The sequence below is a fragment of the Mirounga angustirostris genome, unplaced genomic scaffold (assembly GCF_029215605.1).
Source record: "Mirounga angustirostris isolate CCGP_5_RB_7025 unplaced genomic scaffold, mMirAng1.0.hap1 SCAF_2, whole genome shotgun sequence".
Lineage (NCBI taxonomy): Eukaryota > Metazoa > Chordata > Mammalia > Carnivora > Phocidae > Mirounga > Mirounga angustirostris.
Window position 1 is genome coordinate 104,001,698 of NW_026991710.1, and position 288,358 is coordinate 104,290,055.

The 288,358-nt window shown below is 36.6% G+C and overlaps 1 pseudogene; it reads right to left on the bottom strand.

Moving 5' to 3' along the window:
- Positions 1-75,607: 75,607 nt before the first annotated feature.
- LOC123847541 (tigger transposable element-derived protein 1-like) lies at positions 75,608-238,687 on the bottom strand (annotated as a pseudogene).
- Between the last annotated feature and the right edge of the window lie 49,671 nt (positions 238,688-288,358).

Consider the following 288,358-nt stretch of genomic DNA (forward strand, 5'->3'; position numbering starts at 1 on the left):
ATAAAGGGCCTACTTTAGATTGAGCAATCAAGAAGGCCTTTCCAAAGAGATTTTAAGGCTGGATCTGAAGAATAAGTAATAACCAGCTGTGAGCATGGTAGACTGAGGTCACAGGGTTAATAAAGATTTTCCTCCATTAGATTTGATTCGGTAACTGTGAATGTATGGTTAGACGGAATAACATGTTTGTTATCTCTGTTTTGAAAGCCTTTCTAGTTCTTACCATGACATCACTACATTATTCCTGTTTTAGAGATGTTGTTACACTGAAGAATCATCTGAGAGTTTAAATAGGCACAAAACCACAACATAAATCTATCAGAAACAGCCCCAAATGCATTGCTTCCAATATATTTTCTAGGCCGAAAACTGGATGGTTTCCCATAGAATTTTTATTTGAATTAATTGTTGAAATGTGTTAACTTGGTTACTGAAGTTGTTTTTCAAATTGTCTTTAACCTGACCTTGGCAAGCAACGTAAATCTACAAGTCCGTTTTATCTTCATTTATACAAGACTTAAAAGACAGTCTCTGTGTATACGCCCTTCATTAAAATAAAATCTTATGATAATTGTATTATTTTATAAATATCTTCAATTAGGCTCTGCATCTGATGCTTTTTAATACAAATAAACTCTTGACAAAAAACAAACCTTGTTTTACCTTGTTTATAGCATTTCCACCACGTATTCATTTTTCTGTTTTCTGTATATAGATTTCACAGGCTAATTATTGCCTTATTCATCCCAGTATTTCTAGTTCCTAGCACGGCAATGGCCATGTGATGAGTGTTTCGTAAAGGTTATTGACATGTTCTTGTTAATTTAAAAAAGCAAATGGTATGTGATTGCCTTTTTAAGGAAAATACATTGATGGTGGAAAGGTGACTTTTTGGTTTTAATACCAAAAAATTGAATGGCAAATAAGCTTTAATGCCGTGATTATTAGATTTGGTCAGTTTTCCCTGAGATGAAATTTGAAGAAGTGCTTTTAATTTATGCTACAATACTCTCTTGTTATGTTGTGGTATTTGTGGTTCAAAGAGTGTGAGACAGTGGCAATTAGAAAGAGAGTCAGGGAAGTGAGGGGTACAGGAGTTTGTCCAATGTGTTCTGTATAACCCATGAAACACATCTGGGAGGTTGTTGGAATGAGACTTCTTAATCGGGAAAGTGAAGAGAGCTGTAGCACATGATCTGGATATTTGTAGAGTCGTTCTCTCTCTTCCTATTCACAGAGTAAGCTTTTCCTGTTACATACACAATAATAATAGTGTTACGTAATCTGACTGAAAACTATTAAAATCATGTTGTGCATGAGACCTTCAGTTAGAAACGTGTCGGGACCACTGAGTGTGCCCCTAGACTGCCAAGGTCAGAATTCTGGCTTTGGCACTGACAAGCCACATAGCCTTGGATAAGTTAGTTCCCTTCTCTGGACCTCAATTTCCTCCCTTGTAAAGTAAAGATAATACTAGTGCCTGCTTAATAGAATTTATTGAGGATTCAAGCACTTTATAAAACACTAACAATAATACCTTGCACATAGCTAGCTCTATAAAAAGTGTTTATTCAATAAATGATAATGAACACTCATATTAAAACACAAGTGTATTACTATAAGTTATAGAGAAGGGGATCCAAGAATCTTTATCAAGTGCTTCAGATCACGGAGTGGAATTCACAGGAGAATAGTTCCAATCCAAAGCTTCTGATTTCCAAGCCTGTCAGCCATATGTGTGCCTGCTTCCTTCTAATTAAGCCGCCCAGATTTAGAAATGCTCTGCTTCACAGGGCTGGAGTGTAAGAATTATATATAGCTTCACAAAGAATAAAATCAAAGATCTTTGAGAAAAGCTGATCTGTATGTGTAACGTAAAGGGTACTCCCAAGAATGTGATGTGTTGCTTTGCTGTGAGCCACATAGAAATGTGTGTGATCTTTTGCCTAAGAAGGAATAAAAAGCATTAGGGGGAAAAAAATGTCCAGCTCATAGGAAAAGGGCATAAAATTAGATATGTCATTGAAATAAAAAGTGATAAGCTCTTTGCCACTTAAAATTCCTTTTGGAATGAGCAAAGTACAAATCAATGACAAATGGATTAAATTATTTGTTACAAAATACTTCAAGGAATACTTTTCAAATGTGTAAATTAATAAAGACTTTGAAAAGGTCACAACAAAGCAAACAAAGAATTTCTTGGGCAATCTTGACATATGTGAATTAGTAGTCCTTGCTGCTGTTTAGCCCGTGTCATGAGGCTTGGAGAACCAGAGGAAGCATTTAGAACCTGCGGAGCCAGATGGAGCTGCTGAGGCTGCACCCTCCTGCTGAGAGGCTCATCTGATGGATGCAGAAGAACAGGTTCCAAACTGCTTGCCCAGACTTGTGCTTCCTTCCCGTTGATGATATTGTGAAAAGGGTACCTATACATTTCGGAGATGTATTAAAATTGGCGAGAAACCTAGAGGACCTTGGGTATTGACTCTTGTCTGTCACCAATAGAGTGAACTATGTAAAAAGAAATTATTAGGATTTTTGACACAAGGTATACATATGTTGCCTTCTGATATGTGAAAGTGAGCATGGAATTGGAATTAGAGTCACATCTATGTCACCTTAGCCAGTTCTCGGTTTAATCCATTTGGGTAATAGTCTCTTTTTCATTTCTACCTTGCTTTTCAAAAAAAAAATTATTTGAGTGTAGTTGGTACACAACGTGACACTAGTTTCAGGTATACAACATAGTGATTCAAAGTCTGTATATGTTATGTTATGCTCACTAAGTGTGGCTACCACCTGTCACCATACAAACGTATTACAATAGCACTGACTGGGTTCCCTCTGTTGTGCCTTTTATTGCCAAGACTTATTCATTCCACAACTAGAAGACTTGCTCTCTTGAAATCTGTATTCTTCACATATGTTTTAGTGCCTTTGGCTTTAAATGGCCTCTACCATTTTACAGGCTGGTATAGGCTAGCCAAAAAAAAAAAAGATACAATTCAGTTTAAGTGTTGAGGAGTTGTTTCATTAAAGGCACCTCCCGCATTATTAGACTGGCAGCACTGCAAAGCTGAATACTGCCAAGTGCTGGCAGAGCTGTGTGGATATGGGAGCCCTCGGCCATTCTAGAGATCAGTCTAGCACTCTTCAGGAAAATTAAGTATAAACATGTCTTATAACTTAGCAGGGTCCATATTCCAAAGTTCTTACACGTTTATGATGGGGCATTTGGGAGCACTGTCACTGTAGCATTTGTATCTGTGCGAAGTGAGTGTGTACATGTGACAGTATATGTGAAAGTGTTTGTGTACGCGTGTGAGTCTTTGTGTGGGTGTGAATGTGAGCGAGTGTGGATATGTGAGCATGAGCGTGTACGTGTGTGCATGTGATCGAAGGTTCTCATTGGCATCCCAAATGGCCAGCGCTGGGGGAGTGGACACACACCCTGGACTATATATAACCATTAAATATGACGGATTACACAAAGTCTGAGCCCCGTAGGTGGATCTTTTTTTTTTTTAAGATTTTATTTATTCATTCGAGACACAGTGATACAGAGAGAGAGAGAGAGAGAGCTCCCCCATGAGCAGGGGGAGAAGCAGAGGGAGAAGCCGGCTCCCCGCTGAGCCAGGAGCCAGACGTGGGGCTCGATCCCAGGACCCTGGGATCATGACCTGAGCCGAAGGCAGATGCTTAACCTTCTGAACCACCCAGGTGCCCCCCCCATAGGTGGATCTTAAATACATAATATTTAGTGAAAAGTAATAAATGAGAACTTTAAAACAATATATTTACATATATTTGAAAGTACATGTGCTCATGTTACACACATTTGGTAAAAACATGCAAATGAAAAGCCCCATTAAACAGGATGAAGAGCTGCAATAGTTGCATATGGTAGAGGTAGGGACACGAGGGGCTGAGGAGCTAACAGTTAATGAATAAATACCTCCATCAAGAGAGGAACTTTGTTTGGACCCATGATGATAATGTGGCATGAACTGAGAAGTATAATTAACTCAACTCCTTGTTCCTAATTTCCAAGAAATAAAAGCGTTTGACAAAGGGAAAGTTTTAAGATAGGCTCTGCATCACAAGAGCATAGACTTCAAGTGAATTTGTGGTGAGGTGATGGGACAGAGAGGCAGCCCGAGCCTAGATGATGCGGGACCTCATTTCTGTTGTGACATTTACAGGCGATTCTGAGATTGACAGGGAGGATTTTCAACTAGAGAGTGAAGTGCTACTTTTTTGTGCTTTAAACATTCTCTCTCTAATTTGGGGGAATCTATCCATATTTAAGTCCAGTTCAAGCCTCCTTTTACCGCAAAGTCTTTTCTTAGCTCAATTCTAAATGAATTCGATATAATCTCTTCTGTGAACCCCTGTAGCATTTAGCATTTTCCTATGCATTTAGCTTATTCTTTCTTATATGTCCCTTCCTTATCTTTTTTTAATTTATTTTTTTAAGATTTTATTTATTCATTTGTGAGAAAGAGAGCATAAGCAGGGGGAGTGGGAGAGGGAAAAGCAGGCTTCCTGTGGAGCAGGGAGCCCGATGCAGGGCTCGATCCCAGGACCCCGGGATCATGACCTGAGCCGAAGGCAGACAGACGCTTAACCAACTGAGCCACCCAGGTATCCCTTGCCTTTCCTTTTGATATCTAGTAAACTAGATCATACAGTTAGAGATGGCAGGGAATGCCAAATCATCCCATGTTTAGTACAGATGAAAGTAAGTTGAATCACATGGGATATGGTTTAATGGTGGGAGAGGAAGTTCTATGGAAGTACAATGGTTCAGTTGGGCAAGAAACCATGTAGGGAAGTATGGTGGTTTCCCTGGGATGTGTGGTCAAAGAAGAAAGCAATTCAGTGAGGGTCAGAGGGGTGGAGAGTAAAACTAAAGGAGAATTATGTTTTCAAGTTGTGACTTTTGATCTCAGAAAGAAACTCCCAGTCTTTTGAGAATTATCTTAGGGCTCATGAGTCTCCATCCCTTTGGGTTTTCGTCTTATGTTAATAGTCCTGATAATCTGGATCGAAAAACGTAGCTACTACCGAATTAGTCAACTGCGATGTCAAGACAATGTCTGGATTTAGCATTGGATAGATGACAGGGCCTTCAGAAATATGGAATGCACATTCCAGGCGTACAATGAGTCCTTTAATTGTTTGAAATATAAGGTTAATATTCCCGATTAGGTAAAACTATTAAAGGAAAGGTTTCATTATTTGCTTGAATTTCATTCATTAGCTTACATATGATGAATATTTCTAAAGCTATAACTTTAAAAGCACATTCCTGCTGAAGTCTTCTTAAATAAAATGAATGTTTGGTAAATGAATTTCTTAGTTGACTCTTTTCCTGTCAGCTCAACCACAGAATTCAGAAATAAATATGAATTTCATGTAAAAACTTTCCAAAAGGTTTTGTTGCTACAGTAGTATTTCCCAAATTCTTTGGCAACAGGCCCATGAAAATGTTTATTAGCTATCTCCCCATGGCCCCAATTTCCCACCATCTCTTCCTGCCCCACCTCTTTCTCCTCTAAACCTTCCCACCAGCTAGGAATTCTCGTGGGTTTTCAGTGGCTTTCAATTGAAAAGGTTTATAGAAACTTTTGTGTAGTTATAGTGATACACTCATTTTCACACATCTGTGTTTGGTCATGTACTCTAGAGCTAATATGCTTCTGTACAAGCATTCGAGGGAGTAGTCCCTTTTCACTGCGTGCTACTTGCCAGTACCAAGGCAGCCTTTGCCAGGTCTAGTTCCAGCAAAGCGCAGCGCTGCCCAAGCATCTGCTTCATTTGGAATATTCTGGTAGTCAAATATTTACATGGAGCCCCCAACCCCAGATTCAAATCTGGCTTGAACCTTTCCTATTATTTCCAACTCATTGTCTATTTACAAAACCATTTAGTTTGGATGGAGGTATAGACCCGGCCCCGTTTATGAGGGGAGGCCGTGAAAGCACCGCTATTGGTCTCTGTTAAAACAAGATTAGCCAACTCAGTGGGAGCTGTACAAACAGAAGAAATCTTGCCCATTCGAAAGTGTTCTGGTTTCTTCATAAATGTCTCTTTGAAACACTACGACATGCTGCTTTTCGGAATTAGTTCTTGGAATGTTTTTCTGAAGGTTTCCTGAAGCCGTGACTGATAAGGGCTACTTGGAACGGTGCTGAATAATTTTAAAAGAAAGACAAAAGTTGGCTGTTTAGGCACCTATGACCATGATGTGAAAATATCTGGAAACTTAGCACGAATGTAGCGGATCACGTTTTAATTAAGGACCTATTGCTTCAAATGCAATTATCTTACCAGTAGCGCAAAGCCAATATTCATAGGCATTCTGTAGATAGACCATTTATTTTGTGGATTTATTATGTGGAAGAAAGGACAACATGCTTTATATAACATTTTCTTTCACATTCTGGGTTAATACAATAGGCAAGTGCTAGTGCTAGTACATTATCTGCCAAGTGCAAGTATAATTCACATAGATGAGCTACAAAGTGTCTGATTAGGTTAATGAACTGATTTAGGTAGTGTTGCTGCAGGAGAGATTTACAGACTCAAGAAAGTTCTGCTCTGGGGACAGAAGATCATGCCTAACTGCAATAAAGATACTTAATTACACACACATTTTAAAACAGCACCGACCATACCAACATTTACCTACAAGCATTAAATAATATATTATCCGCATTATATTTTAATTCTGGCGCCCTTATCCTTCGCACCACCAGCAAAGTTTGCTAAATAAGTAATTTAATGCTTGCTGCTTGGTCAGAACAAAGTGCCACTAAGAGATACTGTCTCTGTGATGGAGCGCCATTTGTCTGCGTAAGGGAAATAATAACCTTGGCTTTATGATTTTATATTTTTTCTTGAGAAATGTTACTCAAATATGCCAACAGACTTAATGAATTTGCAAATTTAAAAAATGTGCATCGCAATTTTTAAACTAAACTCAGCTTGTTTTTATCTTAAGTAATCTAAGTGCAGTCACGTCTTGGATCTAAACTGTCAACAACCCTGTGGTACTTTGCATTTGTTTCCACTACAGCGTATTATCGTCTTATAATTTTCTTAAATAAATCTGCTACCAGATTAGAGAGTTGAGCTTTCTGTTGCAGGGAACTATAAACTCACCTCTTTATTTTCAATTTAGCATAAGATCTGGTACATTGGAGAAATGCTACATGCTTCATAAATGTTGAATACATATTACCTTGCAGAGCACAGCTACTTCTTGCTCAAGTATGTATATGCTGAGAACAAAACTTCATTAATTGCTTCACCAATTTAAATTTGATGTTGGGGCTCCTGGGTGGCTCAGTCGTTAAGCGGCTGCCTTCGGCTCAGGTCATGATCCCGGGGTCCTGGGATCGAGCCCCGCATCAGGTTCCTTGCTCTGCGAGGAGTCTGCTTCTCCCTCTCCCACTCCCCCTGCTTGTGGGAGTGTCTCTCTCTGTCAAATAAATAAATAAATAAAATCTTAAAAAAAATAAATTTGGTGTTATGTCATCCATTAATTTGTGTCAAAGAAAGTAAAATAAATAAAGGAAATACTGATACCAGTTTGACTTGCTTTTTCTTGAACTTTGTAATAAATGTCACTCTCAAAGTTTAGACAAAGCAGGTCCTTGAAGCAATAGTTTTGCAGTTTTTAAGTATTAGACCCAGGAAACCTTACATTTCTTGCAGAACAGTAAACTTGCTTCACTGATGACCTTAAGACGGCACGTAAATATTATTCTTGGTTTCTCTGATAGCAATGGAGTGCACAAGCCATGCCTTGCTGGTATTTAAGCATTTCAACAGATATTTCCATGGATAATATCAGCTTTTTCCTTTTCTGCCTTAGAAAAAAGAATAACTTGGCACTTTAAAAAAATAAGTTTCCTTAAAGATTTCTTTGGAAGACCAGAAATTTGGATTTTTACAAGCCCCCTAGATGATTCTTATTTCAGGCAAGTTTAATAAACCCTGGACAAATTGATTTAAAACTGTTTCCCTTGGGGCTCCTGGGTGGCTCAGTCGGTCAAGCATCTGACTCTTGATTTCTGCTCAGGCTGTGGTCTCATGTTCCTGAGACCGAGCCCTTCGATGGTCTCCATGCGCAGCACAGAGTCTGCTTGGGATTCTCTCTCCCAATCCTCCAACTCACACTCTCAATCTCTCCCTCTCTCTAAAATAAATAAATTAATTTTTAAGAAACTGTTTCTTTTGTGTTTTAAATATAACTCCTTAGGAGGTAATTGATATGTTTATGGGGAAGAGAGTTGGGGAAGAGAGACCGAGAATATACCTGTTATTAGGAGGGTAAAGGAAAACACCCTCAAGCCCCAGCACAGTTGGTCATCTACTATCTGCTATTACTTGGCATAACCTTTATGGAGGATTTATAAAAACAAATGGGAATCCTTAAAATGGCACATGGATTTTGACCCCTCAATTCCTCTTCTAAGAATTTATTCTATTTTTTTTAAAGATTTTATTTATTTATTTGACAGAGAGAGACACAGCAAGAGAGGGAACATAAGCAGGGGGAGTGGGAGAGGGAGAAGCAGGCTCCCCGCTGAGCAGGGAGCCTGATGCGGGGCTTGATCCCAGGACCCTGGGATCATGACCTGAGCCAAAGGCAGACGCTAAAGGACTGAGCCACCCAGGTGCCCCTAATAATTTATTTTATTTTATTTTTTTATTTTATTTTTTTTTAAGATTTTATTTATTTATTTGAGAGAGAGAGAATGAGAGACAGCATGAGAGGGAGGAGGGTCAGAGGGAGAAGCAGACTCCCTGCCGAGCAGGAAGCCCGATGCGGGACTCGATCCCGGGACTCCAGGATCATGACCTGAGCCGAAGGCAGTCGCTTAACCAACTGAGCCACCCAGGCGCCCCCTAATAATTTATTTTAAATCAGTAAGCATGACATTGTGCAAAGATTCAGCTAGAAATATGTACACTAGAGTGGTTTTTAATAATAAATGAAACATTGGAAATAATGTGAACATTCAAGCATTTGATTGAAGGAAATATGTTTTAACACTAGGCTTTTCTTTCCTGACCTTGGAGTAGGTTATATTTTATACACTCTTAGCACTGTGTGCTTCTTAGTACTCAGCATACTTTGTTTATATTTGTTTTTTCCATTACATTATGAACCCCAGAGTGACAGAGACTGAGTTATTATATCTGTAATACTTAGAGTTTGAAAAACTAGTAACTCTAAAAAAAAGTGTTGAATGATGAAGAGTAACCATACAGTCAGACAATATTATAGAAAGATATTTATTTTCTCAGAAAGTTAATGATGTCCTCAGTTGTTTTAAAACAATGATAAAACAGCATTTCCAGTGTGTTCCTGCCATACGAAAAAAGATATGCACATAAAAATCAAGAAGTTTAATTACCAGAAAGATAGCATTGGTTGCATTGTAGGCTTACATTTATTGTTAAATTTTGCATTTACTGTCAATTTTCCTACCTATAATCCTTAAATTGTCTTTAATAAGCTTATATCACTTTTGTATTAAGATAACAAACACTATAATATTTTATTTTTTAGCACTGTAACATTTTAATTGATAAATACATCTACCTGGAATCAGGTATTTAAAGAAAGACAACGACAAAGAGACATGCTAGGTCTCAGTACTTTGAAATGAGGTGAGTTACAGGGATGTGGTATATGAGAGTGGCCAGCAGGTGCACGGGGAGGAGAGCTGAATGCCATGGACCACATGTAGAAGCGATTTTTACAATAGGAGAGGAGTATAAGGCATGGTCTAGATTTTGGGAAGCAAGAGGACATGACTCCAGCTTCCTATTCCAAAGTATGTAGTGTGTAAGAGAATAAATAGTGACCATTTGATAAAAGTATTTAGAATTTCTTTTAAAGTTGAGATATCACACCAGACACATGCACACTTATATTACCCTGTGTGTGTATATATTGGCACTTTCTATCAACTGTCTTCTTTGATGTCCCATCAAGGATATGTGATCATAGAAGGACTGAGTGTTAGCTTAAGTTCTACCAGAAGCAAAGCCTGAAACAAAGGTTTTCATGCAGTGATGTTTTGGGAAGTGATACCGGGGAGCAGGATCAAGGGACAGGTAGGGGTGGGAGTGAATCTAGAAAGAAAAGGCAGCCAATAAAGGGATATAATGAGTTGGCCACCACAGTAACAACCGGTACCCAGCGTCACAGGACCTTCTATGGAGACTTATGAAAAACATCTCAGAAATAAAGATCTGCCCATCAGCTCCTCCTTCCATTGGCAAGGGGTCTACATGTGCATGAGTTCCCTCACGCTGGGGTTGTGAGTCCACGAGTGATGATTTATTCCATGCCAAAGTGTTCAAAAAGCTCAGGACAGACAGCAGGAGGTATGTGGCGCACTTTTGAGGTTGCTTCTGCAAGGAGATGTTCAGAGCTTGTTGAGCTTTGCATGGGCCTGGATGCTGCAGCTAGGGCTGCAGTGAGATGGAGCTGTGCGGATTTGAAGAGGTACATGAAGTAGGCAATTCGCAGACACTTAGCAAAGCACAAACTGAAATTACCATGTAATTCTAGGCCTCCATGCCCCATCCGTTCCCTTACATCACATATCCTTATAGTTAGTGGACTCTTTAGACAAATAGTCACATGACATAATTAGCACATGCAGTGCTTTTCAGTGAATTACAGAAAGTGCTCTTGTTGGGTGAATGAATTACAAAAAGATGTCCCTTTCTGGGAAAAAAAAAAAAAAGATGTCCCTTTCTGTAGGCATCTCAGTCCCATCCCAAGGAGTAGGTTTTTGTAATGTTCACTAAATGCAGCCCTCTAACAACAAAATATCAAAAGATAAGACAAAGAATATTAAACTAAATAAATGGTGTGAGAAGAAAAATGTCTAGATTAAATGTATAACTCCTAATTACTAATATATAAACTAAATAGATTCAAATCTTATTGCTCTCCCATTAGAAAAACTGTAAAACTTTCTTAGAGCTTTAAAATTGGTTGCTTTAAAATTAGTTTGTGTGCCTGTCTTTTTCTTTCACTAGATTACACGAATTGGTAAAGTCATCGTACTCTGAATTAAGTAAGAAAAAACGTGATTCTCTCTTTAACTGTAGTATCAGTCAAACACTTCCGATTCAGGCGCAGAGAAAGTTTTCCAGGAAGGGGTAATGTTTCAATGAATTGACTACAAACAGCTTCTCTGCTCTTAAAAGTCTTGATATTTTGTTTGTATCTGTATTGAGAAACATACATTATCAAGTAGTCTCATCAATACTTATGCCTTTATATTTTGGAAATTTATGTTTTAATTGCTGGATTTAGTTAGGAAATAATAAATAAACCACTATATTCAGGACTAAAAGCCTCATCATTATAATTTTAGAAAAGTATTTTTTTTTTTCCCAAAGATTTTATTTATTCATTTATTTGTCAGAGAGAGTGAGAGAGAGCACAAGCAGGGGGAGAGGGAGAAGCAGGCTACCCACGGAGCAAGGAGGCCCATGTGGGACTCGATCCCAAGACCCTCTGATCATGACCTGAGCTGAAGGCAGACACTCAACCAACCGAGCCACCCAGGCATCCCAGAAAAGTATTCTCTTGTTAATAGTTGGCACTATTAGCAAAAATATCCATTATTCAAAAGAATATTTAAATGATACTAGTTACTATTAACTCTCTGTATACAGTGGATCCAAAATTTTAAACTATCCCAGTGCTTACTAGCCCTCTCTCTTTCTCTCTTTTTCATTCTCTCTCTATCGCTCTCTCAATATATATAAATTCTCTGTGAGTGTATTTATATAGTTATCACCAAACATACACTTGGAAAACCATTAACTCCACTAATGACTTGATGAGAGATTTAGCTACATTGTTTGAGTGTTGATAGTGCTGACCCTCTAGAAAATACTATCACCATCACTACATTACCTTACCAGCTGCTGATATGATGTGAAACAGGAATATTTAGTGGGATACACAGAACCAGTTCTCCAACTTTTTCTTACATGAGAAACAATAAACAATTTAATCCCGGAGACTATTCAGTTACCTCCTCTGTGTGTGTGCACGTGTGTTCGTTTTAGGCACTTTTACTAGGTACATTATCTTAACATTGAAAAGTCAGTATCTACCCATTAAAATATATCAAATATGAAAAAACAATGTTAAAAATAAGCACAAATATTATGTAGATCCTATCATGTAACAAATCAAAGGGGATATGACAGTATTTATAAATATTGTCAATAAATCATTAAAATACATAAAACTGTCACAAATAAACTAAACAATTTAAATACCTGAAAAACCAGGGTCCCTTAATCTTTTAAAATATTTACTGTTGTTCATATTTAGCACTTCACGATAAAATACTAATTGGCATATGGTTTCAGAAATTAAAAATTCTGTGAGACAATTGCTTACAAATTCTTGCCAAGAATGACAATGCCATAAAATGGAAGGAGTGATTACTTAAGGGTCATGAAAAATTACTTAAGTGTAGTCCTAACTCTGCTTCCAGACCACTGTGTGAGTTGGGAAGTTACCGAACCGCTCTGAGTCATTTTCCCAAAATGTGAAGGTGTCAGACTGATAAATTCCAAGACTTGAACTCTACGCTTCTTCACAGTTACTTGGTTCTGATAAGTGCCTAAAGTTGGGAGTAGTGAAAGAATAAGGAACTGTGTTTCAGTCACTCTCTTCTATCCCCTTTCCCTCTGAATTCATGTCTTGCCCTGACACTAATGACAATAATAATAATGATGATGAGAGTAATAATAGTAATTATTATTATAGCAATTATCATCGGGATGCTCCATTTGTGCCAAGCTCTGAGCTGAGCCCTTTGTTTACATCAACTCATTTACTATCCCAGCACCCTGAGTGAGATCGTATTAGGGTTATTACAAAACTGAGTAAACTGAAGCACAAAGCTAAGCATTCCTCTGAAGCTTACACAATCATTGTTAAAGGAGGGCTGTGCTTGACATCTGGTTCCAGAGTCCATTCTCTTAACTGTTAACCAGTGGGAACCTTGTCAGCCTGGAGGGCAGGTGGGTCAAGGGCCGCCACAGCCAGAAGAAGAGCCTCTATCCATCTTAGATTTCAGCCAGAGATCCCTAACTCTGTCACACCCACACATGGCTATGTGTTGGCAATGGGGAAAGTTTTAAGAGGTCAAAAAGGTTGAGGAGAATGCCTCAAAGACGGTTTCTGCTTTCATGACTATAGACCCGGTTGCCCTCGGGCTCTGGGCTGGCCTTAGAACAACTGTGCAATAGTCCTGCACCTAAGTTGGGAAAGACATGAATGGGAGCCAAAACTAAATATTTACAATTTTCCTCCAGCCCATTTTCTACCTTCCATGCTTTTGAAACTCTGCGACGTTGACCTACTAGTAGAATTTAAATCAATTTACTGGTTTCCAATCAGCATTAAAAAAATAGAATTAAAAATTTCAGAGTTCATTATAAAGAGTAAAGATAAATACTATTTTTTGAAATGCTTGTTTCAGGAACGTTTGTGTGTGTGTGTGCATCTTTATTGGGTTATAATATAAAAGATATTTCTCATTGTAGATAATATTCAGAAAAGTTTGGAAACTGTCTATCATAAGGTAGAAGGGGGAAAAGTGTGAAAATCAAGCTCAGTGTGTTATACAAGGTGATCAGCAATGTTCTATTTACACATTGTGAGAGTTTAAATGTGAAACAATTAAACCTTCTCCACCTAGTTGTAAATTGTTCCTTAAATGAAGTCATTTCAATGATCTTCGCCAAGAGAAAACAAAACATTATTATTCTCCTACCAAGTGGATCTGTAGGAAGATCTAAAACTGTCAGTTTCCTTCAATTCCATTTTGCTTGGAGGAGAGATTCTTTATTGTTTGGGTATTTTTCTCTTTTAATTTTTATTTTGTCAAGTTTTTGCTGTCCTTTCTTCCCCAAAGTGTAATAACGTATAGCACAACTTCCCCCAAACATCACTAATCTTGTACAATAGAAATTTTACTAATTCTTTGTCTTTAAGCAAGAAAACAATATACAGAAGTAGCACGAGTTTTGGATTCTGGGATGCTTTGTTTCCGAATATCTACTCCACTTACTAACTATGTCACCTCGTGTAATTTTCTGAAACTCCTCAAGCCTGGTTCCTTAATCCAGGAAAGGGGTTGTGTAACAATCATCCTCAAACCACCACCTGGACCACCCCAATCCCTGCATCACTGCACTAGTCCCCTGGTGGCCTCCCTGTTTCCACCCTTGCCCCCTTCCAGGCTGACTCCACTCAAGGAACAGAGTGAGCCTTTAAGACCTTTAATCAAATCACACCAGTTTCCTATTCAAAACTTTCCTGGGTGCCTGGATGGCTCAACTGGTTAAATGTCTGACTCTTGATTTTGGCTCAGGTCCTCAGGTCATGATCATGGGATCGAGCCCTACGTTGGGCTCTGTGCTCAGCGTGGAGTCTGCTCGTCCCTCCCTCTGCTTCTCCTTCTGCTTGTGCTCTCACTCTCTCCTCACACCTCAAATAAACAAATAAAATCTTAAAAAAAAAACCACAAAACTTTCCAGCGAGTGTGTCTGTGTATGATTTAGTTTGGGGTATGTCTACCATCATCTCCTAACTCACTTGCCTTGGTTCATTCCATTCTGGTAATTCCTGGGTCTCTTCATTTTCCTTCATGTTCCTTGAATGCTTTGAGCTCATTCTCACTGTGGGGCCCTTCCTCTTCTCTCCATGTGTTCCATTTTCTCCCAGATACTTGTGTGGCTCACTTCCTCATACCATTTCCGTATCTGGTAAAATCCCACTGAGGTCAAGATGTGAACTGGGCTGCAAGCTCATCCTCAGCTCAAGGTCCTCTTCCAAGTTTGTGGGATTTTGGCAGAATTTTATTCCTTGTGGTTGTAAGACTGAAGTTCCCTGTCACATGGCTCTGCCCACACATGGCATTTGCTTCTTGAAGACTAACCAGAGCCTACCTATTGCTGCTTCTTCCTGTCTCTTACTTCTAGACTCTCTTTAATGGCCTCTCCTGATTAGGTCAGGTCCGTCCAGGGTTGTCTTCCTTATAATTAACTTAAAGTCAACCGAATACGGACTCTAGTTATATCTGGCCAATCTTTTCACCTTTTTCATTAACATAAGAAAATCACAGAATTGATTTACCATTACCTTTTCCCCATTATTGGTGAAAAGCCAGTTATAGGTCCCTCTCTCACTTAAGGGGATGGGATTGTACAAGATGTGGATCAATGGAGATGGTCTCAGAAATCTCCATACTGCACCTGGCTTCACAATTCAATTCCATTACTTATATCTGTATAACCTTTACCTAGTTTCTTCCTCAAGGTTCATCTTTTTCATCTATGAAATGGGGTCAATTAACTTATGGGATTGCTTAAGCGATAACTGCTGTGAGTATTCAAGTATGTTGGGGGGAGTGAGCCTGGGGCTGAAAGTTCCAAACCTCTAATCATGTGGGTGGCCCCCTTGGTACCCCAGTCCCCATCCTTAGAGGCTTTCTAAAAGTCACCTCATTAACATAAACTCTAGTGTGGTTGAAAGTGGCCTGTTAGGAACAACAAAAAGACACTCATTTCACCTTTGTGTTCTGGAGCCATTTCAGGAACAGGAAACAAAACTAAATATTACAACAAAAGATGCCCTCATGCTTTTTATGTAGAAAATTACAAGGGTTTTAGGAGCTATGTGCCAGGAGTAGTAGTAGGCCAGATATATATTTCTGATTATAAATCATGACAAAAATGCATAGCTTAGTAGTTGGCACGGGAAGGCAAATGTTACTCTCCTGTCTAATCACCTACAGAGTTGTTAAATAAGATGAAATAAATAAAATGCTCAGCTCAGTATCTGGTCTATAGAAACAGTACGATAAGTGTCAATTTCCTCTCCCTTTCATTTTTACATATAATGCCATTTTAGAAGACATATTGCTTTTATGATGCTCACATCATAAAAAAACAATTTACAGTATATTCCTAAGCAGTTATTTAATTTTTATGAGTTTTTATAATCCTAATTGTATCATTAAAGAAAAATCAACACTAATCTGTTTGATCTTCTGATACTATTTAAAATGAAAATAATTTTTTTACAATAAGATTTCTTGAAAAACTACAAAATTGTCTGAATTTTTATAAAAGGTCCTTTATTCTATGTGATAACATTTCTGAATGTTTTCAATGCCTAAAAATAATTTGATAAACAATTTGGAAAGAAAATATTACTATAAATATTAACTATTGCAAATGTTTAGGTACTTTTTAAAAAGTGTCACCTACTTACAAAAAAAAAATTTTTAAAACAGCTCACAATAAGAATAAATAGTAAAGCGTGCCTGGGTGGCTCAGTCAGTTAAGCATCTGCCTTTGGCTCAGGTCATGATCCCGGGGTCCTGGGATCGAGGCCCATGTTGGGTAACCTGTTCCTCTGGGAGTCTGCTCTTCCCTCTCCCTCTGCCCCTTCCCCTGCTTGTGCGCTCTCTCTCTCACCCACTCTCTCTCTCAAAGATTAAATAAAATAGTTTTTTTTTAAAAAAAGGAATAAAGAGTAAAAACATTTTTTTTTAATTTGAATACAGAAAAGCAGAGACCATTTAGAGAAAAAAGGAGATAAATGCCCCACAAAATTTGTTACTGGAAGAGAATACAAAATTTAGTTCTGTGTTTCTTAGCAATTAAAGGGGAGAAAAAAGAGCAATGAGTCATATCACTAATATTCTCTTAATATTCTTGTAAAAAGAAATACATATGTATCTTTAAACTCTTTTAGGGTGGGGAATGAATTATTCTTCTAGGTTAGTATGCCTCTGGCCTGGCCTCATGTCTTGGATTTTAGTCCCTAAATACATGTCTGTTGAACCAACCTGAACTGTCACCAAAACTGTATTTCATATGGCGATTAACAGAGAAAGATATTGCATGGCTACTGGTGTAAAGGAAACCAACTGATGTAACAAGTCAGACATTTCAATGTAGGTTTGAGAAAATGCAAAAATGTTCTTCATAGAGTAGTTTCTCATGTATAGTATATAGAATTTAATCTTGAGAAAGCCATTTCTTTAAGGAGCTAAGCATGGTCTTAGAAATCCTTACTCAAATATAATATTTCTATTGAACATTTATTTTTTATTAGGATTGCTTAAAGCATTGAAGATTTACAGGTTTTGGATCTGGTCCTTGCATTCTAGGAATTCACAAGGCAACTAATTTGGGATTGGCTTCTCTGATAAGCTCTGATATGTTGACATTCTGGGGAAGTTTGACTAAAGATAAGGGGACATAGCTTATATCTGTTATTTTGTTAACCAAGCTTAACACATATTCCAACCAGACTAAAAGTGCTGCCCAAATTCTGCACAGAAGCCTGTGCCTGTAAGTGAGTCCAATATTGTCCACAAAGAAATGAAACTCCTTGAATTCTTGATTTTGATCCCAAAGTCTGTTCCATAGAAAAAAGAGAAGTTGGCCTAGATAATTTAACAGCAGGTGTTGTCAATTGGCAGTTTTAATCACTGAAGATCTTCAGCATGGCTCCCAAAGTGATTTGCTTTTGAATATCATATAGTAATGATCTTACCAAAACAAGTTAGTAGGAGCATATACATATCCACATTTGACTTCAATTACCAGATTCAGTATTGGTACTTGAAATTTGGAGAATATACAGCCAAAGTCAACAGTTTCTATTGCTGTCCCCTTTCCAGCAAATAGTCAACAGATTTGACTTCTTCTGAAGGACTATTGGCTTCTAACGGTAAACTGTTGTTAACAGCATTGAAAAAATATGTGGGCATGTGTGGCAAACAAATTCTAAATGGCTCCCTAAGATTCTTGGTGTTTACATACCTTCTCCTAGTTATGCAATTTAACACTAAGTAGGTACTGCTATTAATCGATTTTATAGATATAATTTAGGTCCCAAATCAGCTGATTTTATTATAGGGAGATTATTCATAAAGACTTGATCTAATCACATGAAGTCTTTTTTTTTTTTTTAAGATTTTATTTATTTATTTGACAGAGAGAGACACAGTGAAAGAGGGAACACAAGCAAGGGGAGTGGAAAAGGGAGAAGCAGGTTTCCCGCTGAGCCGGGAGCCCTACACAGGGCTCAATTCCAGGACCCCGGGATATTTAATGACTGAGCCACCCAGGCGCCCCTAATCACATGAAGTCTTTAAAAGCAGAAAGTTTTCTCTAATTGGTTGCATTAGAAAAAGACAGACACATTTGAGATAGCCTAGAAGTTAAAGCAAACATCCATACTGTGATGGGCAATGGCAGTCCCATGGCAAGAAAGTGCAAGAGACATCTAGGAGAAGGGAGTGGTCCATGGTCAATAGCTAAAAGGAAAAATATGACCTTCATTTCTACAACTACAAGGAAATGAATCTGCCAAAACACAGTGAGCTTGGAAGAAGACCTGGACCTTCAGATGGAGCCACAGCCCCAACCGATACCTTGATTTCAGCCTGGTGAAATCCTGAACAGAGAATCCATCCATGGTGCACTAGATTCTGACCTACAAAAGCTGTGAGGTGTTAAATTTGTGCTGTTTTATGCTGGTAAGTTTGTGATCATTTGTTACACAGCACATGCCTCTTAATGCAAACTAATACAACATGCATATAATCTAACAAATCAAATTTTTAGATACATTAAGAGAAGGTATAGTAAGTTTCAGCTGCTTTACATTTTTTAGAATTTCTGCCTAAAATGTACAAGATAATTTCTTCTAATTTTAGCTCTACCCATAGTAATTTAATTCCTTATGAAAAAATGCACAGAGATAGAAAAGCATGGAACATATTTAAAGTTCACCAAGTAGTCTCCGTAAGTTGTTATGTAAGGTATTTGAAAGATAGAAGTTATGCAATAATGAAAATTAAAAAAACAAACAGTTTATGATCATGCCAGAGACGACCAACAATGCAGATTGTATATTACTTATGGTAATGTAAGCCACAGAATGCTTTTGAGTGGTTGGGGAGACTGGTTAGAGTGAGCAGCAGGAAGATTGCTTGTCTATCAGTGTGAAGCTGAGATTGGGAGTGGACCATGAAGCTATTTGTCATAGGTCATGTTAAATTTTGTGCCATGAACCTTTATGAAGATAATAGAATGGATATTTGGTTTTGTAGTCTAACACTGTAGTTTTAAGCCTGAATGTAATTATGGTGAGTATAGTGTCATTGACAAAAGTATGTAAGTCATAAAATAACAAGTTTTAGGATGAGGCTGATGAATTTAGTCGGGATAAATCGAATTTGAGATACCAGAAGATCATCCAAATGATAGGATGGACAAACAGTGGGAAATGGACAAAGATTCCAATGTAGATTGTTGTTGCAGAAATAGATCTGAAGTTTTCAGGCTATAAGATTATGGCAGGTGCCCTTTCCAGAGAAAGAAGGTATAAAGTGGAGGAGATGAAAACACATGAATGAGAAAATGTTACATTCAGAAGACAGAAAACTAAGAGAAAAAATTTACAAAGTCTATAATTTATGAGGCAATGTGAGAACAGGTATCATGATTGAGGGAGAAGAGATTTTGTTTAGAATCATGGTAAATTATTCCACCTATCCCAAGGGGTACAGTGTGATGAATAATGACAAAAGAGACCTTTGAATTTGGTAACTGGAATGTGGATAGTGAATGAAAGTTTCAGTAAAATAATGAGAGAAGTGAAATTTGCCTAGAGCTAGAAGAAATTTAGTGCATATAAACTTTCTACAAATGTGAAGTTGAAGGGAAAGAAAGATGTTAACCAGGGGGGTCATTTATTCATTCATCCATTTTTCTACTAATAAATACCATGAATAGTGCTGGGTATAGTCTCACATAAGAATAAAAACAATTTATATATACATACACACACACATATATACATATATATTTATTTTATATATAATATGTAACATATTCATATATATTTAATGGTTAAGTTGCCATTTACTATTTCTGGTAGACTCCTTGTCAGGTTGCAAATCAGTGCATCGTCTTCAATATTACATATACATGAACACACACACATACAGACACATAGATATGATACACATACACATATAATAAACATATTGATATGAAACATATGATATTTGATCTAGTAAGCTAATAATTTGTTTTTTGAAATATTCAATTAAATTATATTTTAATATTATTCCTGAAGACTCAGAATACTCTGCAAATATCAGTTCATTAATTCTTGCTGTGATTTAAGTGGTAACTTATCATTAATGATAATTTTACTCAGTGTAGTAATAGGCTTAACCCCAAGCCTATCTCTTGAATTTTTTTTTTAAATATTTTATTTATTTATTTGACAGAGAGAGACACAGCGAGAGGGGGAACACAAGCAGGGGGAGTGGGAGAGGGAGAAGCAGGCTTCCCGCTGAGCAGGGAGCCCAACGCGGGGCCCGATCCCAGGACTCTGGGATCACGACCTGAGCCGAAGGCAGACGTTTAACGACAGCCACCCAGGCGCCCCTATCTCTTGCATTTTTATGAAACCAGTAAATGAACATATTTTTTTAAATCCCAAGCATAATATATTTCCATTTAAATGGTTAAAATCCTAGATATTTTGCTTTTAATCAAATCAAGGTTATGGCCAGCATAGATTGCATTGCAGGAGCATTTAAGTGATTGACAATAATCAGGGTAAACTTATAATGGTCTCAAGGACAGATACTTATATTCAAGTTCTCTTTATATATTCACATAAATCAATTAAATTTCCATTTCCCCTAACAGAATAGGAAGCTTTTTCTGATGCTGTGTTTGAAGAAAGACTATTCATAGTGTCAATAAGTGAAGACTGCACTCATTGAGGAATATCTATACAGGGAGAACAGGAAGCATCCTTCTGCTAAATATAGCACAAAAGCTGTATTCAGGAGACAATTTTTAGGTTCATAATCTAGTCCACAACAAATGATGGCTGCAAGCTTAAGAATCTGGAGAAAAATAAGGTATTGTAAATAGAGGTTAATTCAGGGCTAAAATGAGGATTTTTAGAATTCTAAATCTTAATGATTTAACAAAGGACTGTAACAAATTGCAACTCATTACTATTCTGAAATAACTCCTCTGAGGGAGACTTCCATGTCTTAGCAATCCAGGGCAGAATTTTGCATGTAATCACAGAACTCATCAACCCATTAGTCTCAGGATTCTTATTCCCAAGCATGCCTGGGAAACAAGTGGAGTTCCATATAGCGTGCACTATGTCAGGCTCTCAAGCTCCTGTGGGCATCGTATCATCTGTTCTCAGGTTGCTTTATACTTTATAATAGGCCTTTAGACTACTAGCGGCACTTCCCCTTCTACCCCACTAAGAAATTCTGCCGGTTCTTCCATACTCTCTTTACTTTCCAAGGTGATATTGAGAATTTTGGGTGGCTATATCAGTGCGACAGTGTTCACTGGGAAGGTTACAATTAAATAAACTTTCAAAAGAAGTCTGGTGGTTTTTCAATACCAATGTATAAAAATTTCTTCTAAAGTCTAAACCTTTAAAATGTCCTCATAGAAGAGTAGTTGTGTTTTTACTATGCAATGATTGCACTGACTGCAGAAATTCATATGTCCACATGGACTCAAGAATTCCTTATAATAACTCATGGTCCCTGACATTCTAAACCTCAAAGATCAAAAATCATCAACCTTGTCTAACCTTCTCATTTTGTGTCTGTAAAAACTGAGGCTCAGAGAAGTTTGGTGATCTATCCCATCTAATTAATTGGGCTAGACCCGAGGTCTCTTTGACTCCTAGCAATGTGCCAAGACTGCTGTTAACACGCCACATTCTCTCTTTCATGATGGAGTCAAATAATGTATTGTCAAGGACCACAAGGACTACACCCGCAGTCAAGTAAATTTCTATAGCAGCAGAGAAGGTACATCATAGGAACTGCGGGATGTCATGCTCAGAGGCAGTAGGGAGGGGCCTATTATAGGATTGGGGGTTACACTGCTGATTCTAAAGAGGGGTAAGGCATGTAGTGTCCATTCTGTGTTGGGTGCTGCCTGGAAGTAGGGACATCTTGGTAATTAGATATCTTGGTAAATTTCATCTAGAAAGGGGGAGGGTACTGAAGTACAGTTAGAGTTGTCTCTGATAAAGAAGCAGTAATCACTTGTGTTAGTAAAAAGAAGGATATGTTTCTTTAGTCTTGTGGTTGCAAAGTCTTTGTCTCTATCTTATTTCAGACATGTTCCCTGAGTGGCATTGTCTCTGTCCTGTTCCATCACAGTCACGGCATGCACTGTTTGGTCATTGTTTATGTTGTTTATATCCTGCGATCATGTTTATGTTCAGTTGGGAACATCATGGTTTAACTGTCAGCTGCCAGAGCCATTTTTCATTTTCTCAGTCACATATAAGACAGACGATGTTGATTCAGAAATTACATTTGAACCAACAGATGAAGTTGTAAAAAGAAACATTCTAGTTTGAAATGGGACAAATTTGGCAACTGAGAATGAAGTGGATTGTCTCTCAGAGCTGTGCATTTCCTGCTACTGAAATGATCTGCAAATCAAGATCTTTTGTTGAGATGATGATTAGAACAAATGTGGTCTCCAGCGTTTTTTATGCTTCTAGGTTTAATCCACAAAGTTAGTTGCCATAATCGTAAAGATGTGGGGCTTGGTTAGAAGAGACACACATGGCTAAAGAATTTTTAACATATTGTAAGTCAGACATGAGTCTTCATTTCACACTTCCCGGGTAAATTATTTTGCCTTCATTGGGCTTGCCCTGTAGCTCAAATGTTGGCATAACATCACATACTATGATTTGTCTCCTACTATCTTACACTCCATTATTTCATAAAAAGGAGATCTTTGTATAAGCAGCACATCTACTGAAACTATAAGAATACACAGAATGTTATCAGGGCCCCTTGCACAAGGATGAGATGTGCTTTCATAAAAAAGGAGCTTTCTTGAACATTTCCAGCTCTTTCTACTTTCTATGAATTTGCTTTAGGTAGTTTCTTACCTTCTCCCATCTCTGCTTGTTGAATTACTATCCATCCACAAGGTCTAACTTAAGAATTCAAATGTAACCCCCTGAATGCAGCCTCCTTTGATTCTACCCCCTAGATTGTGACGTAGGGCCTAAAATGAAGGCCTAATATTATGTGCTGCCTTAACAGCTGGTGAAATCGAAAGAGCCTCAAATGGCGGGACTACAAGTTTTCCTCCCACTCTGCTTCTGCTGATAAGGTCCTCTAGCCAAACAACCTTCCTTATCAGTGCGACCAGGCCTAGTCCCTGCTTATCCCTGAGTAGCTGGTTTCAGTTACCTGCCAGCTCATGGAATTATTCCAACAAGCCAATCACATCCTCCCATGAGGACCATGAAGGATCTTACCCTCTTGATACTATAAAGCCTGCCTCCCACAGCCCCTGATCTTTTACTGTCCCTAAGTGTAACTCCTGTACGACCCATTCTGTTGTGCAGTCTCCTCCTCCCTCAGTCTGTGAGTGTATGTGACCAATCAACTGCTATCTATCTTACTTGTTGGGGTTGGGTGTTTGCCTATCTCCATAACCGGGAGGTGGGGATCCCTCCCTTAACCGACAGGGTGAAGAGAAGGCAATTAACACGTAGATGCCTTCACTCTCCCTAAAGCAAGAATGACTATTTTCCCATTGCTTCTCTTTAACACTTTTTAAAAAATATATTTTATTTATTTATTTGAGAGAGACAGAGATAGTGAGAGAGAGTTTGAGCAAGAAGGAGGGGGAGAACCAGGCTTCCCGCGGAGCAGGGAGCCCGATGCGGGGCTCGATCCCAGGACCCCGGGATCATGACCTGAGCTGAAGGCAGAGGCTTAACCATCTGAGCCACCCAGGTGCCCCTCTTTAACACTTTTTATGCTCCAGTACTATTTATCATATTGTGGCTTAACTTATTATTTTATAATTTTAACTCCTGGGGCGCCTGGGTGGCTCAGTCGTTGAGCATCTGCCTTCGGCTCAGGTCATGATCCCAGGGTCCTGGGATCGAGCCCCGTATTGGGCTCCCTGCTCAGTGGGAGGCCTGCTTTTCTCCCTCTCCCACTCCCTCTGCTTGTGTTCCCTCTCTCGCTGTCTCTCTCTCTCTGTCAAAAAAATGAATAAAATCTTTATAAAAAAAATAAAAATGTTAATGGTGCTATATGGTGTTTTTTAAACATTTCATGCATGTATGCATTGCTTCCTTAATAATAATGGAAATTGAGAACATAACTAATATTTCTTTTACATCATTATAATATTTAGAATAATGTGAATAGGGACTTCATAAATTCTTACTGTGTTTGGAAAGGTAACTCGGATTTGGAGGGGTTTGAAAAATATGTCCCTTTCCATAGAAGAGGAAACAGAATTTGACTACTGTGTTACATGTGGTGAAATTCAGAATGAACCCAAGCCATGCTGACTTCATGATGTTCCTCTCAAGGGACTAATGGTAGAATTTACTGTCTCCATATTATTAGACTATTCTTAGGTTAAGTCAGTATTATCTCTTTTTCCAAAAGATATGATAATGATTTTTATATTGGTAATTTAAGTAGACAACAATTTTCCTTACCTTTTACTAAAATGATGAAAAAGATAGATGTGAAAAAAATTCATAGGCAATTTTATTTTATAGTTTAACATAAAAAAATGTTATAATCACAAACATATGCCAATTACACAGCCAAACTATGAAAGAATTCAGGTCCTAGAAGTTAAAGATTCTCCAAAACAGAGCCATGTAGAAGTCACAAAATCTATTAAATGCTTGAAGTTCTATAGTTTTCTGCACACACAACTATTTTTCGAAGGCTCACATTTGCTATCTGAGAATAGAAGGGAGAAATATATATACAGTTGACTCTTGAACAACATCGGTTAGAACTGCACAGGTCTACTTATATGCAGATTTTTTCAATAAATACAGTACTGTAAATGTGCTTTCTCTATAACATTTTCTTTTCTCTAGCTTACTTTATTGTAAGAATGCAGTATATAATGAATATAGCATACAAAATTCATGTTGATTAACTGTTTATATTATTGATAAGACTTTTGATCAACAGTAGGCTATTAGAAGTAAGTTTTGGGGGAATCAAAAGTTATACCTGAATTTTTCACTGCTCAGAGGGTCAGCACCCCTACCACCCCTGCCCTGCATTGTTCAAGGGTCAACTTGATACATTTTTTCTCTCTTTACATATATAAAATATACATATACATATTTACAAAGTGTATATGTATTTATTTAATATGATGTAGATATGTATATACATGTATGTGTGTATTTATACATGTGTATACATATATATACAAGGCTCACATTTGCTATGTGGAATACAGGATTCAGAGCTTGACATTCCAGAAACATGTTGAGTTGAATTACAATGAATTAAATGTGAACTCTGATCAATAATAGCTAACAATAAGATATTACCATTTTTCACAAAAGTACTATATTTTCTACCTATAGTTTTCATCTTCCAATTTACAGGCATATATTTTCCAAATATCAACTTATATTCATTAGCAAACTAGAAACATTTTTGTTCTGTTTGTTAGAAAACGACATGTTGAACATTTTTAAGAATCCTTAATTTTTAGCCTTTACAGTTGACTTCTGAAATATTGAAAGATAACAATTTGGATATATATATCTCTTGGCATAACATTTAACCTATTTGTGTGCATTAGTTCACCTATTATAAAATAAGAGCTGGTGTATACCTACCATGTAAGGCTATTTTAAAATCTGACTCATTTAACATTTAAAGATTCAAGAGGATGAATAGCAATTATGTAAATATAAATTATTATTATCATCATTATTTTCAGATTTTAGTTGGACTTGGAAAAAAAAAAAAAAGAACCTGTCTGCCTTGTAATCTTAAGTATTCTTTCATCCCAAAAGAGAGGAGACAAGAAAAATAGGAAACTGGCATCACCAAGAAGAGAAAAACCCTTCTATGAATTCCAGTTTCTCTTACTTCTTCTGCCAGATAAACCATGTACTCGTGTGACTCAAATTGGATGCAGGTGTGTGTCCATCCACACGCTTAAAACCGCATAGCAAATGGAAAAAATGGAGCACACCAACCAACTCCTCAGAGACTTTGGGAAAGAAAAATGCCCAGTGATGAAGTTTACTCCACTCTCCTTAGATGTACGTCCAGTCAGGCTTCTCAGCATGTTGAATTAAGTCACAAAATCCTGGTTTTAAGATTGAGACTTGTAAAGAAAGCCAAGAAAATGAAAATCTCTGATGGACAATCTATTCAATGGCCTCTTTTAAATGCATAGCATTTTGTACTTCTTTTTAATATCCACAAAAGCCAGGCCTAGTTCATTATTATTTTGCTAACTGACCTAGAGTTAGCCCACTATAGTAAGCCAGGTTCACTAAGGTGTAAATATTTCATAGCATAGGTAACAGATGAACTATTGATATCCTTGTATCCTATATTTGAGAGCTTTTGGAACTTTCCTCCTTTCCGAGAGAGATGAGTTGTATTACAACTATTCCAGTATTCTTCAAAAGCACTTGCACATAAAGAAAGCGAAAGAACGCTTTGCATTTTTATTCTTTCTCACCAGCTTTGCTAATAACTGCACCATCCATCTAACTGAGCACATAGCACATTGTTAAGTTGTCATTCTAATTTCCATATGGCTCCGTCACTTTGGTGCCATATGAAGAGTGCGTCAGATGTTTTGAGTGGGGAGATTTTGAACAGTTAGAATGAATTATTGGCATTTACATTTCTGTTTATTATTATTATTATTTTTTAAAGATTTTATTTATTTATTTGAGAGAGAGAGAATGAGAGACAGAGAGCATGAGAGGGAGGAGGGTCAGAGGGAGAAGCAGACTCCCTGCCGAGCAGGGAGCCCAATGTGGGACTCGATCCAGGGACTCCAGGATCATGACCTGAGCCGAAGGCAGTCGCTTAACCAACTGAGCCACCCAGGCGCCCATTTCTGTTTATTATTAGTCTTTTAGTGTAATTTGGCTTCTACTGTATTTCTGTTTGTATATTAGAACTTTTTATTTACATTTCTTTTCCTTTATGTTGCTTTTGATGTCTGATTTCAATCAATGGGTTTCTATAGTTGATCTGCAACTAGTCAGTCAATTGACTAAATATTTTAAATATTATACACATGTCTGTAAGATAACTTATGAACAGTATTTAAGAGAGAAGAGAAATTGAAGACATAATAGGGGAGACCATGATTTTCTTTAACAGAAAACTATTGTAAGAATGAGTGGATCATCTGTGTGACTTGTGAACCATACCCTCTAAAAGGCTATTGGGAATGACGCAAAGATTTAATTTCTGTGGTGTGTGTACATGTTCTCTGGTAAAGTCATAAACTGTTCATTCCAGCTGAATGTCTACCTTTCTCACAGAGCCTTAACCACATGTAAACCTTATTGCAATTATGCATTCTTAACTTTTCATTTTACCATACATTTTGAAATTAGTTTGACATTAATCTTATTGAAATCATCTATAAATTTAGTCTGCTCTTAAAAATGTTCTTTTATTCCTGCTGACGGGAAGGATCTTTCACTATCAGTATTTTGGTACCAACACAGCAGGCTGGTTATTAGTTTGCTTGTCATTACCAGGTTCATTTCAACAATTGACTTTGGAGACTTTGTCTTTATAGTCTACTTTATGTTAACTGTACAGACATTTATTATAACTTAAAAGAGCTGGAATATATTAGTTTTCTTATCATTGATATTAGGAGAAAAAAAGACAATACTAACATTAGACCCATAGACCAGTGATTTGGCTCTGGAGCTAATGAATTACAATTACTAATGAATTCTAATTTGACACAAAGAGTCTGAAAGTTTGGTTCATAATTTTATGTCCTAATTTGGGATGTAAATGAGTGAGTATGTTGTCCTGAAACTAAATCCCCTTAAAGACAATGCTGAATTTATAAAGTCTATGTAGACTAAAATAGTTAATGAACTTCAGTGAATGCTAATTGCTTTTCTTTTTTTTTTTTTCAGTGAATACTAGTTTTAAAGTTACCAATTTCAGCTCATTTTTGCAAAGGGAATGAAAATAGAATAAAGCCTCAAACTATGCATTATCATATAATTATGAGAAATCTATAAGGTAAAATAAAAAAACATGTTTTGTTTGGAAAGCAATCGGCCAGTTTTTAGAAAGCATTAGCGTTGACATTGGCAATGCAAGGGAAGGCTCATCTGTTGTGGCCAGTTTACTAATGTTTTTGCTTTTGGTCTTGACCTCTTTGATAGTGTGTCATTATCCTATACTCAGGGCCTGTTTACTTACTCAGGCCAAAGGTCTGCATGTGAATGTTATGTCCCTGAATAGAGGAAGCCAGATATGATGGCATTATATTCATGTCTTGACTGCCAAAAGAAACCCAGGTTTGCTTCCTACCTGAAGCAGTGAATTTCATAGGAGGTGAAAAGGAAGGAAAAAGAATGTGAAGGAGAAAAACATGACATGGTGATAGGAAGTGGAGAAATATTTAACAAGGGAACAGGCATTTTAATATTATGAATGCAGAAACATACTCTGATTCATTCTTTATATGAATGTTTATTTTCTGTTTTATTATTGTTAGTAATCAAATTCACCAATATGTATTTTTTAATTTCAATGCTCAATTTTATGTGTAACAATTTTATATACATGTTCACTCTCATTGTTTAATGTATCTCCTTTAAGCAATTTTTTTTAGTTGGGAAAACTGGATAATCACATGCAGAAGAATGAAATTAGACCCCTATCTTATACTACTCACAAATATTAATTGAAATTAATTTGAAATTAATAAAGGGTTAATATCCAAAATATATAAGGAACTCATGCAATCCAATACTAAACCAAACAAAAAAAATCCAATTAAAAAATGGGCAGAGGAACTGAACAGATATTTTTTCAAAGAAGACATAAAAATGGTTACTGGGTACGCAAAAAGATGCTCAATATCACTTATCAGGGAAATGCAAATCAAATCCACAGTGAGATAGCACCTTGTACCTGTTAGAACTGCTATTGTTAAAAAGATAACTGGTAACAATTGTTGGTGAGAATGTAGAGAAAAGAGAACTCTTTTCTGTGCTGTTGGTGGGAATGCAAAGTGGTATTAGTCATTATGGAAAATAGCGTGGAGGTCCCTCAAAAAACTAAAAATAAAATTACCATATGATCCAGCAATCCCACTTCTGGGTAAATATCCAAAGGAAATAAAGTTAGGATCTTGAAGAGATGTTTTCAGTCCCAAGTTCACTGCAGCATTATTCACAATAACGAAGATACAGAAACAACCTAAGTGCCCATCTATGGATGAATGGATAAAAATGTGGTATATATATATACACACAATGGAATATTATACGCACTTTGAGAAAGAAGGGAATCTTGCCACTTGCAACAACATGGATGGAACTTGAGGGCATTATGCTAAGTGAAATAAGTCAGACAGAGAAAGACAAATATTATATGCTGTCACTGAGATGTGGAATCTCAAAAAGCTTCACTTATAGAATTGGAGAGTGGAATGGTGGTGGCTGCCAGGGGCTGGGGTGGGGGTGGGGAAAATAGGGAGAGGTTGATCAAAAGCTACAACCTTCCAGTTAAAAGATGAGTAAGTTCTGGGGATTTAATGGACAGCGTACTGGTTATAATCAACAATACTGTAATATATACTTCCAAATTGCTAAAAAAAAAAAAAGAACGAAAGAAAGAAAGAAAAAAGGAGATCTTAAGTGTTCTCACCAAAAAAAAAAAAAAAAGGGTAATAATGTGAGCTGTTGGAGATGTTCACTAATGCTACTGTGGTAATCAGTTTACAAAGTATAAATGTATCAAATCAACACACGTAATACCTCAAACTTACATGATATCATTGTCAATTGTATCTTAATAAAGCTAGAAAAAACTATTGAGCGGGGGCAGTTGTATTGCACTTGGCATTGATTACATGTATATAAATACCTGCTTCTTTGCACAGCCTCAGTCCTCTACATTATTAAGTCACCTTTTCCTGTAACAGCAAAAGAAAATGGCTCCAAATCCCATTTCACACACTAGACCAAAGCTGCAAAACTCTCCCCTTCCTCCCAGATAGAAGGGCATAAATTGTCTTGAGAGTACACATTTTGTTCAATTCGTGTTGTTAGAACTTCTCGGTTGTCACCTGCTCGCTTAGGGTTTTGAGATTAGTGTGTTCTATGTATGTAAGATAAAGCCCTTTCGACCATTTCCAACACAAAGCAGTGGTGAAATAAGTCTAACATAAACATGCTTTAATAAAGTTTTTGAGGTAAAGCAAATAAATTAAAGTAATTAAAATTCAAAAAAGCATACTACAGATCTTCTAAATATACTTTTTCTTATGGAATTTCTCCTGGGCTCTAACCCCCAGCTATGCTGTTGGGATTCTAATGTTTCTGGATTTTTTTCTTATCTTCTATGCCAGGAGTTTGCTTCTTTCTCTAGGTCCAGCTGGCAATCTAAATTTCCTATTATTATTAGTCATCCAAATGGTGCCTATGTGGCTATATCTAATCAGCCTGATCTTTCTTAATTGATTACCGAGACCTAGACATTGTTTGTTAAAAGAATCATCTCTTTTGGAGATAGACTATTGCCACTCTTTTAGAAAGCATATACGGGCGCCTGGGTGGCTCAGATGGTTAAGCGTCTGCCTTCAGCTCAGGTCATGATCCCAGGGTCCTGGGATCGAGCCCCGCATCGGGCTCCCTGCTCGGCAAGAAGCCTGCTTCTCCCTCTCCCATTCCCCCTGCTTGTGTTCCCTCTCTCGCTGTGTCTCTCTCTGTCAAATAAATAGGTAAAATTAAAAAAAAAAAAAAAAAAAAGCATATACAACTACGATTAGTTTTTTTCAACAAAAAACTAAATTATTCCTCCTTACCTATTATTTTTATATTCCTAACTGCCTATAGACTTTACTTCTTGAATGTCTTATAGTTATCTCAAATTCACAATGCTAAAAACTAAAATTCAAAATGTTAAAAACTAAACTCATTGTAAAGACCTGCAAAACCTACTCGTCCCCTGGTATTTCATACCTCTATGATCAGAACCCACCTAGTTGTCCTGACTTGTACTCTGAGCCTCACCCTAGATTCCCGCATTCAATCACTATATTTTATCCATTTTACCTGGTAGAAATGTTTGGAATCTGACAATTTTTTTCCACCTCCCGTGTCTTAGTATAGGTTAGTATTAACGACTCATCTCAACTCCATGCCATTACTTTCTCCCTGCACCTGAGTGAGATTAGGATAGACAGATCTTAAGGTTGTCTCATGATTTCCACCCCCTGGTGGTCACACCTTGCATAGTCCCCTCCCCCTGAGTGTGGGTGAGCTCTGTGACTTGCTTCTATTAAAATACGGCAAGTGTGATGAGATGTCACTGCCAGGATTGTGTTACATTGTATAAGAATATCTTTCAGACTCACAACTCACATTCTCTGTTACTCTGGGTTTTGAAGAAGCGAGTTGCCGGTATCCTATAGTCACAAAGAAATGAATTCTGCCAACAACCTGGGAAAGATTTCCCCAGCCAAGCTTCTGAGGAAAACCCAGTCTTGGGAGATACTTTGACTGAAGCCTTGAGAGACCCTAAGCAGAAGGCCATCTAAGCTATTGCCTAGATTTTTGAGCCATAGAACTGCAAGATAATGATGTGCATTGTTTTAAACTGCTAAATTTGTGGTCATTTGTTACACAGCACTAAATAGCCAACCATGTTCTATACATAAAATATGTGATCAGGTTACTTCTGAGGAAAAAAAAAAAGCTTATTAATGACTTCTCATTTTCCCCAGGACTAAGCCAAAACTCTTAGCAATACCTTTCACTGGCTGACCCTTACCTAGATTTCTGTGAATGCTGAACTTCTTTTAGCTTCTTGAATAAAACATCCTCCTTCCCCTCTCCAAACCTTGGCACATATTCTTCTTTACACTTAGAATTTTCTCCTCTGGCTGCTTCTCCTTCCCTAACATCCTCTTTTCTTTTGTTAGCTAATTCCTATTCATAAATTTAAATTCCAGTTGAAATTTGACATTTCTGGGAAGTTTTTTTTTGACCTAGGACATTGGAGACATCCTCTCTTATTTATTTCTGTCATAATACTTTCCATACATCATGATAATTGCTGATTTAATTGTCTATTCTTCTCACTAGAGTCAATGAACCATAAGAGAAAAGATCATGTCCATCTTGCTCATAAGTAAATCGTCGGCATCTGACCCAGAGTTAAGGCTCATTAGTTATCTGTTTCATGAATAAATAAATGGCTTACTATAAAATAGAGACTGAATTTGAGAAAATAGATACTAAATTTGCCAATAACAAGAACCACAAAACACCGGCTTGGCGAAGAGTCACAGGATCTTTTCTATTATGTGTCCGAAGGTGACCCCTAAGGCTCAGACCTGTTCTCATTCTCTACTATATTTCCTTGCAGCCTCATGGGGCTTTTTTATCTTTCCCTGTAAAGTTTCTTACATCCACCTTGTTCTTTGGTGTTCTTGCCACCGATAAAGCATCCATTTCTCTCATAAAAGCATGTCCATACATCATTTTCTTTTAAAAAGGTAACCATCAACAGTAACACAAGTTGGAAAGTTGTAAAATGTAGGCAGTCTAATTTACATAGTTCCTGCAGTCATAATCGATGATCAAAATTTACTAGTTGATTCCCTTTTCAAATAATAATTGGAACTTCTAGAAGTTCCCCTTCTAGTCCCCTTTGCATTTCTAACTTTTGAGTTTATTCCTAGGGACAAGACTCAATAAAGCATTCATCCTTGAAATACTGGCTTCAAAGATAAGTATGTACTGATTCATACTTTTTTCCTCTTTCCAATAAGAAATTAAGATGGATCAATAAGTGTCTTTTTATCTTAATGAGTAATTTGCATCTCTGAAGATCTCCATTTATCAGGGCCTTTACTCAGAACAATCCTTTTGAATCATTTTTCTTGAACATTTCCTGGAATTACTGCTAAAAAATATTGTCAATGGCCTATCTAATCAGAACGTATTTAGAATGCTTTGAATAAACTATAATTTTGGTTACAATATCTCAATGATATTATGATGATGGCTTAATATTAAAGAATATGGAAATTAACTAGCATAATTAGGGATAGAAATACTAAGTCAGGCTTGTGATTTTTCTCCTAGTAGTTAGAAAATAAAGGGCTATTAAATTAGTCAAGTGGTTAATTCACATTAGAAAACAATAATGACATACTCGTTCTATAAAACGTAAGGGGGAAAAACTTATTTTCTTTGTTATTTGTGCAGAGTGAACAATTTTCCATTAGGTGACTAACTGATGGTATTATAGACCAGTCAGGTCTGGAAAGGGCATGTTAAACCAGAATTAAATAAAAAATTCATTACAAAGAATTCCCTTTCCTACATATTAACTTTGTAATATTTGAAAAAAATCTTAATGTTCTAAAGTGTTAAGGGTTTCAGACTTTAAGATAAATAAAAATTACACATCTTGTTTTTATGGCTGTCATTGTTTTATTGATGACATTTTTAATACTGTTTTTCTTTTTGACATTTACCAACATCTGATAGCCTAGCAAGTAAAAAAATGTGTTTCCTTCTTTCCTGCTTCAGTAGTTAATATAGGGATGCATATTTTATCTTGCCTTTAATATGAAGGGCCTTCTGTGCCATGATTTATTTTATATATATATAGAAGAATCTTAACCAGACCATGAGAATTACATTTTTAAGCAACAAAGGGATCAGTGTATTTCTAATTTTCTCCTTTGAAAATAAAATCATGTGAGTCAGACTGTTTAAATCACATGCTAAATTAAAAATATCATATCCTGGTAATGGATATTAAATAGTTTATTGACTTATTTTCCATATTACCACTTTTTCCCAGTCAAACACCCTCAATTGTGATTTGTAGGAGGTATGTTTAATATTGATTGCTACTATGATCATCTGTATAGAGTACTTTAACGTCCATTACCTAGCATCAGAGAAAACAAAAATCCTACTAGAGTAAAATCCATCTTTAGATTGTTATAATTTATTTTTAAAGCAAGACTTCAAATAATATATTATTTATATATATCCATCGAGCACATATTTTATACCAGACACTTCTATATATTGTGACTTGTATCAGACACAAGTCAAGCACTGATGTGGTTTACGATCTAGAGAAGTAGTAACATAACTGATGCAAGAGAGTTCATACTGGATAATGGAAATGCAAATAAAGAATTATCCATCAAGTATAAATGTTCGTAGTTGTGGTCTGCCTGTGTGTTTTTAAAACCATTTGATATAGAAGAGCTATTATATAATAAATTCTGTATAATCAAGAAGTGTTAGTAATAATATAAAGCATCTATTCAGTTTGTGTTAAACTTATGGAGATAGACATAGTACTTTACGTACATACCCATCTCAGAGGAGGTTTTTCAAGGTTTAGAAAAATTTGTTTATAATTCCATATTTTAACTAAGATTTCACACTCACTATGCCTTTTCACCAAGGTCTATTGTAAATTATTTTATGCTACACAACATTAATCGGTCATGCTCCAGTTGTGCAGATAAAAGTGAGGCTTATGCTTCTCTAAGTGATAAATTAGCAACCTCTATCTGATAATGTCTTCCACTTTTGCCTCATCCAAACTTCTCCAGGAAAGATCCATTTTGGGTTTAAGAATCATGTGTTTTTCAAATATGGAAATAAAGAATCAATTTGACATGACAAAAATCATTAAGCTGCATTCAGATTATCTAGTGAACACCTCACTTCAATAGAGTGGACATTAGGTTAATTGGCATCAGGATCCATGAGTTCTTGCTTATGATATCTAACCTAATTAACATCAGGAATGTGTATATTTGCAAAATGGCATATCCATTCTTGACAGATTCTTTTCACGCAAAAGCAATATGATTCAGATTGTATGAAATTTAATCAGGAAATAGAATCTTGTGGAAACATTATAATATATATCACAAACCATAATTCTACCTGAAATTTTTTATTGCAAAGATTCAGGTTCAATTTCTATTGAATAAATAGATGAAAATTTACCTCTACCATCTCCTTTTTCAGAATTGCGGCTAATACAAGATAAGTTGCTATCTTTTCTCTTTTGTTCATTGTTACTACTTAGAGAAGTTATTATTTGTGAGATTACAAAGACTGAGTCTGTAGTTCTCAAAATTTCCAGGGTAAAATTAATTTAGTAGACATAATTTTATTTATGAAACATCAATTTGTATATTGTTAGCTAACATTGTGGTGTTCCCTAGCACAAAATTCAAGTCTTGTTTGTCTTTGTGATTCAGTGTTAAGCACAAGGTCTGATACATTGTAGGCACTAATTTGAATATTCAAAATACTAGAAGCACAGGTGTTTAGGTTATTTCATAGTATTTCTGAACCCATATAGACTCAGGACAAAGCTGGCAATTGTCTTATTAATGTGATGTATAAATATGGAGTCATTAGTAAGTAATTTAGAAAGAAATCTTTTTAGATGTAAGTTCAAGTCTTTGTTTCACAAATAAGGTATTTTAATGTTTTCTGTTCCCTATGTTACTCCATTTCAAAGGCTCACTTAGAGAAAATAAATGTTCTACATTTAGACAGCAGCAGTGAGAGTCTCTAAAAGTTGGGTTTAGTAAATTATTATGCTGGATAAGAGCCTGATACTGGCAACAGAAATCTTTGATAAATTATCAATAGTTTAATGTATACAATTATCCATTTCTCAGAGAGTGACATAAATTGGAAGATATTCTCTAGGATTAATAATCTTTATTATAAACATATGGTGTTTGTGAAAAAAAAAATTCTGAATCTGTGCAACACAGGATTATTTTTCTGTTTTTAATTTACCAAAGAACTTTAAAATCTAATTTCACCCAAAGAGTACCTTATTGTAATAGTTTGTGCCACATTTCAAATAGCATCTGATTGTGAATAGTCAACTTTAATAGATAGACATTTGCTTAGAGTTATTATTTTTTGAAATGACATGCCAAGCCATTTCAAAAGACAATTTGTCTCGAAAATAAGAAAAAAGATAAAAGTTTACCTACAACTGAATGATAGTTTAATATTCTTTGAGTTCAACATTTTACTCATCTAACCATATAGATCCTTATCTGACCCAAACAAAACAAACAGCAAGAAAAACAAATTGTTCTTGTAGAATTAATAAGGAGGCAAAGGTATAGTTGTTTTAAGAGTCATCAAGCTTGGGGTGCCTGGGTGGCTCAGTCGGTTAAGCACCTGCCTTTAGCTCAGGTCATGTCATGATCCCAGGGTTCTGGGGTCAAGCCCCACATCGGGCTCAGCCCGGAGCCTGCTTTGCCCTCTCCCTCTGCTGCCACTGCCCCTGCTTGTGCTCTCTCTCTCTGTCAAATAAATAAAGTCTTTCAAAAAAAATTTAAAAAATAATTGCTTAAGAAAAAAGAAAGAGTCATTAAGCTTAAGGTATCTTTGTCTTTTCAGAGAATTTCAGTAATGTGCAGGTGATTGGGGAGGGTGGTGTTGGGAACGGAGATGAATATGCTTCAGTTCCACTGGGAGATAACAGGATCGTTGGTAGATTTAACATACACGTAACTGTATTAGCAGGCAGACTTTATTTTTTTAAAATTTTTTATTGTTATGTTAATCACCATACATTACATCATTAGTTTTTTGATGTAGTGTTACATGATTCATTGTTTGTGTATAACACCCAGTGCTCCATGCAGAACATGCCCTCTTTAATACCCATCACCAGGCTAACCCATCCTCCCACCCCCCTCCCCTCTAGAACCCTCAGTTTGTTTTCAGAGTCTATTGTCTCTCATGGTTCGTCTCCCCCTCCGATTCCCCCCCTTCATTCTTCCCCTCCTGCTATCTTCTTCTTTTTTTTTTTTTTAACATATATAGTATTATTTGTTTCAGGGGTACAGATCTGTGATCCAACAGTCTTGCACAATTCACAGCACTCACCATAGCACATACCCTCCCCACTGTCTATCACCCAGCCACCCCATCCCTCCCACCCCCCACCACTCCAGCAACCCTCAGTTTGTTTCCTGAGATTAAGAATTTCTCATATCAGTGAGGTCATATGATACATGTCTTTCTCTGATTGACTTATTTTGCTCAGCATAACACCCTCCAGTTCCATCCACGTCATTGCAAATGGCAAGATCTCATTCTTTTTGATGGCTGCATAATATTCCATTGTACATATATACCACTTCTTCTTTATCCATTCATCCGTCGATGGACATCTTGGCTCTTTCCACAGTTTGGCTATTGTGGACATTGCTGCTATAAACATCGGGGTGCACGTACCCCTTCGGATCCCTACATTTGTATCTTTGGGGTAAATACCCAGTAGTGCAATTGCTGGGTTGTAGGGTAACTCCATTTTCAACTTTTTGAGGAACCTCCATACTGTTTTCCAGAGTGGCTGCACCAGCTTGCATTCCCACCAACAGTGGAGGAGGGCTCCCCTTTCTCCGCATCCCCACCAACATCTGTCGTTTCCTAGCAGGGAGACTTCAAAGCCTTGATGCTGCCACAAAAATACTGTGAAAATGTGATAAAGAAAAATATGAAGTTGTTTTAGTGAAATTAGAAAAAGCTTTTTGAAGGAGATAGGACTGAGTTAGAACCTTTTGTAAGGGTAGTCAAATAGAAACTGTGTTAAGCACAGAGAAATTGATGAAAAGTGAAAACCATGATTCAGACTGAAAAAAAATAAATAAAACAAAACACCCAAGTGTATTCTTTGTGTGGGACAAATAGCAATAAAAAATGTAAATCATTGGTTTTCAAAATGTAGCTTCCTTGCTGCTGAAGCAGCATAATTCATTATTTTCCTAATAAAAAGAATTTGCATGAGGTTGGGAGGATGAGAGGAGAGAGTTGAGTACACTGTGTTTAAAACCCGATAATTTTCAATAATTGCCACAATTTTCTGCCTGCCTACTGAATGCCAACTGGAATCAGCATTACCTATGAAGTACAATGGTGGATAATGTGGAATGCCTTAGTCTAATTATGTTTTAAGCCTTTAGATAAAAATTTTATTCAAGCCAGTGTATTTTTACCGTGTGCAGTCTATTAAGCAGGAAAGAGTGTAGCTCCTAACAAGTTAGTCTATAGAAATCCTTCCCAAGTAAAATAAGTATGTTATTTGGTCAAGATAATTTTTATGTACTTCTCTTAGTTTCAGAACTTATGTCTCCCCAATTTTTAAGAAGTCTTATTTATTAGTTATATTTATTGTATTATATGATTTTTATTATTTAATTATTTATGTTTTGAAATATTTTTATGTGCAGTACATATACATACTCAAATATATATTAAATTATAAATAATTAAATCTAATTATAGGTTATATATTGTAATTATTGCATAATATAAGTTATTATATTTATCAGTTATTTGACATTTCCCAAATTCTTATTTTATCTAAAGATTCATAAATTATTCCTAACCCCAATATTACAACTACTTAAAGAACGAATATACTGCATTCATTCATCTAGATATAAAGGACATGATTGCTGTTCAGTTTTTCCTGGTCTTATCCTTTGATCTTACATTGTATTCAATAGTTTCACTAATATCCATCAAGTCTCAATCTCCAAGCAGGAAGAAAATGTGCTTATTTCACTTGAACAAATGTAAGAATAATTATCAGCATTCAACATATGTTCTAAAAATGGTCTTGTCTAGTGTTTCATCTGATTACAATTTATATATATATACATATACATATATGTAAATAGGTATAGGCACATATATGTACAAGTAAGTGTATACACATATATGTATAAATCAATTTTATTATATCTTTTACATAATGAATATTTATATTCCTTGTAGAAAATCTGGAATGTTCTGAAAAACATGACAGATAAAATAAGTCATACATAATCCTCCCATCCAAAGATTAACTGATCTGACCTTAGATTAGCCTTGGTAACAAAAGGAAACCTCAGTATTAGAAATGGTATTTGATGGCATAAAACCAAAAGTTAAATCTGCTTATTCTTTATGTTTAAATTAATTTAAAAGAAATTTTAGGCTAATTTAGGCTAATATGGACTAATATCATATAGAATTTTCTTCCAGGTAAAAAATTTGACTAGTATCCCAGAACGCAATGATCAAAATTTCTTTAGCACGGACTAACTAATTTTGACAACACAGAATGACACTTTTATCCCAGCTGGGTGTAATTTATGTATGTAATGAAACCTTTTTTCTATCTAATTAAAAATATTTATGACTGAAATGCATTGGCTTTCAACGTTCCCATTATGGCATTGCACTCTTGCATATTAGTATACTCTGTGAAGAGTGTCACAAGTAATGTTATTAATAGAAATTAAATTATTTACAGGTATTAGTTAAGAACAACTTAAGACTTTCCCCTAAAATAATGTCACTTTTGCTTTTGTTTAAATGTTCTTTCTTGAGGCGTGTTTGGCTGGCTCAGTTGGTTGGGCATCTGTCTTTGGCTCAGGTCATGATCCCAGGATTCTGAGATCAAGCCCCACATCCAGCTCCCTGCTCAGTGGGGAACCTACTTTTCCTCCCTCTGTCACTCCCCCTGCTTGTGCTCTCTCTCTTTCTGACAAATAAATAAATAAAATCTTTAAAAAAAAAAAGTTCTTTCTTGAGACTGAGAGAATAAATAGAAACAAAGAATGTAGTATAACTTACATCTTGCCCTATTTATGCTGTGACTGCTAATATATCAATTATATTGACAATTGCTTACCAATAGTGATAACTAATTATTGTAGTGCTCAACAAAATAGTTTAGCTGTTCTGTTAAAAATTTCAAAATATTCATTGTATTACTTTGTACTCTGTGAATATTATGTCATATGTTTTGTAGTAGAAAAAAATAGGGATTCACTACTCATGAATGTTTTTCAAAAAGACTGAATCTTGAAGAATTCAGTACTCTAAACACAAGGTTTTATAGTGTTCACCACCCCTTTCTAAATTCAGATCAAACTATTTTAAGTTGTGTTCTAACTAAAATGTGGGTAAGAAATGACATTATAGTGCTTTTTCATGTGCTATCTTTTTAAAAGCAGAAACGTTATTTGACTTGCTGGTCTTTTGTACTTTAGGCTCATTTCCATTATATGGAACAGAAATAACAGTGTTCCCTTCATTTTGAGGTAGTGAGACAGAATGTGTCTCATGCCACTGTGTGATTAAGTCCTCAAAAGCAAAGTTGATTACATGAGAGCTTAATCTCTAAGTGAATCAAGCTGTGGCACACAGTAAAAGGTAGTCCTTTCTCCTTGATAAGAGAGGTCAAGTAATGGCCAACTGTGTGTTCATTTTTCCACTACATTAAATTACCTAGTCATCTTTTGGGTGCCTCAATTTAGTGCCCCTTACTAAGTTTAGTGATCTGCTGACCAGTAAAATAATTTCCTTTACTTGCTTTGGGTATTGGACTTTATTATACTTACAAGATGGCATCAATATAAAATTTGAAATTTATTCCCTTGCTTTAAGTTATTGAATAAATCAAGAGTTACATAGGTCCATCCAGATTTTCTTCAAATAACGTCTATGTGACTTTTTTCTTTTCCTTTCCTTCCTTTCTTCTTTCTTTTCTTTCTTTCTTCTTTCTCTTTCTTTCTTTTTTCTTTCTTTCTTTCTTTCTTTCTTTCTTTCTTTCTTTCTTTCTTTCTTTCTTTCTTTCTTTCTTTCTTTCTTTCTTTCTTCTTTCTTTCTCTTTCTTTCTTTCTTTCTTTCTTTCTTTCTTTCTTTCTTTCTTTCTTTCTTTCTTTCTTCTTTCTTTCTTTCTTCTTTTTTGAGATACTTTGCTTTTTATGAAACATATCCTCAGCTTGTGCTTTTAAGAGAACCAAAAAAAAAGAGAAAGAAAAGAAAAAAAAATTTTCCCCAAACTGTAAGGAAATATATGATAAATATGTTGTAAGGACCCAGTCAGATGAAGAGAGAAGACTTTTTCTGAAGGATTCCTACAGCAAATGGAAAATAAAACTATTTTATTTTTTATGTGTATACATGATCTTTTCTATCATATACTCAGTACCCTAGCTATGGTTGGTGTTTCTATTATGCCCTCTGTCTCCTAGACTTTAAATATTCATGTAGAAGACAGCATTTGACTTTCTTACATTTGTCATTTATTTCAAATTCACTCTGAATTGATGGTAAGTTCAGAACAATTCAAGAAATATTTATTGAATGCCTTTATTTATGTACAAGGTTTCGTTCAAGGTATTAAGTGTACTAGGAAGAGGAAGTTTATGTCCATTCTATCTAAACAAGTATGTAATTGAACATTTTAAAAATTATTCCATCGAACATCATGCTCATGACTTACTTGCTATAGTTTATGCTTTATAAGTAGTGTAGAAAGAGCTTCTAAAAACTGGTAATTGGCTACTTTTTAAAATAGAGGTTTACTCAAACTTAGCAGAAATGAAACTGTCCTTAAGTTCAAATACCATTTTAAGCAATTTGGCAATGCCTTGACACTCCCAAAAAAAGACTAAATATTTCTCCTTGACAGTTAAAGATCTTTAACTGGAATATCCAAGTTTAGAAAAAGATACAGTGCCAAATAGCACAGTTCTGAACACTGAGCAGATGCTCCATAAATACTTGTTGAAAGAGACTGCAAATAATTCCCTTTTACATTTACAAGGAGAATTTTCCCCAATATGGTCCCAACAACTGTGTTTTACCTCTTCTATCATCTGTTTTTACTTGGCTACAGCCATAGTACAACTCAGGCATATACTCAAAATTAGGGGGTGTTCAGAGACTTGAAGAGTCTCTCAAAAGCCCAAATGCCAGACTAAGGCATAGATTCTTTCATCCCTCCAATTAGTACATATACAACATATCCTCAGATGTTTTTAAGGTAACTATATGATGTGTGAAATAAACTTCACATCATTAGATCTGTCCTTTTATAAAAGCAAATACATCTAGTATGATTTCATATGGTTAAAAATAGATTTATCAATCTAGTTAGTAAGTGAAGTGAATTTGTACTCCATATAGCTCAACTTTATTATTTTAGATACCTTTATTTAACAAAATTAGTATGACTTATTTTTCACCAAATTCTTTCCTGCTTTTTTTTTTCTGAATTACTTCTGGTATTTCTTGTTAAAAAAATTTCTCATAAAATGGGAATATTTTTAATACTATTGAACAATTTCAAGAGAAAATACCGTGAAGAAAATTTTAAATGAGAATTTTCAAAGTTATTTGCAAATGTCAACGTCATTGGACTATGTGACTAACGTCCTAACGTGATAACTGAAGGTAGACTGAATAGGTGTTTATGTGTGTTTTCAGTTTTATTACCTTTTGTATGGATTTTTTTAGGCCATTTAAAATTTAAATCCATTCATTTCCAACTTGAAATTTGGATGATAGTTTGCCAAAATAGTCTATTTAAAAATTAAACACCTTAAACAAATCTTTCTTTATAGAAAGGAAGAAGAGTCAATATTAAATGTGTGCCAATTATGTTAATGATCCTAATGTGCTGTTTGCTTTACAAATAGTTTTTCTTTTAATTACAAAAGACGATTTTACCTCCATTTTCCCCACTGAGGTCTCAGTTGTAAGAGTACTCATAATTTGTGTGAGTAATCACAGCTAGTAATTGGCAGAGCCAGGAGTGAAACTCAGGTCTTTTTGTTTCTAAGATTCTTGTTCTTTGAAGTATACCAAGTTAGCTCCTTGAAATGTAAATGAATATCTGAGTCATTAACAAGCTTATACTTTTAATAGATCATGCATTATTTTTTAAAAATTTGACCTGGAATGTAAGTTTGACACAAAAACTTTAATAATGGAAGCTTGCAATTAGAACCCTAATCAGGTTTTAAAGTCTGGTATCCTAGATATATAATGCAGAATATTCAGATTTTAATTTTTTGTAATGAGCTAATTATATGAACTTTTTTTTTTTTTTTTAAGAGTAGCGTAGTAAGGAAATGAAGTAACAGTCAGGATAAGAAATGAAGAATCCTAGAATAACCTCAGAACTACATGTGATGACAATGAGACAGCATAGCTGGAAGAAATAGAGCAGCAATTACAATTACATTTTGAAATTTTAGCTAAAATTCTTACTTGTCCAACGCCAGGTTTCTTGTTGGTCTGAACATATAGGCTTTTGCCAATTTGTCTATTTCTTGTATTTAGTTTCATTTCTAGCAAAATAATTTTAGGATCACTGAGATCGTTTTCACACACATGCCATCAGGGGAAATTTGTATATCAGTCTGTTTATTGCAAATGATATACCATATGTAAAAAAAAAAAATCTGCTCTGAAATATTCTGAGTGATTTAGGCTTCACTTGGTAAAAGTTGATGACAGCTCATATATCATACATATATAATTCAAACTTCTATTTCTGTCAGTCTTAATCAACGATGATTTCTTGTTACTGATTGGGATTGTGTAATCCAAACCTAAAAAAATTCATATTCAAAGATTCATCTTATGCCTACATGAATTAGAATATTTTAGATGATCAGCAGAGAAGTGTGTTTTGAAATTTGTAGTGCTTGCTAAAATTAGTCATATATTCTCTAGTTTTAAATTATGTTCTGAATTCATATTATTTTTCCATTGACTTAGAAAATATTTTTCTTAAAGTCCATGTTATTTTCCCTATGAGGAATTACTTTCTTATTTTTCTCCCTCTTCTGCTGGAATCGTCTTAAACCCCAAGGTTCTCAGGAAAGCCCAACTTAACTTTATCGATCCTTTTCTTTTTTCCCCTAAATTTTTTTTTAAGATTTTATTTATTTATTTGACACGATCCAGGACTTCATCCCAGGACCCTGGGATCATGACCTGAGCTGAAGGCAGACACTTAACCAACTGAGCCACCCAGGCACCCCTCCCCTAATTTTCTCTAGTGCTTTGCCTGTACTGTACCACCAAATTAGAAATTATTTTTCATCATGCTGAACGGAGAAGAACTTTGAAATAACTTCATCTAATTAAAATCTTGAAGAAGGAACTTCAGTAATCAGGTAGGCTTTAGGGGGACTTTGTAGGGCAAGATGTATGTATTGTTAGCCCTTAAGGCAAGGAAATAGTAGTATTCTAGTGTTCAGACTTGTGAGAATGTTTTCTATCCAGGATAGAGTCTTTAACCCAGAAGAAGATAAAAAAAAATTACATTGAAAATAAAGGCAAGGGACTCCTGGGTGGCTCAGTTGGTTAAGCGTCTGCCTTCCACTCAGGTCATTATCCCGGAGTCCTGTGATCGAGTCCTACATCGGGCTCCTTGCTGGGCAGGGAGCCTGCTTCTCCCTCTGCCTGCCGCCCCCTCTGCTTGTGCTCACTTTCTCTCTCTGACAAATAAATAAATAAATAAATAAAATCTTAAAAAAAAAAAAAGAAAAGAAAAGAAAGGCAAGTAACTGTAGAAAGGAAAGGAGTTAATTATCAGGAAGCAAATAATTCTCCAGAGTTTTTGACTTAGATTATATGAAAGTACATAGGATTTTTTTTTATTTTAGTTCTTAAGGGCTCCAACTGAAGGCTATAAACCATATTATGGATCTAGGGAAAAATGTAGTTGCTTACCTCAGGTGCATTACCTGGCACAAGAGTAAGCATTCAGAAATATTTGTTGAATTACGAGAGTTCACAATGTAAAAAGGAAGAGAGAAGTAAACACTACTAATAATATAATAGGAAAGTGTTATATTATTAATGCGTATGCTGTACTAAATGTCTCAGTGGCAACAACACAAAGTGTCATTGCATAGCTAGTAAAATAAAACTAAAAGAAGTCGGTTGTTTGTATAAAGATTTAGGGGTTATTGATGGAGACGATTGGGGTGCTGATGTCCCACCCCAAGCCCTAACTTCTGCCGCCGCAGCTCAGCATGAGCACAGAGGAGGGGTTAACTGAAACTTCCTTCAGAGAGAAGGAACTAGGAACCAGGTCCCACTTTCCTGGCATTTTGAGTTGCACCCTGAAGGGTCTGCTAGACTTCACGAAACATACAGAGTAGGGAAAAGCAGCAGGAAATGCGCCAAAGAGGACACGGGGGGTTGCAAACACGCGTCATGTCTGGGTCATGGAAACAGTCTGCAGCGATTGGCATAGCCAGGGAGCAGTCACAGCTAAGGCTGGAATTTAGTTTGGAACCCGATCTTCCCTGTCTGGTATGTCTTAATAAAAGGTTCCTTACCACTTGGTAATGGGAAATCCTGAAGGAGTTTGAAGCGAAAGCTTGCCATTATCGCAACCTTTGCTTCGTTTTGCTACCCAAGTACTCCACTACTCAAGTTTCACTTTCTCTAGCATAGGCCTGCAAAATGCTACAGACTTTTCCTTATCTGGAAATTTAGAGCGCTTGTTGTCAGTAATGCTCTTTAGATATTTAACTACAAAAAGCTTACACAGATTTTCTCACTGGATGTTAAGTTCCTTGAAGTTTGTAATTCTTAAAATGGTTACTGAATTCGTATGAGTTTACCAACTGATATTTCTCAGATAAAATATTTATTTATTTATTTTAGATTTTATTTATTTGTCAGAGAGAGAGAGAGAGACGGAGCCACAGAGAGCACAAGCAGGGGGAGCGTCAGGCAGAGGGAGAAGCAGGCTCTCTCCACTGAGCAGGGAGCCCGATGCGAAACTCGATCCCAGGACCCTGAGATCATGACCTGAGCTGAAGGCAGACGCTTAACCGAATGAGCCACCCAGGCATCCATTGGACAAATTATTTAATGAATACCTGAGTGAAGGAACTCAGGTGTTGGCTTCTGCTATTTTTTTCTTACCATATAATATAACCTTATGGATATGAGTCACCTGCCTCAGAAATATGGCTGTTAACAAAAGCTGCCAACCCAGGGCGATGCACACGCAGGCCAGCCCCACTGTGCCTTCCCTACATTTCTCTGGCAGTAGCAAGAGAGAGGCAGAACCACTGCAGTGGGTCACTTCACTCCCTCAGTGTCCCAGTGCGATCCTAACTGTCAGGTTCCAGGGCACTCGTATATATTCAGCCACCATTATTCCCATGGAACTGTCAGGTCTTTGTTTCTCTATCATATTAGAAGCCCTTGCTTATAATTTCCCAAAATGTCAGAGGGAGAGCCTATTTTTGAGGTAGGAAGGGGGATTCAATTAACACTCAGTATTCTGAATGAAAAGGTGCATTTCTTGGCCTCCTTTATGGTGTGATTTCTGATTGTCCAAGTTTTCACGATTGTCACAGCACCCCTTTCCGGCCAAAGTTAGAAATTATTTTCTGTATTTCAATAAGAACTGAGGAGGGGTCTTTGCAGACAGATGGGTTAGCCAACGTAAAATCAGAAATGTTACATTTCACAGCTCTGCTTGGATGGGGGGTAATCAAGACCTGCCCACCGTAGCTGCAGCTGCCTCCAAGCGGGATTCTTCCTAGAAGGCCAGCCGAAACTCGCGGCTATTGGATTCTTCTGCAGATATAACAAGAATTGGGGGCCAATAGGGCATTAGGTTGCAAGGCTTTCTAGGTGCTTGAACTGTAATTCCTTCTCCTCCCTGACTTGTAAATCATTTTGTTCTTAACAAACATCCTTTGATCTCCTGTTTTGCTCTGCTGTCCTCCTTGTCCACATCTATCTTGGTTTTTACCATTCGCAAACAGCCTGATTCTAGAAGTTACTCAACTCTATGAAATGAGTCAGAGGCACACATGCCTATAGGTATTAGGTCAGTGATGTAAATGAAGAAATGGGACCTGAGTGAGAACAGTGGAAAATGGGCGGGAAATTACTCCATTTTTTTTTCCAATTCATAGTTGCCACTGGGTAATATGGGTCAACTATAGCTGAACATAAAAAGGGCTTTAAAAAAAAACAAAAAAAACTCTGCAGACTAATTAGTACATCTTTGTGGGCACATCTGGCTTGCAGCCTGTTTTTTGATCTTTTTTTTTTTTTTAATTTGATACTCTGGGATTCATCCTTAAATGACATCAGTCACAACTGTAGGGATTTACTTCTCAATGGCAACTTTATTTTACCTAATATTCTTACCCTGATTAAGTTAGGCAATTGGGTTTCTATCTCACTGCTCAAAAGCATTTTTACCTCCATATTAGAGTATCATTATGTGTCCAAATCAATGATTACACACACTAAATAAAACATAGTTTCTGATGCTCTTTTGTATGCACCACTTCACTTAATATTCACTTCAGCTCTAATAACAGGATCACAGTTGCATTTTTAGATAGGTAAGGGCCGCTTCCGGTGCCACAGAGCTGAAAGTAATAAAAACGTCCTGTCCGAATCAGGGCTCTGAGCCAGTCTTTTGTTCCTGATCCACTGACTTTATTATGTCACTGTAGTTTCTCAGTTACTACTTTGCAGAGTAATTTGACCTTTTGTTAAACCTTAGAAATTTGTGATGGAGCTCTGTCCTGTAATTCTCATGTGGTTTTTTATTGTTGTTGTTGTTGTTTGTTTTTTTGTTTTTGAAAGAACTAGTCATAGTCCCAAGACTCTTAATGATATTCAAGTCACTGACGCTGGTGATGTGATGTTTACAGATGGAGTTCTCATATCTGACAGACAAGATAAACAAGTCAAGGACCAGATGCGTGGAAATTGATACATCCTTTGCTTGTGTGCTCTAAGAGAGCTTTTTATTAAGAATCTTTCATTCATAAGATAATGCATTTTTTAAAATTCCAAGCCAATAATAATAAAAGCATAAATGAGAACCTATTATGTGCAAGACATACGATAAATACTTCATAAAACTATTTCATCTTTACAACAACCCGGTAACTTAGATACTATTATTTTACCTATTTTAAAGATATGAAAACTAAGACTTAAAAAAGATAATTTGCCAAAGAAGGTTGCTTAGTACCTGGATTTAGCCAAATTTGGGGTTAAGGGCACAGTCTTTCAGATCACCAGGTCTCCCCAAGGCGTCTAACACCAACTGCAAATTTAGGGTTTCCCAAAACCACCCCAACTATCTATAATTTGTTAGCCTCACAGAAATCACTGATCTGGGATTCTGTATCCTCCTGACATCAATGTGTGCAGGGAATATTGCCAACCCAAGAAGCTCATTTGAGCTTTGGTGTCTTGAGTTTTAACTGAAGCTTCATTATGTAGACAGGACTGGTTGCATCTTTGAACTCAGTGTCCATTTCCCCCTGGAGTTCAGGCTGATATTACAGCGGCTCAAAGCCCCAGGCGTCTAATCAAACCCGTGGTCTTTTTGCCATGGCCTGGCCCCATCCTGAGACATCTCATTAGTATATACACCCTAGAGGCCGTTGTTAGCATAAACTGTCCAGGTGTGGTCGCAGGGGCTGAACATGAATAACAAAGACACTCCTATCACTCATGAAATTCCAAGGATTTAGAAGCTAGCTCCCAGGAACCAGAGACAAAGGTCAGCCAAATTCTTTATTACAAACTCAGTTAATAAATAGCAGAATCAATATTTAATTCTAGGTCTGTTGGGCTCCAAATTTTACAAGGTGCATCTTCTTCTCATTTGCCTGGAACATTACCTGACACATAGTAAGTGCCCAATAAATCTTAATTAAATTAATAAGCAAATCAGATTTTTTTTTTCCTTCTGCGCAGATAGGGTAAAATTTCATGGCAGTAGTTGATACATCCAAGGACTGGGTAATCTTGTCATTTTGTGAATGAAATAAACTCTCAAAGGCATGCATTAATTATGAAACCCTTCAAATGAGGTTTTGGCCTCCTGAAAACAGCTTGCTGTTGCTATGTAGAATCACCAGGAGATGAAAGAGGGGCTGGAGGTTATAATACTTATGACTTAAGTGATTACAGATGAGACTGAGTATAAATTGGTGTAAAGCTGTTCTTTGGTATTAGAATAAAATTTCTTATGAGACTTCATTCTCCTGAGTAATGCTTGAGTGTGATCATATGAGATTTTCTTTTAAATAGGACATAAGCTCTGTCATGTCTTTGAAAACAGTCTTTAGGAAAAGCCAATTAAAAAAATACATTATGAAAGGCAAACTAATACTCAACCAATTGGGGCTGCGTAAATGTGAAAGAGGAAAAACTTTTAGGCAAGAGAAATCAGGATTTTTTAATTTTTTATTTATTATTTATTTTTAAAGATTTTATTTGTTTGTCAGAGAGAGAGAGGGCACAAACAGGAGGAGTGGGAGAGGGAGAAGCAGGCTCCCCGGTGAGCAAGGAGCCCAGTGCGGGACTTGATCCCAGGAGCCTGGGATCATGACCTGAGCCGAAGGCAGACGCTTAACCGACTGAGCCACCCAGGCGTCCTGAAATCATAATTTTTTAATTACCAAATGCAAATATAGCTTCAAATATTTATATTTTGTTTAAAATAAAGGCTCTGGAGGTGCCTGGCTGGCTCAGTTGGTAGAACATGCTACTTTTTTTTTTTTTAAGATTTTATTTATTTATTTGAGACAGAATGAGAGAGAGAGCACATGAGAGAGGGGGAGGGTCAGAGGAAGAAGCAGGCTCACTGCCTAGCAGGGAGCCCGATGCGGGACTCGATCCCGGGACTCCAGGATCATGACCTGAGCTGAAGGCAGTCGCTTAACCAACTGAGCCACCCAGGCGCCCGAACATGCTACTTTTGACGTTGGGGTCCTGAGCTTGAGCCCCATGTTGCGGGTAGAGTTTACTTTTAAAAAAGGAAAGAAAGAAAGAAAGAAAAAAAGAAAGAAAAAAAAAAGAGGCACCTGAATGGTTGAGTCGGTTAAGTGTCTGCCTTCAGCTCAGGTCATCATCTCAGGGTCCTGGAATAGAGCCCCACGTTGGGCTCCCTGCTCAGAGAGAAGCCTGCTTCTCTCCCTGCCCTTTTCCCCCTCATTCTTTCTCTTTCTCTCTCTCTCAAACAATTTTTTTTTTTAAGATTTTATTTATTTATTTGACAGAGAGAGACACAGCGAGAGAGGGAACACAAGCAGGGGGAGTGGGAGAGGGAGAAGCAGGCTTCCCACCGAGCAGGGAGCCCGATGTGGGGCTCGATCCCAGGACCCTGAAATCATGACCTGAGCCGAAGGCAGACGCTTAACGGCTGAGCCACCCAGGCACCCCAAATAAATAAAATTTTTTTTAAAAAAAGAAAGACTCTGATCTAATTTAATTATAACTAACCTTTATTAAGACCTTAGTCAAAAGCAGATAATAAGGAAGCATATTTCTCCTTTTACCTTTCTCTGCTTCATCATTGTCCTTTTCATTTTTCTGAATGTTACATCACAATTAAAAGAAACAATGCCTAACCTGTAATTCAAAGCGGGTGGCTCATTTTAAAGGAATGGCCTGCAAAAGAAGAAAGATGGAAGAAATAACTTTTAATTGTGATAGATCCTTAGAAATTTTTCTGACTGTAGGATCACTAACTTGGTCTGTTAGAAACAATTATCTTGGGGTGCCTCTGTCTTCAGCTCAGGTCATGATCCCAGGGTCCTGGGATCAAGCCCCAAATCGGGCTCCCTGCTCAGCAGAGAGCCTGTTTCTCCCTCTCTCTCTGCCTGCCACTCCCCCTGCTCTTTCTCAATCTCTCTCTCTCTCTCTCTCTCTCTGTCAAATAAATAAATAAATAAATCATTAAAAAAAGAAAGAAAAAAAGAAAGAAAGAAACCATTATCTTTTGGGGTATATTCCCAGACTTTTATTTATTTATTTATTTAAGATTTTATTTATTTATTTATTTGACAGAGAGAGACACAGCGAGAGAGGGAACACAAGCAGGGGGAGTGGGAGAGGGAGAAGCAGGCTTCCCGCTGAGCAGGGAGCCTAACGCGGGGCTCGATCTCAGGACCCTGGGATCAGGGCCCGAGCCCAAGGCCGACGTTTAACGACTGAGCCACCCAGGCGCCCCTTCCCAGACTTTTCAAAGTTAAGGCTTTCATTTCTTATTGTATTGAAATTATTTTATTTATGACTTTGCATTTGGAATATATCTAAACTTAAGGCCTATTGCTATTTTGTTCATTTTGCCTAAGACAAAGGATTGAAGTTGGAAATATTGTAGTTACTGAACCATATTCCTTATGCATATCATAATTGTACATTAACCTAATGATGCTTTCACAGAAACAAAATATAGTAATAGTATATTATTAGGAGGCAGTGAACTTATAATGTCAAAACAGTATCATATTTGCTTAAAATTTCATGTAAAGACAGAATTCAAAGGATGGCATTCCTGTGTGCAACAATAGCTTTTAGGTCCTTAAAGGTGTTAAGTAAAAAGAAACACGGTAAGATAAACTCACCTATTATTTTAGCTAAGAAAAAGAATTCCTTTAATGTTCAGCAGATAGCTTTGTGCCTGTATCTGTAAGCAAACGGCGGAGGGTATACCTTTTTATCAGGCTTCTTTATTTCCAAGAGCCATAGTGGATTTAGGATTGAATTCCTGGTCCTGGTCTTCTGAAATGGCCTTGTAGCTGGTGTCTTGGAAATACCTATCTTCTATTCTTCCACTGAAATGGCTTTATAACTAGACCTGTATTGAAAAATCTTTAGTATAGTATCTTTTCTCACTCCACAAGAAATTAATTTTAGAAATGTCCACATCAGGGCGCCTGGGTGGCTCAGATCGTTAAGCGTCTGCCTTCGGCTCGGGTCATAATCCCAGGGTTCTGGGATCGAGTCCCACATTGGGCTCCCGGCTCAGCGGGGAGCCTGCTTCTCCCTCTGACCCTCTCCCCTCTCATGCTGTTTCTCGCTCTCTCGCTCTCTAAAAAATAAATAAAATCTTTAAAAAAAAAGAAAAAAAAGAAATGTCCACATCAATAGCTAGTTGTAAAATATTATTTTATTTTATATATTTAATATATATATTTAAATATATAAATATATATAAAATATATATATTTAACATATATTTAAAATAAAATATTTTAATGTAATATTATTAATAATTTAATTTAATATTAATAATTTAATTTAATAATTTAATTATTATTAATTTAATTTAATACTGTTTTAATTTAATATTATTTTAATTAACAATTCCCTGAAGTGATGCATCCTGCAGTAGTGTTTTAGATAACTTCTACCACAGTCATTAACAGATATTTATTGTATTGTGTTAGGCATTTAGAGTAAAAATAAAGATCTGTTCCCTTAGTATAAGGAGCTACAAAATTTATTCTGCCGGAGTAAATCTGTCTTCACTCAGCATCCAATTACGAAAAGGTAAATTCTTACTGGAATTGTTGTGTGATTGGTATCGGAGGTAGGTAAAGGCATAGACAAATGTTGGAGGGAAGTGAGTTTTAGCAACCAGGAATCTGTGTAGGTAAAGGGGAAAACATAGCTTTTTCCTCTCCCCAGCTTAGGTTCTCTGCTTGGGACCTTGCAAATTAGACTGTCAAAAGATAGATTAGCAAAGGAAAGAAATACAGAATTCTATTACAACATGCACTGTGCATACATATGGGAACATGCAGTGTTGAGTAACCCAGAGGGGAGGTTAGAACTTGGGCTTATACACCATCTTCGGCTAAATAAAGAAAATGGGTTTTTGACTTCTGGGTGGAGGAGGCGAGTTATGGGAGGTGATCAAGAAAAGTGTGGTAAACAAGTCTTATTGGTAAGGTTGCTTACACAGATTCAAGCTGGTGCTGTCATCACTGATAAGTCATTAAGAATCTTCCTCAAGGAGAAGGAGGGAGACATGTTTTAAGCATTGAATTTTCTTTTTAAGTGTAAATTTCCTTTACAAAAGGAAAACTTAGGCCCTATTTTTAGAGCTTTTCCTGCATCTGCTGGTTCTTAATGGGCTTTGGTTCAAAATAATCCATATGCCAAAAGGCATATTTTGGGGTGACATATTCTAGTACCCTTCACATGCAACTGGTACAGTTGCTCCCTAGTTTGTAATAAAGGGGCTCAGCTGTGGGCCAAACACTGCTCATCGTTACAGTTCATCTTTTTTTACTTTTACATTCACAGGAGGTAAAAGATTTTTTTTGGTAAAGATTTAATTTATTTATTGGGGGGGCGTGAGAACACAAGCACAAGCAGGGGGAGGGGCAGAGGGACAAGCAGACTCCCCGCTGAGTGCGGAGCTGGGTGCAGTGCTCTCGATCCTAGTGGGAAACAAAGGCAGAAGGAAATGTAGATAAAATTAAATGTCCGTATAACCTACAGCCCATTGACAGATACTTGAGGCAGCAGCAGCGTAGAATGTTCCTCCCAGAAGCTCCTACCTGTCTTAATGTTAATGCCTTGCTAGGGGGAAAACAAGCTTGGTTTGACAATAGCAAGACCTCCAGTATCCGGTGAGTCTTCTTTAGCATATGAAAATCCTTTTGGCAGTTCCCTTATCTTTACTTCCCCGCACCCCAAAGTATATAATCAGTTGACCCTCACAGTCCCAGGGCAGCAGTAGCAGGGAGCAGCGACCGGGGCCACAGCTCTTTCTGCTCACGGGTCCTGACCCCTTGCTTTAACCAAACCACCTTTCTACACTGAAGACATTCTCGACCGTCGGCTCCGGACCTCAATCCCCCCGCACCTCACCTCCATTCTAAGACTGCATCACCAGGACCCGAGATTGTGACCTGAGCCAAAGTCAGACACTTTACTGACTGAGCCACCCAGGTGCCCCAAGAGGTAAAGGATTTTTAAACTCAATCTTACATATATATGTGGTGTGTCCATTCAATGTACCTGCATCACTTAAAAGTGAAGGGAGCAGTTTGAATCTATAGAGCTGACTGGAGGTAGCAAACCGCAGCTGAGTATTTCGTGCTAAAATGGCCAATGGCGTACTATAAATGTATTTGGCAAAGGAAAGGAAACAGAAAAAAAACTTGACAGTTTCTATTGCAATACCGAAAGTTTATTTTATGAAAAAATATTCAGAACAGTGTAGGTGCTTAGTGAGTACTGCCCAAAACCATGTAAAGAAAAACAAAAGCAATAAGTCATATTTAGATCATCACAAGAGAATGACACTTCAGAGGTTGCTGTTATTATTGCAGGTGTTTTTTTGTTTTTTTGTTTTTAATAATCTCTACACCCAACGTGGGGTTCAAACTCACAACCTCAAGATTAAGAGTTGCATGTTCTACAGACTGATCCAGCCAGGCGCCCCTGGTATTACAGTTTTTAACTGTCATCTTACTGGTAGGAGTAATGCGATTGATGAATGTTGCTGTTGAGACAAAGTATAATTTTTGTAGTGTTAAATGCATATTCTAGATGTTCATCAAACTGTATTAAGTCTTTCCCTGGTGTTTCTGTTATAGTGACTTTTCTCCCATTATTTTTCTGTTGCTAAGAATACGCATTGTGTAACTATGGTCTCTTTGTGACCATTGGCCGTCAGTGCCAATTACAATTTAAATAGCCCAGGCAAAAAGAATTTAAATGTGAACCAGCGAATAGCTGTCATCAACACATTACTGAAACAAAGTCATTTGAAGGGCCAAATGAAGTACGTTAACATTCAGACTCAGCAGGCTAAGAATGAAAATAGCTGAATTTAAAAAAAAAAACTTTTTTTCTAAATAATTTTAATAAATGTGCTTCCAAGTTGGATAATTGGATTTGGACCAATCAAAGAAAGTTATCCCTGGCATGGAATAAATTCAGGTGGGGAAATAGAATTGCAATAATTCAAGAAATGAGAATAATTCTCTTAGGTTTCAGCAAACAAAACTCAGTTCCTTTATCTATTAAAACAAACACTGTTTTGACCAGTAAAAAGGATGCTTTGAATCTCTCAGTAAGAACACCTTCGCGTTGTTTGTCCAGCAGGGGTGATGAATTTGCCTTAATCATCCCCAGTGTCAACCTATTTCCCTCATTTTCAAGAACACTGGTTGTGGATAAGATCTGCGAGTGGACAAGGAAGAGCATCAACAGTTTGAAGAAAACCAAAATATGCCAGCCCAAAGTGTGGCACTTTGGCATAGGAATTATTTTGAGCTAAAGGTCATTCAAAACCACAGATGCAAGAAAAGCTCTTTACCTCTTCACAAACTATGTAAAAATAAAGTATAAATTTCCTCCTTTGTAAAGGAAATTTGTATTAATAAAACAAATTTCCATTTGTAAAGCTCTCTTTGTAACAGGAAGACAGCTATTTCTGGAGACAGCTCTTACCACCTGAGAGATTCTCCAAACAAGATAACCCTTATTTACCAAATACTTCCTCCCCTCACTTACCCATAACCTGTCTCTCCTGCCCAGCAGCCCAAAATCTTTTTCCCTTTGTGTAGCTAAGATGGTAAAAAAGTCTCAATCCTCTGGCCTCCTCCTTGAGTCTCCATTTCTTTTTGAAACTCCCATGCATAAGTACATAAACTTTTCCCTCTTTTGTTAATCTGTCTTTTTTCAGTTTGATTCTCTGGCCCTAGACACTGAAACTAAGAGGGTAGAGGAAAAAAAAAAGATTCATCTCCCCTACAAGTTCAAAGTACACAGAGTACAGAAAGAATGTGCTCCTAGCAGTTGTCACGCAGAAGGAAAAGGATTCATAAAGAAGCAGCTCTCCAAAGTGGGTCTTCAAGATGGAATAGGAGTTCTCCAGTATGTGTATTATGGAAGGACATAAAGAAAAAGCATGTTGCAGCAGTATGAAATCATGGAAGAGCAGGGTAAACCTCATCATAGCTGACGGTCTGTGGGATGGAGGGTGATGGGAAAGTAGCATAGACCTATTGGCTTATCTCCCATCAATAAGGTCTTTTGACCAAATTATCTGTATAAGTAGTTATTATGTTTTTTAAATATTATGACTTTAATATTTTATTAGCTACATATATAAGTGATTTTAAATGAAAATGCTTCTATGAAGCTTATAGTAATAAAAGTTATTTTTTATTCCACTACTCTCCACTCTTCCTCCCCTCTTTTTTTTTTTTTTTTGAGAGAGAGAGAGAGCACAAGCAGGAGAGAGAGAGAGAGCACAAGCAGGGGGAGGGGAAGAGGGAGATGGAGAAGCAGGCTCGCCTCGCTGCTGAGCAGGGAGCCGGGCTCCGGACTTGATCCCAGGACCCTGGGATCATGGCCTGAGCTGAAGGCAGATACTTAACTGACTGAGCCACCTAGGCGCCCCCTTAATTAATTCAACAGTCAATTTCCACTGTGAGCTGTATACATTGCTAAAGTTTGTTGGTAAAAGGTGAGCAAGATAGAGATGGATTCTGACTTCATGGTGCTTATAATTCAGTGAAAAAGAAAGTGTTAAATGTAAAAAAAATAAAAATAAACAGTAGTTAAAGATGTTAACAAGCTAAATACCATGAGGGAAACAAATAGACACAAAGATGGAATAACAGAAGTGGGGAGTGAAGATCCATTTTATATGGAGTGGTCAGGCAGGATCTCTCTGAAGATATTATCAGCATTTTCTTACCAAGGAGAAAAATGAAGCTCTGGTGGGCTGAGTGAGAAGAACTGAAACCAACACACTGAGGCTGGATACACTTTTTCTGTTACTATGTGAAACAATACCAGGAACATATTTTCCTTTCTCTATGTTGAAAAATGCTGACACCAAGCAAAGGTAACTTACATACTTATTCCTGGAGGTACCTGCTTCTGGAAGAAAAGACTATGAACCAAGGAACATCTTACTTATCAAGATGACATCTTTCTCATCAAGATTTGCTGCAAAAACCCTTGCTTCCTGTGCCCATCCATCCTAAGCTATTAAATCATAAAATCTACCCGAGCTCCATAAGTATTCTCTTTGTGAGGCTTATCTTAAAATCGCAGAGGCTAAGTCCTACTTTTCCAAATTGAGACACTTCTATGGGACTGTCAAGGTGGTTCTCCCCTCTTTACCTCCATGCCAAAAAAAAAAAAAAAAAGCCTTGCTTTTCTGGTGGCCTTTTGGGCAATCAATAGATGACAGCGACAGGCAATAATCACAGAAATGGTAGGTGGAGAGCCCGATCTCTAACCTAGAGCTACAAGGAGCTAAGTCTGTATACCTACTCCCATATTTAGTCTCAGCCCAAAGCCCAACATTTTTTTTAATTACCCTATTTTCTTATAGTTCTTTCTCCCCTCTAAAAAAACAATGATCCTCTAAAATCAACTTTTTACTTGGCTCATGATTCTATCTTTTCCCAATTCCTGAGGAGGAGGCTTTGGTTCTAGTGTCTTTAGTCACTTAATTGGAACTATTTTTAATATTCAAAAAATGCATTTCAAAAGCATAAACATTTGTTAAAAACTGTGTATAGTAAAATCTCAGGATGAAATTCAAATTGTATAGCCTGAAAATTGTAACCTGTCTCATTTCTGAAAAATGGGCCTGTTCTGTGGCTCTTGACAGAATAGGCTAAGTGGAGAATAGAGATAAGTAAAATCGATTGAGTTTAGTAGAAATTAGTGGGAACTGTGGACAACTGCAGAGTGAATGTTCCATCTGAAAGTGGGCAAGCTCCACTTAGTGCCAGCAGATTTTTGCCATGTGGGCAGAAGGGCCAATTCTGTCAGATACTTTGAGAGCTAGGTAAAGTCTCTCTCTCTCTCTCTCTCTTTTTTTTTAATGTGGGCAACTAACAAGTATTTGAAAACTACTCTGCTTGCCAAACAAAACCCAAGGGTAGGATTCAGCCACCAGTTGCAGCCTCTGCCTGCTCAAAGTTGGTTTATTGACTGCCCTAGGCAACTCCTCAGTCCTGTTTCCTTAGCCTCTCTCATGATGTTTATTTAACTTTAAGTGCTTCTCTTTTCTCTGTACCTATTCAAATATACCATTCTTCAAGTTCTAGGCCAATTTTGACTCCCTCTTTCCTTTCGCTCCTGCTTCAATAACACTCTCTGCTGGGATAATGTGTATTTATTAACTGATGATCTAATTTGTGACTTTTTCGTATACTACTTTTAATTTTCTCATTAGTTCTGCCAAGATTTTTTATTAGAGATGAAACTTCTGTGGAAAAGATCTCAGATTTGTAGTCCAGTCCCTCAATATGTAAAGACTTGAAAATGGTAAGTAAATCCCCTAGCATCATTTTGGTAGTTGGTTAAAGATTCCAGAGGCTTTTTAAAATTGCCATGAGTGTAGTAGGTATTGGATACATGTATTTGATTGACTAAAAAATGTCTGTCATTGTAATAAATACCTCTTTAAACTTTTTTTTTTAAGATTTTTTTTTAAGATTTTATTTATTTATTTGAGAGAGAGAGAATGAGAGAGAGCACATGAGAGGGGGGAGGGCCAGAGGGAGAAGCAGACTCCCCACCGAGCAGGGAGCCTGATGCGGGACTCGATCCAGGGACTCCAGGATCATGACCTGAGCCGAAGGCAGTCGCTCAACCAACTGAGCCACTCAGGCGCCCTACCTCTTTAAACTTTTGTCTTATTTTTTTATTTTCTTTTTTTTTAAAGCATTCTTTTTTTTTTTAAGATTTTTATTTATTTATTTGAGAGAGAGAATGAGAGAGAGAGAGAGAGAGATATCAATGAGAGGGGGGAGGGCCAGAGGGAGAAGCAGACTCCCCGCTGAGCAGGGAGCCCGATGCAGGACTCGATCCTGGGACTCCGGGATCATGACCTGAGCTGAAGGTAGTCGCTTAACCAACTGAGCCACTCAGGCACCCTAGACTTTTGTTTTAATATCTTAACATTTAAACACAAAATTCCAGATTCAGCAATGAAATCATGTTTTATAGAGTGTTATCTATAAACTGTAATCTTCTTCTAAAAAATGGGTTTTTATTTCTCAAAAAAAGAAAAAAAGAAACACCCAAAACAATGGTCTGTGTTTGCATTCCATGTTAAGATGAGGAAAATGAGTGCAAATTGCTTTTGTTTATAAGATGCAGCTGTGCCTCTTTTGAGTTTTAGAGGCAGTTTCCATTGGAGGAAGCATTTTTCCTTCAGAATTTTGAAGTTGCTTATCCATTCAAAACGCTGATACTTAATTTTTCCCCAGGTGATTAAATTCAGATTTAACATAAGGTAAGATTTTAAAATATTTGCTCCGGTCTGGAGAATTTAAGGGGACAATGTTATCCTAGCCAATACTATCCTACTAAAACATTATTACAATTATCATGGAAATATTGGTCATAATGTTTAGGCAGAAAAAAATGGACCTAAAGAAATGATTAGATGAAAGACAGACACAACATTATAGGATTCTCCCAAACTGTAAAATCTGAATCTGATTTTTTTTTCTTTTTTTTTTTTTTTAAAGATTTCATTTATTCATTTGAGAGAGAATGAGAGAGAGAGCACATAAGAGGGGGGAGGGTCAGAGGGAGAAGCAGACTCTCTGCCGAGCAGGAAGCCCGATGTGGGACTCGATCCAGGGACTCCAGGATCATGACCTGAGCCAAAGGCAGTCGCCCAACCGACTGAGCCACCCAGGCGCCCTGAATCTGATTTTTCTAAGTATCAGGTACATACCCCTCAGTTCACTGCACATTATCTCTTTTTTTTTTCTTCTAGGCCCTCTTTTATTTAATGAACATATTCCCATTTATCTCCAATCCCTGGTCACCTTTCTCTTCCTGTATAGGCAACCACCACTAAAAGATGACTATGAATACCTTTGTCACCTCCCCCATTAAAAGATGAGGTCTCTTTGTCCTTACCTTGCATCTGAGTTGGCCTGTGACCAACTATGTGATTCCAATTATGATGGAAGTGGTACTGTGCAAACTCTAGGACTCACCTTAGGAGTACTGGCAGCTTCTATACTGATCTTAAGATTTGACTACTTTGTGGGAGAAACCACACAGACAGCCCCTTGGAGCTCCATGAGCGGGAGAGTATTCCAGCTGAGCCAAGCCTTCTACTGTCTCTACTGACATTTCAGAAATGTGAACAGAGAAGTTTTGCACACTACTGACCCCCTCAGCCACCAATGTAAAACATCAGATACCTTCTGTGGACACCACATGAACACACCTGTAACCTACTCCAGCCATGCCTGAATTCCTGACTCACAGAGTTGGGAGCAAGATGAATGATTGCTGTTTTTGGCCACTAAGTTTTAGCTTGGTTTGTTACTTGACGAAAGAGAACTGGCACAGCGCCATCTATTGTATTTGATGGGTATCTTTGTTTCCTTGATTTTAAATTACCTGTTCATACTTAATGCCTCCTTTTTTTTGAAGTATTTTTTTTAAAGATTTTATTTATTTATTTGGCAGAGAGAGACACAGCGAGAGAGGGAACACAAGCAGGGGGAGTGGGAGAGGGAGAAGCAGACTCCCTGCCGAGCAGGAAGCCCGATGCGGGACTCGATCCCGGGACTCCGGGATCATGACCCGAGCCGAAGGCAGTCGCTTAACCGACTGAGCCACCCAGGTTCCCCCTTTTATCTTATAGTAAGTTATATACAATATACCTCTAAAGTCTGTTCTCCCCCATTAACATATTTTTTCTGTTCTTTCTTTCTTTATTTTTTTTTAAGGTTGATTTAGCTATTGCAGAATGGTATTCTGCCATATACAAACTTTAGAATATGTTTATCTTCTTTCTTAAAAAATTAACTGGGGGCGCCTGGGTGTCTCAATTGGTTAAGCGACTGCCTTCAGCTCAGGTCATGATCCTGGAGTCCCTGGATCGAGTCCCGCATCGGGCTCCCTGCTCGGCAGGGAGCCTGCTTCTGCCTCTGACCCTCCCCCCTCTCATGTGTTCTCTCTCTCATTCTCTCTCTCTCAAATAAATAAATAAAATCTTAAAAAAAAAATTAACTGGAATTTTTATTTAGATTATATTGAATTTACATTTTAATTTGGGATGAATTGACACCTTTGCAATTTTAAGTCAAGAGTAGGCAATTCTGTTTATTTATTCAGAGCATCATCTTTCATCTTACATTAAAAAAAATATTGGGGCGCCTGGATGGCTCAGTCAGTTGAGCAGCCAACTCTTGATTTTGGCTTGGGTCATGATCTCAGAGTCCTTGCCCCAAGGCAGGGTCCTCTGCTCAACAGGGAGTTAATTTGTAAATACTATATATTATGTTATTGTGAGCAGTATCTTAATTATTATTATACTTTCTGGTTAGTGTACTGGTCACCATTTGCTACATAAGGAACAACTAGAAAAATAGCTAGGGCATGAAGCAGTATTTTCCACTCCTATATTGTATTGGCTTGGGTCACTCACTCAGTGGGGGTCAGGGGATCCCAAGGTTTTAGACTTCTTATGGTGCAAGTCGGAAGCTCCCAGATGGCTAAGTGGAAACAAGCAATGCTCTGAGCTGGCACACACACGTCATACACACTGTCACTTCTGTCCGTATTTCAGTGGCCAAAGCACATGGTCTAGCTTAATATCCGTTGAGCGGGAAAGTGTATTCTCCTATGAAGGTAGTTCAGTGGGGATGAAAAATTGAAGAGTAACCGAATCAAACACAATTAGCCAAAATTAGCTTTCTAAATAGGCAGAATGAGTTGAGATCATCATGCTGTTTAATAAAAAGATCATTTGAAGGTGTTTGGTTTCAATTAGGGAAATTTCAACATTATACATATATAATTACATGCATTAAGTTTAATGAATTCTTAGCTCTATTCCAAAAGTATTTTCACTTTTTAAAAAAATTTATTTATTTTAAGTAATCTCTATAGGCATTATGGGACTTGAACTCAGGATCACGAGATCAAGAGTCACATGCTCTTCTGACCGAGCCAGCTAGGTGCCCTAAAAAGTATTTTCGTTTTTAAACATGTTATTGAACATTAAGCAGCTTAGATTATAGAGAAGATAATTTTATGAACTAATTGTTAATTGTGATCTACTTTTACATAATATTTGCTGCATGTTTTAGGATATTTCTCACTTTATGCTGTAGTCAATTTTGCACGTGTATATATATATAAATGTATGTATTGACTTTCCTTTGGGGGGAGCAGTGAGAAAACATATCTATCACCTAACCAAAAACCCCTGGACCCAAGGGTTTCTCAATTTGATGTTAAACAGCTTAATAGACAGAATTATATATTCCCATGTGTTTCAGAAAGTTTATTATTGCTAGTCATAAAGTGAGTACTTTACTATATTTTTAATTAAAATGAAATAATCTAGATAAATCAGAGTCCTAGTAAAACAAAAAATAACAAATATGCTTAAATTTGATGTAATAAAATATCTTTTACTAGTAAGTCTATAGTGGTAAGAAAATATCCTCTGACTTCATTGTTGCATATTTAATATACTATTGTTCGTAAATACTGTTGCATAAGAAATTTAATGTGAGTTATTTTATTTGAGAAACTGGTTTAACTGAATTCCCTGAAACAGTCTTATATTCTTATACTGAACTTTACGATTATTATTTTACTGGGCTCTATATTGGTGTTTAGAGTCTTTGGCTGAGACATATTCTATCTTACTTATTTTTTTTAATTTGCCTTATGTATTTCTATAAATAGACATACTTATATTTGTGGACTCTAGGAATAATCTCTAGACCCAAATGAAAATATATTTATTTATGTAATATATTTCAGCATATTTTGTAAAGAATTTAGGTTTTTTATCAATTCTGTGTGTGTGTATATATATATATATATATTACGTTTGAAGGCATTATCAATTACCATGTAAGCATAATTTTCGTATGTATTCTATATGAAATATATGCTTACATGGTACTTGATAATGCCTTTGGATAGAGAAGACTAGTGAAACAACTTAAAACGACAGCAAACAGTTCTAGAAATACAAACATATCTTTGAACAACAACAAGAAATCTGTCATGGAACCATCAGTTATTTTTTAGCGATAATTTAGGGGAGCACTGGAGGCAGTAACCTGAATCCATGTGTTTTCAGTCAAGGGAGGCATAAGTAAAAGCACAAATTCTGGGAATTAGATTAATTTAGTAATAGTAAGTGTAGCCTGCCAAATTCAAACTGCCCCAGAATCTTTCATGATGACGTTGAGCATTTGAACGTCAAAAGCCCTGTCTACTGAGGCAAATAGACAGTATTCCTAAATCTGCAGCCTCTAATCAGGTGCCTTGAAAGGAAGAATCTGGGACATTAGGTCTAAGTTGTAAGGTCTTATATCCACCTGGAGTTTATATTCTCCAATGGTATGTTATGAAAACAATCCCTTTTCATTGTCACTTCTTTTGAAAGTGCTGAAGATTGATATGGTTAAATCAATATTGCAAATTTTTTTACACTTGAAAAAAGAAATAAACACTAATATAATCCTTTGGTGGCATTGCTTTCCAGAGAATAAAATATTATCTTGTTCAATATCTTTGATAGCTTTCATTTTTCCAAAGAATGATAATATTTGATGACAATGACTGTCAATAATGCTAGAGACCAAAAATCTATTCACCTACTGAATGGGCATGAGTGTTTGAATCTGAGAAAACAATATATTTTAGATCGTCTCCGGTTTCGGTCTTTACCACAGTACTCCTTTGTGTTTCTGTAAGATTTAATACCAAACTGAGGGGTGCCTGAGTGACTTAGGTAAGTGTCTGCCTTTGGCTCAGGTCATGATTCCTGGGCCCTGGGATGGAGCCCTGTGTCGGGCTCCCTGCTCATCGTATCTTCAAAGTGCTGAGTCAACAAATGACAAAATCTTTTTACTTTCTTTCCGTGGCAATGTATGGATTTTAATTCACATGTACCCTTGGGACACTGCTACTGTTTGTATACTTCATCAGCAACATTCCAATAGAGCATTAAATTATACTATTTCTGCTTTATTATTATTGACAGGATTAGAAAAAAATAGTAGTGTAAATGTGCTGTATATGATAATTATTTCAATACAACCAATTTGTAAAATTACAGATTGTTTGCAAAAAAATTATCTTTAAATTTGCAAAATACTGTTGGTTATTGTTTCTTAATCTTCTGTGCTTTATGAATAGCTGTGATTTCTTTGCGTTGGCTTAGAAGCAGTCCAAACTGAAACTGGCTTTATTTCAACACTTCAAAACGAATTCCACCAAATGGAATATAAATTGAATTGCTCTCAGGAATAAAATCACTTAGCTGCCATAAATCACAATTTGAGATTTTCAAGAGCAAAACATTCTGATGTGTGTGTATGTGTGTGTGTGTGTGTGTGTTCCTGCTTGTGTACCAGCAGGAAGAGTAATACATGATTGACTGAACTCTGAAATTCACTTGGAATTCCACTTTTGCTGGAATGGATGGACTACTTTTATCTTTGCCATGACTGATTTTGACAGTCAGAGATATTAGTGTGTGATGATATTTTAAACATTCTCTTCTCTCACCTCAGTTCCTAAGCTTTAGTATAACAAATATTATATTATTGTATTGTATTGAGTTATTTTCAACTATTTAATGTATTTGACATGTTTTAGGATGCAGATAACTTCAGCATGACCACTTCCACCTTTTCAGGTATTTAAATAATGCCAATAGTCCTTATTTTTTAGAGTGTCAACTCCATTTAAACACAGACTATCTCTGAATTTGTGAAATACAAATTGTACTATCAATGAAATATTGGTATGTTCCATTTAAAGTAGCTATTTGAGGAGCGAAATTCTTGAATATTTATCATTGTAGTGGTTGGAGGCTCCTTTCAATTATGTTATCCTCAAAGTTATTCTTTCTAATTATTTTCCAATCTTATTTCTTGGAGGAAGATAGAAAATATTTGGAAGAGGCTGTGCAACTGGGAGATTGAGCTACTGGCTGCCTCGTGTGAATTCCCCAAACCACCAAATGTCTCTGAAAACATTTTAAACAGAATTAGCGAAATTCTTAGATTACATTTCAAATAGATCCCTCCTCATTATTGCTCAAGTAGCTTTTCATGCTTTTTTTCTACTTTACTACTTTTTAGCTAGTTAACGCCCATAATATGTAACCAACCAAAGTGTAAGGCCCTACAATAAAACATTTTTTAATCTTTTGTACAAAATATTTATTGAGCATGGAAATTTTGTATGTAGGTATTTATGCTGTTGTACGTGTTTGCTTTTTTAACACATACACGTGTCGTCTCAAAACCAGTAACTATGTGAGATGTGCATATGGTCGTGCACAACCAATTTCCAGGACACTTATTTTAAGTTACTCCTGCATCAAGCAGGATATAGCAAACATAAATTTTTTTTATGATATTTACCATGTACTAATGGCTATAAAGTCAATATTGTCTTTTTTGCATTTTCTTATGATAACTGGCCAACAACTAAGTGAATATGAGTATGGCCAAATCAGTTTCTCTCGGGATTATTGCACGTAGACATACTATAAACAAATAATATCATCTTGATTGAGTCTGAGACAAGCCCCTGGACTCGTAGATCTTGCACGTAATTGTGTGTATATTGACCTGTAAACCCCTCTTGAGTATACAGCCTTTATTTGGCTGTGCTTCTCTTTGTATCTGTGTTATATTTCTCTGCTTATTTTATTCCTATGCTGTTAAAGGAGTGGTCTTCCAGGCCATTCCAGGCCACTAGCTCAACATTCTTGCCATCTACTTTCCACTTATTCATGTTATCAGTTCTTGAATGATCTTGAAGACAACAAAAAAGAATAACAGCTTGTTGACTGAATTTTGCAATTTGCTTGAAATTCCACATTTGCTGAAGTGGAAGTTAGTTTTGTCTCTACCATGATTTTGAGGAATTTCTCCATTTCGTGTAAGTTATCAAATTTATGACATATATAGCTCATAATATGACCTTATTATCTTTTTAATATCTGCAGGGTATGTAGTGATATTCTCTTTTTCTTTTCTGATATTTGTATTTTTGTGTTTCCTCTCTTTTTTCCCCATTGAGTCTGGATTTATCAATTTTATCAATCACTTCAAGGAATCAGCTTTGATTTCATCTGATTTTCTGTATTGTTTTCTTTTTTTTTTTTTCTGAGTCACTTTAATATTTTGTATTGCTTTTCTTTTCTCAATTTCATTAATTTCTGTTATTATTTTCATTGTTTCTTTCCTTCTGCTCCTTTGATTTTAATTTGCTCTTCTAGTTCCTTAATTTGGAAATGTTGGTTGCTGATTTTAGATCTTTCTATTTGTCTCCTACAATCCTTTAGTGCTATAAAGTTTTCTCTAAGCATTGTTTCACTGCAAACCACAAATTTTAATTCTACTTTAATTTTTATTCAGTTAAAAATATTTTATTTCCTTAATGATTTCTGTCTTGACAAATGGGCTGTTCAGAAGTATAAAGCTTAATTTCCAAATGTTTTGAGCTTTCCCAGATATCTTTCTATAGTTGATTCTTGGTTGAATGTCATTATTGTCCGAGAAAATATTCTGCATGATTTCTACTTTTTAAAGAGTCTTGGTAGACCACAATATATCTTTATTTTTAGCTTGGTGAGTGTTCTTGAGAATATTGTGCATTCTGCCATTGTTGTGAGGGAGTTATATAGATGTCATCAGTTTGGTTGATAGTGCTGTTCAGGTCCTGTGCTGTTACCTATTTCTGACTTCTCGTTCCATCAGTTACTGAAAGAGGATTTTTGAAGTCTATATTATAATTGCATATTTGTCTAGTCCTACATTCAGTCACATTATTTTTTTATCTCATGCATTTTGAGGCTCTGTTGTTAGATTCACACATTTAGAATTGTTAGATGTTTGAAAATTGATACCTTTATCGTTTTGTAATTTCCTCCTTTAGATAAAGTGATATGTTAATATTGTCTTGCCACTTTATTTTGCTTAGTGCTTGCATGGTACGATTTTTTTCACCCTCTTCCTTTTAACTTATGTCTTTATATTTAACATTTATTCTTTGTAGACAGCATATAATTGAATTTTACTTTTTCATTAAACCTGGTATCTGTGTTTTAATTGGTATGTATAGATTATTTATAATTAATGTTGTTATTAATGTGGTTGAAGTAAAACTTATTACCATGCTAGCTATTTTCTATTTGTTCCATCTCTTTGTTTCTTTTATCTTCTTTGTTTCTGCCATCTTTTAGTTTATTTTCGTAATTTTTAGGATTCCATTTAATCTCCACTAATTGTTATTTATCTTTATTTTTTAATTTTTAAAAAAAATTTTAAAAGATTTTATTTCTTTGACAGAGAGAGAAAGAGCACACAAGCAGGGGCCAGTAGCAGGCAGAGGGAGAGTGAGAAGCAGGCTTCCCGCGGAGCAGGGAGCCCAATGTGGGGCTCCATCCCAGGACCCTGGGATCATGACCTGAGCCGAAGGCAGACGCTTAACCGACTGAGCCACCCAGGTGCCCCTATTTATATCTATAAAGAGTATTTTTAGTAGTTGCCCTCAGGCTTACGAGGTTTATCTTTAATTAGAGGATACATTCAAATCATGTTATGTAGCTTCCTACGTAGAGGAACCTTACAACAGTTTACAGACAGTGTCTACCTTAGAACGGTTTGACGTGACATTTTTTTGACTTTACGGCGGTGCCAAAGTGATCCTCATTCAGTGGAAACCATAGCCCAGATTTGGATTTTGATCTCTTCCCCACCTGGTTTCGTCGCGCAGGATGCTCTGTCCCCAGCGGGGTGGCAGCAGCACGACCGCGGCTCCCCGTCAGCCTCCTGACCGCGGGGCTAAACACCTGATGCGCTCACAACCGCTCTGTACCCAAAGGACCGTTCCGTTTTCACTTTCAGTACAGTATTCAGTAAATTACATGAGGCGTTTAACACTTCACTATAAAGTAAGCCTTATATATTAGATTGTTAGATGATCTTCCCCAACTGTAGGCTAACGTAGGTGTTCTGAGCACATTTTTTTTTTTTTAAGATTTTATTTATTTGAGACAGAGAGAATGAGAGACAGAGAGCATGAGAGGGAGGAGGGTCAGAGGGAGAAGCAGACCCCCCGCTGAGCAGGGAGCCCGACGCGGGACTCGATCCTGTGACTCCAGGATCATGACCTGAGCCGAAGGCAGTCGTCTAACCAACTGAGCCACCCAGGCGCCCCTGAAGATTTTTAAATATAAATGATTATTCAATATATTTTTCACACATTTTTTTTCTTTTTTTTTTTAAGATTTTATTTATTTATTTGAGACAGAGAGGATAAGAGACAGAGAGCATGAGAGGGAGGAGGGTCAGAGGGAGAAGCAGACCCCCCGCTGAGCAGGGAGCCCGACGCGGGACTCGATCCTGTGACTCCAGGATCATGACCTGAGCCGAAAGCAGTCGCTTAACCACCTGAGCCACCCAGGCGCCCCTGAAGATTTTTAAATATAAATGATTATTCAATATATTTTTCACACATTTTTTTTCTTTTTTTTTTAAAGATTTTATTTATTTATTTGAGACAGAGAGGATAAGAGACAGAGAGCATGAGAGGGAGGAGGGTCAGAGGGAGAAGCAGACCCCCCGCTGAGCAGGGAGCCCGACGCGGGACTCGATCCTGTGACTCCAGGATCATGACCTGAGCCGAAGGCAGTCGTCTAACCAACTGAGCCACCCAGGCGCCCCTGAAGATTTTTAAATATAAATGATTATTCAATATATTTTTCACACATTTTTTTTCTTTTTTTTTTTAAGATTTTATTTATTTATTTGAGACAGAGAGGGTAAGAGACAGAGAGCATGAGAGGGAGGAGGGTCAGAGGGAGAAGCAGACCCCCCGCTGAGCAGGGAGCCCGACGCGGGACTCGATCCTGTGACTCCAGGATCATGACCTGAGCCGAAGGCAGTCGTCTAACCAACTGAGCCACCCAGGCGCCCCTGAAGATTTTTAAATATAAATGATTATTCAATATATTTTTCACACATTTTTTTTCTTTTTTTTTTTAAGATTTTATTTATTTATTTGAGACAGAGAGGATAAGAGACAGAGAGCATGAGAGGGAGGAGGGTCAGAGGGAGAAGCAGACCCCCCGCTGAGCAGGGAGCCCGACGCGGGACTCGATCCTGTGACTCCAGGATCATGACCTGAGCCGAAGGCAGTCGTCTAACCAACTGAGCCACCCAGGCGCCCCTGAAGATTTTTAAATATAAATGATTATTCAATATATTTTTCACACATTTTTTTTCTTTTTTTTTTTAAAGATTTTATTTATTTATTTGAGAGAGAGAGAATGAGAGGGAGCACATGAGAGGGGGGAGGGTCAGTGGGAGAAGCAGACTCCCCGCCGAGCAGGGAGCCCGACGCGGGACTCGATCCCGGGACTCCAGGATCATGACCTGAGCCGAAGGCAGTCGCTTAACCAACTGAGCCACCCAGGCGCCCTGTTCTGAGCACATTTAAGGGAGAAGTTGAACTGGGATGTTCAGTGGATTAGTGTATTAAATGCATTTTCAACTTACGATATTTCCATTTAATAATAGGTTCATTGGGCTATAACCCCACTGTAAGTTGAGGAAAATCTGTACCCCCAATATCTCCCTCTCTGTTACCATATAGTTTGGTTTGACATGTGCTATCAGCTCTGGGTAGTACTGATAATACTTTCACTCAGTTTTTGTTTATCTGAGAGCAGCTTTATTTTTTCTTTGTTTCTCAAGTATGTTTTTATTGTGCATATAATTTTGCATTGAAAGTTCTTTTTCTTTCAGCACTTTAAGGATACCACTTTATTGTCTTCTGGCTTGAATGGTTCTGATTTGAAATCTACTGTACTGCTACATAGGATGTGTCTTTTTTCTCTATTTTTAAGATTTGTTTCTTTCTCTTTGGTTTGGAGAAGATATACCTAGATTTCTTTTTGTTAGCTTTTTGTTTATTTTAATATTTGTCCTATTTGTATCTTTTGAGATCCTGGGAGCTGTGGTATCGTATCTGTCATTAATTTTTGGAAAATTCACAGCCATTATTTTTCAAATATTTCTTCTGTCTTTTTCTTCTCTGGGATTCCAAATACGTGAATGTCAGGTCACTTAGTATTATCCCACAGTTCTTGGATGCTCTCTTCTTCTTTCATAAAATTTTACTTTTTTTTTCTCTTTGTGTTTCCCTTTGGGTGATTTATTGACCTATTTTCAAGGTTATTGATTAAGTCCCTAGCTGTGCCAATCTACTAATGTTCCATCAAAGGCATTCCTCATCTTTAATTCTGTTTTTTTTTAATTCTAGCATTCTCATTTGATCCTTTCTCTTTTTTTTTTAAGATTTTATTTATTTATTTGACAGAGAGAGACACAGTGAGAGAGGGAACACAAGCAGGGGGAGTGAGAGAGGGAGAAGCAGGCTTTCCGCGGCGCAGGGAGCCCGATGAGGGGCTCGATCCCAGGACCCTGGGATCACGACCTGAGCCGAAGGCAGACACTTAATGACTGAGCCACCCTGGCGCCCCTCTCATTTGATCCTTTCTTACAGTTTCCATCTCTCTGCTGAAATTACCCACTGGTAATCCATATTGTCTACCTTGTCTACCAGAGGCCTTAACATGTTAATAGTAGTTATTTTAAATTACATGTCTGATGATTCCAAGATCTATCTATTTGTGGCATAACTGAATCTGGTCCTGATGATTGCTGTTTGTTTGTGGCTTACTTCTTTGCCCATCTTGTAACTTTTTGATGAAACCAGACATCTCATGCGTGACAGTAGAGATGGAGATAAAAACTTTTATGCCTAGATATGGGTACCCCTTTCCTTCTGTGGACATTTATTGGAGTATTTAGGAAATCTAATTTTAGTGGTCAAGCTGGGTCTGGGTTTTTTTTTGTTTGTTTCTATGGTTTCCTCTAGCACTACCTTCTGCTTTCTTTGGGCTGGTGTCCTGAGATGTTTCCTGAATGTCTCTTTGACCTGCAGATTTCAGGCTTCCCTTGGCTCTGTGCCTCAGAGAAGAATTTCTCTCCCTGTTCTTGCCCCTTTCCCAGTATGAACCACTGCTGCTTGATACTTGGCACTTGTTATGTTGGTGATGGAGAGTTTGCATGAGTGGGGGTGGTAGAGGAGTTGTTTTCTGTTGTTCTGATTAACTTCAGTCTTAGACATTACATACTCCTGAGGGTTGGCCTTGTCAGTGATTCTGCCCTGTCTCAGGCTGCAAGTCTCGGCCCAACATATATTCCTTCCCCTCCCCCAGGGACTGAGAGTATTTTACTCCTTCCTTCCCCTAACTGGGGTTGTTTCTCACCAGGTCCTAAGAGGACTGTGTTTTTGGTTTTCTTCCAGTGGTTTAAGGCCTCTGTTCCTAGCAGAAATAGATAAAGATACAGGCACTGCGCTTTCCTACCATGGCTGTTTGCTTTTTTCCTCTAGCCTGTGCCCCAAGGATGCTTTCTCAGGATGGTCACCCTGCCTCTAGCTGTTCTTCTGAGTATCTAGTAGATCCCTGGCTGTGAGTGGGTACAAATTCCCCATTAGGTTACAGGCTGGCATTGCATCAGCTCATATGTTTTTCTGTTGTACCAGAATAAGCAGTTACTAATCTAGACAAGAGTCTACATAAGAAGGAAGTAGAATATACTCAGCAATACTGGACTTCACATCTAGAAAAGGCACTATTTTCACTGTGATCTAGGTGAATAATGAACCCCAGTGGTTATGCATTATACAGCTTTGCAACTGCCAATGTTATGGCAATAATACTAATAATATATGTATCAATATAGAGAATGCTAAAGAAAAATTAGATAAACATACAGGGGAGTTCAGTGTATTATCCCTGTAACTTTTCTGTAAATTTGAAATTATTTTAAAATAAAATGTTTCTTGGGGCACCTGGGTGGCATAGTCACTTAAGCATCCAACTCGCTTCAGCTCAGGTCGTGATGTCAAAGTCTTGGGATCGAACCCCGAGTTGGGCTCCACACTGGGTATGGAATCTGCTTGGGATTCTCTCTTCCCTCTCCGTCTGCCCCTTCCCCCCCCCACACACACACTCTCTCTCTCTCTCTCAAATAAATAAATGTTTAGAAAATAAATAAAATGTTTCTTATCATCAAATGATGCTATTAAGGAAATAATGTAAAGACAAGCCACATATAACCCACAAAAAAGAAATAGTAGCAGCCTACATCAAAACTCCTATCATTCGATAACTAAAAAGTTAAAAAAAAAAATGGGAAAAGACAAGAAAAAATGTTCAACAAAAGATGAACCGTGAATGAAAAGAAACATAACAATATGTATGACCTCAGTATGAGGAGAAAGAAATAGAAAACATAATGATGATTCTCTACTCACCAAATTGGCAAAGTTAAAAACTGACAATAAATAATGTTGCAATGTAAGTGATGAATCACTAAATTCTACACCTGAAACTAATATTACACTGTGTGTTAAGTAGCTGGAATTTAAATAAAAACTTGGAAAAAAATACTGTTGCAGAGAATGTGGAGCAATAGAATTTTTATACAATGTTTGCAGATGTCTAAGTATATAGTGTAAAACAATTTTTATTTGTCACCCTTATGATATCTCTATACCAAAGTCTAAGAATCATTTCCTGGAAAACTAGAAATATAAAAGATTACACATATATGCCTCCTGCACTTGAACACCATGGATGCGAATTCCCACATACTAAATAATGTTATATATTTTGTGTGTAACATTTCTTAACATGACAAAGGAAATTTGCAATCAGATTTCACATGGTGTTTTTCTCAGATTTGTACATGGGAAGCTAATTAAATTCTTAATTACTTTATAAATTTCTGCTTCAACTAACTTTTTAATAAAACAAAGTATTACTATATTGTTGAACTAATTTTGAATACCAAATGGCAAATTACAAGAAGAAATCTCTTTTTAAATTTTAGTTTATAGTTAACAATAAAACTTTGGACTAGCTGAATTATAAAATACTTATTTTTTGTACCAAACAAGTAAACATTTTTTTTTAAGATTTTATTTATTTGAGAGAGAGAGAAAGCAAAAGTGGGAGGTAGAGGCAGGGGGAGAGGGAGAAGCACACTACCTGCTGAGCAGGGAACCCTACATGGGCTCGATTCCAGGACCCTGGGATCATGACCTGAGCCAAAGGCAGAGCCTTAGCCGACTGAGCTCCCCAGCACCCCTCAAGCAAGTAAACTATTTGAGGAAAATAAATTCAGTTTTCCATATTGATGTTTTATAATTTATTTCATTGGAATCCAAATGCAATCTAAAATAAACCTTAGAGCATTCATGAAAATGCATGATGGCCAGTTTCCCACTGATCAGATCATTATTACTTAGTTGAAATTAATATCCATCAAATGGAAACTTTGTGTAGGATAGTTAGAATTATTTTCACTTATAGAAAACTTTGAAAATTTGTTGTGTTTATACATTTAATAGTTTCTCAAGATAAGATCTTTTTTTTTTTTTAATCCTACACACAATGCTTAGGGAAAATAACTGAAACTATTTCTAATTATTTTTTAATACCACAGTGTTGGATTGTGCATTCTTTTGCTTGTTGGGGCAACACAGAATCAGTTTTGTTTTGTTTTATAAAGGGACTCCCAGATAGACAGCAATCCTGTGTGAGATATGACTATTATTTTCCCAACACTCCCAATAAATTCTTATTCAATGTAACAAGAAGGAAGAAGATGGAAAATGCTTCTTGGTATTTTTATTCTTTGCTTTTATTTATTTTTTTAAGATTTTATTTATTTAGGGGCGCCTGGGTGGTTCAGTTGGTTGGGCGGCTGCCTTCGGCTCAGGTCATGATCCTGGAGTCCCGGGATCGAGTCCCGCATCGGGCTCCCTGCTCGGCGGGGAGTCTGCTTCTCCCTCTCACCCTCCCCCTTCTCATGCTATCTCTATCTCATTCTCTCTCTCAAATAAATAAATAAAATCTTTAAAAAAAAAGATTTTATTTATTTATTTGAGAAAGACAGAGAGAGTGCACGAGAGGGGGTAGGGTCAGAGGGAGAAGCAGACTCCCCGCCGAGCAGGGAGCCCGACGCGGGACTCGATCCCGGGACTCCAGGATCATGACCTGAGCCGAAGGCAGCCGCCCAACCAACTGAACCACCCAGGCGTCCCTATTCATAGATTTTAAATGGAATCCCCCCTTGGTATAAATGTTGGACTTTTATAATGTATGGGAACAACTCCCTGCTTGACTTCTGTAGTTACTCGACCCGCTTATGCTAGTCGATTACTAAAAGTATATTTCATTTTTTTCTTATTAGTCCTGTTTGTCTGAGAGTGGCTGGGTTTTTCTGTTCCCTAGTTAAGTATCTAGTGGAGGTTGAGTTCTCCAGAAACAAATTTTGAGATGGAGGTGTTCACACAGGAGAGTTATTAAGGAGTGCTCCCGGAACCAACACATATGGAAAGGAAGGGGAGGAAGCAGGATTGGGCAAAGGACAAAGTGGTCTGTGCTGCAGTCTCAACAAAGGCCTCAGTAGATCTTGGGGTGGCGGGAGGGGAGAGACCTAAGCTTGAATGATCCTTCATTCAGAGTTTCCATGAGTTGGGGTGAGGGATTTGGGCTTTATACTCCCATGCTGATTCGTCTTTGAATGTGAGCTCCTGGGGAAGAGGATATGTCCTTGGGTGAGGCGGCTCTCTTTTACAAAGCACCTCCAGAAGAAGGCTGAGAGTTGAGAGATCTCTGCATGAAGCACCCTGAGAACGTGGAAGATTAAGTCCTTTGTTCTAGAAGGGAGAACTAGGTGACAGTCATTGCACACTCAACAGTCCAGCCCTTGCGCCACTCAGAATCACACCTTTGTATGAAATTTATGAATGGGTTTTTTCAGCTTTCTTAGGGCTTTTAATCCTGAGAAATTAGTGAGAAGAACTATAGGTCTTACCACTGCTGTTGGTCACTGGGCTATACCATCTTTTTCAGATTTCTTTGATCTTAAGCTAGCTTCTCTGCTGTTCTTGGTGGCTTCCTTAGTGATGTAATAGACGTCCATCCTTGAAAAGTCTGAGCCCTGTACAGACTATCCCACCATTACTGCTGCATTTTTTCTGTTTACCATAGAAGTTGTACACAGCAAAACGGTACCCAAGTAAATTACCTTGGTTGAAACATACTTCACACTGGTCCCATTGTGTAACAGTAGACCTACATGGTGATCAGGATCAATTGTCCTTTCTAAAATGGTAAGTCTTGGGGCGCCTGGGTGGCTCAGTTGGTTAAGCGACTGCCTTCGGCTCAGGTCATGATCCTGGAGTCCCGGGATTGAGTCCCGCATCGGGCTCCCTGCTCGGCGGGGAGTCTGCTTCTCTCTCTGACCTTCCCCCTCTCATGCTCTCTATATCTCATTCTCTCTCTCAAATAAATAAATAAAATCTTTAAAAAAAAAAAAAAGAACAAAAAAGAAATAAAATGGTAAGTCTTCTTTCTCATTCCTGATCTTGCGACACAGGAACCCAAAATGACCAGGTTGTAACTGATCTTTATGGTTAAATGGAACTTTCTTTGTGTCTCCTGATTAAAGCATTTTCCTGTTGGGAACCAGGACTTCTAAATCCTCACAGTTCAGGGTTGTAGGAATGGAAAACACAAATTCCCCAATAATGTCACTAGCAGTGATAGTAGCAGAGTATTTCCTCCTTCCACCACTTAGATTTGGATCTAAGTATTCCACCCATTGAAGACACAGAAGCATATAAAAGTCAGTGATTTAGAGTAGGCACGGCGTCCTGGAAGATGGCACCAAATCCTGTCAGGTTGTCTTCTTCCAGCTGGGGCTTCAGATGTGTTTTCTCCACCTCTTTCTGTCGTTTTATTAGGCCAGAAGACCTCTGGGAAGTATAGTATATAATAGAATCAGTGAATCCCATGGTCAAGCTCACACCTGTGCTTCCTTTGCTATAAAGTAGTACCCTGTGCTGGTAGATTATATAGTCTTCAAATCCTGGGAAAGTGTTGTTGGCTAAGACCCTGTAGTCAGAAAGTACAAACCCATAATGAGAATATAAGTCACTTCCTGGGTGGGAAGGTGTCCAATGTTGCCACCATTTAGCTAATTGGTAACCTTAAAGTTCTGTGCCCTATTGGGGCTCATCTTCGGGCTCCATCACTGGAGTGATGCAGTGAATCTCTTTCTGCAATATTCCAAGTAGCCCTTTTTGCCCTTTGGCCCAGGGAGCTCCTTCAAAACTACTGCCTCCTTGTGAGCAGGCGTCAGATCCTCTTTGCCTTAAAATCTGCAAATTTGTCTGCTAATTTATCATCTTCTTGGAGTGTACATTGACAAAGCCTACTTTTTAATTGTCCTCTCTAATGGTTACTTTTCTCTCTCTTCTTGAAGTATTTTTTTTCTCTTACTTATATATAAAGGCAGGGGAGAGGATGGGGAATAAGTTATTGGTTCACCCTAAATATATAATATTCTGTAACCTAGTATTTCTTGCATCTGGACCATGGCTTTTGAGTGAAAAACCAAGATTTTGATTCTGCTAAGACTGGGCAGCCTCATGTCTTTCTTTTCTTTTCTTCTTTTTTTTTTTTTTTAAGATTTTATTTATTTATTTGAGAGAGAGAGAGAGCATGATGGGGGTAGGGTCAGAGGGAGAAGCAGACTTCCCGCCGAGCAGGGAGCCTGATGTGGGACTCGATCCCAGGACTCCAGGATCATGACCCGAGCCGAAGGCAGTCGCTTAACCAACTGAGCCACCCAGGCGCCCAGCCTCATGTCTTTCAACCTGAATGGAGTACCTTAGTTAAAGAGATAAGACAGATAAGAAAACATATAGTTTAATATTTCTAAAAGCTATACCTCTACATAATGTCTATCAAGATCAAATGCTAATAGTCAGGAGCTCTGTTACCTAATTGCTGCTCTTCTGGTGAATTTAGGCTTGCTACTTATTTTTATCGACCTTAGTCACTCATATATCAAATGAAGAGGTTGATGTAGATGATGTCTGAAGTCCCTCTGAACATTAAAATTCTTTGCTTCCGTGATGGCGTATTTAAGGTTACTCAGTCTTCTGAAGGGCCACTTTATATCGGCACTTTAAAATGAAACAAAATGCCTTATGTTCCAGTTTTTAATTTCGTGATTGCCTGTGGGTTTTTATGAATACTTTTTCTTTGACTGTTAGAATTACAAATGATTATAATTTTATATGGCTTTCCAGGCAATTCCACTGCCCTCAAAATTTTTCATGACCTACCATTTAAAAAAACAAAAAACAAAAAAACAAAACTAAAAAATTATCAAGGCACAAAGCTCTGAGAATTTTTCTCTTTGAAAGAGGCCAGATAAATAAAATTACATGTGGTCAATAATTCCAAAATCAGCTATAAAGAAGTCATATTTCAAAATAATACCTTATTCAGTTACTTGTTTTGAATATCTTGGAGACCAGCCCTGCTTTTGTTGACAGTATTTCTGAGAATGTTGACATTCCAGAAGCAGCACCCATCAATTTGGTGGTAAGTGTTTGGAGTATGGGATAGTGTAAGAGATTGTAACTCACCCTCTACAAGATCTGCTAAACTGGTTTTACCTGATTCTAGTTCTTATGAAGTTTTGAAGGGAAAGGCCAAGTGTCAGCCTTGAGCAAAATGCTAAGGTTGAACTATAAAGCCTTCAAAAACATATAGAATTATAATTAGTGATGATGAGTGAAATTTTAAATGGTTGAAGGCTCACTTTGTATAAGCACGTTAAAACCTGACTTGATTAATGCCATTTTTCTTGAATATAGTCAGAAAGCTTTACAACGTCAAATTTTGTTGTCACGTCTACTTTTGCCGTTTGCTGGCCGGAGATGGCAAAATTTCAATGAGAGATCTGCCTAAGTCCAAAAGTTGTCCCTGAGACCACAGTAAGAAAATGCAATGAGATTGTGTGTTGTGATCTCCAGAGGAAGGCAATATAAAAATTTAACAGTGACAACAACAAAAAGTTGACACTTTTTATTTGATTTTATTAGTAAAAATAATAAAGACTTGTCACTTGGGCCTTAGTGATTTCCTCACTTGAAAGCCTCATCAACTGTGAGAGGCTAATATGCTGGATTAATTACTTCTCCATGTCCTATCCATGTTTGTTTTTCTGTCTAGACCCTGTATACCTCCTTCTCTCCCCCCACCATCTCTTTCTCTTTTCTCTGTGTGATTAAGTCCCACTCATCCTTCAAGACTGATCTGGAAATTTGCTTCTGGCAACTTTTCCAAATAGACTTCATGACTTCCCCCCCCCACCCACGGTGTTTTCATAGTATTTTATACCTATTTTGTAATAGGTATCACGTCATGCTATAATACTTTTTTTTCCTTCCTCACTAGACTGGAAACTTATCAAAGGTAAAGCCATGTCATTTCCTGCCTTTCCTGTTGTATCTTGAACCTAGCCACCACTCAAAGTGGTGACTGAGTGAATAATTATTTCACAGGAAAGTTTGCATGTCTGATCAAAGACTAGTTCTGCACATCTGTAGGAAAATGGTTAGGTTTGTTATAGTACTTAGAAACTATAGTACTTCCCTGCATAGCCTTAGGACTGGAAAAGAAGAAGGAACAGAAAAATGACAGATGTTATACTAGATTTCATTCAGTTTAAATGTGCTCATGGGTGGGGAAACAGCCCAAGAGCACAATTCCTGAATTTGGCATAAACCACAGCCAAGGAACACAGCATAGAAATAAACATATACACTAAATCTATAACATTCAGTTCAATTCTTTCTTTTAGATATAACTTTAAAGGTCATTTAATTTATTGATTTTCACACTGTTTTCCTTGGAAGATCTATGAAGGTGGCTCAGGAGTCCCCAAGATGGACTGAGCCTGTCCGCTGCATGGATATCTATGCTTCCACATACATTTCCAACAGAGAAGTCAGCTTTTATTAATGTATTTTGAATGTTAGCTTAGGCCTACCTCCCATGTGAAATCTCACTAAAATTGGCCCAAGCCCACACCAAATCAAGAGATGCTGGGTCATTTAAAATCTGTTAAATATTTTTGAAAATCCCCAGGGCCATCTCCATCTCTTGGCTCCTGAGTCTTTGTATGCTGTTTCTGACCTCCATGTCCTAGTAACATTCACTGATTTTTACATTTAAAAAAAAGTACACAGAACCCAAGCATTTATGACCACAATAGATCCCCCTCTTATTTTTCTTCCCCAGGTTATCCTAGGAACATACACCTCTTCTTTCTTTACTTAGGTTTATGGTATGCTGTAGCTAACATATAATCCTTCTGTGGGGGCAAGGGCAGCTGGGAATTTCTCAAAATTGGCCATAGTTTATTTCTCAGTAAAACACTTATCTCTGCAGGAAAACTTCAGTGTGAGATATAAAGGTAATGTTATTTTCTTTGCTCATTATGTTGGTTTTCAGTTGGAACTTGTACTGGGGTTTAAGAGAAGATTTCATTTGAAGAAAGGGTTTCGTGACTTCAAAATCTGAAACCCCTGCTTTAGGAGTTTGGGTTGGAGTTTAGGAGTTTGAAATTATGCAGGGCAAAATTTCAGTTGTATAGGCTGTGCAAGGTACAGTAAGATATGTCATTCTTTACATAGATTAATTTGTGTTGTTGATGTTGTATTTTCCATAAGAGACTAAATCCATAAAATAAAAAAATAATTCATAAACGGGGATATGATACATACATTTTATTATACAGGTGCCATTTGGATATGCCATTCAAAATAAATTCTCAAGCTTCACCCACCTGAAGGCACAAATATTAAAATCCATACTTAAAGTTCTCTAGCTTTAGACATTTGGTGCAAACCTTCAGGCACTGAAAGGTTTTTCTATATACTCAGAAACAATTCTGTCCATACTCTTTTCTTCAGCTTCCTTGTCCATACCTTCCTTTCTTCAGTCCTTCCGCAGACTACCTTGCAGGTGGGTTGCTATTTCCACTGGTACCTTGCATGGGAGTGCTGGTATACCAGGTGCCAACATCTGCCTGGCATTCCCACTAGGCTTAACAGTTTTCTCCTACTGGCTGAGTTAGCCCTAGACACTTGTGGGGAATCTATGATGGGTTGCGGAAACAGTGAGTCTGCTCTTTAATTCTGTCACATTTTGTCACCTGAGCCAAGAAACCATGTTAGCACTTAGAAATGCACAGGATTTTATGTGAACACCGTCTTCAGTTATTTGCTTTAATCCCTACCCCACTGAGGATATTCCCTCCTCATACTGAGTGAAAACAGACACCACCATGTTATTCACTCAGATCTTCTGCTTTTTCTTCCTTCCCCCAGACTAGCCCCAGTGCTGGATACACACACACACTTTTCTTTTCCTATTTAGCTTGAAAATAAAATACCCCCTGCACAATAACACATGGAGTAGTCATCATCTCTCTGATTTGGTAAACTGAGTCTAAATTAGTTTAGTCTGGGTATAACTGGGGCATCCTGTTTCATTTATGTTTTATAGTATGCTACCGTTTATAAAGTGTTTTGACCTACTTAATTCTCTTAGTAACCCTAAGAATACTAGTCCTTATCTATAGCCAATGCATAGATAAGGAAAGTGATGTATAAAAGGACCAAGAAGATTGCCAAGGTGTGTGATGGATAATTCTGTATGTCAACTTGACTGGGCTAAGAGATGCCCAGATAACTGGTAAAACACTTCTAAGTGTATCTGTGAGCCTTTGAATATGTCAATTGAGCAAAGATCACCCTCACCAGTGCACTGAGCATCACTGAATCTGTGGAGGGCCTGAATAGAACAAAAAGGCCAAGGAAGGGCAAATTCCTTCTCTCTGCTTAAGCTGAAATACCCATCTTCTCCTGCCCTGGGATGCCAGAGATCCTGGCACTTGGGCTTTTATACTCTGACCAGGACTTACACCATAAGCACCTGAATTTCAGGCTTTTAGACTCAGCCTGAATTATACCAGTAGCGTTTCCTGATTCTCCAGCTTGAAGGTGGCGGACTGTGGGACTTCTTCTTTCCCATAAGCATGTGAGCCAATTGCTATATAAGAAATTTCTTCTTCTACATTATCTATATCTAAATATATCCTATTGGTTCTGTTTCTCTGGAGAACCCTGACTAATACATGGTACATCTGCAATTTCAGCTTTGGTCTCTGGGAACCCCCACACAAAGCAAACGATGACAGTGGGATGACCTTAACATAGAATGGTCTTTAAGGACTAGATTTACTTACATGCATTCCTTTCTTCCCTTTTAAATGAATGGTTTTTTTGTTCTTTCTCCTCTTCCCCCCTTCTTTCTTTTTTAAGTTTGATCACTTAAAGCATGGTGGGAGGCAAGAGGAAGAGTAGAGGGAGAGAATCATTTGCTGAACCTCAATATTCATCTATCCCTGGGATGTGCACTAAGCAGGCTTCTATTTCCATTTTTTGAGACATGAAAGTTAGGCATTAGTAATACATAATGGGTCCTAAGGAGGTGCCCCTAGGGGTGACCCCAGCTAGTAGTTCCCCATAGGGAACTACTGTTATTGGCAGACACAACAAATACATGATTTTCTTTGGTCACTAATACTACTACACTATAAACCTATAGAAAGAAAGGTATAACATGAAGGGCTTAGGAAGAGAAGAGTTGTTATGTATACTGCTTAAATTAAAAAATAGCAAGGTAATGTATAAAAGATTCTCATCTCTTGAGAATAAATTCATACAGAAAATTGATATAGTATAATTCCTATTACTTGTTTTGAATCAAACAATTCTTTTTTGGAAGTATGTCTATTGAAAATCTGTTGAGCAAAAAAGACATTGGCCAAGTTCAACTCACAGATTCTAATTCATTGTCCCGATTTTCATAAGTAGGTACTGTTTATACGACACATAAACTAATTTTTTATTTCTTATATTTATTTTTCACACAGATAATCCTTAATTAAATAAAAATAATATATGCTCACTCATTTATTTATTTATTTATTTATTTATTTAAAGATTTTATTTATTTATTTGACAGAGAGAGGGAACACAAGCAGGGTGAGTGGGAGAGGGAGAAGCAGGCTTCCCGCAGAGCAGGGAGCCCAATGCAGGGCTCGATCCCAGGACCCTGGGATCATGATCTGAGCCGAAGGCAGACGTTTAATGACTGAGCAACCCAGGCACCCCATATGCTTACTCATTTAAAAAAAAAACAAAAAACCTCTTTTAAGGTTTTATTTATTTGTCAGAGAGAGCACAAGCAGGGCGAGTGGCAGGCAGAGGGAGAAGCAGGCTCCCCACTGAGCAAGGAGCCCGATGAGGGACTCACTCCTAGGACCCTGGGATCATGACCTGAGCCAAAGGTAGACGCTTAATTGAGCCATCCAGGTGTCCCATCCTCACTCATTATTTTAATAATCAAACTATATAGAAGAGTAGAGGGGAAAAAAATCAAAAGAGCTGCCTACTTCTCCCCAAGTCCACATTTTTTTCCGAATGGAAGATTTTAGTGAGAGTTCAGAGAATTTTGTAAAGTCATTTTCTTTTTTCAAGGTAGATTCTGGGAGCAAGAAAGCTGGCTCAGAGACCAAGACTACCACCTGTCCTCAGAATCCTCTATTTCTTTCCTTAGCTTTGCTTTTTGAGGTATATGGCTTTCATTTGTTCATATTTCCTTATTTATGGCTGCTTGTGAAGGAATTTTATCCCTTTTGCTTCCTCTCTTCATTTAAAAACTATTTGTTCATTTTATTAGTATGAGGGAGGGTGATTTTATGCTGCTGTATAACTCAGCTAGTAACCCAAAATCCTATGTTTGGTTTATAAAGATAAATGTGAGGTGGATTGATATTTCCAAAGAATTTTCACCCATCATCTGCCTCTTCAGGGTTTGAGATTGATATGGAATAATTAGGAAAGGAAAAAAAGTTACATTTTGTTTCAATCTAAGCCCTGATTAGCTGGAAGAACACAGAATTCATCAAACCAATCTTGGGCTCTTTGTCAACTTGGAACATGAGTCGCTTTCAGAGTTAACCAGTACTACACACAGGTTATTCATGAATAGAATTTCACATGTTACTTTATAGGGCCTATAGTGAATGTGGCAGATAACCATGATGTGAAGAACTTGTTGGCTCAGCTGCAGGGAATCCTGTCATCAGATGCCTTTAGCTTTCAACCTCTTTGGTGTTCTGTGATTGCTCTGTGATTGCTCTGTGATTGTTCTGTGATTGATTCACCTACAGAGAAGCACCGGAGTCATGCCTCCTTCCCGAGTGGTCATGGTCAATGATCTGTATGGAAGAGCAAACCCCTGGCCATTTCTATCCAATTGAGAACAAATCTGAAGAACCATTCTAGCTTGAGAACTTCTAAGAGAGTCAATGAAACCTGTCTTTGGCCCTGACACTCTGCCCATTACTGATCTCTTTCTCTTTCCTCTGCAGGTGTTGAGCTAAGGGTACACCCTAATAAACATCCTGAATACCAACCCCCCTCTCAGGATTTGCATCCAGGGAATTCACGGCAGTAGCCATTGCAAGTTTTCACATCGACATCTACTCTATCCCTATCCCACTATGTTGCAACATTTCTTTTGGTGAGATTAGCTCAACATTCAGTACTGGGGTGTTTTATTAAGACAGCCAGGGTATTCCTATATAACTTGCCACAGAGGTTCAGATAATTCAAGGCTAGCAAATTAGTACATTACAATTGCCTGATCATAAGGAATGACTCAGGGACAGTCTAACCAATGTGAATTTCAGGACTTTGGTACTTACAGGCAGAAATGCTGCTCTCTAATTAGATATGAACCACATTGCTTTCAATGGCTGCTAGTATCCATCTTCCAACAATAGTGGAAAGCAACTCAAAGATGACGCTAACATGCAAAGACAGAACTGAAGCAGTTACTGAGAAAATGATCCAGGCCTGGATGGAACCATGTCAGAATCCTGTCCTACAGGTGGTAAGGGCGCAGATGATTCATCAGGGTGGCAGTCTTTTTCTCCTAAGAACAACTCTTCAGAAACAGCAAATTAAATGACTCTGAGTACTCTGAGAGGGTAAGGATTTTAGCCTGACCATAAGTTAGCTTATGAAACAAACGTGTAGTGTTCAGGATAATTCCTTATGGCCCTATTACTTGAAAGTCAGTTAGATCGGGGCACCTGGGTGGCTCAGTCGTTAAGCGTCTGCCTTCGGCTCAGGTCATGATCCCAGGGTCCTGGGATCGAGCCCCTCATCGGGCTCTCTGCTCAGCGGGGAGCCTGCTTCTCCCTCTCCTACTCTGCCTGCTTGTGTTCCCTCTCTCACTGTCTCTCTCTGTCAAATAAATAAATAAAATCTTTAAAAAAAAAAAAGTCAGTTAGATCTACATTAAAAAAAAAGAAAAATGGAGATAATGGATATCTCAAACACTTTGGCCACACATATTTATACTTGGTCATAAGTTTATTGCTTTTAGCTTGGAGCTATTACAAATGCATGGTGATTATATTGGTGAGGTAATGGAAATATTTTAAAATTCTTCCTCTTTTACCTATTAAAATGAACTAGGGATTACAAAAAAAGGTTTACCACACAAAAATGAAGTATGAGTATATTACAGTAATGTTTGGGTGGTTTAGTGACACTAGAACAATGCAGAATGTGTCATTTTCATTCTCAATTGAGCTTCACTTAAATGGAAACTTATTAATGAGTTTTTACATGGAAGAATGAGGAATATGTAAGACCATTCTCTTACACCACACACAAAATAGACTCAAAATGGATGAAAGACCTAAATGTGAGACAGGGACCTTAATTGACTTGTGGGTACATTTTGCAGTATTATATTTTTAACCTCATTCTGTCTCATTGTAAGGAAATGTATAATACAAATGAAAAATACTGGTGGCTTAGTAATATTCATCTGACAAAATTCAACTGACAAATGAGTATATTTCTGGAAATCCAGCTCAAAATTATGTATGTAAATGCACAAAGGACAGAAGAGACTAAAAGTAGCAGGAACCATAAAAATATTCACTTACTCTTGATTGTGTGCATGTGTGTGTGTTATATATACACGAATGGTATAAAAATAAGCAAAAACTATTCTCATATCAACACTAGCAAAGAACTAAAGTCAGAGAGGAACAATAACCTTTATTCATTGATGATTCAACAGACTGCAAATAACTTTTCTACAATGCACTTGGGAATTTATAGACAAAGAGTGGTTTCAGTTATTTCTGAGTGAATTCCCATCTGACATAGCAAGGGGAGAATTTAAAATGTCACTAAATATTGCCCCCAAAAGCTTAAAGTACATCAAATATAAAGTTTTCCCACCCTTATATATTTATTTTATTTACACTGGGAAAAATACCTGCTTATCTACAGAGAAAAAAAAAAAAAACAACTAAGGTGGTATTACCACTTTAGAAATCTTCTGTTACTTGGCATTTTTTAAAGGGTGTCTGACAATAGCACTTTTTCAAATAAAAATACACAATGTATTGGACAGTAAGTATCCTGATAACATTAATTCATAAAAATCATTCAAGGCTCTTTGCCAATGATATGATACTTTATGTGGAAAACCCAAAAGACTCCACCCCAGAACTGCTAGAACTCATACAGGAATTCAGTAAAGTGGCAGGATATAAAATCAATGCACAAAAATCAGTGGCATTTCTATACACCAACAACAAGACAAAAGGAAGAAATTAAGGAGTCGATCCCATTTACAATTGCACCCAAAACCATAAGATACCCAGGAATAAAACTAACCAAAGAGGCAAAGAATCTGTACCCAGAAAACTATAGAATACTCATGAAAGAAATTGAGGAAGACACTAAGAAATGGAAAAACATTCCATGCTCATGGATTGGAAGAACAAATATTGTGAAAATGTCTATGCTACCTAGAGCAATCTACACATTTAATGCAATCCCTATCAAAATACCATCAACTATTTTCAAATAAATGGAACAAACAATCCTAAAATTTGTATGGAACAGAAAAGACCCCGAATAGCCAAAGGAATGTTGAAAAAGAAAAGTAAAGCTGGTGGCATCACAATTCCAGGCTTCAAGCTCTATTACAAAGCTGTCATCATCAAGACAGTATGGTACTGGCACAAAAACATAGATCAATGGGACAGAATAGAAAGCCCAGAAATGGACCCTCAAATCTATGGTCAACTAATCTTTGAAAGAGCAGGAAAAAATGTCCAATGGAAAAAAGTCTCTTCAACAAATGGTGTTGGGAAAATTGGACAGCCACATGCAGAAGAATGAAACTGGACCATTCTCTTACACCACACACAAAATAGACTCAAAATGGATGAAAGACCTAAATGTGAGACAGGAATCCATCAAAATCCTTGAGAACACAGGCAGCAACCTATTTGACCTCAGCCACAGCAACTTCTTCCCAGAAACATGGTCAAAGGCAAGGGAAGCAAGGGCAAAAATGAACTATTGGGACTTCACCAAGATAAAAAGCTTTTGCACAGCAAAGGAAACAGTCAAAACCAAAAGACAACCAACAGAATGGGAGAAGATACTGGCAAATGACATATCAGATAAAGGACTAATATCCAAAACCTATAAAGAACTTATCAAAGTTAACACCCAAAGAACCAATAATCCAATCAAGAAATGGGCAGAAGACATGGACAGACATTTTCCCACAGAAGACATCCAAATGGCCAATAGACACATGAAAAAGTGTTCAACATCACTCCGCATCAGGGAAACCCAAATCAAAACCTCAATGAGATACCACCTCACACCAGTCAGAATGGCTAAAATTAACAAGTCAGGAAACAACAGATGTTGGCGAGGATGTAGAGAAAGGGGATCCCTCCCACACTGTGGGTGGGGATGCAAGCTGGTGCAGTCACTCTGGAAAACAGTATGGAGGTTCCTCAAAAACTTGAAAATAGAGCTACCCTACAACCCAGCAATTTCACTACTGGGTATTTACCCTAAAGATACAAATGTAGTAATCCGAAGAGGTACATGCACCCCAATGTATATAGCAGCAATGTCCACAATAACCAAACTATGGAAAGAGCCAAGATGTCCAACAACAGATGAATAGATAAAGAAGATGTGGGGGGGTATATATACAATGGAGTATTATGTAGCCATCAAAGTATGAAATCTTGCCATTTGCGACGACATGGTTGGAACTAGAGGGTATTATGCTAAGCAAAATAAGTCAATCAGAGAATGACAATTATCATATGATCTCATTGATATGAGGAATTTGAGAAACAAGACAGAGGATCATAGGGCTAGGGAGGGAAAAATGAAAGAAGACGAAACCGGAGGGGGAGATAAACCATAAGAGACTTTTAATCTCAGGAAACAAACTGAGGGTTGCTGGAGTGGAGCGGGGGGGTGGGAGGAATGGGGTGGCTGGGTGATGGACACTGGAGAGGGTATGTGCTATGGTGAGCACTGTGAATTGTGTAAGACTGTTGAATCACAGACTTGTACCCCTGAAACAAATAATACATTATGTTAATAAAAAAATCATTTAAGGCAAATCATTAAGTTGCCTTTCCTGTCAGTTTAAAACTCTAGATAATGAAAAGAGACAAAAAGTTGCAGTAGTCTCTAACATGGAGACTTTTGTATGATTATGAACTTAAATAGTAAGATTATATTTTAGGTTAATGAATGAGAAAGTAACATAGGACTGAATAATTAAAAGGGAAAATAATTGCTTAATGACTTAGTATGTAAAGTTTCATTTTAATTATATCACTGCATTGCATAAAATCACTTGATAACTTCTTACTTCCTATAGGATAAATTCCTGTAGGAAGTATCTGGGCATTTAAGCATCTCCCTAATGTATTCCCAGTCTAATCTTAATTTCTCTTCTTCCACAGATTCTTCTCTTGAGCCATACTTGACTACTTGCTGGTCCCCCAAATTGCCCAGTATCCTCTCATTTCCATGCCTTTTTTTTCTTGTCTCCTCTCTTGGCAAGAAAGTATTCTGCAACCTCCCAGAGAGAACACATTATTATTTCTCCTCCAAATACCCCTCCCATATTTGATGGGGTCAAAGAAACTTTATCTTACTATACATTCCAGAATTCATCTGAGAAAGATAACGGTCTTTGCATAGAAACAAATAAACATTGATAAAATTACTCAAAGAGATGAGATCCTAAAGTTAGTGACATTAATCCAAGAGCTAAGCTAGTCTGATCAAGAATAAACAGGGCGCCTGGGTGGCTCAGTCGGTTAAGCGACCGCCTTCGGCTCAGGTCATGATCCTGGAGTCCCGGGATTGAGTCCCGCATCGGGCTCCCTGCTCGGCAGGGAGTCTGCTTCTCCCTCTGACCCTCCTCCCTCTCATGCTCCCTGTCTCTCATTGTCTCTCTCGCAAATAAATAAAATCTTAAAAAAAAAAAAAAGAATAAACAGAAAGAGGGAGAGAGAAACCGTGTGTGAGTGTGGTGGTGGTGGTAGAGGGGGTCATAGAATACAGAAGAGAAGTGGATGTGCAACATGGTAGATTTGCTTTGGAAGTTTTAGGATCCAGAATAGATGATATCCTGTTTTAGACAGTGTTTCTGTGATATGATAATCTCTAAAATCTTTGGTAGATTCTGCCACATGCAAAAGCCCTTTTGAATGTTTTCTTTGTCTTTTATTTTGAAATAGAAGGAGTATGAAGTCCACATTTGTTTAACTGCCCACAAGGAGATGAATGAAGAGCCTCAGATTCAGGATAAAAAAAAATAAACATTCTGGGAAAGCAAGAAATAGGAGCAAGAAGTGGCTAGAGAAATACCTTTTCCTTAGGATTTAGCAGGATTCTTAGGCATGACATGGAGTTGCCACAAGGCCTAAACTGGGAGCATTGCTCAACGGAATTGTAGGGTGACCAACGGTCTCAGGGCCCAACGCTGAGGCCTTTCCTGGGATGAGGATAGTCCGTGCTGAAACAGGAATGTCTCCCTCAAAGTGAGATGAGTTGTCCACCCTAATAAAGGACTGAAAGACACTAGCTGACATCCACATGCCATGGACACTGTCTTTGGCACACATAAGGGACCTAACACATAGTACCTTGAGAGGTTGGTGATAGTTCTCTTTGTAAAATATTTGATGAAATGGTAATGTAACATTTTTTAAGTAAACACACACACATATACACCTGATCTATAAACCAAACTGCATACCCCCAAATAATTACCTAAAGAGATTTTATCTCATGGAACACTACATCAAAAACTAATGATGTAGGGGCGCCTGGGTGGCTCAGATGGTTAAGCGTCTGCCTTTGGCTCGGGTCATGATCTCAGGGTCCTGGGATCGAGCCCCGCATCGGGCTCCCTGCTTGGCGGGGTGCCTTCTTCTACCTCTCCCTCTCCTCCCAACTCCTGCTCTCTCTCACTATCTCTGTCTCTCTCTCAAATAAATAAAATCTTAAAAAAAAAAAAAACACTAATGATGTAATGTATGGTGATTAACATAACATAATAAAATAAAATTTTAAAAAAGAAAACATTTATAAAAGAAAAAAATAAAGAGATTTTATCTTAAATAATTACCAGAATAATTTTTCCAGTGCATTTTTTCATTCTTCTTTTGAAGTTGCTTTTAGGTCATTGATTCTCAACTGGTAGAGAATTTGTCCCCTTCCCCAAAGGACATTTGACAATGGCTGGAGACATCTGTGATTGTCACAACTCGTGTGTGTGGGTGGCTCCTGGACTCAGGGATGCTGTTAAACATCCTACAGTGCTCAAGACAACCTCACCTCCCAACCCAAGGAAATATCTGATCCAAAATAGCAATGATACCAAGGTTGAGAAATCCTGATTTGGATCCTGAATCATATTTTTCCTATCATAGTATTAGCAAAAAATAGGCTTGACTTGATATTTAAAGCTGTCATAATCATGGGAGGAGAAAGTGGCACTGTGAGAGCCTGTTTTACCATGTACCCCTTTCATGCCAAGCACAGGGCAGTGACAGGTGAAATAATTTTAAAACATCAAAAGAAGTATCCATAAACAAGATAAGAATCTTTATGGACCAGGAGTGGAATAGAAACACACAGCTGTAGCCCAGGCTTGCTGGGATCTGGCTCCAAAAGCAAACAAGGCAGCCAGAGTTCAACTCTGTGGGGAAACAGGATCCCAAATGCTCCATGCCCGGTAGGCGACCAGAGCCGGACTCAGCTCCTGGTTGCAACAGTTCATGAGAAAGGGAAAAATCTTCAGACTGCGCCTCTGAGCTATAGCTTTTATAAGCTCTGTATTAGTCAGTGTAGCCTAGATTATGCTGTTGACAAGCAGCTCCAACTTGTATGGGTCTAAAACAGTGAAACTTATTTCTTGCTCAGCCACATGTGCACTGTGGGTTGATAAGGTGTCTGTGCTCATTCTAGACATAGGCTGACAAAAGAAGCCACCACCTTTATATGTGCTGACATCCAGGTCAAGGGAAGAAGAGCTCCAGAGGGTCTTGCATCAGCAATTGTATGGTCTGGCCTGGTACGGAGATATATCACTTCAGGCCAAAAGGTTTTTAGCTAATACTAGTCATGTGGCCTCAGGAAGTACAGTTCTATCATGCGCCTGGAAAGGGTTAACTGCACTAATGAATGTCACAAGCTCTTTACTCATAGTTCTAAGAAAAAACATAAAAAGCTGAGAACCAGGTATACCAGGCTGCTTGCTTGTTTAATGACTGAATCTCTGATAACTTCAATTTTATAATAACTTCAAAGCTTCAAGCTATGAATATGAGATCTGAGCATAATGTGAGGGCTTTTGAGGAGGAGGCCAGAAAGAAACCTGACTGTATATCATTATACAGGCTAGGAAGAGTGAAGATCTAGAAAGAAAATATCCCCCACTTAAGATCATCTTGCAATCTATAATCTCAAGGCACATTAGGAAACCCAGCAATATTCCCAATTCTTCACTGTATGGACAAATGGTAGCATTTCACAACCTTGCTCTCTTATAACTAGGGCTGGAATATGAAAAGAAATGATATATTTCAATCCCAAGTTGAAGATTATAAAAGCTGGTGTATGATCCTCCATGTTCTTTTCTTTCCACCCTGGAAACAGGTATATTTCAAATAGTAGAGGTCCTCTAGTGTAGTATCTGAATGAGGATAATGCAGAGCAGGTCCCCCTGTAGATTGGAAATTATATGTAGCTTAAGTGAGTTATCTATCTATATGCATTATTTTAATCCACTGAGATTTTGGTATTATGCAGAAAATTTATCTTGACTGATACAGTAGGTATTCAATGAATACTTATTGAGTGCTTAAGAACACATCGTGAGCTTAGAAACATGGTGCATGTGAAGCTGGACTTTTAAAAGAGAGTAGGGCATGCATTGGTGAAGATCATGGCAGAAGATGTTCCAGACTCTTCCGCAGACTAGTGGAGGTGGAGTGTTAGCTCAGTGTACTGACATGGTCGAACAGATGTTTGCCTGAGTGTGTAGGTGAATATCAGCTGGAAGGAAAATCCCATGGGAGAAGCAATAAGATGTAAATCATGACAGGTAAGGGGGCAACAGTTAATGAAGAATTTTTGGTTCTAGTGTGAAGAATTCAAATCTTGCCCTCTTGAGAAAGATTTAGGCTCTTTTAGAGGAGAATGCTACATTGAATATTAGTTGTTTTTAGTGATCATTAACCTACAAGTCATATTTAGATGATTTAGAATGTGGAGTAGACTAGGAAACTATTATAATAAGCTAAATGTGAAATAGAGTGTATAACTTAGGTATTGATGGTGGGAATGGTATAACTTTGCGAGTGATTGACAAAAAGGAGTATTAACAGGACATTTTGGCTAGTATACATGAGAAAGTTAGGAGGGGGGCAAGTTAAAGAAAATAAAGTCAGAATCAAGGTCCCATGCCTGGGAGGCAAATAAGGTGTTTGGTGTGCAAGAGAAGATGATATTAAACTATAGATTTTAGGGTTGGAGGGACATCTCATAGTGATATTGGAATGCAATTATAATTCTATGGTTCATATGGGAAGTTAGGACTGGACATACAGATTTATTTATAAATTTTTTTTTATTTCATCAACTTAGTTCACATTCACTAGACCAGTAAACAAAAGTTGCAGTGAGTCACTTATGTGACACTCAGTAAATGAAAGAGCAATGCCAAGTTTGTAGTAATGTTGTTCGATTTATCATTGACAGGCTTTAGAGTTTTAGTGTTAAAAAAAGGCTACCATTAAGGTAGGAGGGGAGAGGGGATTGCCAAAATATATGGATAATTTGTAATTTAGACCTGCCCCCTTCACTCAGCTGTAAGGAGTTCAACTTTCAGCTACAGAACTGGCTTTTGGCTGATATGAAGAACAAATAAGAACTTACTCTGGGAGATAATCCTTTTTATTAGCTCCTTTAAAGGTTTTAAGTTATATGTGTGCATTGTGGAATGTAGTCATTGTAGCTTTTGAGAATTGTTGGTCCTTGTATAATTCAAGACTGGATTCATTATGAGTATCCAGAAATAAGCTGTGCCGAAATGAATTTATATTTGCATTCAGAAATGTTAAAAAGATGAATATTTTCTTCTAGAGCCATGGCATTTTAAGATTTTTGTTACTATGGTTAGAAGCTCGAAAACACAGGGTTAGCTTTATATAAAATACTTAATACAAAATAGTATAGTGTTAAAAGTGCTTCATGTGAACTCGATTGCATAGAACTAATTAATAAGTAAGCAACTAATTCTTATATATTTTGTTACATTAACAAAGGAACTAGCTATATTCAGGTGATAAATGGCAATCAGTGCTAATTTTTCTTATTATTTTCATAAGCTTTTTATTCGATCAAAAAGTAGAGCAATTTTCATATCAAGATATCAGGATTCTTGACAAATGCTACACAATCATATAAAGGATAAAATAAATGTTGCTGACAATACCACAATACCATGTAAGCTAAATTATTTAAAGTTTAATAATGTGCCCATGATTGAATGTATATTAATTTTGCTTTTGGAGAAAAAGTTATTTCTGACAGAATTATTATTATCACTGAAGGAGAAATTCTTCCATACTACAAATCCAAAAAATAAGTAAGTTATGCATGTTCCAAGTATGTAGGATTCATAAGTCAAGTATTTCTGAGTTTTTACAAATATAAAATTATACAATAATCTCCAAGAATGTTTCCGCTTATTGATACAGTCTCCAAACAGTGAAAACTTCTTGATAAATGCTTTTTTTGTTTTCAAATTTCCTAACAAGTTTATAATTAGCCATCAGGACAATTGAAATGCTGTTAGACCCAGACAGACCAGATTCTGCTCCTCTATAATCTTCTAAGAATTATCCTATTTTCACATAGTCTGGGAATCTGTTCGGGGACTTTTAAGAAATAAGTGCTTAAGCCATGTCTGAAAGCAGATGCTTGAAAAACTGATGGCCGATTTCTCATCCTATGTGGGAGAATTCTTTGTGTGTGACATAGGATGAAACACAGGCCAAATGAACTCAAAACAACATCATTGGAACATTTTAACTCCATGAAACACATATTTCCAAAGGGAGATTTTGAACACCGTGGAATTTGTTTTTCCTCTCTTATGGGGCAAAGAAAACATTTTCCTTTTTTTCTTTAATGTCTTAAAAAAAACAACAACACAACAACTAAAAAAGAGCCACACACATTTTCTTAGTAGATCATTTTTCTGATAGCTGAGATAATCCTAAAATGTATACTGCTGGCCTAGAGGAAGAACATTATTGATTTTATGTTTCAGGTATACTCATGATTTAGGCTTCACTTTGGCCAAGGGAGGAACTTAAAGAATTTATGCCAAGATGAATTACTGTGAGAGTCAAGAATCTGGCCGACTGCTTAATGAGGGTCCCATTTTGAATCATAAAAGCAATATGAAACTTTGTCAAAACATGATAGAAATACCGATCGTGCTTTCTGTTGCTAACCTAAAAGCCTAGATATTTAAATGCAGAAGCACTCTGGCTACTGCTAGTTGCCATGATGATTGGGTAGAAATTGTCAGAACTCAAATCTTATAAACATAGAAGAGAGAAATTAACACTTCTAAATCAGAATTTACTGATTGCATAGCACTTACATAGCACTAGTGTTTTAAGTCGTTTAATACGGTAACTCACAACCAGTTTTTGTGATAGGTACTCTAATGATCCCCAATTAAGAGAGAGGAGCTGCTACTCAGAGCCGTTAAGTAACTTAATTAGGTCATACAGTTAGGAAGCAGCAAAGGCAATACTCGAATGGCAGGTCGGCTCCACGGCTCACACTCTCAACCAGCGTGTGTGCTGTCTCTTGGAAGTGAGTTGCATGTTGCCCAGCAGCAACTGTTGGTGCTCTTACTGCAGTCATCACCTTAAAACCTTAAAGCCATAAAGCCATAAAACCTTTAAAAGGCTCATACTTTCCCCCTCAGTTGTATATAATATAAGGAAACATGCTGCCAAAGAGTAAGCTTTTTTATTGTTGATCAATGTGCAAAAGAGGGTGGCTTTCAGTTTTCCTGGTTAACAAAGGGAACTGAGAATGTGTTAAGGCATCCTGAGAATTCGCCATTCTGGGATCTCTACATGGAGAAGTACTGTACAGAAAGAGAAGCATCACTTCTAAAGGAAGTGTTCAATCTTGAAATTACAGAATTATCTACGAGAAAATAAAATAATGAGGAAGAAAATCTATCATCTGGGTGCTCATCTCTACAGAATTTTATTTATAACTGCTTATGGGCCGGGAGAAACATTTCTGATGAGTTGCCTTTGTATTACCCCACATATATCATATACTGTACATACGTACACATTCGCACACAATTACTTCTATAGCTAACATAATGCAGTGTTTTCCAATTAACTTTTATGGGCAAATTTTGTGACAGAAGTTTCATTCTTATGAATACATTACATAGAGTATTTTGGTTCCAGTAGTCTGAATCCATGTGGCTCTTGGATCCTTACTGAAAGACAACATGATTTCCAACCTTGCTGAATATTCCATACATTCAGCACTTATGTTATATATGAAGCCATAGGCTGAACTATTCGTAAACATCTCTGGATTGAGCAATGATTTATTTAAATGGAAGTAAATAAGAACCAGTTATCTTATGAAAAACACCTCATGCATCAGATGAATGACATCTAGATAATTCTGCAGTTACAACTCTAGCAAGCTAACGATGCCAAAGCATATATAATATTGTTCATCATGTAAGATTCATCATAATTTTTTAGAAAGCAAAGCCCCTGTTCTCATTCAGTTCAGCTTCCCGAAAATATGGCCAGAGCAGGAAGAAATCCTTTTAGTTCCCCTTAGAACCTAGCCAAGGAAAGAACATGACATATATGTACCAACTTCTGAAACTTGTTTTCTGGGAGACTTAAAATGTATTTATTTCAGAATATTAAAAATAAACTGTAGACTAAAAAAAAATCTACAGATGAAACAAATGTGATTCAGAAATACTTAGTGTGGAAATTGAAGTCACAATTCTGCAATAAGTGAGTGTAGATCATCTATGTTGCTCGCCAAGGGAAGCAGGTGTGGGAGGTGGTGGTTAGAATGAGGCTGTTAGAATGTGCATCAGTGCGGTGCTGCAGGGAAGGAAACAATTTTCTGCTTGTTCCTCAATTGGAAAAATTGTTCTTCTGATGCAAAGTTTCTCATCACAACATCTTGGGATAACACAGAAGCAGTTGCTGAAGAAACTTAGAGCCCTAAAATTAGAGAAAGATGAAAAACTTGAAGACCACACAAATAGAAAGAGAATAGTGAGTTCTGTGGTTATAAATATTTAGTGACAGGCATTCTGCAAATAAAATTAGAAGAAGCCACTTCCCACCCATCCTTAAGAATAGAATTAATACAATCTGTTATTAATATACAGAACCGGGAAACTTGTAAAACTTAAGAAAATGAAGAATCCTGCCCAGGGATTATTTACCTAGCAACACCAGAGGGAGAGAGAGAGACAGAGACAGAGAGACAAAGAGGGAGGAAGGGAGAGAGAGAGAAAGAGAAGAAGAGGAGGAGAAAAAAGGAGAAGGGGAGGAGGAAGAAGGAGAGGAAAGAGAAGAAATGAGAAACTGAATTTTAAATTACTAAGGAGAAAATTAGAAACCCCATGGTATATTATCTGAAGTTTGTGGTATGTACATAATCTTTCTTATGTTAACTGCAATAAAATCTATGTAGTTTTCTTTTTACTGTGTGGAATCATTTTTAATGTACTGATCAGGGACCAGCCAATGTTTGGATGGTATACTTGGAAGGGAAAACTGATGAGAATGTTATAAAGTAACTGTAAAATGTGGTGAGGACCAGGGGAAACTGAAGCTGACTGGTTAAGCTAGTGCTACTACCAGCTGAACATTACCAGATCCATTGAGAAGAGTGGTTGTAGGAGAGGGAGTACGCAGCTGGATGTGTGGCTCTAGTTAGAGGAAATCAGCTGGTGCCTGACAAAGGGACAGCAGGGGGGTAGCCAAAGAAATAAATATCTGATGTCTTTCTCTTCCTCTGATCACTTACATATGCCTCCTATTTCATAAACCCAACCAGAAGCCAGAGGGAAAGGAATTTGGTTGATACAGTAAATAGAAGCTAGATGTCCAGTACTAGAAGAGGGTGGAAAAGGTGGAAAGTCAGTCTGGAGGGGATAAAGGAAAAGCTAGAGCACACTCAGAAAACATTTTGTAACTTTTCAAGTTGTAAATTAAGGCAGGGTGGGTGGGGAAGCCCAGTAGAGTCATGAGTCTGGTTCTCAGAATGTATAACCTAGTCATCAGCAACTTTCATAGAAAAATTGTTTTAAGGGTCGCCTGCGTGGCTCAGTCAGTTAAGCGACTGACTCTTGATTTCAGTTCAGGTCACGATCTCAGGGTCATGAGATTGAGCCCCATGTGGGACTCTGCACTCAGCATAGAGTCTGATTAAGATTCTCTCTCTCCCTCTGCCCCTCCCCATGCTCGAGTGTGTGTGCTCTCTCTCTCTCTCTCACATAAATAAGTAAAATCTTTAAAAAAAAAAAAAGAAAGAAAAATTTCTTTAACAAGACTTTGCTTCCTAGGTGTACTTCAACATTCAACGGGCATTTTCTACCCTTTGCAAAATCAGAATTCTACCTTAAGTATTATGGGGAAAAACTTCCAGTTCTGAGATTTTTTTTTTCACATTCATCAGCATAAAAAATATTAATTAGGTTGCTTAAAAAAGAAAAGAAAATATATGTTTGAGCCAATAAAAGCCTTCATTTAGTCTTTCGGGGATTAAAAAAAAAACAGAGTGAAGGAAGGTATCTTTTTATACTCTTTCAAAATAATTTCTGAGGCCCCACATACATCCACACATATATTTTTAGGCAGAGTAATTAATCAAATACTCTGCCCTAAAGAAAATTTACTTGGAAAGTACAATTTGTTCACTGTTAATATCTCTTTTAAAGGTAAAATGTGGCAAAAATTTCTCTATGAAGGACAGAGACGCAAGTCCCACTGTCTCTAAAAAAATCCTTTTACTTTTAAAGATGCTTATTACCTTATTAGCATTTTTCTTTTCTTTTTTTAAAGATTTTTATTTATTTATTTATTTGACAGAGAGAGAGATAGCGAGAGAGGGAACACAAGCAGGGGGAGTGGGAGAGGGAGAAGCAGGCCTCCTGTGGAGCAGGGAGCCCGATGCGGGGCTCAATCCCAGGACCCTGGAGTCATGACCTGAGCTGAAGGCAGACGCTTAATGACTGAGCCACCCAGGCGCCCCCTTATTAGCATTTTTCAAAAGACACACCAAACTTCCTGAGAATTTAAGTCCTTTAAGTCAATCTTACTATTGAAGTTGATAGAGCATTTTATCAGTCACTTAAAAACGTGAGAAATTTTAAATAAAATGTGAATGATCCTTTTCTCCTTTTTTACTCTAACACAAGGCTCATGTTAATAAAAAATGAGTCCCCATGGATGAGAACAGTTGAGTTGTGCATCTTCTCTGCTCTTATCACTCTCACGTAATTCCTGGCTATTCAATAGAGGGTTCTTATCTCCAGTCAGAGAAACACATAGAACGTATTTCTATGTTACATTGCTTTCCCAGCAGTCCCACCTAGCTCTCTACTTTCTAGCTTGGCTTCAAAATATACCTGGCACAGTACTAGACTTAACAGTCCTGACGTCTTGCAGAAGAAGCATGAAAAGACCAGTCTTTTTCTGGAATTAATCATGTTTTAGGTGTTCATGTTGGGTCCCCTAAAGAAATGATCTCATTGGTTTCTTCATGTGCAGGACTGTCTCAGAAATACTCTCTAGATTTGGGCTGATTTACTTGAAATGTCTATAGTTAGATCGAACTATGTTCTTCTGTTAACTAGAAATATCCTTGGATATCTGAATTGATGCCATATCGGAGGAACGTGAAAGTAAAATATGACCACCAGTTTATTTCTTAGTCTAAACTCAGGTTTCAGGAAATCATTATGAATTACATATTGATGTGTAGTTGCAAGAGAAAATAATAATCATAATAGTAAAAGCTGAAACTGTTTGAGGTCCTTTTTTTTCCCCCTGGATCTGAAAAGAATCACTTATAATCTGTCTCCTGTTTCTCTCTGGAGGGAAGTGAGGATGTTTTTCAGACATGTGCTGCAGTTGGGGCCCAGAGCAATGCCTGACAGTTGTGTTCCGCCAACCATGTGACCTCTGAGGGGCACTCCAGGTACAGCTAACACTCTGAATTCTAGCAGTTTCCACACAATAGCTGAGAAAACACATGCTCTGAAGAGCAGAGCATAGACTACTTGCAAACAAAGCATCTTTTATTAAAAAGGCATAAATTGATGTCACTAATGATGTTATTTATTTGGACGGGCCATGCAACTAGAAGAGAAAACACAGAGATAGGAACCAGTCACAGCCATATGGAAAGCTCTTTCCCCTTCAGGTTTAGAAAGATGTGTAATGTGCAGACAACCTGTATGGGATGAGGAGAGCAAATTCATTAGCAAATTAATTCTGAGAATCTTTGTAGAGAATTTATGACAGCCATTAAAGTCATCAGTGTTTTTTATATGACAATATATAGCTTTCATCCTTACTCAGGATCTCTCAATTAATGGATAATTTTGGGGTCAAATCTCCTGTCCCTCTTTTAAAGACTCTTCTACTAGCCTCAGTGTCATTCTATCTACATATATACAAAGAGATGGCGAACACTTTAAAATGCAAATAAAATTCTTTAGGCTTTAGAAGTGTAAGCAAGTTTAAGACTGTCCTGGAGAATTCGAAGGGTAGTTTTGCTTATTTGGGATCCCTCACCTTCATCTGTCTGGTCTGATAAAACCAGTAAAAAGGCATTGTCTCTTTTCCCTCAAAAGCATGACACCTGATTATTCCTGTAGTTGCCATAAAGTATGCGGTTAAGAGAGAAATTGACAATGGAAATGATTCAGTGTATCACAATGGTGGAAGAGAAGTAAAGGACACAAGTTAAATGCTTAGCAAATTGAGGTAAATTTTTGAGGGCAGCAGTAATTTAAAATTTAAGTAGAGAATCTGTAAATACAGTTGTTGTTGGTTTTTTTCTTTCTTTCTTCTTTCTTCTTCTTTTTTTTTTTTTTTTGGTATCATTCCACACTTTCAGATTTGGTGAAACTGTTTTCCCTCCCTTCTTTCCTTCCTTCCTTCCTTCCTTTTTTCTTTCTTTCTTTCTTCCTTCCTTCCTTCCTTCCTTCCTTCCTTCCTTCCTTCCTTCCTTCCTTTCTTTCTTTCTTTCTTTCTTTCTTTCTTTCTTTCTTTCTTTCTTTCTTTCTTTCTCTTTCTTCTTTCTTTCTTTCTTTTCCTTCCTCCCTCCCTCCCTTTTCTTCTTCTTCATCTTCTCTCCCTCCTCCTCCTCCTCCTTCTTCTTCTTCTTTCTTCTTCTCCTCCTCCTCCTCCTCCTTCTTCTTTCTTCTTCTTCTTCTTCTTCTTCTTCTTCTTCTTCTTCTTCTTCTTCTTCTTCTTCTTCTTTCTTCTTCTTCTTCTTCTTCTTCTTCTTCTTCTTCTTCTTCTTCTTCTTCTTCTTCTTCTTCTTCCTCCTCCTCCTCCTCCTCCTCCTCCTCCTCCTCCTCCTCCTCCTCTTCTTCTTCTTCTTCTTCTTCTTCTTCTTCTTCTTCTTCTTCTTTCTCCTCGTCCTCCTCGTCCTCCTCCTCCTTCTTGTTTGGTGTAACAAATGCTTTAACTCCAAAATATAATTAAAAAAAAAAAAGCCTCATATTTAACTTAAATAATACTTTTAATGAAAATCATTTTTAAGATGTCATATTATACCTTAATTTAGTACATTTCACTGGAAACACATTTTTTTTTTTTAAGATTTTATTTATTTATTTGACAGAGAGAGACACAGCGAGAGAGGAGATACAAGCAGGGGGAGTGGGAGAGGGAGAAGCAGGCTTCCCGCTGCGCAGGGAGCCTGATGCGGGGCTCGATCCCAGGACCCTGGGATCATGACCTAAGCCGAAGGCAGACGCTTAACGACTGAGCCACCCAGGTGCCCAAACATTTTTTTTTTTTTTAAGATTTATTTATTCATTTGAGAGAGCGAGAATGAGAGAGAGTACATGAGAGGGGGGAGGGTCAGAGGGAGAAGAAGGCTCCTCGCTGAGCAGGGAGCCCAATGCGGGACTCGATCCCGGGACTCCAGGATCATGACCTGAGCCGAAGGCAGTCGCTTAACCAACTGAGCCACCCAGGTGCCCTGGAAACACATTTTTGATATAGTGCTTCATATTCTAAAAGTCTTAAAGCTTACTAAGGAGAATGCAAGAGAATGCAACAGCCCATGTTCCAAATGAGAAATCAGGAAAAACCAACATGAATACTATTATAGTCATAACTATAAAGACTTTATATTGATTGAAGTATTGGCTTTCTCTCAAGGGAGTCTTATTCAGTATGCAGAACTCACCTTATCTGGCTGAAACATGTTGATTTACTTTTCTCTAGAATTTGTCTTAGCTTGCTTACTTTGCCCCATCCTTGGCACATATTTCAGATTGCCTATAAAATATTTTATTAGGAAAAATCGTGATTTTTAAAAAACATTTTAATTAAGGTATAACTCATATACAGTGAAGTGCACAAATCTTAAGTAAGCCACTTTATGAGTAACCACCAGCCAGATCAAAATACATGACATAGCCATAACTCCAGAAAGCTCCCTTGAGCCTCCTCATAGTCAACACTTCCAGAAAATAACTACTCTTTGACTTCTGCCATCATAAAGTTGTTTTTCTGCTTTTGAATTTTATACAAATGGGATCATACATACAGTCTGTGTACTACGTGTGGTCATATTTATTTAGTATTATGCCTGTTATGTGATCTTTGAGAGTTTATTCCCCTTGCCAGTTTTTTTTTTTAGCTGTAACTATGCTTTAATATATTATTCTAATCTTTCTGAAAGTATCAAGTACAAGTCATAAAACCACTACAAGAAGAAAGTTTGTGTGTTTTTGCTGTGATATTGAATTCACAGTAACTTCACTTTGCAATTTTTATTATAAAGAAAACTACTTCAGACCCTCACATTCATCTACTCTCCCCTGTCCCATGTCCATATTACAAAATAAGCACAACTAAGCACCAACTACACCAAAGTCTGGAAAGACCACTTAAGGCTTCAGTTTCACAAAGGTAGAATCCATACAAACTCACAATTAGCTCAAAATTATCTTGATCATGAATTTAGATAGTAAAAATATGAACAGAACTTGGGCAGTTGTGATATTTAATTTTATGTGTCAACTTGACTGGGTCACAGGGATGTCCAAATATTTGGTCAAACATTCTGGGAATGTCTCTGAGGGTGTTCATGAATGAGATTAACATTTGAATTGATAGATTGAGTAAAGCAGATTTCTCTTCCTGTGTGGCTAGATCTCATCTAATTAGTTGAAGGCCTGAATAGAACAAAAGGGATGACCCTCTTATGAGTAAGAGGGACCCCCTTCTGCCTGACACCTTCAGCTGGGACCTTGTCTTTTTCCTGCCCTCACAGTCAAGCTGAAACATTGGCTTTTCTTAAATCTCAAGCCTGCCAGCTTTTAGACCAGAACTACGCCACTGGCTTCCCTGGGTCTCTAACTGGCCTGTTGGAGATCTAGGGACGTCTCAGCCACCATAATCCTCTGAGACAATTCTTGAATCGATCTCTCTCTCTCTCTTTTCTCTGTCTGTCCAGATTTATATCTCTGTCTGTCTGTCTACCTACCCACCTACCATTTAACTACCTATTTAAAACACCTTCTGTTGGTTCTGTTTCTCTAGAGAACTCTGACTAATAAAAGTTTTGAAACTGAAAATGGTTCTAGAGGAACGATTTTAAGGATGATGTTTCTTAATTGGCTCTGGAGTTTCTGAAGTTGGTTCTCTAATTGGATTAGATACAAGGCAGTAATGACTTTCCTGTAGGAAAGACAGCACTGATAGGCTATGGCGTGATCTGGCAATAGAAATATAAACAAACAAACAAACAAACATTAGAATTGGATACTTCTTTTTTTTTTTAAGATTTTATTTATTTATTTGAGAGAGAGAGAATGAGAGACAGAGAGCAGGAGAGGGAGGAGGGTCAGAGGGAGAAGCAGACTCCCTGCTGAGCAGGGAGCCCGATGCAGGACTCTATCCTGGGACTCCAGGATCATGACCTGAGCCGAAGGCAGTCACTTAACCAACTGAGCCACCCAGGTGCCCAGAATTGGATACTTCTAACCAAGCACTTATGAGAAGCAAAGATCGGGGCGACTGTGTATGTGATACTTTCAAACATTTTTGGCAAACTAAGGAATATAGTAAAATTGGCTGGTTGTTCCTAATGTTGATACAAAATGAGGAAAGAAAAGTGATGTGGGAAAAACAAAGGCAGAAGAAAAATTTTTACATTTCCTTATCATCTACAGCCCATTGACAAGTCCTTGAAACAGGCAGAGTGACGTTCCTCTAGGGACTCAACTGCCTCTATGTTAATACTTTGCTAAGGGCAAAAGGCAATCCTAGCCTGACCCTCTCCCCATCACCAGGATCCTGTAAATTTATTTTAACATATAAAGGTTCCTTTAGAAATTCCCTTTATCTCTAAACCCCCCAAGATACATGTTAGCAATCATTCCCCGCAAGCATATGGCCCACCGGTATACATTTGAAGGGTCTCATGACTAAGGTTTTACTAGACGGTAATAAATGACGTTTTCCCAACAATAGCTAACCCCCTCAACATCCTGGAAACCGTCCTTCCAAAATTCCTTAGAAACTTACGCTATCCCAAACCCCCTCCCAACTTGAAAGTCTATAACGGGCCACTCCTCATGACCCCATTGCAGCTCTTTGTGCCCACGGGTCCTGTCCCTGTGCTTTAATAAAATCACCTTTTTGCACCAAAGATGTCTCAAGAATTCTTTCTTGGCCATTGGCTTCGAACCCTAACGTTTTTCCTACATCAAAAAGGATGAGCTCATGGATTTGAATTCCCAGCTAAGGTACCACATACATGATCTAAAAGCTTCTGTGTGTGCCTTCTTGGAGATCCTTGTCTCCTGTAGCAGCAGGACTGAGATGACTGAAAATCAAATCCAGAAACATCCTGTGACTGGCTGAATTACAACACTAATTGAACTCCTAGGTTTGTGGGGTATCTACTGTTAGAGTGAGGACGTTAATTGGGAAGGAATGGTATCCTGAAAGCTGAAATGGGGACAGGTAGGAAAACCCTGATGAAGCTGGCAACACTGTACCCCTAAATTCTGATGAGTCTTCTTTACCAGTGGAAGAGGGGTCTCTTAATCCTTCTGAGGGGATTAACCCTGCATTGCTTGAGGAAACTGTAATGGCCTCCCCTTGAGGCAGTTGCCATGCAAGACAATGCTGGGTCTCCTCAAGACCTACCCTCACCATTCCTCTTTGCTTCTAGATGTTTCTCTAGAGAACCCTAACTAATAGAATGGTTGAAATTATTTGAAAGGCTACCTAAAATATTCCTTAACTTGTCTTTAGGTTGGCTGATAATGTGCTATAAGCTGCAATATCAAAGGGACTTCCTAAGCAATGTTAACCAAAAATTACAAGTTGAACTAGAGAAAAAAAAATTACTGTTCTAAGGGAAGAGTACACAATTATGGCTAGATATAGAGCAAATTAGGAAGACAGAATGGGTCAGAATTGTATTTGTATTGTATTCTTCCAAGAAGTGTCTGTTATGGAGAGCTGAAATACAGTCATCCATAGACAGGCTTGAGGTGAAGTGAACTGAAATGCATTTGAACTGCATAAAGAATTACATTGAAAAAGAAAGGTATCATGTAATGAAAATGAAGACAATTACTGCTTTTTAAAGAGGAAATTTCTTCATTTGGAAAATTCTTAGAAAGGGGTACTAAACTAAAAAAAAAAAAGATATTCAGTAGAGAAGATATTGATATTAAATTGGAAGAGATCAGTAAATTTAATGGATATTATTTTTCTATTAAATGATTTGTGTCCTGGTAATAGTGTTAAAAACAACAACAAAAACAAAAAAACAACCACATTTGACCAGTTAGAGGCTAGTTTGAATTAGGAAAAAAGTCTTAATTACAGAGTTTTAAAAAGTAGACAGTTTTCAAGGTATAATCTTAAATCAAGGTAAAATTAAAATAATTTAACAACTGGTAACACAAGGCACCAACTAATCAGGATAGATGGCAGGTCCCCCTCGATCCCAGCACCCTGGGATCATGACCTGAGCAGAAGCAGAGTTTCATGGGTCCCCTGATCTGCTGGGCAATAATCCTTGAGTTATTCAGGGTGATACCTGGAAAGTCCTGGAGAAGAAACAATATTGAAAGGGGGCAGGGGACATGGGGCCTCCAGGCAACGAGAATGAAAGTACTTAAATATTTTAACAAGTTTTTTGGTCTTATCTGTGCGTAGTGGTTGAATGTCAGGTCTAACCTTAACTTCACTGTTTGCATAATCTTTGCTGGTATTCTTTTTTAGTCATTAGATAAGGAGGAATCTCTAAAGTTGAAACATTCATTTGCTTTTAAACACTGAAGTCCTTGAACTAGTTTATTTACTTAGATTGAATAAAACCATCCTCTATGACCAGGTGTGTTCTTTTAAGTCTCTTAGCCTTTTTTTCCCCCATGTAGTATAAAGAAAAACTTTAGCTCTACTTAGATAGAAACATTTGTTTCTTTGCTAGAATGTTATTGTAACTCATTTCTATCTATTCATTAAGTCATTCATTCATGGGTGCATTTGTTCCTGAAACTATTCATGCATGCATTCAACATATTTTGAGAAAAGCATAAATGTCTCTTCAGTTTTGTTTTGTTTTTTAAGACTATTTAATAGCCTACTTTTTTCTAATCTCTTTTATATTTAAAATATTTCCCCAGTTATAAGACTAGTATTTTCTTCATGTGGAAGATAGGCTAGCACGGAAAGGTTTTAAGAAAATAAAAACATTTCTGCTAACACTCAGTGATACTACGTGGTAGACTTTTGATGGTTTGAGAAACAAATCTATAATTCAAATTGAATATAAAATTTTAACTTAATATTTTGACATAAGCATTTCATGTGACATTAAAAACAGTGAAACCATTATTTTAATATCACATAATATTTCACAGTATGATCGTTTCATCATTTCATTCCTTTAAGGTTGAACATACATGTGATTACAGACAGTACTATGATGAATATATTTACGCATACATATGCACATGAATTTATGAATATTTATTTATAAGGTATTTTAAATTAGATTTGTTAACGAAGCATGATGAAAAAATTTAAGAATCTGGACACATATCACAAAATTTATTTCCAGAAAAGTTGCGTTAATTCCTATTATCACCAGTAGGTGATGACTATGGTTTTCTTACCTCATTCTCGACAGCCATATTGCATATTTTCTTTTAATTTTTTTTTTTTAAGATTCTATTTATTTATCTGACAGAGAGAGAGAGACAGCAAGAGAGGGAACACTAGCAGGGGGAGTGGGAGAGGGAAAAGCAGGCTTCTCATGTAGCAGGGAGCCCAATGAGGGGCTCGATCCCAGCACCCTAGGATCATGACCTGAGCAGAAGTCAGACGCTTAATGACTAAGCCACACAGACACCCCTATATTGCATATTAATATCAATAAAACTAAAAAAATAGCTTTTTGATTTTTTGTTATGTGATGAGGATTTTTAACACTAATTGCTTACAAAGAAAGGTGATTTGTGGTACAATGTTTTAGTTCTTTTACTTTATATTTTGTCTTTAATTCTTATTGTCCAAAACAGCTCATTCCCCTTTTCTTTCTAAGTGTTAAATACTGTGATTGGTTTTAAATTTTCCTCAACAGACCAAAGCTCTTTCTAGGCAAGACTGTTTTGTAATCCTTGCATTAGCTTTCTACTCCTTTGCACCCAAAATATGAGGTACTCAATGTATTCTTTCTAAGGAGTGAATCAGTGAGTGAATGTGACTGAATAGGTTGCAAATAATCAATTAAATATAAGATATTACCTATGGTCCCCTTTTTTTTTTTTAAGATTTATTTATTTATTTATTTTAGAGAAAGAGAGAGCACAAGCAGGAAGAGCAGAGGGAGAGAGAATCTCAAGCCTGATATGAGGCTCAATCTCATGACCCTGAGATCATGACCTGAGCTGAAACCAAGAGTCCGAGGCTTAATTGACTGTGCTACCCAGGAGCCCCAGGGGTACGCTTTTTTGCAGTATGATATTCTTCAAGTCTTGTAACAGTAAGAGAAAACTGGGCTACTTTAACTTCAGCTAGTTTTCCTAGACTATTTTAAGAGAAAAAAATACAATATTTATTTACTACTTCCCTTGAAGATTTAAGCACAATATCATTAGAGAAAAAAACAAAACAAAACAAAACAAAAAAACAAGAAAACCTACAGAAACACTGATTCACAAAGACTATAAAATATCATAAGAGGGCACCTGGGTGGCTCAGTTGGTTGAGCAGTTAATTCTTGATTTCGGCTTGGGTCATGATCTCAGGGTTGTGACATTGAGCCCCAGGTCAAGCTCGGTGTCAGGCTCTGCACTGATCAGGGAGACTGCTTGAAGATTCTTTCTCCCTCGCCCTCTGCCCCTCCCCCCTCTTGTGCTCTTTCTCTCTCTCTCTCTCTCAAATAAATAAATAAATCTTTAAAACAAAATAAAATATCATAAGAACAATATTTGCATTCTAAAAAATCTGGAGTAATACTTTTGAAAATATATTGTCAATGTAGTGCATATGTTCTTTTATCATTTTACTTCAGGATACTTTGGTTCAGTTTAGAGTGCAACTGGCTACTTTATTTATGCTCTTGAGAAAAAAAAAATAGCAACCAAACTCAAAAAAGAACAAAACAAAAAAGAATAGAGATTACATAATCTCTGATTTCTACCTCGTGTTTTAAAACTTTTTGCTCAGTCACGGCAGTTTTCCCCTCCTTTGCCCAGGTGTATTTAGATTATAAATAATACTTTTAGAATCAGAACCTCCTATGGAGTAATGGATTTTCTGGCCCATTCAGAATTTCTTAAAATTTTGACAGTCATGAAAACACACAGACACATTTTGATACACAGACTTTATTGTGACACATGAAAGGATATCATTAGCCAATTTTCTTGCAAGTTACAGTTCTTGGAACTGTATTGGGATAAAACAATAATTTTTGAAAAAAGTTACAATAACAGATATTGAGCATATGTCAAATATTTATTTCACAAATCAATGAAGGAAGCAGCAGGATGACAAAGCTCGTTCCAAAGAGGATACATAAGACCAAAATATATAGCCATAAAAGGAAAAAAAAAAAAAAAAAGCTGAAGTAAGTCATCTATAGCAGATTTAAAACAGATTAATGCCTTATAAGGCAACAAAACCACGATCTTTTTTTTTCTTACCGTGCAGAAAACATCTGCATTTCTATTTGTCAACATTTACTTGCAATTTATCAATCTTCTACAAGTTAAATTCAAACTTTAAAATATTGTGCTTTAAGACCAGCAAATAGTAAGTCATACAAAGTTCCATTTTCTTAGAACATTTGATGACCTTAGGTTGGGTTGTTAAAGAATGTTCTTATAAGATATTGAAAACCACACAATCTTTTTACCCTATTTCCAAGTTTTGAGTAGTTTTAATAACATAGAAATTAAATGGATATAAGTGATCTTATTCTCATCTTTGACCTAAGGGGTGTTTAATATTTTTTTCAAATTTTTGAGCCTAAGAAAAAAATATAGCTGATTAAAAAAAAGTATTCAAACTCTTTATAAAATTATCTATCTATCTAATCAATAAATATTTTCAAAGTGCTTAGTAGGAGCCATTGTCTGAAAGGACAAAATATTGATGTGTTATAGAATTCAAAGAATTTAAATTTTATTTTGTTTTAAATTAATAAAATATTTTTACATACTATAATATCTATTATATTACATGACATAATAGAAAAATTAACAAAATTATAGTATTACATAATATAATAGAAAATTAACAACAACAACAAAACCCAGATATAATATAATCCAATTTATGGAAAAGAATTACTAAGTCATTAAAGTTCCTTGTATATATCTTTCCAACCACAACCAACTCTCATCTTCACTTAACTATGAACTTGAATTTTGTGTTTATAATTCCTTGCTTTTCTTTATAGTTTTAATAAAGTATTAGAATTCCTATGTATGAATTATATATAATATAAAATATGTAATACAAGTAAGAATTATATATATATTTTGTTTCCCAATATGGAATGTTTGGACATAATATAAATGGTATCATACCATAGATATTATTCTGACCTGCTTCTTTCCATTCAAATTTGTCTTTTTAAGGTGAACAATGTTGAACTGTTTAGCTAATGTTCATTCTTTTTCATTTGGGTTTTTGCTAGTTTTTAGCTATAACAAACAAGAATGCCACAAACAGTCATGTGCCTGTCTTCTTTTACAGTTCCTTGAAAACATATACATTCTAGTAGATACACGGGGTCCAAGGTTTCATGTATCTTCAATATTGTTAGACAATTTTCAGTTTTTTCTAAGGCATCATATCAGCTTACACATCCCCCAGCATTGTGTAAGAATTCCTCTTGCTCCCCTCCTCAACACTAGTTTTTTGTCAGAGTTTTTAACCTTGACAACTTGATGGGTAGAGAATCATAACTATGTTTTAAATTCCTGTTTCTCCTGATATGAAGGTTGTATATGTTTTTATGTGTTTGTTTTCATTTATGCTTCATCTTTTGTTGAAGATTTTTTCTTTTACTTTTTTGTCTTGTCCTCATTTTTCTTTTTTTTTTAACTTTTTAATTATCGAATGGTAAGAGTTTTAGTTGTAGGTTGCTACTATTTCTTTTTTGTTGGTTATATGTGGCTTGTCTTTGCACTATTTCTTTAATAGCATCATTTGATGATCAGAAACATTCTATTTTAAAATAATTTCAGGGGCACCTGGGTAGCTCAGTTGGTTAAGCATCTGCCTTCAGCTCAGGTCGTGATCTTGGGGTCCTGGGATCAAGGCCCGCATCTGGCTCGCTGCTCAGTGGGGAGTCTGCTTCTCCCTCTCTCTCTGTTTGCCATTCCCCCTGCTTGTGCTCTCTCTCTCTGTCTGTCAAATAATAAAAATAAATAAATAAATAAATAAATAAATAAATAAATAAATAAATAAATCTTAAAAAAAAATTCAGGGGAGTCTGGGTGGCTTAGTTGGTTGAGTGTCCGATTCTTGATTTCAGTTCACTTTTTGATCTCAGGGTTGTGAATTCAAGCCCCACATTGGGTTCCATGTTGGGCATGGAGCCTACTTAAAAAAACAAAAACAAAAACATAAAGGATTTGCAAACTTACAAGAAAGTTACAAGGATAAACCAATGAACTCTGTACATTTATCTATTTTTTCTTTAGCACTCTCTATATGGATGCACATGTTAGTATTATTCTTGCTGAAACATTTGCAGTTGCAAACCTGTATAATGTATAACTCTGGGGATCATCATTCATATAGATCACATTGAAAATGGTGCCTTTTTTAGATGTGAAGTCCGGTGTTGCTGAGTATGTTAAATTTCCTTCCCATGTAGATTCTTGCTTAGATTGGTAACTGCTTATTCTGGTACAAGAGAACAACATAATCTGATGCAATTCCAGCCTGTAATCAATGGGACAGCCTAATTCTTACTGAAATGAAATAAGCTAAAAATAAACAGCATGGTTAATACAGCTAGCACATTTTGCTCACAAGAGCTGGAAATCAAATATTCCACCAGTCTTTCTCTTGGAGGAATTGTTTCTGAGCTCTATTACATGAACAACAAAGGAATATTTTATTTTAAGCTCCTACCTCTTTATTCTCCTGCCTCCTTTCACCATAAATGTGTTCAGGGAAGCTTCTTCTGGTTACTAGGAAACCCGAGGAAGCACATAAAGCTATTTGGGAAATGTGGCTATTGTTTTATTCCTAGAGGCACCATAGTTCAGTCTTAGCATATTGTCTCAGAGCTGAATGATAACTGACTATAGTATTTTATAACATTACCAAGATTTGTTATTGAAGGTTTGTTTATATTCTGTCTTTCTCTAGATTTTCCCCTCTCCTGTTTGCAATGAAAGAATTATCTCATATTACTTTGATAACAAATTATTACATATCTGTGGAAGCTTTATCTATGTAAAGTAGAATCGAATGTACAAGCTCAAGAAAATTGGCCTCTATTTTATTAATTCCTATTTGCAACAATGTCTATGAGCCCTAATTCTGAAAGGTTATTCTAAGTCTCTTTTCATCTTCATATTGTTATGGAGAATTTAAATCTAAATCTTTAATTTCTTATCAAGAACAAAATAAATGACAAAAGATATCAAAATCATGAAAGCATTATTAGAAAGAATAATGTGTAATAATAATGTAATAATGTGTGGTAAGCTCTGTAGTAATAGCTATCCCTGATGGTAACCACTCATGGTGGAAAGAAATCCTATTAGAGGAAACCAGAACTTGTTAAATTGGATCATGGACTGGCCAGAAAGAGAATTTCTGTCTATAGACTGTGTCTTCTGAGTTCCATTTCAAGGAAGTGCTAATGGTTCAGGAGAGTTATGGAAATCTCATTGAAAAAAGCCAAAGCTAGGGAGAATCAAATCATGAAAGTCAGATTATCAATTTGTATATTACTCTTTAATTAGAAGTTAAAGACCAAAATTTTAATAAAATCTGCCCTTCAACTCAGATGTCCGCAAATTATTGAAACTTATTTCCCTTGAGGCTTACACATTGGTGACAGAAAAATATTAGTAGCTTGCCAAGGAGAAAATGAACCAAGTGAGTCCAGTCTTGTGCTTAGAGGTAGAGGTCTGTGGCAAATAGAAAACTTCTCAACATTGTTGGGTTTGGAAGATTTGGCTTTATCTTATTAAGGAAAGCAATAATTTCTTTATATTACTTAAATAGATAAAGATCCTTTATGTTGCCTTCTGAAAGGTCATCAGTGCTGTTAATTCTTCATTGTGTCAGAAAGAGAAATCAATTGAAATGTAGTTGGTAATAAGGAAAGAAGGGCCTCAGGGGAAATGTAAAATTAATTTCACCCTTTCTTACCTTGTTGCTATCAGAAGTACATCCTACTGCTTGCTGTCAGAAGAAAGAATGAGTTTTCTGGTACTTACTTACATATCAGGAAAGGGTGAAAACAGAGACCACATCACTCAGCAGGATTGTTAAAGATGGAAACAGAAGGGGCAGGTTGGAGAAAGATAACTTTAATGCTCTTTGGTCTGATATTTTTAATAATAATAATTTTTTTAAAAAGCCTGAATTATTTTGTTTTTATAGTTCATTCGTTTTTTGGGGGGGGGAGGCAGAGGGAGAAAGAATCTTAAGCAGGCTCCATGCTCTCCATGCTCAGCACGGAGCTCGATGCAGGGCTCCATCTCAAAACCTGAAATCATGACCTGAGCCAAAATAAAAAGTCAGTAGCTTAACCGACTCAGCCACCCAGGTACTCCTTTTATAATTTATTCTTAGTAATATCACATATCTCTTCCAAACAGAAAAACAAACAAAAAAATCTTCACAAAAATGCTTTACATAAGCCCAGTAAATTATGGTAGAAAATCTTTTAATTGTTTAATTAATGAGATTCTAAAGAAACTTATGGCTGATTTAATATTATTGATAGATTTACTATTATTCATAAGAACTTAATTACCATAATTATAATTTGCATGTGTTCCACGATTTAATGGAGAAAATGTAAATCAAATATAATGAGAGAATAGAACTGTTGTAGAAATACAAAATTAATTATGTCATACTTTAAAGACTCTTAAACATGTATCATTTAATTGCTTAAGCCAATGCTCTTAGCACAGACAGAAGGATTAGCATCCTGAGTAATAGCTAAATAGATTTATATTGCCAAATGGTAGAATATATAATCCTTGAATTGTAAAATTTATTACCTGAATTACACTGAGTTTGGAAAAGTTGAGCTTTCAAAGCTTTGCTACATGAGGACGGGTTACTAATTAAATATAATTACTGCATATAATTTAAGGCAGGGAGACAGACTCATTAGTTTCACAGATTTCTTTCTTTCCTTGAACATCCAACACTCTAGGTAAGTTCTCAGAGAATTCTTAAACTGTTCTTTTTTGACAATATTGTTTCTTTTTTTTTCTCTATCTTTTCTTTGGCATTTCAATGTTCATCAGTTAAAATTTAGACACCATCTTAAATTAGGCCGAAGAATACTAAGAGGGAGAGAAGACCCCACGTTTTTGCACACTTTATAGCTCTGTAACAAAGAATTTCATATACACTGAACATGTGAGACAGATTATTGCCTAGATTTCCAACCACTGTGTTGAATTTAAAGCTATCAATTGGATTGTAAGTTAAGGAAACTTAAAATTTCAGTTGAGAATCTTCAAAGCAGAATCATAATGTGCAAGCAAGGCTTGCATAATTTGCGAAGGATACTTAGTGATTATGTATGTATGTAAACATGTTTTTATATCTCATTGGATGTATCAATAAGGCTAGCTAATAACTTCACCTCTCCCAACCTTTCTGCAAAGTTGGAAGCCTGTCTAAATTGTATCCTTAATTAAAATTAAATATATTTGTGTGTATATAGCACTTTATTCATATACTGTACAATGTTAAACACTTCAAACCTTGAGAATTTCCTCAAGTTAGTACTGAGTAATAGGACTTATGTGTACTTATTTACATTCTGGTTGCAATTGAATGTTGAACATTATTTCTTTTCATTTTTGTGCAAGGCTTTTTAAAAATAAAAATCAAATTGAACAGAGCTTTTTATTTTTAAAATAATTTTAGAACCAGAGGTCTGTCTCTGCTAAAGAAGGCTAAGTTTCAGTGGGAAGATTAGCAATTGAACAGCAAATCTTTAGAATCTAAACTAGCTGGAAGAACATTCATGATAAATGGTTTGTTTTATTTTAGTACTATATACTGATTATCATGAAAGTGCTATTATTTATTCTTCTCTAAAAATAAGTTTTTGAATTATCCTAACCACTTTTAGAAGGATATTTTTTGGCAGTGGAAATAACACTTAGAAAATAGAACATGTTTAGGTCATATAATATTATTAGGTCATATAATATTATCTCTAGAGACATGGATCTTTTTTACAGAAGAGAAATATTTTGTCAAGTTTAGTTTATGCTTGAAAATTATGGTATATATATATATAGGAGATATATATATATAAACATAACATATAAATATATGTTATGTTTATATATAAATTGTATATTATATATAATATAAATAATATATAAAATCCATAAATATATGTATATATTAATAATTATAATATATATTTTATATAATAAATATATATAGGATATATATATATAAATCTATCCAAATCTATACATAAAGATATTTATTATAAGGATTTGGCTTGCATGATTATGGAGGCTGAGAAGTTCCACAGTCTGTAATCTGCAAGCTAGAGACCCAGAAGGCCAGAGGTATAGTTCTAGTCTGAGTCTGAAGGCCCAAGAACCAGGAGTGCTGATGGTGTAAGTCCCAGTCCAAGAGAGCAAGAGGAGACCAATGTTCCAGCTCGGCAGTCAGAGAAAGAGAGAGAGAGAGAAAGAAACTGACAGAACAATGAAGGGCTTTGGAAGTGTATAGACCTGAAATCAATGATATCTTCCAATTAATATCTTTAACTCTAAATAGCCAAACAATTTAAAGTACATTTTCCTTATTCAGTGCATCCCTTGAGGGCAGTTTCATTTCCCATGACACTGAAGTTTAGCTTGTAATTTAATGCAATTTCATTTTTAAATTTTAGAAACCCCTTCCTGAAATTTGGAACAGAACCCAAATACCAGAAATCCATGTTCAATAGCAAATAAAATGATATTGTACATTTTAAAATTTAGAAGATATATTCCTTTTTATTTTTAATTTATTTTGAAGTATAAATATAGAGAACATGGCTTATAGTGTGACAGTTCAGCCCTAGGGAAGACCTCACCTCTCTAAATTTCCTCCACCCAGCTGGAAGGGGTAACAAGGGGAAGCTTGGTCTCCCCTGAGCATGCCATGGGAGAAGATAGGCAGGGCTGCACTGCTCTTCAGTAACACATGCTTATTGGGCCCCTTGGTCTCTTCTGGACAGTACATGGATTCCATTTTCTGTCCACATCTTTATTTTACTACAAAAACCCCTTTGGACTTAATATTGACTGTTCACAAATAAAAGTTCTGGAGCCCCACCTTGATGTAGATTCCCAATTTGGTTAAAAGATCCAAATCACAGGGCATTGTGTCCTGTCTTCTCCCCACACTTTTATCTCTAAAACCTAGCACAGCACTTGGCACATAATCAGCACAATATAAATATTAATTTACTAAATGAGTATATGAGAATTCTGAAGTGAACCCTATCTTCCTTTATATAAATATAAATTGCAAAATATAAATGGCATATCTTATGAATTTACCCAAAGGTATGCTGGCCCCCTCCCCCATGCTAATGATACGAGAAATAACGTTTTTGGGTACTAATTAAAACATCTGTCACTTTTTTAGTCTAAGGACCTTATTGGGAAAGAACAGCAGAGACCTAGCTTTCTTCTTTCACTTTCTATGCCTTTATATACTAAATTTTATTTAGCTAATAAAAGATACCCGAAAAGGACCAAAACGGAGTCCTTTGCACATTATCTATATTAGGACTCTACAAAAATTTGAGGTTGGTCTTAAAGTGTACATTGTCAAGACTGTGTGACTATACTCTGTCAAATCTTGATAAGAATCTGCTAGTTTTGAAATGCAGTATATCTTCCAAATTCTTTGCAAATTTTAGTATTTTTCAGGAAGTTCTTTTGCTGCTTAAAATTTTCTTCCCATATTTTCCTAAGCTTCTTGCTTGTTATTCTTTTCTCAGTAGGCACTTCCTAATTTTGCAATTCCAATTTACATACTCTACAATTTGGATGACAGTTTCAGATGTCATAACTAATACACTTCCCAGCCCCATATTTTACACAGAAACAAAATAGTCATAGATAAAAAAGAAATGCTATGTTAACATTTTTCCCACAGTAGTTTCTCTTATTATGTAAAACATAGTAATGGTTGAGGAGAACAATTGTACCTCATTTAAAAAATAAACTCATGGTTATTCAGCTAAATATTTACCATGTCACCTAGATGTTCCAATTAGCCAAAGTTGATATGCAATCAGGTAGGGCATCTGTTATTCTGCCAACTCTTACAGCCAAATTTAAATAGTCAAGATTAAAGGAGAATCATTATTCTAAAATTATGTTACAAGATTTGCAGTCAAGGGCGCCTGGGTGGCTCACTTGTTAAGCATCTGCCTTCGGCTCAGGTCATGATCCCAGGACCCTGGGATTGAGCCCCGCATCAGGCTCCCTGCTCGGCGGGAAGCCTGCTTCTCCCTCTCCCACTTCTCTGCTTGTGTTCCCTCTCTCACTGTCTCTCTCTCTGTCAAATAAATAAATAAAATCTTTAAAAAAAAAAAAAAAAGATTTGCAGTCAAATACCATCGAAGTCCAGATTTCTACCCCTGACATCTCTTATCGATGGCACACCGTGATTTCTAGAATTTCTAGGTTATCTTTTAAATATAATATATCTGTTTGCCAACCTAGGTTTTTTGCTTTTCTTCTCTTTTTTTTTTTTTTTTTTGAAACTGAGCGTAGGTTGCTATAAGTGTTTCAAAAAGATTAAGCTATTATTTCTTTAGGATTAGATTTAACTGTAATTTCTTGTCTTGGAGGTGCCTTTTATATAATGCCCCCCGAAGACCCCATTACATTAATATAGTAAAATATTAAAGGTACTAAGGGAAAAAAAATAAGGTACAAATCAGAAATATATTTAAATCTGCACACATTTTACATGATGTATATGTTAATGTCTCTAAATTTGCATTCTTGTATTGATACCTGATTTCCTTAAAATGTGATCCTTTGAATGGGTGTCTGTGCTCTTGCCTGATGAGGCTCGAGAAGGATCACTAGGATGATCTGAACTTGCTGTATTGTTTGAGGATATTCAACTCTTCGATAAAGACAAGAAAAACAAACAAGTTGTGATAGACTTATAAGAAATACGAGTTTTACATAGTATATAAGCTGGTAGCTTATGAATTATAGGCACAATGTATAATAAATGGTAGACATACATAATAAAGAAGCTAGTAGCTTCTAAAATAAGAACAGAATTGATGTAAGTACAAACAATAAGTTAATAATATGTGAAACGTGCCAAAAATAGAGTCAGAGGATACTATGGTAGAACAAACAAAAGGGTTGATGATAGAAAGAGATGGAAGGAACAAGAGCTGGTCCTGCCATTTCTGGGCTGAGAGCCATCTCTCTCCTAAATCAGGCACCCACTGATGTCACTTACTATGTTCCTGCTCTGACTCCACATGCGCTCTATCCGAGAAGTGTAAATAAAACCCATGGCTGTTCAGCAAGCTGATGACAACAAACTACCGTGGTAGCCTCATATACTTGCCCCTGCATCTCTGATAGTATACATGTGTATCACTGACCTGGAGAACTTTCTCTGTGGGCCCCTTGCTCAAACATCACCTCTGGTGCTTGTAACCACACCTGCCACAGGGGAAGTTAATGTATCAGAGAGAAAAACAGAACACAGGAAATTTGTGTAAAAACAGATCACGGTAGTGAGGACTTTTAACCACTTGCATAATAGCCTTTTTTTTTTTTTTTTTGAAGATTTTATTTATTTATTTATTTGACAGAGAGAGCAAGAGAACACAAGCAGGGGGAGCAGTGGAGGGATAGGGAGAAGCAGGCTCCCCATTGAGCAGGGAGCCTGACTCGGGGCTCAATCCCAGGACCCTGGGATCATGACCTGAGCTGAAGGCAGACTCAGCTCAGCTGACTGAGCCACCCAGGTGCCCCCTCCTTTTTTTTAAATTTATTTATTTAGAGAGAGAAGAGGAGAGGGGCAGAGGGAGAGAGAGAACCTCAAGTAGTCTCCTCACTCAGACTCCCCGTTTCCTGGGGCTTGATCTCACAATCCCAAAATCGTGACTTGAGCAGAAGCCAAGAGTCAGATGCTTAACCAACTGCACCACCTAGGTACCCCACTTGCATGCTATCCTAAGTGTGTTACCTCACCTCATCTCTCTTTTGCTTCTTGCTGTGTGATAAAATTCATTTAATAAACAGTGTGATTTGAGCATTTTATTTGGGTTTATAAGCTTTCCATTTCTTTGGTCTCTGGGGTAGCTTACCTGGTAGTGTGGAAGCTAGTGTTGGAAGCTAGTATTGCTTCAGAGTAATTTCCCACATGATGCTGACCTTGCTCACTTATGTACCAGTGACCCTGGACAGAGGGTCTAGAGTCAGTTGAGAGTCTAATCAACTAAACCTTCAAGGTCCATAGTTTGATGGTGATTTAACTTCTGGCTAAATCCTGCTCAGACATAAATGGACTTGTAGTCCTTATTAGATTAGTTAGTATGCCATCTCCAAGAAAGATCTGGGTGAAAATAAACTTAAAATCCAGTAGTGAATAAAATATAGTTATGTAACTTATTCTTTATCATTTTTTATTATATTATTATTACAAATAGACCAAATGTATAAACAACATACTTCTGTCAGTAATATTTCTTATCTAAAACTGAGGTTTGCTTGTTGAAAAAAGAATGAAAAGTGGAGAGAAGTTAGCAAAATGGACTGACTTGGGACCCCGGACTCAAGGAATAATGCATGGGAGAATCACCTGGTTTGATTTTTATTTTTTACTTTTTGCCTCTTATATTCCAGCAGCCAGTAACCTCCCCAACAACACCTGCTCTCTTTAGCTGAAGGACCTCAGTGTAGCAAGAAAGAGATGTTAGACAGCAGCTGTTCTACTCCACACAAAAACAGAGGTTGGAGGATCCCTACCAGAAAGAGCCCGATGGCAGATCTAGATTTGCGAGGAGCCCCAGCCCTCTCATCTGCTTTGCTCCAGGAAGGCCAAGTGGGAAACCAGATAATGAAACTCTCTGCCTGCATAATGTCCTTGTAAATTACTTGGGGAACCTGGACTTTCTTCCCCACTCTTAGAAGGAAGGACGCACCCCTCCCTCTCCCAGCTGGGTGGTGGCAGAGCAAACCTAGGGGAGGGTCGCATCTCTAGGTGATCTTTGCCACTGCCTCACCCCCCACCCAGGACATGTCAGAGGAGGCCAGGTCAGATGCAGGAAAGAAGCCCTCCTCCCCCTCAGCCAGGGAAGTTCAGCAGAGGTCTATTGAGGATCTGGAACCCCCATCCCTGCCTAGCAGTAATGAGTCCCTCTCCCTTCGGGGTGTCAGTCGAGCTTGACAGGGACAGACTTTTACCTCTCCTTGGCAGTTAAGGAGGCTCTGCTCCCTCCAACTCTACTGGAGCAGTTTAGAGGAAGCCAGAGAAGGCTTAAAGAAGACCTGGAGTCTAGTAATACACAAAGTGTCCAGGTTTCAATAGAAAATCACTCATCATAACAAGAGCCTGAAAAAATGGATGGAACTTGAATGGAAAATGACAAGCAATAGATGCCAACAACAGAATGACAAAGATTTTAGAATTTTCTGGCAAATATTTTAAAGCAGACATTTCACCAAAGCGTATATACAGATGGTAAATAAGTACCTGGAAACAGGTTCAATATCAGGAGCATTAGGAAAATAAGATTAAAACCACAGTAGGATATCACTACACACCTATCATAATAGCAAAAACAAAACATACTGACAATGCAAAATGCTGGTGAGGATACAGAGAAAGGGGATCACTCACACCTTGATGATGGGAACGTAAACTGGTATAGCCTCATTGAAAAACTGGCATTGTCTTAAAAAAATAAAAACTAAACATATCACCCAGCAGTTGCCCTTCTAGGGCTTTATCCCAGAGAAATGAAAGTTTATGTTCACACGAAATGCTGTCAGGAATGTTTGTAGCAGCTTTATTCACAGTAGCTAAAATTGGAAACAGCTCAGATGTTCTTTAACAGATGGTTGCTTGAGCATCCCGTGGTACACACATATCATGGACTACTACTCAGCAATCAAAAGGAAAATTACTGGGGCGCCTGGGTGGCTCAGTCGTTAAGCGTCTGCCTTCGGCTCGGGTCATGATCCCAGGGTCCTGGGATCAAGCCCCACATCGGGCTCCCTGCTCCGTGGGAAGCCTGCTTCTCCCTCTCCCACTCCCTCTGCTTGCGTTCCCTCTCTTGCTGTGTCTCTCTCTGTCACATAAATAAATAAAATCTTTAAAAAAAAAAAAAAAGGAAAATTACTGATACAAGCAACAACCTGGATAAATATCCAGAGATCTATGCTGACCGAGAAAAGCCAATTCCAAAAGGTTATTTACTGTATGATTCCATGTATAGAACATTCTTGAAATAAGAAAAATTAAATGGAAAACAGATTAGTGGTTGCTGGGATTAAGGACTGGAGGGAAGGTGAGAAAGAAGGGCAGAGGGGACTTTGGTGTAACACTGATTTTTATGACAGAAATGCTCTGTATCTTGACTATATCCATGTCAATATTCTGGCTGTGATATTGTACTACCGTTTTCCAAGATGTAACTATTAGAGGACACTGAGTAAAGGATACATATCTCTCTGCATTATTTTTCTACAACCCCATATGAATCTACAATCATCTTAATATAAAAAATTTAATTAAAATAATCCAATGGTAAATACAACATTGCTTCATATGTTCTGGTTATTTGACTTACTAGCTTCCTCTTTAGTCAACATTATTATTATCAAAATGGATCAATTGATATGTAACATAAAACTATCATTCATATTCATAATTGCCAACTAATTTGGATAACTCACTTTATTTTTCTTGGTCTACATTTCTATAAGAACAGTTGATAGGAAGGGATAATTGCAAATTGTGATAATTCTCTGGCAACATAGTATTATCCAAAGGAGTGGAATTCAGCCTGAGAAATACAAGTGCAGTCTGAGAAAATGGCTGGAGCAGAAGCATCTCAGACTTTTGTTTTAGCTCCTGTCAGAGAGAAACCCAGTGACCCCAGGAGCATGGCAAAATCCAGTATAATTACTGGTTATAATCAAAATAGGGGGAATAGGCTAAAAATTAATTGTCAACAGTTCAGTTCTCCTCTGCTCTGCTGCACGACCAAGACTCGTCTTTGGGAATGTGCTAAAAATAGAGGGGAAAGGTTGAGCTGCTGACAATTGGGATCAGCGGGTATGGTTTGAGAAATCAGATCCCACCAGGCTAGGGGGAATACAGGGCTGGCCCTATAGCTGGGGGACCTGGTCCCCAAAGGCCTGGACAGGACAGGAGACCTGAAGCTGTGCCCCAGCCTGGGGGAGGGGGGCAGGCACAGAGAGGTAGGATTCGTGGGCCATCCGAGAATGGATTTGTGGGTTTGAGGTAGGATAGAGCAATTAGCATGCTTCTGAGCCATCTTTTTAAATCAGGGAATGAGTTTAGAATGGAACAAATCAAGGTGGTTGGATGAGATGGATTCCGAATGCTTCCACTTTCAGATTCAATCAACAAATCTATGCATAAATAAAATCCAGAGTGTGTTCTTTCTTAGTGAGAACTGTGGAGTAAAATGCTTATACTCTGTTTTACTTTGTTTTGAAAGTTAATAGGAGGTGGAAACAAAATCACTCAAAACAGCATAAGAAAATATTATAAAATAAACATGAATGGTGTTTCAGAATAGTAATGCATTTCAGTCAGCTGCTTCTCACGATATTTGAAAGGTGTAATGGTAGACTTTAAGCCAGGAAGGGCACAAACTGGTCTTTAAAGATTTCTGGAGATAACAAAGTAAAAGCAGAAAATTATCCATAAATCATAATTTTTCTGGTGTCCAAAAACATTTTATTGATAGAATGATTCTGAAAATCTAAATAATAAATTATTAAGGACTAAAAATAATTTATAATTTCAACCTTTTAAATATAATATGTAATCTAACTCCGGGAACCGACTATGACACCCTGGTCTCTATAATCAGTTGCATGCGTCAACTTCTTGCTTTTTTTACTCCATTGATTTTGGATTCACATTATTAACTGCCTGGTGCTTTTCTCTTTTAAGCACAATGTGTTATGATGCAGAATTAATTTGAAAAGTATTTTCTCAATCTCACCAGTATTTATTCATGCAGAAAAACTGAAGAAAAATAAATTCTTACTGAATAGCTATTTTAGGCGAAAGGGTAAGTGAGATTGGATACTATATGAATGCATACGCACTCAATACATAAAGCAAAGTTTAAAAACATCTGAAACTGGCAGTTGCTTTCTTTGACTTTTCAGTTCTGTTTAATCATAGTAGGATTTCTCCAAAGCTTATAAAATGTTGCTGTAAAACCTAGGGATCATCTTTTATCATTTTTGATACAGCACTTAGCAGAAACATCATGATTTACCATTTAGTATAATTTAGGTCAATGAGCTTAAAGGTATTGTGTACTTTCAACTCAGTATTAAATTAACTTTTGTGTTAATGGAAGGCTTAGCCAAGAGTTATAAGTTCCATTTTTTGTTCCTGTTTAAATGCAATGATTAGTGAATTGGACACTGATCTCTTTTCTTTAAAAAGAGCATACTGATAGCAATTTATTTCCAAATGAGAGAAGCTAATGCAACTAACTGGGTAATGAGTGTTGTGCCGTGTCCTGGGCACTGATCTAATTGCTTCACATTAACTAACCTGTTTAATCCTCACAGCAATCTAGAAAACAGGTGCATTTATTCCTCCCATTTCACAGAGAAGGAAAGTCTTGAATAGAAAAAGTAAATCACCTGTGTAAGGTATCAGAGCTAGTAAATTTTAGAGTTCTGTTGTCTTCTGGCTGGCTATAGGATATGCATTTCTGAACTATCAACTATTCCATCCATTCCAAGGTAATGTACTAAAAGAAAAGAAAAAAAATGTCACGTGAAAGGGTTGCTATTTAACTGTATTCTCAGCAGATATTTGGAAATCTTTTGTCAGGAATTATATTGAAACATAATATTTCCCTCACCACTTTTGCAGCCAATTGATATGCTTATAAATTATGAATGAGATATAAGAAAATACTGGGTTGACCTAAAATCGCTATTTTAATTTAGTTTTGTGAGGTGAAATTACATAAGCGTGTGGATAAATGACATATCCCGAATGGTTATCTGTCTTTTCCCAGATAAAGGAAAGAAGACGTTGACTATGGCAATAAGGAATGATGTGGGCACATCGGTCAAACAGCTACACCATCCTCGCCTGCAATCACGCTCTGATGTTTTGCTGGTTTCCAGTCAGCTGAAATTGTCTCTTCTCTTCTGTGGTGAGACTGGTTTTTATTTCTCAGGAGGACACTCTGTGGCAGAGAAGCAGTTTCGATAATTCGGAGCAACTGTCTCAAATGTCCCAGGTTAAGACCTTTCCCAAAGGTCAAGCACTAATCACAACAGCTGCTTAGTTACCCAGAAGAATAATAAATAGTTCCCAAGCCCAGTCTCTCTGTATGTAAATACACTTGGTCTCCACTCTCCACACGCAACATTTTAAGGTGAATTGTAAAGAGAGCTCTTGTTTACAAAGCAGATGTTAGAGCATTAATGGTGTACTATTTACAACTCCTGGGTGGATGTTAAAGTTTGTGTTTGCTTGCCTTGAACACTCGGGATCAACACAGCTGCCAGAGAAGGTTTGTGCGGTGTTTGAAACAGTGTTGGGAACTGCTGCTAGGAGCCGCATTCTCAGCATAGGAATCAATATTAGCGAATGTGGCTGGGGAGGGTGCACTTCTATCCGGCTGCTTATCTGTCAGTCGGTCTTCTCATATCCAGAGGAATACATCCGATTTATTCATTTTGTAAGTCATGTAAGAGAATCTCTTTCCTCCCAAGATGAAACTAGGCAGTTGATATGGATTGTTTTTGCTGCCTACAGCAGTGATGTTTCAATATTTAATGGATCTCAAGCCGGGTGGCATTGACTGCTTTGGCCAAGGTAGTGAACATTCTGGAAAACCAATGCTTATCTTAAGGCTATGGATTTGTTCTACCACAAGAAAGACAATGACACAGAGTAAAGAATAATGGTGGGCCGGCAATATTTGGGGTGGAGAAAAAAAAAAATCAATGACCACCATTTATAATAAAGAAACAATATTGGTTTGGAAGGAGGAAGCATTTGCTATTTAATTTTCAAAGAGAATGCGGTGCAACTCACTCTGGCTTCCACGGGAGCATACGTCACACACACACACAAATAATAAACAACGCTTGCAAACTAACAAAGCTAATATTGTACAGTGCTTACACTCATGGCCAATTATTTCTATTTTTTTCTTTTTTTATTAACATATAATATATTATTTGTTTCAAGTGTACAGGTCTGTGATTCATCAGTCTAACACAATTCACAGCACTCACCATAGCACATACCCCCCCAATGTCCATCACCCGGCCACCCCATTCCCCCCCAATTATTTCTATTTTCAACTGACACATTCAGCTTCAGTAAAAGGCATGATTTTATAAAGCTGTTGGATTTCTTTTTATTGTGGATATTAGTGTATTAGTTTTGTAACACTTCAAGGGACAAAAGCCTTCTCATCAGTTTTGTTTTAGTTTATAATTATAAAGTTATGAGGTAGTCTATTAACTATCCTTTCATTGTTGTTATTTAAAATCTATTTATGCCTATGATTTCGGTAAAAGCAATGACAAGTAAATGTGGTTATTCTTTAGAAGACCATTACAGAGGGGCTAAGTGAGCCTTAAGGTTGAGCATAGTAAAGGTAAAAGTAATACAGAGTAAAAGTAAAGAGTAAATATAAGTAAAGTTATTTCTATCTTGATTCTGTGTATCAAGTGGATGTATAAATTTGCAATACCAATGGAAAGAAGAGAAAAAAAGAAAGAGCAGTTCTCCAGTCATCTCATTCCCAGGTAAGGAGCTAAACTTGAGAGATAGTGACTGGATTTCCAATCTCTGGGAGCCAGCTACTGACCTCAGAGCCCCAACTTCTGACCTACACCCTTATGTGTTTGTGTGAGCTACGCTTTCTCTTTGCCCGGCCGTGGAAAGGGGTTCTATCATTCAGAAATAACCCGCTGGTTACCACTGCAACTAAAGGTTGCTATTAAAACCCTTACTGATCATTTTGACAACATTCTTACTTTTCTAGAGTGTTTTTTCTTCACACTGAAAATGAGATCATGCCTCCATAAGTCCCAAGTATGTTTTCAGTGTCCACAAAGGGCTGGATTTCTATTTAGGTGGAGCAGGCAGCTGCTGAGTGGTAGGATTTCAGAGGGCCCGACTCCTCCCCCTTCCTTGCCCCATTCCAAAACCTGCTTGCCACACCTGTTCACCAACTCAGGACATTCCTTTAACAGGGGACACAAGCTTTCGATTTATAATTAGAAATATGACTTAGGAAACCCCTCTGCCAGAGAGTTCCAAGCACAGAGGCCCAGGTTACTTTATGGGGTGTCAAATTTCTCTTGGCTTTGGCTGCCGCCCAGAACACTCAGAAAATCTTTCCACTGTGCCACTCACTGGCCTGCCACCATCTTACTGATGTATAAGCATTGGGTAGTGATGATGTGTCTGGGGGAAGCTTTACTAAAATAGACCAATTCAAAAGCTGTTATACATCTTTCAAGCGAGAAGTTACAGTATCTAGAGTCCCAAAGGATTATTGCTCTGTGTTACAAAGGTGCAAACTTCCTTAGGAAAATCCTCCGTGAATCACTAGCACCCGGTTAGAGGTAGTGTCCCCCACATTAGCCTTCTGTTGACATGACATGTTTTCTTTTCTTTCTACATCAAAAGCGTTCAAATGTGATGGAGGTCCATTTTCGAATGCAAGAGTTTTAGGTGTTTTATTGAAGAAAACAAAAGTTTCACACCAGTTTTTTTTTCATGTTTCAGAAAACTCAAGGGAAAAATGCCCCACTTGCTAGAGTTCGGGGAAACCTGCCATCCCTTTTAGCATCGGGTTGCAGTGTGAATAGAACTGTGCCCTTCCCTGACTATACTCTTCTATGTGTCAGGAAACTAAGTTCTTGAATGTTTCAGTAAAGACCTGACTTTGGCCGATGCTAGTTTGACTAGGGCTCCCGTCCACACAGCAATTATACTCACTCATTACCACATCATTTTGTCCGTGTAGTTGAAAGAATATTAGAAAATGTTCCTTTCACCACTGATGTCAATTTGTCAACACATGTGGATTTACAGAGTATCACTGTGTCTGAGAATCCTTGTGGTGTGTATTTCACGAGGAATCCCTGATGTGATTTACCAGATCGATGTGTGGCTTATGATTTTCCGATAGCTCCAGCAATACATTTTGTGCCAGGAATTTCAAACTAGAGGTTATCACTTTAACTTAACCCCTGCAAAGGAACACCCCCTCTCAAGCCTTCGTTACTCCTCCCTTTCAAGTTTAGACCTCTTCTGCTTCCAAGCTGGAAGTAAAAAGTGCCCCTGCTCTATTTGCACACGTTAGCTGAGTCCTTACTTCAACCTGATGTCATTTTCCACTTCTCCAAAATAAGGAAAAAAATCTTTTTTTCCCCAACAATATTTTTATCAGTTTTCTTTGGACTAACAAGATTCCCCACCTATGTTATAATTTCTTCAGTAGACACTGAGTGGAAAAAATTAGTTGATTCTTAGTGAGAAGTGTTCATCACAGAGGATACTCATTCTGGCCAAGCTATGTTTTCAATAGCTCCTAAAGTCTGTGTATGCCTAAATATGCTTTCAATATAAGAACACAGAGAAGGAGGGGTGCCTGGGTGGCTCAGTCGTTAAGCGTCTGCCTTCGGCTCAGGTCATGATCCCAGGGTCCTGGGATCGAGCCCCGCATCGGGCTCCCTGCTCCGCGGGAAGCCTGCTTCTCTCTCTCTCCCACTCCCCCTGCTTGTGTTCCCTCTCTCGCTGTTTCTCTCTCTGTCAAATAAATAAATAAAATCTTAAAAAAAAAAAAAAAAAGAACACAGAGAAGGAAAAGTTGCTGCTATAAATGTTCCAGGTGCCCAGTGTTGAAGGGTAATAATTCATTATCATTATTATTATTATTGTTTCTGGAGGGAGCTTCCTTTGAGGGTTGCTATCAGTTTTTATTTCCTGGAGGTGGAAATTTTGTTTACTCTTGTCACATACACACTTTATTATGGGAAATTTACCAGACTGGGTCTGCTAAGTTGACAAAAGTAAAGCAAGTGGTCATCATCATCATTTATTGTTCATAGAGAAAACACAAAATAATTTACACATTTGAATGAAGATTTTAGACTAAAATTTTAAGGTTCAATTAGATATCTAAGTTGGGCAACTAATCAGTTAGACTGGTTTTTATTTTTGTTTTTCTTTTGGCGAATAATTATTGTCAGAACCATTTGTCACATGGGTATATTATATGATTCTCATGTCACTCTTCCCACCAGAGCTTTTAAATCCACCAAATCGTCAGTTAAGTTTTTTATTCCCCAATAATTGAATTATACTGGATTATTGGGGGGTTCTACACTTGGTGCTATTTAAGATTTAATAAGCCAGATTTGGGGAAAATAATTGTTCTTTGCATTTTCTTTAGTAGGCTATAAAGTTCAGCCCATCTCCTAGGGATTGGGTTAGAAGGGGAAATTTGGAAACAGAAATATTTCCTGAAGAAAATGAATGGTCCTACTGTTCTCTATTCTTCACTGAGCACACTTTAGACTATATAGAAGGCAGGTTCTTCTTGTTTTGCAGCTGAAGAGTAAGCAGTTATTGGATTCAATGTCTACATTTTCTGGAGATGCTTGATGGCAACTTGTAAGAACTAGGCAGGGATCTTGAGATTAAGTCAGGTTCCTGTGGGCCCTAGGAGTAATCTGTGCTATTGGTCATATAACTGACACAAGAATGTTATTTCTGTTACCCTCTATATACCCCAGATATTCTGGAAGTAAAAATAATGCATACGGCCTGCCCTCATCTTTGCTTTGACGTTTTAAGGGCTATCATGCAGTCCACACTCAGAGTAAACATCAGTGAGGATTTGGGTTTAATAACAAGGACAACGCATTGTATCTTGTCAATAATCCTATGAGAGAGGTGATTTTCCTACCTCTTTTTGACAGCTGGGGAAACAAAGGGAAAGGGAGATTAGGTAACTTCCCATAAACTACACAGATATGTGTGGAGTTTAGCAGCCGCAAAGTTCCAGTGGTTCATTTTTTCATTCATTCATACATTTACTTGTGCTCTCTAGTGTCGGCCACCATTTGTCTTTATTTTTTTTTTTAAGATTTTATTTATTTATTTATGCATGAGAGAGAACACGCACACACAAGCTGGGTGAGGGGGAAAGAAACAAACAAACTCCCCACTGAGCCGGAAGTCCAATGGGGGGCTCAACCCCAGGATGCCAGGATCATGACCTGAGCCAAAAGCAGACACTTAAGGAGTGAGCCACCCAGGCACCCCTCTAATCACCATTTGAATTGAGGATACAACAATGAATAAGACAGAAATCATCCCCACTCTTCTGGGGCTTATATTCTATTGGGACAATGGCAGTGGGAGAAAGAATCACTCACCTGGAAGAATTCATAGACTAGAGAAGAGTTCCTCAAAGATATTAAGGAATTTCTCACAAAAGGAAATATGAGAATGAGTGGACTTGATGTGAATCTGGGCGTGTGGCGACTTGCAGAGCTAATGGTTTGACAGCTGGGGTATTGTATTTTGAACACCAAGAAAAATGAATTTAATTATAATTAGGATATGGCATCAGCTGCAAGGTGATGTTTTAAAAGCAAGAATCTTTTTTTGTTTGTTTTTAGAGATTATTTATTTTAGAGAGGGAGAAGGAGAGAGAACGCATGCATGAGTAGGTGGAAGGGCAGAGGGAGAGGGCGAGAGAGAATCTCCAGCAGACTCCCCACTGAGCATGGAGCCAGATGCAAAGCTCCATCCCAGGATCCTGAGATCATGACCTGAGCTGAAGTCAAGAGTTGAACCACCCAGGTGCTCCTAAAAGTAAGAATATTTAATCATATATATATATATATATATATATATATATATATATATATATATATATACTTATCCATTCATATCTATTATCTATCTATCTATATATACTTGTCCATTCATATCTATTGTCTATCTATCTATCATCTATATATCTATCATCTGTCTATGTATATATAAAGAACAGCTTTCTGAGGAAAATGAATGCACTCAGAAGACTTAAAATTTGGATGGGGGACAAGAAGGAAGGAGGAGGGGCTATATATGTTGGTATAATAGTTGCCACACAGAGACACTAAGTGATTTTAGGTACATCTCCCATCCCTTGTGTTTATGACATTTGAATATTTTCTCTCCTTAAGTGTCTTTTTGTTGTTGTTGAGTGGTCATGAGACTTGCGAATTTTGTGTGGCATACTATACTCTTTTCATTATCACGATAGTTTTCCCCACTGAGTCTCTAAATCCACCAACCTGCCAGTTTCTCTCTCTTTTTTCTCAGCTGGTTTTTCCCCATGTGATTTAGCCGGCTTAATTTCCTCAAGTTTACATTTTTATTTTATGATGTGGACAAAGCCACAAACATTTTATGAGGAAATTTATAAAGAAAAACCCCTGAATCATTAGGTAAGTGATTTCTTTTTTGCTTGTTACCTGATAGCCTTAAATGGCCTCAACACATGGAGAAGACTTTTTTTTTTTTAAAACCAAAACTATTGTGGAAAAAATGAATAGCATCAGGAAATGATTGGAACAGTCTAATTTACAGTGGGAGTTTTTAATGAATTTTCTACAAATTTGATCCTTAGCTCTGCATTCTTTATATATTTCTTCGGAGAATATAAATTTATTTTTCATATGAAAAAATAGAACAAAAAGTTCTTTAAATTGAATTTGCCAGCTTTAGTCAGTGGTAAAAATAATATATATACCCTTACTATGTTATGCTCATGTAACCTCATTAAGGTGCAATTATGCCTGTATTTCATCTTCTCTGATTCTTCGAACTCACTAGTGGTCTTTCCTCCTTTATCACATGACAGCATGATTACTGAAAATAAATATTCTTCTCAACAAACCTCAGACTCAGAAACTCCATGAATATTGAATGTGTTTTTTTCCACTCTCCTAAATAAGATAGAAAAAAAAAAAAACAAGAAATAGAGATTTCAGATATTTTGGGTAGAATAATAGAGGTTTTTACATTGCATTTAAAAATGGCATTTTTGTATAAGTGTATATTTATAGGGAGGCTCATAAAACTATAAGGAAAGTTCAGAAATCTGTGTGTATTTAGGACAAGTTCAGAAAGCAATAAGGAAAGTCTGGTGGCATTTCTGCTAATGACCATAGCTCTGGTCTTCTAGCTCAGCATATGGCCTATCTCGGTGAACGTGACAGGTGCACTTAAAAAATGTATATTCTGCAGTGACTGTTCTACATATGCTTAGTCACAGCGTTAGCATTGCTTAAACCTTCCATACACTTTCAAACTTTCATCTAAATTTTCTATCAATTACTGAGAAAGGGAATAATAAAATTCTGAATTGTGGCTTTATTTATTTCTCCTTTTAATTATGTCAAGTTTTTTTTCCCATGTATTTTGAGCACTGCCTACACATTTAGGATTATTGTATGTACTTAATGAATTCACTCTTTTAACATTATGAGATGTCTCTCACTATCTTTGGTAATACTCCTTGCCCTGAAATCGACTTTGTCTGATATTAATATGGCAACACCAATATTTTTGTGCTTAGTGTTGCCTGGTACTTCTTTTTCCTTCTTTTATTTTTGACAGGTCTTTGTCTTTATATTTAAGGTCATCTATGAACATCATATACTTGGGGTTTTCTTTAGGGATTACAATAATCATCCTTAGTCTATCACAGTTTGCCTTTAATACTATTATAACACTTTATGATTATGTTAGAAATTTGTAACATCCTTTATGTTATTTTCATCATATATTTTATTTCCACAAATGTAATGAACCCCATGATATAGTTATTTTTGCTTATGGGATCAACTAACTTTTATATTTCCTGTTTTTAACTGGTCTTAAATAGTTCAATAGGAGAAGAAAAATATTGTTGTCTTATTTACCTAAATATTTACAATTTTTATTTTTATTTTTTTATTTTTTAAAGATTTTATTTATGTACTTGACAGAGAGAGATAGTGAGAGCAGGAACACAAGCAGGGGGAGTGGGAAAGGGAGAAGCAGACTCCCTGCCGAGCAGGGAGCCTGATGGGGGGGTTCGATCCCAGGACTCTGGGATCATGACCTGAGCAGAAGGCAGATGCTTAATAACTGAGCCACCTCGGTGTCCCTAAACATTTACAATTTTTAGTGCGCTTTATTTTCTCCTGTAGATCTGAATATCTATCTGGTACTATTTATCTTCTGCTTGAAGAACTTCCTTCAGAATTTTTTGTAGGGTGGTTATATCCATTGGCAAACAATTCTTGGCTTTTGTTTATATAAAACATCTTTAAAAAAAAAATGTTCCTCCATTCCCACCATTGTACTTCAGTTAGTATAATTTCTGTTGACCTGTTTTTTTTTTTTTTTAAGATTTTATTTATTTATTTGAGAGAGAGAATGAGATAGAGCATGAGAGGGGGGAGGGTCGAAGGGAGAAGCAGACTCCCCGCCGAGCAGGGAGCCCGATGCGGGACTCGATCCCAGGACTCCGGGATCATGACCCGAGCCGAAGGCAGTCGCTTAACCAACTGAGCCACCCAGGCGCCCTGTTGACCTGTTTTTAAATTCACTAATCTTTTCTTTTATTTTCCCTGTTTGTGATTATGTAATCCAAAGACTTTATAGATACTGTGTAGGTGTTTCATACAGTTACAATTGTTTCATATGATTTGTTTTAGGTTTTTTAAGATTTTTATTTAAATTCGGGCGCCTGGGTGGCTCAGTTGGTTGAGTGACTGCCTTCGGCTCAGGTCATGATCCTGGAGTCCCTGGATCGAGTCCCGCATCGGGCTCCCTGCTCGGCAGGGAGTCTGCTTCTCCCTCTGACCCTCCCCCATCTCATGTGCTCTCTCTCATTCTCTCTCTCTCAAATAAATAAATAAAATCTTTAAAAAAAATTTTTTTATTTAAATTCAATTTAGTTAACATATAGTGCATTATTAGTTTCAAGGGTAGAATTTAGTGATTCATCAGTTGCGTATAGCACCCAGTGCTCATTAAATCAAGTGCCCTCTTTTAATGCCCATCACTCAGTTACCCCATCTCCCCACTCACCTCCCCTCCAGCAACTCTCAGTTTGTTTCCTATAGTTAAGAGTCTCTTATGGTTTACGTCCCTCTCTGTTTTGTTTTGTTTTTTTTTAATTAACATATACTGTATTATTTGTTTCAGGGGCACAGGTCTGTGATTCATCAGTCCTACACAATTCACAGCACTCACCATAGTACATACTCTCCCCAATGTCCATCTCCCAGGTCCCTTTTGTTTTTATCTTATTTTATTTTTCCATCCCTTCTCCTTTGTTTATCTGTTTTGTTTCTTAAATTCCACATATGAGTGAAATCATGGGGTATTTGTCTTTCTCTGACGGACTTATTTTGCTTAGCCTAATACCTTCTAGTTCCAACCATGTCATTGCAAATGCCAAGATTTCATTCTTTTTGATGGCTAATATTCCATTTTGTGTATATGTGTGTGTGTGTGTGTGTGTGTATCCCATCTTCTTTATCCATTCATCTGTCGATGGACATCTGGGCTCTTTCCATAGTTCAGCTGTTCTGGAAATTGCTGCTATAAACATTGGGGTGCATGTGCCTCTTTGAATCATTATTTGTGTATCCTTTGGATAAATATCTAGAAGTGCAATTGCTGGGTTGTAGGGCAGTTCTATTTTTAACTTTTTGAGGAACCTCCATACTGTCTTCCAGAGTGGCTGCACCAGTTTCCATTCCCACCAACAGTGTAAGAGGGTTCCCCTTTCTTACATGATTTATTTTAAAATTTTTGCATACATCAAGTTAATTTCAAACTATGGTATATCCGAAAATCTCTCCTTTGATTTTATTTTCTTTTAAGTATGAGTCATATTTTCCTGCTACTTCTCATATCTATTGATTTTCTATTCAATACTAGATATTTGATGCATTATAATGACTTAGAATTCTGTTATCTTCTTCTAAAGAGTGTTGAATTTGGTTTTAGTAGGGACTTAAATTGCTTTTGATTATGCTGAATCTGTGGAGTCTTGATTTTAGATTGTGTTATGATGTGTCTATTTTGGTTTTTCCTTTAATCATGGTATGTGGGTCTTGTTCTTAAGGCTTGGTTATTCTTGGGTTTTAATAGAAATCCTATTTTCTTTACTATTCTCGTACTTGGCAGAGCTTGAACTTTAATACTGCCTCCCCAGCAATGGGCAATTTTTGGACTTTCTCCTTAATCTTTCAAATTTCTTCCTCCTCCTTCTTCTTCGTCTTCCTTTTTTTTTTCTTTGGTGGGGGAGGGGCAAAGGGAGAGGAAGGGAGAGAATCTTAAGCAGGATCCACTCCTAACACAGAGCCCCCCTTTGGGCTGGATCTCATGAATCTCATGATCCTGAGATCATGACATCTGAAATTAAGAGTCCAACACTTAACTGACTGAGCCACCCAGGCATCTGTTCTTCCTGTTTCTTCTAATGGGCTGTTTAGATTCTTGTCACACACATGCCCAGCCAAGCGGCAATCAGTGATATGAGGGAAATTGTATGCAGACTTGGGGCTCCTAGATGTCCCCCATCCATTTCGGGACAACTACAATTTCAGACTCTGACCTCTGAATTATCAGCCTAGTGAGACTTCTGTTTTTAGTGTGAGTTCTACTCCTTGTAAAATGTGTAGACGGTGCTGTGCTCTCAGGAAAAAACTCATGTAAGTATTAATTTTACCAATATGTTTCCTGTTTCAAAAGATGGATTTGCCCTAAAAGTTCTCATCACTGTAAAAACTGTTTTTTTCTTTTCTTTTTCTGTATCTATATGAGAAGATAGATGCTAACTAAACCTATTGTGGTAATCATTTCACAATCTCTGTAAATCAAAACATCGTGCCAGACAACCTAAACTTATATAGTGATGTATGCCAATTATTTCTCAATAAAACTAAGAACAAAAAGGAAATTGAAAACAAAGATAGATTTGCTCTAATTTCTACTTGTTTATTTTGCTCTTTTGTGCCTTCAATTACAGGTTTTTGTATTTTATTCAAAACCTATAATTGTTCTGGGGTACCTGGGTGGTTCAGTTGGTTAAGCATCTGCCTTTAGCTCAGGTCATGATCCTGAGGTCCTGGGATCAGGCCCTGCATCAGAACCACTGATCAGTGGGGACCCTGCTTCTCTCTCTCCCCCTCCCCTGCTTGCGCTCTCTCTCTCTGTCAAATAAATAAATAAAATCTTACAAAACTTATAATCATTCTAATTTGAGTTAAAATGACATATGTTACTTTGACACCACTAGGAACAGAATTCTTTTGTGTTTTCCTTTCAGAAACCTATTTGATCAGTTATAAATCTTTATCCCCTTTCTAAAATCAAATCATTTTGTATACCAATATCATTTTTATGATAGATTTTTTTAAGTACTGGAATATAGCATATTTTATTAACATATTATAGCTTTCACAATTTAGGGAATTATGACAAGTAAACTAGAGTGGCTGCATTTATGGAAAAAAAATGTATTATTTTCTATAGCTACATCATAGTATGTCCTGGTTTTCAAAGTGATATCTAAAGTGTGTAAAGCTGATGTGCAAAAAAGTGTTTAAAAGTAACATTTCCTGTTATGTTATTGGATGCTACATTCCTGACACTTAATGGCAGATGCTAAGATCAATTCAATTAGCATGGGCCTTTTTTCAGCAGAGGCAGGTACTGGCTCAGTTACCAGCATTTCAGATTAGAGTCCATGTGATCATTAGGGTGTGGGTCAAATAAATGAGGACTAACAAGGAAGTTTGGCCAATAAAAACTTGGCCAGAGCTTGGCCTTACTAATGTTACCCATTTGTAAAAGGGTATGATGTACTGATTTCTTTGCTGGGGATTAATGTCTTTAAAGACAGACTCTTCTAAATTTTTCTGAACATGATGAAATGTACCTGTCATCTACATTCCTCACTCTGCCACATAGCACTAGATTAATAACTATTCTTTTGCATCATGAAGAGATATCCTCAACTCCACATCAATCTTCTAGCCTGTTGAGCAATCTTTTCATTAAAGATTGTTATGTCCCAATGAGTATAGGGAAATCGATTACTAGAGGTATTCTTTATAAAGGTGTGCTGATTGGGATTAGAACACATGTCTGGCTTTTATGTGATGGATGACACTGGGAAAATCACATATGCTCTGATTCTGAGTTTTCCTACATCTTAAATGGAGAACTATAAAATATATATTGAAAAGAATTTTCTGAGAGTTGAATGAAATAGTGTAAACAAAAATAATTTTATGTTATAAAGTGTTAAATGTTTGTTACATTTGGGCGTATTTTCTTATTTAATATGATTTCACTTCCCTTGGATTAAAATCCCCCAAAGTTACACTTAAGAAGTTTCACTGGACAGTTCAACATTTTATAAGGGACAAAGGACTTAAAACATAAACTAGGCAAGTTTGTCAATTAATAGATTGATGCTAAACAGGGCATAGATAATAAAGAAGAAACACTTAAGTAGTCAAAGAATTAATTTTAGTGCTGGAAAGCTGAAGGGCTCACTTAGGCTTTCATAACAGAGAGAACTGAATTCACATACAGGTCTGCTATTTCATATCTGGGTACTTTGGGCAATATACTTAAATCCTTGAAGGCTCAATTTCCTCATTTTTACATAAGTTTAATATTAAGTCTGTATCTGAGAGATGATGAGTGGGGTATAATGAAAAAAGTGCATGTAAGTCACTGAGCTGGGCCCAGCACAGAGTGAACCTCATAGGATGTTACTGGTTATCCTTATTATCTCAGCAATCAGGATGTGTCAAATATTTTTCCTAAGTACAGTAAAATAACCCAAATAAAATTTCAACTGGAAAATTAATAAAATTAACAAAATTAACTCTTATGCTCTGAATTATGGCCCCCACATTTTTTTTTCCACATGTTGAAGTCTCAACCCAGTTTCTCTAAGTGTTGTAATTGTATATGGAGAGAAGGTCCATAAAGGGGTGACTGAGTTAAAATGAGGCCATTAGGGCGGGCCCTACTCTAAAATGACTGATGTCCTTAAAAGAAGAAATCTCAAGGATGTGCCTTCACAGAAGGATGACCATGTGAAGAGGCAGCGAGAGGGTGTCCATCTGCCAAGGAGAAAGATCTCAGATGAAACCAGCCCTGCTGGCTCTTTGACCTTAAACTTCCAGCCTCCAAGAAAAGAAATGTTTGTTGCTTAGTTCACTCAATCTGTGCTCTTTTGTTATGGCAGCCCTGGAAAACTAATACCCAAAGATTCAGAATTTTATTTTGGGAAGCAGTTTTTATTTTACAAGGAAGCCCTCAGCTGAGCTTTCAGATGGGGAGGGTACTGTAAATTGCCAAAAGAGGACAGGTACTTACTTATTTCAAATATACCCTGAAAAAATATTTCAGAAAATGACCATTTTTAAAAAAGATTTTATTTATTTGAGAGAGAGTGAGAGAAAGAGCACAACCAGGAGGAGCAGCCGAGGGAGATGGAGAAGGAGACTCACCGCTCAGCAGGGAGCCTGATGCGGGGCTGGGTCCCAGGACCCGGGATCATGACCTGAGCCTAAGGCAGATGCTTAATCGACTGAGCCACCCAGGCGCCCCCAGAAAATGACCATTTAAAGTAATCGGAATAATTATAATAATCATTACCTTGAATTATGGTGTAACTATATTAATTACTTTATCTATAGTATCTCATTTGATTTTACTAACATTCTGTAAAAAAGTTACTGTTAAATACATTTTAGCAGGATAAAATTACATTTTAGCAGGATGAAATTTGGCAGGCTTAGATGAGTGAAAAACCATGGAATGAATAAGTTCAGAGTTTGGGATGTGAATTAGGGTATGTCTGACTCTAAACCCTGTACTCTTAACAATGTGATTGATTATTCTAAGATTCATAGTATATCATAAGTTGCATGATTAAATAAATAATTTTTCAGACCTCATGTCCTGAATTTTGATTCAGAGATTGCTGTAATATAAGCTTGTTAAAATTATGTTGGTCAGGTTCACAGGTCAGAGACCCCTTTTCTGGGGAGTTAGTTGGTGGTCCAATAAGAAAACTACATATTTTTAGAAATAATGAAACTAAACAGCACTATAAATAGCTGATCCAAAGAGATTTAAACATGCATATGAATCACACACACACGTGTGCTAAGAATTTGCTCAAATGTTAAAAGTGTTTAGGGCCAAATAATTGATGTGCAAACAAACAACAACAACAACAACACTAAACAACACAGAAACAAAACGGTAACAGTATTTCTAAGAAAGGTTTGATATAAAGGAGAGAGGGAGTGAACATTTAAAGTTAGGGACAGAGTATGTGCAGGAGTTCTCTTTAGACAATTTGATTTTCATTTTTTATTTTTTCAAGTTTTTATTTAAATCCCAGTTATAGTCATATTTCAAGTGTATTTAGAAAGCTGAGATTGAATGCATATGAACACATCCCTGTGGACATAGACTTCAAGAAACCTTTCCTTTTAATCAATTCTGCTAATTTTCTTTGTCTTTCTACATCCTGAAGAATACATTCCTTAGAAGACTTTTATGCAATCTATAAACCAGCAGTAGTCTTATCTCAAGGTCCCTACTGTCTCCAGAGTGGTATTAGGGATTTAATAACATTTTGCCACACTCTGAGTGGGAAAATCTGGCTCATTTTTTCTGATTAGCAAAGGACCCCAGTGACTCATGATCTTCACTGAAAGGAGGGACATGGAGGCACAGAAATAAGTGAAAATTTACTTCTCCTAATATCTCCAAAGCCTGAAAACTCTAAATATGTTTCTCAGATAATTGTACAAAAAAGAGAATTTGGGCAAGGAAGCTGCTGATTGGTTTCTTATTCAAATGTAAAAGTATATATCTATACACAATCTTACATCTATACACAATAATATGAGAATTCATTGATCATATAATGCCTATCAAGAGAAACTCGATAGAACCTAGACTATATGATCACATTATCTTTAGAACATGGAAGAAGCTGGAAATTATAGTTATTCAGGCTTTTGTCAGAGGTTTAAGGATAAGTGGTGATAAGAGGCATTAAAATCAGCAATGTTCACTTATGAAAAAAGATGATTTGCATTGGCTACTAAATGCTGCCAAGACAGGCTTCTTATCTACCAAAATAATACAGAAAAGAGTCTGAGGAATTTGAGTACATGAAAGAATTTATTACGGGTCCAGTGAGAAAGTAGAACCGATACAAAAAACGGTTTTTATTTGAGAAAGGAAAGATTTTACAAAACATTTCTCTGTTTTAATTAAATAAATAAATCATGGTTTTAGGATGGGTTGAAATTTTTTATTATAAAACTTGTAATTTTATAAATTTATCAAATTCTTAAGATTTGTTAATTTTAAAAACCATTTTTTAGTAAATGATTGACTTAAAATGTTGTCTTTTTTTTAAGATTTTATTTATTTATTTATTTATTTATTTATTTATTTATTTATTTATTTGAGAGACTGAGAGTGGGAGCACACGAGCACGGGGTGGGGGGCAAAGGGAGAGGGAGGGAGAATCTCAAGCAGAGTCTGTACTGAGCTTGGATTCCAATGTGGGGCTTTATCTCACAACCAGGAGATCATGACCTGAACTGAAATCAAGAGTTGGGCGCTTAACCGTCTGAGCCACCCACATGCCCTGAACATGTTGTCTTTGTTGTCTGTGTCTGTGACTGTTACTAAGTGACAGACTTGTTGACAAATTTTAATTTGTCTTTAAACCTTCTTTTAATTCCATTTAGATTTAGTATAAAATATAAATATTTTATCATGGCATATACTTTGTATGTTATCAAAAAACATAAAGCTATTTTTTTAAAGATTTTATTTTATTTATTTGAGAGAGAGAGAGAGAGTGAGAGAGAGAGCGCAAGAGGGGGGAGGGTCAGAGGGAGAAGCAGACTCCCCGCCGAGCAGGGAGCCCGATGCGGGACTCGATCCCGGGACTCCAGGATCATGACCTGAGCCGAAGGCAGTCGCTTAACCAACTGAGCCACCCAGGCACCCCATAAAGCTATTTTTTAGGGAGAAGCATATATACAAAGCGATGATAATATAGGGAAAGCTACTTGACTTATTTATTTTTATTCATTGGATTTTTATGTTATTAATTGGGGGATATTTTATACCTTCTCAAGTCACATTAATTATTTAAGTATTTAAATGCATATTATTTTTATCTACTTAATATGGGAACATTTCCCTGGATTTTCACTGAATGATTTTTTTTTTTTGTACTATAGTCATATTTTTATCCCTATGTCTGGCAAAACAACAGTGTGGTAAGTACATATTTAGATGTTTTTAGTTTCCTTCTTTTTATTTCTTTGAATTTTTTAATTTTCTTGTAAAAATGTCTGAGTCAGAGTTTTCAATTAGAAATCAAATAATAACAAAATCAAAAAGTGAAAAAAAGGAATTTTCTAATAGCTTTTGATGTGTAAGTGACAAAAATGGTTTAATATGGAAGTACTGGAATATTCTGGGAAAGCGTTTGTGTTTCTTCTTATAGTATGATTAGGAAGCAGATACTACTAGTTGCCTAATCAATATCCACTCTTCTTTTCCTTTTCTACAAATGGAATCACATTTTTTTCAAGGTGGCAGTGTGTACTGTTGAAAACTGTTCTCCATCCACCCTTGCATGTGACACAGTATTAGCAAATGAGATGTATGTTGTGGAGGTCTGGGGTATTTTTTCTCTTCCTGTATAGGTGCTGTCTCTTCCTCCTCATTACAGGTTTGTGGTGCCTAAACACCCAAGTTTCCAGAAAATTAATAGTTCTTAGATTCATTACTGCCCTTAGAGCAGGTAGGATGAAACCCTGTGAGCTCCATGGTAACACTTTTCTAAATCTCTTGACTTACATTCTTTTTTTTTTATATCATTCCTTTTTTTTTTTTTTAAAGGTTTTACTTATTTATGCATGAGAGACAGAGAGAGAGAGAGAGAGAGAGGCAGAGGGAGAAGCAGGCTCCCAAGGAGCAGGAAGCCCGATGTGGGACTCGATCCCAGGACCCTGGGATCATGACCTGAGCCGAAGGCAGACGCTTAACCATCTGAGCCACCCAGGCGCCCTTGACTTACATTCTTAAGGCAAAATGTGACCTGGTCTGAATGCCATGAAGGGTTTCAGATTGTGCCAATGAGGATACTACTTTGAAGACCAGAGGATTTGAGCAGTGATACCAAAATAATTTAAGTAAGAACAGATGTAACAACTAATTTGCCAAATCTAGCCTATCAAATAACATACCTATATATACATTTATATTAAAATATATTTTTCTCAATGGTGCTGAATATCTGTTTCTTGCTTCTCATCATATTCTAAGTAATGGCTATGGAGACCCTCACAAATTTGTGTGCTATTCAAAACACAACTGGACAACTTAAGTACATTTTGCATTATTAATTATCTCATATTTGTTCCAAATTTGCAAATACATAATGATGTAAAATGTAAAGTATTTTACCAATTCCATATATTGGCAACCAAATAGATATTAAATGTTAGAATTGAGAATATCTTTACCTTATAGAGAATTTTAGTAATATTGATTCATTTTTTATAATAAAATGTTCAGCTTTTTATTAAAATGTCATTGATAGCTAGCTTATGGTAATGATGCTAGCTAGCATGGTTAATAAAGCAGAACAGAAGCCAAAAATCTGGCCAAAGAGCCAAAGAGTTCTTTGTGCAATGTAGAATGCATAGTTAGAATTTTTGCTAGAAAGCAAGTCTTCAACTGTGCCAGAATTGATAATATTTTTGCAACAATTCAAAGATGATAGTCTATATTTTCCAGAATTGTTCAAAGATACAAATCTTAATGAAGCCCATGTAAAATTCAACCTTACAATTACCTTTGGATTTATGATTGAAATGCCATCTACATGTTATGATAGCAGACTAGATGCAAGATGCACAAGAACAGGTGGAACAACAGATGTTCAACTAAAGAACTCATGCCTTGCATTGAAAAATTAATTTTGAATATGGGTTAACCATGATTTTTGGTGTGAACTATTACTTACAATTATTAGTTTAGTAAAAGCTTATGGAAAACTCAGAGATTTAAACTTGGCTATTTTAGTTTTAAGGGGAGTAAATATTTTAAATGTTTTAGATGAATTTTTTTTGTCCCTAAAACAAAATAAACTGCATGTAAAATATGTAGCAAAGGAAACATTCCATGAAAATATAACAAAATTAGAAGGAAATGAAAAGATTTGCATACAAGTAATCTCCAAAGTATTTTCTAGAAATTATCTTATAACCAATATAGCCCAAAGAATAGTTGTGATTTTTTTTTAAGATTTTATTTATTTATTTGACAGTGAGAGTGCAAGAAGGGGGGACGGCAGAGGCAGAAGCAGAGGCTGAAGCAGGCTCGCCCGCGGGGCTGGATCCCAGGACTCTGAGACCATGACCTGAGCCGAAGGCAGACACTTAACCAACTGAGCCACCTAGGAGCCAAGGAATAGTTGTGATTCAGCGGCATATTGCTGTTTTTATTTCTTATTTTATCTAAGCTTTTAAAACTCTGGAAAAGAAAACTTAAAAAATACTGTATGTGTCCAGATATTACTGTAAGAGATAGTAAAACTGGTGATATTAAGAGATAGCAATTTATATGGTAAAATTAAAATATTTTTCCAATTACGTGGGAAATGAAAATTTTTCACTTGGGACCCCATTTACATGATATGTGTAAATGAAAATTCATTCCTGAATCAAAGTATCGATTTAAGAATTTTATTGATATTTCTAATTGCTGCTGCTTCAGCAGAACAGGTCTTTTCTAAAATGTGAAATTAATGATAAAAAAAGCTACCTACTTAGAACCCAATACATGTCTAATTTGGCATTGCTGCTAATAAAATACAAATAATGTAAAAAAAAAAACCCTTGCTAATAATATCATCATTGGCGATTTTACTAAAATGAAGGGGAGAAAAGATTTTGTGGGATAAATTCGTAGTAACTCAAATTATGTTAGTCTTTATTATTTTACTTCCAAAACATTTCAGACCCAACAACAGAACACACGGACGTGCACAATAATAATTGATTTCAAACTACTAAATGCTTTGTCAACTTTCAATCATATAAAAAGCATACCTTTGTGCATATTTAAAAATTTTATTCTTAAAAAGTATATATACACATATGGTGTGTGGGCCTGCATTTCTGTTCTTGTCCTGGGCCCTGGAAATATTAAAGAACAGCCTGTCTTCTTACCTAGAGTAATTTAGGAACAAAGAGCAGAGCTAGCATCAGAGGAATGATAGGGGGGAAATGGAAAGTTAGAGAAACTGATACCTGTGGAGCCGCTAATATGTGCTAAGGTCGATTCCACATCATTTGATTTTTATAAATGTTTGAGATAGGTGGAGTAGGTCACTTTCAGAGATGAAGAAATTAAGAGTAAATAATATTCTGTAATTCTCCACGTTCATTTTGCTAGTTATGTGGGAGAGCCAGAATTCAGAGCAAGGTCAGACTTGGCTGACTCTAATTACACACTTGTTTCTAAATTTAGATTGTAAAAGTAAATGAAATGTGTCATGATAGAAGACAGACCATAGTAGGCACAGAAACTATTTGTTATAGAAAATTGGTAAAGATAAAAAAAAAAAAAAAAAACTTCAGCAGGGGAAAAAAAAGAGAAAATAAGAATGTTTTGGAATTTTAGAAATACTCAAGTTTTAAATTCTGGTAGACGGATTAAAAAATTTAACAGATATCACAATGAATCTGCAAACTGCCCACATTCTAGGAGTATGGTACATAAGCATGATGGGAAGTGATGAAATATTCAGGAAACGATGTTGAATAGTTAGTTTTATTTCTACATTGATAAAAATACGCTGAGGATGACTAAACTTTCCATGGAAAACATTTAACAACACACAAAAATGAAGACCCTAGGAATATTTTTACAATTTCGAGGTAGAAAGGCTTTTTGAGTTATGATGCCAAGTCAAGAATCATAAAGACAAGATATTACAGTTTTGCTTTCTTAAAAAGTTAAACAGAGACAACATTGGAACACTAATTAAAAAAAAAAAACAGGATTCAGATTATTTAAATGAAAAAAAAATCTTACAAATTAATTTGACCCTCCTCAGAAAGGGGGCAAATGACACCAATGGGAATTTATACAAAAAGGAATACAAGTGTTACCTGCCCGCAGGGGGAGTAAAATGTTGTATTCTCTGTTTTGCTTTTTGCACTCATCTTTCTTAGGGTATTATTCTAAAGTCTCAGTTGTGGAAATATCCAAAAGTTAGCTCTCAATTGTTAAACTATGTTTCTATTTAGCTACTTATTAAATCTTAGTCCCTAGTGTGGCATTTGCTCGAAGACATTTGTCTCAGAGGCTGGTTACAGCTCCAGGGCAAGGATCACAACAAGGACGTTTTCTAGGGATAAACCTAAATGTATGTGCATGCTACCCACTTTCAATCACTGGCCTAAAATCTAGGTCGGATCAAATGATCACTGACTGGGTCTGGTATTCTTTTTTTTTTTTTTTTTTAAGATTTATTTATTTATTTGAGAGAGCAAGGATGAGAGAGAGTACATGAGAGGGGGGAGTGTCAGAGGAAGAGGCAGACCCCCTGCCGAGCAGGGAGCCCGATGCGGGACTTGATCCAGGGACTCCAGGATCATGACCTGAGCCGAAGGCAGTTGCCTAACCAACTGAGCCACCCAGGCACCCTGACTGGGTCTTGTATTATCGCCCCCTAACAAGTATGCAATCTCTGACTAACACACTAACAAAGGCTTCCCCGTCTGCCTCCTGGGAGAGCTTAACAGCGCCATGCACCCTAACTTCCCAGTCACTGGTAAGGGTTTAATGTTTTTCTTTTTCTAAGGTAATTTGCATTTCAATAAGTAATAAAGTGTTAGGCCAGTCATAAAGACTAATTTATAAAGCTAAGACTTCACGCAGCCTTGAGACCACTGGCTTAGGCACGTTGGAGGGCCAGAGGCCTTTCACGATCTCTAAACTGGTAAATGCAAGCACATGCTTCCCTGGGCCCTGCAGGTAAGTAGGTTGCAACACTGGAGATTTCTTCCACTGACTCTTCGAGAAGAGTGGGGACAAAGAGCACAGATGCCAGTTTATTTTCCGATTATTCAACCATTGCTAGTTCTTTCCCTTTGAATACTAATTCCACCCATCTTACACCTATCAAAAAAAAAACCAAACTAAATTCCCTGTTGATAGTCCCAAATTGATTATTTTAGGTAGGCAAATTATGAGAACAATTTTACATGTCCTAGACAATGTCTTCTTGATAAAGTGAAGTGAGCAAAAATAGTGCTCAATAAATCAACTTTTTAAAAAGGCTTTGCAACAACAAAAAATTGAAATAAGGTAAAAATAGTTTACCTTAGGGTAAAACACACATTATTTTTCCAGATAAACTGTTTAATGGAGACCCTTGGTGATCTCACTGCGGCACATATACCCAAGGGCTGGGTGTTTCTATATCGTTTTCAGACACATTTCTGCCGATAACCCGTTTCAGCTGAAACTTTACCTCTAACAGAGCACTTAGGCAATCAATGTCAGCATCTCAGAACAGAGCTTACCCCTTAGTGAATCTTTACTGCAGTTGATAGAGCATTTATTGTACTTTTCTCTGATTCTTTTGCTGCAAATGCTTTGCAGAGTATTTAACCTAGTAGCTACTTGGTCAGACATGGTATGTGGCTACTAAATAGTATTATGCCATCTCTTAAACAGACTAGAACATTTAGAGTAAGATAAGATTTGGTTTGGTCCTCACTGTTTACACCGCTTATGGAAACTTGGGCCTCGCTATTGAAATAAAGGGTGGAGGTTGTTCATCAGACATTGGATCTCAATTTGAAATACAATTTTGTTTTATTTTACTAGAGAAAAGAGCTGTCTGCCTTTTGCAGAAATGTGAAAGGGAAAAAATACAGAAATACATATAAAATCTATAATTTATATAAGCATGTAAGTATATATTGTTATATAAATTGAAATCCATGTGTATGTTATTATGTATATACATATATAATGCCATAAGAGCATTCACATAAAAGTTAGCCCCTGAGCCACATACATGATGTAATTCCTACTCTTTGCATTTAGCTGTTCATAAGGAATAAATATAGTTGGTTTAGTGTGGTAGAAAGTGTTTTATACTAGGAGTTAGGAGACCTCAACTCAAGTAAGCACAAAGAATCTTCTATGTTATCATCTCCAAAAGTGGTTCAAATAGAACCTTTTGATTTCAGAGGCCCCTGGGCTCTAATATACTCTAGTACATTTTGTAATCTGACATTTGTATGACCCTATATCTAAATAAAAGTGAATCCAATTTAAATAGTTCCAAATAATCATTAGACTTGTGATGAGTGAAAAGCATATTTTTATTAGTTTTGGAAAAATATGTAGAAACTAAAAACTAATTTTTAAGATAGAAGAAAATATCTTCTGAAAACAATCTCATGCAAAATTATAAATACCTTATGATTACATGTATGAAAATACATGATAAATATATAAATGTTTAGTGGAAAGACAGTAGAAATCCACCAAGTAATTGAGTTACAGCAATAGACTTCTGAAAGGTTAATTTTGCATTCTTAATATTCTTTGTAGGAAACCACATTAAATTTTATTGTAAATAAAAAAAAAAGACAAAGTATAAGAGTACTTGGGAAGTGTTGAATACCACACTGTATGTGAAAATATTTGTGAAATGAATTGGTTATCCAAAGAGCATCATGAAAACCATTTGGTTTGGAAAGCCATTCTCTATAGGTTACTAAAAAAAAAAAAAATCTAGTTGTGGGGCTCCTGGGTGGCTCGGTCATTAAGCGTCTGCCTTTGGCTCAGGTCATGATCCTAGGGTCCTGGGATCCAGCCCCACATTGGGCTCCCTGCTCGGCGGGAAGCTTGATTCTCCCTCTCCCACTCCCCCTGCTTGTGTTCCCTCTCTCACTGTGTCTCTCTCTGTCAAATAAATAAAATCTTTAAAAAAAAAATCTAGTTGTATATTTTAAGGTAGATACATCAATATTTATTTTCTTTACCAAGAATTTCAACAGACTTGTAAAAACTGATGACTTCCGCTAATGGAGAGCCCTAGCTTTTTGAAGGTAAAGGGTATGTGGGTGAACTGACGTGCCCCAGAACTCTGCCTGCCTAGTGAATTGCATCCTAGAGATGTGTCTGGATTTGTGGAAACTACCTGAACCCAGCTGGGACTGAGGATTCCTCCTTTTCCTTTAGAAGCCCTATGAATATACAAGGGGAGAAATACATTTTGGAACAGTAAATGGGATTGTGCTATATTTCATTGGTTTATATGCCAACATATTTTTGGGAAGATGATACTTAGTAATCTTTTGAAAATATTGATAAAGTTATCACCCACCTCACATAAAAATGGAAAAAAAAAACAACCCTGCTAACTTCTTATTACAGCTTTTGATGACTGTAACAAGCTTTGCTTCATCTGTATAATGTTTATAATCTGAGGCCTGAAAATAGCAGGACTTCAGTTGAAATCTCTAAGTTCTGTCCAGTGTTTCCTCAGAATTATTAATTGGTCCAGGTTTGGCATGCCAGTAAAGTTCACATGAAACTTAACTAAGGCTAACTAAAAACTTGGCATTTGTCCTTGGAAAAAAATCATCTTGAGTTTGCTTAAAGGTCTGTGAACCTCAGGAAACCTTTCAATGACCCTTCCTACGGTGTGGTGGTTTCTAGTGATATCTGAAACCAAGAATGTTTTGTGAAGGGTTTGGGTTTCATCTGGAAAGCCATATCTAATCCTAGGTACTGCCTAATGAATTAAGAGTCTGGTCCTCCTTGGATCCTCATAAAGGCACTGCTATGCATAAAAGCCGACTTTCACTACAGAGCAAAATTGCACCACTTAATGAGTCATTTAAAAATGCCTTTAGTGGATTTTAAAAAATGTTCTTTCTGGGTGTATTTATTCTATCATCACCGTTGCCTAAAATATAGACATACATGGAGCCTACCATGTGAAGCTCTAGCATAAGTCTATTAAATAACATAATTATTCTAACAGTAACTATTGTATTGATAGTATTACACATTCTAAAAATGTTTTTATGGGTTTTATAGGCCAAGACAGTCCTAAGAGTAGCAAGTCCTGACCATGTAGGACCAGAGGAAGTAACTACTTCCCAACTAGTAACTAACTGGATGGTCTTCTAGGTGTTGAGTGGGGCACTGGTGGGGCCATGTTTTCTCACTCTTTTTTTTATCGCTTACAAGGACACACACAGGCCTACATACATACACTTCTCCCCAACGTATGGACATTATCTCCCCTCAAAAGGCAAAAATGACCCACTGGATGTGAAGAGTCGAAAATAAAAAATTCCTAAAATGTGTTACAAAAATAACATCTACACTTGATGTCAAGGGACGTTTACATTATAGAAAGTGGCTGAGAGATATGAATTGGATTAACCCTCTTTGTTTTCCTCTTTGAATCCTCTTCAGTAGTTTTTTTGGTCCTAAATGAATTTTTCAGTTTTCTTGCTCTAAGGATTCATTGTCCATCAGTTTTTGATTGGTTTTATATCTCAAATTCTTAGATAAAATGCCTGAGAAGTTTTGACATTTGTTATGCTTCTAAATCTGTTTAGATGCCATTATTTGAGGGCCTGTTTTTATTTTAGGAATCAGTAGAAAAGATTTAAGAAAAGAAATCTATATGAGGATTGTTAAGAAATAGATATATTTAAGAATATAAGAATATATATTTTTCAGTTGTTCTGAGCCACTAGGCAACCACAGAGAAAAAAAAATGTTTATATTGATAATGACTGATTCTGATTTCCAGAGAAGTAAAATTAAGTTCTAATAAGGTCAAAGAAGAAAATGAAATCCTGGTGAGGTAAGAAATAGCCTTTCAACCTTGATATATAGACACCAATACTCTTTTTTTCCACTGATTTTTTGACACTGTGTAGTCACTTACAGTTCACTGTTTAATTTTTTCATTTGAAAGTTTTTTTTTTTAAGATTTTATTTATTTATTTGAGACAGAGAGAATGAGAGAGACAGAGAGCACATGAGAGGGGGGAGGGTCAGAGGGAGAAGCAGACTCCCTGCTGAGCAGGGAGCCCGATGCGGGACTCGATCCGGGGTCTCCAGGATCATGACCTGAGCCGAAGGCAGTCGCTTAACCGACTGAGCCACCCAGGCGCCCTTTCATTTGAAAGTTTTAACATTAAGTTTTAAATAGATTTATCAATTAATACCTTACAAGAGAAGCGCCTAGGTGACTCAGTCAATTAAGTGTCTGCTTTAGGCTCAGGTCGTGATCCTAGGGTCCTGGGATTGAGCTCCTCATCAGGCTGCCTGCTTAGCAGAGAGTCTGCCTGTCCCTCTCCCTCTGCCCCTCCCCCCCCTTGTGCTCTCACTCAACCTTTCTCTCTCTCTCAAATAAATAAATAAATAAAACTGTTAAAAAAATACCTTATGAGATATGCTCTATATTTACAAAGAGTACTTTCCACATGGATAGCATATCTGTGGACATATTGACCAGGGCACAATGTCCAATTTTAGAAGCTTCAGTTAGATTTTCTTTGTTGACCCATAAGACCTCATAAGCAAGTGAAACATCAACATTAGGTGCTTCTGACAGAAATAACCCTGCCTAAATCTGTATTATGTAGTCTTTTTTTTAATATCATAGACATTAGAAGGGAAAACATGTTTCTTATACATTTTTAAGGAAACAGATACTTTTTCCCTTTCAATTATAAGGCAGTTTTTAAAAAAAGCCAATACAGAATCAGTAAAATAAATATGTAAATATGTAAATATGTAAAAATAAAATGCAGTCCATGAGTTTTGGGCCAGGGAGTGCTCCAGGAAATGCTGGAAGTAGGCTAAGCCAAGTCATCCTCAGTGCTCTTACACCCCAGCTGCCATTATGGTTATACATCTTTCTAAACCACCTCTAAACTACCACTCCTGTATTTCAGATCTTTCAATAATCAGTTAGCTTTTGGGGAACTTTGTCATATAAATCCCCAAATTTTCTTACAACATCTTAGCTGTCATCTGTATCTTAGTAAATGTCAGTCACTTTTGATTTTGCTTCTCACCAATTATGTTGTCGAGACAAATGCTTTGTCCTTCCACACAGAAGTCATCCATCTGCTTATCTTATTGCCATTGATTTTTTTTATTCCTGCTACACCACAACCTCCCGACTTAAAAAAAGAAAAACCACTCACATGAATTAGTAGTTTAATCCTTTTACATACTTCATTTGCATAATTTTCACAACATATATTTCCATATAGTTTAGTCGTTATTTGGTATGTGATCACCACATATATCTCAAACTTGCTTTTCTTTACTCTATTAAATATATTTTGTTTATAAGCTGTGCACTCACTGTTTATAATTTACCTACTTTCGTAGAGTGGGGCTAATTGATAATGAATTATGATGTAGTGCCACGTTCTGCTGAGAGACAGAGTTATTTTTGAAGAAGTAATTTTATTATAGAATGTTAGGCCATTTGCAGTAATGAAAAGTTTGCTTTTTGATGAAAGCACAAGAAGGTGATAACATAATGAGATAGTGTATAGAAAACAGACAAGTCCTTTTAGCTTTCTTTTTTTGAGGCTACAGATGCCTTTATTCAACAAAGAATAGATTGTGGCTTGTCAAAATGTCAAAGTCAATGACATTATCATTAACTCTTCCTGCAGTCCCTAGCAAAAACAGTTTCAATTCAGAAATAAATGATATGAAAAAGCACTATTTGGCCAATATGTTACCATTAAATGATCCAGAGAATTTTTTTCCTTTCTTAATATTTCTTCCAGGTAAATTCACTTCTCCTTAATAAATGTCATTCCCACCCCCCCTTCCTTTAAGTACACAGAATCAGAAACATGTTGATGGAGGGAATCAAGGTCACCAGCAGTGCAATATCTACAGATAATTTTCCTTAAGGCAGAGTGTTCACATACTCACAATGCCAGGTCATTCAGAGGGCAGGGCTTACGAGAGACAGAGTTCAAAGAAGCTTGGCACTGGGAAAGTTTGCCAACTACTGTCTATGTATTTAAGGTCAGTCTTGGAGGAAATTACTTATCTATCCTTCTTGGAACCTAGGAAGATTTTCAGAGGAGTAACTTAAGGACTCTGTCTCTCTTTCTTTTCTATTTGCTGCTTCTTATCTCAGAGGATTTTGTGATTTAATAATAGGCAAAGTATATCATTTATTAAGTTCATCTAAATGGCAGGCAAAGTTTAGGAGGCTTTTCATACATTTTGTCATTTAATGCACAGAGCAAGCTCTGCAAATAGGCACTATGATTGTTATCATCCCCCTTCTAGAGATGAAGAAACAGATGCACCCAAAGTTTAAGTAGCTTGTTTAAGGAGATACAATTTGCAAGTTTCAGACAAGGATTGCAACTTAAATCTTTATGATTTCACACAAATATAGCATAGAGCAGCATGAACTCTGGGAACTTGGATTAAAAAGTAAGATCTCTGGGATGCCTGTGTGGTGCAGTCATTAAAGCATCAGACTCTTGGTTTTGGCTCAGGTCATGATCTCAGGGTCCTGAGATCAAGCCGCCAAGTTGTGCTCCACACTCAGCATGGAGTCTGCTTAGGACGCTCTCTCCTTCACCCTCTGCCCCTCCCCACCCACCCCCCCTCTCTCTAAAATAAATAAATAAATAAATAAATATTTTAAAAAATAAAAAGCAGGGTCTTTTATTTATTAATTGTGTTACTTTGGGTAAATTAGCTTTTCTGTGTCTCACTGTCCTCAAATAGTGGTAATAATTATTTAACACACACAAAGGACTTCAGGCTTAACATGTAAGAAATACTTAATAAATATTAATTACAATGCTAAACTTTCTTCAAGAATTTTATTATGTATTCAGTATGCTGATCATAAAAATTATTTGTATAAATACAAGTATTCAGATTTTTATATTTGAAATAATTTTTCAAGAATGGCTTTATTATATCCTAGACACAATATATGTCTATCTTCTTCTGCTGAATAATAGAGGAATGCTGTGTTTTTATCTGATAGCGTAAAATGTCACTTTCCCATATAACATGCAAATGCTTTATTTCAAAAGGCCAAATCTAAAGGTGCTGTCTAGCTTGATTTATTTGGGTCTATTTTAATCAGGACTGCTTTGACATACAAACTAAATTGCTTTAAGGAGGCTCTCTCTCTGGGAGCGTATTATCATTTCGGCATTGTATGTCTACTGAAGAGGTCTTAATTTATGCTCACGCAGCAGGATGCTTCCTTCACTGTAGTTGCACTTCTTTTAGATCCTCCTCTATGTATGAGGCAAGACTTTGGTGGGAAGAAAGGGAAAAGCAAGAGCAGACACTGTTATGGCACCAACAGTCGCACGACAAAGTATACACAGGTGCACAGAGGTGCAGGCAGGAAGGCAAGTTCAAGAATCTGCTCACGTAACGCAGAGTTAGATTGTCCATGGGCAGCCTCACACAGCAATCCAACCTACACCAATAGTTATGACTATAGGATTGGAATAACTGTGAGTAATAAATCATGCATGGAATTTGGTAGAATTCACAACCTCCACCTAAACCTTTTTGTCTCTAATATTCTGAGAAGTAGAGCCATCTTTTACGGCTGAGCGAAAGGAGTTTGAAAGCAGATCAGAGACTTATGCCAGGATCGGTAGCTTGTTAGTTAGAGGTAGAATCACTGACCCCAGAGCCCAGTTCTTTCCATTATAAATCCTGTCTCTGATCAAAATTAAAATTAAAAGTGTTTTTGGATCATTAGGCAATAAATCAATAATCCGATGCTTAGGGATGATTCATATTGTACGATGAAGAGCATTCAGGGAAGATTTCATCAGAGTACCAGTCCATGAGCTGGCATTGAGCATAAATAAACTCTTACACGGATGGACATGGTAAGGGGCAAAGGTAATAGAAAGGACTTGGCTTTTTGTGCTGTGAGAATTTATTTGAGTTAGGGAGGTCAAAGTTAAAATATATTAGCATTTTGGAAGCAAGAATGAGCATGTCGGGAAAGAGTATGGGGACATGGGTGGCTAGAGTCTGAAGTGCCCAGTGATGACTGGTTGGGGGAAGTAAGACAGAAGAGGAGGAGGCTTTCCTTGCTTACACTTTGGGTCTCCTGTCTTGTGGTGCTCTGACCATTTCCTAGCAGGGGACATATAGAAACACCTGTAGAATGAATAGGCCACAACTCAACAGTGTCATTTAAATAAGTAGTAGACACGTCTTTAAAAATTAGCAAGATATTTTTTTCTTACTGTTTAAATCTAGAAGCAGTAGGGTGAATATATTTGTAAAGATTGCCAAGCACTAAGGGTAAAATGAACAAACCAAACCAAAAACAAAACAAAACAAAACAAAAACCCATATACCTGAGGAGTAGAACAAGGAAAGAATAAAGGGAGGTCTGGAAAGTGATGATAAAGGAGTATGATTTATCAAAAGTGTTATGACCCAACTTCATGGAGAAAGTAAGACATTTTCATAAAATGCTACCGCTGAGCTCAAGACTTTGTGGCAGATGGAACACCTCTTATTTCCTGCTCTCTAGTCTGTCTTCCTCTGTCCGCCACAAAAAATAGGACAAAAGCACCAACAGAGCAAGGGAAAAACCCGAGGGGAAGAGGTCTGTTCTCAAAGCCAGACAGGCATCGTTGGTGCTGGCCGCACACTTTTCACAGCTTGGTGCTCGGGTCTGCAGCTGCCAAGTATATCTCGAGTGACTATCAACACTCTTGGCCTGAGTGGAGTAAGGGATCCAGAAGGCTGACAGAGAGTCCGTGAGCTGATTGCCAGCAGGGGATGCGGACATGCCAAATTCTGATGGAATTACACCCATGTGACACTTCCTACTGTAATCACACTCTCCCTTTGCAGAGGCCAGGCTGGGACTAGGAAAGCAATTACTGTGAGTCAGTGTCATGAGAGAAGGCTGGTTTCGGTGCGGAGCCCGGCTCAGCAGTTGTGGGCGCTCAGTCATATGCAAGCTCCAAGAGCGATTCGCCTAAAAGGGCTGTCTGAGCTAACAGGTGAAAGAAAGACAAATGCTTTTCTAGAAATACGCCCTGTGCTTACTAATGATTAGATTTTAATGAGGTATAATGGGAATAAAATGCTTTAACAAATCAGAAAAAGTCTCAACGGGGCAGGGCACACAGAAATACATAAAGCAACGCAGGGAGAGAATTGTTTTTTTTTTTTTTCAACATTATTAAATAAATGAATACGAGATTTCACCTTCAAAATATTTTCATGCAATCACCTTTCAAATATTTTTACGATATATATTCTTATTTAGAATTTCTTCTTTCTAATCCTCCTTCCACTGAATTTAGCTGTAGCTTTCAGATACTGGACGCAACGTCATTCAACTAAAACACTCCCTGAGCTTGCAAGTGTATGCACCTCAGGGCACTTAGCAGCCTTAAACAAGGACTAGCACTGAATTTATGTTTAAACTTAACGTAGGGTGGGAAAGGGCTTTTCAGCTTGAACCTCAGCCATGAATAAACTCTTGCTTCCAAAAGGAAGGTTGGTTATGTTAGGAAACGGAAGTACAAAAAGCAAACATACAGATGACAGAAGTTGTTCTTGGATTGGCTAGTTATGTCAGACGACCAGCATTTTGCTAGGAAGAAAGGTGCCCACAGAAGTCAGTAGAAGCATATTTAAAAATTGAAAGCCATCCTAATCATTATACTATTAATGACAGAAAATAATCCACAAATAATAAAGGGCATTAAATCTATAAATAATAAAAGGCATCTATGTGACCAGTGAATGTGAGAAATGATCAGTGTAGGAAACAGAAGAGAAGCAGAATTTGATGGTAAAGGAACCCAGAGAGAAAAAGAGAGAGGTTTCATATTTATTTATTTATGTCCATTGGGAGGTAAAATATCCATAATGTTTACATGGGACTTAATACAATTCCAAGTTGAATAACTCCTCCTACTGTTGTTTTATGTGAGACTTGAATCTGTAAACCTTCACTGATGGTCCCAGTGGATGAAATTCATGCTTTTTAGTGTGGTTTGCAGACCAGGTGCTCCATGAGAGGACAAGTACAGAAACTGAGAGTAAGTGGTTAGAAACTATTATAGCAGTTTGAGCAATTTTTAGGTCTGTTGAATCAAATGATAATTTGGACTTGTGTTTCATGTGTCTAATGTTACTTATTTTTTTAGATATTAATTTTATATTTTACAGAATTATCTATCTCTCAAAAATCTCTTACCATGATTCCTTGCATAATGCTAACTTAATAAGGCTTTATTCTATATTCCACAATTATTTATGCACATATGCATGCTTACTTCAAAGGCCAATGTTTCAAGAGGAAACCATGATGAAATGTATCATATGATCCCTTGGAAGAAGTTTTCAACAACACGGTATCTGTTCCTCAAGCTGTCTGCTGAGCAAGGGCGATGGTGTTGGGGATTAAAATGAGTATTAAACCAGAGGGCCTGAGAAAGTGGTCAGTATTTAATAACACAAACAATCATCCTTGTGGAAACTCTCCATCTTGGCACCCATGCATACCATAGAAGAACAGGTTACTGGGGAGAAAACATCATTTTATACCATTTAAAATTGGAGATATTGATACCTAGTATATAACAAATACTCTCCTTTTCTGGGTATAAATTAGTTTTACTACTTTTCTTAGCAATGCATCATGATCTTTTAACAAAACTACTTTTTTCCTTCCCTTTTTCTACCCTTCTCTTCTGTCTCTTCCTTCCTTCTCTGCATCTGTGCTGGGTTGTTGGGAGAGAGAGAATTATCAGCTTAAAGTTTTATTATTAACTGGAAATAGATTGGAACAGATTGCCCCTTGCTATATATGTCATACGAGGTAGTTGCATATTTGTATGTCTATAAATATAGATAAATGTGGCTTAATATTTTCCAGTGTTGGTCCTTTGGAAACTCTTGGGAAGGAGTATTTGTAAATCTATGGTAATATGAAGAAAAGAAAACAAAATCAGAAAGTAAGAAGATAATCAAGGTGGGGAAATTTGTTTTTAAAATAAGAGCTACTTAATTTCAAGATAATTAATGAGAGAGATACAGAGATTTTTATCTATTTTGACATGTACAGATTTATAAATATGAAGACTTGGTTTTTCACTCCGCTTTATACAGAACCAAGTATGCTGAACCTTGCAGGGTTACTCTTTTATTTCTGGTCAAACAAGCTTTTCTATCAATGTCCAAATTATCTCCAGCAGTTGTTCCCAGGCTAGCTAATTATCAGAATCATCTGGGGAGCTACCAAATAAAAATCTTTGGAGGTGAGACATGGAAATCCTTAAACTTGAAATCCTCCGCAGATGATTTTAATGAATAGCTTAGTCTGGGAAGCACTTGTCTGGAGGCAATAGACCCAAAGGGACAAAAACTAATTTAACATTTTTATAAGCATCCTAATTCAAATGTTGGAAGTTCCATTCCTACTCAAAGTTCTATGGCATCCTCTTAAGACCTTGGGCTAAATCATGTGACATATGTCCTGTATGGATCCCTCTTATAATCTCCTTGACGATGAGGACACAATTTTCTTTTATTGCTCTCTCTCACACAGTTATTACATTGCACTGAGATGAGGCATTCAATTAACCCTAGTGAATAAAATGGCATTCCCAAGAGAAAATGAGGCTTTAAAAAGGAATATAGTATTAATAGGAGGTGGTACAAAACCTCCTATTACACACCAGAGGCTTCCTTGAGCAACCAACTGCTGGTGGAAACCATTGCTCACCTGAGAATTTCTTACCAACGAAAGATTGTTAGGGTCTATTCATGTGGTTGAGTCTTAGCTGTCTCAGAAGTAGGACATAGAATTATAAGAACACAAAGGGATTATCCTTAGTATTGTCTTCAGGGAAAAACAAAATTTAAATGAAGCAGATAAATTTATGGGTCATGTACTCTAACTTGAAAGACCTCCAGAGAAGAATTCTCAAACTCATCCAAATACTACTTCCAATGTACAATTGTCATTATTTAAAAATCAGATAATTCCTTGGGGCACCTGGGTGGCTCCGTCTGTTAAGCTTCTGAATCTTGGTTTCAACTCAAGTCATGATCTCAGGGTTGTGGGATCGGGTCCTGTGCTGGACTCTGCACTCAGCAGGGAGTCTGCTTGAGATTCTCTCTCTCCCTCTGTCCCTCCTCTTCCCCCCCCCCCCGCACCCTGCTTGTGTGTGTGTGGGCATGTGCACTTTCACACACGCTCTCTCTCTCTCAAATAAAATCTTTAAAAAAAATCAGATAATGCCACTCCATTGTGGTGAATTACACATGAATGGCAATAACTGAGACAATCACTTTAAGAATATATCATAATTCCTATCATAATTTCTAAAGCAACCATAATTTTATTTAATGTTTTGTTTGATAAATCTTTTCAAGATCTGAGATTATTTTTCTATTCAAATGGCAGTGTTAAGCTAAGCAATTTTTCATTATCATTTTTAAATTTTTGATCATACATAATTGCTAATAATCACAAAATTAATTATTGCATTGTTTACTATTGTCATATTCAGCAATTAACAACTGGGCTCCATTATTTAAGAATAGTTTTTTACAAGGTATTAGGCCCAACTAAGGACATTGGTAGGGATGAGAGAACTGTACTGCTACCAAAAGCGCTCTAAAAATGCCAAAGAGAGTCAGAGAATTGTATCTTACAAGTTCCTTCTATCTATCTATCTATCTATCTATCTATCTATCTATCTATCTATCTATCTATCTATCATCTATCTACCTATCTTTCTAGGATTGTCATCTTGTCTAAAAGGTCACCTTCATCTATTGTTCTCATTCTTAATTCATTGGAGTAATCAATTCTCAAAGGTCTGTAGAATGATAGAGCAGATCACACCCTGATCAAAACCAGTCATTCATACACTCATCACAATGAGCACTGAGTAATGTATAGAATTGTTGATTCACTATCTTGTACACCTGAAACTAATACAAAACTGTATGTTAACTATGCTGGAATTAAAACAAAAAACAAAAAAACGAGAAAATAGTCATTCGACTTTTCTGGAATTCATTCCTCTAAATATTAACTCCATTACTTGATATAATTTAACTAGTAAGTCTATATTTCCCACAAACAGCTTTTTTTAAAACACCTGACTGATCTCACCAAAGATTTCTCAACACGAAATTATAGGTTGGGTCTAATAGTCTTCTTCTTCCTCACTATACTTCTTAGGTGTCCATCCCAGGCAACACACCATCCCACCAACTCCCCACGCTTAGAATTTTGGCTGTCATCCTTTGAAATGACTGACTTGCGGCTCATTATGTTAACTGGCTAATCAACTTCCTCTGTGTGATGTAGTCTTTGAGAGGATTTAAAGGGCTATACCCCCAATTAATGTATACATTTTTTTAAATGGTTTTTCTTATGGAGAAAATAGAAGCACATGTTAGATTACATGTTACAGAAGGGTTTATATTGGAAACCAAGAATTCTCTTTCTCAATTTATTCTCACTTCTATGCCGCTTCTTAGGAGCAATTGTTTTTAAATGTATCAGTACTCCGTTTACTTGTGGTTACCTCTGTATCTTTCAAATACATTTTTACTACCTTATCTTCATGAAATTTAGAAATTTTTATTTGCTTTTCTCTTTTATAAGTGAGTATTTAGTTTACTTACCACTTTTGGTCTCCCTAAAACCTTTCCTATTTCATAGCTATTTTACTATTATAATTTTTCTACTGTTACTTTTCTAAGCTTAATTACTGAAAAAATTATTTCCTGTTCCATCAGGAATGACTCTTAATGCTTAATTTATACATTAAGGATCTTGGCACCTTTATCTTTTTTTTTTGGCATTTCTTTCTCCCTACCTTCTCTTTTTCATCTTCCATCCAAGTTACCTTGAATTTTTTTTTTTTTTAGAATGAGAGACAGAGAGCACGAGAGGGAAGAGGGCAGAGGGAGAAGCAGACTCCCTGCCGAGCAGGGAGCCCGATGCGGGACTCGATCCCGGGACTCCAGGATCATGACCTGAGCCAAAGGCAGTCGCTTAACCAACTGAGCCACCCAGGCGCCCACCTTGAATTTTATACTGCTGCGTTGATAACGTTTTATCCCGTTCTATAATATAAATCTAATCTTACATGCTTTATCTATAGAATAACTTAAAAATTATTAATTGAAATAATTTAAAAATTGAAAACCATAAGCTATTTAACTATCTTTTTAAAAACTTCTTTTTACATATTGTGACCATGTAGATTTGGTTTACTTGATGTATAGTAAATAGTGGGCTATGATTACATTTCTTTCTTAGGTGTTATCCTGTCAATCTTGATATCACTCAAGGGAGACTATTTCTGCAATTATGTTTTTTTTTTTTTTTAAGATTTTATTTATTTGACAGAGTGCACAAGCAGGGGGAGCAGCAGAGGGAGAGGGAGAAGCAGGCTCCCCGCTGAGCTAGGAGTCCGATGTGGGACTCGATCCCAGGATTCTGGGATCATGACTTGAGCCCAAGGCAGACGCTTAACCAATTGAGCCACCTAGGTGTCCCTGCAATTAGATTTAAGTGTAATATCTTTCATTACTCTTCACCAATTATTTAAAATCATACTTAATTTGATCTATATTTGACGATGGATTTTTTAATTTTCTAACTTTTGGTAGAGTTTCCGTTGCCTTTGTTTTTTCTTATTGGGATAAAAGACATATGTTCTTTCCATTATATCTCTAATAAAATCCAGGTTCTTACTCATTTTATTTATTTCTTAAAATGTATTATGTCCTTTTTGCAGCCATTCTTCTTGGAAGCCACTACCTTCCATTTTACTTTAAACTATTGTTTTTTAGACTCATATTAAAGAAATTGGAATCATTCTTAATATTTCAGTTCTTTTGCTGGTTACGTGGTAGAATTGCACTAATTTGAAATTGTACAAGGTCATATGACTTGCTTTGGGCGATGATATATGAGTCGAAGATCCCAAAAGCCAGTGGACTGACTATTATGCCATATTCTTTTCCCCTGCTGTGCAGGAATAGGTGGAAACTCCAAATTTTAGATCTCAGGGTGAAGAGACATAAAAAGGAGCTCCTACCCATTATCCATCAGATATTCATTTATTGAATACACAGTATGTAGCAGATATATTTAGATGCTGGCAATACAGCAGTGATCAAAATTATGAATTTCTTACTGATGTGCTTTAAGATTCTAGTGAAATGAAAGAGAAAGAGAGTAAAAAATTTGTAATATATCAGGTGGTAAGAAGTGTAATGAAGAAGACTTAAGCAGGGTAAGTGGAACTGAAGCAGACAAAAGCCTGATTCTCTCACAGTGCCTTTAGAGAAGACATTCTAAGATGGAAACAGTAGAGGAGACACACGGACTTAAGAAAGCTGTTTATTTGGATATTTAGAAGAAGAGTTCTAGGGCAGAAGGTAACTCTGAGTGCGATGACCCTGAATCAGGAGCACGCCAGGCTTGAATATGGAGCAATGAGAAGGTCAGTGTAGCTAGAGAAGGAAAGTAGTCTTGCAGTTTTGTAGAAAAGTAGCCAAGGGCCAGATTGTGAAGGGATTTACATGCTGTGGTAAAGTTGGGCTTTTATTCTGTGTGAGCTGGGAACCTACTGGAGGATTGTAAGCAGAAAATGACATGGTCTGACTTGCATTTTCAAAGACTCACTCCTGCTGTTTGCAGACTATCAGAGGCAAGAGAGGCATGGAAATCTAAGTTGTAAGTAATTTTTCCTCAGGACTTTAAATACTTACTCAGCTACATTTTAGCATTCTCTTTTGCTGATAAATTTGATATGTGTTTTCATTCTTTTATTGGGAAGACTTTTTTCATTGCTGATAAGCTTTTAGGATCTTCTTACTCTTGTGTTCTGAAATTTCATAATGATGTGTTTTGGATAATGATGTGCTTGTGTTTAAAATTTATCTCACTCAGCATTTTGTGGAACTTTTCAGTTTAAAGACTTCTGTTTCTCTTCAGCTCCTGGCACCATTTTCTATTATTCCTTTGAAAAAATTTTTACTTTTATTTACCTCCATTTTTTTCTTTCTAGAAATGTGATTAGAAATATTTAACTTTCTGTTTTAACCTTCTTTTATATTTTTATTTCTTTATCATAAAGTATGTTTTTTTGTATATCTCTGATTCTACCAAAAGTAAGAAAACCAAGGTAGAATAAAAAGACTATATGTTTTGAGAAAAAGTGGAAGCTTCTGTAGTTTTTTGTGTGAAATATTCCCATGTGCTTATTACATATGGTTTTAACAAATCTGTACCAGTTCATTTCCTTCTGATCCCAAATTTATATTCTTATTTCTCCTAAATTTTAAGTTATCATTTCACTGGGATCTCAGAGAATAGGGGATAAATTTGTCTTGTAGATCTAACCCATTTTAATGATGTTACTACTTTAAAGGGAGAAAATAGGTGTTTGCTGTTATTTCAGTCTACTCAGACAATACCACAAACTTCTTTTGACTAAGGTCACAGCTGAATTTCACCTCCACATCTCTAAGTTTAATATAATTGCTTCATCCAATAGTTCTTTTAGGTACCAACTGAATTAAAATTGTTTGAGGTAAAGGACAAAACTTGAAGAATTATGTTAGAAGAGAGCTTTCTCTAGGATTTTGAATATGTGCTTGACTTTGTGATTTCAAATAAGAGCTATAGATATCATCACTTACCCATTACTTAATTAAAAAAAAAAAGCAGGAGTGACATTAATACATTTTGGATACTGTATAAGATTTTTTTTTTTTTTTTTTTTTTAAAGATTTATTTATTTATTTGAGAGAGCGAGAATGAGAGAGAGAGAGAGTACATGAGAGGGGGGAGGGTTAGAGGGAGAAGCAGGCTCCTCGCCGAGCAGGGAGCCCGATGCGGGACTCGATCCCGGGACTCCAGGATCATGACCTGAGCCGAAGGCAGTCGCTTAACCAACTGAGCCACCCAGGCGCCCCTGTATAAGATTTTAAAGTGAGTGGATAAATATAAACAAAGAAATTTAAGACAGTTGTTTGAAAGTGAATTAAGTTTGAAAATGTACATACATATTTGCTATATACATACAATATAGATAATTTGCCTGTGATGATTATAATATATGGATAGGCAACATTCTATAGACTATGCCATGAGAAAAAAACCCAACAGATTAATTTGACAAGAATTTTTTGCTTGTAAGAGACTCCATGCTTTAAGTTTGTAAAGAACTATTAATATACCACTCATATGCTGCAGAGAAGTGGGTGAATGACTAGGAAATTTACTGTTATAACTTAAAGAAGAAAAATATCAGAGACAGGTACTACAAACCAATAGAACATAAAAATGAAACAAATCTTCTGTTTCCAGTTATAAAAGCAAAGCAATACTTAATCTCTAAGTAGCCAACTGAGTTTTAATTCCAGTAATAGAAATATCTATATACTGAAACTAACTCAGTATAAGAGGTTCTGTATGATTCCATAGAGGCTCTGTGAAATGCGTCCCTTTTCCCAAGTAATAATTATGTAAAAAAAATACTAGTAGACAATTATTTATGCTAAAAAACACAATTCTACCTGTCTAGGTAGAATTAAAATTTCTTTAAGAATGATCCCAATGTATTTCTAAGATGTAATTTAAGAGATTTTGCAAGTGATGATATTGTAAATGCATAAAAAACTCTGAATCTCTTTTTTAGATTTTGCATCTTCCTTTTCATAAAAATTCCATAAATAGATGGTTTAAAGATATTGTTCTATCCTCTCACCCACTGCTCATGCCAGCCATTTCCTATTCTTAAATACAGGATTTTTAAAGGACTGATAGACTACTCCATGTCAGTTCCCCTGTATTAATTTCTCTGTTTGTAACATCATCATCATGTTCAGAGCATACAGGTATATGCATGTCCCAGGCATAAGCAGAAGAGCCAGTACCCGAAGCTGTGTCTCCAGGACTCAGCCCACCCCCTGCTACAGCCTATGTGGCCCTGTGTGTCTGGTTCCATGGTCTTCAGATTTCATTATTTGTTATTCTCAAGGCAAACCAGAAATGTGGTTTTGTTTTTTCAAGTCAGATAGGTACTTTTGTGTCATTTTTTATTCTTGTTTCTTTTTTCTTCATAATACTTCTAATACTCTTATTTCTTTAAATATCTTAAATATGTTTATTTTTTTATTCTGTGTTTGAGAATTTCAATAATTTCAGGGTTTTTTGTTTTTGTTTTTTAAATAGGACTCATTTTATTTGTTTGTTTGTTTGTTTGTTTAAGTAGGCCCCATGCCCAATGTGAGGGCTTGAATTTATGACCCCCAACATTAATCTATGAGAACTCTTTGAGGTCTAGGTCTAAAGTATTTTCCTCCCAAGAGGATATCTATAAGCTTCTTCCATACATAAGATGGTAAAAACAATTTACAATCAGATAGATTTGTTGGAGTTTCAGATTCCAAATTAAGAGGAAGGTACAGAGATTTTCCATATACTCCCTGACTCCACACGTATATTATTAAAATCCTCCCCCAGAGTGATATATTTGTTATAATTGATAGACCTACCCTGACACGTCATAATCACCCGAAGTCCACAGTTCATATTACCCTTCTCTCTTGATGTATATTTTATGGGCTTAGACAAATGCATAAGGACATGTAACCATCATTATGGTATCATACAATGTTCACTGCCCTAAGCATTCTCTGTGGTCCACTATTCATTCCTCTCTGCCTCTGTCCCCTGACAATTACTGATCTTTTTACTGTCTCCATAGTTCTATCTTTTTCACAATGTCATATAGTTTGAATTATACAATATGTTACCTTTTCAGATGGGCTTCTTTTACATAGTAATACGCACTTAAGTTTCCTCCATGTCTTTTCATGGCTTATAAGCTAATTTCTTTTTAGCACTAAGTGATATTCCTCCTGTCTGCATACACCACAGTTTACCTACTCACCTACTGAAAGACATCTTGGTTGCTTCCAAGTTTGGGCAATCATGGATAAAGCTGCTCTAATCACCTATGTGCAGGTTTTGGTGTAGACATAAATATTCAACTTTGGGTAAATACCAAGAGCACAATTGCTGGATCATTTGGTAAAAGTACGTTTAGATCTGTAAGAAACCTCCAAGCTGTATTCCATAGTGGTTCTACTATTTTGTATGCCCACCAGCAAAGAATGAGAGTTTTTGTTGCTCCACATCCTCACCAGCATTTGGAGTTGTCAGTGTTATATATTTTGGCGATTTTAATAGGAATCTGATGGTATCTCGTTGTTTTAATTTGAATTTCCCTGATGACATATAATGTGGAGCATTTTTTCATGTGCTTATTTGTCATCTGTATATCTTTGGTGAGTTGTTTATTAAGGTCTTTGGCCCATTTTCAATCATGTTGTTTTCTTATTATTGAGTCGTTTTCTTTTTTTAAGAGTGGGGGGAGGAGCAGACAGAGAGGGAGAGAGAAAGGCTCAATCTCACAACCCTGAGATCATGACCTGAGTGGAAATCAACTCTGACACTTAACCAACTGAGCCACCCAGGCACCCCTCTTACTATTGAATTTTAAGAGCACTTTGTATATTTTGGATAATAGTCCTTGATCAAATGTGTCTTTGTAAACATTTTCTCCAAGTCTGTGACTTGTTTTTCATTCTTTCAGAATTTTCTTTCATAAAACTTTAGTTTTTAATTTTAATGAAGTCCAGCTTATCTATTATTTATTTCACAGATCTTGCCTTTGGTATTGTATTTAAAAAGTTATTACCATTTCCAAGGTCAGGATTTCTCCTATGTTATCTTCTAGGAGTTTTATAATTTTATGTTTTACATTTAGGTCTATGATCCATCTTGAGTTAATTTTTGTGAAGAGTGAAAGTCTATGTCTAGGTTTGTTTTGTTTGCATGTGGATGTCCATTTATTTTTACAACACCATTTGTTGCAAAGAGTGTTTTTGCTCCACTGGACTGCCTTTGCGCCTTTGTCAAAGATTAGTTGACTGTATTTATGGGGGCCTCTTTCTGGGTTCCCTCTCTGTTCCATTGATCTATTTGTCTATTCTTTCACCAACAGTACACAGTCTTGATTACTATAACTTTATAGTAAGTCTTGAAGTCAGGTAGTTTTGGTCCTCAAACTTTGTTCTCCTTCAATATTGTATTGTTGATTCTGGGTCTTTTGCTGTCCATACAAACTTTAGAATCAGTTTGTCAATACCCATGGTTTTGTTGTTTTTTTTATTACTTAATCACAGTGGGCTTTTTTGTGTGTGTTCCGTGATTTTTGTTTTTGAGTTTTATTATTTGAACATTAATCTATGTGAACTCTTTGAAGTCTAGGTCTAAAGTATTTTCCTCCCAAGAGTATATTTATATGCTTCTTCCATACATTAGAGGGTAAAAACAATTTACAATCAGATAGATTTGTTGAAGTTTCAGATTCCAAATATTTCTGTCACCCACCATCACTTCAGTCATCTTTTCATATATACAATCTGATTTTTATCCATCGGTTAAAAAGTGTTGCTTACCATGAGAATTTTTCTGGCTATATAGTCTGCCATATTGACATAAACAGAAACCAGGGAAAGAAGAACAGACTATTCTGATTAGTGAATTTGGGGGATGAGCTAATCATTCAAATTTAGGCTCTCCTGGGTCCCCTAGTTGGAATGTCTGGAGAGAAGATGCATGCTGATAATTCTCTCTGAAAGATGACAAGCTTAGTCAGTGAAGGCTCTACTCAATGTTTGTCCAGATCTGCCTGTGACTGGGTGGAGAATTTTGGTGATAGTTTTGGTTTATTCCTAATTCAAAAGAAATGAAAGCAAATATTTCTTGTAATGCTTAAGCCATTTTCTCAAATTATCTCTAAGGGCATGAAGGGGATAATTTTATCTATACCTTAATGATTTCTATATACATCTCTCAGTTGATTCTGAACATGGGAGAAGAAAAGGGTGAATAATTTTAGCAACATCCTCCTTAATTCCTATTTGTTTGATATTAATATTGCTTATAGGTGAATCCTCGGTAATAGCTTCCCGTTATATCTGTCCTATTCCTATTTTTAACATTTTGGCATAACTTTCAGGTTTGTTTTTTGTAAGCATCATATTTACAGACTTGCTAAAAATGTAATGTGCATGTCTGTCTTCTAATTGCTATCATTAATCTATTCACATTTATTGAGATTACTAAAATTTTATACTTATTTGTATCATCTTATTTTCTATTTTTCACTTAACATGATTTTTCTTCACTGAAATACTTTCTTTTTACTAATTTCATGGATTTTCTTTACTCTCTTTACTTTTCCCATACATTTAATTTCTAATAAATTCTTTCAGATTCCATTTTAAAATGTTTTTGTTTTCCTTTTTCTTTTATCTGAAAGTCAAACTGTGTTTGGAATTCGAGGCAGATAGTTTTGCATTGTCTTCTGGCATCTATTGTTGCCATTGAGAAGTCTGCTGTCATTGTCATTGTCATTTTGAGGAGGTAATATTTATTTTCTCCCTGGTAATTTTAATACTTTCTCTTATTTTTTATTTTTTTCAATTTTGCCTCTGTTTCTAGGTAGTAGATTAGTGTTTAGTCATTTTGCTCAGTACATATTGTGATCCTATGTACTCTATTATTTGTTTATTTATAAAAAAAAATTCCAAGCTGTTAAGTATTTGTATATGGTCTTCTCTGATGATCTCTCTTCACTCCTCACATGGTATTTTAGATTTCCTCCTTCTATCCTCAATATCCATTGATTTCTAGTTCATATTTTCTATCTTTATATCTCTTATTGCTGCATTTTGTGAGATTTTATTTCTCTTGTTACTTAATTCACAAGTTCTCTTATAAAATATATTGCTCCACTCTTTTAAATGAGTTCTAAAAAGGTATTACCAATTATAATGATTATATTTTTGATTCCTGTTTATACTTGGTTTTTATTTATTTATTTATTTATTGGTTGGTTCTATTTTAAATCTACATTTCTTTTTTTTTTTTTAAATAGTCTGCTGGTGCCTTACATTTTTATTCCTTTTGTCCATCTCTTGTATTTTATAAGCCCTTCAGATTTTTCTAGAATCTTCAGTTCTCCCATTTGTTGTTTTTGCTGACTTCTTGATGTTTTAATGTCCAGAGGCTATGGTGTTTTGACTATTTACTTAAAAAGAGATTCTTTTATGTGTTTTCAAGTCCAGGACTCTGGTGGGGTTCCCAAAAAGGATGGTTTTGAGTATGACTCTTTTCTAGGTCAATTTTTATATTAATATCTCACTTCAGTATTCTTATCCAACAAGGGTAATATAATACTTATCTTTGCTGCAAAACAAATTGCCACAAATCTACTGGCTTAAAACAATCACAACCATTTATGTTCCTCACAATTCTCTATGTTGGCATTTTGGACAGGGCTCAGCTATTTGGTTTTTCTGGTTATCTTAGGTGAGCTCACCATTGTGTCTGTGGTCAGAACCCAGGTGAACTGGAGGCTGGTTGCTTTTTTGTTTTTTGTTATTTTATTTTATTTTATTTTACTTTATTTTATTTTATTTGAGAGAGAGAGCATGAGCGGGGGGGGGGGGGCAAAGGGAGAGGGAGAAGCAGGCTCCTCACTGAGCAGGGAGCTCAATGGAGGGCACAATCCCAGGACCCTGGGATCATGACCAAGTGGAAGGCAGATTTTTAACTAACTGAGCCACCCAGGTGACCCTGGAGGCTGGTTGTTTAATGAAGTGGTTTAGCTGAGATGAGTGAACTCTGCTCTATGTGAGTTCTCATTCTTATTGCTGAGACTGGCTTCTTCACAGAGTGATCACCCCACCAAGAGAGATAGCAGTTTCTAGTGGACAAGCACTCTGAGTCTTGCATGCCTCATATTTACTATTGTTCTATTATTCAAAGCAAGTTGTGTCACCAAACCTAAATTGAAGGATAGGGAAATAGATTCCATCTCTTGATAGAAAGAGCCATTGTGGCCATTTTGTCTTGTACCATAAGTTACGTGAATTTGGCTTCAGAAGAACAAATGCTTAGAGTTCAGAATTCTTGAAAGTGAATGTTTTTCTTTCCAGTGCTTTAAGCACAAAACCATTTTTCTGACAAAATTTTTTTTTTTTTTAAGATTTCATTTATTCATTTATTTCAGAGATAGAGAGGGTGAGCTGGGGGAGGGGACAAGGGGGGAGGGGCAAAGGGGCAGAGAGAGGGACAAGCAGATTCCAGGCCCAGGGTGGAGCTTGACGTGGGGCTTTATCTCACAACCCTGAGATCATGACCTGAGCCAAAACCAAGAGTCAGATGCTTAACCCACTGAGCCACCCAGGCGCCCCTATAAAGTTTTAATCTCTCTTTTCGTTATAACTCCAGTGACAACTTGTGTTATAAACTGAAGTGTTCCTCCCAAATTCATATGTTGAAGCCTTAACTCCCAATGTGATAAAATTTGGAGATGAGGCTTTTGGGAGGTGATTAGGATTAGATGGGGTCATGAGAGTGGGGCCCTCATGATGAAATTAGTGCTCTTGTAAGAAGAAACTAGAGTGCTTGTTCATGTGCACTGAGGAAAGACCATGTCAGCAAGCAGTGGGATGCCACCATTTACAAGATAGAAATGGTCCTCCCCAGAATCTGACCATGCAGCCTGATCTCAGATTTCTAGTCTCCTGAACCGTGAGAAAATAAAAGTTATCTGTTGTTTAAGCCACCAGTCTATGGTATTTTGTTTTGTCAGCTCCAACTTCCCATCCTGCAGCAGCCTGAATGTCTTTTTTCTTTATTTTGAATTTAAAATGTCTCCTACCCCTATAATTTAGTTCTCTCAGTGAGCCTCTCAGCCTCAATACCTGTTCATATCTTTGACTTTTAGTTCTTTCTTCATTTCTGGCATCTGGAAGTTTTCTTTTGTTTTCTCTCTTTCCTCTAAAATTTGGCTAATAAAATAGTTTAAAAACATGTTATATTTTGCTAAGCTTTTTTGTGTGATTCAAGTGTTTTTCAGTAACATGATCATCAATATATTAACTGAAAATCTGGTCTTGCTATCTTAATTGCAATTCAAGGGTAGTGGATTTGAGGTTTCTAATGCATAGGTGACATACGGTCACAGAAAATACATTTGCAGCCAATGTAACTGAGCAGGTAGACAGTCATTTGGGGGAATGTCAACTAGGATCAGGAAATCTCTAGTACTGTACTATTAAATACGACAACTACTAGTTCTATGTGGCTGTTTAAAATTACATGAATTAAAATAAAATACAGTTAAAAATTCTGTTCCTCAGGTTCACTAGACACATTTCAAGTGCTCAATGGCACAATATGGCAGACCCCAAGAGAACATTTTCATCATTTAAGAGAATTCTATTGGGAAGTGCTACTCTAGTGCTTTTGCTAAGTATCAGACTAGAAAATGTCATAACTAGGATAATAAGTCCACTTGACCTATGGAAAGAGGTTAATTTTAAGCTCCATGAGATAGATGGTGAGGAAGGACATGGATTATTGATATCTTTATCTCGATAAATATTGACTCAGAAAAATTTGAGAGATTGAGCTTGACTCAGAGAGATATCTTAGATTCAATTATGCAGAGTTGGAGCAAAACAGAGATGTTGACAAAAAAAAAAAAAAAAAAAAAAAAAACAGAAAAATACCAGACAGATGCTTTGAAACTTCCCTGTCTTTTGTTTGTGTGCTTTTTTTTTTTTTTTTTTTTTTTTTTTGGTTGATAATAAAAGTAATGTATGAGCACTGAGGAATATTTGAAGAGCATAATAATGTCCTTGCCTTCTTATGCAGAATATACTAAATACACTTTATTTCTTCCCTAATGACTGTGAGTCATCATTATTGAGTTATAGATGCTGCATCTAGAAGAGAATGGAGATCAATGTTTTCCCAAACTGTTGGAATATTCAGAGATTTAATGTCTGCTTATCCCCCTGCATTAGATGGCTCTACAGTATAATTATTTTTTATCTTTCCATTCATTACCTCATGTCTTGTTATTCTCTGTAACTCCTTACTTGACTTGTCTGCTTCTGGTAGCCTCCACTGCAGTACTTCTACTTTGTTGTCTTCTGTAACTTAATACACAAAACAGCATATTGAAAGTCACCAGGTAATCAAATTGGTCAAAAATTTTAACTTTACCATCTAAATGCCTCTGACTTGCTCTGTTACTAAGTACAATGTATGACTATTATGTCAAATAGTTCCTCACTCATCATAGCCTGCTTCCTCCTTGGAGATTCTCAGTGAGGCACAAACGAAAGAATATTGAACATTGAACATTAAGTAAGGAACGGGGGGTTTGGCTCATGGCTCAGCTTTATGACTTCAGCCTGGGCCAATCTCATATCTCCATAAGGTCAGGGTTCTCATTTGTTAATTCTCATTTCACTATCATCATGAACACTCATAAAGTCTTCACATGTGACAAGCAGTGTTCTAGTACTTTCCATGTATTAATTCATTTTCATCTCTACAATATTTTATGAATTAAGTACTATTCGGTACTACTCACATTTTACACATGAAGAAACTGAGATGTGAACAGATTAAATAACTAGCTCTCATACCTATGTTTCCAAGTTGCAAATGTTATGTTTCATTGAGAAATTTAATTGTCCTTTGAGGTCATGATTTTATTCTGGATGTTTTGAAATTTGGGGTTGTGAGTTTCTAGAGAATAGCACATCACAAAGCACTGTTGGCATTTCTGAAGAGTCTGTGCAAAGCAGCACTCACTAGCTGATGAACTAAGTGGGAACCCATTCTTCTTTAATGAAGAAACGATCAGAGCAGTATAGTCAGGGGAGAAGCAAAAGAAATCCAGTAAGCTTGGCTACCGCCTTTTAGGGTTTTATAAAAACTGTGTGTGCTATTAATTTAAGCTGAGGATTTGGAAAATGTCAAGACAAGGTTTATATGACAAGAAGAAAAACTAATACATTGGCTTGGTGAGAAAATCAAGGTTTAGTAGAATCTTTGCTCAGTTTGAATTTTTAAAAACATTTTCAAGATTTTATTTTGATACTAAATATTTATATTAATGTGGGCTCAATGGTCTTGTTCTGGAAATAAACTTGCCTTTTCAAATATTTCTATGGCAATTCTTCCAAGTATAATTTGAAGATTCCAGCAGAGTTCTGAGTATCCAAATGTCTTTTAAACTATTTCCCACTGTGTATAAACTAGGGTCTTTATATACCAAGAGGAAATCATACCTAGCTATTTTTATTTCAGGATATTGTGAGGAGGCATCATTGTCCCTTAGGCAGACATCAGTACTGGAAGGCATCTTTGCTTGGGAAGTGGCTTTCAGTGAAACTTGGTCGAACGAAGTTTCCCATGGAACTAGAGATCTAATGAGAGATTGAGATAGTGGATTCACATTAGCTAAAGTTTACACGAAAGTAGAGAGTATTAAAAGCAATAAAAATTTTCTAAAAGCCCATTGTGGTTGCTCAGAGAACTGAAGACGTTTTTCACCTTCCTGATTGTTCTTTTGCACACATAATCTCACATCCCTCCTGTCATCACAGCCATTCTCTTCCAAAAATATACACACTAATTTTTAGCATTTATATATTTAAGAAAGCTTAGCATTTTAAAGAAAACTATGATGGATTTTAGTTTAGCTAAAAGAAAGGTTGTGTATCAGGTCTAACAACATCTCTTTCCAAATTACTGTCAGAAAATTGAATTCTTCCAGTGGTGAGTCACAGAAGTAATTTTACAGTAGTGTGTGATTTTTGTCATCTTCTGAGAGGCCATGAACTTTGCAGTTTTGGGGCCTTTGTTATTCTGTGCCAGAAGACAGATGCACCTTATCAGCATTTCTGGCTGATCGCTTTTTAGGACTGACCACAGGGCTTGGCTGGCTGGGGATGGCTTGCTGAGAGACGTGTTTGGAAAAGCTTTCCTCGTTAACATTTTTGTTTTGCACCTTTGAGGGTAGCAGCGAGCATACCAACAAAGTAAGCCTCTCTATGTCCATTGGAAATTAGCAGGGGCTACCTATGCTGCCTGGTACTTCATCTTGCTAGAAGTTCTTAGTCTCTTTCTCTCCTTAAGGTATATATAACCTGATACTGGTAGGGCACTTACTGCCCAATGAAAGGAATGTGGATAAAGAAATATAGTTGACAAAATTCAGAATAATTTAGATGACAAAGCACTCATGGGGTGAAATGCTAATTTTGTGTTAATATGTGTTAAAATATTAATAAGATTAGTTAAGTTCTTTAGGAAATCAAGGATGAAAGGCATAAAACGAAATAACCCCATAAAACAAAGCATTACAATGGGACACAGGAACTGAAGTTTGTGGCAGCAGTGTGTGAAAAATAAAACTCATTTAAATCCTGTTTGTTTACAGCTTTGCATTGCATCGCTGAAACTCTGGGCTCCTTTTAGAATTCTGTGAAGTGAAACATATAGGGGGGGATTATCTGGGTCAGTACTTATCGTTGTGTTCTGCCCTGTTGTTCTCATGCATGAACTCTGCTTTTTTTTTTTCTTTGTTTCATTTGTTTGTTTTTGGGAGTTTTGATAATGCATCCCAAGTTTTAATTAAGAAAATGTGAGCTCTATTATAATGGCTGTACATAAGGATATGCTAAACTTATTTACGAAGAAAGGAAAAGTAGTTTAAGAATACACCAACCCTAAGATTCTATTTTTACTTCTTTTTAAACCTATTGCAAATATTCTGATTGCATTAACATAGGCTTAGAATTTTGTAAGAATTAGCAGAATTCTCAAATGAAACATGTTTAGTTCAAACCATCCAAGTATTTAGGTTGCTTTGACCTCCACTTACCCACATCTCTCCATGACCATTTGATCTGTACCGTTTTACCTCCCTGTTTCCTAGCAGGTGGTCATCATGTTTCCTGTTTCAACTGCTACTAAGGTTTATCCTCTTTAGCTAATTCTCTGTCCGCAGTCTTCTCATGCAGGCAAGGTGGAGTCTTTCTTCAAAATAATATGATTAACTTCTTTACATAATATTTAGCGTTAAAAAGATCCCATTTACGTTCTCTTTGGAGAAATTAGCATAATGCATCAGCGAGGAAGAAAGAAAAGGAAATGTCCTCTTTCTCAAATCCCAGTATCATGAGGTATGGGGAATGAAAAATTGAGAAAAAAAATCTCGGTAGAGTGGTTTCATCAGTTGGCAACATTTTATAAGACATAGTTCTGGAAGTCAGTGAATGCATCTGGATTAATAGTGTCTGGAGTCTTAAATAGAATTCATAAGACTGACTAAACCTGAAGACATGATATATTAGGTAAGGAGAGTTGAGAAGAAGGAAAGGGGGATATGAATTCTGACAAGTAATTATGGGAAGGACTCCTTTAAAGAAATGATCAGCAGCAAAGTTTAATGGTTGGACACCAATAGGTTAAACCTGAATGCTTATTTTATGTTTATGTTCATAGGAATTATGTTAGAAAAGTGTAGCTAAAATTAAATTTGCATTTTCATTTGAACTTTCTGTTTTCCCCCCTTAGTTCTATCACTTAAAAAAATTGAGAGTCAAACTTCTTTGGCTTGGAATTCTGCCAAAAATGAATTCCTTTCTGCATTCTTGATTAAAATGCACTCATCTATTTTTGCAATCTTTGAATATGGGAAGAATGAGATTTATCAGACTCACACCATACAACTCATAAAACTAAAAAATAGCTTTCTGTTTATGCTTCAGGCGTGGTAGACAGGTAATAAAGAATATGAGCTTGACCTTGTTTGAAGAAACTTGGTATTGAGAAAATGAAGTATGACACTTTCTAATTTTTTAATAAACACATATATAGAATTCAAGTGTATGCTTAATAATAAAGTATAGGATACTCCATGTTTAATTCCTGTTAAATTTATGAAGACATACTTGGGATGTCAGCAAGTGTGCATTCCTGAAAATCTTTGTGTTCTGAAAAGTCATAGACTAAAAATAGCAGGGCTTGTGGGAAAATAGGCCTTGGGGAAAGACTTCCCAAAACCCATGAAACTTTGTAACCAAAGCAATAGTAAAGACAATAATTGGCATATCATGAAATAATTTAGCCCAGGGATGTTCCTTTAAGACTATCAAATAGGTACAAAAACAATAAAGTAGAAATGTGGTTTTGGGGGCCACCGAGGTAATGCAGATGCAAGCAAAGTCTATGTTTTTTGGAGGAAGAACAACCTGCAGAGAGAGCCATGCTATGCCCAGGAGGCCCACTCTGAGATCAGAGCCCCAGAGCAGGAGTTTGTTTTTAATTTTCTTATAACTCAGATGTTCTTACCTGTGCAGTAGACAAGCTAAGAACTGTTCTCCTTCCTCGCAAAGATTGTAATTCCATTCCCGCTCTACCAGCCTCTCTTGCCCAGGAAAATTTGTTCATGAAAGTACTCAATTTCATGTTGTGTGTGTATGTGTGTGGCGGGGGGGGGGGGGGGGGGTCGCTTAGAGCTAAGGCCAAATACAAGCATTATGTGAATTTCCACTTTCCACAGGTATCTCTCCCAGCACTTTGTAGCTGTCTGAAGGTAGAAGAAGGTCATAATATAAATGTAAAGGAGAAGGAGCCACCAGAGAGCCGGGAGGAGGGCCCAGAGTGTTTAGTGACATGGAAACCAAGGCAAGAGCATGTGGCAGAAGGAGGGAGAGGCCAACAGCAGACGCAGCCCAGAGCTCACAGAAGGTAATGGCTGATGGAGACATACTGTTTGAATTTAACAGTGATGAACATGTCGGTGACCTGAACAGAACAGGCAGTTGGAGTTTTCCTCTAGTCTTCTCTATTTGAAGTGGAAGAGAAGAGATTATAGTCTTGGACATTTGTGGTAGCTGCTGGGGAGGACAAGAAAAAGATGCGGACAAGAAGGAAATGAGAGGACTCAGCAGGAAGCACGGAAGGGCCATGGGATGGGTCTCCGTTTCCCCCGTCATTCCTGGAACTCAGTCTGAACTGACCTGCCTGTGACACACACACTTCAGGGAGGTGATTCAAGACCCAGGAGCTCCAGGAGAGAGGTTGCTTCCCCCATATAATCCTAATGAGGTCTACACAATCCAGATATGGTTCTCACAGCACTGCTGAGGAAAATAATCCTGGAAATCTTCTCAGCAGCTCTTCTGCACATGCTTCAGCTAAATAAAATAGGAATTGCACAGGCTTTGGCCCAGGACACGCCCAGACTCACATCTGGGCTTCATGGCTTCCTAATAGTATACCACGGACTTCATTCTCTGGATTCTGTACAAAGCAGAATCGAATACCTACCTTTTACTGCTCTTACAAGGATTCAATGAGGCAATATGTGCCAAGTTCCTGGGACAGAGTAGATACTCAGCAAATGAAGATTCCCTTCCTTCTCTACTTAAATGCTGGCTTAGTCGTTAGCTTAGTAAGACTTAGAAGTCATGAGCTTAATAAGAGAGAAGATAGCTAGATTTGAGAGTTTGGAACAAAAGTCTGCCGGTGTGAAAAACCTTTTTAGCTTCTTATGATTAAATTGTTAAACAGTACCCATGGAAGAGATTTGCTTTATGTATTTAGGTTTCTCAAGGTAATAATCAGTGTGTATGTGAGAAAGAAGAGCTATCTTAGTGCTGTTAAGCCCTAGCAGGTTGGCATTCATGCCAGGAAAACAAGATAACTAACTGTTCTGATTGGGATACAGAGGAATCATACCTATTTTTTTTTTTTTCAGATTTCAACAGAATCATTCAGGTAGATTATGAGATAAAACTGTATTATCAAGGACAGAAAGTTACTCAAAGTTAAATCCAAAGTTTTAGGGTTTTATTTTATGTATTAGGTATGATTTGATGGACTTTTCAGACATGGATACTTTTTTGGGTCCACTACCAAGCAAATCAAATATCAACTAAAAGGCATACGGTAGGCCCCAGGACATGTTTGCTTCATGTCACATTTTAGCAGGGGCCTTAAGGCCTATTTCAATGGCTAGAATTACAGTTTAAGAGATTAAATACTTAAAGCGGTTTTAGACAGAAGTTGTAATACATTATACATGACCGTGTTTATACGCACCTACACATACACACTTTTAGAAAGTATAATAGCTGTTTTTCCATTTTGCTGGCAATTTATATTGTTTATGAGCTCTTAGAAACAGGGCCTCATTTGTGTTTGTTGCTGCTTTTGTTGAGTGTCAAATGCTTTTGCACAGAAATCGAAATGAAATGCAACCTGGTAATCTCAGTTGCTTTAGTGGATTGCTTAGCTTTTTGGCTCTAAGAAATATTTTTAAATCACCAGAGAAATCAACATACAAATATAAGCAAGGATCCAACTGCAAAAGAATGGTTACAAATGCGAAGATGGGCTCTGTGAACACTTGTAAAGGCAGAACACCTCTCCGGAACAGAGGGATGGTTAAGCTCACCTCCATGCTCCTTGCTCCCTGAGAAGTATGTTTTTTGTGCTGCAGATGAATCCTGGGACTTTGGTGTCATCTGCTCAAAGGACAGAGTTTTTAGGATGGGATATTGTCCTGTAAAATTCTTGTAAAATGCATTAAGAGGTCAATCCTGTGAAAGAACTTTAGGTTCAGCAAAGGGTAACTTCTCAGACAATAAATATGTGGTTCTTCCTTTCATGTTTGTCAGAATCTTTTCCAAGAGGCTGGCTATCCCTGAGCTTTTATCACATATTTCATATCAATGATATTAAGATATATAACATAAGCATGCTTAAACCATAAGGTTTCTCAGATGAAATACACTATATTTCACAAACTAATGGTTTGGAGCAGAGCACATGATATAATAAACTGGATCTTGAGGACAAATGAAATCTAAAACTTCAGATGATGAAAACTAATTGCTAACCTTGCAATTTACAGCAAAAATACAATGGAAAATACGCACGTTTTAGCAAGACATGAAAGAACAGAAATGGAAGTGTGTGACAGGAGTAAGGCTTTGAACCTTTCATGGCAGCTTAAGATGACTCAGCAAAGCTATCAGAGGCTATTGCTTAATACTTCATACTGACTCACAGCTAGCAATGCTAGAAAAGCCTTAAATTATTACTCAAATCGGTAAATAAGGGTCACTCTAAATAAAAGAGCAATGGGTGGTTTAATTTAGAATTTATTTCCATTCTCTGATGTCGGTAAAAAGCTCCAACAGTCAAAACAGTGGCAAATTAGATTTCTGGGCACTTTGAAAGGTTTTAGATGTTGAGGTGACACTTCTTGACTTCCTTTAATTGCACTTTAATATGTATTGCTTTCTTCCTCCCATAACACTTATGTAGAATTGTTTTCTCATATAGGACATAGAGGAGAATACCACTATAAGATGTTGAAACAGTCCAGATGAGAAGTGGTAAGGCTTGAATTAAAGAAGTGGAAGCGGGCAAGGAGCAAAGTGACTGATGAAAGATGTGTCCACATCTTTATCAATGAGATGCATGGGCTTCACTGGGTGCTGGAGACAAACGAGAGGAAAGTTGCAAAGGTGACTTAATCTTTTCCTTTAGGTACCTGGATAAATGGCAACACATTTCTCTGAAACAGGGCATATATATAACACAAGAGGGAGGTTTGGAGGAAAAATATGAACTTCATTTTGTAATGTCTAGTATAAATTTCTCACTTGGTGGGATGACAAACAGGCTGCCAAATATATAGATTTGGAGTTTAGGAGGTGAGCTGGAGAAAACAGTTTGGCCATATCATGAGTGAAAAGCTGGTAGTTAAAACCATAAGAGTAAATCAGTTTGCTCTGAGAGAATGGGTAGCATGAGAGAAGGACAAAGATCAAGCTGTGAGGAATAGTGAAAATTAAAGAGGAGCGGAGGAATGAAGCCAAGTAGGAAACATCTGAGCAGTGGTCTGAGTTAATTGGAGCATCAGTACTATGTGTGAGAAGCCAAAAGAGGCCAAGACGTGGAAATGCAAGAAGGGGTCACCAGTGAACCAAGCCACAGAATGAACGGTGTTAAAATTAAACCTGATTATGAGGTGATTGAGTGGAGACCGAGATTTCTCTTTCAGGAGGTTTGACACAAAGGGAGGATTCGAGCTGGAAGGGAGTAAAGAGCCCACGAAGACTTTTTTTCTTTTTAAGTTTAAGAGAGTCGAGTTAATTTATATACAAGGAAATAACCAGTAGACACAGAAAGGATGAAGAATAAGCCAAAGAAAAGTAAATGATGGAGGTAATTTTGGAGCAGACCAGACATGATATGACATGGCACCAAAATGGAAGAATTAGATTGGACAGAAGGAGAGCTATGTTTTCCCCGAAGGAGAAGAAAAGGGTCCATCTTCTATGGCAAAAACTCAATTTCCTTAATTTTGATGGATAAGGTTACTACTTGTATACCTGCGAACTCAGAGATAAACTATTAAACACTTAATAGATGACGGCAAATAAATTCAGCTATGCTAATAAGCAGTCTCCCAGGTAAGAAGCAGGGAGAGCAAAATCTAGCTCTATCCAGGGGGTTGTGTTGATGAATTCTCTAATAACCATCATTCCATACAGCATCCATAAAGCTATGGTGGAAAAGAAAGCTTCAGGCAAGTAGCTGGGTAACTAGCCATGGAATCATGCTGCTGATTCCAACTCCTCTGTGTCCATGTTCACAAAATCACATCCTTTTTACAAGTTGGCTTCCTATCATAGCCTCCCAGCAAGTGATTTTTCCAACGGACAATTCTAATTCTATTTTCTTTTGCATCTGTATAGTAAAAGCTAGTCCACGAAAGACCAGTCACTACTGGCTGAAATATTAAGGATGGTCCTGGACTTGAAAGCTGGGGAGAAGCCATGTCACCCTGTGGGACTTTGCCCAGTGGCTACTCAGCCTCCTACAGGGTATCACTATCATCTTTGATCTAAAACAACATTTTTATCAACCCAGATGTTCGTGAAATTATACAAAAGAAGGAATAACGGTGAAGAACAGAGTTTACAGATTTCTTTAAGAGCTCATGACTTAGGCTTTCCCCAGTTTTAATGTCTGGGCATGCTAGGTCCGTGCTTGTTTTCATGGTTACAGTGTGCCTCATAGCCAGATCATAGCTATGCATTGCTAATAGTTAATTCAGTCTTTAAAATGCCTTTCATTTTCTCTTATTCTAGGATTTTTTTTTTTTTTTGGTCAAGGAAAAATAACGAAACATGATTTCTTTATTTCTCTTTCAAAAACAAGGGGAAAACCAAAGATTCAGTCATGACTAGAGGCCCTCTATTTCACAGAAATTTGATTTATTTGGTGATCTGAAAGCTTAGCTTTTACAGTTCAATTACAAGTATGGTTGGAATCCCAGTATGAAAATTATATTTTACAAGCCTTATAAAAGCTAGAATGGTAAATTAAGTGCAGTGTAAGCAAGAATTGAAAGTTCCAGCAAGAAAAAAAGAAAATGTCCAGTGATTTTAAGAAGAGAAGGAAAATTTAACTTTTAAAGGGTAGCTGATGCTTTCTGAATGGCAAATTGATGAGAATCAAGATTTTTTTTTCTCTGACTTTTCTTTGAGGGTTTTTTTCCCCTCAGAGATTGGTTGCATTTTTTATTTTTCATTCATTTGTATCTTTATTTCAAATTTCGTTATCACCCTATGGCAATCAATTGAAGGATGGCAACGTTTGATATTTGTGTGGGGTACAACCATAGCACCCATTTGGGTGACTCTCAATTTGGAGACAAATGGCATTAAGTGGAAACAATTGTGGAAAAAGAGGAAATTCATGTAACTCTCAAAGTTCATAGCACTTGAAATCAAGCTGTTAATTATATATCTCAACAGCTCTCTCTTCATGCAGGTAGCTCTGAAAATCAATAGGGGCTGGCGGTGAAGGCATCCCAGCTGGTGTATCCCAGTTTAAAACTTGGATATGAGTGATACATGTAGATACACACACACACACACACACACATAGAGGGAGAAGAAATTTTCCACTAGAGTCAGAGTTTGTCAACTCTTAAAATTGAGGTAACAGAAAGATCTTTAAATGAATAAAACATATCAATTTATTTAGCTCCCTTTTAAAAGTACTGATGGGTAGTTACTGATAGATGGGTGGTGCTTACATTTTATATCATATTTTTCTGGAAAACTTTTATGGCAATGTTGAGGAGTAAAGAGAGAAAATTGAGAGATGGGAAACCTAAAGAAGAGTTTGATGTTTTTCTTATGAGCAATAGGGAAACTGCATGTTCTTAAATGGGAATATAACATAAGAGTTTAAATTATTTTACAAAAGAGCTTATATTTAAGGTTTTCGTTGTATTCACTGGGCGCACCCCTAAGAGGAAATCACCAAATATTTGTTAATAATAATATGACATTAATGTCAAGAACTGTCACATGACACAGTTCTAAAGTTTATAAAATATTTTAGAATTGGAAGGAGGAGGGAGCCAGGCTGGGGCTGGCGCTCCACTTTGGAAAGAGAGGTTGGATTCACAGAACTCACTGTGTTCACCCAGCTCCCACCCCAGCCCAGCTCCACCCCAAATTTAGTGTGAGGGTTTTTGTTCATTTGCTTGCTTGCTTTTTTCCTGCCCTTTTTTTTTTAAGATTTTATTTATTTATTTGACAGAGAGAGACAGAGCGAGAAAGGGAACACAAGCAGGGGGAGTGGGAGAGGGAGAAGCAGGCTTCCCGCCGAGCAGGGAGCCTGATGCAGGGCTGGATCCCAGGACCCTGGGATCATGACCTGAGCCAAAGGCAGACGCTTAACGACTGAGCCACCCAGGCGCCCCTTTTCCTGCCCTTTTATTTAAGTTTTTAAGTTGGGCTTAAACATCCTAAGTAAGTTAATGATATCGAAGAAGAGGCGTTATTCTTATGTTCAGAAGTATTTTGAACTTCCTTCATTTTTTAACGTCTTCATGGTATTTTAATGAGAAGTTCTAAGGAGGTGTATCAGGCACTGCCTGACGTCTGCCTTCCTAACTTGGGAGTTTTCACAATTTCTGAATTTTCAATCAATCTCTTATTTGCAAAGCATTGCGTGTCTCTAACATAGGAGAGGAGAGTGAGACGAGGTAGATAACTGTGACATGAGAAACTGTAGGAAAGGAAAAGATCACTACTCCCAGGAATAAATAGTTCAAGACAAAAACAGACTTTTTTCTTAAGAAGTCCTAATTTTCAGCAAAGTACTTGCCTAGAGAAGTGTCTTATTATTAACACAATGCATCTGTTATAGTGATAATTATTACTTGGAGTTTACAGCAGAGGATTCTGAGCTTTAAATATTTATTTAACTTTCAGGACACTTTCATCTTAGTTTTAGCCATCCAAAACTCCTATTACCATGTTGTGAGATTACTGTCAATGGCTCTGTTTTCTATTATTCAAGTTATAGGGTGTTAAGGAAATTCAGTCATTATTTTCCAGGAGAAAACTCCAACTCATAATTTATTTTGCTTCATACAATAATGTTTTAGTAAAGTACACAGCATGATCTTCATATTTTTGATAATTTTATTCAACTCTTTCCAGAGGATGTTAGTATCAGATTTTCCGATGGTGAGAGCACCATTTAAATATGAGACACGTTTTCTGCTAGGGTGGGCAGGTGTGGAATCTATGTTACCTTCAGAAGGAGAATACAAAACCTCTTTATTACCCACAGTCCCACCCTGTGTCCAGTTGTCACTATCTAGACACTTACTGTCCCATTTGACACCTAAGCAGATGGGTATTACTTACATTTAAACAACAGTAAATACATTTCAATGTATATATTCTGAAAATTCACACAAAATTAATTTTAGTAAATATATTAAAATAATAATTTGTTTTAAAGGATTGTTTTAAAAATCTCTATAATCATGTAACAAATTTCCTAGCTTGAACCTGAGCTATGTTTCTCTTAGGATGTACGCATGCTCAGGAAGACCTGAAGGACTGGTGGAGCAGGTCAACCACAGTCCATTTGCATGAAAGTCTGAGACACTTTGTGGAAAGGGAAAGAGGATCATGGAGCCAAATCTACTTGGGGATAATGGCCAGTGTTAGGAGAGAAGGATGGTTCTAAAAACATCCTAGTATCTTTTATTTAGATTGTCCTCTGGTCTCGTCCCCACAGACTCATGCTTGAATGCTATAGTAAGCAAGCAGCAAAAATATTTGATAAATATTTAAAAAGCAATTAAATCTACATCTTCACAGGACATGAAGAGTGCCAGGTGTCTTCTGCCAGAGTAGCTGTGGTTTAAGAACCACAATGGGAGGGACGCCTGGGAGGCTTAGCCGGTTAAGTGTCTGCCTTCAGCTCAGGTCATGATCTCAGGGTCCTGGGATTGAGCCCCTCATCAGGATCCCTGCTCAGCAAGGAGTCTGCTTCTCCCTCTGCCTGACACTCCCCCTGCTTGTGCTCTCTCTTTCTCTCTGACAAATAAATAAATCTTAAAAAAAAAAAAAGAAAGAAAGAAAAGAAAAGAACCACAATGGGAGAGAGGAGCTTTGGCACCCATTGGCACCTTCACATGGCCCCCTCAGCTTCTTTAGAATGTAAGCAGGAGTTATGAGGAGAGATAGAAGCTTTGTGGCACAGTTACAGTATTTTGTACTGAGGGCAATAGAAGAAATTATCACAGAAATCAGAGAGTAAAAAGAATAGTGGATGCCGAGTCATGGTCAAGATGATTCGTGTGTAGCTCACAGCAGAGATACCTTCACAGGACTTCTAGAAACGCTTGTGAAGAATTTGCGAAGACAGAAATTAAAAAGCAGATGATGACAGAGCCAGTCAAACCTCATATAGCTGTGCTATTTTGACCATGACTATTATTTTTTCCAGATTAATTTAGTTTGGGAGAGCGGAGTTAACTTTTAATTAAAAAATTGATCTCAATTTTGATGTAGATTCTTATTTCTATGTTCAAATAAGATAGAGATGTTAGATATGTAATCAAAATATTTTTTGTATTATGGAATTGCTAATTCTGTATTATATATTACTAATCACTTCAATGTTAGAGATTCTAAGATACAGCGTATCGTTTAACAATAATGCTTTTCAGATGTATTCCTAAAATTGATTCATAGAAGCATGTTATACAAAAGTCTTTGCCTGATACCACCCTTGGATAGAACATTACTTTGAAGTTCACATTTTTATTAAAGGACTTTACTAATCTGCTTCAACATACCTCCTAACTGTCCACACCTCCTTGTATTCAAGCTCAGTTTAATCACCTCTGCTTCTTGTGGGCATGACTATATTTTTTATTTTCATACTTCATACATACATTATATTCTATTAATTATAAAGATTTTCAGGGGCGCCTGGGTGGCTCAGTCGTTAAGCGTCTGCCTTCGGCTCAGGTCATGATCCCAGGGTCCTGGGATCGAGCCCCGCATTGGGCTCCCTGCTCCGTGGGAAGCCTGTTTCTCCCTCTCCCACTCCCCCTGCTTGTGTTCCTGCTCACTATCTCTCCCTCTTTCAAATAAATAAATAAAAAATCTTAAAAAAAAAAGATTTTCAGGTTTGTCACAGATTGAATAGAAACTTGTTCTGTAATGAATTGATGCTGTTCTTTGTAACCTAGTAATTAGTACAAAAGATAAAAATTATGGAGTGTGTAAATCTATTTTATGGAATACCCACAGCACATTACATGTTTATAGAATAAACACATTCAGTCTTGACCTTGGCCATATATTTATAGTTTAAGAAACTAAGAAAAAAAAATGCATCATCTATATCGAATTGTAAATGTGTGGCAAGAGGAAGCTGGAAACATGAATATAACAGAGAAATTAAGTATCTTGTGTTTTGAAAACAAGAATATACTCTTTTGACCCTTACTTAATTAAAATGGATTTTCTAGAGGAAATAAAAATTCACACAGACCCAAAGGTCAAAGAGCCTTTGCCTGGTGGGTCTTTTCTTTGGAAAAGAACATTCTGCGAATTGTCATTTCTTTTCTCCCAGAAACTATCCCAACAGAGATCTGAAAATGTTCCTTTTCCATCTCCCTCAGCTTGACCTTGGCTTTGTCAGGGAGTCTTTTAATTTATCATATTTATGAAATGTCCACAAGATCAGTGTACTATCCTTCTGCAGTCAATTTAAAAATATGGGGGATTTTGCCTACTGGAGTTTTAAATATTTCTTTCCAACATAAAACAAATTGTTTCTTTTTTTCTTTTTCCTTTCTCTTTAAATTCAATTAGCAAACTGTTCTTTAGTTCCTTGAGGGTACAGATTTGTATTTGTTTATTTACTTCTCTATTCTCAGCCCTAGAAGAGTGCTGTCATGTAGTAGGTTCTTTTTTTTTTTAATTTAAAGATTTTTATTTATTTATTTGACAGAGAGAGACACAGTGAGAGAGGGAACACAAGCAGGGGGAGTGGGAGAGGGAGAAGCAGGAGAGGGAGAAGCAGGCTTCCCGCAGAGCAGGGAGCCCGACGCGGGGCTCGATCCCAGGACCCTGGGATCATGACCTGAGCCGAAGGCAGATGCTTAATGACTGAGCCACCCAGGTGCCCCCATGTAGTACGTTCTCATTAGTATTTGCACAAGAAATACTCCACTTAAGGGTGTTGAGAAATATGTGGAAGACATTTAAAATTTCTTTATGTGCATACAGAGCATGATACATATCATGGGAACCCTAGCTTGCTTAAATAATACCACATTCTAAACATGCTCTTCTTTGATTAATGATTAGGCAAAAAGTTCTGAAATAATCGCTTTTAATTCCTGGGAAACTTGAAATCTAAAATCTTTCATCCATTTTTAGTTCTCTTATACTTTACAGCATTTCCTACTTTCCTCTTTTTTATACTTCTCATGACTCACCCTCTGACTTTGTACTCCATAAAATTGCAGAAGCTGGAATAACACTTTGAATAAGACTAACCTTGACAATCAAACTCTTAGTGGAAAACAGAAATGAGGGAAAATTAGATTTGTGAGAAAGCTGTGGAACTGGGCAGTAAAGAAATGAACCAGAGCAGGGCCAACGGGAAGCATGGAGCACCAGGGCCAAAGAGGGGGAGGAAAATGCTGCCTGCTCAGCCCACAACGTGATCCCCCACAGAGTCTCGCTAGTCTTTTAATCCAAAGAGAAAAAGAGGTGTGATATCTGAGAATATCAAGAAAGTTGTTAGCTCCATTGACAAATCTGGTGTATCAACACTCATGTTCTCTGGCTTTGTTCTACACATTAAAAATAGATTGTGCTGGGGGCGCCTGGGTGGCTCAGTCGTTAAGCGTCTGCCTTCGGCTCAGGTCATGATCCCGGGGTCCTGGGATCGAGCCCCACATTGGTCCTTGCTCAGCAGGAAGCCTGCTTCTCCCTCTCCCACTCCCCCTGCTTGTGTTCCCTCTCTCACTGTGTCTCTCTCTGTCAAATAAATAAATAAAATTAAAAAAATAAATAAAAATAAAATAAATAAAAAAATAAAAAACAGCCCTTTAAAAATCTGAAAACAGGGCGCCTGGGTGGCTCAGTCTTTAAGCGTCTGCCTTCAGCTCAGGTCATGATCCCAGGGTCCTGGGATCGAGCCCCACATTGGGGTCCCCGCACAGCGGGAAGCCTGCTTCTCCCTCTCCCACACCCCCTGCTTGTGTTCCCTCTCTCGCTGTGTCTCTATCAAATAAATAAATAAAATCTTTAAAAAAATAAAAAAATAAAATAAAAATAGATTGTGCTGTAGTGTCATTCCCTCTGCCTCTTTTATAAACTCTGCAATCTTTGAGAAGAAAAAAAAAAATGAGAACAGTGGACTATTGATTTAATAGTCCATGATTTACTTTTAGCATCCATCTAGACATTTAGTTAAGTGCTTCAGATTGAGGAAGGCTTATAGTATGGGTTTAAAGATTGTGAGGATTTCAAGATTTTTGTTGTTGTTGTTGGGGAGGGAGGGGCAGGGAAGAAGGAGAGAGAGAATCTCCAGCAGATTCCCCACTGAGCACTGAGCCCTAAGCAGGGCTCAATACCACGACCCTGAGATCATGCCCTGAGCTGAAACCAAGAGTCTGACGCTCAACCAGCTGAGCCACCCAGGTGCCCCAGGTTGTGGGGATTTCAAATCATGAATTTGTCTGTTTGTTGGTATGTATGTGTATGTGAGTACATGTTATGTATATATGAAAATATATATTTATATGAAAGATCATGTAGAAAAACATGATAGTAGATTGTAAATATGTAAGACTATATATATATATTTAAAATGAGGCATGAGATTTATTTTCCTTCCTTCACTAAGCTTATTTGGTATCACAGAACTATAATGTAGCTTAATAAAAGACTAAATTTTTATTTGAGGGTAAATAGCACCATGACCCTGGAGGGAAGGAGGGAGGCAGTACCAGAGAAATGTTTGTAGACATATTTAAATAGAGTAAGTCTCTATCTTGTTGGAATTCCAATCTTATTAGCTCAGTGGGTTCAAGAGCTCAAATGAGCATAAAATCCCCACATAATATTTGATATATTTTATGAAAACAGAGTAAGTTACATAGATGTCAGAAAGAAAAAAGTTATTTAACAGTCTACTAGTTCACCCAAAAGCATTGGTTAAAATAAGAATATTTCCTTAAAAACTCAAATATTTTGGGGCACCTGGGTGGCTCAGTTGTTAAGTGTCTGCCTTTAGCTCAGGTCATGATCCCAGAGACCTGGGATGGAGCCCCACATCAGGCTTCTTGCTCACCGGGAAGCCTGCCCCTCCCTCTCCCACTCCCCCTGCTTGTGTTCCCTCTCTCGCTGTGTCTCTCTCTGTCAAATAAATAAAATCTTAAAAAAAAAACCTCAAATATTTGAATTGTCAAACATGATAGGTGTGAAATTAGATTTGAAAAATAAAATGTAATTTACTTATTTATTTACTCATTTATTTACTTATCTATACACTGCTTCATCCCAAAAGGATTTGATTCACAAAAATAAATTTTATGCAAAAAATTAAGGAGATTACCAAACACCTTATCAATTAACCTTTATTAAATGTAGTTAGTTGCCAGAAACTTTCATATTCATCACCTCATTTAATCTATTCCACAAACTCCATCAGGCCTATTTTCATTTTTTAGAAGACATTGAAGCTCATATAGATGAAGTCATTTATTTGCCCGTTATGAAAAATAAGTAAATGGCAGAGCTTGGGTTCAAGCCAGGTCTTCTGACTCTTTAATGACTTTCCCAGTACTTTCCATCACTTTCTCTTTAGCTTAGAATCATGATCAAAGTTATATCCTTCAAACTGTCAAAGGATTAGACATAAGACAAAAATTTCCTTGGTGGATAAAGTAGAAAACCACAGTTTCGATCCATTACCAAAATGTAATGAGTCTGGGGTAGGAGGAGAAAAGCAAATATTCTACAAATACACGCTGTCCCTGTCTTTAATGATAGATTTTACTGTATGTGAATTGAATTCCAGGGACTGAATTCCTATCACAAATTATTTTGATTATTCTAAAATAAAGTATATACACAGGTTGTTATTTGTTGGAGAAAAACCTGAAGGCCCCACTGGTGTGTCCGAGGCCATGTCACAAGCCTTCATTCCAGTCTTACTTCAACTCAAGAGCAAAACTGTTGTTAATAATTTGTCACTCTCAGGCACCGTCTCCACTGCATTCCATGCCTTTTTCCCTCTTCGCAAGTGCTGAAGCCTCTCTGAGCACTGTCACTTTTTACCAGAGAACCACTCCTTTTCCTTCGTGAGAAATTAGTAGCTTAGAGGTGGTTTTCCTTATCCAGAAGCTCTTCGGGCTCAGCCACTGTGCTGTTCAGGCTTTCCCATCCTCACAGAGGAATGTCCGTCCCTCACATTTTAAAGTGAAATTCTGTGTGTGTACAATCTCTATTTCCTCTGCCTCCACGAAGACCTAGCTCTATCATTTATACTTTCTCTTGACCATCTATTCTTTTATATTTACTCATTTATTCTGTATAAGAAAATGTATGGAATTCAAGCAATGTGGTCCCTGTGCGGATCACCACCCTCCGTGTTCAAGTACCTTTTAATTCCCATTTACCCTTCATTGTTCCTGCTCAGCTTCCATCAGGCTCCCTTCTCTTTACTCTTAAATGTCCAGAGCATTATCCTCAATCACCTTTTATTCCCAATCTACATCTATAACTCATCAAATGTAGCCCTTCAAATTCTACTCTATGAATTATAATCGGTCTTCAGTCTAGACTTCTCTACATCCCTACTGCTCTCCATACCTATATGTTCATGGACCCACAAGATGCCACCAAGTGGATATATCAAAGCCCCGGAACCAACATGTCCGAAGTTTTGCTAACTATGTTTCTGCTCTCTGATATGGGCTTCTCCTGCCTTCTGAAGTGTGCAGATAGAAGCACAACTACTAAATCTGAAACCAAACACCTGGAAACACCTGGATTTTACTCCCATCCCCTTCCTCCTACATCAGAATCTTCAAGTCCCGAGACAACTGCCCTGTCCTCCTGTATTTCATTTCTCCCTCCTCTGATTCCCACTTCTATCACCTTATCTTAGGCCTTGGGCTTTCTCATTTGCATCACTGTAATATCCTCTTATTTTTTTTTAAGGTTTATTTATTTGAGAGAGAGAACAACAGTGGGGAGGGACAGAAGGAGAGGGAGAGAGAGAATCTCAAGCAGACTCCATGCCAAGCACAGAGCCCCATATGATGCTCAATCCCATGATGCTGAGACCATGACCTGAGCTGAAACCAAGAGTCAATGCTTAGCCGACTGAGCTACTCAAGTGTCCCCCCCCCTTTTTAAAGATTTATTTATTTGAGAGAGAGAAAGAGAGAGAGAGAGACAATGTGTGTGTAAGCAGGGGGGTGGGAGGGACAGAGGGTGAGGGAGAGATTGTAACATTCTTTTAACAGATCTCCCTCCCTTTAGTCCAACTGGCCTCATATTTGTCATCCAATGCACTTAACATTGTCTCGCTTTGATTACATAGCTCCCCACTACCAGACAAGTGTATGCACTCATATTTTACTCTATTCATAGTCATATTATAGACATGGCTCTAAATGTCCAAATAACATACATTACTAAAAGCAATTGTCATGAAAATAATTAAAACAAAGAAGATTTTTGAAAGAATGGATATAAAAAAAATTGTCCCAAAGTTAGCAAAAGAAGTATATTTTAACAAAAGATAAACTTCTTGATCTCCCTTTTGCTATAAAATCAGCTGAAATTGTCAATTCTTTTAATAGCAACTAGTTTCTTCAGAATACTGAAGGAATATAATGGTTTTGTGAGAACATTTGCTACCTCAGTAATGTAAAGCGACTTTGATTTTTTGTTGCACACACGATTGGCATTACTAGAAACAGCCCTTTGAATAAAAGTTTTTATTTCTTTTTCCCCCCAACAGAATACAGTTAGTTCTGCTATAACATGACATATACATTTTTAAAAATCACCAGACTGTGCAAAATTACGCAAAATCCTGTAATAAAAAGCATAGGGCTTATGAGAAAAATGGAGTTAGGGTAACAACACCCAAAAACTTTATCAGCAACAACTAAAAAAGACAGAAACTGAACAAAACTGACAGTGCAAGTTTACCCATGTCAAATTGTTAAGAAATACCCAAATACTACAATAAACATAATAGTTTACCTTGAAAAATCCTGCAGTTTTGCCTGTAGAAGTGGTCCTCAAGAGTGTAGTGGATTGTAAATCAGTATGAAATTGTGGAAGGAAGGTTATCTGAGATTGGATAGGAAGTGGCAACATCAGGTGGATGGATCTGGCTCCAGACACACACCACGAACTGAGGAAGCCAGATATATTGGTGACCTGTGTGTATGTCATTTTGCGTCTTCACCAAGGGCTGGCAAATTGGGTACAATTTTTTTTTTTAAGATTTTATTTATTTATGTGACAGAGAGAGACACAGCGAGAGAGGGAACACAAGCAGGGGGAGTGGGAGAGGGAGAAGCAGGCTTCCCGTGGAGCAGGGAGCCCGACGCGGGGCCCGATCCCAGGACTCTGGGATCATGACCCGAGCGAAAGGCAGACACTCAACAACTGAGCCACCCGGGCGCCCCTTGGGTACAATTTTTCTATACTCACCTAGTGTCTCTCATAGATGAAACTGGGCATAAGCAAATGTAAAATGTGCATTATGCTCAAATTATCGTTTTAGATTTTTTTTTAAATCTCATTTATTTACATTAAAAGAGGAAACTCTTTGCTACTTATGTTTACATCTCTGGAGCTCAATAACGTAGGGCTTTTTTTTTTTTTACAGAATCTGAAGTGGCTGGGTTTCCATTATTAAAGCAAGATAGAAATCATCTGGACTCTGAAAAACAAACTGAGGGTTCTAGAGGGGAGGGGGTTGGGAGGATGGGTTAGCCTGGTGGTGGGTATTGAGGAGGGCACGTTCTGCATGGAGCACTGGGTGTTATGCACAAACAATGAATCATGGAACACTTCATCTAGAACTAATGATGTAATGTATGGGGATTAACATAAGAATAAAAATAATAATAATAAAAAAAAGATAGAAATCATCTAAGTTAACTTGGAAAAAATATTTCAGGATCACATTGACCTGGTGAAAAAGGATTTCTCCTTAATTTGTATAACTTTTTTTTAAAAGATTTTATTTATTTATTTATTTGAAAGGGGAAGTGAGTGAGAGAGAGAGAGCACATGAGTGGGGGCAGCAGAGGCAGAAGGAGAAGCAGACTCCCTGCTGAGCAGGGAGCCCATGTGGGGCTCCATCCCAGGACCCTGGGATCATGACCTGAGCGGAAGACAGACACTTAGCTGCTTAACTGACTGAGTCACCCACATGCCCCTAGGATTTCTCCTTAATTTGTAAATAAAAAAACAAGCAGTACTAGAGAGTCCTCCTTAGTCGTCAGTATTAATTCAGAATATCATTGAAATATCATCAAGGGTCACTCTCATTCTCTAATTTCACTTTGAGTTTGGTAACCATTCTGTTAATTTTTGTGTTTCTCATTCATCACTTAGCAGAAATGGTAGCCTTCCTGCTACCATTGTGACGCAAAATGGTAATGTTGCTATTACTCTCTCTTTTTTTCTTTTTTTTCTTATTATGTTATGTTAATCACCACACATTACATCATTAGTTTTTGATGTAGTGTTCCATGATTCATTGTTTGCATATAATTATTAATGATCTTTAGAACTATGTAGTAAAAGAGAAATAAGAAACAATCTTGTCTCAAGCAATTCATTAATTTTTTCGTAAGTATAAGTTGTCTTTGTGCTCTCTTAAGAATGAGAGAAATAGATTTCTTTACAACAACATATTACTTCCAAGCATTAAAACTAGTTTCCCTAATATTTATTGCTATCCTCTTTATTAAGCACTGTAAATAAATTTTCAGATGAAAACAGAAAAAGTAATACTAATGTTTACAAATGTTGAAGGTGGTAGAGGATAAAGAATAAAAGGCATGCTATTTATGTTTTTCCCAGGGTCCTGGGATGGAGCCCCGCATCGGGCTTCCTGCTCAGCAGGGAACCTGCGTCTCCCTGTCCCTCTGCCTCTCTCTGCCCACTCGTGCTCTCTCTCTCTCTCACCCAAATAAATAAATAAAATCTTTTAAAAACGAAAATCCAGACTTCATTGTAAGTCACAATTAAGTATGACTAAACTATTACAAATATAAATATACATTGAAGACAAATAAAAATTTAATTATGATACTTTGAACTAGAAACTCAAATATTAATGATTAAGATCATTAATAAAATCTTTACCTGATTAACAAACATAATTGTGTTGGTTTGCAACCATGAGAGTTCCCTGGGTGAAGTATGAAACTATCTCCCAAACACAGAGGACAAGGAGAGACCAAAGAAAGAGACAAACCACTCCAGATTGGTACATGGTAGTTTTAACAAGCAAGAAGACTTTCAGGGTTTGTTTTGGTCAGCCACGAGGTGAGTAGATCACTGCACTCGCGCGCCAGAATCTTAGAAGTTTATATACAGACCTTGATGGGCTTCAGACCAGTCCAAATGATCTTAACAGCACATTACTCTCTCAAGGCTGCTTCCTTGAAGGAGCTTCCCCTACAGAATGGTGGGCAGAGTTTACATTCCAAGCATGGGGGTGGGGAGTGTTGGGGCTTGTGGGGGTAAGGAACCTGCAAGTGCCCAGGTCCAGCTTGCAGGTCAACTGGCAGTCATGTCCTCTCAATGACCTCCTCCAACAAATTTAGAGATAGTAATTATTGCTTAGATAGCAAATAAAATTTACTCATTCTTAAATAAAAATCAAGATGTTAATTAAGAAAATATATGAAACTCTGTCTCATTAATTAGTGTTTATCATTTCTGACTCTACTTATGATATTATGTGAAGATTTATGAGTCAGTGCCTATTTCCTTGGCAATAAACCTTTAAAAAATCAGACATGCACAAAAATATTACTTATTAGCATATATATATGCTATATATGTATTAGTAATGTAAATATTTGTGAGTGTGCATGTGTGTTTCTGTATTTCTATGCATAGAAATAGGCCTCTTCTGTGATAGATTCGTTGCTCTTGGTTCAGATCTTATCAATAGTGACTTTAGGCAAGACAAATACTGCTTTAAGTAGAGTATTAAAGTAGTATGCAGGAATTAAAGCATATGACCTCTGGACACTTGAAAGCTCTAATTCCATGGGCAGTTATTTTGTCCTTCTGTGTCTCATTTTCCTCATGTTAAAATGGGGATATAGTAGTACTTGCCTCAGAGGCTTTCTATGAGCATTAAAAGAGTTGAGAGTGTAGATTGCATAGAACACCTGTCATCTATTAAGCTCCATGTGATGATGGTATGCAACTGATACATTAGCTCAGTCTCCTCTCAAATTGCTCTGCATTGTCTGCATTGACTCTCTAGTCTCAGTTTTCCTTAAGATGGATCTAGCATTCAATTTGATGTTGTGTAATACTGACTACAGTTTTATTTATTTATTTATTATTAAAAAAATTTTTTTTAATTATTATTAACATATAACGTATTATTTGTTTCAGGGGTATGGGTCTGTGAGTCATCGGTCTTACACAATACACAGCGCTCACCACAACACATACCCTCCCCGATGTCATGTTTATTTCAAACAAGTGGAGTGGGAAATTGTGACACAATATAGCTATGCCAGTGCTGTCACTGTTGGGAGATTATTTTAATATAAACACATCCTGTAGATCAATTTCTATAGTATTAAACCGAATAGCGAAGAGTTTCACATTTCTGCCTAATAAACATCTTCAGTTAACTTTATGACTGAGTAATCCTCATTTGCTAGCTAAGGACTAGAGCCATAAAACACCCACAGCCAAAAATCTGTTAATTTACTCCCTCTTTTCCACAAATATCCCAAGGAAGTGGTATCCTCTTTCATCTTTAAAAAGACAATGCCTTGCCTGATCTAGCACAGAGGTGTGAACTATTTACCCTTTATTTATTATTCCAATGTCAGGTACTTAGTTTGCTCACAATAAGCTCAAAAATTCTTCTATATTATAGTAACAAGGGAATGCATTTTTTCTATTAGCTAAAATCGCTTACATTATCAATTTTTAACTAATCTTGTAATCTTAAAACCAGGTGCTGAGTGAAAGTAAGTAGGTGGTATAGGAAAATAAAAGTAAAAATAGAGAGGGAAGGAATGTGGCAAGTTAAATATAGGTGAAGCCTGAGGCAAACATATGGGTACGAGTTACAGATTCTCAAAAGAGAACATCGGTTAATGGTGGTGGTAGTGATATGTAGAACCTAGAAAAGGAAAGAATCCCACTCAGGAATCCTGGAGCGATATAACTAGGTGGTTCTTGCCTGGAGTCTCTCCTACAAAGCAGAGGTTAAACTCTTGGGTGGCACTGCTCTCATCTGAAGGCTCAGCTGGCTGGGTGAGGATCTGCTTCTGAATTCACTCCTATGACTTCCGGCAGACCCCAGAAGATCTATTTACAACATCACTCATGTGGATCTCTCGACAGGGCTGCTTCATGTCATGGCAGCCAGCTTTCCCCAGAAGCAAGTGATCTGACAGGTTAAAAGAGAACCTAAGCACCCAAGCTGGAAGCCATGGTCTTTGATAATCTGATCTCAGAAGTGACAACTCATCAATTCTGCCATAGTCTGTGAATGAAAAATGAGTTATTAAATCTAGCTCACACTCAAGGGGAGGGCATTGCACAAGAATATGAATACTGGGAGGTGGGTATCATCTGAGGCCATTTTAAAGACTGCCTTCCACACTGAATTCAATACCATTACTCAGGCCAATCCCAAACTTGTGTTCAGGTGGCTGAAATCAGGTATCTGTCCGTAAAATGATAATGGTATGAAGGGAAAACTTTTCATTTTGAAGTTGTACTCTTCAAGTAACAATCCAAAAATGCAGTAATTACAGCAAAAAAAAAAAAAAAAAAGAGTCTTCCTCCTAGAGGTACACACAGAATTATTTTTTAATGTTTAAATTGTGATATCTGATATTTGCTTTAAAATATCTCAATTTGAAAGGATTAAAGTTTAGAAGAAACAAGATGGCAAAGATGAGTTAAGCATTGGTGAACTGGGTTATGGATACTTTAAAAAAAATAACCATATTAACTTACCACATCTAAGAAACATAATAATTTCTTAGAATAATGTAGCACCCACAAAATATTCCAAGTTCCCAGTTTGGCTCCAAAATATCTTCTTTTGCAGTTGGTTTACTTATCCAGGATCCAAATAAGGATCCACCTTATTGATTTAGCTGACTGAATGCCTGCAGTATCCTCTATGCTTCTCTCTCTCTCTCTGTTCTGTAAATTGCTTTTTATGTCTAGAAGCTTTACTGGATTCAGGCTCAATTCTTTTGAGCAAGAATACTTCATAGGTGATTCTGTGTATTTATTTTGTGACTTCAGGAGATGTATAATGATATTAAATCGATCATTTTGTTCAGGTGTTGTCACTTGAGCAATCCATCGTAAAATTCTCAATCTTTCAACTAATTCCTTTGGCATTGTGATCATTTCCCAGATGAATTCTTTCCTTTGCTACAAAATAATGTTTTTTCTAATTAGGTCATTCCTTTGGCATTTTAATGTTAAAATTCTTCCATAAAGCATACATTTTTTTCATCATCTATTCAGTTTCCCTAAAATATAATTTGTACAGAAAAGGTAAGATAAATGATTCTTTACTTTTTGGTGGTTGGTTTTTCTAATAAGTTATTGCCTTAGCAATCTCTGACATTAATCCATGAAGGGTTTTGTTCTTTTGTTTTGCTTTGTATCAGGATTTTATATATATGTGTATGTATATATATATGATATATTTCAATCCATTGCTGTATTAGAAGTCTTGAGATTTTATAAAGCCTTCTGCATCCTTATTTATTGGTCTTATTAGCCATCTAAGATATGGGTAATACTTTATCGATAGATTCCTATCTATAGATGTTCTATACTTTATCTATAGATGTTCTTTGTTATCTTCTTTCTATGCTAGAATAAGATTCTTTAGAGTAAGATTTTGTTTTGCTTACTTCAGTATTTCAGTTCTTAGAAGAGTTGCTGTTACACAGTCAGTGTTCAAGAAATATTTGTTAAAAATGGATCAGACTACAGTCACCTGCCAAGTCTGTGTGTGTGTGTGTGTGTGTGTGTGTGTGTGTGTGTGTACTGAAAGAAAGGGACTCAGAGTCAGAGGAGAAAACTAGGACTTATGGCCCACTAACATTTAAGCACAAAATTTGGAAGGGGGTTAGGGAATGGGCAAAATGGATGAAGGGCAGTGTGAGGTACAGAATGAATTAATTACAGGGATGAGAGACACAGCATAGAGAGTATAGTCAGTGGTACTGTAACAGCTCTGTGTGATGACAGATGGTAGCCACACTTGTGGTAAGCACAGCACATAAAGTTGCTGAATCATTGTGTTGTACACCTGAAACTAATGTAACCTTGTAGGTCAACTATAGTTCAATTAAAAAAAAAAAAGATTTGGAGCCAACAAAGAAATGACTGAAGAAGAATGAAAATCAGACAAAGTTTTAAAAATATAGAAGAAAAATGTGTTTTAAGAAGAAGGAGGGCTATGGACTACTGGGTTAAAATGTTTCTCAAAAGTTTCCTAAGATAAGAACAAAGACTTTGTTACTGAATTTGGCAACATGTGGCCAAAGTAATCCATGACTGGATCTTTAGTTCCTTTCTATGCTCTATCTACCCTCACTTCCTTGGCAACCTCATCCAAATCTTAAATTAAATACCATATTTATGAAGATGACTCTTAAGTTTATATCTTTACAAATACCTGAAATCCAGACTGATATATCCAACTGATACAACCAACTTGACATCTCTACCTACATGTCCATTAAACATCTCAACATTTGTAAAATCGCATATGTGTTCTTCCCCACAACCTTGAAACCTGCTTTGTAGGAAAATCTATCCTTCTAATTGATCAAGCCAAAATTTCTTGAAATGTTCCTTGACTCCTCCTTTTCTGTAGCACCTGGAAGACAGATGGGCAGAGTTTGTAGAAATAAAGATATATACTCTAATAGGATTTCACCAAAAAAGAGTCTCAGTTCTGGAAGAGTAGAGAGATCCAGAAAATAGTGACCCTCCCCAGTGTCCATTAGGATCCCGAGAGCCATTTACAAATACAGATGCTGGGGTTCCCACCCCAGACCCATTTATTTTAAAAAGTCTTTAAGTATTTTTGATATGTAGATGTGATTGAGAATCATTGGTAGATGTGAAACATCTGTTCACCTTCCTCTGTTGTCAGGATCTTTCTCAGACATCATCCTCATGATGTCACTCTTCTTTTTTTTAATGTTTTATTTTATTTTTTTACTAATCTCCAAACCCAGTGTGGGACTCAAACTCACAACCTTGAGATCAAGAGTCGTGTGATCTCACACCTGAGCTAGCCAGGTGCCCCATGATGTCACTGTTCTGATCACTGTCTTTGAGTGGCCCTTTTTGGCGGTGGGGAAGCTAGTTTAGAACAGTGGGATTCACAACTTTTGCTCATATAATTTCTAAATGATTTTGAAAATTGAAATGTCCCCTCATATTTTTAAGATGATAATTAAAAGTTTTATTTATATACTTAAGTAGTTGCAAAAGATATATTTTTTGATGATTTAAAAAGTTCTGTGTTCTGTGACAAAAATCATTCTATGGTCTAATATCAAAAATAACTTTTAATGATAACCTGACAGCTAAATTAGTCTCTCCTTGTTGAAAACAAAAATTGCAGGGAGATTGGGTGGCTCAGTTGGTTGAGCGTCTGACTCTTGATTTTGGCTCAGGTCATGATTTTAGGGTCGTTAGATCTAGCCCCATGTCAGACTCTGTGCTCAGCATGGAGTCGGCTTGTCCCTCTCCCTCTGCTCCCTCCCCTGCTTGCACGCACATTCTCTCTCTCTCTTTATTGCTCTCTCAAATAAATAGAATAAGATCCTGCTAGGCTGAGGCTTCATTTTTCAGAATTTCACAAATGTAATTTCGCACATTGACTTTAATATTATAAATTGTCGTTTTTTTTTTTTTTTAATGCCCTGAAGTTCTGTTTACATTGAAGCAATATACTCTGTTTAAGATTCAAGACAGGTTTGAGATACACCTTTTTTCAGAAAGTAAGAGAAAAGTAACTATGAAGTGACACATCTATCACAGGTGTATTTCCAGCCTGATACAGTTTAGGATGGGGTGCATAAAGAAGCTGAAGATCTGGAAATTATTTCCTTAAAACCCTCTATGCCTATATATTCCTTAGAAAATATCTATGTAGCCCAGGTCCACACTTAACCCTGTTCACCTAACAGATATTGAACTGATGCTTGATGAATGAAGACATATAGATTTCAAATTATTTCAGTAATTTCTTGCTTAATTTTTCTCCACAAGAGTGTGCATAGTAAATTTATTTATCTGCTAATATATTTTAAGTAAACAAAGCCATACTTACTACATTCTAGATAAAATTTCCAAGAGAATCTTTGCCAATAGCATACATACTTGATTTGAAATTTCATGCTGCATAAATGAAAATTCCAAAACGGATGTTGGACACATTTGTGCAACTAATGTAAACTGACTACCATCTCTGGGCAGTCATTGAAGCCTTTGGGCTTCAGAAGTGACTTTTTTTCCCCTAAAAGAAACAATCTAAAATAAACAGCTTCAAGAAAGTAAAGAAAGAATATAAAGTTAATATCATTTCTCAATCATGAAAAATTACTATCACATATCAAGAACGTTACATGTTAACCACATAGATTTTTTTTAAGATTTTATTTATTTATTTGACAGAGAGAGAGAAAGAGAGCACAAGCAGGGAGAGCTGCAGGCAGAGGGGGAGGGAGAAGCAGATTCCCTGCTGAGCAGGGAGCCCAGTGCAGGACTCAATCCCAGGACCCTGGATCATGACTTGAACTGAAGGCAGACGCTTAACTGACTGAGCCACCCAGGTGCCCCAAACACATAGATTTTTAAAGACATAGATCTTTTAATATATGGAAAAAGACAGAATGAAATGTTTTACTTATTCTGTTTCTGAGCTTTTCTGCTATGAAAAGCCTCTCTATTATGCCTTTAACAATTTGTGGGAAGTTAAGAATGAATTGCAAAGTCAATAATTTTTATAATGAATGCTATCTTGTAAGACTGTAGTTCTGCTTCCTCTTCCCAGGTTCAATACTTTAAGGACAGTACAAAACTGCATAAATAGAAAGTGATGCTATAGCACTTCATAGTTTCATCTATATTATTTATTTTTAGGTACTCTGATTCACCACACTTTGTCAAGTTTGATTTATTTAACAAACATCCCTTTATTGAGTACCTTCTATGTTGGTCCAGGGGTTGGAAGGATCAAAGATCCATATGGCATGATCTTCCCTTAAGGAAAATCTACCTCAGTTGGGAGTCACAGACACACATGCCCCGTGAGTTACAAAGTAGTAGATGGAGAAGGGCATGTACTCTTGGCTCTGGGGCAGATTACTGACTGAAGCTAAGAAACGGCAGATGTTTAGTGTTACTGCTGAAACTGAGCGCACTGATATAGAAAAACGAAATTGTTCAATCTCTTTCTTGAGTGACTAAATCTCTCTTGGATGGTAAAGCAATACATTTTTTTTTTTGGACTCCTAAAATTAGTTTAAATATTAGATTAAATATAATTTGTCTCACTAGTTGACTCAAATGGCCTCTCCTATGAAAGAAGAGCAACTATGTCTCTTCTGTTCATTAGAAATGACTCTTGCACTGGGGAAAATAAGATTCATGGTTTGAACTCAACAGAAAATCCTTTCTTTTTCATCTGGGTGACATTTATAGGAATGATTTGACTGGTGATTTTGCAGAAATCACATTTTCTGATTCTACTTGTTCTCCTTCATCTGAAGTTATAGGAGATACTAACATTTCATAGGATTCTAAATTCAACATAGATGGTTTGATTGTTAACTGTTAAAATTGATTATAGCCATTTAACTACTACCGACTAGAATATGAGACTACAAGAAAAACCTCACACAGAACATAGAATTTTTAATTTGGAAAGTTATTGCTGCATTAGCATGCTATGTAAGTGTAGAATGCAAAGCTATAACATTTGCACAAGAGCTCATTTGCTACTATCAAGGTGAAAGGCCAGCAGTGGAGTGACCACCTCGTTGGTTATTCTTAAAATGGTGTGGAACAGTATTTTGTGACTACTCTTATACATTCTGTTGTTTACAGCCAAAAAGAAAGTAATTGCTGTCATAAACCACAGTCACACAATCTGGTGCCTCTATAAACCTTGGGAAGGACAAATGTGTTTGGACCATGTGTCAGTAGTCCTGTGGAATGAGCCTGGGCCATCCAATCGCAGTAGGTTATTGATAGTGAATGAGAAGTGCCTTCTTGTTGTAAATACCCTTTACCAATTATGGATGTTTACCTGAGAAATCAACAGATATACCTGCTGTTTTATTACACCATTCTCTCTTAAACTGCTTTTAGTGTGTATCTGTTTAGTCCAACAGAAAGGAAAAGGAAAATGTGAAAGCATTCCAGTTTGGCCTTTAATTTTAAAACAGCCAATTGACAACCAACAAGAGGCTTATGTGTCAGCTAGTTAACATAAATATTGAATTCTACATGCTTTCTACTCTTGAAATTCATATGTGTTGTTTGCAGTGTTATATCTGCAGTGTAAAAACAAAGTCCTGGTCATGTTTCTTCCATAAATCTACCTTTGATGGGCTTTTAGATTTACCAAATGGGCTATAGCTGAAAGTCTACGTAAACTGCATTGGAATACAGTTTCTGTTTCTCCCATTTATTTGGCTCTTTGATAAACAGATTAAAATAATTTGGTCGTCTTTTTTTTTTTTTTTTTTACATAAAAAATGGTTATTCGGGGCACCTGGGTGGCTCAGTCAGTTAAATGTCTGCCTTTGGCTCAGGTCATGATCCCAGGGTCCTGGGATCGAGTCCTGCATTGGGCTTCCTGCTCGGTGGGAAGCCTGCTTCTCCCTCTCCCTCTGCAGTCACCCCTGCTTGTGCTCTCTCTCTCATACTCTCTCTCTCAAATAAATAAAATCTTTTTTAAAAAGTGGTTATTCAATCAATGATTGGTCTAGACTTTTTTTAAATTGAGTTTTGTAACTTAGAGACTGGAAACAATATACATATTCTTGAATTTTTATTGCCATTAGAGAGATTTTTTTTTTTCATCCAGTAAGATTTTATTAACAGAACTGGATGAGTTAACATAATCTCCGTGTTTACTTTAAGTGTCAGCTGTTGGGTTTGCTGTCCCTCCCCCACTCAAATGTTCTCTACTTCCAAAGCCCAAGGCCTGCTCTGCACCTTACATACCACCACCTGTACAATTCAGAAGATGGTGCTCCTGAGTAAACTGGTGTTGTGGGAGATGGGAGAATACCAAATTCTTTGGAAGAGAGCTTAATCAGATGGGAAGGGAGATTAGCACAAGAAAAAATTGGAAGGATAATTTATAATTATCAAAAAGTTTCCTATTTTATGTCAATAAAATCAACTCATAAGGAATTTATAGTAGTGGGTTTATATGGGATGTTTATAGGTCAGAGTTTTTTTAGATTTCTTTTTGGTCAGTATTGACTATTTACTTTTTGATGATCAATTGCCATTAATTTAATAGCTGACTGATTTACAAATATGATACATAAAGGGAATTACCTGGAAGACTTATGAATTGCCATGTATAAAAAAAGTACTTCACTGGTCTTTGGACAAAACTAAGAGAATCAGTTAAAAATCAAGCAACTATGGGGGCGTCTGGGTGACTCAATCGGTTAAGCGTCTGTCTTTGGCTCAGGTCATGACCCCAGGGTCCTGGGATCAAGCCCCACATCGGACTTTCTGCTCCGAGGGAAGCCTGCTTCTCCCTCTCCCTCTCCCCTTGCTTGTGTTCCTGCTCTTGCTATCTCTCTCTCTGTCAAATAAATAAATAAAATCTTAAAAAAAATTAAGCAATTATAATAGAATTAATGTTTACATGAAAATTTCAGTCTGTTTATAGTTAAATAAAATAGAAATATATTATTGTTATTATTGATATAAGCATTCTGTGGTTCCTTTCCAGAAATGTCAGAGCTGAAGGAATTTTTCAAGACATAGTGAAACTATTTTTGAAATGACTGTAAGAATATAAAAGGAAAAAAGTAATACTACCCAAGGTAATTTTTAGTGACCACAGTAATGTATCTTATGATGCTTTTTTTAAAAAATAAAACCACTCTATTTTATGAGTCATCAGATTTATTCTATAATTAGTTTTGACTAATTCAGTTCTTGAGATAGGGTCCCACAAAGGGCAGGAGTACACGTTCAGAGGTCTCATCCTTATATCAAATTGAAAATTGCTAAATGGGATTTAGCCAACTGTTGTATTGAAAATAATATAGAGGTTTCAGAAAAGATTAGATTCTGACTTAGATAATTAAGTAGCATACTAAATAAATAGATAAGATAATCCTACATATGATTTGTTATCCAATTAATTTGTGAGTTCTCTATTCATAGAAAAATCCTTAAAAGTGAGATTATCAAATTTACTCAATACCCTATTTTCAATAATCTGTTTGGGGTTCTCCATCTCAGCCAATGGAAAGATATTTAATTTAATGTTTATATTCTCATAGATGCAGACCAAACAGCACCACTTGACACATAGTAGATATTTCCTTAGTTGGTGATTGAATGAATAAATGAATTGTTGAGCCAAAGTTTAAAACTGGAATTTTTGTAATGGTTTTTATATTAGCTTTTACAAAGGTGCAAGATACATTGGCTTGCATATATATAAAGTAAATTTTATCCTTCCTTTATTCCTTGAGCAGTTTGCAGAGGGTTTTTTTTTTTTTTTAAGAGCAAGTTTTACTAAAATTTTCCAACAAATCTTTATCAGTATCATCACGTCAAAGGACTATTTTGCTTTAATGAAATTGTATCTCTAAGTAAATTAACATACAGAATTCAAAACACCTGGTATTTCTTTTTTTTTTTTTCAAATATTTTATTTATTTATTTGACAGAAAGAGAGAGAGAGAGACAGCACAAGCAGGGGGAGCAGCAGAGGGAGAGGGAGAAACAGGCTCCCCACTGAGCAGGGAGCCCGATGCAGGACTCAAGCCCAGGACTCCGGCCAGGATCATGACCTAAGTGGAAGGCAGATGCAACTGAGCCACCCCAGCGCCCCCAAAACATCTGGTTTTTCAAAAGGGCTAAATTAAATATGAAAAAAAATTTTATTAGATGGAATTTGAAGGTGAGATAATATTTTTGTTCTTGTGTGTTAGAATATTCTTGTCCTCCTAAGATAGGTAAGATAGAAAGTAAAATATGAAATGTTATCTTATCTTGCATAATGGTAATTTTATTACGGGATGAAACTATTTTCTCCAATAATAATACTTTAGGTGGAGGAGGATAAAATTTGATGGTCATTTCATTTCAAAGGTTTGGTATGTTTTGAGCAGATTCATGAGTTGCATAGCCAAGTGCAGCATACCCCTCTGGTGTTCTGAAGAAATTATTTTACACATTAAATTATGACTCCTCTGAAAGTAATATGAACAAGCTAGTCTCAAACCAAGGATCCAGGCTGCTGACTTTTCTAACAACAATGTCAAATGAAATTTTCCCTACACTAATGATTCCAACCTTAGCATTACTAGCAATGAAAAGGGATTTCACATGTTTTTTCATTGCCTCAGAAATGTTGAGGTTTTTCAAGAAAATAGAAAGATGCGATTTTTGTCCTTCATCCTTATTGTCATTTTTGTTGTTGTTCCCTAAGCACTGCTCAGTCCGCACAAATGCCTTTTAACGTCTGAGTGGCTGCTTACCAATTAAGCTTTTCTACAGATCCACCAAGTGATCTGCCTCTTTTATTTAAAAAAAATTAACAGGCTAAATGTTGGCATTGAGGAATATTGCTAGCAACAGCCTACTGAGCAGAAACTCAGGTGGCAGAGATTATCAGCAGTGCTCAGGCATCACTTGTCACAATTTCAATTTCTCTAAATGAACAGCATGAGCATGAAATATAAATGAGTAAAAATGAGTACTAAGGCATAGTATTTTGCTCCGAGACTAATTAGAAGAACCTGAAGGTATAGTAATGATTAAAACTGCATTGTCACATCAAGGGATGATGGCATTTCACGGTATTTCTATAAATTGAATTCAGAAGCACTGTACGGTTAGGGTACAGACCTCTAAAAATAGATGGTGACTTTCCACATCAAATATACATATACACACACCAGTGATTGTTTGATGAATTATTCACCACAGCAGCAAAGTGCATTATACATTTTAAAAAGAAATGCTAAACCCCCAGGTCTTAACATTTGCACACACACACTCCCACAAGTGCAGTGCTCTATTGTTGAGTGATGGTTTGGATTGTAGTCTCGATTCTAGTCTTCTGCTCAAATATTATGAGAGGTGCCCTTCCCAAATTTCTCAAACAAATCTACGTTGATTATTGATTTCATTTAGTACATTTGGGAAGACTGAACTATATTTTTAAAGCTGTCTCAGATTGTTTGTAGCCTTGTGAGGTTTGAAAAATAAGTATTAGTGTTAATGTAAACCATGATATTTTTGGTCAAATATTTAGAAATATTTACTCTAGGAGTTATTAGTGATTTTTTTTTAATTTTTTTTTTAAGATTTTATTTATTTATTCATTAGAGACAGAGAGAGAGGCAGAGGGAGAAGCAGGCTCCCAAGGAGCAGGGAGCCCGATGCGGGACTTGATCCCAGGACCCTGAGATCATGACCTGAGCCGAAGGCAGACGCTTAACCATCTGAGCCACCCAGGCGCCCGTTATTAGTGATTTTTAAGTGCACCCTTCCAGAATAATAAATGTCATTTGGATAGGAGAAAAAAAAAAAAAACATTGAGCAAATACAATTGATTGTCATTTTTAAAATTTGTGTTTTACATTTAGAGACAACAAATTTCCCAAATCACAATTTTAAAGCTGTACCATACTTTTCATCTGATTGCTTAATTTATAATTATTATCCATCATGTCACCTGTCAATTCACCTTATCACTTTCCATCCTGGCTGTCATGTTGTCTTTACTATTTTACCCTCAGATGAGTCAGAATTACTGCTTTCTTCTATATACTCACCATGGAATACTTACTCATGTGTGGAAGCTAGAAGTTTTACTTTTTGGAGAAATGTGTACCAGTCTTTGCACTCCAACAACGTCCAAGGTTTTGGAATATGCTTTTCTAAACACAGTCACGGGCATAGAACCTTTTAACTTCAGCACTATAAGAGAGAGTCAAAACTAAGAGGCACATAATTTGCATGTCTCTGTTTATAAGATCTTGGGTAATTTTTTTAATTTCTCTGGCTCTTAGTATCTAAGTCTATAAAATGAGTGAGTTGGCTGAAAGAAGTTGGAGCAATTAAACTATATTATTTACAGAATCTTAGCTAGAAAATTTTGTGATTTTTGAAGCCTTCATTTATTTTTTTTTTCTTTTTACCTTTTGACCTTTTCTCCCATTTCTCCCACCTCTACATCCCTCCTCTGGCAAGCACCAATTTTTTCTCTTTATCTCTGAGCCTGGTTTTTTGTTGTTGTTGCTGCTGTTAGTTTTGTTTTGTTTTTTCTTTGTTTTACATTCCACATATGAAGATCATTTGATATTTCTCTATCTGTCTTATTTCACTTAGCATAATGCCTTCAAGGTCCATTCATGTTGTCATAAATATATATTCCATACCACAATTTCTTTATCCATTCATTCACTGATGGACACTTAAGTTGTTTCTGTATATTGGCTATTGTAAATAATGCTGCAATGAACATGGGAGTGAATATATCTTTTTGAGTTAGTGTTTTCATTTTCTTCAGATAAATAGAGTGCGATTACTGGAATGTATGGTAGTTCTAACTTTAATTTTTTGAGAAATCTTCATACAGTTTTCCATAGTGACTGCACCAATTCACATTCCCAACAGTGCACTAGGGTTCCCATTCTCCACATTCTTACCAACACTTGCGATTTCTTGTCTTTTTGATAATAGCCATTCTAAGAGGTGTAAAGTAATATCTCATTGTGGATTTGATTTGCATTCTCTGATGATTAATGATGTTGAGCATCTTTCTGTGTGCTTGTTGGCCATCTGTATGTCTTCTTTGGAAAAGTGTTTGTTCAGGTTCTCTGCCCATTTTTTAATAAAATTGTGTTTTTGCTATTGAGTCATATGAGTTCTGTATGTATTTTGGATATTAGCCCCTTATCAGATATATGATTTGCAAATATTTTCTCCCACTCAGTATAGGTTGCCTTTTCATTTTGTTGATGGTTTTCTTTGCTATGCAAAAGCTTTTTAGTTTGATATACTCTCACATGTTTATTTTTGCTTTTGTTGCTTTTGATTTTTGTATCATATCCAAAAAACTGTTGCAATTAACTTCCAAACCATAAACTTAACCCTAAGAAGCATTATGTATAATGCTTCTTACAAATTGGTGTACAAAAATCTAAGTTTTCACATGTCTACTTAGAACAAAATATTTGCAACATTGATGGTGAACTGAGAATTATAGTCAGATTGACATGAATTTTATAATGAGGTATCGCTATGAAAAAATAAGTGATGAAATTGATTAAATAAAAGGAATTCTATTTTTTAAATTTATGTGGCTGAAATCATTTATATTTTCCAGATCAGAGCCATGGAAACAGTTTAGATTAGCTATATTTTCAGCTCCATGGCCAAATCAGCAGGATCAGGGTTCTCTACAGCTATTTCCCATCTTTGTGGTTTACATTAATACATCAATAACTTGTGGCCGAAAAGATAGGACTCTTCCTCTTTGCACCAACCAAGTCTCTATTGATCTCAAATAGACTGGCATTTGGTTGTCCAGACTTACTTCACTATAAGGAATGAGAATTTCTAGTGAAAGGGCTAATTTACTTGCCAACATTTTAGCGGGGAATGTGACTTCAAGCATAACCTTATGGTTAGAAAGCAACACATACCAAATACCACTTCAGCCTCCCCAGTTGTTTTCAGGGATGAACAGTCATACCCCAGCCTGCTGTACTCCTGAGGGGATTTTCCTTCAATAAGAGTTGGTTAGATGCTGACCTGTCCTAGTCTTTGGCTCTCACATGTTTGTATATAAAATTACTGCCTCCTAGAAAGAGTTCTCCATTCTTTCCCTTTCTGGCCGAGTATAATTTTCTGAGTGGCATTCTGGTGGTATCTGAAAGAGTACAGTTCTTCCCTTCTAGACATCAGATTTAACTTCTGTCTTCAAGAACAATGATATGCTCCCTGTAGTTAATTACATCACTCTCTCTTCATTCTTGATTCCTAGCGTCCAGAAAAGGCTATTTATTTTTTTCCCTGACTCTCCAGCCTTTTTATTCCAGTTTATATCCTTGATTTTTGATAAGATCAAAATCTTTGCAATAATCTCCAGCAAATTTTCCTGGCTTAATATGTCCAGTTCAACCAGTTTGGATGATCCCTAGATCATCAAATCTCAGATATTTTCTTATCTCATTATTCATGTTAGTTCAACCCTCTAAGATTTCTTTTGAGTTATTCAGAAGGGATGTGACTTTTACATTTGCCTTCCAGACTACTCAGACTTTGATCTGCCATGTTGTTCTGACTTCTATCCTTTGTAAAGGGGGGTGAGGGTGGGGAGGGGTAGTTCTGAAACAGTCCTAAGAAATCTCTATGAATTCAAGGCTATCTTTGATCACTGTTGTAGGGGTTTTGTTTATGAATGATATACTTCCCTCAGATAAGACAAAATCTCTAAAGAAAATTGAACATATGCAAACAAAGCTATATAGAAAATTGAACATATGCAATCAAAGCTATATAGAAAATAACTGGAAAGAAAAGGGGATTAATGAGAAGAAGAGAAAGAGGTGAAGAGTTTGTAGGTCACCACAAAATGGAAGAACAAAAGTAACGGACAGTGATGGAATCAGAAACTGAATGGTTATGGTATAGACTGAAATCCCCTAAAATTATGATAGTACCTGAGAAAGACCAAAAGAAGATGCTTTAATATTCAAAGAATGCTCATTTGTGGCCTAGATATTAAGATATAATGGCAAAGAAAAAGAGTGCAGGGGCACAAGCTTCAAAGGAACCAAGAGTTAAGTAGTATAGTGTGTTAATCGTTTAGAAATGATAAACAGGACACCCTCCCACCTTGTGATTCTGAGACAGTGGAGTGATGGAGCACATTGGCTACATCCTTGGAGAAGGTTTTGGGAGGACGGTCTCCTCATGGTATACCAACAATGAAGAAGGTGAGAAAGTGAGGGGAGTTTTTATTATGAAAGGGAAGTTCCAAAGGCAACACACAGGTTTTAGAGAAGAAATTCACTAGGTAACTGGTGAGTTGGTGTTAGGTTGGGGTATCAGATGTTTGGTTTCTGTGTTCTCAGGGTGGGCCATAATCAAAATATGTGTTTTTAGTTGTCTAGGACATTATAGTTAGAGACAACGAACAATATATGAGTTTAATAGAGGAAGTAAGAATAGGTCTTAGAAGAAAAAATAAAAGAAAAGGAGAGAGAAGAAAAAGAATAAACAAAAGATGACATGCAGCAGCATGTTGTAAAAAGAAGTGAATAATATATGTGTTACTCAATGCTAGTTCAGATTTTACCCATTCTTTAACTAGCTGATTTCTTGATGTCTGTACTTATGTATGGGCTAGTCTAATGTTTTCCAAAGTAGAGATATAGAAATACTAATCCTAGTAGATATCCATTGAAAAGAGAACTTAATATATTTGAAAAATATATTTCAAAACAAGGATGACTACATGTCCTTTCAATGTCATGCTTGAGCATTGTCTAACAGGCCCATCCCTGGATTATTTATTTAAGTGGAGGTCCTTTGTTTTTTTGAAGTTCAATTTAATATTGACTAAGGCTTAAGTTTTGTGAGGTACAGGTTAATTTTTTGTGAGGTAGAGATGAAAATTAGTTCTGATGAGTGAAAATGATTACCCCAAGGTTATAGTTTTACTGTCTTATAGGATATAAACCAGTTTTGTCTGTAACTTAGCAAAGTTATTAAGCATGCTTTTTCTGAGGGACTATATAAATTTCTGCTCTTCAAATCATCCTTCTGCTGGTTTTCACATTTAATAAATTAAATAAATTTTTCACATGCTCACATTATTTTATAAGCCATGTTTTTAACTTTAAAATCCTAAGCTTATATATTTTATGCTATAACTTCCTCCCAAAGATTCACAATGTATATTAATATATTAAGAATTCTGAGTAGCTTTAGTAAAGGTAATTGTGTAACATTTGTTTAAACAAACAAATTAACCATTTATCTATATTTCTTTAATAAAAGCATTTTGGGAAATGTTGTTCTTTACAATACTTATACCTGTGAGATAAGTCATTATCAAATATCCCACTGGTTTAGACAATCATACTGAACAAATGTTAGATTGAACTCTAATTTATCCAGATAGCTAGGTAGGTAAGTTGACATATAGATAGACAAAGAGAGAGAGAGAGATGAATAAATCCCGGACTTATCAAATTGCCCTCTAGGTTGATACAAACTAAATGAGAATAAATAGTAGAAACTGAGAAGATGGTCTCACCTAAGGTTATTGTGAAGTCACACGCATAGTCACTGAGAGTCAAATGTATCTTCTGATGAACAATATAATGCACATACCTGTGTGTGTGTACAAGTTCCAGAAAAATGACAAATTAACAGGCTATTGACTTCCTCACTAAAACACAACAATGGAGAGGTCACAGAAGAGATGGGAGCCCATTTTAGCAGATAGCAAGATTTCTTTTAGGAATCCAAAAGAACCACAGACAGAAGATGCTGGGAAAGAATTTTCCAGGTATGCTCTTTTCTTTACCTACTATGCTCCCTGCATCGGCGTGATATCAAGGCCATTTGGAGTCTGGCTGGGATGGGGGCTACAACAAGTGCAGGGAAGGTAGACATCCTTTGAATGTTTTCTTTTCCCCCTTCCCTCTGGATAAGGCAATTGTGCCAAATGGTGGTGGTCTCAAAAGAAGAGCAGAGCCCTGGGCAGAGAGTCTAAAATACTCCTTTGCAGATAAAAGGTTTCTGGGAAAGAAACAAGAGTAGATGGTTAGACTCAGATGTCAGTCAAGAAGCTCTCTCCCCCGGAATGTGTCCTCCCTCCCACTCCATAAATTCACCCTTGGTGCATATGCTAAGATTTAGGTTTTTATCTCCTCCTCTAATAATCATTATCAGTCGACAACTGATAATACCAAATACTTAAAAGATGAGCTCATAGTGAAGTTTGAGGGAAATAACCATGAAAAACAACAAAAAAGGTAAACAACCCACACCAGAGGAAGTGAATCTAATAAAATAGGCACAAATTTGAAATTGGCTTAGTAGATATGTAAGATGGGAAAAATATTGGAAACACGAAGCAGAAATTGGGTTATTAACAAGAATCTATTGGAGATATTGGTTAAGAAAAGACTAATTTTGAAATAAAAACTCAGTGGATGGGTTTAATAGCAGATTGAATTTGACCAAAGAATAAATCAGTGAGCTAAAAAACAAGTCCAGGAAGTTTTTAGAATGAAGAGACAGAAAAAGCAAACACGATAAAATAAAAATGGAGCATAGAATTAGGAATTTAACCATCAGCTATAAGGAGAGCTCAGAAGCAGAAATAGTACATGAGAGGAAGAAAATATTTTAAAAAATAATAATTGAGAATTCATCCCCCCTTAAAAAAAAAGATATAAGGTCTCAATTTGAAAAGGTACATGAGATGCCGAAAAGAAAGAAAAAAATGTACATTTAGATGTATAATAATGAAATATAAAAATATCAAAGATGAAAATGCCATTTTTAATGCTTCTAGCAAGAAAAGAAGGTCATCTCAAGGGTTCAAGGATGAGAAATTACAGTGATATCAATTTTTAAGGCAAATGAGGCATAAAAATATAAGAGTTTTCAAATTGTTGAAGGAAAATGATCTAAACCTAGAATTTCCTTTTTAGTTAAATTAATTAAATGTGAGCTAATAAAAATATTTTAAGGTATAAATGGGCTCAGAATATTTATTACAAAAAGACCTCTCTGAAAGAATATTAGAAAATATATTACACCTGGAAGAGAAGTAAAACTAGGTGAAATGCATTAAGATACGGGAAGCAAGGGGGTGTAGAACTTACTAAAGTTTATTGTTGCCTAAGAAAACAATGTCTAAAAGGTGGATACCCATAACAATCCATAAATAAACTCCAGATGACATCAACAGGAGGCCAAAGGTGGTGAAAGCAGAAGAATATCCTTGTTTTGCTTGAGGTATAGGCACACAGATTAATAAGGGGGTAGACACTGAAATACAAATACATAATGGAAAAATGTAAAAGTACGACAAAAAGAGAAGAAAATCTATCTGATCTACAACTCATGACGGTATGGAAGGGGGACAAAATAAACAGAATATAGTGTAATGAATCTAAAAAGAGAAGTTAGATGAAAGAAAACCCCGATAGTGATTACAACAATGTACCAACTAAGAAAAAATATTTTATACCCATATTGGCTAAAATTCAAGATCCAGCAGTACATTTTTTAACACGGACTATATTTTAAACATCTTTATGTGTGAGAGAGATTTGGAAAATAGGAGAGGTTGGAAAGGCTAACAACAGAGGGAGGTAAAAAATATAGCAGAAAAATATCTTTCACAAGATAGTCATAACATGAATTTTGATATCAAACTAAATGCAACTTAGGGTGAAACACATCATTAGAGCAAAAAGGGTTTATTCCTAAAGGAAAATTATATACTTCTGTCTACTGTTTAGATTGTCAGGCTGGGAGATTTGCATTGGCCAATGGCATGGAAGCGGAAGAGTATATTTTCAGAAGTGTGTGGGCTAGTTCTGAGCAGAAGCACTAAGAGCCGTTGTAGGGTATACCAGCTATTCCTCTGCCGTGATATTAGCACTGTCTCAGATGTGGGTTATTCCGTGAGCTAGGACTATGGCAAGAAGATCTGCCCCCTGATGATAATGAAGCTTTACTAGGAAGGATGTGAGGTGTACAAACTTAACAGATTTGAGTGCAAGTCATGGAATGGGGCTGTGGACAATGGATCTAGGTACTGCATCTTGGAGGATTCTATGAGAACCTGTAGATTAATTATTTGTTCAACTTACAGTAAAGGGAATATTCAAGCCTACACTTTCTTGCAATCTGAGTGACTACATCTTCATTCATTTAAAAACTATCATAACCTTCATAACAACTTTTAAGTATCTGATTCAATTTGACGAAACACTGTAATCCCTATTGGTTGTGTCAATTTACCCTGCTGCCTGAATGAATTCTGCATGCCTTTGTTTTACCTGTCTCTCTGGCCAGCAATCTAAAGCTGTTATATTGAGAATTTCATAGTTTCAAAAATCTTCCTCTATGGGATGTGGCCAGGGGAAAATGGAAATAATAACCTTCTTGAACTTTATTGCTTGGGATGTTCAGTTTTTTTATTGTTGAGCTTTACTTACAGGAAAAATGTTGGGGTATGGTTAAAGCCCAAAGAATTATGTGCACAGGCAAGTTACATATAGTAGAAATGTGACACCTTGACTGGGGATCTGACCATTTAAATGGTCCCTTCAGCCTTCACTCAGATTGGTTTCCCAACATCCCCAGCTTATTCTGTCCATCAGAAGTTGTTCCTGATTGGTACATCTTCCATGAGACTGAAATAATTCCACCTGGAATTCTCATTGGCTTAATTTCTCCTAAAATCTAGTCAGAGAGATGAGAGTCCATCATTTCAGGCACAGTTATTTTATCACGGTTAGGCATGCAAGATAATGAATAAAGGTCATAAAACTCAAAACATGTTTCATGGCAAATCACGCTGACCAAATAAGATTTTGTCTTTTAGTAATTGATCATTTTGAAACAAAACAAAGTCACTGCCTGAACAAAATACATATTTAGTACTACTTTTTCATTTGCAAAAATTAAAACTACTGCATAAGAAAATTCTAAAATATAGGCTGCTATTTTATCTTTTTCTTCATTCAAAGTGAGATCATCACAAAGTAACTTTTGAGACAACTCCTAGGATACTAGACAACCTCAGTGATTTATGATATGTATGGTATTTGATCTATCTTTCTGCTTTTGCAAGGCCTCATAGAAAGGTTTCCCCCAATAAGCAAAGGAAAGAATAGGGTTCATTGAAACACTCAGTTTAATTCATTATTTGACTGATGGCAAAGATAAACACCCCAAATTTATTTTTCCTAGTAATTTTCTTCAGTCATCTTTGTTTTTAATGAATTTCTCTTTCCTTGAATCTCCTCAGTTTGTTGGCATTCTATCAATCAGTAGCAGAAAACAGAGAAATCATTGGATTCTCTACTGGAATGAAGTAGAGGCTGTATGGAAAATAGTGTTGCCAAGTCAACCAACCACTCAAAATAGAATTAAAATCTCATGATAACTACAACCACAATATGCCAAGAGGGAAACAAAAAAGAAATTGTTCCCAAATGAAAGAGGAGGGAAAGCAGCAGAGAGGAGTCGCACTCTGGGTTCTTTGAATAACTTGCTTTATGTCCTTGGGTGATTCACTTAATTTCCCTGGGTTTTGGATTCCTCCCTGTAAAATGAGAGGATTGGACTAAATCACTTGTTTCCAAATTATGAAGCTTGGAATAATGCAAGGAGACCTTGAATTCATATGCTTTATATACTTCCACAATCACTTGAATCGAAAAGTCCAATTGCAGTCTTGTGGGGATTGGAAAAATATTTTTATATTTTATAAAAAGGTCTTCCTTTGGAACACGTTAGGACACATTGGCTAAATGATAGGTGAAGGCTTTTCAGACTACAGAATGACATTGTGTTATGAGTTAGATATCCAGATGTTGAGGCGTGTGATTCCTGATAGAAGTCTTTCTTCTGAAAGCAGCACTGTTACTGAAGAGAACAGTGGTATAGCACTTAGGAATATGGTTTTCCAAGCCAGATTTTCATTCATTAATTTTCTGGCCTTGGCAAGTTATTTAAATTTTCATTTCCTTCCTTGACAATAACCATTTGAGAAGACTTAGAAAAAGTTTAAACTGTTCTTCAAATATAAGGTGATCTTGGAGCTCCTGGCTGGCTCAGTCGTTGAGTATCTGCCTTTGGCTCAGGTCATGGTCCCAGGGTTCTGGGATCGAGCCCCACATTGGGCTCCTTGCTCGGTGGGAAGCCTGCTTCTCCCTCTCCCACTCCCCCTGCTTGTGTTCCCTCTCTTGCTGTCTCTCTCTCAGTCAAATAAATAAATAAAATCTTAAAAAAACAAAACAAATATAAGATGATCTTATTGCTTTTCTTGCTTCTATTAGTTAACTACTGCTGGCCTACTAATGCTAAATATGCAGAACAGGGATCAGAATTAGCTGTCAGGCCTGCTTATCATTCTAGGTGTTCTTGCTTTTTCCTTCTACCCTTTCCATATTAGTATGCTATTCATCTCTAGCTGTTTCTCCATTCTCAGGCCTCTGTATTATTTGTGGTTGAAGGGTCTTTAATACAAACATGATAAGTCAAGCAGTAATACTTGCTCTTTTTGGAAGAGAAAATAAAATAGATTCTTATAAACAGTTAAAACCAAGATAATAGACTACCTAGACCTTAAGTAGAACGATAATAATTTAATATTATTTGATATTGATAGAATTTTATCTTCTTCCTCTTTGTGTTTATAAATTTCTTTTTTAACCCAGATCTTTTCTGCCGCTGTGTTCTGCTGGTGAGTGCTTGGGAACATGTACATTTATTCTTCTTTCTGAGTCGTGCTTAGTCAAAGGCTCCCATTTATATTCTTGTCAGTTATTCATTTATCTCTCTGAGTCCCTGTGATTGTGTCATGACCACTGAGACTGCTGCTGTCCTGGGAGGGATGCTCACTTTGCTGAGGCACAAAAGAAAGTTCACTTCTTTTTCAGTTATTGGATTCCACTCCTTCTGAACTCAAGCCATGTGAGCAGATGGACTCTCTTGGAAATGGAAATAAATGGTTATCTCTTGAAACAGAAGGGATTAGGGACTGGCACGTCTGGACTGTGGAAGCATCCTGCTTGCAGAATTATTAAAGATGCTCCTTGACAGTAAGAGATTCCCCAATGCTCAACAGTCTTAATCTTTGTATTAACTTTTAATCAGTCTGTTAACATTGTCTTACAGACATGAATGAATGTTACAAAAGGTCAACCAGCTTCATAGTCATCTGAAAATGTGATTAAATAAAAGCTTTTTTTTTTCACTTCAGTAAAACACATGCATTAATTTAAAGGAAAGAAGGAAAAAGTCTTCTACAAGCTAATAATAAGGGATAAGTTTTTGTATATTCAACATGCTTGGCAAGCAAACATAGGACTATTTTGTTAAACTAATGTTATCTTTAAATATAACTACTTAGGAATAACACCTGAAAGTAAAAATAAAAACTTGTCTTGAATAAAAACATAATAGTGAAAATAATTTTGTAGTAAATTGATTTTTAAAGGACCTCTTTAATCAAAATTCCCTTAAATTGAAAAAAAATTCCAGATAAAAATAGCATGTTTTTGGACATTTATGAAGGTGGATTTTTCAGAGATTTATTGATGTTCTTTTCCCTTTTCCACAACCATCTAAATAGTATACTTGTATCTTTTAGGATAGCTCAGAACTTTTCTCTCAATTAATTATTATTTATATTTTGTTCTATTTAAAAATGTGCCATTAATATTTTTGTGATATAGTTTTTACTAGATAATAATATCTTAATCCATAGACAACTGATGACTAAAAATGATGTATCCTGATATATATGCTTCTCAGGAACAGACTTCTCCTATAAATAATATCTTTTACTTTCCTTAGAGTTATTAAAGAAGATAAAACGAATTAAGAATAAAAATGCTGCCTTGTCTCAAGGAGGAGAACATCGAGTTGATTACAAATAGAATTTGGTGTAATCAAAGCCATGTTGAAAATTTATTTTATCTTCAGTGTAACAGCCACCATTTACTGAGTAACCATTAGGTGCCAGAGACTGTGCTAAGTACTTTACATACTTATTTTTTTTACAAGAATTCTTTGAAGTAGATATATTATTAGCATTTTACAGGAAGAGAAACTGGGACTTAGCGAAGTTAATTAACTATTGGATTATCATATAGCAAGTAAGGGAATGTATCTGAACTAGTAGGAGTGATACATAATGAGAATTTATTACACCGATTTGACCTTATGCATTCGTGGGAACTGGTTCAACAATCTGTGTAAGGGTTATGTTTCTGGAGACTGAGGTCAGCAGGGCAGATAGTTGGGGAGAGATGAGGAGCATGAAGTGTGGAAGAACAAGGAGACACTGGACCCCATTGTCAATATTGGAATCTTTGTCAGCCTTTCACCTTCTTCACACCTCCCGTTTTGTTGATGGGGTGACATGGAGATAATCCAGTGCCCTTTGTCATGGAACTAAACACATCTGGTCCAGAAGTTGGAGAAGCAAAAGGTAGCAGCTAGGGCACCTCAGTTCTGGCTACTGTCCCACACAACAAGGTGAGCCAGCAGGCAAGTGGCGATGTGTCTGAGGTGCAGCCGTATAGATACCCTTTGCACTGATGTTTGGTCAACTAAATATGACTGCCTGAAGCATCCAAACAATAGCTACTGTGACCAAGGCTCACTTGAAAATAGAAAGAAAGGCAATCGTATAAAGTGTAGTCCTAGTTTGCAATTTAGCTAAATTGACCCGATACTGCAACCCACGGTGAGTCCATGGCACAGATCTTTTCTGATATCAGCTTCCCTGCAAGGACGTATGGTCCTATTTCTTTATGGGTTCTTTTAAAAAACAAAAAACAAAAAAACAAAAACAGGGAGAACAGCAGGCAGAGGGGGAAGCAGGCTCCCCACAGAGCAGGGAGCCCAACAAGGGGCTCAATCCCAGGGCCCTGGGATCATGACCTGAGCTGAAGGCAGCTGCCCAACCAACTGAGCCACCCAGGCGCCCCTCTTTATGGGTTCTTAGCATCGTTTTTAATTTGGTTTTGGCACTGTAATCAACTGTGCTCCTAATTTTTCTCACCCACAATGCTTGTGTAAATCTACTAATTTAGGAAAGAAAGTAAAGCTGAAGATACTTCCATTTAGAAGAATCAATCTCTAAAACATGAAAATATTGTCTTATTTTGGTAGCAAAATAAAATGATTTAAACTGAAATCACCTTCTCCTGTCATCCTCCACATCTCTTTTGGTTGGGTCAAGACAGAACCCCAGAAATGTACCTACTCCAAGAAAGACTCACATCCCTACATTCTCCCAACAGTTGGAACGAGGCTACAGCTAGGAATAAATGACCTTACTATTCTCTTCATTCTTGTTTTCATCAGTTACCTCACGATGCCCAGGACTACCAAGTGACTCCTTTTCCCCAGACTCTAATCCTTACAGAGCTCTGCAGCATCATTTATTTTTTTAATTTTTTTTTGCATCTATCTGTCACCTCTCCATAACTTCAACAGACTCACCATCAGGCTTCAGCAATACTTTCAACCTTTCTTTGAATGGACATTTCCCTTTCTTGCTATACCAGAAACCTGGCTGTCCCCTGAAGATCCAGGATTCCCTACACCCCCTTGGGGGGTGACTGTTTTCCCCTTCCATGCTTGTCATTTTACCTGGCATGGACGTGAGAGAGATCATCCTCTGTTCCACTCAGGCACTTCCAAGCCAATTTCCTTTCCTTTCCTGTACGTTCCCCACCTTTGAATTTCACACCATCAGACCAAACCACAACCTATACTTCCTCCGTATTGTAGCCATCTAGCAGACCCTGGCCACTTTTCATTTTTCTTGGAAGGCTCTGGCTTTGGCCTCACTGTTGCTTCTCCTTTATTACTCCCGTCAAACCCCTGGTGATTTCATTATCCACTTTCATGAAACATGCACATTTCCAGCCTTTCAATTCTTGAATTTTTTCCCCTACAATAATCATGTCCTTGATTCTCCTTTATAAATTCACTATCTCATGGTCACAGATCTTGTCATTATTAATAACTGCAATCACTCCATTATCTTTTAATTTTGATGATCCTGTTCTCAGGATTTTCCCTCTAGTTTATGCCTTCTAGTATCCTTGCTGCAGTAATATGTTATCCCTATCAGGACCTACAATGTATTGAACCTCTTTTCTGGTCTATATACAGATCTTCCTCAATTCACAATGGAGTTACATCCTGATAAATTTAGATATAATGCAACTAAGCAGCAAAACATAAACATCTTTAAAGCCTCACCAAACCAACTAAATTATCTAGGGTCAACCAGAAAACTAAAATGTTTTTGTCATGCTATTTCTAATGGAATGTGAGGTCAAAAAGCATAACAATGAACTTCTGTTACAGGATTTTTTGTCCCCTTAGTGCCTGGTGGTTCTTGGTCCCGCTGCTTGGAAGAATGAAGAGGTAGACCGGACGAAGAGTGATGGGCAGCAAAGCAAAGTATATTGAGCAAGAGTATAAAGCTCCCAGAGAGGGAGGGGGACCCTAGTGGATTGCCCCCAGAGTTTCTAAGTTTAGGGGTTTTTATGAGTCTTTTGTGGAATTTTCTTAAGCAATCAGGGTGTGTTGAGTCGTGCCAATCAGGGCTTTGGTTACATATCTCTCTACCCTTTAGGTTAATGTCCCTGTGCTGATGGTCCTTTTTTTGCTGACATCTGGGGGCATAGGTCTTAACTGCCCCTTGCCCATGATATTGACACATGCTTTTGTGGTTAATTGTCTTATTTTATGACATTTTGAAGAAGTCATTTCTGCAAAGGCTGCAAAGCAGAATGTCAGTTCGGTCTTGTCTAAGCTGTAAACCAGGATGTCAGTGCTGTTTTATTTTAGCTGTTCTGACTCCATATTTTCTTGTCGGGGACCCTGGCTACCTAACTGTCCAACTAACTCCTAACACTTCCATTCAGGATACTTCTCAGATTTTGTAGCTATTGTTTCAATTTATCAGTATAGTTCTGATGTGAATAGTTACCACCAATAGGCACTTGTGAGTAATTTAAAACATAGAGGCAAGGTACAAGCCATCTTTGCTCTGCGTGAATACTTTGAGGGAGTTGTAATTAATGGCAGCCTCAGTATCCTTGAACCTGTCCCCAGCTTCATGCATATCTAGACACTGTGGTTTCATGATGATAATAGTAACCAGTCTTTTCTGTCCCTTCCATCCCAGCTAAGATGTTGAGTCCTTTAACTCCTTAAGTCAGTGGCAGACCTCCCTGAGCCTGTAAGTGCATTATTCTCTATATTAAGTGTTTTTTTTTTTTTTTTTCTGTTTGACATACTAACAGAAGTTTGTTTCCTATACTCAACTCCTATTGATATACGCTCTCATTCTTACTTAGATCTTTAGGAAAATGACAGTGTCAATGAGATCTTTATGGGTCACCCCATCTAAAATTCCCCCCCACACACACTTCCTCCTTCCCTTCCATGATTTACTTTTCCTTAGCACTTTCCACTTTTTAGTATACAACCTATTTCATATATTTTATTTACTTTTTTAAAATTGCCTCTCCCCAAGAATGTAAATTTTACATGGGCCAGAATTTTTTTTCCCAATGTCTGCTGTATATCCAGTGCCTAGAACAATGTCTTGTATATTATAGATACTACTCTGAAAATGCTCATTGCACATGAATGAATTTGATCAGGTACTTATGACTCTCCATACTCCCAGGTGAAACCTTGTGCATATATCCAAATGTGTAAGAATATATATGTACATGCTCTGTTTTTAGGTATATGCATTATTTTTAAAATGTTATGGTTCTTTAAATCTTTTGTGTCATGGTGTGAGTAGAATGACCTTCAGTACTTGAGCATAGTTGATCTTTTTTAGAGGGTTACAAAGCAGTGCTATGTTTCAGGACTATACTGATAAATTGAAACAATAGCTACAAAATCTGAGAAGTCTCCTGAATGGAAGAAGGAGTCCATTGTTACGCTTTTTGACCTCAGATTCCATTAGGAATAACATGAGAAAGGCATTTTAGTTTTCTAGTTGACCCCAGATATTTGGTTGGTTTGATCAGGCTTTAAAGATTTTTATTTTTAGCTGCTTAGCTGCACCAAATCTAAGTTTCCAGATTTTTGTGAAATGTTCTCTGTAGCTTCTTTCTTCATTATATTGAGCATCAAGTAAAAGAGCAAGAGAGAGACAGGATCTATAGGCTCACTTGCTTCCCGGCAAACAGGGAAATTAACATTATGAAATGCAGCCTGCCTCCCTCTCATTATTTATATTCTTCTTGTCCTCAATGGCTGTTTTCAAAGCCATGAATACTTCCACTGCAGATAATTGGTGCCACCTCCCCCTATCCTCCCAAGAAACACAGACACAAACACACTCAGACATGCATACTCAACAGGCCTGCACACAAAAGATACGCCCCTCCCCCAACCACCAAAAAAATACAATAAGAAGGAAAATCAATACTTCACCTTCCCAAACAGTGGAGACTTGGTGATTTCTATTTCTAGTATCTGATTTTTAACATGAATTCCATATTTAGAATTAGTCAGAAGAGATCAATGGCTCCTTTTATTATTATCAGGCATCAGGAAAGTTGAAAACCTCTCCAGGGATTATTTTGGGGTAAAACATCCAAACGCAGAAATGATTTTCTGTTACACAGTTGGGTTGAGTTGAAGGGTTACTCCTTTTTTTGCTGCACCAGATTATTGGTCATTTGAATCAAAGGAAAAAATTTAGTTCCCGTTTGGTGTCTTTGCGTTACTGGTACTGACTTTCTGCTTCTACCTCCCTTCCCTATCCCCTGGGTTTGTTTGGCTCCTTAGATACCTTTAGAATCCTCTTATGTAATTTTCAGAAAAATAGATCAAAGCATCCAAATCAGTGAAACTGTCAAAAAGCAAAGAAGACTAGAGATCCTAGAACTGGCATAATATTATTTTTAGTAGTAGCACATGGTTATTTAAGAACCATGAGCATTAGAGGACCATAACATTAGAGGACTATCTAATTTTTATTTTGTAAAGACAATTTTATGGTATGATGGCTTTTTTTAAAGTAAGAAAATATTCAATATTCAGAATAGAGGAATGTTGCCCGTTGAACACCCCCCCGTATACATATACATATGTGTGTGTACATGTATATACACATATACATGCATTTCACCACATTACTTTCTTTTTTTAAGATTTTATTTATTTATTTGACAGAGAGAGAGATAGCAAGAGCAGGAACACAAGCAGGGGGAGTGGGAGAGGGAGAAGCGGGCTTCCTGCAGAGCAGGGAGCCCGATGTGGGACTTGATCCCAGGACCCCGGGATCATGACCTGAGCCGAAGGCAGACGCTTAATGACTGAGCCACCGAGGTGCCCTCACCGCATTACTTTCTGTCACCACCAAAAAAATTTAACACATCTGCTTATGTTGATTAGTTTATTTTATAGATTTTACTTCAGTTAAAAAAAGATATTTTCCATTTAAAAAAGGCAAAGAAACTCAGTTTAAAGAATAAAGCATTGTTATCTAGTAGAAATATTTAGTTTGCAGCAAAAAAAATCCTCCAAATACAATGACCATAAAACCAATATAATGCATTATTCTTTTTTTAATTAAAAAAAATTATTTTATTATGTTATGTTAATCACCATACATTACATCATTAGTTTTTGATGTAGTGTTCCATGATTCGTTGTTTGCATATAACACCCAGTGCTCCATGCAATACGTGCCCTTTTTAATACTCATCACCAGGCTAAACCATCCCCCCACCACCTTCACCTCTAGAACCCTCAGTCTGTTTCTCAGAGTCCATAGTCTCTCATGGTTCATCTCCCCCTCTGATTCCCCCCTTCATTTTTCCCTTCCTACTATCTTCTTCTTTTTTTTAACATATAATGTATTATTTGTTTCAGAGGTATAGGTCTGTGATTCAACAGTCTTGCACAATTCACAGCACTCACCATAGCACATACCCTCCCCAATGTCCATCACCCAGCCACCCCATCCCTCTCACCCCCCACCACTCCAGCACCACTCAGTTTGTTTCCTGAGATTAAGAATTCCTCATATCAGTGAGGTCATATGATGCATGTCTTTCTCTGATTGACTTATTTCACTCAGCATAACACCCTCCAGTTCCATCCATGTCGTTGCAAATGGCAAGATTTCATTCCTTTTGATGGCTGCATAATATTCCAGTGTGTGTGTGTGTGTGTGTGTGTGTGTGTGTGTGTGTACACATACCACATGCTCTTTATCTATTCATCTGTCGATGGACACCTTGGCTTTTTCCATAGTTTGGCTACTGTGGACATTGCTGCTATAAACATCAGGGTGCACGTACCCCTTCGGATCACTACATTTGTATCTTTGGGGTAAATACCCAGTAGTGCAATTGCTGGGTCGTAAGGTAGCTCTCTTTTCAACTTTTTGAGGAACCTCCATACTGTTTTCCAGAGTGGCTGCCCCAGCTTGCATTCCCACTAACAGTGTAGGAGGGTTCCCCTTTCTCCATATCCCTGCCAACATCTGTCATTTCCTGACTTGTTAATTTTAGCCATTTCCGACTGCTGTGAGGTGGTATCTCACTGAGGTTTTGATTTGGATTTCCCTGATGCCGAACGATGTTGCGCACTTTTTCATGTGTCTGTAGGCCATTTGGATGTCTTCTTTGGAAAAATGTCTGTTCATGTCTTCTGCCCATTTCTTGATTGGATTATTTGTTCTTTAGGTGTTGAGTTTGATAAGTTCTTTATAGATTTTGGATACTAGCCTTTTATCTGATATGTCATAATCATCAAGACAGTATGGTCCTGGCACAAAAACAGACACATAGATCAATGGAACAGAATAGAGAGCCCAGAAATGGACCCTCAACTCTATGGTCACCTAATCTTCAACAAAGCAAGAAAGAATGTCCAATGGAATAAAGACAGTCTCTTCAACAAATGGTATTTGGAAAATTGGACAGCCACATGCAGAAGAATGAAACTGGACCATTTCCTTAAACCAAACATAAAAATAGACTCCAAATGGTTGAAAGACCTAAATGTGAGACAGGAGTCCATCAAAATCCTAGAGGAGAACGCAGGCAGCAACCTCGTCGACCTCAGCCGCGGCAACTTCTTCCTAGAAACATTGCCAAAGGCAAGGGAAGCAAGGGCAAAAATGAACTATTGGGACTTCAGGATAAACAGCTTTTGCACAGCAAAGGAAACAGTCAACAAAACCAAAAGACAACCTACAGAATGGGAGAAGATATTTGCAAATGACATATCATTACTCTTTATGTAATTTTCAAACCACTGGCCCTGAAGAAATCTGGTTAGTTAATTAATTAACACATCTGTCCATTCACGCATTCATTTAGACAAGGCTTTATTGAGGATCTACTAACTATTCAGTACCATGAAAGGAGTAAACAATACAAAAATAATAACCCAGGTTTTTTTTTCCCAAGAGTCACAGTTCAGTGAGAGAGACAGACACCCAACTCCACTACACTTACCACAGCATGGCTAAATACAACCAAAAGAGACACAGGAACACAGAGAATGGCAATTAAAGTTAACTCAGGGTTGGTTTTTTGTGTATTTAATATTTAATTTATATTGTTGCCTTTGTTTGAAATCTTGTCTGCTTCAATGAAAATAAAATTTTCCCTTTGGGAATGCCTATTCTGGAGCTCAGTTTTCTTTTTCTTTTATAATTGTGTCAAATCACAGCTTTAACTACAATGTTGCTAATATGAGTAGAGAGAATGGAAGTTTTGGTCTATTGTATATTCTTTTTTTTTTTTTAAAGATTTTATTTATTTATTTGAGACAGAGAGAATGAGAGACAGAGAGCATGAGAGGGAGGAGGGTCAGAGGGAGAAGCAGACTCCCTGCCGAGCAGGGAGCCCGATGCGGGACTCGATCCCGGGACTCCAGGATCATGACCTGAGCCGAAGGCAGTCGCTTAACCAACTGAGCCACCCAGGCGCCCCTGGTCTATTGTATATTCTTAAAAAGGACTGAAATGAGGCTGAATAAAAATGAGGCTGTTTTTCTGTATATTTGATCTCTGCAGAAAAGGTATAGTCAGCTGGCCATGGGCTATGATCCAGCAGTGACCACAGACAGTTTCATGACAAGCTAATTGTTTCATCAGTTAGAAAAGTATTGCTATATTACAATTAAAAAAAAAAAGAAAAAAATTAGGAAAGTATCAAAATGACATAATTTTAAAAAAGCTCTGACATAACTTTCTTAATATGCCCATACCGAAGATGTATTCTAAAAATTGTATTCTTGTTTTAATTTATACTTGCATTATAGCAACACAATATAATTCGACCAATATAATTGAGGTTTAAATTAATATCCTGCAAATAGAAGATAGACTATTTCAGAGAACTCTTCTTTTTTAGGATATGCTTCTAAATTTCCCCCACTCACAATTACAATAATTAGGATATTTTTTTTTTTTTTCAAAATGCATTGTGGAAACATTGGGAGATAGTACCGAAGCTGTTCATATTTATTTTCTTTATCAATTATGTAATATTAGCTAAATATGCATGTGTAAGTTGCAAAACAATAAAAAATTAGGAAACTTCTATCACTGTTCTGAATTTTGTATTATTTTATTGCTTTGTAAAATGTAGTCATATGTGTATAAATATCTGAGTAGTATATTGTTTAATTTTGATTGAATTTTACATTCATAAAAATTGCATCTCTGGTCTTCTATATTTTTATTCAATATTATATTCCTGAGAGTCATTATTACAGTTAATTATTTTTCATTGCCATATTTTTTATTGAATAAACCACAATTAATTTAATCATACTCATGTGATTGATATTTGGGGTGGTTCCCTTTGAAGAAGATACATTATACACAATACTATTGTGAATATTTCTCTACATAGTTCCAGTAACACATGTATGGGGATTTCCATACAGTATATAGTTAAAAGGAAATTTCTGGACTATAAGCTATGTTCATGTGTAGCATGGTAAATCATTTTTCAAAGATATTATTTCCATTTATAATGCTACCATCAATGTATGACAATTCTCACTGATCTAATATATTTGCCAATACTGAATATTATCAACTTTCTAATTTTTGTCAATATTTCTTATTTGGTAGGTCATAGGGAAATAGTTTTTTTTTTTTTAAGATTTTATTTATTTGAGAGAGAGAAAGTGAGCAATGAGCAGGGGGTTGGGGGGCAAAACAAGAGGAAGAAGCAGGCTCCCCACTGAGCAGGGAGCCCGACCTGGGGCTCGACCCCAGCACCCAGGGATTATGACCTAAGCCAAAGGCAGACGCTTAACCAACTGAACCACCCAGGTGCCACAGGAAATAGTTTTTAATAAAATCTTAAAATAGGTAGATGACAGCCACCAACCAAAGGGCAGAGAATTTCTTTACATATTAATATTGGAATTCATTTGAAAATATGCCTTTTTTATTTTTATTGAGGTATAGTTGACTCACAATGTTACCATTCCTTTTATTTTAACATGTGATCATTGTCTTTTGGCAAATCTTTCTTTTTTTTAATTAATATATAATGTATTATTTGTTTCAGGGGTACAGGTCTTGATTCATCAGTCTTACACAACACCCAGTGCTCACCACAACACATACTTTCCCCAATATCCATCACCCAGTCACCCCATCCCACCACCACCCTCCACCAGAGCAACCCTCAATTTGTTTCCTAAGATTGGTAAGAGTCTCTTATGGTTTGTCTCCCTCTCTGGTTTCATCTTGCTTAATTTTTTCCTCTCTTCCCCTGTGATCTTCTGCCTTGTTTCTTAAATTCTGCATATCAGTGAGATCATATGATAATTGTCTTTCTCTGATTGACTTATTTCGCTCAGCAAAATACCCTCTAATTCCAACCACATTGTTACAAATGGCAAGATTTCAATTTTTGATGGCTGCATAATATTCCATTGTATATATATACCACATCTTCTTTATCCATTCATCTGTCAATGGACATCTGGGCTCTTCTCATAGTTTGGCTATTGTGGACATTGCTGCTATAAACACTGGGGTCCATGTGCCCTTTTGGATCCCTACATTTGTATCTTTGGGGTAAATACCCAGTAGTGCAATTGCTAGGTTGTAAGGTAGCTCTATTTTCAACTTTTTGAGGAACCACTTTTCCAGAGTGGATGCATCAGCTTGCATTCCCACCAACAATGTAGGAGGGTTCCTCTTTCTTTACATCCTCGCCAACATCTGTTGTTTCCTGACTTATTAATTTTATCCATTCTGACTGGTGTGAGGTGGTACCTCATTGTGGTTTTGATTTGTATTTCCCTGATTTGGCAAATCTTTCAAGCATATAAACTAAAAATATTTCAAATTTCATAAACCATCTGAAATTTTTAAAAGCTGTAATGAATTTGATGCAGAAGCTACAAAATATGATTTTACTAAGTGCATATTTTATGTCTATTATGAATTGAACAATATAGTGAAAGCATATTAGTAGAAAAGTAATTTTCTAAAAGTTAATTTACAATACTATTCTTTTGAACTTGAGTATACCTGCCATGAACATGAATGTATTATACAAACATTATAATCCATCTGTTCTGTCAGGGCAGAACAATTCGTGTTTATTCTATTGACTACTGAGAAAATTGGATACCTCTGGCTTTCTCTTCTGCTTAAATCAATAGCTGAATTCATAAACATCACATGTTTTATAGAAAATACAAAATGAAGGTTTTATATATATATATATATATAATATCAAATGTTATTATTTTCAAATGCTATTTCTTTGTATTCCTAATATAAAGCTGTATCTTTGAGGCTATTAATCTTACACATTTTGGTAAGGGATTCAGAAAGGAAAAGCCATGTCAGTAAAAACAGAAATAAAAGATAGCTTCCAATAGCAGAATAGAATGGTCACTATTTCAAGGGAGTAAAAATCCTCAAAGCCTTTTATAGAAATATCCCATTGCATTCAATATTTCAAAATTTTACCAGTAGAAAATTGTTTGTCTTTTTAATATCTATATGCATCCTATAAACAAAATATTTTGCCTTTCCATTTATAGATAAATAACAAAGTCTGTACAAAGACTAGGGAATTCTAATATAAAAATGTAAGTATCTAAAAATCCAGACCTATATTAAAGCATCCAGGAAGAGAAAAACAGATAAAGAACAGACATCTGTTTTAGTCACTAAAATCAAACTACTTGTCATTCCCTAGGACACATTTCTCCCCCAGTTTATTGAGGAGGTCCACTTTCCAAAAATACCAGTCAGTTGTGCACATTTTTATGAGAATATCCCTACCACAAGTAACCTTGAACTGTTTTTTTTTTAAATCTGAAAAATGAAATAACCCTATATACTTTTAAATTGCAAGAATGTGTATTATTATGTCAAAAACAGAATAAGGAATTTTACTATGAATTACTTCATTAAAAAGAAATTAGCAGTGATTCTATCTCTCAAAGGTTCACCAAGTCACAATCATCATGATCTTTCTCACCAGTGCCAAAACAAAGAGAAGAGCCATATAATTTTCCTGTAATGCTATGCCCCTGGAAATCAATCTATAAAATTGAAGCCAGAGCAGATTTCTTTTATTAGATTGCTAGATAACTGATTAAGCCTCTGCATTTATAGTTATGGGAAATTTGTCCTATAAAATAAAACAAGCTAAATGGCAGCAGCACAAAAATTTAGGTAATTTTCTTGGCAAAAGTAGGATCTAAATTTTATGGTTTATTCTTGGTACACAGATAAATGTAATATATAATCCTTTAACATCTAGCTGTTTCACCACTGATTGTATCTGCTCAGCTCATATGGTCTTTGCCATATCCATAAGGCTTTGCTGAGTACCTAATAAGCATTTATTAAAATTTGCATTAATCATGGTCTTAGACAAAGAAATAAAGATGAACATGGAGGTTGTTCTTGGTAGCATTTTCAGTTTTAAAATACTGTCAAAACTTAAAGCCATTAAAAAAAAAAACCAGCTGGTTCATAACCATCTAGTGTGTGATACTCTGTAGTATCATTTTATCTAAATAGCTAGTGAATATTAAAATAAACCAAGCTTGGATTTAATCATTAATCATAAAGCAATTCCTGTAGTTTTGGATTACTCTGTTGTGAAAAAACATAAGCGTAGTACACAGAAGTTCCAAAGAGTCTGACGTCTTAGAAAACGTTTGGTGAGTACCCTAGGATCCTAAAGGCCCTTCTCAGACTTCTGTTGATTGAATTAACCTGAAACTTTTAAAATTATTTGTAGGTTTTGGGGAGCCTGGGTGGCTTAGTCGGTTAAGTGTCTTGATTTCGGCTCAGGTCATGATCTCAGGGTTGTGAGATGGAGCCCCATGTCAGACCCCATGATGAGCATGGAGCCTGCTTGGGATTCTCGCTCTCCTTTTCCCTCTGCCCCTCCCCCACCCATGCATATGTACTCTCTCTCTGTTAAGAAAAAAACTTTTTTTAAATAAAATTATTTGTAGGTTTTTACTTAAATTTCTTTCATCAGATGCAGATGGGATACATTCCCAAAAGGCTAATTTTCCCCATAAAACTAAAAAAATAGGGCGCCTGGGTGGCTCAGTTGGTTAAGCGACTGCCTTTGGCTCAGGTCATGATCCTGGAGTCCTGGGATCGAGTCCTGCGTCGGGCTCCCTGCTCAGCAGGGAGTCTGTTTCTCCCTCTGACCTTCCCCCCTCTCATGTGCTCTCTCTCTCTCTCTTAAATAAATGAATAAATAAAATCTTTAAAAAAAAAAGAAAAGAAAAAAAACTAAAAAAATATATTGTTTAATTTTTTATACTACCTATGCTTGAAATTTAGAATCGATACTACCCTTGGAAATGCTCAATGTATACAGTATTTTATATAAATGTTTATTGCATGATTGATTCCAAGATTTAAAAAAATATATATCTAGAAAAGTAAAAAACTGAATTTCTAATAATTTCAGACCTAAAATAAAAGCTTCAATACTGAAAAGTCACTACTCTCAGGTAGTAAATCTGACATTTGGATCTGCAATATTATTATCTTTTAATTTTTAAAATTTCTGTGATTTTGAACATTTTTTGCATCTATTATAAGCCACATAGCTAAACAATGCTGCTTGATTTCTATAGTAAACAGCCATATTGTGTTCGTTCATTAGCTATAACATCTAGGACTGTTTTGTAAATTCCGAATTTATCATTTACAAGCTTCATGGTTTTAGTCAAATTACTGAACAATCTGTAAACCAGGGCTAGTTCACAGAGATGCTATGAGGACCACACCTAGTGGCCTGACACCTAGTAGGACTCTAAAGACCTAATTGCTAATACAGTTTTTTTTTTGGCATAATGAATAACTGGCACCAGAATTCTCTTTATGAAGGCAAAGTCTTCCTGAAGGAAATATTTTGATGACCCAACTGGATGTTGAAAAACAAGTCCAAAGGCAGAATGCAGAAGAAAAGGGCAGAATAAAGCAATTGATGAATTGCTGTATAAAACAAAATGCAAAGAATCTAGTTTAAGGAAAAAATAAAAGGGAACACAGGATTTAAAAAAAAAAAACGGCAGTACCTAAGCACGTAACAATATTAATATAACATTGATGGAACTGTAGGTATGTATGGCTGATAATGGCTGAAGGATTTTTTAAGCATAATGATTTTAATATTCAACTAATATATTTAATATGTAAATGCAATATTCAATTCTAATTTATGTTTTTGAGCTATAACTCTTTCCTTCTCCATAAACCTTCAGTAAAAGCCTCCATACAAACATACACAATGGCTTTGTGTAAGTGTCCCTGCCACTGATCTTAACCATACAAATCAAGAAAAGCAGTGATTGGGTGAGATGATGTTGGACAAGGATAATCCTACAGATTAGCAAAAAAAATTCCATTAAAAACAAAAAACAAAAACCAAAAAACAAAACAAACAAAAAAAAAACACTGGAAGGTGAAACTCAGCACCAGGAGAGGCAAAGAAACTTCTGCTGGTAGTGAGATGGGGGGGTGAATTACACCGATCTTCTCCCCTCCAAATTCTCAACTAGTGAAGAAATGGACACAAGTGTCAGACAGAAGGAAATTAAAATACTGGTACTGCTTTATATGTTTAGAGCTGGATTAGCGGAACCGGAGATCTTACCTTGTCTGATGGCCTGAATCCTGCTTCCTATGCCTTCCCTTTTTCTTACAATGTAGGCCTCCCCTTTGATGGAACTATTCTTTACCTTAGAAGCTTGCTTTTCTGAGGGCTGAAAAGGGATGTGTCCTGAGGAAAGGACATTTCCGAAGGGAGAACCTATATAGAGTTTTCTTTACATGCTTAATTCCTTTTTTTCTAGTCTCACTCTAGCTATGTGGCTTATAATAGATGAAAGAAGTAAACTCATTTCTCCCTCGTTAGGAAGAAATGAGAAGTTCTCTGGGAAACCTTCTCAGGAAAACATGTCGTCAGGAGGACCAGGATTCTTCCCAATATCTCTGATATTTGTTTTCTTAACCCATGGAATTTATTTTTTATTTATTTTTTATTTTTTTATTTTTAAAGATTTTATTTATTTATTTGAGACAGAGAGCATGAGAGGGAGGAGGGTCAGAGGGAAAAGCAGACTCCCTGCCAAGCAGGGAGCCCGATGCGGAACTCGATCCCAGGACTCCAGGATCATGACCTGAGCCGAAGGCAGTCGCTTAACCAACTGAGCCACCCAGGCGCCCTTAACCCATGGAATTTCACAACCAAAACCAGCAGAGTAGCTATCCCACTCAGGGGAGGAGACAGGCAGGCTCTCATTTTCAACCACTTCTACTTTGCATTAGGGAAAATGCCTGTTCCCCATGTTTTGCATATTTATAGCGGGGAGGAAATTTCCACGTCACAAGAGTAACAGAGTAGGAAAATTTGTGGACTATCTTCCCCAGGGAAGATTGAAGAGACTGGGGAGGAAACTGGCTATGAGTGGTTCAACTCTTTCTCTCTCTTTCAGAGAAAGTTGTGCTCAGAAAGCAGCCATTCTCCACTCATCCATGTGATGTATTTTCCAACTGGACAGTTATCTTCTGTTCACCCCTGTAGTTCCACTCACCACTTCCTTTTAGCCTGGTGTCTACATAGGAGGAATGCATGAAGTGGTCCTTTTTGCTCTGGCTTCTGAGTGGATATGGCCAAAGGGGAGCCCTGGCAGAAGACTGAACAGAGGCAGGATGCTGGGTTCAAGTTGTTTTTGCTCTGGCTGTCGCCCTGTAGGGTGGCTCATCTCCTCCCAGGGTGACCCTCTCTATATGACTCTCTCCTTCCAAGTTTCCTAACTGCTTTTGCCTAGAGCTAGAAATAGTTCTGCTGTGACCAGCACATGGTTTTTTGGCATTCCTATGCCCTGTACACACATTTCTAAATAGTTTATTTATTTCACTTTACCTTCCTGCTGAGACCATGGCTGCTACCTAAGGCGGGGATTTGGGGGAGGTAGGTTTAATTGAAAGAAATATTAGAAGCCTGATTTTGGCTCTAATTTCAATATTCATTCTCTAATTTAATCATTCTCATAATAAAGTTGATAATAGATCTCCATTTCTCTGATGCTAGTGTCTAATTTCAGAGTTCATTCAGAACCAAAGGGAGTAGAAAGATATGTTATTTATATTATATATAATATATATTATTATTATAATATATATTATATAATATATATTATATATTATATATATATTATATATATATTATATATATATTATATATATATATATTAACTCCAATTATTGGTACATGGCCAGCACCCCAGAAAAATGGAGAAATCTTGGCATTTGGGGTGCAAAAGAATATGTGGGGTATGAGGTTTCTGCTGTGGCTAGTGCAGGAGCTTTTCCTTCCCAGTAAGTAAGGTTCAGTCTTCAGTACATTAGTTAATGTGGTCTTGGCTATTTTTTTCCCCTTGGCAGATTGCAACAGCTTATATTGAGCTTGTACAGCTGTACATATTTTTTTAATGGCATGATCTTCAGTAAGACACCTGGCCTTAGTATGTAGGCTGCTGTGGTTAACCTTGAACTACATAGAGATATATTTGGCCAAGGGAAGGTTTAGATCACCGTGAAATCTCTACTCAAAACATACAAAGTATTTGGGCAGTGGTAGGCACGACACATTTTCTTCCCTCTCTGTGGGATGCATCTCAGCTCTTCAGCTGTCCAGTTCTCTAAAGATCAAAAGGCAGTCCTCAGTGCGGAATACTGAATATTATTAGAACAATGAATATTATTAGGAATTCGCCTGATACTCCTAAGTGATAGGCGTTAGAAGGTGGCTGACACAGATTTCTCAATCCTCCTTAGAATTTCATAAAGGTTGGGACACCTGGGTGGCTCAGTTGGTTAAGCATCTGCTTTGGGCTCAGGTCATGATCCCAGGGTCCTGGGATTGAGCCCCACGTCGGGGTCCCTGCTCAGCGGGGAGCCTGCTTCTCTCTCTCCCTGCCTCTCTCCCTGCTTTGTGCTCTCTCTCTCTCTGATAAATAAATAAAATCTTAAAAAAAAAAAAAAAAACTTAAAAAAGAAAGAATTTCATAAAGGTCAAGGACAGGGATTCTGGGCTTCTTTAGTCATGTGACCCATCCTCAGGCTGACTGTCCCTTTTCCCCCCACTCCCACACAACCTACGGTTACTCTCATTTATTAGCAATACAGTCTATGATCACAGTATGGGATTTTGGAGATCCTGGTTGTGGCTTCACTCACAAAGTGAATGAACAAATTGGAAGGAATCAAAACTTACTAAAAGGAAAATATTCCTTTTTATTGGGCTTAGAGTACCATGAATATATCATTAAGCCAAGGCCAAAAAGTACAGTAGTCCCCTTTTACCCAATGTGTCACTTTCTGCTTTCAGTCACCTGAGGTCAACCTTGATCCGGAAGCAGATGATCCTCCTTCTGACATTGTTAGAAGGTCAGTAGTAGCCCAAGGCTACATCACAATGCCTACGTCATTCACCTCCCTTCATCTCACCATGTGGGCATTTTATCATCTCACATCTTCACAAGAAGGGTGTGTTCAGTACAAGATATATCGAGAGAGAGAGAGAGAGAGAGATCATGTTCACATAACTCATATTACAAGTAGATTGTTGTAATTGTTCTATGTTATTATTATTGTTGTTAATCTCTTAGTGTGTCTCATTTAGAAATTAAACTTTATCATAGGAATATATGCATTGGAGAAAAACATGTTATTTATGGGGTTCAGTGTTATCCACCATTTCAGACAGCCACTGGAGGTCTTGGAATGTATCTCCTGTGGATTAGGGGGAAATACTGTAACTTAAAAAGGCTTGAGGCTGCAGGAATCTGCTCACTCAGGGAAGATTTGAATTGGTTTGGAACAATATGCTTTGGCTTATAGTCAGAATAAGAGAAAGGAAAAAAAGTAAAGGACTATTACAGTGGAAAATTATTTTATTTATTTAAGCACATATTACATGTTTTATTTATTAAGCACATACTCTGCTGGGAATCTGGGCTGACCATGGCAATGAGACAGTTCCTGTCCTCGTAAGCCTAATATTCTACTGAAAAAGATAGGTAACTCATACATATTAAAGTAAGTTTAAATGCTTATATAATGCACTATCTGATACACTTTCTAAGGAAAAACAAAGCAAGAAAAGGAGAAAGGGAACTAGGAAGCCTTGTACTATTTTAGCACAAGATGATTATACATATAAAAAAGACCCCTCTGAGAAGGTGGTATTTGAAAAGAGACTTCAATGAAGTGACGCAGCCAGGCACACAAATATCTTTTGGAACATAATTCATGTAAAAGGATCAGCAAGTGCAGAGACTCATGAGGCAGGAATACATTTGGTTTGACCAAGGTACGGAAAAAGGCAGTATGATAAAGGCGATGAATCTGTGGAGTTGTAGTAGATAAAGCTCAAGCTTCACAGCCAAATAATGCTTTTCTATATAATCTAATTCCTGCATCTGCCTGTCCACGTCTGCTGCTGAGGGGGGCTTGGGGGGTGGATGCTGAGTCCTGCCTCCTTAGACAGTCCTGTTATTGATCAGTCCCATGACTGTATTCACAGGCACAATATAAGCTGCTGTGACCAGAGGGTCAAAGATGTCAAAGACCCACTCTCACTAAAGTACCCCACACATTCTATCTTGTTTCCATCTGAAAATGTAGTCTCTTAGTTGGTCATTACAGCCTCCAAATGATATGCCCGTATTTCCCAACATGTCCTGGCCTTTGCACTAATGGGGAGGAATAATTATAACCCATATCTTCCTCTTTCTTTCTAACTTCTGACCCAATGGAAGACAAATACTGAAGTTGAAGAGATGAAGAGCAACCTATCTGCTTTGTGGCTGATGAAGCTGAATTGGAGAGAAATCCACTTGACCTGTGGCTACTACCAGTTTTTGTAACACACTCCTCCTTGGAGTAAATTTCCCAGCCCACAGCTGTAGGCCAGTCTCCTGGTGGGACAAAGCCATCCCTCTAAGCTTACACGGAGGAATAAGGAATGTGAGTGTTCTAGTGACAGGTCCTTCAGGAGGTAGAACCCAGAAGAAGCAGAGCCCCTCCCCCCCATCTCCCAGATCTCATTGAATAAGCTCCTTCTTTATTGGGAAGGAGGGAGTGAGCAAGAGGTAAAGGAGGACAAGAAGCTGCTCTCTCAGAATTCTTCTAGGGAAACCTAAGGACGTGGGAGCTGAGCCCCCATTAATAACTAAGCACTATCTACCTGACTCCCAATCTTTCAGAAACTCAGAAGATAATTTGGGGGATAAGAGGTTCCTCCTCCCCAGGATGACATTCATCTCAGTTGCATTTAGATCTCAAAGGGAAGGGTACGTCATCTGGTATAAATTTGGAAAGTCATGTTTCCTTTTTAAGGAACTCTCTAACACTGGTTAGCTTACGACAGATTGGATCAAATTAACTTGGACAATTAAAATGATAAATCCAAATGAGGGTTAAGACCATAATTACATCCCTCACTTACTTTATTATTGCTGGGTATCTATATTTCTTTCAAAAGAAAGCAATCTGTCATTGTCGATTACAGCAGTCTACCATAAGCAGTAATACCTAATAGACTCATGATGCACTTACTGTGAAAATAATTGTTCAATAAAATGATAGTTGAACACCAGAAGATCCATACCCCACCCTCAAATGGCCCTATTTTTACCTTTAACACATTATTACATGTTTTAAATAGCAGACTATAATCTGTTACAGTAAAATACAGCATCACAACCTCTGCCAAGTGCAATGTTTTATATATGATGCCTATAATTAAGTGAAGGAGAAATTTAAATATGGAAGGAAATATTTCCTAAATGCAAAATTATCAATGTGTCCTTATGTGTATATCTGTGTAATGCTGTAGCGACATGGGGTGCTTTTTGTTTTAAATATTCTGAAATTACATTTCTAGATTTAAAAAGATTCTTCTCCCATCCAATAGAAATTATCTCCAAGATTGTCTTAAATCAGAACAGATGCAGATGTAATGGGATAGATTTCCTCTCTAAAACTGCTGACAGTAAGAATTAATCTCAAGGGTTTCTTTCTGTCTCCCTTTATATGGAAGTACGTATAATTATCTGCCATGAAATGCACACACAGACACGGCGGCCCCCAATTCACGCAGTGCGTGTCACTGAGCAGATTCAGTCCAAGCACCTGTAACACAGCAACCCGTTCACCTGAGGAGACATGCGCATGGAGCTTCAGGGAGAATGTAAGCACCTCCCAGGGATTTTCAGCACCCCCACTCTTCTTGCTTTCCCACTTGCCCCCAATCCACTGAAACATCTCATTGCGGAGCTGGAGCAAAACTGTTATAAAGAATGACAGATGATTTCTCCCCCCCCCCCCCTTTAAAGGCAAGCCTGGGCAAGTGAGTTTTAGAGGAGATGATCAATGAGAGAAGAGTGTCTGGCAAGCTTATGATATGTCTGCGAACACCACGCTCCGCTCGCTTAGTTCAGCCGCCCCCTCCCTTCTCTGAGCAGCGAACACACACAAAGGTTTGGTTTCTAAGGACTGGCCCTACCTCAGGCATCTATGCTTTTGTTTTAATTGAAGAGCCACATAATTTTATGTGGAGAGTTAGTCTTTATAATTGGTGACAGAGATGATTGCTAATGAGGCAAAACTCAAGTAGAAGCCCCAGATAATCTGCAGAGTATAACAGATTCTGCTTCCAAACAGCTGCTCCATTTTGCTCCATTCACATCACCAATTGTTAGGAGGTGCTTATGGATGTTGTGTATGCAAAATTCGTTCATTTCCCAAGCTCTACCCTCTTGATTCTCCCCCCACCCTTATTTTAAATAAAAGATGTCAAACATACTGAAAATAATAAAGTAATGAATGCTTATTTACTCTTGCTGTCTTGATTTAACAAAGAAACATTTTGCCACATCTTGCTGAGATCTGTTTTTTTAAGAAAAATGCTACAGATAAAAGTTGAATCCTTCTTTGTACCCTTCATTAGTCCTCCATCTCTCTCCAGATGTAATCATTGCCCTAGAGTTGGAAGCACTTCCATTCATACGTTTATCTTTGTATTATATATATTAGTTATTCATTATCTAGAAACAAGATTGCATTTTATGTTTTTAAATATTTCGTAAATTTTATCTCACTATTCATGATTTTTGCAATTTGCTTTTTTCTTTTAACAATTGTTTCTTTTTAAAAACACACACCCTTGTTAATTAATGTTGCTCTAATGTATTTTAATTGCTGTATATCTCACCATATGAACATAATACAATTACTTGTCCATTTTCTTAATAATAAGCATTACGCTTTTTTTCTATTATGAACCGTGCTGCAATGAAATTTGCACATACCTGTTTTTGCACGTGTGTGAGTTTCTCTAGGGCATATAACTAGGGATAGAATTGTTCCGTTATAGGTTAGCTGCTTCTTCAAATTTACTAGAGTGTGAAATTACTCTCCAAAGTAGTGCCAGCTTGTAGTCCTACCAACCAGTACGAGAATTTGCCTGAGAAGTTGTATTCTCAGACACCTTACATTTTGTATTTGATGGAATGAAAATGCCCCTTCATTGGGGTTTTGATTTGCATGACTCTAATTACTGGTGGAGTTGAGTATTCTTTCATATTTATTAGCTGTTCTCTGAATTGTCTGTCCAAATCATTTGTCTGTTTTTCTACCAAATTATTTCCCCTTCTTCATTGGTTTTAGGAATTCTTCACATATTCTCTGTACTATTCCTCTGTTCACTATCGTGTTAGAGAACTTTGGGAGGACATAAAAGTAAATTAACCCAAATGAGAATGACATTCACTAGGCCCCACCAACCAAATTCAAAATGTCCTTCAAATTTAAAATCAGTAAGGCCTTGGTAAACGCAAACCAAAAACTACTCTTTCTGTTATATACATAAGCATATTCTCCACTTTGCTTTCTAAGTTTCAGTTTTTCACCAAATGATTGTTTTCGACAAGATCATGTTTTTTAATATATATATCAAGCAAAACCTGAGAAGCTAGCTTATTTCCATAATCACAAGTTAGGCCTGAAAGTGGAAAACAAAAATAAAAACAAAAAACTTGTGTCTCCCAAGTTCAAGGGAAAATTCAGATTTCTAAAGCAAGAATTGTAATAAAAATTTAACATATTAAGGTATGTGTTATACGTATATATGTAATTCAGATTTTGGTTATTAGTTTATAGTAAGCCAGTAAACTGTCTTCTGTATCGAGAAACTGCTACATAATTTGCAGGGCTCAGTGCAAAATAAAAATGCAGGACCCCTTATTCAAAATCAATGAAAACTTCAACATAGGCTTTCCTTGGGGATATTGCGGGTTTAGGTCCAGCCAACCACAATCAAGTGAATAATGCAATGAAGTGAGTCAAATGAATTTTTTGGTTTCCCAGTGTATATAAAAGTTATGTTTATACTATGCTATACTCTATTAAGTGCAATAGCATTATATCTAAAAATTTTCTATACCTTAATTTAACAAATGCTTTATTGCTAAAAAAAGTAAAATGTTGGGCGCCTGGGTGGCTCAGTTGGTTAAGCGACTGCCTTCGGCTCAGGTCATGATCCTGGAGTCCCGGGATCGAGTCCCGCATCGGGCTCCTTGCTCAGCGAGGAGTCTGCTTCTCCCTCTGACCCTCCCCACCTCATGCTTTCTCTCTCTCTCAAATAAATAAATAAAATCTTAAAAAAAAAAAAAAGTAAAATGCTGATCATCATCTGAGCTTTCAGTGAGTCCTAATCTTTTTGCTGGTGGAGGGTCTTGCCTTGATGTTGACGGCTGCTCACTGATCAGGGTGGTGTGGTTGCTGAAACTTGGGTGGTTCGGCAGTTTCTTAAAATAAGATGATAGTGAAGTTTGCTGCATCGGTTGGCTCTTCCTTTCATGAACGATTTCTCTGTAGCACGTGATGCTGTTTGATAGCATTTTACCCACAGTAGAACTTTTAAAAAAATTGTGAAGTCAATCCTTTCAAACCCTGCTGTGGCTTTATCAACTAAATTTATGTAATATTCTAAGTCCTTTGTTGTCATTTCAACAATTTTCACAGCTTCTTCATCAGGAGTAGATTCCATCTCAAGAAACTACTTTCTTTGCTCATCTGTAAGAAGCAATTCCTTACCCGTTCAAGTTCTGTCATGAGATTGCAGCAAGTTGGTCACATCTTCAGGCTCCACTTCTAATTCTAGTTCTCTTGCTGTTTCCATTGCATCTACGGTCACTTCTTCCACTGAGATCTTGAACCCCTCAAAATTCATGATGGCTGGAATCAACTTCTCCCAAATTCCTGTTAATGATATTTTGACCTCTTCCCATGAATCACAAATGTTCTTAATGGTATTTAGAATGGTTAATTCTTTCCAGAAGGTTTTCAGTTGGCTCGCCCAGATCCATTAGAGGAATCACTATCTATGGCAGCTATAGCTTCATGAAGTGTATTTTTTAATTTTTTTAAAAGATTTTATTTATTTATTTGACAGAGAGACAGCGAGAGAGGGAATACAAGCAGGGGGAGCGGGAGAGGGAGAAGCAGGTTCCCCGCCAAACAGGGATCCCAATGTGGGGCTCGATCCCAGGACCCTGGGATCATGACCTGAGCTGAAGGCAGACGCTTAACGACTGAGCCACCCAGGCACACCTGAAGTGTCTTTTTTAAATAATAAAAATTTGAAATTCAAAATTACTCCTTGACCCACAGGCTGCAGAATGGATGCTGTGTTAGCAGGCATGAAAACAACATGAATCCCATCCATCTCCATCAGAGCTCTTGGGTGACCAGACGCATTGTCAATGAGCAGTCATACTTTGAAATCTTGAGTTCAGATATGAGCAGTAGGTCTCAACAGTGGGCTTAAAATATTCTGTAAACCATGTTGTAAACACATGTGCTGTCATCCAGTCTTTGTTGTTCCACTGTTAGAGCACAGGCAGGGTAGAGTTAGTGTAATTCTTAAGGGCTTTAGGATTTTCGGAATGGTAAATGAGTGTTGGCTTCAACTTAAAGTCACCAGCTGTGTTAGCCTCTAGCAAGAGAGTCGGCCTGTCCTTTGAAGTTGTGAAGCCAGGCATTGACTTCTCTTTTCTAGCTATGAAAGTCCTAGATGGCATCTTCTTCCAATAAAAGGCTGTTTCATCTAAGTATGTTGCTTAATGTAGCCACCTTCATTACTTATTTTAACTAGATCTTTTAGGTAACATGCTGCCGTTTCTACATGCTGCTTCACCTTGGACTTTTATGTCATGGAGATGGCTTCTTCTCTTAAACCCCATGACCCAACCTCTGCTAGCTTCCAACTTTTCTTCTATAGCTTTCTCACCTCTCTCAGCCTTCATAGAATTGAAGAGAGTAAGGGCCTTGCTCCAGATTAGGCTTTGGCTGAAAGGAATGTCGTGGCTGCTTTGATCTTCTATCCAGACCACTAAAGCTTTCTCTGTATCAGCGACAAGCTGTTTCATTTTCATATCATCCATGTGTTCACTGGAGTAGCACTTTTAATTTCCTTCAAGAACTTCTCCTTTGCATTCACAATTTGGCTGATCAGCCCCAGAGGCCTAGCTCTCAGCCTGTCTTGGGTTTTGACATGTCTTCCTCACTAAACTTAATCATTTCTAACTTTTGATTTAAAGTGAGAGACGTGCAACTCTTTCTTTCACTTGAACACTTAAAGGCCATTGTAGGGTATTAATTGGTCTCCAGGGAATAGCGAGGCTCAAGGGAGGGAGAGAGATGGCTGCTTTGTGGAGCAGTCTGCACACGCAGTGTTTCCTGATTAAGTCTGCTGTCTTATATGGGCATGGTTTGTTCTATCCCAAAACGATTACAGTAGTAATATCAAAGATCACTGATCAGAGATCACCATAAAAATATAATAATAATGAATATGTTTGAAATACTGTGAGAATTACCAAAATGTGACACAGAGACACAAACTGAGCAAATGCTGTTTGCAAATGCTGGGCAAATGGCACTGATAGATTTGTTTGAAGACAGGTTACCACAAATCTTCAGTTTGTAAAAAATGCAGCAACTGAAAAGCACAATAAAGCAAAGAACTGTCTGTATGTTGATAGCAGAGCAGTGAACCAAGTGCAGAGCCCTCCCGAGCGCAGGGCCCTATGTGGCTGCACAGGTCACAAGAAGAGGAAGCTGACCCTGCTGACGTTAATGCTTCGTTTGTATTTTTTATACCCTTATCACAGTCTATTATCTTCTGCTAAACATATTTAACACATATAGTATGTTTCTTCATTACATGATTAACTTTTGTACGTTAAAAATGCTAAACTCAATATGTAATTGGAAATTATTAACTATTCTTAGATAAGCTGAGAAATCAATAAAATACATACATTATTTTAGGAGTACTTATGACTCTGAAAATAAAGATAGAAATGAAAATCACAGAATGCTGATATTTGTCAAGTTAGTAGTTACAAAATACTGACTTTATGATGATGGCATGAGACAGTTCTGATAAAACTCATCTGAATTTTCTATTATGAGATAAGTAAAGTTCAAGCAAACTAGCAATACCACAGAGCAGAGGACAACCTGTAAACCCTGCTTAGCCGAATGGGATGCAACAGGCCAAATGGGATTGACAGTGAAACTAACAAAACATTAATAATTAGTAATTTAGGATAGGGATTGCTACAGGGACACTGGGTGGCTCAGTCAGTTAAGCGTCTGCCTTTGGCTCAGGTCATAATCTCAGGGTCCTGAGATGGAGTTCCATATTGGGTTCCCTGTTCAGCAAGGATTCTGCTTCTCCCTTTGCTCCCTCCCCTCTAGCTAATAAATAATAATTATAATTAATGAAAATAATTAATAATAATTAATTAACTACAAATAATTCCTTTATATAAATTGTTTATACATTATATTATGCACTTATATATGTATATATGATATGTATAATAGTTTATACATTATAATTGCATAATGCATATATTATATATTATTATTTATATATTACAATTAAACAAATAAATAAAATCTTAAAAAAAAAGGATAAGTACTGCTACAGATATTAGTAGGAAGTCTGGACTACCCAAATAGACAATGCAACAGATACTCACTGATTTCCTCCTATATTCCAGAACTCAGAAGTTGGGAATATAGCTGAGAATAATAAAAAGGATTGTTTTTTATTCAGCTGATGCCTCGGTAGCATAAATAACATTAGAAAACAGAGAAGACTGATATATTATGTAAACCTGGACACTTTTCTCCTCTCATAAGAGAAGGAAGAGGAGAGATCCAATATGTTGTTGATAAGGACCGAACAGGTAAGTGGAATTAAGCATAGAGTAATTTAGAATTAGCTGAAGCTCAGAAACCTAAGCTGTTACTCACAGCCTCTCTTACAAGGACTGGCATGAGCAGATGCTAACTCCATATTTCCTTGAATTCTCCCTGAAATGAGGCCTCTGTAAAGCTCTTAGTAAAATTCCCACTTGAAAATTAGAACAATGATGTTAAGATACAGTAAAGCATCAGTTGGAAATATCCTGTTTATCATTTCATTTCTATATAGCTAATGGTCTTTCACTTTAAATGTTTAATTTTCTTTTTAATTGTAAGCATTTTCAACAAAACAATTTTTCAAATGCTCAGCACACTACCTAACTTCTTGAATGGGATATTTGCATAGTGCCCGTAATTTAGCATCCATCTTCACAATAAGGGTATTGGCCTATGCGACACTGTACTTAACATGAGTCAGCCAGACCATGAGGATGTAGGTGGAAGGGTTGTCACCCCCTGATTTTAGGTGTGGCTTTCATAAATCTGACAAATGCATCCTCTTTCTCCATCATTTCTTCATGCTAGTCTCTTGGTTAAAAAGAATGACACTACCGTATAAAAAAAAAAGGCACAGACTTTTTCTAGTCCTTTTGATTCATCTCATGCCATATTACCTATCTTCTACTTTCTTATCACCCTGAAGTCTCCAGGTGTCACTTTCTTTCACTGTGTGTGTCAATAATGAATTAATTAGTAAATAAATTAATAATAATAAATTATTTACTAAACTCTTTCCCCACTTCAGTTTCCAGCATGGATTTTTTTTCTCCTTAGGAATCAAATATCTGGGCTCCTGGGTGGCTCAGTTGGCTAAGCATCTGCCTTAGGCTCAGGTCATGATCCCAGGGTCCTGGGATCCAGCCCCGCATCGGGCTCCCTGCTCAGCGGGAAGCCTGCTCCTCCCTCTTCCACTCCCCCTGCTTGTGTTCCCTCTCGCTCTGTCTCTCTCTGTCAAATAAATAAATAAAATCTTTTTAAAAAAAAGGAATCAAATACCTATATTTTTAAACTGTTAGAGTAAAAGAAATTTTAAATGACAGTCTGAGGGCTCCTTTTATGAGTAAATACCTAAAATTTGGTATTTTTTGGTTTTGAGATTTTTTATTCTTAATTTTTAAATAACATGTTTATTTTTATTCAAAAAATCTCAGTAATTTTAACAGTAATTTTAATGATACAATGAAGAGAACTGAAACACTTGGAATTCTCCTCTTCAATATTTTGAGAAAAAGAATGCAGAGTAGAATTGGCCAGATTACTAGAATGCAAAAAAATTAGCATTTCAATCACTTCCTGGTTGAAAGTTTATATATTATAATGTACATTAAACAGTTTACATATTTTAATAGCTTACATATCACACATTATTACACATAATAATTTATTAAAATATAGTTTATATACTATATATGTTTTAGTATAATATATATTACAATATTTTAATGTATACTATATATTAAAAAAGTTTATGTTATAAATAGCTTACATAGTAAATAACTCATTTACTTATATGTGAATTGTTTATACACTATATTATACACTTATATATGTATATATTATATGTAAAATAGTTTACATTATAAACTATAGTGTATATATTATATATTATTATTTATATATTACAATTAAATAATTTCAATATTATGATATATGGTTATATATTATGAAGAGATATTTGCTTTACTTAACATTATCCTTGATGTATTTTTGGTATGAATACAGTAGCAGTTTATGGTGAAATATCTCATATGGATAGTCACTTGTGTTTAAGAAAACATTTTCTGATTTTGTCAGTATTCCATATGAAGTATTAGTCACAGCCACAATGTTGGATGAAGAATCCCTAACTATATTTTTGTCTGCTAAATTTTTAAATGGATTTCTATTTTATTTTTCTAGCCAATTTCATTTAAATACAACTTAAAATTATCTGTATAGTCCTACAATAGACTGTTTTAGAAGGATATTGAGGCTTACTACCTTTATTACTAACAGGTTCTGAACATAACGTTTGCTTTCTTTTCTTTGTGACAGAACATGGGTGGAATGGAAAGAGATTCAAGGTCAGACGTAGCTGAGATTAGTGCCAGCTCTAACATTTTAAAAAGGTGTGGCTGTTTTGTTAAAGCTTTGAGAAATATGTCTGTTCAAAAGCATGTGCCCACCTTCCTAGTTTAATTGCTGTTCCTAAGGGATTAAATTCAAATTTTACTATTTAATGTATTCTCTCCTCCTCCGTATGGTAATAGGTATGCTTTTCCTCTGTATGAGTTTGCTAAAATCAAACAGAAGAGTCCAAATTTTGTTCCATAAAAAAGAGCATATTCACTCTCTAATAAGAAGAAACTTCAATGACAATAATATATGCATCAAGCAAATGGAGAAAGAAAACTGGGGACTTGTGTTAATGGGACTGGTATATCTCTAGTCCAAAATCATGATGATGATGAAAAACAACTTCTTCCTTTGATCAGTTTCATCTTTTCTATAGTATTGGGAGGCAGTCTTCTATGGGTCATTCAGTCCTTTTTGTTGCTTAATGTGCTAAAAATGTAAGATCCTGAGTCATTTTTCAAGACTGTTTTTTCAGAGAGAAACCTTGAGGGATGAAGTACATCTTTCTCTGGAACAAAGAGAAGGGTTGCTTATTGCTTGCTATAAAAAAGAAACAACTAAAGCTGAAATAAATTGTGTCAGCAAGGAGAATCTTGCATTTTAATAAAGAGCTTTGGATGAACCCAAAACACAGGGGTCTATTTGGTTGAGTTGTGATCAACTGTCATGTGTCTTAAAACCAAAAGTAAATGCAAAGTCTTGCTTATTAGCATGGAGCCACCCCTTCGTATAATAAGTACTCCCTTGTCCCTCCTTTTCCTTTGACTTCAGCTGCTTTAAGGAGTTCATGGTTCTATTGGATACATGCACCAGAGTCACTATTCTTCCCAGTCTATAAGGCAGAGAAGGAACCTAAATTTAACTGACAGAGTGTGGGAAAAAGTCACAGTGGGGTAAGAATGCTAAAATGACCTTATGGATGAAGGCTTCCAGCTGATTTAATTCACTATTGCAGTGACTTTGACATCTGCACATATCGTTGAGTTGATGTCTTCCAATGCTTCTACTTCCCGTCCCATGGTGTTACAGAGAATTCCCCTGTTCAAAGACTGACACAAGAGGAAAAAGGATATTGGGACAGATCAGTCACTTCTTCCTTCCCCTGCAACCCTCCTCCCTACCCCCTCCTGGCTCATCAAATAGAAACACAATAAACTACAAAGCTTAGTTAAAGACTTAATGGCTGCCAGAGTACTCAAAGAGGTTGTTTCCCAGAAGAACAGAACTGCTGCCAGATGCAGGTACCAGATACATCTCTTTTTAATAAAAAAAGACACATTTAACCTGCTACTTAGGATCTTGTTGCAACTGAACCCATTACTCACCGAAACATGTACTGCTAGTCTGACATCCTCATTTTGGGGTGGAGCAACTTGACTTGAAAGACTAACAACATGGAGAATTATAGGCCTTATTGGTTAAACAGACATGGTATGTTCAAGAGTGCCCTGCCCAAGACATCTCATCTTTGCATGAAAACATGGTTGCGACTCCTTTAGGGAAACTTTATCCCGCACTTGATTGTCTGAAGGAAAGCTACTGGCTCAATGGGGACCTTAATCCACAGAGTTTTCCCCAAATGTCTGAGCATTGTCCACTGACGTTGTTTACTAGTGAAAGCTAATGATATCCTTGGATAGCAGCAATCCGGCCCCAGTGCCAACTCTGAAAGACCAACTGTGGTAAAGACTGGCCAGCACAACAGGTTGACTTGAAAGACCTCTGACTGCCTTCAACAGTACTCCAATGAATCATGTTATTTTTTTTTTTTATGTAATGTTATACATAACATGCATATATATAACAGGAATATTTTTACTAACTCCTAAGCTCTTGCCAAAGGCTAGCCATCTGTTCTACTACTTGGAAGACTACAAAATGGCAGATTAAAGATAATCCCCTTTATGGTTGCAAAATGTAGAAAGCAATTTCGGCTGTTCATCTGACAGTCTGGGTTACTCATGTAGATGCTCGCAGTAAGTGCCCATTCTGTGATGAGACTGATGGAATCAGCTGATGATCAAGTCTGCATCCCCAGCATTGGTACAACCTAGATGCCTCATCACATAAAGCATGACAATTCCCACCGTAATAAACTGGACGCAGTCTAAAAGGTCGAATGTCTCTGATACAGAAAATTGTAATAAAATGTTTCATTCCAATTTTTGTTGTATGACTCCTGACAGCTTGTAAGCCTCACTCTTCACTATTCCACTTCTACTCCATATTTCGACAAGCTGATGAGAAACTCTGGGTGATCCCTCCTTTAGTGTCGGTGAGAAGTTCAAACCATTCACAGGAACCCTTTTCCTGGCCCCATCACCTAGCCACTCAAAACTCCCATGCCAATTTTCTTTCCTACTTTCAAGCCTTTTTAGAACATGTTAGAGAGCCATCTTGCTCTCCCTAAAAAGTTTTGTTATATGAGTGAAAAACTTTGCATACCCTCTTGGTGTATCTAGGACATCATTAATGTCAACACACAAACCAAATTTTGGGATGGGGAAATCCACTGGTTCTGTGGAGTCTCCAAAACAATTGAAGAAGGAAACAGGGTGGGTGTCCAGAGAGTGACCGCTACTACTCAGCATCTGCCTTCTTCTTTTTTTTTTTTTTTTTTGACTTCCAGTTTGTGGTGAGCGTGTTCTTTGAGTTGCATTGCTGCCTGCTAACAAGCTTGCATTTTAATTTGTGCTATTTTATGTTACATTCACTGAGTTCTACTGAGCCTCTATTATAGATTTAACTGACCCAAGCCAGAAGTCTGGGTAATTAGAATTTAGGAACAGGAATATGAACTTGACCCCTCTTTTAAATGGCCCTGAGTCGTGTATCTTGGCCCAGACCTGTTTGTGTCTAAGATTAAATTGTGTCTCAACTCCAGCATAAGCTGTGACTGCTACTATACTCAAGGGAATGACCCTTACTCTGAAACCATTGGTTTTGTGTCTCAGCCAGGCATTAGCCTTATTCTGTAAAGAGATCAAAGGAAAGATAGCTACTCTGTGCAATATGGGTTTACTCATGGTTGCTTGTGTGGAAGAGGAATAGTAACTATTTGACACTGTGAAGTCATACTTCTAAAAGTAGATGGCTCACTAAGACCCCACAAAATGTCTTTCCTGCTGCTGCTATCAATACTCCTATCACCAAGTAAGATCCTGATTCTTGGGGTTAAAAGGATCTTCAAGATATCCTTGTGTCAGTCAAAGGAATAACCCAGCCATCACCTTTTGAAGGTCTCTAACCTTAACAAAGCTGATTTAAGGCTCTGTGGAAAAAAAGAAACTCTAAAATTTGAGCATGGCGGACAGAATTTCTCCAAAGCATACCCAGTAATGGCAAAAATAAAATAAAATAAAATTAAATTAAATACAATAAAATAAAGAAAGAAAGGAAAAATAAAAGAAGAAGAAAAAGGAAGGGAGAAAGGAAGAAACTTCGATACAAGGTGAATTTGACCCCAGTGGAAATCTAAAATTTACTAAAATGATTTATACAACAATAAAAGCAATGGGTCACTGGTTGGCTTTTTTTGCTTCTAAAACATATATTTTGAGTTAACTGTAATATCTGCTTAAATGTACCAATTGACATATCTCCATGACCGGAATAAATAATAAGAGTCAAGTTACAGTTATACTTGGAGATCTCATTAATTAATTAATCTTAGGGGAGTTACTGAACATAAGTAGAGGACAAATAGGTATGCCTCATCTTAGCCATCATAACTATTATCTTGCCTAAATTCCTTATGCTTACAGTACCCATTATCCTAAATATCTCATAGTGGGCATTGTCATTCTGACCCAACAAATGATAAATCAAAATTAAATTAAGTCTTTAATTTAACTGGCACTTACAATTGGCTTGACAAAAATGGGACTCCATAGACCTCCATCCTTTCCTAGTTAAAATCATTAATACAGCCCAATGTAGATTAAAACAGTGTCTTCAAGGATTGAAACACATTAGAAAAGTCTTACCTATGGTGATATCTCCACTGCTTTTCCACTTAACAGCTCAACTGGTCTGTTCTTAAACTTAGGAAGAATGAAAAATGTATGCATAGGTATGAAATTGCACTGATGATACCTTCGTCTGATGAGATTCATTTGATATACTCATTCAAGACAAGCAAATACTCACAAAATAGTTTATAAAAAATGGGATGAATTGTCCCATGAATAATTCAACAAAGCTCTAAAATTTGTCCAAAATGCAATACAATAAGCATTTTGTGAGTACCCCCACCAGAGACACCTTTACTATAGAGTAGCTATAGCTCATACCTCTTGGAGCCTCTGGAACACCTATGATGGCCATAAGTTGCCCATGGGCTTCCAATGCAAGAAATTATTCTCCTTGGTCCTATGTTATTTATCATTACAGTAAGAATTGCTGATCCACACTGATTTTTCCTGGAAATATAGGCTCTCAGAAGTCCTAAATCCATGACCCTCCATATCCAGCTGTTCATTATGCCTTGAGTCATGAAACCAACACCCTAAAAGCATGGCCACCAAGGACTCTTGCTACAGAATAGAGCCACTTCTGAGATTCTGGCATATTTCCACCACAGGAGGGGATGACCTTCACTGTCCTCAGTCCTTTTCCAGATACCATGGCTGCTAAAGGTGGTTGCCCCTCTCCCAAACCGTTTACCTATTTATGGAGCTCCTGGGGATCAACAGAGTGAAGAGCAAAAGGAGTTAGTAGACTTTATGGATAGTATCACCACTCTCAGACATGATAAGGTTCACTGAATTGCTGTTGCTATTCATTCCTTAACTAGGATGACTTTGATAAAGAATGAGGCCCAAACATCACTATAGTTGGCCAAACTTTAGGCAACCTACTATGGTAGCACTGGATGACCCGATCAACAATTGGCCCCATTTGTACATTTTTACCGATTCATGGGCTGTTGCCAAGAATCTGGTTGTCTGTTATAGTTAATGACAGCAATAATTTCTTATCCAAGTCTGTTTCTTTGGTATAAAGAACTCTGGATGTCTCTTGCCTGATAGATACACAAAATATAACTCAAGGTCACACATGTATCTATGCCTACTAAAGCCACAATACAATACAAGGCCTCGTCAAGACACTCCTTATTCCCCTGGGAGTTTTAGACATCACTGATAAGGATCAAGGCACTTGTTCACTTCTCAGAATACATAATGCTGGGCTTTTGAAAAAGTATTTAATGGAAATTTCATCTTTCTTAACCTCCTCAGGCTGCAGGCCTCATAGAGTGCCATAATGGCTCACTTAAACAAGTTCAAATTCAATTAAGTGAAAAATGGACATTTTAGTCATCAGTCAAACATCAGGGGTCAGTTATAATATGTCATCAATTTTTGGTGTTTGCCTGCTGACAGCTTTTAAACTTCTCTTTTCCCTTTCAGGCCTATACCTGGACAAGATGATGAGAAAGCCTAATGCTCCCTCCTTTGGCATTAGTAGGATCTTCAAACCATATTTGGGCACCCTCACGCTGGCTCCATTTCATAACCAATGGAAAAACCTAAGCCAGTCTACTTTCCCTGCTCTCATTTTCATACCTGTTGTAGAGCTACCCAGAAAATTTCATTATGTAGTTAGTAAATATTTCCATCTCCTTTGATATGTGTGTCTTGACATCTGAACCAAGTTTTGGGTCCGGTACACCTTGGTTTTGATCAGTGGCTATGTAGCCAAACCTGTATGCTAGAACTGTGACTCCTGCCAAAGTTGGCCCATTTGTCTTCAGATAATGAAGGCCACATTGCGAGAGGGCATTGTCTCCACCAGCTCTTGACAAATTGATTGTAGTGAACTTTTAACCCTTTCCATGCTCACGATCTGTGCCTCATTCCTGTTGCTACTTTCAGTATGGAAATTGTTTCTGTAGAAATGATTGAGCCCATGATCAAAGGAGCCATTCCAGCATCTGGAGAGTGCCCATCTTAGATCTCAGAGGTCTCAAGGAAAAGGAACAATTAATGCTCTTTGTATTACTTAGATATAACACTGCCCCCTGCTAAAGCAATAAGATGGTCTGCCTGAGTAAAGCATCTACTGCTGGTAATCTGATGCTTTACTGTAAAAACAGAGAAACTCATGTGGACATGGCCAGTTTTGAACTATTTTACTGTCCCTGTTGCTATCAGGAAACATATCAAGAATAGGAGTGACCTCTGTACATTTGGGTTATACGCTTATATGTAGGATATATCATAGACCATAAAATGTCCCTCCATTGCAGAGAGAGGCTGCTTTTTTTTTTTTTTTTAGCTTATATATTGTCCCCTATCCTTATTTTCAATGACATCACAGGTCAGCAAGTCAGTTGAAACTCCTTTGCATAAGATATAATGGATAATAGAACTGGCCTTAGACTACAGTCTGGATAAGATTGGGATATATTCTGGAATATATTCACAGTTGACTGAGTTTGAGATTCTGAGGACATGGTTGAGGTCAATACTGCAAGTTGACACCATCCTGTTAATTAAATGCTATGTAAAAAATCGAATGGATTTGGCTGCAGCCTGCTTTAGATTAATCAGAGTGGCCAATGAAGAAGTAAAACCATTTGAAAATTTGCTGGAAGCCAAGGTTAGTAGAGCTAGGTTTTGCTGGAAGATGCCCATGGGTCTTTCATGTTCCATGTCTTTCTAGGTGTGCCAAGAATAAAAAGTCCTGTCTGCTCTTTATCTAGGCCATGCCTCAGTGTTATGTTACTGAAGTGGTAGGGTTCTCAAAGGTTTTTCTCAAAGATTCTCAAGGGTTTTCCTTTGGGAAGAGTGTAAGGAAATATCTTGAGCTGGGATTGGTTCTGAGTTACAACTGCCAGAAGCAGGCCCGGGTGGCTAATAGGAGTTAAAATTAATACCATGCAAAGAATTTAAAACATAGGAAAATAATACTTACCCCTGTTTTCTCTTTGTACAGTAGTTCCAAATCTCTCTTTAGTCTGGAAATCAGATTTGTATTCCTGGTTACAAAGACCAGCTTATTCAGACAATCAGCAAGGTGACCATGTTAACTCAGACTTTTAAAATAATAAAAATTCAAATTCTGCATATGCATAGGTGTTTGCTAAGCTTCTGTGACAAGTCTGCCAAGCCATTAGAGTGGCTTTCCTTTCAAATGGGGTTAAGATAGCAATTCCAATAAAATTAATTTTTGAGTGTTTATCATAAACTAGGAATGGCATGTGCTCTACACATACATTTTTTACATATTCCATCAAAAGAATCTTATGGAATACAAACTGATATGTTCATATTCCAGAAGATGAAATTGAGATCAGTGAGTTTATGCAGTGTAGTGATCGTTAAGAGTTAACACGTGGTAGAATTTGTATCTGAAATAAAATAGTCCTGATATTAAAACCTTTTCATTTAAGCAAACACTACACTGCTCTTGGTTTATTTAAAACTAAATTATCCAAAACATGTAAACAGCTTTGAAAATGAAAAAGAGTAGGACAAGAAATTCATAGCACCCTTTCTTGTTCTTCAAGCTCTCAACTGTAAAAGAGAGAAAGAAGGAAGAGAGGGGTGGAGGAGGGTGGGGGCTGAGGGGGAGAGACTAAGTGTGGAATAAAGGTGTCAAACACTATAAAATATGTTACTTTTATTGCTGGAATGACAAGATAGTATCATTCAATCAATTATTGATTTAATTTACAATTCCTTTTTACTACATTTCATAAAATTGGCAGTTTGAAAAAGTATCACCAGAACACATCTATAAAACTGAGAGTAATATACACTTTTTTTAGACCTGAAGACTTCCAAGGATGTGAAAATATGTAAGAAACAGAGATTTCGAATAGATTTTAGACTGAGAGAAACCATGCTGTAGGTAAGATAAAGTTTTACATGTGAAAAAATATAGACTTCTAAAAAAACAAATACAGAAAGGGCTGAAACCAGTAAGTTGTTTAGTATTTCATCAGGTTATAAATACAAGATGAGACCTGATGTCATCAAATGACACATTACTAAGCTATGGTATATTTTCTTTTCAATAATCTGTTACCAAAAGTAATGGAGAAACTTCTTTCAAAAACGTGGGTTAAAAAAAAAGAAAAAATGTGGGAGGGATACCTGGGAGGCTCAGTCGGTTAAGCGTCTGCCTTCGGCTCAGGTCATGATCCCAGGGTCCTAGGATCGAGTCCCACATCAGGCTCCCTGCTCAGCGGGAAGCCTGCTTCTCCCTCTCCCTCTGCCTGCCTCTCTCTCTCTCTGTCAAATAAGTAAGTAAAATCTTAAAAAAAAAAAAAAATGTGGGTAAACAACATGTGAATTTATACATGGGATTGTATCAGTAAAGGCTTAGCCAGGAGAAAGAAGCCATTCCAGTTATTTTAACAGAGATAATTTAATGCAAAAAAATTAGTAATATGTACAAAGTTGTTAACTAGGTACCGAAAGGCCTAACACGACGGAGGTAGTTAAGTGCAGAAAGCAGCTTTGGAAAGAGAGTTGAATTACTAAATCTTAGAAGCTCTGTGGAAGAGCAGTGTGGAGCAAAAATCCAGACCTCTAAAGACAGGAAATGCTGACTTCAGCTGGTATCAGTGAGGTGCATGATTTCGCTGGCTCTGCAAGTGCTGGAAAAACTGCAAAGTGAATTTGATCCTTCAGGAAGGAACTGGTGTGCTGAGCGAGGAAACACTGCTGGGTGCTGGTCACAGGCACGGGGAATAGCCAGCAAGCAACAGGGACTGACTGTAAGGAGCAGATCCTTCCTTCTCTTCCCGCTTAGTGATCTCCTTCTCGAGCCTGATTGGAGCCAAGTCAGCAAAGCAGAAATATGATTTTCAGTCTTGCTGAGCTGCAGCCTCACAAAGTGCAGCCTTCTGTCTCTCGGCTGAGACAATAGCCTCCACTGGGCATAGTCTACCTCGTCAGCAGCAGTGCATGCTCATACTTCTTCCATGTATTTGAATTTCCAGGCAACAATGACAAAAATCTTTTATGTTTCTGCCTAACAAGATGAAACTCTTATTTATAGACACAAAGACATTCTTGCACTCTCCCCAAAATGGAGAATATCAAAGTTCTAAGACTCTTACCCGTTTCTGGTAGACATTCACACTATCCATCTCTGAGCTGTGTTAATTATTCCAAAAATTCAGTCAAAATCCCATCTTGAATGAGCCCCATGAGACTGGATTAGAGTAAGAGATACAGATACCAGTATAAACTGATGTTAATTTTAAGAAATGTATATACTTATATAGATAGATAAGGAAATACTTATAGATATATGTGTATACAAGGATAGAAAGATATATGTTTCATGTGTATCTTTTATATATATGTATATGCAAAAATTCTGTATACATATAGAATATGAAACCTCAGTAACACTAAACTGACCTAGACATAAGATCTTGGGTTTCAAAATTCCATTTTTTAATAAAGGGAACCAGGGTCCCTTGGAGAAATGGTTGATTTGTTTGGAACTGGAGCAGAGAAAGCACAAGATGAGCCTGGAGCATCTTGAAGTGCCTCAAAATAAGAAAGAGCTAAAAAACAAATAAATAGAGAAGATGGGCCATATCGAAAAGGACACAGGAGCCAACCTGAAAGAGTTGGCTAAAACAATAATTTTAGTATTAGATTATAACGCCCCAAATAAAATAAATATCCATGAATCCAAAGAGACATAAATAAATTATTCAATAAAAAACTTAAAGAGGAGAAGGGATAGATCGGTCTTTCAGAAGAATTCTAAATAATATGCACAGAATCTCACCCCACCAGGAGGTACACTTAATTCCCTTCCCCTTGACTGTGGGCTGAATGTGGTGACTCACTTTCAAAGAACAGAGTGTAAAAAGAGGTGGAGGTGTGGGGAGTAACTCTACTGTGGAGAAACATGGCAGACACCACCAAATAATCAAGGTTAAATCATGAGTGGTATCATGTTGCTCTTATATGTCCAGTGCTATGATGTGATGAAAAAGCACATATCTTGGGGCACCTGGGTGGCTCAGTTGTTAAGCGTCTACCTTCAGCTCAGGTCATGATCCTAGGGTCCTGGGATCAAGCCCCATATCTGGCTTCTTGCTCAGCAGGGAGCCTGCTTCTCCCTCTCCCTCTACCTGCTAATCCACCTGCTTGTGCTCTCTCTCTCTCTTTCAAATAAATAAATAATTCTAAAAAAAAGAAAAAAAGAAAAAGCACATATCTTGTTTAGGGCTCCTCCCAGACAGTCAGACCTCAGTTTAATTGTGAGAAAACATCAGACAAATCCACTATGAGGAACATTACATGAAATTCCAGAAGAATATTCTTCAAAACTCAGCCAGGGAAGAGTAAGCTTCCTCTTAGCTGTTGGTTCAGTGACACAAGGGCTTCGTAATCTCAAGGAAGTAAACTCAACATCTAATTCCCATGAAACAATTCTTGTATTCCCTGATGAAAGCAATCCATCCTTGGGAACCAAGACCTCCAATTTGTCAAAACTCCAAGTTGTAGGCATGGAAGCAAAAGTTCAGAATAGAATACTAGATATATTTGTGAGAAGAGTCACCCCCACTTCCACCTCTTGGTTCCTTGACATAAAGGCTGACCCATTTTTCTAAGAGGCACGAGACTTCTATGACAGGTGACTTTAACTTAAGGACTCCCCAGTAGCATTGCCAAACCTTTCTTAGACTTTCCCTGCAGTCTGAAATGCTTCCACCCAAATGACTTTCCTTTCCTCTGTTCTGCACTCAGCCTGAGAAGTACATCATGGTCGACAGTTGTATGAGCATCTCCTGCCCTGGCTTCCCTCCCATTTTTTCCTCACAGATGTTTCCCCTTAACAACTTTCCTGCATGTCTAAGCATGTCTTAGTAACTGCTTCTCCTGGAATCTAGGCTGACATAAAAAGGAAGAGATTTGAATGATTAAAAACTTAGAAGCTTGGAGGGTGGAGTTGAAATTCAGACCTCTGTGGAGGAGACACAGCTCAGCTGATAATGACGTCTCTGCACCAAGAAGAGAACGCCCAAAATGCTTCTGAGTAACAGCAGAAGCCCGTAGAAATTGGTGTCTGTCTCAAAGGGTACACTGGGCCAGTTTCTGCGGGTATTTGAAGAACTGCAAAATGGATTTACTTGCTGCCACAGGCATGAACTCCTGCTGCCAGGGCAGAGAAGCATGCTAGGGTGACAGGCACCAAAAGAAGACATGGATAGTAGACCACAGGCAGGAAAGAGCAACGGTCGAGGCCCCCTCGCCGCCCCAGCCCTGCATCTCCCTCTTGCACTTCATACTGACACCATCTAAGCGAGAGCAGCTGGTGAAGCAGGAATATGGTTTGCAAGTCCTAGTCTCCAAAATTACAGTGGGGAATACAGAAGGGAGAACTCACAGCTGGGAAACACACACGCATGCACACCCGCATGTATACACATGCACACACGCATGCAGATGCATACTAACTGCTGTGTTAAAACTAACTGGAATAATTCGAATATATGGTGGATGTTGGAGTCAGTGCTGTGTTCAGCGTTATACAATAATGAAAATGGTAGTTTTATTTTCCCATTCCTGCTTATCTATATTCCTGTTTAAGCTATAAATATGGTATATTATATTATTTGGTGCTAGAAATTTCCTGCCTCCTTAGGCATCATGTAGTCAAACCGCTTCTCTTTATAGAATGTGTGTGCTTTTTTTTTTTTTTTTAAAGAAATAGCAGTTGTTTTCCTGGGAAGGGTTTCTTGAATTCAATGGCAATTCTAGAGAATAGTAGGATACAATGTAGTACATTTTGCTTTTCCTAACAGGTTGATATTTTAAGATAATATAAAATACAAGGCTCAAGAAAAATTATGTGATTAATAAATGCATGCTAGAAAGCTTATAGACATACTATGTTACTTATTACTCAATAATAATCCAAAATTACTAATATTGCTTGATTTTTATTTTGTTCCACACACTGTGAAACTACTATTAATCAGTAAAATAAATCATTCTTTTTTTTTTTAAGGTTTTATGTATTTATTTGAGAGAGAGAGAGAGAGTGACAGAGCAGAGAGCAGGGTGAGGGGCAGAAGTAGAAGCAGACAGCCCGCTGAGCAAGGAGCCTGAAGTGGGGCTGGATCCCAGGTCTCTGGGATCATGGCCTGAGCTGAAGGCAGATGCTTAAATGACTGAGCCACCCAGGTGCCCCGATAAATCATTCTTTTGTCTAATGTTGATCAATCACATTTTATTTCTTGCTATGTATGCCACTGTACTAGAGCAGGTAATATGGCAGGCAGAGGCTTTGCCATTTTGGGGTGTATAATTTACCAGGAAAGAAATTCATGAAACCACTACGTGCTCTAAGAGTTAATTTCAATATTTTAATGAAGGAAAGATGCTGTAAGCAGAAAAACTAATAGGACTAGACCCAAGCTGGAGTTTGTGAGGATATTCTTTGAGGAAATGAGATTTAATTTGAGTCCTGAAGGGGCAGTAGACTTGTATAGGAAAAGGAAAGGAGAAGAGGGATCGAGCTTGCCAAAGAAAGGGAGCATTGTAAGTACAAGCATCCTGGCAAGAACCAGCAGGTAACTTATTGTGGGGGAAGCACTTCACCCACATTATCTTACTCCCAAACCACTCTGTGGAGCATGCCAGCCCTTTTATATTAATTATCTCTAATTTTAAGGGATTTATAAAGGACAAAAGTGAAGCCTAGGGATTTTCACAAGACCACAAAGCCAGCAAATTGTGGCTAGATTTGCATTCAGGAGTATAAAGCCCACATTCTTAACTATTAATGTGCTTCTCCCTGTGTTATAATACTTTTTGAGGGTGGCCTAATGAGCAGAGACACAGAATTAATTCCTTTTCCAGCCACATCAACAGTCGATAGTACTTGAACTTCATTCTTGAGATTACTGTGTAGTAGTTTTATCACGAACTATTCATAAAACTTTAATTTGCTCCTGACTCAATGAAGATTTAATGAAGAATCCAGTGGTGAGGAAAAAGCAACGTACTACAAATCACTATTAAAATCTTTTAGTTGCAAAAATCTAAAATTTACAGATGATGATTTTTTTCTTCAAAAAGATTCTTTGGTTTTTAGTAAAAAGTACCTTTATTCCGTATCATCATTTAATAATTTTCTCTGACACTTAAGGCAGAGAGAAAGAAGCCCAACAAAATACCTAAACTTTTAACAAGTATCCAAGTTGGAAATCCAGAGATTATTTTTATAGTTCATTAATTAGGCCTTTGATTCTTGGCAAAGTCACGCACACATACACACACACGAAAGCTGTTTTTCTATCTATAGTAACAATGAGGTTTTGTTTTCCCCATCTGGAAAATTGAGATAATAATCCCAACTTTATGGGCTATTGAGAGGATTAGGGAATATATGTGTGCATAGCAATGTTCTCCAAGCCAAATCCAAAGCATGAGTAGGAGTAGGACAGATGAAAGGCCAATGGAACTTCACACGTGAAGCTCAGATGTGAGAAAGATCATTATGCTCTTAAAAAATAAGTTGATGAACCAACTCTGATTATGTTTTAAGCGGAGTAGGTGCTCTTCGTTCAGTGACTTGTAGCGATTTAGTCTTTTCTCTTTCTAGTTTGCTGGAGATAAATTATTTCATGTAGTTCCTAATACTGTATGATTTACAGCCTAATTAAAACTTCATTCCCACCCCTTAGGAGTATCCGCCTACTCAAGAAATACTACTCCTTGTACAAGTTTCTGACTCCTTCCCCATAAAGATATTTCACAAGGCAGCCTCCTCGAAGGGAAAATGTGGGGAATTTTCAGACAAGGGGATACAGGCTTAACCCTCAGTCTCAATATTTTTAAACTGGATGATAGTCAGCAAGTAATTAGAGTTTTTATTTATTTTTATTATTTTATTTTATTTTTATTTTTTAGATTATTTTTAAATTTATTTAATTGACAGAGAGAGACACAGCAAGAGAGGGAACACAAGCAGGGGGAGTGGGAGAGGGAGAAGCAGGCTTCCCGTTGAGCAGGGAGCCGGATGCGGGGCTCGACCCCAGGACCCTGGGACCATGACCTGAGCCAAAGGCAGATGCCTAACGACTGAGCCACCCAGGCGCCTTATTTTTTTTTTTAATCAAGGTAAGGGAAATAATAATACTTACCTTACAGAGATTGGCTATGTTTCTTTAGATAATATGTAAGTTAATTGTCAAGTAGCAAACTCTCAGTTAACTCTCCTAACGTTCTTATAAAGGAAATGCAAAACTATTCTTCTGTAGCCGTTTTAGTATTGCAAAATGTCTGGACTACAATGTTCTTGATTTTGTGTTTATGATTTATATGATCATGATTTGTTTTGTATGGTTTCCTGGCAGCACAGCTAGGCCAAAACCGCATAATAGCCACAATGGTATAATTTATTGTGCAGAACACATCAAACGCATGTTCAGAATACTGAGATGAGAAAAATGATCCCCTTTGTATACTATGAAGCTTAGGCATATTAGGATGAAAAAGATGGACACATTTTAAAATGCTGAATTAAACTGAACAAAGTGATGGCAAGATCTCTGTATCACAGTCAAAAGAAAGAGTTACAGCTTATATATAGTCTGTAAATACAATAGTGACATGACGTAGCAAAAAACATCAGATAATTTTAGATGATGAATTGACTTTGTCCTTATTACACACTAGCTGGAAAAGCAAATAATCTTTTAACAGAAAGGAAGGAAAGAATTGCTGCCAATGAAATTTGGCACTGCAGTTGTGAAGGCCAGGGCGGAATAGATGTAGCAGGATATATATAAATAAATTTTTAAAAACTGAAAAGCATCTAGAAAGCCTTTTACATAGGAACAGGTCATTGTGTGCTATAGATCCACATATTTTAGTAATCTACCCTTTACCTTATCATGAAATATAAAAAGTACAAGCTGAGATGTGCAACTATCTTATTAAAATAAATCCCAAGTGTGCTCGCTTCGGCAGCACATATACTAAAATAAATCCCAAGTGAATCAGGAAAACTTCCTAATCTCACTTTCTTCCAGTAAATGGCATGATAGTTCTGACATCTTAAACTGAATCCTTCTAGGGCACTTTGTCATTACCACATCTTCTTATTAAATAGAAAGTTTTCATTTGAAGTTGCAAGCAATATACAAAATCATTTCCCCCTATATTTTGGATATTTTTTTTATAATTTAGGAGAGGAAAACAATAATAATAATATTAAAAATGATGGCTAGTACTTATTGCACCTCTAAGAGAGTCCAGACATGATGTTAGACATTTTTAACATACCTTGGCCCATTTGGGTGTTCAAAAGCATCACCCAAATCCTGCAAATTAGTAGTAGTATCTGAAAATTTGAAATGGGAAAATGTAGGCCCTGAGATTTGCCTTTGTTTGTAGAGCCTGAGAGTTACAGAAATATGCAACAAATATAGGTCTCTGATAATTAGGCTGGCACTTGTGAGGAACCTGAAGGAAAGCTGTTGGCATATTTTAAAATTTTCTACTTTAATTATTTAAGTTGAAGCTTGTAAAGAGTCAAGATAAACCTTCCTTACTCATTGTTCTATTTGCAAATGTAGGCTACTCATGTCCCTAAAAAAGAAAAAAAAAATGAAGAACAAAAAAACTTTAAAAAAATTTACATAGGGATTTTTAAGTAGTAAATTTAGAGATTTAGCAAACATTAAGTAATATTTTCTTATCTTTAGCACCCATTGTGCTCCTTTTAGGTAGGAATATAGTCAACTTTTTCAAGAACTCTAATACCATTCAACAACAGCAATATCAAGAATAGGATTCCAAGTAAATATGTGTAAAGTGGGTGTTTTACCTCCTAATCTGAGATGTTCAGTTCTGTTTTCCACTTAAATTCTTAGGGAAGAAAAATGGAATAGCATAACATAAACTATGGTGCAATTGTAAGGAATATGTTTGTGCATCTAATGAAGAGAAGTGACAAAATATAATTAATGATCTTGTTTAAAAAACCATTGACTTTTTTTTACATTTTATTTTATTTATTTTATATTTTAAGATTTATTTATTTATTGAGAGAGAGAAAGAGAAAGAGAGGGGGGCAGAGGGAGAGAATCTAGAGCCAACTCCCCGCTGAGCACGGAGCCCGTCCCAGGGTTCTGTCCCTCCACGCTGAGATCATGACATGAGCCAAAACCAGGAGTCGGTTGCTTAACAGACTGAGACTCCCAGGCGCCCCAAGAAACGACATTTTAATGATGGTGCTGGTCCTCAGTTAGTGGTTGGAAGGACCAGGGGGGACTAGGGGTCTGTTTTTTTAAATTTTTAAAAAAAATTAAATTCAATTAATTAACATATAGTATATTATTAGTTTCAGAGGTATTTTTTTTATCACAAGAGGACTAATTTCTTGAGATTAGGGGAAAACATCATGCAACATTTCTATTAAAAGCTAACAAAACTAAGCATTATTTTCTTAATGGTAAACTATCTCTAACATTGCACAAAAGTCTCCTGTATTTTCAGGTAAAAAAATTCATTGAAGCATTAGCCTGTATAAAGAAAGTGCACACATATTAAATATAAAGCTCAAAGCATCTGTACATATAATTGCCTCCTTGGGACCTCCATTCTGATCAAAAAATACTAGCACTTTAGAAACCTATTTGTTCCCTTTCAGTCATTACGGCCCAAACCCACTACTATTCTTATTTCTCAAACTGTAGATTGGTTTTGTCTTTATGTGTATGGAAGCCAGCTGTCTTTTTGTCCGACTCCATCTGGCTTATTTAATTCAGCACTGTGTCTGTGAGATTCATGCATGATACTGTGTGTTCGTTCATTTTTATTCCTGTGTAGTATTTCATTGTATAATCATGAGACCCTTTATTTATCCAGTCTGAGAAGTATTTATCTTCCAGATTTGGCTATTCTCTATAGTATGTTACAAATATTATTGTGCCTCTGTTCCGATGCACACATACATGCAATTCTGTTGGGTTGTTCCCAGGAGTGAAATAGGTGGGTTACAGGATGTGTGCATGTTAAGCAAGTGGCAATTGACATTGTCAAACAATTTTCCTAAGTGATTTTATCAATTTATACTCCAGCATTGTAGATGAGAGCAGTTGCTCCACATTCTCTCCTACACTTGGTGTCATTAGTCTTTTCAATTACAGCTCTTCTGGTGCAAGTGTAGAGTATCTCATTATGGTCTTAATTTGCTTTTCCTTGATGACTAACAAGGTTGAGCTACTTTTCATTGAAAAAATCCCTACACAGTAATTTTCAAGTCTTTTGCCTTCCTACCATTTTATTTGTTGTCTTTTTCTCTTCCAGTTGTAGGAAATACTCTATATTTTAGAAACCTATTATTTGTTAGTATATGTATTGCATACACTGCACATATGTGTGGTTTCACTTTTACTCTTAAGAGTGACTTTTATGAAAAGTTCTTAATTTCAATATAGGCTGTTTAATCAATATTTTCCTTTATATTTAGTTATTATATCCTGCTAAAGAAATATTTTTTACCCCAAGTATCTGTGCTCCTGTGTCATTTTCTAAAACCTGGATCTTGGGGCACCTGTGTGGCTCAGTGGTTGAGCGTCTGCCTTTGGCTCAGGTCATGATCCCAGGGTCAGGCTCCCTGCTCAGCCGGAAGCCTGCTTCTCTCTCTCCCTCTGCCTCTCCCCCAGCTCATGCTCTCTCTCTCTCAAATAAATAAATAAAATCTTTAAAAAAAATAAAGCTTTTATCTTTTTAACCTTTCAGATCTGGATATAAAATTCATCTAGATTTGAGTTTTGTATATGATATGACGTAGGAATCAAGATTTTTTTTTTTTTCTCTCTGGATACTTAATTCACTCTGGTAACCAATAATCTATAGTCTCTATCACTGGAGATTAATTTTACATGCTCAAGAATTTTATTTAAAACAAAGCATTCAAGATATACTTTTTTTTCCCCCTGGCTTCCTTCACGCAGCATGCTTTTGAAATTCATTCATGTTATTGTGTGACCAAGAGATCATTCATTTTTGTTACTGCTAGGTAAAGTTTCATTGTATTAATACAATACAATTTGTTTAGTTATTCATCTGTTAATAAATATTTAGGTTGCATCCTAAATTATGAATAAAGCTGACATGACCATTTATGTATAGCCTTTTTGTGGACATAGGTTTTTATTTCTCTTGGGTCCATACTTAGGAGTGGATTTGTTGGATCCCACGGGCAATGTATGTTTAACTTAATAAGAAAGTGTAACAGGGGCGCCTGGGTGGCTCAGTCGTTAAGCATCTGCCTTCGGCTCAGGTCATGATCCCAGAGTCCTGGGATCGAGTCCCACATCGGGCTCCCTGCTCTGCGGGAAGCCTGCTTCTCCCTCTCCCACTCTCCCTGCTTGTGTTCCTGCTCTCGCTATGTCTCTCTCTGTCAAATAAATAAATAAAATCTTTAAAAAAAAAAAAAAGAAAGTGTAACAGTATTCCAAAGTAACTGTACTATTTTATATTCCTACTAGCAATGTATTAGAGTCTAATTTGCTCCACATATTCAACAGCACTTGGTATTCTCCAAGCCCAATTTATCATATTGTTATTCATTTATGGTTAGTTATTTTGTGTCATGGCTGTGGAATTTTTGCCTACCCTGAGGTCAAGAATATTGTGTCCTAGAATTTTGTAGTTTTTGCTTTTGTCTTTACATTTATGATCCATTTTGAGCGTAATACTGGGTATGGTATCAGGTGAGGATTGATATTGAATTCTAACTTTTCCCTTGCCACCTTTGGTGAAAATGACCATATATATGGACCTATTTATGGACCTTGATTCTGTTCCTTATTCCAGTAGAATATTTTCTGACTACTGATTGATATATGATAAATCTTGATATCAGGTAGTCTAAATTCTCCAACTTTGTTCTTTTTCTACAACTGATTTTGCTACTCTACGAATTTCCATATAAATTTTAGAATCAACTTATTAATTGCTACACAAAACTAGATGAAGTAGTAGTTGGAATTGCACTGAAATATACAGGACACATTGAGAAGAATACATATATTAACATTATTGCATTATCCAATCTGTGAAAGTATTTTTTCTCCATTTATTTAGGTATTTTGTCTCTGTTCTTCAGTTCAAAACCTAAGAAAAAGTGTCTGATTCAACTCAAAGTTTTGAGTTAAAACACACATCTTTTTTTTCTAGTCATCACAGGGCAGGGTCCTAAAGTTGGCTTCATACTCATCCAGGCCTGAGGGTAGAAATATATTTTATCAGAGGAGTGTTTTTAGGACATCATATTATCATGATAATCTTATATACATACTTTGCATAGCACATAGGAGAATGGAGTTTGTTAGTATAAAAAAGAATCCTTCATTATCAAATGTATGCTTATTTAAAGGAACATTTACGTACTTGACACATGGCAAGCCGATTCCCAGGAAGCCATATATGGCAAACTCAGTCACTGCAAAAGAGGTTCCTGCTTAAGAAAGAACACATATACATACCACATACAGATCATAATACCCAAAAAAGGCAAATCTCTAAATTGGATAGAACAAAACCAGCAAAACTTATACCTATGCTCTTAAATCAAAGCTAGAAAAACTTCATCACCAGGAGTTCATTTGGGAAACATTGCTCTATATTTTATTTGGTATATAAACTTTGGGATCAGTTAAGTACCAGTTAATTACTGAAATTTAAAAACCAGAGAGTTAAAATGGCAAAAATCTCACTTCATTCCTTAGTGTATGCTGTCTCTTCTAAATTTGTTTAGAACTTGAATACTTAAATCATAACTGAACACAAAGAAAATAAACTGTCCTCATACATGTTTTTCACAAAGAAATACACTTATTCCTAGTCATTACTAAGTAAAATATGAGGGATATCTTAACATAATCTATTCTCTTTCCTCCTCTAGTAACTTAGAACAGAGCATATCGATGTATGCTCTATATTGGAGTTTGGAGATTTCTATTTGGGGACCCATTTCCCTTAATGGTTCAGTGTTGTCAATAAAAATGTATAGGTGAAAATAAGAAAAAGATATATCAAATGAAAGGAAAAAGATCCTCCCCAAAGACATATTGGGAACCAAGGCAAATTAGGAAAAGTACTGAGATTGCAGTTGGCAATTTTAATGGACCCAAAGTTCTTCCCTGACCTAACACATTAACATTATATAAACTCTCTTGTAGTACTGCTCAAGAATTGGAGTGACTGGAATTTCTTTAAAAAATTCTGGATTTGCCTACCTGTACCACAGTGGCCTATTTCCATTGGAGAAGAGCGGTTTTCCATTTGGACAAGAAGAGTGGTGATGCTTTATAACTTTTATAATTAATTGTTGCATTTACCCCTGGTAATTTGACTTTGAAAGCATATGAATTTGCCTTCATTGAACAGTATTAAAATATCATAATTTTAGTCCATTTTGGAAAGATGAACACTGAGACATTTAGAAGAGATTGTTAAAGTACATATTTGGTGCAAAGAAAAGGGAAGAGGAGGATATGCTGAAAGAACTGTTTCTTCGCATTCAGTTTAAGGATTCAGATTTAGACTTTTATATTTTCTCTAACTGAACTTATACCTTAAATCAGAAAAGAGGAATTTTTTGTGGTAAAATATTAGTTTTAATGAGAATTTACATACTTTAAAATCTTATTTTAGAATTTTAAAAGAATGTACTACATATGTTTTTAAAAAAGTCTTGAATTTCTCTTGATACATTACTAAACTTGCCTAGACCCCCGGAGGTTGAATTAAATTGGTTGAGTTTCTTATGCAATGAATTTCATGGATTGTAATTTTGTAATCTTTCATAATGCATCACTGCAGTAACAGATCCAGTTCTGGTTTTGCTATAAGCATGTTAGTAAGAACGTGAGAGGCAGGGCACCTGGGTGGCTCAGTTGGTTAAGTGACTGCCTTGGGCTCAGGTCATGATTCCAGGGTCCTGGGATCGAGTCCCACATCGGGCTCCCCCTGCTCTGCGGGGAGCCTGCTTCTCCCTCTGCCTCTGCCTGCCACTCCCCCTGCTTGTGCTCTCTCTCTGTCAAATAAATAAATAAAATCTTTAAAAAAAAAAAAAAAAAAAGAACATGAGAGGCAGTGTAACAAAGACACCATGTAGTGAGTATTCAGAATGTGGGTTCCTGAGTCAGAGAGAACTGTTATTTATAACACATGTCCAAATTATGCATCTTCTCTAAATTTGGCTTCTTCATTTTTAAAGTAGGGATTTAGTTGTTGATATGAAACTTAAATACTTTAGTACCATACACAAGGCCAAGTGCATAATTAGTGACCTGTAAGTAATAGCATAATATCACCATTATTAAGAATATCAGCAAAAAACAAACAAAAAGAATATCATCTACAACTTCATTGGATTCTCTCTACATAAAGAATCTGTAGAATTTATTACAGGAAAAAAAAAAAAAAGATTTCTTTCCTAGAAGGAATTGCTATGCTTTTCTTTCCCAAATACAGAAAGCAATATAACTTATGCTTATCTTTTTACTCTCATTGCCAAGCAGTTTTGTATCAAGTTGTAAGTCTAATTTTAGAAATTATATTTACCTTCACTCTTGCTATATTTACATTCTTTTTCTTTCCTTGGTCTTGCACTTTAAAAAAAAGTATTACCAATATACAAGTTTAATAGTGACTGATTTCTAGTGTTTTTTTTTTTAAGAATAAAACAATATAGTTGGATTCTGAACTTGATATCTGAGCATTATTTTACAACTGGTGGGCTAGTTTTTTTTTCCACCAGGAGTCTTTTATAGTAAGAAAGAACACATCCCAAGGGAAGAGAGAATTTAGATTCACAATTCTGGCCAAATGAAATAGGTCACACTGAACATATAAATCCAATTGGAAGAGTTTTTGAAAGTATTAGATAATCAGATTAAATAATTTAATAATTGTAATCAGAAAGCCTGTCACCTGAATGTAATAAAAGTTCAGTATCAAAATTTCTCTCAAAATAACTCACTACATTATTAAGTAAGAGGAAAAAAATCATATATCAATTGACTCAAAAAAATCTTTTGATCAGGTTCACCTATTTTTCACAAAAATCTTATTAGCAAACTAGAAATCAAATGAAATTTATTTTAACTGGTGAATGTTATTCATTTGAAAAATACAGCAGGTGTTATTCTTAATGCAGAAAGTTTAGATTCATTCCATTTATTTTTTAAATTTTTTTAAAGATTTATTTATCTATCTGAGAGAGAGAGAGAGAGCATGCACACAAGCAGGGGGGGTGGGGCGGTGCAGAGGGAGAGGGGCAGAGGGACACGGAGAAGCATGGTCCCTGCTGAACAGGGAGCCCAATGCGGGACTCGATCCCAGGACCCTGGGATCATGACCTGAGCTGAAAGCAGAGGCTTACCTGACTGAGCCACCCAGGCACCTGATTCATTCCATTTAACTTAGGAAAAAAAAAAAAGATACCCATGATATTGCTAAGGTTTAACTTAATATTGGAAGTATTGGCTAAAGTTATAGAGAATAAAAAGCTAAAATAAACGGTGTAAGGATTGAAAAGAAATGATAAAACTCTTATTTGAAGATGATTTCCCCATTAGGAATCACTGAACAATCTACTAATGTGAGTAGAAAATTTAGCAAAAAGCAGTAGCATTTCTTTAATACTTCCCAATTGGAAAATACAATTAAAAATTTGTCAATAGCACCAATAACAATAATAAAAATTAACCTATACTAGAATACACATGATCTCTATGGAGAAAATTTAAAACTTTAGTGAAGATAAAAGGATATAATCTTCATAGCAGAATGTATAAATTTGTCAAATCACTAACTTGCACACTTGAAACTAAAGTAACATTGTGTGTCAACTATACTCAAATTTAAAAAATAAATTTTTTTCAAATTATGCAATTAAAAAAATCAACAACTGGTTGTGTCTTTAGGTAGGCATTTTAAAAAGTGCATTGAGTTGTCAATTCAAAATTGAGTATAAGAGCTCTCTTCATATTATTTACAATTTTAGAGTTGCTAGTGAATGTATTAGATTTAATTTAAATATATTAATATTTAGTAAAGAAGCTCTTTTACTTAAAAATGAATATAATCTGATCATGTTTGAAACTTTTAATGATATTTGATGGAATGAATTAGTATAAGGACTTAGATTTCCTTCAAATTCAAGTATGAATTCAGTGAAGATACAGTTAAAATTCAAGTGTACTTTTGTTTTGAGGAATCTGGTAAATTTTCTCTAAGATTAACCTGGAAGCTAAAGGCCCATGAGTAGATTTAATTTTGGCTATGGCAGAGTGGATTCAGTAAAGAACCAACACTTCCACTGAAAACAACCGTGGAAGCTGAACAAAATATATTCAATAAACATCTGAAAAGTATTGGAAGAGTAGCAAACCGGCATGAGCTAAGGAGCTGTGATCCCTGAAAGGACTGAATACAAGGTGAACTCCGTATTCACCTAAACCTTCTTCTTCTTTGGGGCATTGTCCAACTCAGTGTTGGGCGTTAGAGCACAAGGATTGAGCAGCACAAGGACTGAGCAACAAGCTTACAGGACTAAAGAGAAAACCGTGGGCACTCTGGGTTGCCAAGGGGAATGGATCCTGACTGATAAAATCTCAGAGAGGACAGAACTGCCAAGAGATGTCCCAAATCTTCCTTTTAAGTCATGAGTCTGTCCCTAAAATTGGACTTACCCAGAGTTCAACTCGAAAACTCCCACCAGGAAAAGCAGCTAGGAAGCTAATGAGCTGAGGCGATAGATACATGGTGCTGGGAAGGGAGATTGCAGCTCAGGTCCTACAAGTGGATGCAGCCTTGGTAAATGTCCAGGTTTTTGACCCCAGACACCCAAGCTTTAAGAAGAAGTGCTACTGCTTGGAGTAAGAATAACATCCTAGAGTAAAAGCTTGGGAGTAAAGGCAATATGGAAATGGACCAGTCCATTGGAAGTCAAAAAAATCAAACCCTGGAGGAAAGATACACTGCATCACATTAGAAACTGATAACTTTTAAAGCCACATTCCAGAAGGTTATTTTGGCTTCCATGATTCTAACAAATCTAACAGAATTCTAGTCAATCCATCACAGTAACATACCTGAATATTTTTAATGTGATTCTTTGTAAACCTGCTGTAAACTCCATGAAGGTACTGATCACTGTTATCAATAATAAGGCAGACAGTACTATTACATGTTATCAATAAAACCTTGTTAAATAATTCTTTTAATTCATAGTACTCACATTGTCTGACATTTTTAGTCCTGGCTACTCCTTGAGACCTTGTCCCCTCTCTACTTGACCTTTCTTTTCTAGCTACACAAAGAATGCTCGTCTTAACTTACAAACTCAAATCTTCACCGACTCCTGCTTTGACTGATAAATTTCTTGACTTGTGTCATGTTATGAGCTGAAGTCAGACAAGACCAGTCTATGCCAGATTATGATGGTACAATCTTAGCAGGTATGAATAAGCATTACTTCTGTAACTAAGTTGAGTTCATTAACATATTTAAAGAGCTGGAGCAGTGTCTGGTGCATGTTAACTACTTTATTGAAAATTAATTTAGTCAAACGGACTCCAGATATTTCCAAATAAAAAGTAGAGGACATGTGCTACTCACTGCTAATGATTAATAGTTTTAATCAAATGAACTATGACAAAGGTAAACACAACATTTAACTTTAAAACGACAGTGGTGGCATATATAAAATAGGAATATTTTTTCTTTGTGGAAAGCATTTTAAAAATTCATGCTCTGTAGTTTAGTACATAGAATCTCATCTTTTGCCCTTATTAAGTGCCAAGAGATAAGCTTATAAACCCACATCTGTAATTCCTCACTATTGTAGTGCATGTATTGCTTGAATCTCCGTAAGAGACATCTAACTAGCTGAAATGATTCTCATTAATTATAGATTAGAAGTTAATTATTTCCCAGAAAGAAAGCATATGTTAGATGTACAATGTATAAAAATGAAAATGTATAATAATATATAGAAAATCTGAATAGAAAAGGGAAAATGAAGTATGCTGTCCTCAACATGAACCTCAGCAATTCTTTATAATAAGTAAATATCCACTATCAGTGGCTAAATGTGTACATAAGAAGTGAAAGCAATTCTATTATTCCCTTTTTCTAAAAACAAATAGTAAGAACGTAGTTATAAGTTCTCTGTTCTACACTGATAATACATTTTCGCACAATAAACTTGCTTGGGATAAAATATTTTTATTTTTTTATTTTTTTAACTTTTATTTTTTGGTTAAAGATTTTATTTATTTATTTGACAGAGAGAGACACAGCGAGAGAGGGAACACAAGCAGGGGGAGCGGGAGAGGGAGAAGCAGGCTCTTCGCGGAGCTTCGATGAAGCTTCCATCCCAGGACCCTGGGACCATGACCTGAGCTGAAGGCAGACGCTTAATGACTGAGCCACCCAGGTTCCCCAGAATAAAATACTTTTAGATAAAATATTAGTGATATGTTATCTAAGAACTTACAATTGTTTTCCATTTAGCTTTCTTCTTATGGCAAATTAACTTGTATATTCCTTGAAAAGATTAAAATGTACCAAGGAAAAAGTTTCAATATATAAGATACAAATACACATCTGAACATTTTCTTTGTTGTATAATAAATGGACTACAAAGCTCTAAACTATTCTGAGTTTATGGGCTTTGGGAGAAATAATGACCTCCATTAGAGTTTGTAATACATTCTGGGCGATATCATAAAAAATGTGTCAGCAGAGTAATTTCTCCCTCAAAATGATCACCTTCAGTGAGAAATAAATTGCTTGCATATATTCATAAAAGAATCTCTGTGGAATATTTCTAATTCATAGGCATATATCTTTTTGAAATTTTATAGAAAATAAATAGGTCACTATAAATAACAAGATTTCAGTTAGTACATAAAAGAATATCTCTTTTTTGGAAAGTGTGCTGGTGTAGAAATATAAAAGTACTTATTAGTTACCTATCAGTCTTAAGTCTATCAACTTATCTGCAGCCACTCCTTAAATGTTTATAAATTCAATTATTTGAACACACATGTTAGGTGGTCTTTCCACAATCTCTTGTTCTTCTTCTTTTTTTTTTTTTTAAGATTTTATTTATTTATTTGAGAGAGAGAGACTGAGAGAGAGAACACTTGAGAGGGGGGAGGGTCGGGAGGGTCAGAGGGAGAAGCAGACTCCCTGCCGAGCAGGGAGCCCGATGCAGGACTCGATCCAGAGACTCCAGGATCATGACCTGAGCCGAAGGCAGTCGCTTAACCAACTGAGCCACCCAGGTGCCCACGATCTCTTGTTCTTCTATAACAGGTATTATATTTTCATATAGTCCCATTTCTTCTCATTCAGGATAAATGGTCCTTTTTACTATAATAGAAGATATAAATATATTTCCTACCACTAATAATAACAACAAATAGTGGAAGGATTATTGTCTCTTCTTAAATAGCCTTTTAATTGTCCCTGAGTACAAATAATACTATTAAATGGTATTTCAAGAAAAATATATTACTTGTACATTCAGAACATAATGGCTTGTAAAATTGAGCTATTTTCTAATATTAATATTTCTATTGATTTCAGCACAATCACCACTCATTGCAAATATTACAAACTGACTGAGAATACACCTGTTACATAATTTACTGGGGAATTTGTAATAGTAAACAAGATAGAAATACCAAAGATGAATCCCTAGATAAGTTCTGAAACTTAAACATTATTAAGTCATCCTTTGCATTAGGAACTCTCAGCTTCTGAACTTTCAAACATTACATCCCATTGACTTGAGCACTATCTGCCCTGTATTATTATTACATTTATAGTATATGTAGATAGATGATACATACTTTAGATAAATATATGTAGATATATAATACACGATATTTATTATATATATATTTGTGCCTTTATATACTTATATATACATATATATTGATATATACATATAGATCTATGTATATATACATATGTATATTATATATACATGTTATGTGTTTATACATAAAATATATGACAAAAGAAACATTCTGTCTATATAATGTATATCTATTTTTATCTTCTAGGATGTAACATCTTTATAGACAGGGTCTTGTACTTCCTTTGGCTGCTAACACAGCAATTTTCACAAAGTTTTAGCAAATGTTTTCTATCAATGATTAAATCAATATTTCATCTTATATTTCTGTTCCTCAAAGATCAAATAAGTAATAATTATAACTAATATTTATGGGGTGGTTTCTGTGTGGCAGCCATTCTTCAGTCTGTACAAACCCCTTAGGAACCATAGAATGAAAATGTTAATAAACATTTTCACATAAACTTATGTGAATTATCAGCTTTGGAGGATGACCTAATCAAATTTAAACTAATTTAATTTTATTTTCACTTAGATGATTTAGATAGAAATGTTTAGTAAAATAGTCAAAGGAATAATACATGAATTATAAAAAATGAAACGGTTATTATGGAAAAGAATCACAAGTGGGAAATAATTAAATCCACTTTTACCCAAAGCTTACCTTGGGAATAAAGTCAACAAAGTTTAAGCAAGTAGAGATAAAGTTGTTTCTAATATTTGTGGTGTTGACAACTGACTAACTAGGGACTCCCCTGGATTTGTACTATGAAGCCAATTCAGCATCATCGTAAGATAAATGCAGCATTTTGTTAAATCCACTTAGAGTCACATGTCCTGCTTCCACTTTCTTTCCATTTCACAAACCATGTAACTATCAAAGGAGTGTCTCTAGCACCTTATGTTGTAGAAACAGCTGCTTTCTTGAAAATAGGTTACTTTTGGGCGCCTGGGTGGCTCAGATGGTTAAGCGTCTGCCTTTGGCTCAGGTCATGATCCCAGGGTCCTGGGATCGAGTCCCACATCGGGCTCCCTGCTCCTTGGGAGCCTGTTTCTCCCTCTGCTTCTCTGTCACTCTCTCTCTCTGTCTCTCATGAATAAATACATAAAATCTTTAAAAAAAAAAAGAAAATAGGTTACTTTTATTTATTTTGCTTTTGAAAACAAGGAAGTCCACAAATTAATGTATTTAGATTTTTTTCAGAAATAATTTATATCACTCACATCATGTAATCTAATTTTAATTTTGTTTCATTTTCATTTAGGGAAAAATAGTATATAATCTACCCATGATTTTTCTGTCAGTTTCATGTAGAATGATTTCATAAGACTATCCTTCTCTTAATTTTGTGATGTAAGTTATCTGAATTTAAATCCAATGAAAATCAATACCTTATTAGATTCTAAGAAGCAAATTGATGTGTCTTTTAAAAGCTTTATTTTGGAGCAGATGGGAGTGCCAAAGCAGAAGCTGAGGACGCACTTTAAAAAAAGCAAACACAAAAACATGGTGCTGAAGCTTTTAGACATTTAGAATGAAAAGAGAGACTCCTCCTCTTGCACTTGTCAGGAGAACAATGATGTTCTCAATAAAGAGAGTACTTTTCCTTTAAAAGTAAAAATGGATGGGAATAAAGGGAAAATATATCTCCAATGCCATCCTTGTGAATGACAATGAGAGTTGCTTTTACTAGGGACATGCCCCAGTGGCGTGTATATTCATTTTAAAGCTGTGGCTTTTATTTTGAATGTGATTATTTCCCTCTGTGGCTGTAAATTAAGGGCAGCTACTATTAAATTTACTTATTTTCTAAGGGCAGCTGGGGAGGATTTTCCTCTCAAAAAGGATGATTACAAAGGAAGGACTTCTAAACAAAGATCATGCTCCCTTGTTTATGTTCATTTATATATTCAAGATTGAAAAATTGAGCCATGCAATGTAAACAGAAATTTGGTTAAAGAAAATCAAGGCCAAATTATCTACAGTACCATGACAAAACTGTTACTAGAAAATCTGAGTATTTTCTTCATGGAGATATATTTTGTGCAATGAGCTACAATGATTATTTATCATTCCCCATCTACTGATTTGGAAAACAAATGATAGGATCTGTCACAGTAGTAACTACCATCTAACAAATGATCATGACTTTCAGCACATTATTTTTTCAGCATTTATGTTACAGAAGCCTTGGAGAGATTAATCAAAATGACCCCAAATAATATTCATACTGATCTTGAAGCAATGAGGACTTCTTTGTACCTATATTATAAAATTGAGAAAACATATATATGATGCTTTGGAATCTATAGCCTGCAGTGGTACAGTTATACAAAGATACAAACCAAATTAACAGTGATTTTGCCAACAGCTGCAAGCATCACTGTTGATTTTGTTCATAAAATTATGTTTAATTGGGACGCCTGGGTGGCTCAGTCGGTTAAGCATCTGCCTTCAGCTCAGGTCATGACCGAGTCCTATACCCAACTCCTTGCTCAGTGGGGAGCCTGCTTCTCCCTTTGCCTGCTGTTCCCCCTGCTTGTGCTCTCGCTCTCTCTCTCTGACAAATAAATAAACAAATCTTTAAAAAATAATTATGTTTAATTGAACTTAATTGTATTGGGAGTGACAAAAGTTTGAGAAGTGACTACCTTCATGAATTCTATTCAAAACACCTAAATTTTTTCTGCCCCAGCCCACATCAAATAAAATAAGTTTCTTTCATGTCAAGTTAAATAATTAACCAATGCTTTTTTTAACAATGCATGAAAACCTAAGGATAGAAGTTATGCTAACTGTATTAGAAGATATCTAAGTGTGTTGTACACTTAAATGTAAACTATATCAAGATTTTTTTTTAAGATTTTATTTATTTATTCGACAGAGAGAGAGACAGCAAGAGAGGGGACACAAGCAGGGAGAATGGGAGAGGGAGAACCAGACTCCCTGCTGAGCGAGGAGCCCAACGTGGGACCCGATCCCAGGACCCTGGGATCATGACCCCAGCCGAAGGCAGACGCTTAACGACTGAGTCACCCAGGCGCCCAAGATTATTTTTTTTTTTGCATTTAATAGAAAGTAGTAAATTGAACAATTTACAGTTCAGATTGAAATGCATAAGAGAACCTCCTTGGATACCAAAAGAGTGGATGAGTGTAAAAATAATAATAATGATGATAATAAACTATAGAGACAATTTTTTTATAGTAAGAGTAAAGAAAATAGAAAAAATGTTGAGCGGAGGGGACAAAAATTTGCCTTTCTCCTCGGAGAAGGTAATGCACAGCGTGGCATATGTATCAGTTTCCCAAGCAATCCAAAAAGTGAGCCACCACTTTCCACAAGGAGGATCTGAAGATACACTAGTCAAACAGACAAACTGAAAGTAAGGTCCACCCAATGAGACTAGAGGACTTCTGGAAAGCACACCACCACTCCTCAGTACCCCCTCAGCTCCTGTCCTGATAAGATTGGAGTCTCTTCACCCTCAGCCACTATAATGGAGATGAAATGTATTTGAATAACTGACACCTGCTAGCCTGAAACACCAACTTCCTGTATTACTATTTTTAATTTTTAAAGTGTAGTTAGGAAGGTATCTCAATCAGAATTCCAGGCTCCAAGAACATGCCTTCGAAACTCTCACTCTGGTAGGTTATGCAGATGTTTAAAAACATTACTGCCACTTACCAAGATCATTTCTTTGAGGATTCTATTCCAGGTCATTTCTCTGAGGATTCTATTCCAAGTCACTTTGAAGCTACACCCTCGCCACCCTACTTCCAAGACAAATTGGCGAGGACATGCTTGTAGCAAAACTCCTCGTAAAGGCAAGAACATCTACCAAAACTTTTTAAGCTACCTCTTGAAAGGAGCTTTTGTCCAAACTTTTTCAGTCAGAAAGTCTATCTAGTCAATTTCAGAAGGAAGTCCATTCAATTTCATGTACAAAAGTTTTAACAGTCTTATCACCTCCCTCATTCTTTGGATATCAATGACTCAGAAATATTTCCAAAACTCATCCTTCAAAGGATGACTCTTGGCCATTACTTAGCAACATCGAGTGAATTAGCTTTTCCTGCCCAAAGGTAGACAATGGCTTTTCAACACACCCACAAGATCATATAGGGAAAATATCTCTTATTGTTATACCCAAGACCCTTTTTACCCTCTGTTTAATTGTGCAGATGGATTCTCTATATGAATAGAGATATTTATCTGTGAATTACCAGAAAGAAAAATCGTATCTCTGTATTTTGTATAAAAAGATATTTTCAAATACTTTTAGATTTTAGTTGTTGGGTGTTAATTCAGTTGAGTAATATAGTATTGTACAGTGTAAAAAAGTTATCAACATTTTACCTACTTTAATAAAACAATTTTAGTAGCAACATAATAATTTTTGAGTAGACATAAAAAATAAAAATGTATTCATGTCACCCTAACATACCAGCATTGACTTTCTAAAATACTCCTTACCAATCCTTGTCTATATGAATAAATAATTTTACATAGTGGTCATCATTATTTAAATGTAATCTCAATTGTATTTTAACAAATTATATTATCATTTAGATGCAATCTCAATTGTATTTTAATAAATATATTATCATTTTAAATCTAAGAACATTTGAAAGAACCTTAAAACAACACTAATAACTAAAGTTAAATGAACCTAAATTTTCTTAAAAGTTTTTAATTTCTGTAACATTAACACCAATGTCATAAACTAATTTAAAATCAACATCATAGGGGTGTCTGGGTGGTTCGTTGGTTAATCGACCGCCTTCAGCTCAGGTCATGATCCCAGGGTCCTGGGATGGAGCTCTGCATCCGGCTCCCTGCTCAGTGGGGAGCCTGCTTCTCCCTCTCCTCCCCACTCCTGCTCTCTTTCTCTCAAATAAATAAAAAAATAAAATCTTTAAAAATAATAATAAAATAAAACTAGCATCATAGTTAAACAAACAAAACAAAAGCTTAGACAGTTGTACTGGTAACAGTTTTTCTTGGCATCTCTTAACTAGCTCAGTTTACTTATATCTGTGTTTTTCTGTATAACTGTTTCAAGATTTCTTTTCCTTTAGTACCTGCGGTTCTTGGTCACACCACTCCGAAGAACGAAGAGGTAGACCAGAAGAATGATGGACAGCAAAGCAAAGTTTATTGGGTGATAATAGTACAAAGCTCCTGAAGAGGGAGGGGACACGAGAGGCTTGCTGTTGAGTTTCTACGCTTAAGGGTTTGTATGAGAACAAGGGCAGGCTGTTTTAATCTGATTAACCCTCCCTGCTCCTGTCATCCAATCAGGTTTTTGTCCACGTGCTCACCTACCTATCAGGTAGTTGTCTACGTGGGAAAGAGTGGAGGGCTCCTTCCGGGGTCCTGCAGAGTAACAGGATGGGGTCTAAAGGTAGTTTCCTCTTAGGATAGGGCCCTTGCCTCTGCGTGCCTTTCTTCCAACTATCCTCCATTACAACCATATTATAATCAATATTTCTTATTAACATTTAAATTGGAAATTTTTTTCCAGATTGCTAATGGCTATGTATGCTAGTTTTTTCCTCTCATTGGAATTTGGCATTCTTTTAAATACTCTTCCTATTTGTATCGTCAAATCAAAATATCAGATATCTTTTTAAAAACTTTGGTTTTAGGGGCACCTGGCTGGCTCAGATGGTTAAGCGTCTGCCTTTGGCTCCAGTCGTGATCGCAAGGTCCTGGGATTGAGCCCCAGGTCGAGGTCCCTGCTCAGCGGAGAGTCTGCTTCTCCCTCTCTCTCTGCCTCATCTCGCTGAGTCTGCTTCTCCCTCTCAAATGAATAAATAAAAATTTAAAAAACAAAGAAACAAAAAAACTTTGGTTTTATCCTCTCTTCGTCTCTTTCTGCTTCGATCACCTCCCTCTCTTATTCAAACCCACACAGTCATACACCAAAAACAACAACAAAACAAAAGGAACCATCCATTTGGCAGGACGAGGAGGAGAGATCGTGTGGCCCTGGGTTACTGTGCTGATTTATGACCTAGTGATGCACGGGAGCTGTTTTTCCTGGATCACTAATCTCATGGTTCAGTGGCAATTCCACAGGGATCAATGAGCAAGAATGAAAGAAAATAAAATGAAAATATTCTTGTCATAAGACCATTTTGAACAATTTTTGTTCAAACTATTATGAACAATATTTGAAAACCTTGCTAACTTTTTAAAGAATGTTCTTTGCTGTTCACAAACTGTAAAACTATCCATGCCATTTGTTATTATAAAATTACTGTGGCATTACAGAAAGATTTTTATCAGTGTCTGTGGAAATCAAATCAGTAAAGATGGCCAAATAAGCCTCTATAGAATATGTTATAGAGAAGCAGCTGGAAAAAGTCTGCCTTGTATGCCCATGTGCATATATATATATATAGAGAGAGAGAGAGAGAGAGAGATACTTATCTCATTCCAGAGATTTAAGAGGGTTCATAAAATTACATGAAATGAAGCAAGATAAAAATGCATATAAAGCAGGAAAATTAGGTTAAACAGAAAATAAAAGTACAAAAGATAAATAGAGCTAGTAGTAAAGATACCATAAATACCATGTTTATGAAGATTTTCATGGCAGAGAAGTATTCCTCTGTTTCCCCAAAGACATTTTTAACCCTCTTCTGTTCTCTGTATTCCTTGCCTTTCCTTCCACTAAGGGTTGCCAATGATTTAATTCTGGTCAATGAAATTAAGCAGAAATATTTTGAATGATTAATAGGAAAGAATTTTTACTTTTTGGTAATTGTGAAATAATTTTATATTATTCCCTGAAAAAGACCCTCTCCCTTGCTTTATGCCTTTGAATATGAAACGAGAAAGTGATGTTTGGGGCTCTTGCAGTCATTTTGTGGCCATGAAAACAACAATGATATCAGCCTTGCGCCTTGAAATCATAAAACTGTCGCAAAACTACCAACAACTATGCGCCACAGACATCTTATTATGGGAGAAAAATGCACTTCTGTTTTTGTAAGCCACACTTAATCTAGTTTTTGATTACTTGCTGCTGACCACACTTTAACTTAGGCAAGCTATATTCTGACTAAAGCTGTACTGCATATTTAATTTTAAGTTTTTACCATTCAACATGAAGAAGCAAACATGACCAGTTCTGATACACATTGCTAATAAAGCGTAAATAATGTTCCTCAGAGATCTTATTAGTGAATGTATTATGTGATGTAGTGAGCAAAACCATTCCCAAGCACAACACTAAAGGAGAAATCCAGGCACCTTTACAAAAGATTTGATTGTTCATTTTTGTTGCTGTTGTTGTCAAGGTTAATACCTAGAGATTATAAAGGAAAGCACAATTTATTACTTTCTCCGCCATCACCCAAGACAGTTTATCATTCCAGCATACATGCTTTTAGAACACCAAAGTTATCAATTCATGACTTGTGCTGGCAGAGTTCATTGTTATATCAGTGTTGAGGAGGGGAGTCAAGATTTTAGCTGTAGACATTAAAGACTGGCCCTACACAAAAGTTATTCTTACCATACAAGAAAGCAAATGATTCTTTTTTTCTTTTATTTTTACTGTGTTCTAAAAATGCAGAGAAATTTAAAAGAGTGGCCTCTCATGTCTCACACATCATGATTGCCAATACAGCAGAAAATTAGCCATTTATCTTTACAAGTAACTGGTTTGCATAAAATATACTAATCAAGAAGAAATTATTTATCAATCCAAAAAAACAAGATTGTGCTTGCGTAAAGATGTTTCTTTTAGTTAATATCTAAAAGTCAAAGGGGGAGAAGCAGATTGAGGAAGTACCTATCCTTGGATCTTTTGATAGATAACTTATACCAAAAAAAAAAAAAATGAAGAAGATACAGAACTTATTTATAGACCTTTCCCTGGAATTATCTATTCCCTCTTGAGGAATGAATAATTTCAATATTGACCAAAGAAATGGCCTTTTCTTATGAAGGCAGGTGAAAGAAGTAGTGTTGAAAATAGAAATATCCTTTAAAATCATTCTTCTAATTAACAATTGGAAAAAACAAGAGACTAACATAGATTCCAGAATGTTAAAACTACAGAGGACCAGAGAAACCAGCTAGTGCATTCTCAATATATTTTAGACAAAGAAAGAGAGGTTTGCATAAATCTCCTACAGCTGATGTCAGAAAACAAATTATGGTAATTTGAGTTCACCCTTTTTACAGACACGGATATGTGTAACTTTAAGACTGAAAGGACATTTTTATCAGCCAACAAAATTGATTGAAAGTATCTAAAACTCTTAATATAATTTTGTTTATATAATTCAATCTGAATTAGATTGTTGACATCAACAAAAGATTAATCAGGATTCTTTTACTTTGTCAACAGTTGGGAAAAGCCAAAGCTAACTGATACTATTTTAAGACTGTTGCTGCTTTCTTCCTTTTAAGGAACTGTCCTTGACAAAAGTTTACTTGATATTGAAAGCATTATTTCTAAGGCAATTAACTTCTTACATCTGGGATGCTTTAAGTAAAAATTAAAGGATCACTAGATGGAATGTTAATTCTATGAAAGAACTAATGCTTGAAACAAAGATATGTGCTGCCAGATTGGAATTAAAAGAGAGTAGATGATATACACAGTATTAAGAGATGTAGGGGGTGAGTTTGAATACAGTTTCTTTATGACTGTAAAGTTGCTTAACAAGATTTGATATTCTTCCTTTAGTCCAGGAAGCTTTCTTGTTTTTGTTTTGTTTTGTTTTGTTTTTTAAGATTTTATTTATTTATTTGAGAGAGTGAGAGAGGGAGAGAGAGTAAGAGTTGGGGGTGGAGGGCGGAAGGAGAATGACAAGCAGACTCCCCACTGAGCAAGGAGCCCTACCTAGGGCTTCATCCCAGGACCCTGAGATCATGACCTGAGTGGAAATTAAATGCTTAACCAACTGAGCCACCCAGGCGCTCCAGGATGCTTTATTTGAAGAGCAGAGATTCAAGGTTTATTTTTTGTTGTTGCTGTTTGCTTGGTTCAGCATTACTCCTTCCACCTTACTTATTTTATTATTTACTTGTGGACTCAATTGAATTTGAATAACTAGCCTTTTTTTCCTTGAGTTTTTGCTCCCTCATAAACTCAGTCAAAAGATTCTTCTCTAAAGTATTATAGCTGTCTGCTGAATCAACTATAAACCCTAATTCTGTACTTCCTGTATGTCTTTAGTGCCCAGAACTATGTTTTATCCCTCTTTCTAATAAATATCCTGGTTTTATACATATAAATAAGAATTTATACAACATATCTGGGCATCTGGGTTACTTAGTTGGTTAAGTGTCTGCCTTTGGCTCAGGTCATGATCCCAGGGTCCTGGGATCCAGTCCTGTGTGGAGCTCCCTGCTCAGCGGGGAGCCTGCTCCCTCTCCCCCTGCTGCTCCCCCTGCTTGTGCTCTCTCTTTCTGTCAAACAAAATCTTAAAAAAAAAAAAAAAAAAAGAATTTATGCACTATACCACCTAGAAAAAGTCAACAATCCCACAGTCTATTTCCTCTCTCTGTTTTGCATCTTTACGAAAGAGGACTTGAACTACCTCCATTTTGACCTTCTGACTGATTAAGTTATTATCCTTTCTAGCTTATCTTTTAGCTCGGACAAAAGACTTGGTGGGCAAAGCACCCAGTGATGGGAACTGAAACCACCCCCTCCAGCAATAACTGCCCTGACGCCAGCCAGACCCTGCATGATTGACCCCAAGACAATGATCAACCTGACCTTTACTGCCCAAGTGCATGTACCCACTGACTTTTGTTGCACATTTTCCTTATATATAAACTTAGAAGTATTTTCAGCACTTTGGACACAGCCTTTGGAACACTAGTCCACTGTCTTCCCTGTATTGGTCTCACTGAAATAAATTATTTTCTTCTTTCACCACCACTGTCTTCTTGCCTTTGGATTTTGTCAGCAGCGAATGGCTGAATCTCATCTGCTTGGGATCCCTGGAGCCAGGCACTCTTAGACCATGTGCCCTGGTGACATTTATACTTTTTCCCACTTCACTCAATTCTTAATTAATTCAGATCTTGCCTATATTAGCCAAACAAACTTTTTCTTAAACCCATTTCCACCATAAAAATATCTTGTATTCCTTAAATTTTCATGCCAACTTGCTTTAGTCTCAAAAAAAAAAAAAAAAGAAAAGAAAAGGAAATACTTCCTTCAATTCCCATTTCCTACTCATTCTTTCCAACAATACACTAATAAAATGGCATTGCCTGAAATTAAGAAGTTACAGATATCCAGGGTCTTTGGTTTCTTCCTTATGACGTTTTGAAATGTTAATCACCTCTTCTTTCTTTATCACTTGAGTGATTTTCTGATTATCATTTATCTCTATTGTCTTTCAAGTTCACTAACACTTCTCTTCCTTGTCAGCATCTCATTGAATATTTATTGAGTTCCTTCTCCATTCTAGACCCAGGGCTCCTCTGTTCACAGACATCCCGTTCGTTCTTAGCTCTTTTCCTTTTTAAAATTCCCTATTTCCTTCATTCCTTCAAATAGCATCTCCATGAGAATTATTTCTGCATTCATATGGAGAGCCTCAATTGGTTTATGGGTTTTTTCCTTAGACAGTTTATTCTGTAAACTCACCTGCCCATAATTGAATCTCTGACCACTGATTATGCTCCCTATCATATGGTATAGAGCAGCCCCAGGGAAATCTGCACCCAGGCAGACCCGGACACATCCCTGGCTTTGCTACGGAAAAGCTATGGGATATTGGACAAGATTCTTACCTGTGAAATTTTGGATAAGTTTCTTACCTTTTCTAAGATTTATTTTCCCCAGTAGTCTGAGGGGCATAATAGTGGCACTACTTCAAGGTTGTCTTAAAGACTAAAAGAAGGAGAGTTCAGAGGGGTAGGAAATGAATCAAGAAGTACAGTGGAATAAAAGCAAAATTAGCAGAATGCCCCAAGATATGGATGGATGGTTCGCAAAGACAAAGGTGAGATGAAGGCTTTGGAAAAACAGTTACATCTGACAAAGGATTTGGCAACCTTTGAAAGTTTTTGTTTGATCTGTATTTGGTAGAATTATGTTCGCCACTTGCTTGAAATCTTTATTTTGGTCCATAGCCCAGCCACATATTTTATTCATCTCTCTTAACACGCTAATTTGAGTTCTTAAACAAAAGATGAAATTAGATTCACGCTTATATCTCTTTGCTTATATATATACAAAACCATTATTTCATGTGGAAAGCATGGTGATACTTTAGATGCATAGATAACATTTGTGCCATAGATGTTTTGTAATACTGTTTTTTGTGTTTGCATATTTTAATCTAACTTGTTCTTTCTCATCCCTATAAAACTGAAAACTTTTTTGACCAACAAGTTTAGAAAAAGTAAATGAATTAATTTATTGAATTAAATATGCCATTCTGATGAGGGAGCAGAAGGCTAGCTGAAGACAAAGCGTAAGCTGACATCCTGCAACCTCCCCCCGCCCCCACTCCAGGGTGGAACAGGTGTGACTTTCTTCCAGGAATCTCCCAACTATCTTAATGTTAATACCTTGCTAGAGGGGAAAACAACCTTAACTTGACAATGGCAAGGCCTCCAGTATCTTGTAGGTCGGTCTTTAGCAAGGATTATGAAAATCCTTTTGAAACCTCCCTTTTCCTTTCTTCCCCCAACCCCATAGTATATAATCAGCCATTCCTCACAACCCCGGTGCAGCTGCTCTTTCTGCCCACGGGTCCTGTCCCCACGCTTAAATAAACCACCACTTTGCACCAAAGACATCTCAAGAATTCTTTCTTGGTCATCGGCTCTGGACCTTGCCCCACCGAATCTCACCGACATTCCAGAACCACGTCAATTCCAGCCAACATTTTCTTAGGAAATGTTTTTAGACTATTAATTGAGAACAACAACAAAAAAAGTTGCATTCATTCCATGAAAAAATGATTTAGGAAGTTTAAAAAATTCTCCAAGTTACGTAAAGTGCTGATAGAAATCGTCCTGTATTCCAATTTTTTCTCTGTAAACTGTTGATATTTATAGAAAAGATAAGTGGACATACTACTGATACATTTGAAGCGGAAGAGCTAGGTTCTTGTCTCATGGAGTCTAAGAATGAATCTCGTGGACAAAGGTGAGTAAAGTGATACAAGTTTATTAAGCAAGGATACAGAAAAAGCTCTCAGGAGTGAGAGGGGTCCTGACAGGGTTGCCAAAGACCCAGAACAACTTGATCTTTTATAGAAAGCCAATCTGGGGACCTAAATCCTTTTAACATCTCTATTGGTATCGCCATTGAGCAAGGACTAGTGATAACACCCTCAATGGCTTACTTCCTTTTTAAGGTCTAGTTATTCTTTGTTGGTCACAGGTGATTATCTTAAAAAGACACCCACTCCACAGGCCTAGGGCAGTCTGTTCCCTTATCTCTGGTTTCCCCACACCTCCACATTTTTGGGATTTCTGTGAGCCTGATCACATAGCTCTTTCTCCCTACCTAGCCCCGCCTGTCCTTTACTCATATTGTATATTAAAATATAAATATAATACTAAATATTAAATATTAGAATATCAGTAGAATATAATACTAGGTAAGATATTTACCCATCGAAAATTTTTAATTAGTTTTCATGGGTAAACTAACTTTTTGAAAGCTTAGGACTTGGTAGACTGACACTCTGGTATAGTTAGAAGTAATATTTTCCTGCTTGATTATCTACTCATACAATATCCTTTAACTATTCATCCTAAGTATCTAACATTTTAAAAAGGACACTTTTTAGTGATTTGTTTACATTATTTGATTTATTCCAAAACTACAAACACATTATTATTGTTATGCAACTTTTACTTTTTTCACTCTAGTGTTAGAGACAATGTCAAGGTTAAAAATATCCCATAGACAAAAATATGATTAACTAGTCTGTCAACTATGGCTGTTTATTCTCAATTTTTAAAAAAGTTATCAAAATATTTTAATACTGTTTTTCTCTCACTTTGCCCAATACATTTATTTAATTTTAATTTTCTCTGACTTCTGCAAAATTGTTTGTGGTCAGGGAGGAGTATTGGGCTAGATGATCTCTAAGGTCTTTTTTGGTTTTGACATTTTATGGCTCTACACCTTTTAGTTCTTGCATCAAATAGATCCCTTGCTTTTATTTAATCCAGTTTTTTCTTCTGTAACGTATAACATTTTTTTGACACAGACCTATCAGATCACTAGTGCTTTTATCTTTTGACTACAACTGCCTTATAAATACATAAAAACTAAATGATTTTTAGAGACCAAGTGTTTTTTTTTTTAAGCTTCTGAATTAATTTAAAGAATATTTATGTTGATAACCACCAGGAACTATAGTTGAAGGAATTTACTGTAGAATGATTGCACCACTGGAAATAGAATAGAGGGGCTTAAAGTCAAGCTGGGATTTTCCCCCTATTTTGTGGGGCCCTGGGAAGGTTCTAAAGAGCAAAGTTTGAAAATCACAGAAAAAATTAAACATTAATTTTATTTTAAGCAATTTGTGTGTTCATTTTTGTGCACACAAAAACGCTTTTTAAAATTGAGAGCTGATTTACCTCAGATGATGCTAAGTCCATTGACTGATTTCAAAGGAGAATGTAACAAACAAGCATTGTATCTAGAAACTGATTAGGAAACAGCAGGAATATAATAGTTATTGTTATTAGCACCTTGCTTTCCACTGATGATTTTTCAGATCATATGCCTATGCTATTTTTCAACTTGCCCTCTTGAAATTTGTTCATGCCACTTACACAGTAGTCTCATTTTCTTCCCCAAAATCAAGACACTGCCTCACCTGTTACACAATCTTAAGTTATATAAAATTTTCTCTTAATTTTAATGTAACTATTGATATATTACTGAAGCATATATTAAACCCTTCCTTATACATTATGATGCTTAATATTGATATGAGTAACTGTAAATATACAAGAACTAGAACTACATCTGTCAACACAAGAACTAGAACATTACCCCTATCTCCCAAATCTGGAGAGATCATTTGCCACCTGTTAACCTAACTTGTTCATTGAGCTTTATATTTCAATCAGTAATGATTTTGACTTCTCAAGTTCAGTTTGATTTTCTTTTATTTTTACAAATTTAATGGTCATTCGTCATAGTCTCTATCCATTCATTACTCATTCATCTTTGTGATGTCATCTTTTACTTCCTTAAGCATGGTCATATTTAGTGTTATCTGTATTTTGCAATTTATATCATCATCTTTTAGGGTTGGGGAATGGAAATCTGTTTTTTTATTTTACCCATTGGTTGGTATGCATGCTCATTGCTTGCTGCTAATCTATATCTCTCCACCATGCTTTTTTGGGAGATGCTCGCTTCTAGAAAAAACTTTGGTCTGCTTCTTGCAAGCAGTTAGGATTTGCCAAAGACCCAGAACAACTTTGCTCCACTTTCCCAACAGAGGGACCCAAATCAGTTGGGGGACCCAAATTCAACCTCTTACCTAAGACTTGTTGGGCTATTATGAGCATCTGCCTTGGGGGAAATTCTTTTCCTGTCTATCCACAGTTTTATGCCTTAACTCAATCTCCAGATACAGGTGTTTGGGGGGAAAAGATGCAGAGGTAAAGTAGCATGGTTTATTTTTATTTTTTATTTTGTTTTGTTTTAGAACTCCTCTACTTTTTGCAAGTCCAGAATTTTTTTTTTTTCTTTGAAGTAGGAGGCTTCTTAAACCATCTAACCCACCATAATGTCAGAAAGGATAATTGAGTCTGGATCAATTTATTTCCTGTGTTTTAAAAATATGTATATCTGATTGAAAATTTGCTTCTGATATTCAGATTTAGAATTCCAATTTCCTATTTGACATTTCCATATGCTTTTATTTGAAACTAAAAGTGCATTTCAAAAACTATTTAAAAATTATTTCAAAATAAAATGTATTTTCTTTCACAAGCTGTTTATTCTTCCCATTCTGTCCATTTTACTAATATAAAGATGATATACATAAAAACTGCTTTCAACCTATAGCAACCTATGGAATGATTAAACTAAGTGCTATATAATTAGAAACTAACATCCTATTTATAAGATATAAGAGCAATGTAAATTAAGGCTTAGTTTAATAAAACCAGTGAGTATGAATTAATTTTTTCTGTGACCCAGATGAGTAAAATAAGTATCCTTGACAGATTTCTTTTTTCAATCCCAACAACTTTAAGTATAATAATTTGTCAGATTTTTTAGCCTGGAATGTGTAAAGGAAGACACCTTAGCTAAGATGCAAGCCAACAAAGATGAAACTATATAGTCCAAATCAGGAAAATCTTTGCATACCTTTAGGAGAAAAACATCAGTATGGAATCAAGGATATCATGCTCTATTTATAAATAGATGGATCATAAAAGGAGAATGTCACAAATTTTGTAATTAAGTGACATTTTCTGGTTATAAAAAGTACAGAAATTATAAATGCAACAGAATAATTTTGGTTGCAAATAACCTAAAATCCAATTTAGAAAGGTTTACATACCAAAAGGAGATCTACTGAGGCTCATAAATATGGTAACTTCGCAGTGTTGTTAAAGATTTGGTTCATTTTGCTTTGTCTTTGGGATAAACGCTTCCACCTCAGTCAGGGCTCCCTCATAGCCACAAATGGCCGCAGAGATTGATACCATGGCCAAATGCTTCCTTGCTGATAGCCAAAGCAGGGTTGGGGGGGGAGGGGGAGGGGGAGGGGTACGCAGAGAGAGAAATTTTTGGTGGTTCTCTTGAAGAACAAAGAAGCTACTTTCCTAAATATTTCATCATGTCAATTGAATCATTTGCCCACCCCTGAATTAATTACTATGGGAAAAGGACTTTGTTGAATGACTTAAACCAATCAGGACCTACCTTTGGTGTTGAAAGTAGAGTAATGAGCTCTACACAGCAGGAAAAGGATGCAAAACTCAGTGGAATTTTGGGAACATTTGGCACAAGAAGGGGAAACAATCTAGGGGGAAAAAAGCAGCATATATAGCACAGAAGACATGATTGGCTCTGAAAAAAATTTTCCCCAAGCATGTACCTCTATAAAAGCCCCAGCCTCTACTTCACTTTGTTGTGCTTGCATCTCTCTCATGGAATGGCTCAGTAGTTTAGTGGTTAAAAGCTGTCTAAAGCTGTAAGTGTGAGTTCAAAGCCTGGCTCCATTACTAACTAGCTGCATGACTGCGGACAAATTACTTAATTTCTCTGTGCCTCAGTTTCTTCAACTTATTTTGTACGTTATAATAGTAACCACCTACTAAAATTATTATGTCTTATATGAATTATTCATGTAAATCATTTAGAACAATGCAGATTATATAATTATTATTAATTAAACCTGTTAAATGCCTTAGGAGATAGGCTTTTGACATATGGTACATATGTATGTGTGTATATGTATGCATATATATGCATATAAATTATATAGATTAAAGAATATAATTTAATCTTCAAAGCATTTCTCAAATAAAAATCTTGCTTTTTTTCCCCTATCATCATCATTTTGTTTAAGCTTTTTTGTCTTTGTTCAAGTACCTCATTTCATCTAAATTATCTTATGTTGATAAAAGATTAATTCTTAATACCGTGTTTCTGTTCACCAATCTTCCATTTCCAGCATTGCTAAGGAATTAAATTCTGTTGACCATCCTAGTATTCAAGGTCTTTCAGAAATTTACTTTTTCAAAACCTCTGTGTTCATATGTTCAAGTTAGACTAATTGAGGTGTCCGGAGTCACACTTTTTCTAGACTTGAGGTCATTTCTCAGTCTGCTTCCTGTTCCTTAGGTCTACCTTAAATAACACATGCTCTGTAAAGAATTTCCAGATTTCTGACAACCAGATATACAATGGAAGTTATTTTAATAGATCTCCAGTGACAGAACTTAATTAACAAACACTCTCTGTTCTCTTCAAGCATTCACCTACCTCATGCATGTGTAGTACTCACCACCCAAGCCCCAAAGTTTGCACAGGTTGACTCATGTTTAAAAATATTTCATTGTCTTTGTTCCCCAAAATATGTCAATTGCATTTGTCATTGTAATTATGAGATTTAAATTTATTGCTAATTCATTAAATTTACATGCAAAAACAAAGAGCATTATATCTAAGAAAACGAAGTCGAGGTTTTTTGGTAGAAATATGAAAGTAAATAATTGAAAACACTACTGTTGAATTAATGCTTAGATCTATTTAAGAACTCAGGGGAAAAAAAATCGAGTTATTCTGTACTCAGATTGTTTCATTAATATTTTTAAATTCTTCATAAAAACAGAAATAGAAAATTCTAGTTAGTGGCTTATGACTACTATTTATACAAGAAATATAAAGCATGAGTATTGTAAAACATGAATAAGACATGCCTACTAATAGAAAACTTCTGAACTCCATGTTAAAATGTAGAAAAATTAGTTTTCCTTCCCCTGTTTAAAACTGAATTTAAATATCTAAGGTGAATATGTATTTTTAAATAACTCTTTGCCTGAAAAATATTAATTAATTGGGGTGCTTGGGTGGCTCAGTTGGTTAAGCAGCTGACTCTTGATTTCAGCTCAGGTCATGATCTCAGGGTCCTGGGATGAAGCCCCCCATCAGGCTCTGTGCTCAGTGAGGGGAGGCTGCTTGAGGATTCTCTCTCTCCCTCCTCCTGCCCCTTCCCCCATGCTCGTGCACTCTCTCTTTCTCAAATAAATAAATAAATCTTTTAAAAAATATTAATCAACTTCCTGTATTAATCCCTTAGATGAATCTGAATCAATTATATTGCTACATATATGTTATTTTGTCAAACTTTATTAAATGTTCAGGAGCTGGGGATATAAGAACAATAAAGTATTTTTTAAAAATATCTCTTAAATGAATTCAGATTCTATTCAAAAGACAAGTATAAACATAATTACAAAATATTGAGGTAAATGCTAATGAAGATGTTCATAAAGTACTATTTCTCTGTGAGTATATCTGTCAAACCCTCATATAAACTGCGAATATCTTAAAGGTCAGGATTATTTTTACTTTAAATTCTACCAAATAAAGATTGTTGAGTGGATGAACTGAACTGAATTTGAGAGAAGTTAACTAAGCCGGTAAAAGTTTATAACATCTAGAGAATTGCAGAATGTAGAAATCATTTTGCACTGTGCATAAATAAGAACATATTGCCTTATTTTTTTTAGCACAACTTCAGGAAAAAATATAGTTTAACAGTTTTTTATGTTTCCTATGTTGAATAATAATACTAGATGTTGACTGAGTCCTAAGATCCAAGCAGTAGTCTAAATGTTTTACAGGTATTAACTCAATTAATAATAAAACCATATGGACTGAATTGTAGTATTATCCCCCCAAAAGATAGGGTGATTTGTCAAGGTAACAGAGTTTAAGTCCAAAACCAGGATTTAAACCCACACAGTAAGGCTCCAGAGGCCCTGCTCCCATTTCTACTGAGTATTTGTTCATTCAGTGGGCAATTACTGAGGGTATGCTTATTGTCAATTATTGTGCAGGGGTTTGGGGCAAAAGAATGAACAAAACATAATTCCTCTTACAAGAGAACTTGTAGTCTGATAAAGGGAGGCAAAATAAACACATATGCAAAACTAGTATAAGTATTATTTTAGATATACTCACAAAAATTACAAAGCAAATGATGCTAATCTACTGGGGACTGTGACTTCTAAACAGAGTCTTACATAAACTATTACAATTTTATTCTAATCTGAGCTTCAAAAAAAAGTTAAGAAACTCAGCCATGATCAATGACTTAAAACAAACAAAAAATAGATGGAGAATACAGTTACAAATCTATACCTTTTTTTTCATTTTGTAGGGGTAGCTAATGTGCTACTATAAAATTCCTCTAACTATATGTGGCTTTTATAGATAATATAAAATTTTGCAAGCTGTTTTATCATGTGGACTAGTGCCACTAATAAGAATGCTCTTCTGTGATATGATGATACTAATTTCCCATATGCTGATTTATTTTGAA